Below are 288358 nucleotides of genomic sequence, written 5' to 3'. Positions count from 1 at the left end.
TCACAACAGTGGTAGCCTTGTGATTAGTTGTGGCATTCTCTTGTTCTCAGAGTCATGAGTGTGTAAAACTGTGTCTTGTATATAATTTCTGGGCACCATGTCAGCTTCTTAAGATGACTTGAAAGGGAGATCAGTGGGAAGGATGCCACAGCAATGATTGGAAAATAACTTTGCAAGTCTTTCTTGTTTTCCCTCTCCTTCAGTCTTTGCACACTCCCCCAAGAATCCTGGCTGACAGAGGAGACACAGCATTGTTAAACTCGAGGCAATGACAGCCTGAGTGGTGTGAAGTGCTCACCTCAGAGCTGCAGCTGGGCACGTCCTTGTGCTCAGTCCCTGGCAGCATCTCTGTGGTCCTGTGGCTCTTTGCTTTGCTGTGGTATTTGTGCTTTCAGGTGCTCTAGTAACACTGCAACTTCTGGTTCTGGTTTTTGCTTTTTTGCTGGTTTTTTTTTTGTTGTTGTTGGTTTTTTTTTTTTTCTTTCTTTTTTTTTTTTTTCTTTTTATTCCACTCTAGCTCTGTTACCAAAAGAAACCTAGCAGCCTTTTGTTCATCACATTTTTTTCCTTCAATGGCAAATATTTATAAGTTAAACAATCAGTCATTTATCAAGGGAACTCTAATAGCATGCTCCTATGTAGATAATTATTATAATTATTACTTCCTTGTCAGCAAAAGGCTATAAAAGTTTTTCTTTTGGGAAAATGCAGAAGAGACATTTTTCCTGGAAGGTAAATATTGTACAAATGTTTTTCTCTCGATAATACAGCTGAAAAGCTCCTTGTAGGATTACCTGACACAAATGCTTCTGTTAGGCCAATTTCTGTGTTGTGGTTTGAAAGCAAAACGAGTGAGACGCTCCAAGTCAGAGATACAATTTAATAAGAAGAAAGGTAAAAAGGTAAAAATAAAATAAATGCAATAACACAAAGGACCACTGACAGAGTCAGAATACAACCTGAGCAGGATGGTGGAAACAGTCCAGATGAGGTGGTCGTCCCGAAGCAGTAATCCTGTAGAAAGGTCTGGTAGCTCTGGTCCTCTGGGAATCCAGTAGGTAAGGGCTCCTTGCACTGTTCCAAATCCCAGCTTATATCCAGGTGAGAATGCTTGGCTCCTCCCCCTGGGCAGAGCATCTCACAATGGGATGATGAGTTGTGAAGTGGGTCCTTGATGGCCCATTAAAAAGAGATAACTCCTGGAAGGAGTTACCTGTGAGTCATGGGCAAGGTGTTGATGGGCCATTAGCAGAAGACAGCCCAACACTAGAGCACTGCCCCACTTGGTTTTAACAGTTCATGAAGATGGTGATAGAATAAATACTTTGTGTACATCCTACACTACAACCCAGGACATTCTGTCTCCCTGAAAGACTGTTGACTCTTTTCCTAGGAGGAAAAAGAGCTTTCTATGGTTTCTTCCTACTGGGAAAAAATTTTTCAGGCACCTGGTTCTGTCAGGAAAATAAAAATAAAAACGACCCTTTTTAAATTTATTTTAAATGCATCAGAATCTTGGTTCAGAACAGCTGTTAAATACATGAATCTGTATTTTAAGGGGACAGACTCTTGCCTGCTCATCTTTTGAGTAGCTGCTTAGCAAGGATTGCTCCCCTAACTAGGTTCTTTAGTGCTGCAAGTACAAGGTTATGAGTGGAGTTGAGTGGAATGATTTGCTGCCAAAGCCATGGTTCATCTGACTGAAGCATTGATTTAAAAGAATTAAAGACTTTAGTTAAAATAAATATTGCTGAGGTAAGGTAGCTAAACTTCCCTTTTGTTAACAGAAGCCAGACTGAAGGAACTGATAAATCATTGATAAATCATGGAAGCTGTCAAACTAAGCTTTTGCATTCTGAATAATCAATAGACCCCATGAATACAATACAATCATAAATCAAACAGTCCTGGAAAACAGGATTCAGCTGTCATGCAACACTAAAGGTTAAAAAGTCAAAGAGAGGAAGACCCATCTTACTTCGTCATTTTGGGACCCCACCCCATAAAAAAGACCGCCGACCAATTTCAAAGAACAAACTACGCATGCTTAATGGCTTTTTGAGCTAATTACCATACAAAGCGGGGAATGGGATGTACCAGAGTTATGAATATGCATTTGTGTTTTGGGTATTCAATACTCCTGTACTTAAAAAGACCCTGTGATCATCTGTAAATTGCGCATGTGTATTTGGGAGCTATCCCGCACGCTGCCCAGCGTTGTAATAAACTTACACTTTCTAACTTTATACTGTTAGAGAGTCTTTGTCCATCATAGTTGGATATTGGTATTAGATCAATATCCATAGTTTTTTAATAAATCATGACATTGGAAGCACTTCCAGCTGTTTTGGCTGGATGGACTTTTTCCTGGAAACAGCTGTCTTGCATTGAATCATCCCGGGCAAGTTATCTGACAGAAACATAGAATCAGAGTTGTTTAGGTTGGAAAAGACCTTAAAGATCATTTAGTATAGCCAGTGAAAGAACACTGCCAAGCCCACCACCACACCATATCCACAGGTGCCTCATCTAGACATCTTTTAAATACCTCCAGGGTTGGCGATTCAACCACTGCCCTGGGTAGCCCGTTTCCAGTGCTTGACCAGACTTTCAGCAAAGAAATCTTTTTCTACTATCCAACCTAAACCTCTCCTGGCACAGATTGAGGCCATTTCCTCCTGTCCTGTTGCTTGTTACTTGTGAGAAGAGCCCAACCCACACCTGGGTCTAACCTTTTAGGGAATTGTAGAGTGACAAGGTTTCTCTAATCATAAAGGAGATTTAGGTACCTTGTGTAAGGTACCGGTGGCAGTCAGACAAAGAAGGGCCCAGAAATGTGTGTCGGTCCAGGGCAGTGCGCCTGTGTGTGGTGGCTGCTGTCTCTGACACTTGTTTCTTGGCCTGGTTTTGTCTAAATTTATAGAAATATATTTTAGAAGGTGTGAGGGTTTTGTATTGTTTTTTAATTCTTCCCTTTTTATCACCATTCCTAGAGAGCCCACCGGCTTGCTGGGCTCTGTTGTGATATGGTGAAGTTTTAGGCAGGTCCGGACCCGGGCAAAAGCGTGCTTATTTCAGAGAAGGAGCGACTTACAATCGGTGGAAAAAAGGTGTTTATTCAGGGCAGATGCCCAGGTGGTTAAAACTTGAGTGTGTGTCCGAAAGTGGAGACCAGAGAGAGCGATTTTCGGTCTCTCCTGCCCTTATGAACAGGGGTGGAACTGAATACAAATTAAAGGGAGTGACCCAAAAGGAGGGAATGTGACATTACCATTTAGGGTTTGAAGGGGATGAGATGTTACCTGAGTGTCCTGGGTTGCAGTGTAGGATGTACACAAAGTATTTATTCTATCACCATCTTCATGAACTGTTAAAAAAGTGGGGCAGTGCTCTACTGTTCCCAAGCCCCTGCCTTTGGGGTGTCTTCTGCTAATGGCCCATCAACGCCTTGCCCTTGCCCGTAACTCACAGGTAACTCCCTCCAGGAGTTATCTCTGTTTAATGGGCCATCAAGGACCCACATCACAACTCATCATCCCATTGTGAGATGCTCTGCCCAGGACACTGAGGTCTGTCTGGCCATCTGGCCTCCTAGAGCCATCAAGATGCTTGGGTGTGCACCCAGATTAGATAGAATAGATTCTTAACGACTGAAGCCAGAGCTATCAGAGACATACAATGGGCTAGCCTAGGCCTATTATGTGACATAACGACTGTAATCAAGAGAAACGGGGATGTGGGGGAGTAGGAATGAAACCTTACAAAACCTTAATAACAAAAATTATACAAAAATTAAGAACCCCAATTCCACACCACTACACCTTTTCTGCCAATGGTGATGGAGAATGTTTCTGGCATTTCAGATACTTTTGACTATCAGCTATATAAGGAAAGTGTTTGAGAATAAAGAGTAGGGCTTCACTGCTGACATGAATCAATGTGTTGTGCATGATGTGTGTACAGGAGAAAGAGAATAACACACTCTGGAAAATTATTGCTTTTCACCCTCTTAATTACTGCTGCTCTGAGGTCTAGGCTGATGTCTAAGTGCTGTTTCTCAGCTGCTTTATGTCCAAGACAGAGTAATATGGTTCTGAGAATCAAGAGTAAATGGAAAATGATTTGTCGTTCAGATAGGTCTAATTCAGTCTCATTCCCTTCTGTCAGTCTGTCCCCTCCTGGTGCACTACCACACAGGCAGATGGGTGGTGGCATCTCTGTGCTCCCAGCACAGCTGAACAGCAGGGGCTGCTCTGGAGAGATTGCTGCACAGCTGGATTCACCAAACTTTACATTGATCTTTACAGTAGGACAAATCTTGGGTGTGACTTTGTGAAAACTGCAGTCAAAGGTGCTCTGCTGCAGTCTCATCCTGGTGCTCAGCAAAGGTAGTGGCTGTCCCAGAGGAAGGTTAAAACTTGCTGCTTGCTCTCTTCACTGTGGAGAAAGAACAGTGTGATGAAATTGGGCAAATATTAAAGCCAGTGGAGCTCACCTCGGGCAAAAGTAACACACCCACTAGCTGAGGAATTTCCTGGAAAAGCAAACAGAACAATGGCTTGACGGAATTGGACCCTCATGTAATGAACATCTTTCTCTGTCCTCTCATACAATTTTTTGTTAGTTCATTCATAGAGGGGGAGGAAGTGATGGAATGGTGATCTTTGAGGTGAACAATGAGCAGGGGTGAAGCATGCACAATTAGATGGCATTTGGCTGAGCAGAGCCAGCAGGATTCCTGAGGCTGATGAACACATGCAGTGAAGACAATTTATATGCTTGAAAAAAAAGTGGAAAAATTAGCCTTTAAAGAAGCAGCACACTAGGGAGAGGGAGGAAGGTTGATGGTCATGTTGCTTTCCTATGATTACAACAAAATAAAATCCCCAGAGGCACTGGTGCTGCAAGGGCTGAGAGGCTGTTGAAGCAAATGCTTTTGAGGGAAAATACACTGTCAGTGCAAAACATTAGTATGGCTTTCAGAGTGACCATGAGGTTAAAAAGTAGCACAAGGACACCTGATGGGCAGAGGGACTGGGAAAAGGACATTGGAATTCCTGTTTGTGGACTCTTGCTCTATCCCCAAAACTTAGTATAAATTTGTTCCAGACTCTTAAGTTCTTCCCCTTCTAAGAGCTGTCCCCTCTCTCTGACTTTCTCACTAAAAATACCTACCTGCAGACCAGTATAGTTTGTTTATGAATCCCTGACAAAGTAGCATCTTTACTGGATTAACCTCCCCCAGCCAGCAGTGACATATATGAACTCCAACACATTTGAGTAGTTATAAATGAATAAAGCTGAACTTGGAGAAGGGAGAAAAATACCTACTAAATTTCAAGCAAGGGGGGGAATCCCAAGTAAAATATTCTCCCAGGATTTAAGCCTTTATTCTCTTGATGGGAAATGTCTGTGTGTCACAACAGCCTGACACCCTGACCACCAAACTGCAGGGTCGCATTACTCTTGCTTGTGTGTGACAAACCCCTTTTTCAGAGCTAAGCTGCCACTTGAAATAAACTTCTTCAAGGTACTCGCAAGTCCTAACTTATTTTTGGAAGAGGCTTTCAGTTTTCACATATTTCTTTCCAGCAGTAGATGACAGCAATTTTCTTAGTCTAATCTGACAGAATCTGTGTGCTAATTACTGTAAATTACTATATTTCAAAAGGTAAAGTCTTCAGTTGCCCTTTTCTGCAGACATTATGAACTAAGATATCATCCCTGCTGTCCTCCAGTTAGTCCAGTGCTGGGCAATAGCAGAGACCAGTGTCTTCCAGGATGTTCTGTGCTGGAGAGGCAGCATGGGAGCAACCAATCTGGCCCCCAGGCTCTCAGCCATTGGTGATGTACCAGCCTCAACCATCTCCGGGATTATTCTTTGGGGATAAAAGACATACAGGAAAATGTGGGCTGATATCCTTACCTTCATCTAGGAGGGGAAGTGAAAAGCTTTGGCAAATAATGAAGTGCAAAAATGCTATGATGAATTGACTAGTTAAAGTCTGAAGAAAATAAAAAGAGCAGAGATGATCTGGCCCAGAAATAATCAATCTGTGCGTATTGCTCTAAACTGAATTTTCCTCTTCATACAGGCTGTACATTTATTTCCAGAAAAGGGTCATTAGGAGACCGACTTTTAAATGAAATGTTTGTGATCAGTATAAAGGTTTGCAACAGGAGATAGAAAGTGTGAGAAATAAAATGAGAAACATTATTATATGAAGCTAAAATATAATGACATCTGTTATGTGAGCACAGAATAATGTTGAAATTAGGGAAGCTTCATCAACTTTGAATGAATAACTGATCTCCAGTGGACAGAGAAAAAACTGATTCTAATGACTGTTTTAAACTAACATTTGGTGAAATAAATGTTTAATGCATTTGTTCTAAACCAGAATTAACTGCAGTGCCATATCTTTTTCATAGCTCAAGCCCTGCTTCTATTCAGCTGTTTCTTTAACCTTTCTATCTCTCAAAGTCTACAGGAAGCTGGGATTTTTAAAGCTTTGAAATGTCTGATAAACATACCCCTTACTACTGCTTTTGATGATGTGTCTGGTAGATTTGGCTGTGTCATGGGAAATGCAAGTACAAGACAAAGAATCTAACAAATTTATGGAGTAATTGTGTTAAAACCATTTTAAGCCCTGTTAATCTTGAAACACTGGAGGATTTATTGCTACCTGTAGCTTTACAGTCACCTATGTTCCATTTCTCACTGTGTGTTTGAACCCACCTGTTATTTCATTATTAAAAATATGCCTGTGGTATAAAACAGGCAGATGAAGGAGACTGACATGCCCCAAATCAGAAAAATAGTTTGAAAGGGCTGGGAATGGGGTAAGAGAAATATTCTTGAATAACCTGAGCATTGCCACCATTGAAATCATTGTGTCCTGGGTTGCAGTGTAGGATGTACACAAAGTATTTATTCTATCACCATCTTCATGAACTGTTAAACCAAATGGGGCAGTGTTCTTCCCAGGCCCCCTGCCTTTGGGCTGTCATCTGTTAATGGCCCATTAATGCCTTGCCCATGACTCACAGGTAACTCCTTCCAGGAGTTATCTCTGTTTAATGGGCCATCAAGGACCCACTTCACGCCTCATCATCCCATCGTGAGATGCTCCGGCCCAGGAGGAGGAGCCAAGAATTCTCACCTGGATATAAGCTGGTATGTGGGACAGTGCAAGCAGCCCTTATCTACTGGATTCTCAGAGGACCAGAGCTACCAGACCTTTCTACAGGATCACTGCTTCAGGAAGACCACCTCATCTGCACTGCTTCCACCATCCTGCTCAGGTTGTATTCTGACTCTGTCAGTGGTCCTTTGTGTTATTGCATTTATTTTATTTTTACCTTTTTACCTTTCTTCTTATTAAATTGTATCTCTGACTTGGAGCGTCTCACTCGTTTTGCTTTCAAACCATGACACATTGTGAACTACTGACCTGCTTAGGAAGCAAGGTAAAACTTTTTCCTTAATCATAAAAGAAAATTTGGCGTAAGATGTGAGCTTGTTGGAACTGATAAAAATTCCTTATTCTTGCCTGCACCTTGGCTAAGTGACTAGTTAATATTATGCCTTTAATCAAAGACAAATAATCAAGGTCTGACTACTGTACTTTTAATGCATCAAGGAGCTCCCTCAGCTGTGTTTCTGCTCTTTTCCTCTGCCTGCTTTTGTGTTTCCCTTAGTGTACTCCAAGGGCAAGGGTGCTTGTGGGACTGGTGCTCGTGCACTGTTGAAGATATTTGTCTACATTTACGTGCTCCTTTTTGACCTTGCCTTATTTTCCTTGCTAAAAAGATCACGGACACAATGAGCAGACCTGTTGTAGAGCCACCTTTATGCCTATTTAGCAAACATCCTGCCTTTTCCTGTGGTAACAGGGCCATTTCACTCACTGTCCCCAGAAGAAAAATGCAGGCAAACAAACATGTCTGCCCACTTCCAGGGGGTCTTGCAGACTCCCCAGCATAGAGCAGAGAGGTGAACAGGAGGCAGCCCCGTGGCACAGGACAAAAGGGCTGGCTTACGAGGAGAGGGGTGAGATGATGCAAAGCAGGAACCTCTGCCAGGTGGGAGGAGAGGGATGAACCCAGGAACGGACATGGCTTGTCCTGGCAGTCAAAGCTAGTGACAGCAGAAAGCAGCAGAGGTTGTGAGCATCAGGTTTTGTGTCCAAGTGAATTAGGTGTTTCAATTTTTACATTATAATTGAGATTCAGATCTTTAATTTATCTGCTTGATGTTTCTGAAACGTTCTCTCCTCAATGACATTGCCAATATACGCACTTAAATTTTCTAGAAACAGGACATTTAATACCTAATACGTTCTCCCCAGGACCTGGATTGGCCTGATTTTGGTCAGTGAAATGCTTCATGCTTTAAAATTATGACTACATGTGATATGGGGTCTGTGCTTGTCTTCTCCATGATGGCTCAGCAGGCAGGCTGCTCCCAGGAGTACTGAATTTTTCTACTCCTTCCTACTGCCAGCAGTGGAATTCTCTGGTATATGATAGCCTAAGTTTTGACCACGTGTATTGCCATAATGCTAAGCCTTCTGATGATAGTTTACATACCATCCTGCAAAGTCTCTCAAAACAATCTATATTGTTTTCATTCCTCTCGGTGATGGACTTCTGTATTGACCACTGGAGTCAGAGAGGTGTTCCTCTCAATGACCAATCCTTGACCAAATCCCAAATACTATATAAACCCTAAATCATAATAAACTGACCTTCTTTTCCCTGCTTCTACCTGACGGGTGAGTGTGGTTCTTTTCGTGTCCATAACTGTGACATCTGGTGACCTCGTCTGTGTGAATTATTAAAAAAACTATAGATATTGATCTAATACCAATATCCAAATATGATGGACAAAGACTCTAACAGTTTAAACTTAGAAAGTGTATGTTTATTACGACGCTGGGCAGCGTGCGGGATAGCTCCCAAATACACATGCGCAATTTACAGATGATCACAGGGTCTTTTTAAGTACAGGAGTATTGAATACCCAAAACACAAATGCATATTCATAACTCTGGTGCATCCCATTCCCCGCTTTGTATGGTAATTAGCTCAAAAAGCCATTAAGCATGCGTAGTTTGTTTTTTGAAATTGGTCGGTGGTCTTTTTTATGGGGTGGTGTCCCAAAATGATGAAGTAAGATGGTGTTGTGGTTTGAAAGCAAAACGAATGAGAGGCTCCAAGTCAGAGATATAATTTAATAAGAAGAATGGTAAAAAGGTAGAAGTAAAACAAAATAAATGCAATAACACGAAGGATCACTGACAGAATCAGAATACAACCTGAGCAGGATGGAGGAAGCAGTGCAGGTGAGGTGCTCTTCCTGAAGCAGTGATCCTGTAGAAAGGTCTGGCAGCCCTGCTCCTCTGGGAATCCAGTGGATAAGTGCCCTTGCACTGTCCCACATACCAGCTTATATCCAGGTGAGAATTCTTGGCTCCTCCCCCTGGGCAGAGCATCTCACAATAGCATGAGAAGTGTGAAATGGGTCCTTGATGGCCCATTAACAGAGATAATCCCTGGAGGGAGTTACCTGTGACTCATGGGCCATTAGCAGAAGACACTCCAAAGGCCATTAGCAGAAGAGGCAGGGGGCTTGGGAAAACACTAGCCCACCTGGTTTCAACAGTTCATGAAGATGGTGATAGAATAAATACTTTGTGTACATCCTACACTGCAACCCAGGACAGATGGGTCTTCCTCTCTTTGACTTTTTAACCTTTAGTGTTGCATGACAGCTGAATCCTGTTTTCCAGGACTGTTTGATTTATGATTGTATTGTATTCATGGGGTCTATTGATTATTCAGGATGCAAAAGCTTAGTTGGACAGCTTCCATGATTTATCACTTCAATGATTTATCAGTTCCTTCAGTCTGGCTTCTGTTAATAAAAGGGAAGTTTAGCTACCTTATCTCAGCAATATTTTTTTTAACTAAAGTCTTTAATTCTTTTAAATCAATGCTTCACTTGTCTGGACTGCAGCTGGGTCAAATCTGGTGACCGCTCGGGAGAATTGCAGGGCGTGGAGTCAGATTGTTTTCAGGTAACGGCTGTGTGTGTGTGAGTAGCCTTTGCAGAAATGATATTCTGTCTCTCCGTGTCTGAGGCTGTGGCCTTAGAATTCGGGCAAGGTCATCTGGAGCAGAAAAAGGCTCCCATTTCTAGCAACGATCTTAGGCGTTTGTATTTTTGTGGAAAATACTACGGTTTTTTCCCTGACGGTGCGAAAGCCCTGGAACGAGATGCCTGGGGCCAGTTTGGTGCCTTCCTCATCCGGGCTTCGACTGCAAGTTGCAATGCAGCTCTGGTGGAGTTAGTGGAACTCTGGAAACAGGTTTATGATGTTGTGGCAAATTATAAGAGCTGGGTAATTCCTGTGGGGGCCTGTGTCGTCCCTGGGGCCGCACCGGCCCCGCCCATCCCGCCCGTTCCTGCGCCCAGGAGGCGGAGGATTGGGGTGGTGTTTCCTCCCCCCTGCGCCTTCCCGGCGCCAGGAGGGGAGGAGGGGTTGTTGACTCGACCCGCGCCTCTTTCGGAGGCCGGAGCCGGGGCGTCTCCGTGTGGCATTGCCGCAGAGGCTCCGCCGGAGGCGGCCGCGGTGGGCTCGGCAACGGACTCTATGCCTGGAGCGGTGAAGGAGACCCCAAAGGGTGAGCGGTCCGTCCCGCCCCACACGGGGGGGACGGCGCCCCCGATGGGTCCCCGTGTTGCCCGATCCGAAGAAGACACAAACAACCGAAGTCGTTTATGCGGTGCTTTATTGAGGGCCCGGGAGCCTGTGGACTAGCATCCAAAGATAGAGCCCCATTTCACAGAAAAATCACAGGGTTTTTATATGTTTCTTTACATGATTTCTTCATCATCACAAATTCTTACTTCATTTTCATTACCTGGTACAATAATCTCTCTGACATTTAAGTTTCTGCCAAAAGGTACATTCCTTAGATAAATGGATACACTCCTTAGATAAGTGATTATCTCTTAGCTACACTGCTTACATTACAAAATCTGCTAGAACAGTTCATCTACAGGTTACCTGCGGCCTACCAAGCCTTAGCATGACTACTACTAATGTCAATTAAATGTCAACTATTAAGGTTTACTACTATCTTGTGGTGGTGCTTAAATTCAATTCCAATTGGGTTTTTACTGCTCCAGTTTGGTTTTATAATTTGTGTTTTATAATTTTGTAATTATTACTATTGTTTAAGATGGCCTCTCCTTCCCTCTCCTTCTCCCCTTCTCTCCTTCCCCCAGACTTCCCGCCAAAACCTTGGTTGTCCTGGTAACCCTATCCCATAATAGTTGTTTACCACTTTTCTGTTAACTGTCAATCTTTAAGTTATATAACTTCCCCACCCCCTCATCATGTATTCCTCCTCCCCAAGTTACTTATTATTGGTTCAAAAGTTGTGCATTCCCTCATTATACGTTGGCAAAAGGTTGTGATTGGTCCCACGCAATCCCACCCCTGTAACCCACTCAATAAAGAGCCGTGGCATTCCGAGGTCAGCGTCTCTCTCGGAGCGCTGCCTTGGGGAACACGCACCCCTTGGTTGCACATCCTGAGAGTCCCGCCTTTCTATTCTGAGCACTATCCGCACCGTGGTCGGGTTTGCTCACGCCTCTGGCAAAGTGGCCCCCAGGTTGTAGTGGCGGCAGGGCTGGCCGGAGCTGCACCCATTGGAAAAGCCGAACCACTGCACTATCTAAATACAGTTTATTGAATCAAATGGCAACAATTCCCCCCTTTTGAGCATTCTGCAGTCTTCTGCAAGGATGCTCAACTCTTAATTATCATCAGGTCCTTCATACGCTGGATTTTCTTGCCCGATAGCTACTTCATATTTCGGAGGAGGCAGGTACATTTTGTTAGTTCTTGTCAAGGCTTTCATCACTCTTCTGGTACGGTTTGTTTCTTTTTCGATGACTCTTAAAACACACTTATACATTAACCAAATAATTAATAATAGAACTGCAAACAACAGAATGTACTGTATTGCTGACGAAACCCATCCAGAAACCTGAAGTCCTAAAGATTCAAAAATTTCTCCGATCCAATTATGTTGTGCTTCTTTTTCAATTTCTTTTGTTTTGGATTCAATTGTTTCTAATTGAGAGATGTCTTTTTCCACTTCAATAGTCATGTTTGGAATATGGATGCAGCAATGGTCAATTTTTGTTTTTAGATGCTGACATACACCATGCTCTTTTAACAATAGCATATCTAATGCCATCCTATTCTGCAAAGTCATTTGGGACGTGGCTTGCAATTGCAAATCCATATCTTTGAATCCTTTCTTAGTGGCTGCTGCTAAACTCTCAGTCTGTCCTAGCAGTTTGTATAGCATTTCTCTGTTCCTATAGGTGGCTACAGGTACAAATAGTGACTCCAAAGCCCACCCAAATTTAACTCCACCATCAGGCTCGTGCCATTCATTTTTGTCCTGGGTTGCAGTGTAGGATGTACACAAAGTATTTATTCTATCACCATCTTCATGAACTATTGAAACCAGGTGGGCTAGTGTTTTCCCAAGCCCCCTGCCTTTTCTGCTAATGGCCCATTAACGCCTTTGGGGTGTTTTCTGCTAATGACTTTTGGGGTGTCTTCTGCTAATGACCCATGAGTCACAGGTAACTCCCTCCAGGGGTTATCTCTGTTAATGGGCCATCAAGGACCCATTTCACACTTCTCATGCTATTGTGAGATGCTCTGCCCAGGGGGAGGAGCCAAGCATTCTCACCTGGATATAAGCTGGGATTTGGGACAGTGCAAGGGCACTTACCCACTGGATTCCCAGAGGACCAGAGCTACCAGACCTTTCTACAGGATCACTGCTTCAGGAAGAGCACTTCACCTGGACTGCTTCCACCATCCTGCTCAGGTTGTATTCTGACCCTGTCAGTGATTATTTGTGTTATTGCATTTATTTTATTTTATTTTTACCTTTTTACCTTTCTTCTTATTAAATTATATCTCTGACTTGGAGCCTCTCACTCGTTTTGCTTTCAAACCACAACATTTTTTGGTGCCCAACGTGGGGCCAGAGGCACTGAGAAAAGTCAGAACTACAGTTTTGTATTTGAGAAGACACATGTTTGCTATGATGCTCAACATGCTTACATGTGTCTTATATCTATCTCTCTATATTTTTCCACACATGGGGTACTATCTTCCGGTCTTAATGCTCCTGTGTAGACCAGGGTATGGTACTAAAATTGTCTTATTGGTCTATTATGCCCATTGCTTGATAAACTCTGAGGCAATGAACAGCATTCAAAATATATACCCAGTTTTGGATTCGTTTTCTGGTCTAGGATGCTACATCTGGGGCCTCAACAATCTTACCCAGCCCCTGTGGGGGGGAGTAAAGAGTGATTTTTTCCAGCTTTTTAGGCATAACACAGCAGTTTTTGAAAATATGGAGTACCCTCTTGATACCAAGGATAGTATGATGTTGTTGTTAGTCCTGCTTTCTCTTCTCTGCACAGCCCTTTGTTTTTTCTGCACCATGCTTAGGATCAAAACACTATCTGGTGTGATACAGTGTGTTCTTAAGGAAGAGGAAGAGGGAAAGAGAAGCAAAACAACAGCATCAGCATCTACACAGACCATCGCAGAGGAGAAAGAAGCCAAAAGTGAATCAACAGTGTCCACGTCCACACAGACCGATACAGAGGAGAAGGGAACCAAAGGTAAGACAACAGTGTCCTCATCTACACAGACCACTGGAGAGGAGAAAGAAGCCAAAAGTGAGGCAACAGTGTCCACATCTACGCAGACTGTCACAGAGGAGAAAGGAACCAAAGGTGCCGTCAGCATCTCCACACAAACCGTCACTGAACTGGAACCACCTAAACCAGTAGCAGTTGCCACCACTCAGAAAAAGAAGTCAAGGAGCAAATCAGTCCGCGTAGTGACTGATGAGGATGCAGCAGGACCTTCGTAGCCAGCAGAAGAGACAGAGATCATCACTCGCTCTCTATCCCTGGGTGAGTTGCGTGATCTGCGAAGGGAATTCACCCGCCAGACCAACGAGTCCATCCTGACCTGGCTGCTCCGCATCTGGGACGCTGCAGCCAATGACACCATTCTGGATGGAATTGAGGCCAGGCAACTGGGATCACTGTCCCGGGATGTGGTCATTGACCAGGGGATTGGGAAAACCCAAGAACCTCTCAGCCTCTGGCAGCGACTGCTAACAAGTGTGAAAGACAGATACCTTTGTAAAGAAGACCTCCAAGTGCACCAAGGCAAATGGAGCACAATAGAACAAGGTATCCAATGCCTGAGGGAATTGGCTGTGCTGGAGATCATTTTTTCAGAAAACGAGAGATTTCCTAAAAACCCAGATGATGTCCAGTGCACATCACGAATGTGGCTGAGACTTGCACGGCTTGGACCAGAGATGCCCTCACGTTACCTGGCAACACTGCAATGGAGGGAAGGTGAGGACAAGGTGGGTGTCCTGGCTAATAAATTAAGAATTTACGAGGACACTGTCATCGCCCCAGTTCGCACCCATGTCTCGTCTGTGGAAACAAGACTGGCTGAGCAAGTCCGGAGCTTGATTGAAGAAGGCCATCAGAAATTAAAAGAACTTAAGGAAGAAATTTATCATATCTCACCAGAGCCGACGAGAGTCTCTGCCATTAGGAGCAGGCGTCCCCCAGCCAGGGAGAGAGGATACACACCACGGGGTAACCTCTGGTCTTTCCTTAGAGAGCATGGAGAAGACATGAAGAAGTGGGATGGAAAACCCACCTCCTCCTTAGCGACTCGGGTACGTGAACTGAAAAGAGGAACACCTACCACAAGAAGCCCATCTAGAATCAAGGTTGCCCCAGTCTCTCAGAACTCCAGACGGTACAGGAATGATGATATGACTGATCCTCTGGAAGGGACCTCAGAAACATACGTACAGGAGGAGAACAATGTATGCCATGACCAGGAATAGGGGTGCCCTGCCTCTAGCCAGGAAGAGGAAAGGGATAATCAGATCTACTGGACTGTGTGGATCCAATGGCCTGGCACATCTGACCCACAAAAATATACGGCGTTGGTTGACACTGGGGCCCAATGTACCATGATGCCATCAAGGTATGTAGGAACAGAATCCATCTCTATTTCTGGGGTGACAGGAGGGTCCCAGGAACTGACTGTATTAGAGGCTGAAGTGAGTTTAACTGGGAACGAGTGGCAAAAACACCCCATCGCAACTGGTCCAGAGGCCCCATGCATTCTCGGCATAGACTATCTCAGGAATGGATATTTCAAAGACCAGAAAGGATATCGTTGGGCTTTTGGAATAGCTGCAGTTGAGAAAGAAAACATCAGACAGTTGAATACTTTGCCTGATCTCTCAGATGACCCCTCTGCTGTGGGACTGCTCAGAGTCGAAGAACAACAGGTACCAACTGCCACAACAACAGTATACCGCCGCCAATACCACACTGACAGAGACTCTGTGATTCCCATACATGAGATGATTCGTAAACTGGAGAGCCAAGGGGTGGTCAGTAAGACTCATTCACCTTTCAACAGCCCAATATGGCCTGTGCGTAAGTCCAGTGGAGAATGGAGACTGACGGTGGATTACCATGCTCTGAATGAAGTCACGCCATCACTGAGCGCTGCCGTACCAGACATGTTAGAGCTTCAATATGAGCTGGAGTCCAAGGCAGCAAAGTGGTATGCGACCATTGACATTGCCAATGCCTTCTTCTCCATTCCTTTGGCAGCACAGTGCAGGCCCCAGTTTGCTTTTACCTGGAGGGGCGTGCAGTACACCTGGAACCGACTGCCCCAGGGATGGAAACACAGCCCCACCATCTGCCATGGGCTGATCCAGGCTGCACTGGAGAAAGGTGAGGCTCCGGAACATCTGCAGTACATCGACGACATCATCGTATGGGGAAACACCCCAAGGGAAGGTCTTTGAGAAAGGAGAGAAGATTATCCAAATTCTGTTGAAAGCTGGTTTTGCCATTAAACGAAGTAAGGTTAAGGGACCGGCTCAAGAAATCCAGTTCCCGGGAGTCAAGTGGCAAGATGGACGTCGCCAAATCCCCACAGAGATAATAAACAAGATCACTGCCATGTCCCCACCTACCAACAAGAAGGAAACACAAGCCTTCCTAGGTGCCATAGGCTTCTGGAGGATGCACATTCCTGAGTACAGTCAGATCGTGAGCCCTCTCTATCTGGTTACCCGCAAGAAGAACGATTTCCACTGGGGCCCTGAACAGCAACAAGCCTTTGTTCAGATCAAACAAGAGATTGCTCACGCAGTAGCCCTTGGCCCAGTCAGGACGGGACCTGATGTGAAGAATGTGCTTTACTCTGCAGCCGGGAACAACGGTCTGTCCTGGAGCCTGTGGCAGAAGGTGCCTGGGGAGACTCGAGGCCGACCATTGGGATTCTGGAGCCGAAGTTACAGAGGCTCTGAAGCCAACTACACTCCCACAGCTTCTTTCAAGGCCTGTTTCAAGTCTTCAAAGGCCTTTTTCCTTTGTCGATCCCAGTTCAGCTGCGGTTCTTTCAAAGCTTCATATAATGGTTTAGCTAGAAGTCCAAAATTCAGAATCCACAACCTGCACCATCCCACCATTCCCAGAAAAGACCTTAATTCCTGATGGTTCCTGGGAAGGGGAATAGCACAAATAGCTTCCACTCGATTGACTCCCAACCGTCTCTGGCCTTGGGTGATTTCACATCCCAAATATATTACACTTTCTTTTATTAACTGTGCTTTTTCTTTTGACACTCGGTAGCCAGCCTGACCTAGCATATTCAACAAAGCAATAGTCAATTTCAGACACATTCCTTTTTCCTCTGTTGCTAGAAAGATATCATCCATGTACTGGAGAATGACATAAGAGAAAGGTGACTCTCTTACCTCAGCAGTCTTCCACTCTTCTAATTCTTTTGCCAATTGATTTTCAAATATTGTAGGACTGTTTTTGAAACCTTGCGGCAACCGAGACCAGGTGAGCTGTCTTTTTCTTCCAGTATCAGGACTTTCCCATTCGAATGCAAAGTATTTCCTACTTTCCAATGCCAAAGGGATGCAGAAGAAAGCATCTTTTAAATCAATAACAGAAAACCATTTAAATTTTTCTGACACAGATGTTAATAAAGTATACGGATTGGCAACCACTGGGTGAATGTCTTTAACAATATTATTAATTGCCCTTAAATCTTGCACTAACTGATACTTACCATTTGGTTTCTTAACTGGAACAATAGGAGTGTTAAATTCTGATTCACATTCCTGCAAAATCCCTTGTGCTAGAAACTGAGTTATCAAAGGAGCAACACCCTTCTTAGCCTCTAATTTAATTGGGTATTGTTTTATTCTGACTGGCTGAGCCCCTTCTTTTAATTCTACTACCACTGGCTGGGCAGCCTTTGATTTACCAGGGTTCCCCGTCTCCCATACCCAAGGCACTACAGCTTGATCCACTTCGATGGGAATAGGAGAGGGGTCAATTTCCTTTATTACAAACAATTTAGCAATTTCTTCTCCCGGAACTTCTAATTTTACCCTTCCATGTTCGAATATAATTTTGACATTCAATAATGACAATAAATCTCTGCCCAGTAGTGGCTTGGGGCAATTAGGCATATACAAGAACTGATGGTCTAATTCCTTCCCTCCAAATTTCAAATTTAATGGTTGTAAAAAGGGTCTTTCTTCCAATTGTCCTGTAGCCCCTACTACCTGTATGGTAGTATTACTAATAGGTCCCAATCTTTTATTTAAAACCGAATACGTTGCCCCTGTATCCACAGTGAATTCTTGTTCTTTCCCATCAATATCAATTCTAACCTTCAAGTCCTGTTCTAGTCAGCTTTGATTCTGATAGTTTCCCAAAACTAATGCTTGGGCGACACCTTCTGGATTCATGGGGTAACCTGCTGGGCTATTCACTGGTACTCCTCCTGGCACTCCTCCCAGTCCAGCTTTCACTGGACACTCATTTTTCCAGTGTCCTATCTGACGACAGAACGCGCACTGATTGGGAGCAATCCCTCCTTGCTGGGGACCGGGAGGGGCTATCCCCCGTCCTCCAAATCCAACATTCTGGAATCCTGCCCTACCACGTCCAAAGCCACGACCACGCCCAAAGCCACCTCTGCCTCTTCCTCTATCACCGGCTTGCTGCATTATAGCTAATATATTCGCCTGCTGTTTCTTGGCAGTTTCTTTTTCTCTATTATTATAAACTTTCCAAGCCACTTCTAACATTTTATCCAAATCTCGAGTATCTTGTCCCTCTAATTTCTGCAGTTTCTTACGTATATCTTCCTGTGTCTGACCTAAAAAGATTAAAGCAAGCTGCAATTTTCCTGCTTCACTGTCGATTTCCAAATCAGTGAAGCGTCTAGCAGTTTCCTTAAGTCGCTCTAAAAATGCTGAAGGTGATTCATTCTTATCTTGTCTAACTGAATACAATTTTGACCAATTTAGTGTTTTAGGCATTCCAGTCCTGATTCCTTCTACTAACAACTCCTGATATTCCCTGATAGATTCCATTCCTTCACCCCTGTTCGGATCCCATCCCGGATCATCACTCGGTACCAAGTCATTCACAGTCCCTCCAGCTAAACGCAGTCTAATCATTTCTCGAGCACGCTCTTTCATTGCCCGCAACACCATCTCTTTTTCAGTGGAATCCATTAAGGTATCTAACAAAACCTGCATGTCATTCCAATCTGGATTTTGGGTTTTAATGATCATTTTGACCACCCGTGCCACTCTTTCAGGATTCTCACGGTAACTGCCTGCTGACTGCTTCCAAATCACCAAATCTCCTGGGGAGAAAGGCACTTTCACAAGCACTTTCTCTCCTTGGGGTCCCATAGCTTCCCTTAAAGGGGCAATAAGCTGGGGTTCCCCATAATTCTTACGTCCCTGTCTAGTCCGTGCCGCGAGCGGAGTATTTCGCTGATTTTGGGGAGAAACGGGAGGGGGTTGGAGGACGCATAACAACCTTTTTAGCATTCCCTGATGCCACTGTTTGCCATCTCCTCTTCCTCCTCCTCCTCCTCCTCCTCTGTACTGCTTTCTGGTAACGGTGGATACAAAGAGGAATGGGGTGAGACAGAGGGGAGGGGTGAGACAGCAGGAGGGGATGAAACAGCAGGAGGGAGTGAAGCAGAAGGCGCACCGGGTGACACCATTAAAGACAAATCCTCTTCTGGTCGAGAGGTCAAGGCTAAGCACTGAACACATTTAGATTTCTCTTTACAACCCCCGCACTCTGGAATTTCCAATACCATTATTCCACATTCAGTCTGCCACTCCTTTTTACGGCACAGTAAATAAAACAAGTCTAAATACTGTACCTCATCCCATTTTTCATTTTCCTTTAAATACTGCATTAATGAATTCAGGGTATCATAATCCACAGTACGATTTTCTGGCCATGACGGCCCTTCTCGCTCATATTCTGGCCACCAATGATTACAATAATCAATCATCTTATCCTTACTCATCTCCTGGAAAAACCCTTCACTTTTCCACCTCTTCAATAAACATCCTAGCGGAGTATTTCCGGGTATACCCTTATTGAACTGAACCATAGACTTAAGTGCCTTGAATGGCATTTTGAACCAGTTTCACTTACAACTGTACAACAGCGCAACAATCAATATGCAGCAACGTACAAAACAATGATGACCACAATCAATATTGACAGTTTAACAGAATCAATCATACCACACACTTACACAACAAAAATAAATAAATACCAGATAAATACCAGACCAATCCAACTTGCCGCTTCTCGACGCCGCGAGGGGCAAGTGCCGGACCTGCGCAGCTTTCGCCGCGTCTGACAGCCGGCGCCTAGGCTTACCAGACCAACCAGACGTCTTAGCCCAACCCTGCGAGGATCGCCGCCTGGTCTTATGGGCAGGCACCCAAACCAGAACCAGAAAATAAAGCACCTTCGGGCTTACCTTTTGCAGTCGTCCGCCAGGCGCAGGGGTCGGGCACGAACCGATGACTCCCCGAGAATCACTCGGTGCCGGCGTGGAGTGGATCAGAACGCGAACCGCCCCAGCCACCTTTGGAGTCCTGCCGCGGTCGCCAGAAAACTGTTGCCCGATCTGAAGAAGACACAAACAACCGAAGTTGTTTATGCGGTGCTTTATTGAGGGCCCGGGAGCCTGTGGACTAGCGTCCAAAGATAGAGCCCCATTTCACAGAAAAATCACAGGGTTTTTATATGTTTCTTTACATGATTTCTTCATCATCACAAATTCTTACTTCATTTTCATTACCTGGTACAATAATCTCTCTGACATTTAAGTTTCTGCCAAAAGGTACATTCCTTAGATAAATGGATACACTCCTTAGATAAGTGATTATCTCTTAGCTACACTGCTTACATTACAAAATCTGCTAGAACAGTTCATCTACAGGTTACCTGCGGCCTACCAAGCCTTAGCATGACTACTACTAATGTCAATTAAATGTCAACTATTAAGGTTTACTACTATCTAAATACAGTTTATTGAATCAAATGGCAACACCCGCGGCACAGGCGGGACCATGCCGGCCCCTCTTCTCCCCGTGGCTGCCCCGCTGGGCGCGGCGAGAGCCGAGGCCCACGCCGCGGGGGCTGGCCCCGCCCGCTCCGCGCCCGCTCCCCCCTCTCCTGCTGAGGCTGTGGGTGTCCCGGGAGGCGGAGCCGCGCCACTGCCAGCCGCGCCCCTCCCGGCGCTCCGTCCCTCCCCTGTGCTGGTTTGGGGAGACAGCTGGGCGGCCTCAGTCCGTCCCCCGCCGGGTTCACATGCCCCGGCTCGGTCCGTGGCTGAAACTGGGTCCCCTGAGCGGGCTGCAGTTGCCAGCGCTCCTGCGTTGCTGGTAGGCACGGGTTCCGTTGGGGCTGCAGCGCCCCCAGAGCCAACGGGCCCGGGCCCGCTGCCTCCCACAGAACCCGGGGCTGCAGCGGTTGCTGGCCCCGAGGGATGCACTTTGGGCACAGGCAGGGGCATGGGTCCCAGGAGGCCAGTGCCTCCCTGGGGAGATCACGACTGTTCACCTTGTGTTTTTTGAGTTTTCCCTCCACAGAACAGAGAGCCGGTGGCAAGAAGACGGCTTGTTCTGAAGCTACCGGGCTGGCTCAAGCTCACTGAATTATGGTTCTGGCCAGAGACTGTTCTGAACGATTTGTACCCTGTCTGTCCCTGGAATGGACATTGGGATCCTCTCCCTTGCCGCTTGGCACTCTGGAAAGGACTTTCTCTCAAGACAACCTAGTCGCCCTTTGAGACTTGTTCAAGAGCTGTTGGACCAGGATCATCTGGGACAGTCCTGGGGACACTCCTGTTTTCTGCATTGAAACAGAACTCTAGGAAATGGAGGTCGTTGCAAGACCTCTGAAAAGTTAATGACGTGGTGGACAGCATGGAGAAGTTTCAGGCTGATATGGTCACCATCATGCTTCCCGCAGATTGGCTGATCCTCAATATGAATCTGACAGATTGTTTGTGATTCAGTTGCATCCTACAGGTATCATGGCCCAATGGAATGATGAATGTCCGATCCCTCGCTCGTTTTTGGACTGGGTCATCCTGCCCCATCTGCTGCAACAGATGGCAAAAATTCATTGTTTGAGCTAATTGCTCGATTTCAGCTGCAAAAGATGGTGAAATGCATTGTCTGAGCCGATTGCTCGACACTAGCCGCAGAAGATGGCGATCCTTTGTTTGAGCTTTGCTCGATTGATAATTAAATGCAGGCAACAGTACTTGCGATTGATGGGTGCAGATTTTTGTAAAATTCATACTCTCGGTTTTATGGGAGGCATTTGAACGAAGCTTTGTAAGCAGTGTTTTTTTGCAAAGTGCTCTGAAAGTTTTTTAGGGCAGATCACCTGTCATCTGCCCAGCCATGAGCTATTGCACGTGGCAAAATTCTTTTAATAATACCCAGGAGCCAGTGCACTGTCGTTACTGATGGTTTGGGAAGGACAGGAAAGGCCATTGTTACTTGGAGGATGGATCTGAGTGGCCAGTTTGGAAGGTCATGAAGATGGGTCAGCCCAATTGCATTGAGGGCTGCTGTCATGGCATTTCCAAGTTTTCCCAGGAGCCTTTCAATTTAGTCACGGAATTTGTGTTGCCAACATGGCAGAGCAGTTGAGTCATTCAGTTTTGTAGAGTCAGCAATGCTGCTTTGTTTCATTTGCTGATGACTCTGTGTTGTGTCGTTGAGGCAAAAAAAACAAACAAACAAACAAACAAATTCTTTTAAACAAAAATGGGGAATGCAGGGTGAAACCCCGCAGAGTCGATTGGCAAAGCTTTGCACACCATCAAGCACCTTACTGGTGCCACAGAATTCTATGAACCCTGCCGTGTTGAAAGCTGGAGACCGTGACCAAATGAAAGGCAGCAAATGGAAGAACCATCAAGTGATGTTTCAGATGTGAGATGTGAGTGTTCACTTCGATGGTCCTTCCACCAGACTGAACAATGTTCTTTTTTCCTTTTCTTTTTTTCCTAATGCAGAAAGGGTGAGATATTGCCATAATGCTAAGCCTTCTGATGATAGTTTACATACCTTCCTGCAAAGTCTCTCAAAACAATCTATATTGTTTTCATTCCTCTCGGTGATGGACTTCTGTATTGACCACTGGAGTCAGAGAGGTGTTCCTCTCAATGACCAATCCTTGACCAAATCCCAAATACTATATAAACCCTAAATCATAATAAACTGACCTTCTTTTCCCTGCTTCTACCTGACGGGTGAGTGTGGTTCTTTTCGTGTCCATAACTGTGACACACGTGCACATGCTGTGAAGGGTTTGTTTGTAGCTTTGTGGCAAATGTTTCTCAGGGATCTGTGACAGCAGGGAACATCTTCCTTTGTAGAGGATGAAAGTGCTCTCGCTATCAAACATACACCATGCTCTCACTGAGTACAGGCTGCATCTGCTGGGAAGTCAAAAGGTGATGAGTTTGCATTAGACATGTAAACTTGCAGTAGGAATTCTCCCTCTCTAAGATTCCTGCATGCCTCATGATGCAATCCTCTGGGCAAGGACTGTTGTACTACAAGGCTGTGTAGCTTATCACAATAGGGCTCTGGCTCAGCTGATGCCTCTAGATACCAGCATGAAATAAATATTAATGACGTGGCAGCCTCCCTGCCATGTTACTATATTCCTGTTTCCAGCCTTCTTATTACTGATCATTTACAGCTGGAGAAATGGATGCAAAATCATCTTTCAAATAAGGCTACGCTAAAAGTGGAAGGGGACGAAAAAGGGCAACTGAAATAATTACAGGCATAAGGTGGCTTTGATTTTAGACAATATTAGGCAAGAGAAAACCCATTTAATTCTCAGAGCAGACTAAAACAAAAGTATGATGAAAGGATGTATAATAATGAATGGCGCAGAGAAGGCCAGCAGGGCTATTCCTCACTACATTTGCAGTGTATGAAAGGAATGCCCAATGAAACTCAAAGGTAATAGGCTTGAAATAGATAAATGAGTTATTTTTATGCAGTGCAAAATGTAATCTGTAAATCTCAATTCCACAAGGTGATGTGTTGTTATGAGATACCCTTAAATACAGAACTGGTGAGTTTTTTTACCCACCATTCTTGTTAGAGCTATTCAGTTCATTTAAAAGGAATTGAACTTCATCTTTTAGCTAGAAATCAGAGGTGGCTGTGTTTCAGGAGCAAGCAATTTGCTTCAAAAATCGTATAAAACGTGAACTGAAGACTATATCAAGCGCAACATTTAACATTCAGAACTATATGTCTTATCCTTATTTCTGCTAAGATGTGCTAGGTAGGATATGGTCCTTCCGAGCTGGTTTCCTGGCTAGCTCTGCTCTTCAGATACCATATAAACGAGTTATTCCTTTGGGTCCAGATTTCAGACAGAGACGTGACCTTGCTTGGAACAAGGAGCAGACTGACACTGGGTGGTACGGAAGGTGTTTATTCTGGGTGAAGGCCCAGGGTGCTAGTGTGAGAGTGTGAATGAGTCTTTTTGGCTCTTACTTCCCCTTAAGTACAGGGGCGTTACTGATGGAAATGAGGGGGAGTGATTTAGGTACAGGGGGGATTGACATTGCCAGTTTGGGGCAAAAGGGGTGGGGGGATACCCAAAACCTTGGCTGAGCATCTGGCTTAGCCAGGGTACTTAAGTACCGAGGCGTGGCTACAGATAAGATACAATAGGAGATACAATACACTGGGACAGGCTATTGAGGAGGTATACAATGGGGAGGACCAGGGCTATTATGTGGATAATGACAAGGGATTAAGGAAAGGGGGGTGGGGGTAGGAATGAACCAATACAGGAACTTAATAACAAAAATCATACAGAACTTTAGAAAACCCAAAATGCACATTGCAACAGTAGGGTAAAGGTGGATAAGCCTTGTTGAACTATGTGTTCTGAAATGACTGTGCAGGCTCAGAAATACTGGATTCACAATTGATTTTTATACTTTCCTTGGAATCAGCTATCTTGAGACAGTAATCTCCCCATTTTGTTATGATATAGCAAGTGTTTTACTCATTTTATCAGGAGATTGTGCCTAACTAAACCTTGTTCCTGAATGTGAAAAACGAGGTTCACTTTTTGGTAAATTTTAAGAAATATGTTTAATAAAAAAAATTAAGACAATTAGGAGATAAAAAAAGCAAAGTACGGCTGGCCGGGTGACTTGGCACTCAGCCAAGTCCACACCCTGCTATATCAGAGACACTCGATAAATGCCCTTTCTATTGCATCAGTCTATGAATATTCATATTCTTCCATAAACTAGTTTCCATATTCCAGGAACTGTTTTGCATGGTCCCTGCTTGGGTCCGCCTTTTTGAGGCATGCGTGTTTCGTGGCTGTGTCTTCATTATCACCTCCAGCTTGGGCCTTGGTCCATACTTTCTTCAGCTGGGAGATGCTGATAGTTGGTATATCAGTAGCAGAGTCTTCTTTACATGTTCACTGGATGTTATCCCAACCAAACAGACAGTTTAAACATACTTATATCAACTACTATCACTATGCCTAATCTTCATTTACTAACAGCAGAAATAAAAGAAACTTATATCCTATATTCTTACCACAACATTATTAATCATATAGCACACATCTTGTGAAAAGCCAATTTTTTAATATACATTTATAACACTGAATCTTCATTCTGGGGATCAAAACCATTAACACACCTGGTGAATTTTTTCCTGGAGTGTATGCTACTAAATTATTTCCAGTCACACAATGTCTTTGTGGCTGAGAAAATGCAAATAATGATCCAGTGATACTCACTGTAATCTAGCAGTTTATTTAACTTCATCCCATTAATACAATTAAATCTGAGGTGATGATCACTGCACAGCTTTACAGGAATATCTGGGCACTTGATAAGGCAAAAAGTTTGTTTTCTCAGTCAGGTTCTGGATGGATGCAATAAAACAGAATCCTTTCTCTCTCTGGGGGTTTCTGATGCAGTCACTGAAATCCATGTTTAAACCAGTAAAGAACTTGGTCCTCTGGCTTATTTTGAGTGAAGAATCTAACTGCAATACTAGTGGAGTGCTTATTTCTAAAGCTATCATATAGATAAATTTTGCTCAATGAGATGTCTCCAGTCCCATAGAGACCTTTAAATGGAAAGCTATTTTTTTTTTAGCTTTTTACTTTCTTTTGCAAGGGGGAGATAGTCCCACAGGTGCTTAGGAAAAGAAAAGGACCAAATGAAGAGGAAGGTAAAATGTCAGATATCTCAACCAATCCTTCTCAGTACCAAACATGGGCATGTACTGAATACAGAAGGCAACAGAAATAACTCTGGTGTTTGTTTTACAAACAGCTAGTTTACTCAGGGGAGGAGCCAGGGAGTTCAATGTGCTAGCATTTTTGTCCATTTAAATTTTCAAATGCAGCTGAACAGTGATTTTTGATAATTGGTGTCACTAACATTCTTACTAAACACAAATTAAGTCATTCAAAGGACTTGGTTTTGCACCTAATTATTAAAATCACTGAATTGGAAACCAGTTTTCACTTGCAGTTCTGGACCTTTTGCTACACGAGTAGTGTCACTCAGAAAAGCCATTCTGCAGAGTATTCATCTGATTCATCTGGTAGTGCAAATAGTGGAGGGACTCAAAATAACAAGAAAATTGTTTACCTTTCTGAATAGGATATGAAATTACTTTCTTGCCTCTTTATAGTAGCTCAAACATTTACACAAACTTGTTAAGCTGCTTAGGGAGAGGATTATTTGTGCAGGTAATGCTTCTTTCAGTAAGTTAAGCTGCAAGGAAAGCAGATGCTTGACTTCAAACAATTTGGAGAAATTGCCTCTGGGAGAAATTTAAATAAATTAATAGAGAGCTTCTGCTTTCCTTCCTTCTCTCTCTTTATTTTAGACAAGTTATTCCCTCTCTACAAAGATGGGCCTGTGCAATACTCACAAGGAAGTTATTCAATTATGTAAAGCTGCACCAGGTAAATATTATTTACAGATGGCTAAAAAACTTTGTATTACACTCATTTGCTGAGAATAACCTCCCTCATTTCACAGTTGGTAGAGAGGTGTTTTTAATTGTCATTAAGGTAAGCTGCAGATTGCATTCTCCCGCATCTTTTTACCCATTTTGACTGCTTTCTTTCTTTGTGTTTTTTAATTGTAACCCTGCAGGCATTGTGCACATAATTGAAGTAACCAATCTGTTTTTGTTTGTGTTTTCCATTAATTAGATATGTGCAATTTAAATTTCCTACTGCAAAACATGAGGTGATATGATAAGGGACAAAATCTGCTTTTCCTCACCAGGCTGGACTGTCAGTGTTGGAGAAGATATTTCCAGAGCAGGAGCACAGCAGTGTTTGTAGTCTGGGCTGGACAGTGACTGAAGGGTGAGCAAGTGGTTCTGGAAAAGACTAGGGGAGGGATCCGAGCGGCCCCTACCCTTAGGAGTGAGGGTGAGCCTTCATGTACTGTGGGTTTGCTGCAGACTGGATGTTCATGTCCAAGGGCACTGTGAAGCTGCAATGTTGTCCCTGGGCAGAGTGAAATGGTGCCCCAGGGATTTCACCTCCTGCCTGAGCTGAGCTCACAACAGTGCTGATGTGGCTCCTGGATACTTTTCTGTAGCCAGATTTCCTTTTTCCTACATTGTTCACTGCTGACATAGTGGCTCAAAACTTCACTCTTATAAATAACCAAGGTGCACCCCCTAACCTGACCCACAACAGCACAGGTAAGACCAAAAGGTGCTGCTATTTGTTAGGGCATCGCAGTGGTTCTCAGAGACAATTTTATTTAGAAATGGCCCAGCTCTGCAGTGCTCACATATTCAAAACAGGCTAGTGATCAGCTGTCAGGTTTAGCCAAGAACTGAAGAATTTGCCAAGAGTGAAGCTCCTGAGAAGCAATTGAAGTGATCTTCATGTAACAGGCATAGGCAAACTATTTTCAGCCTGCCCACAAATGACCACTAATAAGAGAGGCAATGCCCTCAGTTTTGGGTGTGCAGAAGGTCGAGTAAGTGGAGAATTCCATAAAGGAATGGGTCAGTAAAAAAGAAGCTCTAATGTAAATCCAGAGGCAATCATTAGGGAAAATCTTTGGAAATAAAAGCAACTTATTGCTGTTTTTTGAGGTTCTTCTGGCATTTGTTATGGATCTACAACATTTTCCTATGTGCTTTGTGAGCTCAGGGTTTGCTGGTTTTTACTCAAAAGGATAAATAAGCAGTTCTTTGAAGCTAATGGCCTCTTTTGCCTGTAAATATATGCCATAATTCCACTGCAATCTTGTAACAGCCTCCCTGATGTCCGACTGGCCTTGTACACATGTTAATGAGTTATCAGGTACTAACTCCCTGCCCAGCCCACACTTTTTCCCTCTTGCCTCCCCTCTGTGGCTCAGTCATTTTCCTTTGTGAAATAAATGAAAAGCTAGACTTGACAATGCATCAAGTAATATAGCCAGTTTATTAATTTGTTCAATAAAGAGAGTGAGCAAATCACAGCGCTGGGTGCATGAGGGGTCTCCGCCTCAAGCAACATACAAATTCAGCTCTCAAATGATGGTCTCTTATACCATTTGTTACAGATTTCCTCAGGAAAGGAGGACATGATTTATATTTAGACCTCCTTGAACTACCCTAACTGAGGCTTGGCCTGAGGCCTTATTGAGGCCTTGAAGCCTGTGACGCAGATAAAATTCTTTAGTAAGTTGTGGCGCAGTTAGAATTAGATATTAAGGTGTCTGGGAAAAATAATGGGGTGTTGAAGGTCACTGAATAGAGCTGTTAATAGGCATGTGTTAGCCGCCTTAAGAGTAAACTAAGTAATGTGTGTTTGCATTCTTTCCTCTGCTGTGTGCCAATGAAAAAGTTATTACATGTATAAACTATGTAAAAATGTATATAAGCTGCCATTCTGCACGTAATAAAGGTAGAACATAGAAGTAACCACAGTGGTCGGATCTGCGTTGCTTTGTCCAATCCTCTATTATTATTATTGGTATCCCTGGCTTTATAGTGGTGCCTGAACTCCAGGGACAACCTTCGCTTAAATGCAGTGTGATTTGCTTAAATGCAGAAAACATCTAGACGTGGATTTTGAGGATTCTAGCTTAAATGTGGGTGAGTCCTCGTGACGATTCTAGTTTAAATACGTGTGGACTCTCCCTGGAAGACTCCTTGCTAGGACCTGACTCGGAACCGGCTTGGAAGCGGAGCGGACCGAGACCAGACGGACTGAGCGGAAGGAGCGGGGGGTTGGCGCCACGCTGCTGGCTGTCTGACTCTTGAGAAAAGTGTCCACGCCACCCCATGGCAGAAGGAAAGCCGCAGTGGGAACAGAAGGCTCAGACAGAGACAAAATGGATGCCGATCTCTGTCACCCCTGCATTTCTTGCTTTCAAGTCTTTGCAGCAGCTTCTCACGCTGCTTCATGTAAACAATATTGTATTCTTAGAATTTATCTGTATGTTTTGCATTCTTGTTCTCTGAGAGAGAACTTGACTGATGGTCATATTGACCAATGGAGTCAGGAGGTTGTAACCTCTTTGGGCCAATCTTGGCCCTCTGTACAAAATGTATATAAGCTTTTGGAGTCAGATAATAAAGAGCCTTTCATGTTTCACCAAGGTGCTGTCTGCCGTCCTCTGTGAAGGTCCGCTCCCACGTCGCAACGTGTTGCCCCTCTAAGGGCAGGGGTAACAGATCTCAGTGTAGCAGGGCGGCTTTTATTCAATATTCTCTCTAGGAGAGGTGAAAAACTGAAGGAGAGTGAGTTAGAGCAGTTGGCCCTGTGGGCCAGGAAAAAAGGAAAGTTAAATAAGCCATCCTTGCTGTTCAGTACTGCAGAATGGAGAGAGGTTGGAGAATTGCTTTGGGTTTTCGCCATTTCTGGAGGCCGAGACGGGAAGGTCGCTCGCGACCTCGGTGTCGTGTGGCGAAAAGTAAATCATACCTTGCAGGTTGTCTCAGCTGAGAAAAAAGCGGCTGCGGCAGCGATCAAGGCTTTAGAAGGGGCTGGGCAGGCAAAAACAGGAACCCCGTCCCTTCCATCCCAAAAACCCAACAGAGTTGCAAAACTTTTCGGCATTTATGACCGCTCAATTCGCGGTCTGACTGCTCCCATCACCCCCATCCCACAGGATGTTTTAGATCATGTGACTCAGGCGGTGACCTTGTCTCCCCAGCCACTGAGACGAACTGAGAGTAAACCGGAAATAGATCGATCACCCGACTCTGTAGGCATGGAGACAGGCAGTGACTCAGGCGAGGCTGAGGGAGGAGATGGGCAGTCCCAAGTGATGCCACGCAGGAGTGGAACGCAAGGCGGAGACCAGGGTGACGTGGCGGCGCGGGTGGAGTGGATGTAGGATCGGCGCGCGCCAGCGCACACCGACCCAGAACAGAGACAATACATCACCCGCTGGCGCGCGGTGGTGTGCAGCAATGCCGAACACTGGCCCTCACCCGCGGGAGGGAAGCAGACTCCACAGCGCCTGGCAACTGCGGCGCCCATGACGACAGCTGCAGCAGCTGCAACAATATAAAGACCAGTGTGGTCGCGCAGCCCCGAACCAACACAGTGTCCTTTCCCTTCCGATTCTGACACTGACTCAGAAGCTTCAGACAATCAAGTCACTGCGTTTGAAGCTTGTGGCAGACAGCGATCACAGAGACAATCGCAGCATGTCACTGCCTCACGACACAGACAGCATTTATCCAAATTGCATCAAGCCATCTGTAGACTTGCCCAGCTGTCACATCAGCACGACAGATGAGAGCAACAGGCAGCTCCAAGCTCTCAACATAGAGTCCAGAGAGACCATAGCCCTTTTTCATCTCCACCAACACTGCCACCTGTTTCTTCAGTGTCAATGCCAGCTTTTACAACAAATCCCATTGATGAACGCCGAGCTGCTGTTGCCAAAGCAGCAGTCATGGATGGAGATTGGGATGCTGCCAATGCTCTTTCCTGTCCTGTTTTAATTACTAATGGCCAAGCCAAATGGGAGCCTTATGAATGGAAGATCTTACAGAAAGCCAAAGAGACTGTCACAACATATGGACTCAGATCAGAGGCAGCGAAAAATATTATTCAGTACGTCTACACCACTGACCTCCTTTGCCCAGGTGACTGTGCCAGCATTGCATCATTGCTTCTCACACCATCGCAGCTTCTCATTTTTGAGAGAGAATGGAAGCGCTTGGCTGCAGAAGAAGCCAGCAAGCATCGACAAGTGGGTGATCTGTTTTATGCAATCCAGCCCGACATGCTAACTGGACATGGAGCATATGCTTCATCTGCTGTGCAGCTCACCTACCCTGTTGAAATGCATCAATTGACTCATTCGCTAGCTCTTAGAGCCATGCTGCTTGTCCCAGATAAAAAGAAATCACCACCTTAGTCTACCATGAAGCAAGGAGCCAATGAACCTTATGGACGATTTATAGATAGATTGACAGCTGCTTTGAAAGATGCAACAGATTTGACAGCAGATGTGCAATATCATCTGGTTTGTTCTTTAGCTTTTGAAAATGCCAATTCGCGCACCAGAACCATTCTAGCCACACTTCCTCAGGGAAGCCCTGTCAATGAAATGTTAGTGAGAGCAACTCGAGCAGAACAAAATAGTCAGAATGCAGCATTCATGGCAACCATGCATGATGCAATCAAACACCAAGGCCACATAATTGCTGCTGCTTTAACGAATGGCAAATCTAAGAACAAGTTTTCGCGTCTCAACAAACCAACTAACGTAATTTGTTTTCGATGTGGCGAAACAGGCCATGTTAAACAGTTATGTCGAAAGCCTGTGTGGTGCCAAAGATGCAACCTTGACAATCATGCCACTGAGGTTTGCCGAAAATCGGGAAACTTCAAACGCAGCGCGTTGTGGCACCGCGCGAAGACACAAATCAATGTCCTGACCAAGAAGATCCCAGCAATGGATTTTTAAGTAAAAAACAAACCTGCCACTTGGGGGAGTCTTGGTGTGGATGTGGAAACAACTGAAGAAGTCACTTTACAAGACAAAGAGGTCACAATGATTCCCACCAATGTCTGTGGCCCAATGTACCATCTCATGTCTCTCATTGGAGGTTTGCTCCTTGGCAGATCCTCCACGAGCAAGCAAGGTGTGATTGTAATCCCAGGAATCATCGATGCAGATTTTACCAGACAAGTTAAAATTTTAGCTTATGCCTTGCAAACACCTGTGACAATTCCAAAAGGCAGCAGAATTGCTCGAATTGTAGCTCTGGAAAATATTTTACCGCATCGCCAATGTCCAAAAGAACCACATGAAAAGCACAGGATGAATAGAGGCTTTGGCTCCACTGGCCATGATGTTTTCTTCACTTTGGACTTGACAAATCGCCCATTCAGAACCGTGCGCTTGCAGTGTGGTTCTCATAAATTTAAGCTAAAGCTACTCCTAGACACAGGATCTGATGTTTCTATTCTGAACCAATTGTTTTGGCCTTCAGATTGGCCTTTACAGGCTCCAACCAGCCATATCGTCGGAGTGGGTGGAAGGAGAATCTCTGCAATCAGTGCAGATCCCATTCACATCAGTTTCAAGAACGTTCGAGTTGTTGCAGCACGACTGTACGTCATGCCTTTGCCTGCCAAACTTCCAGGACTGTTAGGCAGAGATGTATTGTCCCAGCTTGGTTTGGTTTTAACCTCAGATCAGCATTTTTCCTAATGGCCTCTGCAGAGCAGCCACCCATTCTAAAGATCACTTGGTTGACCGACAACCCTGTGTGGGTCGAGGAGTGGCCCATGACTGAAACAAGGCTGCAAATTGCAGAACAGCTGATTCAAGAACAACTTGATGCTGGACACATTCGACCATCTGTCCGTCCGTGGAACACTCCAATTTTTGTCATTCCGAAAAAATCAGGTAAATGGAGACTGTTGCATGACTTGCGAAAGGTCAATGAACAAATGCAGGCCGTGGGTGCCTTGCAACCCGGCCTGCCAGCACCAACCATGATACCGCAAGGGTGGAGCATCGTTGTCATTGATTTAAAGGTCTGTTTCTTCACCATTCCACTCCACCCACAGGACACCCAACACTTTGCTTTTACAGTGCCATCAATTAATAGAGCTGCTCCAACAAAAAGATATGAGTGGGTTGTTTTACAACAGGGCATGAGAAATTCTCCATGTATGTGTCAGTTGTTTGTTGACTGGGCCTTGCGGCCAATTCGCCAACACTTTTCTGATGCCTTGATCTATCATTACATGGACGACATTCTCATTGCCACAAAGCAACCTCTGTCGAACGCAAAAATGGACCGGCTGATCTTACAATTAAAGCATCAAGGATTGACAGTTGTGCCAGAAAAATTACAACGATCAGCCCCTTGGAAATACTTAGGTTGGTTGATCACGGATGCGCAGATCCGTCCCCAGAAAATTACCTTGCATGACACCATCACCACTTTGCATGATACTCAGAAACTTTTTGGAGACCTGCAATGGGTTCGACCCATTGTAGGAATTACCAATGATGAGTTGCTACCATTCCTGTCATGGCTTTGTGGCAATGATGCCAACAGTTCATGGGTTTGTACCCCCGAAAAACAGAAAGCTTTAATACAAGTGTCTGAGAAACTTCAGCATGGATGGAGTGCTCGTCATATAGAACATCTTCCATTGTCACTCTTCCTTTCCAACGCTGAAGCTTGCCCACTTGCCATTGTCTTTCAATGGCAAAAGAAAAAGGGGGAGAACCGATCTGATCAAAAATTCAATTCCACAGCAATTGTACTTGAGTGGGTGTTTCTGCCCGTGCAGCCAAAGTGTGGTGTCATGAGCCGAACAGACGCTTTTGCGGCATTGATAAAGAAAGGCAGAGACAGAATTGTAGAAATAGATGGGAAGGAACCAGCAGACATCAGCATTCCCATGAAAGATGAAGACTTGGAATGGCTGTTGAGGCACTCAGTTGCATTGCAAGAAGTGTTGTTGGGTTTTGCAGGTGTGGTTCACAACAAGCAGCCGAAAGGTCCGATGTGGCATTTGATCGTGCGCCATCAATGGTTGGAAAGGCCTTTGTGTTCACTGAAACCAGTGGAAGGCAGGACAGTGTTTACAGATGCTGGTCGAAAAACAAAAAAGACTGCATGTGTTTGGCAGCACCAAGGAGAATGGCTGCAACATGTAATTAAGGGTGAAGCGGGAGATATGCTTCAAACCCTTGAGTTGAAAGCCGTGTGTTGGGCTTTGCAGACTTGGAACAAAGAACCACTCAACATCATGGCAGATTCGTTGTATGTAGTTGGAGTTGTGCAGAGAATCGAAGATGCACTCCTCAGGCAAACCCAGAATCAACGTCTTGGAGAACCGTTTTTGCAACTGAGAAGTGTGCTAAAACAACGTCATCATGTCTTCTGTGTTATGCACATCTGAAGCCATCAGTGCAACAGAGGTTTGGGAGAAGGCAACACATGAGCTGATGCTGCAGTCAGCTGTGTTGTCCATGTTCCCCCACAAAACAAGTTTGAAAAGGCTCGCAACAGCCATGAAACATTTAATCAAAATGCACGAGCCTTGCACCAACAATTTCAGATTCCTTTGAGTGATGCACAAGGAATTGTGCGTGCCTGCCCTCAATGCAGTCATTACGGGCCCGGACTAGGGCTAGGTACAAACCCAAAGGGACTGAAAGCTTTAGAACTGTGCCAAATGGATGTGACTCATATTCCAGAGTTTGGAAGATTGAAATATGTTCATGTCACAATTGATACCTATTCTAAGTTTATTTGGGCAACAGCACAGCCAGGGGAAAAAGCTTTACATGTAGAAAGGCATCTGTCTGTTTGTTTTGCTGTCATGGGTGTGCCTGTGGAAATCAAAACCAACAACGGTCCAGCCTACGTCAGTCAGCGAGTTGCCAGATTTATGCAGAAATGGGGGGTGAAACATACCACAGGGATCCCTCATTCTCCCACAGGTCAAGCTATTGTAGAAAAAGCAAACTGCACCCTGAAAGAATATCTTGCAAAGTAAAAGCAGAACGATGACATTGATGTAGTTAGTAGACTGTCAAAAATATTGCTTACCTTAAATTATTTATGTTTAGCAGAAGGTCGAGAAGAACCTGCAGTTGTGTTACATCATCATGCAGTGAAAGAGGGAAGGCCACAGGCAATTCCAGGACTTTATGTTCATTATAAAAACATGCAAACAGGTAAATGGCAAGGGCTGAGTCAAGTGTTGTTTAATGGTCGAGGATACATGTGTGTGTCCACAGACGCTGGTCCTGTCTGGGTGCCGAGTCGCTTTACCCGTGCATGTCCTCCGGCAAGAATACCATCAGACAGTGAAAATGATCCGGACGACAACGACCTACCTGGAACAACTTCTGATGATCCTGAACCTGATTAGAATTAATTTTATAGTGGGTGAAATAAGTAGTTTGTATAGTTATATTTGTAGAAGTTAAGTTATTATAAGTTATAAGTATTTTTAATAGAACACTGAAGGTAAAGACCAAAAGTACCAGCAAAATGCTGTGGATTGAACTACTTGTTCTCCACACTGTCTTGACAGGAGGTGTGTTAGGAGTGCTCAACACTGATAAAAGAGAAAACATGTGGGTCACATGGGCCAATCGAACTGGACAAGATTCTTTCTGTCTGTCTTTAGTGACACTGTCCAGTTGTTTTCGCACCTGCTTAATTGGAGTTCCATTGCTTTAGATGACAGAGTTCAAAAACTGGACTCAGGCCACAATATATCCTAATCGGACGGAAGCTTGGAATGCATGGTGCCATCAGCCCATTGGGTCCCCTCGCACCCAGTTGGAAACCTGGTCTGAAATACATAAAATCCCAAGAAATTATTTAGGAGCACAAGCTGTTGCAATCGCGCAAGATCTTAAAATAATAGGTACTGAGCCATAGGAATTTGATCCCCTTGGTTCTGTACCAAGTAATTATTGTTTGACATTTGGTCATATATGACAATCCAAAGTTGGCAGCACTTGGTTGTTTCCTAAATCCCCATTGTATTATAACATTTCAGAGTACTGCAACAACTGGACACAGCTTGTAGCACCACCACGAGATGCTGTAAGAAAATTGCCACCTGGAATTTTCCTCATCTGTGGGGATCAAGCATGGTCTGCAGTACCCCAGAGAGCTGCAGGGGGCCCATGTTACTTTGGGCAATTAACCCTGTTTGCTCCTTCCATTCATCAAATTACAAAATTTTCACAAACACACCGACGATCTAAACGTAATGTTCTTGAGTTAGATTCCAACTGTAAGTCTTCAGTATCGTTGTGGCGACCCCCAACTGTAATAGTAGCATCAATTTTTGCTCCAGGTGTTGCATCATCACAAGCTCTGACCCAGTTACGAACCTTAGCTTGTTGGACATCAAAACAAATTAATATAACATCTAATATGTTAAGTGAACTCTCAGCAGATGTTTCATCCGTCCGCCATGCAGTGCTCTGTTGGAGTCCAGGACATCCCCTTGGATGACCTGGGACCCGGGAAAGAGAATTTGAGCCCTGGACAGGGGGGTGTGGAGCCAGTCCAGGGGGGTTGGAGACCTTGGCACAGAGCCCAGGAAGACACTGAGTTTGATCTTAGCCCATGGGAGAAACTTCCAGCACAAGGAGAGGAATTGCAAATCACTGGGAAGTGAAAACAGTAGTTTAGCACAGTAGAACATGCAAAATTCAGTAGTTTTAGGATTCTTAGAATAGAGGTAAATGGGGGACAAGATGGTGGAATTTGGGTGGTACCTCGTGTCCCTCTCCTTCTTCTTTGCCCTCCATCTTCTGAGGTAGTGATGATATAAGGTAGTTAGAGTGGATTGGGTCCACGCAGAAGTGACCCTCTTAGTGTAAGTCCTAGGCATTGGTACAAAATAGTAAATAATCTACAATCTGTATAAAGATAAGGTGACGTCCCATTGGTGGGCAGTCGCCTCGTGTCCCAGCCGCTGTCTGGACCTCGGCTGTGTCAGAGTCTGTCCAACGATGTGTTATGCCTCACAACTGTCTCCGATGGTTGAAGACCAAGACCCCCGAAGAGACTGGGGAGAGCCCCTGGCCTGGCTGAGGTGGGGCGCCTGCCGAGGACTGATTGATATGCATCTCCACGAGAACGGAATGCAAGAACAATAGTAGCTTGTTACAGTGGACTGAGCTGACTATACTGACCATGCTAGAAGGGTACAGCTTGCCGCTTGTTCCTGAGCACCCAACTTTGACGCAGGTGCCTGCCTTGGCCCTGTGCCCTCTTTGGCTCCGTTCCACTCGCCTTGTTCTTCTTCCTGACCAGCCTATAAAGACTCTGTAGATCCCGCACACCCTTTGTGTACACCCCACTGGAGAAGATTGCGTCTATGGGCATCTCTAAGTCTTGAGGACCGTCGACTCTCCATGTTGGTAGCTATAACCACCTTACCCTCTTTCTCTATCTTTCTCATTATTCTCTATTTTCTTTCCCTACTATCGCATTGTGGGCACTAAATAAAAGTGCATTTTTTGTTTAAGCAAACTAGTTTGTCCCCTGTTGTGTCTTTTGCGCTTTGAGATCTCCAAAACGAACGATCAGGTTCCCCGCATATGTTTGCGGACCCTGACAGGCTGGGAGCGGAGAAAAACTCTGTAATATCAAATAATAAACAACTCGAGAAACCAGAAAACAAGGCCTTGAAGACTCCGCTTCTTTGTACCAATGCGACTCGAGGCTTTTAGAGGGCAAGGACTTTAAACAACTTGAATCTCGGGTGAGAAATCCATCCCGAGATGCTCCAAAACAGAGCTGCCATCGACTTCCTTCTCCTTGCTCAAGGGCATGGATGTGAGGAATTTGAAGGCATGTGCTGCATGAATTTATCAGATCACTCTCGTTCAATTTATGAACAGCTCAGACAGCTAAGAAGTAACATGGGAAAAAATGTAGTTGTTAGTATTCCGTTTGACAACTGGATCAGTTCATTTGGAATTGATGGTTGGATCAAAAATTTGATCCATTTTGGAATCCTTCTGTTCATTGTTATTATAGTTATATTAATGGTTGTGCCCTGTTTGTTAAAATGTATGCAAAATGCAATTAGTCGCGCCTTTGACTCAGTCTGGGTAGTTCAAAAAGAAAGAGGGGAATTTGTTACAGATTTCCTCAGGAAAGGAGGACATGATTTATATTTAGACCTCCTTGAACTACCCTAACTGAGGCTTGGCCTGAGGCCTTGTTGAGGCCTTGAAGCCTGTGACACAGATAAAATTCTTTAGTAAGTTGTGGCGCAGTTAGAATTAGATATTAAGGTGTCTGGGAAAAATAATGGGGTGTTGAAGGTCACTGAATAGAGCTGTTAATAGGCATGTGTTAGCCGCCTTAAGAGTAAACTAAGTAATGTGTGTTTGCATTCTTTCCTCTGCTGTGTGCCAATGAAAAAGTTATTACATGTATAAACTATGTAAAAATGTATATAAGCTGCCATTCTGCACGTAATAAAGGTAGAACATAGAAGTAACCACAGTGGTCGGATCTGCGTTGCTTCGTCCAATCCTCTATTATTATTATTGGTATCCCTGGCTTTAACCATTCTAGGCACTTCACTTCCCCAAATTTTCAGTTATTTTCTACTTGCTTTTCTTCATAATCAGCAGTTGTGGTTTTTGAAGATCTGTTGGGGAGGTGGTCCAAGGTGGTCTTCTGATGTCTCTTCAGTTTCCTATTCTTCTTTATAAAATATCTTTTTCCACTAGCATTATTTTTGGTTATATAGTTTGCTTAAGCAAGCATATATATTTTCTTAGTCAGCATACATTTTGCAAGCCTCCTCTTAACTATTTCACAACTTTACAGCTTAACATGCTCTCGGGGAGGGTTTCCTCACCCGAGATTTAGGTTGTTTAAAGTCCTTGGCCCTCTAAAAGCCCCAAGTCGCGTTGGTATAAAAAAGCGGAGTCTTCAAGGCTTGTTTTCCGGTTTCTCATGATCTTTATTATTTGATATCTCAGAATTTTCTCCGCTCCCAGCTGAGGTCTGGACAGCGGCTGAGACATGAGGCCACTGCCCACCGATGGGACGTCACCTTACATTTATACAGATAACTACTGTTGAGGTGTCTCTCTCTGCCTCGGCTAGCCCTGACACCTCGACAGTAGGAGGATACAGCTCGGTAGCAGGGTGAACCTCACCGACCCCTGTGAGTTCTTGTCTTGCTTGAAGGAGTGAAGCAATGACAGCAGGAAAAAAGAGGAGGCTGTTCTGGGTTAACTGCTGGCTTTATTCATCAGGGTATCTGCCCCAGCAGACACCCCTCAGCAGAAGCAGCAGGGGGAAAAGCGAGGAAAAAAAAGGGCGGGAAGCCCCCGAAGGCAACACCTTTTATTGGGGGGAGGAACTCAGGAATGGGTTTAACTGGGGACAAATCAGGGACCAAGGGGGTATGGCTCTCTGGATAAATGACATACATTGTAACAAATTAATAACTCAGGTGGGGAGACAGCTGAAGTCTTGTCCAATCACTTGGGGTTCTTCTGTTGCTTCGCGTATCTGTCTCTCAGGCCAGTCCAGCGGTCGGCTGGACCACCCTGCTAGCTCTGACACGCCCCAACAGTACCTTTGCGTGGGTCTTGGCTCCGCAGTACCTTTGCCTTGGCTGTCACGGCCATGGTTCGAAAGAGGGGACACTCTTAAGGCTCAGGAAGAAGGTTTTATTAGAGGATCACAGGGGCAGTCCCTGGTCCCAGGCCTGTGCCTCTGGAGAGTGACCCAGGGCCTGGTTTGCAAGGGGTTTTTGTTCACCAGAAATCTCAGGGGTGGGCACAAGTTACAAGACCAATGAAAACAAAGCAAGGTGGCTAATGCCAAATGCAATACACAACATTAACAAATCAGGTTAATTGGGGTGGGGTCCTCGGAGATCCACTAATCACTGTCCGACACCTCTCTGAAGGTTTCAGGCCTGGGAGATGATGGGCGGGGAGGGGAGATGCATTGAGATGAGGGAGAAAGACAATAGGATGACCGAAACTCCAGGCAGAGGATTAGGTTGTCTTGGAAACTCTTATCAACTTCTGATAAGAACATTCCAGGACAGGAGCTTTACCTGGCTAGGGTTAAAGTCCAAATCACATCAAACTTCTAACTAAAAACCTAAAAACAATTCCAGCACCCCCACATTCTTCCTGGAACTTTCCAGACTTTTGGGAGAGACCCCAAAGTGACAGACAAGACCCAGGGGTTGGATAACTTCTGACTGACATATAACTGGGGTTGGGATGAAACCAATGAGGGTGGAACATGGGTGCATGGGGCAAACCATTATAACTTATAAAAATGAACTTAATACGAGGAACAAATACATACATAAAACTGATAAAACCAAAACCACACCACTACAAACTACATGTCAGTTATTTACAATTTTATACCAATTCCTAGTGCTCACACTTAAAGGGTAATTTCTACTTTGACCCAATCCACTCTAACTACCTTATATCATCACCACTCCAGAAGATGGAGGGCAAAGAAGAAGGAGAGGGACACGAGGTACCACCCAAATTCCACCATTTTGTCCCCCATTTACTTCTATTCTAAAAATCCTAAAACTACTGAATTTTGCATCTTCTACTGTGCTAAACTACTGTTTTCACTTCCCAGTGATTTGCAATTCCTCTCTCTGTGTTGGAAGTCCCTCCCATGGACTAAAATCAAACCCGGTGTTCTCCTGGGCTCTGTGCCAAGGTCTCCAACCTCCCTGGACTGGCTCCACACCCCCCTGTCCAGGGCTCAAATTCCCTTCCTTGGGTTCCAGGTCATCCCAGGGGATGTCCTGGACTCCAACAACATGCCTTAACACCTGTCATGGGCCCCTCTCTATGAGTTATTACAAAACCCCAAAGTCAGAATGTTTCCAAAATATCTTTGTAAAGCCCCTCAGTTTGTTAGTCTCATTTCCCCTTCTTAAAGGATTGCAAATTCTTTTATACTAAGAAAACAATTTATAACCTATACAAAGGGTAGTTTAAAACTTATACTACAAGGTGGTTTAAGGTTTACATTGCAAATAATTTACAACTTTGTTGTTGAAACAAACTGTTGGCTAAATGCCTACTGTTGTATAGTTGCCTTGTTAAACCCCACTTTCATGCCTTACTTCGCTGATTTTTTTTTCTTAAACTCTTCTTTATAATAATCCCATGGTCTCTGTCCACATTGCCCACAGACACACATGCTATTTGATTGACACGAATCACAACCTGTTTTCTCATATTTGCTTGTTGCTTGCCTGCAGTGATGGGTGTGTGCCCTTTTCCACACTTGGAGTCTGGCAGTAAATCTTTCATCTGCTTTTTTGCTTTTTTTCTTTTTACATTCTAGAGCAGCTGCTGATTATTTTGAAGCAGAAAAAAGACCAATAAATGAGGACAATCCTGAAGGTAAGCACTTCAGTGAGGACTTAATGTCAAGGTACAGTACACATAGAAGCTTTTACAGGGAATATTTAAAAACTGTTATCTGCTGTATATTTTAAATGCAGGACCTCAGATATCTGCTTGACTGCCCTTGAACGTTGTTTCTTGCTCTATAATTTTTATTTTTCAGAAACCATCATATATTGCATTCATCACCCTTAGTGGATTTCTTCTGCTGCCTTAGCTGCATCAGGTTTGTGGGGACAATATGGCAGAAGGAAGGTTAAGCTCTGTCAGAAGAGCAGTGGAAAAGTCACCCCTGTAAATTGAGGATTGCTTAAAAATTGTCTTCCCTCTTCACTGCAGAAAGTGTTATTTCTTTTTTTTTTTTTTTTTTTTCTGGTTCTGTTTAGGAAGGACATGGTTCAGTGATCTCTGATCCCTCCAGAGACCACGACACAGTCTGAGTCCCTCTCTCAGGAATAGGGAAATGACAGTGACCCTCAGGGTACCCTCAATAGGAAAAGCATTGACAATCTGAAGCACTGAGTCCAAGGATTTAGGAAGGGTACTGGACTTGAAATGTACTTCAAAAAGCTGTCAATCAATCTGTAGCTTTCAAGTTAGACTGGTGCCTTTGAATGTATTGTGGTAGTGGTCTTTACACTGATATTCCTCACAGCATCTCTAATAATATGGTGCTTCCTGTGATCCTTTTCCTGCCCCTCTTCCCATTCCCCCCCAGATACACTCTCTGTGTTTCCCTTTGTGTTAGCAGAGTTCAGTGTTTGACCAGGTCTGTTTTCATCCCTCCAGAGAAGTGTTGTTGGGTTTATTGCATGGGGTGGGGTGTTTGAGCAGTTCCTGCAACCTGAGGGCTTTTAATAAACAACCTCTATGTGGCTCTCTAAGTATGCTGAACCCCAGAATCCTCCCAAAAAAGCACAATTTTCACTCAGTTTTACACCTAATCTGCTTCTACTCCCTCTCTCATTGTCATGAGAGATGCTAGCCAGATTTTCTCCATCAGGATGTAACCTGTGCTTCACTTTTCAGTTGTTTTTATCATGTTTCCCTCACCCACCATTTCACACTGCTGTTTGACTCTTCATGTTGTTCCCCAGCTCAGCAAGGAGCTCTGTTTACCAGCTCCTGCCCTTTTCTTAAGCCTTGGGACCTCTCCGGTTTCAGACTGTAGGGTTTACACCTCAAAAGGGATTTCTTTGGAGCCTATGAAGTCAATGCTGTGATTCTCCTACTCAGGCTGAGTCTGCCTCTGAGCTGCCCGCTCCAAAGCTGTGGTTATTTAAATTCCAAGACAACTGACATGTCTGCTCTGCTTGGCCTACTGGTGCTGTACATTGTTTTCCAAATTGTGGTTTCTTGTTGAACAGCATTGGTACGCCTCCCCGGCGCTGCTGCCGACACCTACGATCCCCACCTCGACCCTGCCACAGCCACCCAGGTCCCAGCCACTGTACACAACAACAACACAGCCATCCCCACCACTGGATCTGCCCACAACCCAGCTGCAGCCGCTACCGAGTTCCATCTCACCACAGCCTGATCTTCGTGCCCCACCTGGCCCCCCTTTGGCTACGCTCCCCGATGTGACCGCAGCACAGTCCTTCCCACTGCACCTGCTGCCACCTCCGCAACCACTGCCACAAAATACCCAGGACTTTTGTGACACCCCTCAATTACCAGACTGGCATGAAGTGAGACGCCAGATTTGGATAGAGGAAAATCTTAATCCACTGGCTATGCCTGTGCTGTTCAGCCAACAGGCCGGTGGTGCCAGGTCATGTGTTGCCATCCCATCTCATCAAATCAAAGAACTGAGAAAAGCAGTAAAGGACAGTGGTATTTCCTCTCCTTATTTTAAACAACTGCTGAAAGGTACCTTAGAAGAACATACACTCACACCAAATGATTGTAAAAACCTTGCTACCATAATTCTAACGGACTCACAATATATGCTATGGGAACTGAAATGGAGAAGAATGCTTGCTGGAGTATTGACAATGTACAGGCAAAGCACAGACCCAGACCTTCGAATCCTTAGCATCTCTAAGTTAACTGGTGACAGCCCTGATGATAAGAATGAAGACCAAGTGAACCTGCCCAGAACAGCATTGGATGATATCAAGAAGACTGCTCGCAAAGCCTTCTTGCAAATTCAGCCTGCTGGGATTTTTGAAAAGGCTTATAATCTAATCTGCCAGGACTCATCTGAACCATTCACAACATTTGTTGACCATGTAATCCAAGCAGCAGAAAGGCAATGCAGTGATGATATAGCCCACCCAATCATGATACGTGACATTATAGAAAATAATGCCAATGTAGAATGCAAAAAAGTCATCAAAGCCCTAGGAAAAGAACGACCCACGATGCCTGAGATGATTGACGCCTGTAACAAGCTTGGAAGCCCACAGCATGTAGCAATCGTACAAGCAAATGAGCTTGGAAAGACTTTAGGAGAACAACTTGAAAAAGTTCTTACAGTGCAGACAACACAAGCAGAGGCTCGAAACCAACAGCTCACGGAAATTCTCACTGCTTTGCACCTCACCTCCCAGCAACAAGGCAATGCTATGGCTGCTACACAATCTGCTGTAACTGCAGGGCCATACACAAAATATGGTTGATTCGTGCCTATTAGTACAAAAATTCATCACTGTGTAAAAAATACATTTATTCTTTAAAAAAGTGGGGGAGGAATGAAAGGATGTCTCTAGGCAGTGCCACAAACATTGAAACAAAAGGAGCAAATTAGTTAACTGCTCCAAAGTGAAAAGCAGAAGCCTCTTTTAACAAAGTGCAATTCTTGCAAAATTTGTCAAAATGCCATCCTAGTTTGTTGCATTAATAGTTTCCTAATGTTTTATTTTTCTGTATTTTCTTTACGAATAACTTAGTGAGTAGACAAATGTTAGTTAAAGTATTCTACATAATATTGATTTTAGTTTTTGCATGATTAATTTTGTCTTTTTACTGAAAAAATAGTATAGTATTAACTGTCTTAGCAAATCTTATCCTGGGAGTTGGTAAAAGAACTTGTATATATTTGAAATCTTACAAATATGTACTTTCTCAAAGTCCTGCCTCAAAAAATTTCAAAACTATTGTAATTTAGATTTAAATTTTAAATTTTAATTTTTTGATTTATTAATTAGTGAACAAAAACCAAAACCAAAAACAATTTAAAATTTACAGAATAACCTTCTACCAGCTCTCAAACTAATGTACTGAAAAATAAGTTTATTTTAATAGTAATAATTGTAGTTATAGTAGCAATACCTTGTATACTCCAGTGTGCGCAAAAATTAATGAGTAAGACAATTTCTAGTATTTTAGTTGTTCAACAAAACGGGGGAGATGTTGGGAAAGACCGGACAGGAAAGACTTATGAATATGACTGCATGATAAAAAATACTGCAGATACAAAACCTGAGTGAAATAGGAATGAAAGCCAGTTTCGAGATGTGCGCATGGCAGGCATGAAGACGGTGATTAAGCTGACAAAGGGACAAGAATGTTGCCTTTCCACCTTGGCAAAAGACATCCAGGAACAAATGTATAAGAAAGAAGTCTATAGAGAGTAAAATGACATGGTAATGCAGTCGTTCTTATAGGCTGCATGCAAAGTTTGTAGGTTTTGTATCTCAGGCTGATTGGTCAATGTGAATTGGAATATTCAACAGAAAAAAGGATATATTGTATTGTAAAAAGAGGATCTCTCTCTTACTCTCTTGCCCTCTTATCCTCTCTTGTCTTGTCCTTTCCTCCCCGCTCTTGCCTTGTCCTCTCCTCCCCGCTCTTGTCCACTCATCTCCTCTCCTCTCTCTCACCTCCCTTGCTCCTGCTTTCTCCCCACGTTTTTCCCCTGCTCCTGCCCCGTTTTTACCCCTTAGCTCTCTTCTATCTCTCTCTCCCCCCATTCTCTTTTTAGGGCTTTGCTCCAGCCCAGGCTGGTGGTTGGAAGCAGAGCCCGCTTTACCCACGACCCTTGTAATAATAAACCCAGGTGTTTCTAAAGCATCTCAGGTGTGCAGAGTTCCTTGTCCCTGCCATCCATGGAAAAAAATCCCTACAGTTTCTTTATTTTGGAAGTACAAGAGTTGCCCCTGGCCCTGGGCAGTTCAATGGAAGCTGCACACTGGAGGTTTGATGGAGGTGGAGGTTGGAGAGCATGAGCAATCTGTGCCTGCGTGGAGAGGAGATGTCTGTGTACCTGTCTTCCACCTGTTTTCTGACAAGGAATAATATTAATACTCAAAACAGAAATTAAGCAAGAAGTTTCATCATGCATGTTTTGTTTCCTTTAAGACAGAGTATAGCTGTAATGTGCTTTGTATTTCCAAGTACTGGCATTTTTACATAAGTAAGAAATATTCAAGTCTGAAATACACTTAACAGCTTCTTACAGAAACTGGAGCCAATTTTGGAATATTACCATGTTATCACAAGCCAGAAGCATTGGCAATCAAAGGTGTTTTTAAAGCCATTAGCTCCAGTTACACTGACTTGTTTTAGTTTTTTCTCTTTGACATGTTGTTTTTGAGGAAATGAACTAACTGACAGTTTGGAGGGCAGGACTGGCTCAGGCATACTGAGAAAAACCACAACACCACTGTTTAGTCTTTGAGTCTGAAATTAAATCATGCGCAGTGGTTGCGGTGTCTCGAGACCCTCGTCCTGCTTTGCCTGGCTAGCTCTGACACCGGCCACAATGCAAGGTACAGTCCAGTATCCAGGGATACCTTCCTGATCCTGTGGGGTCTTTGCAGCAGCTGCAGCATGAGCAATGATGAAGAATGAAGGAAGGACTCTTACAAGGAACTTCTGCTGGAGTTTATTGAGGCCTACACGGGACCATGTGTCCACCAGAAAGTCTGTCCACGAGAGCACAGATCTTCCTCGTGTAACACCTTAAATGCAGGGGAGGGGCAAAGGGAAGGGTACAGTGTGGGACCAATTAGGAGGAAGGAGGGAATGACTCTGTACATAAAGGACAGACAGTGGAACAAATCAAAAAGGCAAAAGAGGGGACCACAGAGATCCTGCCCAATCACTTGACTCCCTCACTGGAACTTTCTAGACCCAGGGAAAGGCCCCGAAGTGCCTGACAAAACATGATGATGGACAAATGACAGTAACTGGGGTAAACCATGAAGGCGTAAAAATGGGAGTACAAGGGACAAACCATCATAACTTACACAAAATAGTATAAAAGCAAGGAACAAATGCACACATAAAACTGATAAAACTGAAAATACACCACTACAATCATATCCCTTTATTTCCATAAATGTTTCTCTTTGCAGATGTACTGGGAGAGGGTAATTCAGTGCCTTGAAATGTATGGACAACTGAGGATGACAAAGCCTGAAAAAAAATGTCCTGAAAAGAGTTTATTACCAGGCACTAAAATAGGTAAGGCTGTAAAAAATATATTTTGGCGACCAAAAATTTATTTGACTGCTACAAATATATTGGACTCCTTTCTTTCTTTTTCTTTTTTTTTTAATCTCATCTCATTTATAGGACATGCTCACTGGTGCTTAAAGAGACATTGAAACTCTGACACCAGAATTGAATTACTGATGGGCTGAATTGGAGGACCACTTGAACAGGTCATGCTGGAGCAGCCTGCCAGGTGAGTGGGTGGATGTGCAGGTGTGCAAGTGCAGAGCACCTTTGTCTTGCCAAACATATTTCTTGTATGTTCCCCTAGAAAAACAAAGCAATGTCTTTTCTGCCCAATGCTCTGCTGCATAAAAGCTCAAGGATCTTTACCCTCATGGTGAGGTGAGGGCTTGAAAAGGGGTCTTGGCACATGAGCCCCTTTGCCATGGCCTCAGAGGGATGTGCTCAGAGGAGCCAAGCCAGGCTCCTGCAGCTCCTGGCTCCAGCCCTCCACACCTGGAGCTTGGTGGGAGATGCTGTGGCCGGTAGCTGTGCCGAGGGCTCACCACGGCTCATTTAACCTGCCTGGATACTCAGCACTCCCTGGCAGCCCCTGTGGGCATGCAAGGCCAGGGAGGACCCTTGTGAGGCATAAGTGGGAACAGGAAATTGTCCTTTTCTACATGGCAGGCCAGCCTGGTGCTTCTGCTTGAGTCAAAACCCAGTTGTCTTCTTGGGAAGCGAAAGAATCAGGCTGTAGAATTTAACCTTGAACTTTACATTTCAGTAATGGAGCTGGTCAACTTCAAAAAGAGACACCTGTTCACTATGGGATTGAGGCATGCAGGTTTAATACACAATTTATCTGTGAACAAGGATGTGAAACAACACTTAAAGTTGATCATTATTATTTTTACCACATACCTCCCTTGCCCTGAAACTCCATTTTATTTTCATCTGAAACAACATTTTTCTTCTGTCTTTGTCACATGACCTGGAAAATCCATTATTCAACCAAATATAAGCTATCCCAAATACATGTAACTTCTGTCCAGAAAAGTAATTTAGGCTTTTGTGCCATCAGTCCAGAGTTTCAGACCATTTGTGGTACTCTTCCTTTCATACTTATGATTTGCTCTGTTCTGCAGACTGAAATATGATAATCTGGGCAGAACAGAAATGCAAAATAGGACAATATTTACAGTCAGATTTAAAACTTCTCTTGTGTGCTACAAACACAAAAATAAAAAAGTGCTGTATTAATTTCTTCTTTTCTAGAAGCACCAGAAAAAAATGGAGAGAGGAAAAGAAATCTGTAACAGAAAAACATAGATCAACATCAGTATTTGTTGATTTCTAGGTTTTATTTCCTTTTATTTTTTAAACTAGGATTTTCAAACCATTCAATTGCAGAAATTTGCATTTTATGAGAACAAAATATGATGAGATCATTTTAGGTAACTTGTCGCCCTGATTCTTTAGCCTTCTGATTGTTTACATTCTTGAACTGGAGTTTCTCAAAACAATGTAGATTGTTTTCATATTTCTCTGTGATGGACTTCTGAATTGACCATTGGGGTCAGAGAGGTGTTCCTCTCATCTAACAATCATTGACCAAATTCCAAATCCTATTTAAACCCCAAATCATAATAAACTGCTCTTCTTTCCTCACTTCAACTTGACTGGTGAGTGTGTGGTTCTTTCGTGTCCCTAACAGCAACAGTAACTTACCTCTTTTTCCTGTTTATGGCATCTAAAATCAACCATGCTTGTCATTGTCACAGTAATTTCTCATCATTGAATTTAAAATATAATCTAAGTTTGCACCAAATGAGTTGTTCCAAGATGAGTTTGCCAAACTCTGTATTGCAGTGGGATTTCTGCAATTATGATTAGATACAAACAAAAATGATCTCTGGAATACCAGTGAATGCAACATCGATTAGCTTCTCTCAATCCCACAAGAGGTTAGGAGAAGCACAACTTGCATTTTGTCTCTGTATCTCTGTCTCTGCCAATCACAGTTGTGCTGGCAGATCAGCACAATGAAAAGGGGATGAAGGGAGGAGAAACAAGGAGCTGATGGAAGACTTTTATATTACTAGGTGCTGATGTGCTTTAGGATGTTGTTGGGATTCACCAGAAGTCTCAGAGCTTCTGGACTGATTGTGTAGCTGCATCCCATCCAGAGGACAGAAATCACCAGTACAAGTGTTTGCGTGTGCTTATTATTTTTTTTCCCTCCCCACGTGTTTTTAGCTGATTATTGGTTCTCCTACCAAAATGTGAAATAAACGGGCAAAGGCAGCATTTGTCTTAGTCTTGCCTGAGAAATTCCCAATGGCAAATAGAAGCATATTTCCACTATCTATTAGTGGATTTTACATTTCTGCTCCACAAACTATTCTGCACATGAAAAAAGGCTCCCTATTTGAGCAGTTCCCCTAGCAAGCTGTTTGCTGGATTAAGGCAAAGTTAGGATTTGTGTCTAATTTTAAGTAATCCCAAACAGTGATTCCCTTTCTGCTGTTGGCCATTCAAGAGAAACAAGTAAATAGTCAATATGTTATATCTTTTTACTCTTTTACAGAAATATAATGTCTACTGCAGGAAGATGTTACCTGTGCTGTAAAGCCGTCATGTTATTCTTTGGGGAAGGAAATTCTTATTTACCCATCCATATACCTATGCAGAGCAGTTACTCTTCTTACACTCTGTACATGCAAAATGCTAAATAATTTTATCTTCAGCTTTCAAGCATAAAAGTGAGAAAGTTCCCCTATTCCAAACTTAACTACTTGTGTATGTTGTTGGTATCAAATAAGATTACTGCTTGGAAGATACTGCATTTATCTTTCACTTGAAATAACCCAGGAGAATGTCAGCTGCAAAATGAATTTTGAAATCTTGGCATTTACTGCTGCTTTATACTCTGTGTGTGCAACTTCAGTCAACAGCAGTGACATTATTGTGCGAGTCCCTCCAACTGAAGGCAATAGGCACTCTATTAATAATCCCTCTTTGCAGAGCTGAATGGGAAATATGTTACTACTCAGCTCTGTGCTTGTCTTCCAAAAAGTGATGATCAGAATCATGGCTGCTACCAGCCAGGCAGGATTCTTTCCTTGTCAGTTTATTCCTTCCTGTAGCTAATCCTTCATCCAGTGTTATCCGGCTGTTGATGTCCTCCTCGTTCCCTTCACAACAGGCACTCTTTGCTTTGGCTTTTGTCCCATGTAAACCCAGCCCTGCCAAGTCCTTCTGTGACTGTTGTGGTTTGAAAGCAAAATGAATGAGAGGCTCCAAGTCAGAGATATAATTTAATAAGAAGAATGGTAAAAAGGTAGAAGTAAAATAAAATAAATGCAATAACACGAAGGATCACTGACAGAATCAGAATACAACCTGAGCAGGATGGAGGAAGCAGTGCAGGTGAGGTGCTCTTCCTAAAGCAGTGATCCTGTAGAAAGGTCTGGCAGCCCTGCTCCTCTGGGAATCCAGTGGATAAGTGCCCTTGCACTGTCCCACATACCAGCTTATATCCAGGTGAGAATGCTTGGCTCCTCCCTCTGGGCAGAGCATCTCACAATAGCATGAGAAGTGTGAAATGGGTCCTTGATGGCCCATTAACAGAGATAACCCCTGGAGGGAGTTACCTGTGACTCATGGGCCATTAGCAGAAGACACCCCAAAAGTCATTAGCGGAAGACACCCAAAAGGTGTTAATGGGCCATTAGCAGAAGACACTCCAAAGGCCATTAGCAGAAGAGGCAGGGGGCTTGGGAAAACACTAGCCCACCTGGTTTCAACAGTTCATGAAGATGGTGATAGAATAAATACTTTGTGTACATCCTACACTGCAACCCAGGACATAATCCACCCCTTATTCTATTACCATCTACATCATATCCAAATCAATACATTCTTACAAAGATATGCATACACATAGATAATAAAATGTTACACACTGTTCTCACTTAAAATTAAGTCTCCCTGTGGTACACAATGGGTTTCCCCATCTTTCTGCATTACCCACCAAGTGTGACCAGGTCCTTGAGCAAAGACAATCCCACGGATGGGTCTGCCTTTTCCTGAGGCGGGATTAATCCAAACAGTCTTCCCTAAAATGCCTTTCATATGTACTGCAGATGTTCCGGAGCCTCACCTTTCTCCAGTGCAGCCTGGATCAGCCCATGGCAGATGGTGGGGCTGTGTTTCCACCCCTGGGGCAGTCGGTTCCAGGTATACTGCACGCCCCTCCAGGTGAAAGCAAACTGGGGCCTGCACTGTGCTGCCAAAGGAATGGAGAAGAAGGCATTGGCAATATCAATGGTCGCATACCACTTTGCTGCCTTGGACTCCAGCTCATATTGAAGCTCTAACATGTCTGGCACAGCAGCACTCAGTGGTGGCGTGACTTCATTCAGAGCACGGTAATCCACTGTCAGTCTCCAATCTCCACTGGACTTACGCACAGGCCATATTGGGCTGTTGAAAGGTGAATGAGTCTTACTGACCACCCCTTGGCTCTCCAGTTTACGAATCATCTCATGTATGGGAATCACAGAGTCTCTGTCAGTGTGGTATTGGCGGCGGTATACTGTTGTTGTGGCAGTTGGTACCTGTTGTTCTTCGACTCTGAGCAGTCCCACAGCAGAGGGGTCATCTGAGAGACCAGGCAAAGTATTCAACTGTCTGATGTTTTCTTTCTCAACTGCGGCTATCCCAAAAGCCCAGCGATATCTCTTCGGGTCTTTGAAATATCCATTCCTGAGATAGTCTATGCCGAGAACGCATGGGGCCTCTGGACCAGTTGCGATGGGGTGTTTTTGCCACTCGTTCCCAGTTAAACTCACTTCAGCCTCTAATACAGTCAGTTCCTGGGACCCTCCTGTCACCCCAGAAATAGAGATGGATTCTGTTCCTATATACCTTGATGGCATCATAGTACATTGGGCCCCAGTGTCAACCAACGCCGTATATTTTTGTGGGTCAGATGTGCCAGGCCATTGGATCCACACAGTCCAGTAGATCTGATTATCCCTTTCCTCTTCCTGGCTAGAGGCAGGGCCCCCCTATTCCTGGTCATGGCATATATTGTTCTCCTCCTGTACGTATGTTTCTGAGGTCCCTTCCAGAGGATCAGTCATATCATCATTCCTGTACCGTCTGGAGTTCTGAGAGACTGGGGCAACCTTGATTCTAGATGGGCTTCTTGTGGTAGGTGTTCCTCTTTTCAGTTCACGTACCCGAGTCGCTAAGGAGGAGGTGGGTTTTCCATCCCACTTCTTCATGTCTTCTCCATGCTCTTGAAGAAAAGACCAGAGGTTACCTCGTGGTGTGTATCCTCTCTCCCTGGCTGGGGGACGCCTGCTCCTAATGGCAGAGACTCTCGTCGGCTCTGGTGAGATATGATAAATTTCTTCCTTAAGTTCTTTTAATTTCTGATGGCCTTCTTCAATCAAGCTCCAGACTTGCTCAGCCAGTCACGTTTCCACAGACGAGACATGGATACGAACTGGGGCGGTGACAGTGTCCTCGTAAATTCTTAATTTATTAGCCAGGACACCCACCTTGTCCTCACCTTCCCTCCATTGCAGTGTTGCCAGGTAACGTGAGGGCATCTCTGGTCCAAGCCGTGCAAGTCTCAGCCACATTCGTGATGTGCACTGGACATCATCTGGGTTTTTAGGAAATCTCTCTTTTTCTGAAAAAATGATCTCCAGCACAGCCAATTCCCTCAGGCATTGGATACCTTGTTCTATTGTGCTCCATTTGCCTTGGTGCACTTGGAGGTCTTCTTTACAAAGGTATCTGTCTTTCACACTTGTTAGCAGTCGCTGCCAGAGGCTGAGAGGTTCTTGGGTTTTCCCAATCCCCTGGTCAATGACCACATCCCGGGACAGCGATCCCAGTTGCCTGGCCTCAGTTCCATCCAGAATGGTGTCATTGGCTGCAGCGTCCCAGATGCGGAGCAGCCAGGTCAGGATGGACTCATTGGTCTGGCGGGTGAATTCCCTTCATAGGTCACGCAACTCACCCAGGGATAGAGAGCGAGTAATAATCTCTATCTCTGTCTCCTCTGCTGGCTGCGAAGGTCCTGCTGCATCCTCATCAGTCACTACGCGGACTGATTTGCTCCTTGACTTCTTTTTCTGAGTGGTGGCAACTGCTACTGGTTTAGGTTGTTCCAGTTCAGTAACGGTTTGTGTGGAGATGCTGACAGCACCTTTGGTTCCTTTCTCCTCTGTGACACTCTGCGTAGATGTGGACACTGTTGCCTCACTTTTGGCTTCTTTCTCCTCTGTGGTGGTCTGTGTAGATGAGGACACTGTTGCCTTGCCTTTGGTTCCCTTTTCCTCTGTGACAGTCTGTGTAGACACGGACACTGTTGATTCACTTTTGGCTTCTTTCTCCTCTGCGATGGTCTGTGTAGATGAGGACACTGTTGCCTTGTCTTTGGTTCCCTTCTCCTCTGTGACAGTCTGTGTAGATGCAGACACTGTTGATTCACTTTTGGCCTCTTTCTCCTCTGCAATAGTCTGTGTAGATGAGGACACTGTTGCCTTGTCTTTGGTTCCCTTCTCCTCTGTGACAGTCTGTGTAGATGCAGACACTGTTGATTCACTTTTGGCCTCTTTCTCCTCTGCAATAGTCTGTGTAGATGAGGACACTGTTGCCTTGCCTTTGGTTCCCTTCTCCTCTGTGACAGTCTGTGTAGATGCTGATAATGTTGTTTTGCTTCTCTTTCCCTCTTCCTCTTCCTTAGGAACACGCTGTATCACACCAGGTAGTGTTTTGATCCTAAGCATGGTGCAGAAAAAACAAAGGGCTGTGCAGAGAAGAGAAAGCAGGGCTGACAATAACATAACACTGTCCTTGGCATCCAGAGGGTACTCAATATTTTCAAAAACTGCTGTGTGATGCCTAAAAAGCTGGAAAAAATCATTCTTTACTCCTCCCCACAGGGTCTGAGTGAGATTGTTGAGGCCCCAGATGTAGCATTCTAGACCAGGACACGAATCCAAAACTGGGTATATATTCTGAATGCTGTTCATTGCCTCGGAGTTTATCAAGCAATGAACATAACAGACCAATAAGGCAATTTTAGTACCATACCCTGGTCTACGCAGGAGCATTAAGATTGGCAGATAGTACCCCATGTGTGGAAAAATATAGAGAGATAGGTATAAGACACATGTAAGCATGTTGAGCATCATAGCAAACAGGTGTCTTCTCAAATACAAAACTGTAGTTCTGACTTTTCTCAGTGCCTCGTGCCCCATGTTGGGCACCAAAAAATGTTGTGGTTTGAAAGCAAAACGAGTGAGAGGCTCCAAGTCAGAGATATAATTTAATAAGAAGAAAGGTAAAAAGGTAAAAATAAAATAAAATAAATGCAATAACACGAAGGATCACTGACAGAGTCAGAATACAACCTGAGCAGGATGGTGGAAGCAGTCCAGGTGAAGTGCTCTTCCTGAAGCAGTGATCCTGTAGAAAGGTCTGGCAGCCCTGCTCCTCTGGGAATCCAGTGGATAAGTGCCCTTGCACTGTCCCACATACCAGCTTATATCCAGGTGAGAATGCTTGGCTCCTCCCCCTGGGCAGAGCATCTCACAATAGCATGAGAAGTGTGAAATGGGTCCTTGATGGCCCATTAACAGAGATAACCCCTGGAGGGAGTTACCTGTGACTCATGGGCCATTAGCAGAAGACACCCCAAAAGTCATTAGCAGAAAACACCCCAAAGGTGTTAATGGGCCATTAGCAGAAGAGGCAGGGGGCTTGGGAAAACACTAGCCCACCTGGTTTCAACAGTTCATGAAGATGGTGATAGAATAAATACTTTGTGTACATCCTACACTGCAACCCAGGACAGTGATGAGCTCCCTTCCGTGCTCTGCTGCTGCAGCATCAACATCTCCCCTCCTCATGGTTCAGCACTTCCACCTCTCCCTGCTCCAGAGATGTGGGTGCTGCTGGCAGAGCACAGGGCCCTGGGCAGCAGGACACAGGGGGCTGGAGATGGTGGAGGCAGCCTGGGTGATGTCCTGGAGCCCTGCAGACCTGCAACTTTCATCTGGGCTGAGGCAGGCTGGATGTTGTGCCCACCTGCAACGGGGTTATTTATCAGGTTTGCATCACTGCTGAAATTAATAGCTGAGAAGGGTTGATGGTGTTTCCATAGATGGACTTAGCTTTCAGCCTTATTTCCTCTTGTTTATGGTGTTCACAGGGTGTCTTCTGAGCTGGAGCATACACATACACACATGCATAGTTTTCACGTGTGGCCATATTTCCCAAAGATCAGACCTGAATCTGTGCTGCTATATATGAAAGACTAGACATAAAGTCAATAAACATTACTTTACACAGTTGTAAATCCTCTCATCCTGTCATCTTCCTATTCAGGCAAGAAAGATGTGAGAATTATGTAGACTCAGAAGCAGAGGTTCATGGCAAGGCTGGGGCTCACCTGATCATAGCATAGAGGATGGCCTCTTCTGGAAGTAGCTGTGTTAGTGGTAGGGTTTATAAGGGCAACTCATGTCCCCTAAACTACCTTTTTCCTGCTGGAGGCTGCTCACTGCACCCCAGCAAGCTGCTCATATGGAAGCTCTTTAATTTCTGCTGTGTAAAGTCAAACCAAGCCTTTCCTATTTGACTGAAGAGGAACAGAGTGCAACACACTAAAGCAGCAGATCCATCAGTGTTTGGGAGGTGAGAAAAGAGCAGCTGGGAGAGCAGCCTCAGATAGTGGCTGTCAGATGAGGATGTTTGGCTACAATCTAATTGTAATGGATGTGGGTGAGTCCACACATTGATTAAAATTGATTAAGAAAGTCAACCTGACTTTCAAAGCTAACAGAAGTCAGTAGAAAACAATCCTTTTCACTGAATTCTCTGATACTGAGTTAAAGCCCTAGAATACCCCATCATGAAAAAATTTGGTTGGCAGAAAAAATGGAGAAATTTAGTAAATCAAGTATTGGAGAACTAAATGGGGTTTGAAATGATGCATTTGGTTCCTGGCTCTTTACAGATTTACTGCTTGGCATTGCTCAAGTTCACCAGTCTTTTTGGTCAGCCCTTCCTAGTATGGACAGATACAAAAGTGGGAATAATTTTTCTCTCTCCCATTTTTATCAAGGTCGACTCTCTTCTTTCAGTGTGTTCTACAACACAGTGCACCTGGGAGGTCTTAGCTGGGGTCCCTGACCTGCTTTACCAGACATGAAAATACAACAAAAAAAGAGGTCAGAAACAAAGGCCAAAGCGGGTCTCTTTACTTCTTTAGTGATACATCAGAAACAAGTGAAAGGCTTGGTGAAGAGGTGTCTTGTCTCTGCCTCGGCTAGCCCTGACACCTCGACAGTAAAGGGTACGGCTTGGTAGCAGAATGAACCTCACCGATCCCTGTGAGTTCTTGTTTGCCCGAAGGAGTGAAGCAACGACAGCAGGAAACAGAGGGAGGCTGTTCAGGGTTAACTGCTGGCTTTATTCATCAGGGTATCTGCCCCAGCAGACACCCCTCAGCAGAAGCAGCGGGGAAGAAAGGCGAGGGAAAAAAAGCGGGAAACTCCCCAATGTAACACCTTTTATTGGGGGGAGGAACTCAGGGATGGGTTTAACTTGGGACAAATCAGGGACCAAGGGGGTATGGCTCTCCAGGTAAATGACATACATTGTAACAAATCAATAACTCGGGTGAGGAGACAGCTGAAGTCTTGTCCAATCACTTGGGGTCCTTACTGGAACTTTCCAGACTTTTGGGAGAGACCCCAAAGTGACAGACAAGACCCAGGGGCTGTATAACTTATGATTGACATATAACAAGGGTTGGGGTGAAAGCAAAAAGGGTGGAACATGGGTGACATGGGGCAAACCATTACAACTCATAAAATATAATACAAAACAAGGAACAAATACATACATAAAACTGATAAAACCAAAAAACACACCAGTACAGCTTGGTGCATAGCAGGCTGTTCCTACAGTTCCTCTGAAGGCTGATCTCCTACTCTGTATTCAACTCCATGTATACTGTTTCTCTTTGCCTTCCTACCTAGAGAGACAGCTGTATAGCATATTATTCTTGTCTGCAAAATGGAATATTTTCCACAGTAGGCTGAGAAAACATCAGAATAAGGGAAAAAAGTTGTGGGAATGCATTTCCCATACCCAGCAATTGTTTTCCATATGAGGAAAAGTTTAAGACTCATCCTTTGCATTTCTTGTAAGGAAAAGAACCCAGAAACTTCGATACTCTTTTGACAGTGATTGGCTCAGTGCCAAGATAAGCATCTATTGAACCTTTTCACTGTTCTTCAAATCCTGTACTTCTCTTTATTGGCAGCAAGCCAAATTGTCCTTCCTAAAACATTCAGTATTTAGGAAGGAGCACTAAGGAAGGAGGGGCTTTTTGGAGTGTTTCTAGCAGGGTGTCAGAGGTTTTTTTCGGACATCTGTGCACAGCTTTTCTTTTGTTTTCTGTAAAGTTTGCTATTTTGTTATTTTTCACTTATTAAACCTTTTACTATACAAAACACCTCTGAAGAGCAGTCTCACTAAAATTATTTTAAGCCAATCTGCAAGGGCTAGACCCTCAGAGATTGATACATTTACATATGGCTTATAAGACTCTGGCCACGTGTTAAACTGTATCACAAAGTTACTTTTTAAAATAAATTATTTGTCAGTGATATGTTCCCCTATTTTTTAATGAATAATATATACATTCATATAGAGACCATAATAATGTTTTTGTGACTTGATATAAAATGCTAAAGAATGTCTAGTGATACCACTTTATCTATACATTTAAAGTTCAAGTATAATTCCACAATATTGTTAAATACAGCTTCACATAATTGTATATTTTAAAGCTCATGGGATGCTTTATTTCTAGGCTTTAAATCTTTTAATTCAGCTAAAAAGTGACTTTAGTAAGTGACACAATAAATAATTTAAAAATAGCACTCTTACACTGTAATTGTTATAATTAAAATGGGCAGAGATAATATTAATCTCCTTAAAATGCCTTTATTAATCAGCTCTTATGATGGTTGCTCGAGGGGTTTTTGGCAACCCGTGCGTCATGGAGGAGGAGGGTGCTGAACAGCTCTGCTGCAGGGAGTTCAACAGAGCTGGAGAACCCGCCCCTCGCTGGGAGTAATCCTAAAGTTCTGAGTTGCTTTTGTTTTCTTCGGGGGTCTCACTTCTGGTTTGGCACCCTTAAGTCACAGCCAGTCACAGAAACTGGAAAAATCAGTTCCTCCGATACTTTAGGGTTTACACGGTCTAGCATTGGTTCTTGTGTGTTTTAATTTTACTTAGTTTTATTTTTATAAGGGGTTTCTGGTGTTAAAAGAGTCCCGAGATGCACTTCGGACTTTTGATTTGCATGTACAGGGTCGCCTTCGGGCAGCAGGGGCTGCGGGCTCTTATGGCATTCAATATGGCTTCTTGGAGGTTTCGGTGGTGGGCAGCACCAGGGCTGTGAGGTGGGGACAGAACGTGGCGGGCGTGGGTTCCCCTTTCTTGGAGCGGGGCGGCGGTCTGGGCGCCCCGGGGATGCGGCTCTGCGGGCTTGTGGACGCGCCATCTAGCAGCAGCGGCTGGCCGCCCGTCGGCTGTGCCACGTGCGGGCTTTGGGGTTTTTCTGCGACTGGACTCGGGCCGGGCGGGCGGCTGCTTGGCGGCTGGAGCCGCGCCGGGGGGAGGCGGCTCCGCGGGTTCCGGGATTCCCCGTGCCGGGCTTGGAGGAGCGGCCGGTTCTTTTTTTTTCTCTCTCGGTCTCGGCGGCGGCGGCTGCGGGCGGGGGTTGCCCGTGCCGGGCTTGGGGGGAGCGGCCGGTCCTCTCTTTCTCTACTTTGGCGGTGGCAGTATTGGCTGCTCCGGCGTCGGCGGGGGTGGGGGGGGAGCCGCGGCTGCCGAGCTTCTTTGAAGGGAACCGGCTTTTCGCTTTTGAGGTTTGTTTTTAAGGTGGTCCAAGGGTCTGGGGGGGTGCAGACTCCCCCTCTTTCAGGGCGGCAGGCAGCCCACTTCTGGGGTCTGGGGAGGGGCCTGCGGGCAGTTTCCAAGTGACTAGGCAACTCCCCCTTCACTGCCCCCCCCCTCCCCTCTCTAGGGGGGGACACGGAGGTGGCTTTTTACAAAATAAACATTTAAGATATTAATACACTTATTATATGACAATTAAGGGTTTCAGTTTTCTAAATTTCATTTTTTTCAGTAATCATGCCAGGAGAAGTGAAAGAGTAGCTGAAGTGTCAGAGGTTATGAATTGCAAAAGTTATCAGTATCTTGGTGAAGTCTATGTCACTTGGAGAAGCGAGGTCTCCTGGCAATATTTTGTCTCTTTCAAATTAGTTAAAAGAATTATACAGGCAGTAAAATGTTTATTGATCTTTGTCACGTTCCTGCTCTACAATAATTTTGCTCATTTACTGTATGTAAGAATACTTTGAGTGTGCCTGAGTCCTCCCCACATCTGGGACTGGAAAAAGTCACCATGTTTGGTTGTTCTTGGCCTTGCAGGTCAATGTGGCTGAACATTGTCTCCTTAAGCCTAAAAAAGGCTTTAAAGGATGGTGTTGGGGTTAGATTTGTTGTTTTTTGTTTTGTTTTTTTTTCTTACAGAATTTTTTTTCCCATAAGTTGCCAGGAAACTAACTACTGAGTACTTATGGGTGCTTGAGGAAAACAAAGTGGCCAAAGGAGGGTGTAGCACCGAGCTACACCTTTATTTGGTCTCTGGGAGTTTTCTCTCGGAGGGGTAAAGATACAGCGAGGTTTGGGGGCTGGTAAAGGACAGGAGTGGAGGCAGCTACAGGGTCTCTTGCTCTTGGTATCGAAGAGAGGACAGCCAGGCTGTTGCTTGCCACGGGAGTTCACTGTCACCACCAAGTCCGGTCCTGGGAAATCTACCATCATCTGCTCGTGTGCCCAGGAATTCTGAGCTTTCCTCCTCCTGCCCTGCTGGAGCTGGGCCAGCCCTGTCCCGCCGCCGCTGCTTCTTCGGCACTGCTTTGAGGCTTTTTGCTACTCTGTGGCCCTGCACTGCCCTGCCCTGCTGGGACATCCCTGCTGATCCAGCTACCACCGGTGGAGCTTCAGATATATCTCATCCACCAGTCTGAGATTTTCCACCGTTCCAGCTTGGTGCTCTCAAAGTCCTGCAGGGGCACCAAGATCAGACTGCCCCGGGCTTTGTGAAGCAAAGCCCCTCAAGGTTCCTGGTTCTGAATTAATTAAAAATATGGATATTGGTCTAATACCAATATCCAACTATGACGGACAAAGACTCTCTAACAGTTTAAAGTTAGAAAGTGTATGTTTATTACGATGCCGGGCAGTGTGCGGGATAGCTCCCAAATACACACGCGCCATCCACAGATGATCACAGGGTCTTTTTATGTACAGGAGTATTGAATACCCAAAACACAAATGCATATTCATAACTCTGGTACATCCCATTCCCCGCTTCATATGGTAATTAGCCAAAAAGCTATTAAGCATGCGTAGTTTGTTCTTTGAAATGGGTCGGTGGTCCTTTATATGGGGCAGGGTCTCAAAATGATGAAGTAAGATAGGTCTTCCTCACTTTGACTTTTTAACCTTTAGTGTTGCATGACAACTGAATCCTGTTTTTCCAGAACTGTTTGATTTATGATTGTATTGTATTCTTGGATTCTATTGATTAGTCAGAATACACAAATATAAGTTGACAGACCTCATGATTTATCAGTTCCATAAATCCAGCTTCTGTTAACAAAGGAAAGTTTATCTATCTTACCTCAGCAATATCTAGTTTAACTAAAGTCCTTAATTCTTCAAAATTAATGTCTCAGTTCTGTTTTGTTGTTAATGCTGTAGTTGTTGTTTGTTTGCCATTATACATACTAGTAAAGAACTGTTATTCCTATCCCCATATCTTTGCCTGAGAGCCCACTTAATTTTCTAAATTATAATAATTTGGAGGGAGAGTGTTTGAATTCTTCATTCCAAGGGAGGCCCTGCTCCTCCCTAGCAGACACCTGTCTTTCAAACTAAGATAGATGGTTATACTCAGAGAAATGCCTAAAAATGCTGCTACTTTTGTTGTCCTTGTATGGTATCTAGTTCAGATTTGCTTTGTCTGTAGGTAACAATACAATGCTTCTAATTGTCAGCTCTGCATATGTGATAAAGACCCAAAGGCAGAGCCAAGTGTTTTCTTGACTTTGACATCAATAACTGCAAAGATGCTGATGCATAGCTGAGGTGAGCAATGTGCAACTGAGCAGGATTTGAATTTTCTCACCTGCTCTGGCTTTAGGGCAGGGTGCTGAGGGGATGGATGCTGATTTCGCTGGTGAGGGTCTCCTGAGGAAGATGCTTTCCTGTGGCTGGCTGGTGTTTAGATTTTAAGCTTCTCACTGCTGTGTTGCTCAGTGTTCGCAGCCTCTCAATGGTCACTGCAAGAGTAACGATCACACACCCTGTGACACAGCACCACTGAGGCCAAGCAGTGGCACTGTAAAGTCCTGAAGTGCACTTACAGAAATTTGTCCCATGATTTTTCTGCCTGTATCTCAGTTACCTGACAAAACTGTGTCCTCCTGTGAATCTGAGCAAAATGCAGTAGGTTATAGTCTGCATGGAGCTATTCTAAGATATTTAAAAGTGAATAAGAAGCAGCACAGGGAAATTAAAAATAACACTACCATTCTGTGGAAAGCATGGATATGCCATGACAGAAGCAGAGTTAGGGAGGAGAAACTTAGCCTGGTCCAGTTCAAGGCATTTTGGTTAAATTGATGCTAATGATGGTGTGAAAATGTGCAGAGGGTTTGAAAGCGGCTTCTCTGTTCATTGCAAATGCTGTAACCCCTGGAGCGAGCTGTCCCTCTGTCCGCAGTGAAACCGCTGTAAGTTGTGCGGGCAGCCCGAGGCCAGGGCAGCACAGCCCGGGGCAGGGGCAGAAGGGCCCCGGGTCATGCTCCCGAAGTGTCAGCGTTCGCCTGCGACCCTCGGGGAGCCGCAGCCCTGGCCCCGGTGTGCGCTGGCACCGTGAGCTACCCCCGGCGCGGGGCTGTTCAGTGCCACCTGTTCCGATCCGCGCCGCGCCAGATCCCTCGGTAAAGCACCGACCTCTCCGCAGCCCTTTGCTGCCACTCCATCCATCCCTCTCTTGGCCACATCTTCTGCCGAGATCGGAACCACGTGCGTGGCCGCACGGGTCCCTTGACAGTCCATTCCCCGTGGGGCCCTGACGGAGCTCTGGTGGCTGTTTTGCCCGTGGTGCGGTCCCGCGGTGCGGTCCTGCGGTGCTGCAGGGCTGAGGCTCGGCCGCCAGGGGGAGCTGCTGCTTTCGCGGAGCGAGCGGGCGCACCTGGTGCGCACGGGGACGTGGGTCCTGGCCCGCTCTGCGCCCCGCGCAGTGGCTGTGCCCGACCCGCCCGGCGGAGCAGCCGCTCCCGGACACGGACCACGCTGGACACGGGTTGGAACTGCCTGCGGCCGCGCTATTGGCCGCTGCTCTCCCACTGCCTGCGCGGCGGGTGACGCCCGCAGCCCATCGGCATGGAGCCGTAGAAGGGAGCTGCTGTGGAGGTGAGTCCTGCGTGCGGCACTTATCGTGGCAGTTCCCTTTTTTATTAAAAAAGAAAAAAAAATCCCCTCGGAAAAAGAAAAGTTCGTCCCTCCTCGTGCCGCCGCGCGCGGGACGGGGCTGAGCTGCAGCTACTGCCTCGTCCCTCCCGCAGCTGCAGGGCAGGTGGAAGGACCCCAGGGTCCCGCTGGTACCGCAGCGCTCCCGAGGGGCTTCGGGCAGGGACCGCCGCAGCTCCGGTTCTCCGTCCTGGCGCCACCAGTCTCGGAGTGGATTCTCAGGGCTGGATCTCTCCATAGCTCCTCCGCTTCCCGGATCGAGCCCTGCTGCTGTTGGAGGCGCCGGTAATGTTTTCTGTCCCGAAGGGGGGTCTCGGTACAGAGAGTCTCTCAGCCTCGCGAACGCGTGTGGGGCTTCCCGGGAAAAGTGTTACTGCCAGGGATTTAAAATAAAAACACTAGATTGTAGATATTTAGAGTGAGGTTTGAGCTAACCCAGCCTGGGCCCCACACCAAGGCCAACTGTGAAGCCTGTGGCACAGTTAGAAATTAGATGTTAAGGTGTTAACGAGAGACAGTGGGTTTTCTAGAGGTTAATAAGTATAGTTATTAGTGTGAACACTTTATCCACCTTAATTACAAGTTAAACAACTGCTTGTTTGCATTTTTCCCTGTGCTGTATGCCAATGAAAATGTAACTGCAATTGTAAACTATATAGAAGTGCATATAACCTGCCATTTTAGACAAAATAAGGGGAGAATGTAGGATTAATCATAGTGATTGGATCTGCGTTTGCTCCCATCCAACTTCACATTTATTTTAAGGGTTTCCCTCGCTTTATCTTTACTAGATCCGTTGCCTTTTAAGATGTTGCAGTGCGGTGGAGTCTGTTGAAGTGGTGCCAGTGCTTTAGAGGCTTGGCTGCTCTGAGTTACCATGGTGGGTGTTGAACAGTGGGACTTGGTTTATTCTATCTTGTGTCTCATCAAGGTGGCACAGTTTAATTCATGTTCTTCATCAGACCATAGGCATCCACTGAACAGCCTGATTGTCTGTAGCTGGCTGCTGTCTCAGGACAGAAACCAGCTGACCCACTGGTCACACTGGTGTGACTGATCCCACTTCCTGGTGGAATGTCTACCATGGTGGAAGTGACAGATCAGACTCTGATGTGTATTTTCATGCCAGCCTCAGTGGAGTTATGTCAGATGTGAGGTGCTGAAGCTTTGGGCTTGATTATGAATGACTGGGTGGTGCTGTGGTTTCTTGCCCTTTTCCTGCTCTATTTTCCTGATTTGTGGAGGTACAGAGACTGACTGCCTTGGTAAGGCCAGGGCTTCAGAAAGTAAAACTCCTGTCAATGCTGACAGAACCAAGATTTTTCTGATCTGCCTAGCATTAATATTGGTTGGCAGAACTTGCTTTGAAATTTTAAATGTATTTAATGCAGTCTAGCTTGTTTGGGGTGGAGATGTACAGACCCACATGAAAAAGCACCTAGAAATTCCATATTTCAGCTGTAATTACTGAAGGGAGAAAAGTGGAGAAACTAATTTGCAAAGCTATACTTGAAAATCATTCTAGCATAACATCATCATTACAATTATCTGTCAAAAAATTCAGTTCAATTACTTTTTTAAGCTTTCTTGTCAAGATGGCCTTACTGGTTTCCGGATTGTGTGACTCCAAGGAGAGGTCAAGGAAGAGTGAATGCTAATTCTATTATTAACCACTGTCAGACAGCCTTCAGTGCATATTATTTCTTGAAAATGCCTTAGCATTGTTACTGTGAGGAATCAATAGGAATAAAGTGCCATAGAATTCAGGGAGGAAAAAAATCCACTGCTTGTTTATAGATTGTAGTACAGTAAGGTGAGAGGAAGAAAATTTCAGTTTTAAGTGGTAATTTTAAAATAACTGAATAGCAGCACTCTTCCTATAATGTAAAAGATTACACAGAGTTACTTACATTTTCTTTACACAACAATAGGCCAGTAATAAAATTACAAGGGAAGAATATTTGATGTAATAAACTCAAATTAAGCTGAATAAGCATCAGTGAACAGCAGAACTTTGCAACCTCTTGCTGCTTTGTCATGTTGGGTAAATGTTCAGAGCTGGAGGGGTCTGGGCTGCTCCCAAAGTTGAGGGTTTGGGACCTCCGAGTGAGCTGGGTGGGCAGATGTGTTACAGCATTTACGGGAGGATTCCATTTCGTTAGCTTCAGTTTTGACTACTAATGCTGCTGGTTTTGTGCATTTCTGTTTAATTGAAACTGCTATAAAATGTGTGCTCAATCTTTTGGTGCAAATAATTAACTTCACAGTTATTTAGATGACTGCCTGTTTTATCTGATAATAAGGGTCGCGATCTAAAGTCAGTATCTTTTATGGAGATGAATTCCTGGAGTTTAAATATATCAGGCCACTTAAAGGCCCATGACTTCAAGCTAAGCATATATTTGAGGATTCTAGCTTATAATTAAGCATCACTCTGAGAGAGATGGGCGTTGATGAATTCAGATTTGTTCTACCTGTTTTTAAGTGCAGAGAAGGAACCCCAGTTTGCTCTTGCTATCTTTTCTTGAATGGCCTGGTACTTGTAAATGAAAACAGAATTAGTTCCAGTAATTATATAAAATTAAAAATAAAATTCTAAACTAGATTTTCCCTTTTTCTTTTTTAATGTACATAATCTAAAGTAAGTAGTAAACTTCACAGGTGAGACTCCTGAGACCTACATTCATTGATTTCTGGATTTTTTTCACCTTTCTTTACCTCATTGTATAGGAGAAATTTCTGGAACAACATTAATTGTAGGCAATTGTAGGAGCTTTTACAAGGCCACCAGTGGGAAAGTAAGGTTGCTAAGAGAGATTGCATGAATAACCTACTCTGTCTTTTCCTGAACAATATGAATTATTTAAGTGTGTGGCCTGTTTGTATGAGACAAAGCTAATTATGACCATCAGTGTCTTCCCCTTAAATAACATACAGAAATCTGCCAGATTAGACCCATACTACTTCAAATAAACTGTTGCATCTTGTGATTTTTTTCTTTGAGAGCAAAATGATGTTTTTGAGGTGCCATTTAAAAAAACCCAACTCTTTTGTCTGATAGTAAGAATAAATCGTTCATACCTGGTTGCTTTGAACTGTTATGTTTTCCTACTCCTGCCTAAACATAAACCGAGTTGTTACATTAAGCATTTGCCCTGTTATGGTTCTTTGAGAAATGTTTAACTGTAGCTGCTGCTTTGTTGTAGTGAAAAGCTGAGATTCAGACTTTGTACTATGTTTGCATTTCAACTGTCACAGAAAGTAAAAGATGAAGCCTCTTGTTTTCTTGGTTCTTGTGATCTGTACTGTAGTCAGCATGAATTTGAAGCTCGTGTCAAAGAGAAATTCTGGTAAGTCACAGAAAATTACTTTTGGATCTGGACCCCATGCTCATGCAATCAAGCATTTCAGATGGTTGCATTTTGTTTTGCATATATACTACTTGTTCTGTTCTGCCAAAAAAAAAAAAAAAAGTCATAACTAGTATGGTTTGCTTAGTAAATGAAAGCTGTTTGAAAGTGTCCTTTCATTTTCTTTTGTAAAAAAAAAAAAAAAAAAAAAAGGAAAAAAAAAGAAAATTTTGATCAGGTTGAAACCTCAACCGGAGCTATTACAAAGGTAATAATGACTGGCATTGTTCTAACATTCAGTATTTTACTCATGTGAAGGGATTTTCTTAACTGTGGATGTGGTCTGTGGTGAGTTTTGGGTCTGGATGATTTTTTGTATGTTGAAAGGTCATCTTTGAAAATGTTATGCTGGCCAGATGTGATCATATATAGGGTTAACTGGGAAGAGCTCTCCTGAGTAGATAATCTCTGATTATTCTGTCAGTGAAAGAGAGTGGAAGTTGGGTCATGTTTATATCTGCTTTTGAAACCTTCTAGTAGTAACAGAACACTTCAAAGAAGCATTAGAATCTCTCCTTCTAGAGTAGACAGTTCACCTGGATAATGGTTCATCTGTACTTGAGCCTGAAGTGATGTCGACTCCATGCAGCTTTGCCCTCTCAAAGGAGTGACTTCATGAGACTGTTTCTCAAGTAAGCTGTGAGTTTAGAAGACATTGGGCCAACATGTAGGTCAGCTGCAGTGCTACACAGTGGTGTAAGTCTGCTACATCCCAGTGTGTGTATGTAAGGGCAAATGTTGGACTGTTAAACTTTTGACTGCATGTTGTTCTTCTGCACTGTTTGTGTGCTATACTTACATGTGTGAGGGCTTCCACTGATCCTGCTGTCCTCAAGGTCTTCAGTCTTTTCAACACTGCAGGTACAAACAGAAATTTCTGACTTCAGTTGGTGTCACCTGTGTTAAGTTTAATTTCTGCATTTCTTGAGAACAGAGGAGAAAATTATTGGGCCGTCTATTAAAAAGAATTACATGTCACATTCCAGGCTGAGAAGTGCTATTCTGAGAACTGCCAGATGCTGGGCTGAATTCTTTCTGCTGGGCTGGAAAGTGTAAATGGAGGTTGCTAAACTGAACTAGTCTCTAGACTTTTGTTGTGGTTGTGTCCAGAGCCCATGGATGCAGTCATGGATATTGGGGTTTGGCTACAGTGCATCCTGGTCTAAACTCTGCTAAGGGTGGTGGTGTTCCTGTTCTTCAAAACTGCTGTCGCTGGCCTAGATGGAAACCCTCTGTGAGATCCACAATCAGTGTAACTGAACAGCCTCTATTCACTGATGCCAGGCAACAGCACCTGGCTGCAAGCAAGGGCCTGTGCAATTCCTTTGCCAGCAGTACACGCCTGTAGAAGTGACACGCTGGTGGTTGTAGCACCATTCAGCTGGTAGGATATATATTTTTAAAATCTGATTTCTTTGACTCTGCAGAATGTCTTGTGGTAGTAGTGGCTGTTGACAGTGTCCATTTAGGTTCAGTAATGCTTTAATACATTAGACTGTATCTTGCTAAGTATAACCCACTAGTGAATAGGTGGTTCTTTTTCATTTCATTTGATTGTGCCAGTATGTGTTGAGAATAAGATGAAGAGGAAAAAATGCCCATAAAGTAAAATTATAGTTTCTTTGCAGGTACATAACCATGTAGTTGGCTTTCACCTTCAGTACTCATTCTGGTTGCTGCGTAGAGCAAACTATTGATTTATTTTTTTTTTTCCTTTTCCACTACATTGTGTGTGAAATAATTTTCTGTTTCTGTGATATCAGTAGTTGCAGTAAAATTAATAATTTGACTCCTTTTCTGAATGGTCTTTAGATTTGAAGGACTGTTGTTTGATTGCTTGGGGCTTCAATAAACATTATATGTTGTGAAGAGAGAGATGCTCCAGCAACTTCTGAACTTTATAGTTTTAGTGGAAGATCAAGTACAGTGGGTGGATGCAGACAGGCAAATGCACAAAGAAACAATGTCAGCATATTTTCCATAGGGTGACAGTAGCAGTAACATGCTGGTGCTGTAGTTAAGAATTTTGGTTTTTTTACACTGGTGTCTTGATGAAGGAGAGTGGAAAGGGGAAATTAATGTAATGGTTATCTGTGGGCAGCTGCACTGCAGCGTAAACTGCAGGATGTCTGGAAGCAGGAATAGTGTTTTAGCTGTAGATTAGAGGCTGAGGTGGGGGGAGTGGATGAAGGGCCCAAAGGATGCTCTCTGGACAGGATCTCTGCAGCAGTGTCTGGATGGGTATTGTAGTCTTGGGTCTTGCTGGCTGTTGGTATGGGGATGTCTGTGCTGGTGAACATCCTTAAAAGGGGAAGGAAAATTGTACAGTTATGTAGAGCAGTGTGAAGCAGTGCATGGAAGGTGCTGACACTGATGATAAAGACAAATTTGGGCTACTAGAACAATAAACCAGCAAAATTGGTGTCTTTGCTGACTTATGTAGACTGGCATTTTTTTCTAAGCAAGGCATAGAATTATTGTATTGTCTTGGTGTCATAGGTTAACACAGTTTGGTTTTTGGTTAATAGAATATTGCCCTGCCAGGACCTGGGACTTTGTTTTGGAAAGGATAGGGACCTATCAGGCACCAGTTCTTGGATTGACATGTATTTTGACCACTGAGAAAAGGGAAGATGACTTTTGGTAATACCCATATAAAACTTAGTGCGCCCAAGCCAAGCCCTGTTTTTCGACTTCCAGCCAGAGAAGGTAACACAGCTCTGAGGAGTGGCCCAGGCTGGCCAGGCCCCACTGCTCCCTCCCTGGGGGGGGGGGGGGGAGCTGGCCTTGGTCTGGCCGTGCCTCTGGGCCCCCCATTGACTGCCAGGGCTGGGGATGGAGGCTGCAGCTGAGATCCCTGACTGCTCGAGCTGCTCCAATCGGTGTGAGATTCTTCCCCACCCCCCCTTCCCTCATCAGCAGCTGGCACCCGGAGAAAAGAAGACTTGGGCAAATTTAACTCTTTCTTGGCACAGATGAATTTTCCAAAGCTTTAAGCTTTTCCTTAGTGAGAGAGATGGCCAAATTGGAGACATGTAAAGGGACAACATGGAGATCTCAAAGTCAGTAAAGGAAGAATGACCTCTTAGGTGGAAGAGATGACAAGATGCCTTAGTTCTAGGCTGAAAAATCTCCTATGAGTTATGGTAACAGACTGTAATATGAATATGCTAGAATAATCCTTTAAATTGTGGACAATATGAATTGGGGAGATGATTTGTGGATTTTAAAGTAAAGGTATCTGTGATGGACTGAGTGAATATTGAATTAGAAGTTGTGATTTCGTGATCCCATGAGAGATGAACAGAGAGAGATGAGAAGAAGCCCCTGTGCCAGCGAAAGAAGTGAGAAGACATCTCTGTTCCCTGAGTTGAAGCATCCTTTGCCTTTGAAGTTGCTTATCTTTAAAAAGTGCCATCACAATATATATATGTGAGTCTACGGCCCATATGTGTGGTCACAGGAAAGGCTATGTGATATGGGAGGTTCCACAACTGCAGAAGTTTCCTGGGCAGGCTGCATTTGTGTGAGTTGGAAGCCACAAACAGACTTTCTCTTGTGGAAAGTTACCAAACAACATGAGAGACTTCTCTCTCTCAAAGACCGAATGAAAGACTGTTTTATAAGTGGTACTGACCTGGAGTTCTGAGTTTTGCCTCTTTACATTGTTTGTAGAAAATTAACAGTTTGTGGTGGGAGAAAGAGTTGGTTTAGAAATTTTTGTTTTTGTCTTTTCTTATTTTTTTTCCTCCTTAGTGTGTGTTAATAAAATCTGTTTACTTTTAAGTTGGGGCCTGTTTTGCCTTTTTCTCCCAGAGCCTGTCTCCCTGAGGTGGAGGAGAGTAGATGCTCAGGCCAGTACATTAAATTTGACAGGACTAAATTGGCAAACATGAAACCATTACACCTAGTTTAGGGCAAATTTGGGAGGAAAACTCTAAATGAGGTCCTTCTGGAAAGCAAACCCAAATGGCCTTTTCCCCAACTGGTCCAGGAAAAAAATCTCCTTAAGGAAAAGTGGGAAAAACTATTTATTTAACAAACAAAGTGCCCACAAGCACAAAAATTGAACAATATGAAAGAACAAAACCTCTCGCCGCTCTGAAGAGAGATGGCAAAATTTAGAAAGTCCTTGCCATGGGTGTGGCTTGGCTCACTCAGTCTCTTATCAGTCCCTCCGGTGCTGGAAAATGCCATCCTGGGCCCTAGTGGGCCGCAGGTGTGAGCTTCTGGTGCTCTTCTGGGTTTTCAGTCCAGAGCAGGTTTAAACAGTCCCAAGAAAAAGGGGAAAAAACCAGTCCAGGGAACTTCTCTGCCTCAGCTAGCTAAAAACTAACTAAAAGCAAAGGAGATCTCTGTCCTGCTGTCTGTCTGTGCTGCAGACAACACAGTCCAGGAGCAAAATGTGGAGGAGTGAGTGCAGTTTCTGAAAACAAACTGCGTGTTTCTTCTTTCCCCTCCTTCGCTCTCAGAACCAGTCTTAAAGGTACAGGACATAATATCCAACATAAACAGAACAGTCGATTGGGGATACAAGCATCATAAAGTCACCCTAGGGCCAGAATTTTGATTAGTATCAAGTATAAGAGCAATTATGAAGTTGACTGGCATGTGTGTAATATCACATAACGGAATGTATCTTGTTTAAGGGGTAGGGAGGATCTAAAGAGAGCTGACTTGAAGAGGAGCAAGGAGATAGGTGAGGTCGTGTTGTTAGGTAATACAAAGGCATCACTCAACCAAGGCAGTCAAAATGGGGGCAGAATGTCCAGAAGGGCTTTATAGGTGAAACTGGAGTTGACTTAAAGAGAGGAAAGATTTGGCTAGGAAAGCATCTTCAGAGGTTGGTGCAGAAATTCTCCTTCAAAGTCAAGGAATGGAAACCCAAGGAGAGAAAGTTGAGGATGAGAACTCCAGACTGCAAGTGCAGACAGTACACAGAGGCTGGACAACAGGTAAGAGTCATTAAAGAGAGGTCAGGAGTGGAGGATCTAAGATGTTAAAGAGGAGGTGATGAAATGGTGCTCCAGCTGCAAGCATAAAACTGTAGTTTGCTGAAGAAACAATCCTCATGGAAGGGAATAGAAAAACAGAACTGAAAGATTTTTCTCATGTCCTTTACTTGCCGTTTGTTACAGATTTAGGTGTCCTTACTTCCCATTTGGAAAAGAGAAGCAGGGATGCATAGGAAGACTGCAAATAGATTTAGAGTATCCTGCAGCACTGCAAAAATGACACAGAAGCCTGTAGCAAGACAAATTTGTTTGGCTGCTTCTCACTTGAGATGTGGTGCCAAAATAATTAAAATGGGTGAGCTAATTTAATTATGCACATCAGATTCTTCTTTACAAGCAGCAACTTCCCAATGCTCCAGAAAAAATCTGTCATGTCTACAGCGTAACAATTGCTGTTTGTGATGGGAACAGAAAAGTTTGCCTCAATCGTCTGTGAGTGTAATGTTGACAAGTTTCACAGGCATTTCTTAATATTAAGAAGCATTTTTGAAAACTGCAGGTCATACTTTTTGCCTGCTTTAAAAAGTAAAACTGAGCAAACAGCTAATATGGGGACTGCAGCTTTAGCAATATCCTAGGAATGGTATTTTACAGGTGGAGGTCATACAAATAAATTGAAGATGTGGGAGTTGCTAGCTTCTGTCACGGCAGGCAGTGGTAGTCAGAGTGCCATGACCTTCCTGGAGAAGTGTCCTTAGAAGGACGTCCCAGAGGCACAGGTACATCCACTGCCACTGAGTAATTTCAAGCTCTTTCAGTGTCACCCTGAGGAGCTGATTTCACTGAAGAAGAGAAGATGGAGCCTTCATATGGAGTTCCGCAGGAGGCTTTATTCAGCTGCTTCTTTGGAGGAGTCCAGTGACAAAGAGGCAGAGAGTTAGAGGGAACAGGGGTTTATATGGGAAAGGCAGGGGGTGGGGTAGAACATCAGGGCCAATCATCTGAGGGCTCAGGGGAGGAGCAAAGGGGGAAGGGCCAATGGGGTACAAAAGATTTACATAGTTGCCTCAAAGCCTGTCGGAGGTAACGTACTTTCTCACCATGACAGAGAGCTATCTGCCAGGGTTTCTCCCTTAGGGAGATTGCAACAAGCTCAAGCTTAAGGGCTGCTCTCTTTCCAGGGGCACGTATTTATATTATTGTCTGGATTAACAGCCTCCACAAGGTTCCCAGCTGGTAGATTTCCTTTTAATTGGATTAAGTGACTTCCTTTTCTATCATCTTTGTATATGTACTGCTTTGAATAATCATGGCAGGGAATATAATACCAATTCAAAATCATTGCATTTTTTAAGAAAAAGATTTTTCAGATTATAGATTCTGTTTGACTTACTAGACATAATTCCATTAGTGAATAATTGATGCCATTTATTGTTGCTGTATTATTTGCTGAGCTGAAATACCCTATCTGAGCATGCTAGAGCTCTGGAGGGTATGCTAGCCTTGTGTGGAGGAGCAGGGGCAGACATCCCCAAGGTTTCTATGAGGCTGCAGGGCATTTAGGAGCCTTTCCGCAGGTTAACACAGCTTAATTGGCTCAGACTTGGCATGGTGTAGCAATGGGGAACAAAGACACATGGGCCTCCTTCTTGCTTGCTCTGAAGAAGATCGTTTATTGCAACAAACTAAACCCTTTTATGTTCTAAACTTAACTAAAACAAGCACGCATTGGCTGCCTGCCACTGTGGTGTCACTGTTCACGTGTCCCTTTACACAACCAGCTTTCTCATCACGTGATGTCCACGTGTCTTGCCAACCAGGCACTGCCTCACGCACCAGGTGATCACACGCCAGCTATACAACCTGTTCTCTGGTTATAGAACCAGTCTTTCACGTTGCTGTTAGCTGAACCTTTCCCAGAGTGCTTTTTGGTGAGCAAGGGTGAACTGAATTCAACAGGATTTCTTATCTCCCACAGCATGGATATGTCCCCCTGTGGTGGTTTAGCATGGATAGCAAGAACCAATTAGTGACTGGCTTTGAAATTGACAGCTAATATAGCCATTGGAGAAGTGATATATCTCTGTGAACACACAGGGTTAAATATCGAAGGAATCTTGGGAAACTTCCCTTTTTCCCCCTGCCTTGGAACAGGTAACAGGGCCAGCCCTGCTCTGCTGTGTGGCCTCTCTCCCCCTCGGGTCTCGTGGACGCCCTGCGGAACCGACGCACCTGAGTTCTAAGCCGCGGAGGCGGCGGGGGGCTGATCCCTCCACTTCCCCCCCCCGTGCGTTCCCGGCGCTGGAGGCGCCAAAGGCACGCTTGGACCGGGAAAACGGGATGGTGACTGCGGACTGTCCGCATTGTGGTATCTCTACGAGATACCCGGTGGAGGAAGGTGGCGCGGCCCCGGAGGCGCGCGACAGGGATCGGCAAAGTACGCGCAGCTCCAGGCAGCCTGGAGCGCAGCCGCGGTCTGCACAGGGGGGCGCAGCCTCAGAGAGCGAGACTTCCAACCCGCAGCAGGGGCGCCGGACCGCCACCATTGGAGTCCGCGCAGCCGAAGGGACCTTGTTGGGGGCGGTTCCGATACCCCCCCCCCCGCGGCTGCGGCTCCGCCGGACAGGAATCCCGGGATGGGGCGGCGTTCGGGTTGTCTTCGGGCGGTTTCGCCGGAGAGCTTGTCGCCCTCCCCAAGCCCCCCCCGTTCTTGTGGGGATCGCAGCCGCTTCCCCGTGATTTCTTCTCCCCCCGAATCGCCCGCGCCTGTGAAGGCTCCGCCCAATGCTGCGTTCCCCCCAACCTCTGAGCCGGGGCAGCGCTTTGCGTGCCGCCGCCTCTGACGCTGAGGCGGCAACCAGCCCCGCAGTGTTCACTTTTAAAGGACGGGATGGCGCAGCCGATGATAGACGGGTGTTCTCCCATGGCACGGGGGCTCGGGACGCTGAGTCCCCTTCAGGTGGTCATTGGACCCTGCCCCCATGCCGGGTGACGGTCCGGCCGTGAGACCGTGCACGGTTTTGGGAGGATGTCCACGCCAAGGCTGAAGCTCTGGGCGGCCGTGGTTCGGCACGGCGCCCCCTGCAGGGCAAGGATGAATCCTCTAGCTCTGCAGGGGCTGCGAGACGGGCTCTCGCCCCTGTCCCTGTGGAACGCGCAGGACATGGTTCAGAGGACGATGATGGTTCGCCAGCCAGGCTGCAAGCTTTCCCTGTGGTGAAAGATGCCGGCCGAAAGAAACATGCCCATTTGTCGTGGCAGGCACTGGTTGATCTTCGCGATAGGATTGGTAAACACGGTCTGGGGTCTCCGGAGATTATGCAAATACTACGACTGATAGACACAGACGTGTTACCTCCCTATGACATTCGGTGTTTGGCCAAGGTTCTTTTTCAGCCGGTCGAATATGACATGTTTGAGTCTAAATGGACTCAATTGGCTGAAACTGCTGCAGCACATAATCGGATGGCTCGTCAGGATGACCCTAGGTATGGGGTCGGGCCAGACGTGTTGACGGGTGTAGGTGAATTTGCTGATGTGAATAAGCAGATTACCTATGAGCCCTTGGTGCTGGAGCAGAGTCAAAGACTTGGCATGGCAGCATTGGTACAGACAATGGAGGTGACTGCACCGAAGCAGACATTTACCACGATTTTTCAGGGAGCAGATGAACCTTTCTTGAGGTTTGCAGATAGGCTGATGGCTTCAGTTGAGCGACAGGTGGATGATTTCACTGCCAGAGGTGTGTTGCTCACCACTGTGGCAAGGAGCAATTGCAATGCAGAATGCCGGAAGATCATTGAGGCCTTGCCAGGCAAGCTCTCATTCATGCAGATGGTTGAGGCCTGTTCGAAGACGGGCACCACTGGTGGTAAGGTAGTTGCCTTGGCTACCACCCAGCAGCCAATTTGGAAGGGGCAGCGGGGTGGGAAGCAGAAATGGGCAAATGCTCAAAGTGGCAAGAAGAAAGGAAAGAAAGGGAAAAAGGGGACCACTGTTTCGTTTTATTGTGGACGCTGTGGACGACCAAATCACGTGGCCGATGCTTGTAAGGCAACGGTTCATGTGAATGGTCAACCTCTGTCGAGCTTGGGAAACGGGCGGCGGAGCGCGAAGGGGAAGCGCGCGCAGACACAAGTGTCTTCCCAATCCCCAGAGCCGATGGAGATCTGCTGGGCAAGCTCACAGCCAGCACCTGCGGTTCAGCAGGCGTAGATGTCTGCACCGCTGAAACGGTTGTCCTGAAGGACAGCACAGTGCATAAAATCCCCCTGGATGCCTTTGGTCCTCTGGGTGATGGTTTGAGTGCCCTTCTTATGGGCAGATCTTGTACCACCATTCAGGGTATCATTGTGCATCTGGGCCTCATGGATGCAGATTACACGGGAAGGATTTATGCCATGGTCTCTACGTCCACTCCTCCCCTCACTATCCCTGAGAAAACAAGAATTGCTCAACTTGTGCCTTTTAAGTCCTCTGTTCCCAGGGCAGAGAGTCAGGTGAGAGGAGATGGCGGCTTTGGATCCACTGGACCGCCTCAGGTCTTCTGGACCGACGTCCTGACCAAGAAGAGACGTCCTGAGAAGACATGCACCCTGTCCCTTCCTGGTGCAACGCCATCAGAAATTCATCTCCGCGGGACCCTTGACACGGGCGCAGACATCACGATTGTGTCCATTGCTGCATGGCCCCCGGATTGGTCTTTGGACCCAGTGCGGACGCCTGTTGCAGGACTGGGAGGGACAAAGCATTGTTACGTGAGCCAGAAGCCAGTGACAATCACGAACCCAGAGGGTCAAGCAGCTGTTGTCCGGCCCCATGTCACCGACACCCCTGCCAATTTATGGGGGAGGGATGCTCTGGCCACGTGGGGGGTGCACATGGGGACGGATTTTTAATTGGGGCCACTGTGTCGAATGTCGCGGCCGAAGGTGAAGAAGCGAGACACATCAATATGATGAGTAGGCTAATGCTCCCTTTATTGTTGCATCCGTGCGAACTCTTATACAGTTTTTTGCTTCCGTGCACGCGATCATGCATTTTCCTATTTGCTATAAACATATTGCACGAGGCAAGCATGCATAAAGCTCTACTATTGATTGGTTGGCACTCGCCTAGCAAAATTCCTGTTTGCAGTTTTTAGATGCTGCTTAGATGCTACCTCCATATGTCTTTTCTCAACTTCTGCTTAGCTTTGCATGACTGTTATCTAGCTAGCAGTTTCAAGGTTACTGTGTCCTTTATATCTTTCTGTAAGCATTATTAACTGTTAAAGCCCCAACATCTCCCCCTCTTTTTTGAATAAGGCTTGGGTCATTGCTTGCATGCGAGCCATAAAACATTGTAAAATGCAAGGCCCAAATAACAGTATGGCAAAAACAACCACAAGTACCAAAAATGCCCCTTTTGCAAGTGACATAAGCCAAGGGGAAAACCCAAAAGAGGCCAGCCAATTTGTGAAAGGGTCCGAGGTCACCTGTAATTTATGCATGTTATCCCTCAATTGAGCAAGCTGTCGGTGAATAGAGTTAGAGTGATCTGATAGATTCATACAACACATCCCTTCAAACTCCTCACAACCATGGCCTTGTGCCAATAATAAAAAATCAATCGCGGCGCGGTTTTGAAGAACTGCGTGTCTGACCCCTTCAACATCAAGCGTTAAGTCGGCAAGAATATTGGAGGTAATATTGATCTGTTTGCCTGTCCAGCAGGCTAAGCGTCTCAATTGTCAATGCTTGGGAAGTAGCCACCCCAGGGGCAAAAATACTAGCGAGGATTACTTCGGGGGGATCCCACAGTTCCATGGTGTCCTTGCAGTCAGGGCCTAATTGCGACACGGCCCGCCTATGGCGAGTCCGATTATGATTCGCTGTGATGACAGCGGTGATATTGGGGGCAAACATTGTAATCCTGCCCAAGTAACAGGGTCCCCCGCTAGCATTTGCTGGGATACCTTGCCAGGCTCTATCACCACAAATCAGAAATATCCCTTCCGGGAGTGCGATCGTAAGGTTACGGGGGTTGTAAATATGTGCTGTGCCATTACAATAAAGAGAATAATTGTAAAATTGTACTGGAGAAAGGTTACTGCCATTGCCATGAAATTTAAAGCAAGAATCGTTGGTGGCAACTGAGCCCAGCAATCTTAATTCCTGTAACGAGGACACGTTTTTTGGCCTAGTATTAGCATTATGGTATATTTTTGTATGGTTAACAGCGGACACTCCTATTAAACAAGTTCTAAAAGGATCGGAAGGGGTAGCTAATGATAGGCAAAAACTCTCTTGGCCGGTTTTGTTGGCCCAGGTGACCCACATGTTCTGCCTGTCATCTATGTTCAATAGCTCTGTGCAAGCAACAGCCTCAATACTTATTCCCATTAGCAAAAGCAAAATCAAGCTGCTCCTATTTTTTCCAATGTTTCCAATAATTGCCATGATGTTGGCACAGTATTATATACCACGTGCTAATAACCTTAGTTCTCTTAAACACTATTATATTGCTGCAAAACCAAGCTAAGCAATAAGCGCACTCTGCTAAAGCCCGCTCTTCTCTACTTTCAAAGAGCTCCAACAACTGATTGTCAGTAGCGTCGGGAAGGGAAACCCACTCCCGCAATGCCACAAACACGTTTCTTGCGGTTAAAGCGCGCTGACACTCAATACAGCCATACAAATTAGCAAGGCTGCATCCCTGCACTATTCTCCTACAGCCTCCACATTCCACAATTACTGTATCACACAAATATCCAGCACGGCCACAGCACAACTGAGTTACGGCCCATCTACGTCTGCTCTTCTGTTGTTCCCAAAGACGAATGACCCGAGTTACGTCAACTGCGTGAGGGGAATCACAGTTCAAGGTGTTTGGCGGTAGGTTGAGCAGAGTCTCAAGGGCTTGACATAATAGGCCTAATCTTTGACGTGCTCGGAGTCGCTGTCGGTGTGTCCGCTGGGTTTCGTCGCTGGAAGCCAGGGCCGCACCCACTTTGCTGGCAACCACCTCGGGCGCGATTCTCCTGTAACGACACAAGCATACTCTCTTCCCCAGGTAAGCAGTTTACTACCTTGTCCCGCCCATGCCCCCTGGTGCGGATCCCAGGTGTCCACTAATACTTCCCACTGAGTCAAGTCATTAGGGTTGACCTTAAAATGATTTTGTATTGGTGTGTCGTTTTCTTCCCCAACGGGATTTTTCCAATTTAAAACATAGCATGCCTTCATTACAGCGTTATAGGGAGATAGCTCCCCCTCCTTTTTCAAAACAGCGGCAAGGCGCTTAATATCCTGATGACGCCGCTCGATAATCGCTTGTCCAGTACTGTTATAAGGAATGCCAGTTTTATGCTGAATGCCCCATTGCGACATGGCGTCTCATCCCAGAATCCAAAGAGTCGTGTGCATAACATAGGGTCTTATTCTTGCTTCCCTGTTTTCTCCGATGTCTTTGACAATGCACCAATGCGTGCTCTGACACATAGTGGCATCCCCTCTGATACCTGTGATGGGGGTCTTGATGGCTGTCAGTGGCCACGACCTTGGCCACGCCATCATAGGGAAAATGGTCACATCCGACCCCGTGTCCAACATCACTCTTGGTCTCGAGCCATCTGTCAGAAGCAATTCTCTAGGTGTTTCAAACCCTGGATTAGTCACCTGTACTGTTCGTTGAGGCCGATCCGTTGTAAGCGTCATAGTAAATAAAGAGAGAGGTCCGGTGGGGTCTCGAGGAGGGTCCATTGCGGCTGCACCCCCAGACCTCCGAGGGGTTGGTCCGGTATAATGACGGTCCCTAGCGTCCGGATCTTTTCCCAGTGCTCGCAGTTGCTGCCGCATCGCTTCGATCCTTACCCTTTCCGCTTATGTCAGCCCTTGCCCTGGCCCATAAGTCTCCCGGAGATGGTCATTCAATTCTTCCACCCCCATCTCACCATCGGCTGCGTAGTCAATTAAGTTCAACCTTTGCGCCTTAGTAAGCATTTTTGGCTTGTCTGGTGGTTGCTCAGGATGGGAACCACTCGCATCCTGGCGATCGAGCTGCTTCTCGATATTCTCCAGACCCTCCTTTAGAGCCTGAGCAGCACGTTGGTATGTGAGCGCTCTAGTAGGCTTTGATGCCCCCCCATCAATCCTTTTCATTTCTGACAATATCTTTTCCATTACATTCTTCTGAGCCTCTAACAAACGCCCTAACTCTGGGGATTCTGGGGATTCCTTGGGCAGCGGTACCTTAGCCGGATCAATGTCCATGGGCATCGGGGGTGCGCTGGCCTGTTGCCCCTGCGCTTCCGGTGGATCTTTTGGGGGCTCTGGAATCCAGGGTGGTATGATGTCATCAAACGCGCCTTTAAATCCTGCAGGGGCTGCCATAGGGGGCATCGGAGGCGCAAAGTCCCCCCACTCATCAAGGTATCCCTTCTCCTGCTCTTCTTTTCTCTCTGCATCAGCTAACGTCTCCTTCTCCTCCGGGCTTAAACTATTTTCAGGTCCTTCAGCGATAGCCGACTGTAACGCCTTTGCTACCTCCGCATCAGCATGCACTTGCTCAATAACCATCCACACCTCTCTGTACGTTTTTGCCAACTGCTTGCTATCTTTGGCCCCTATCTGCACATACTCCCACAGTTCTCTCCCTACTTTCTGCCAAGCCGCCAAGTCAAATATTTGCCCAGTAGAGTCCAATAGCCCCCGGCGCCGGCACCAAAACAACAAGTCCACCAAATCGCTTCGATCAATTTTTTGCCCAGTCGTTGTAGCGACTTTCAACAGACCGTCTACGGTCGCCTTTTCCAACGCCGTCATAGCAGCATTCCCCATCCCGATCCAGACCTCAGTCTGCCTGACTCACCGGTCAGCCGTGGCCACAGTAATTTCTTTTCTTATGATTCTCCTGCCTCAGCCGGGCAGCCGGGATGGTCCACCCTCTCTCTCGTCCGCCTGGTTCCGACTCCTATCCTTGTGTCGGGATCACGTCAGGGTCACCAGATGTCGCGGCCGAAGGTGAAGAAGCGAGACACATCAATATGATGAGTAGGCTAATGCTCCCTTTATTGTTGCGTCCATGCAGACTCTTATACAGTTTTTTGCTTCCATGCACGCGATCATGCATTTTCCTATTTGCTATAAACATATTGCACGAGGCAAGCATGCATAAAGCTCTACTATTGATTGGTTGGCACTTGCCTAGCAAAATTCCTGTTTGCGGTTTTTAGATGCTGCTTAGATGCTGCCTCCATATGTCTTTTCTCAACTTCTGCTTAGCTTTGCATGACTGTTATCTAGCTAGCAGTTTCAAGGTTACTGTGTCCTTTATATCTTTCTGTAAGCATTATTAACTGTTAAAGCCCCAACAGTCGAAGGGCGCAGTGTGTCCGACACCTCCTATACGGTGGCTGACGGACAAACCCATTTGGGATCCTCAGTGGCCCCTTCCCCGAGATAAATTGGTCGCCCTTCATGATTTGGTGCAGGACCAGTTGGACCAGGGTCACTTGGAGCCTTCTACCAGTCCCTGGAACACCCCTGTGTTCTGCATCAAAAAGAAGTCTGGGAAATGGAGGCTGTTGCAAGACCTCCGAAAAGTGAATGCAGTGATGGAAAGCATGGGGACGCTGCAGGCTGGTATGCCATTGCCCACCATGCTTCCAGCAGAATGGCCGGTCCTTGTTGTGGATCTGAAGGATTGTTTTTTTACAATTCCTTTGCATCCTGATGACAGACCGAAATTTGCCTTTTCAGTGCCAGCAATTAATAATGCTGAGCCGGCAAAACGATATCAATGGAGAGTTTTGCCGCAAGGCATGCGAAATTCCCCGAGCCTGTGCCAATGGTATGTGGCCCGAGCCTTGTCTGGAGTTCGTAGGCAATTTCCTAATGCCCAAATTTTTCACTACATGGATGATATCCTGGTGGCTGCATCCAGCCAGGATGAGTTGCAGAGGATTCAGCCTCAGCTGATCCATACTTTGCATTCTAATGGGCTGCAGGTGGCTCCATAAAAGGTTCAGAAGCAACCTCCCTGGAAATATCTGGGTGTCAAGATACTGGAGCGTACGATCCAGCATCAAGAGGTGCAATTTGAAAATTCAGTGCGCACATTGAATGATGCCCAGAAATTGGTGGGTGTCATCACTTGGTTGCGTCCGTATTTAGGACTGACCACAGGACAGTTGTCTCCTCTCTTTGATCTGTTAAAGGGGGACACTGATCTGAAATCACCTCGGACACTGACCCCAGAGGCACGTCAGGTGCTGGAGGAGGTTCAGCGAGCTGTTTCAGCTTGAGAGGTTCATCGCATTGATCCCTCCATTGATGTCACTGTGTTCATCACCACTCCAGATTTACATCCCACAGCCATAATTGGCCAATGGAGTGACAAGTGGTCTGACCCCTTGCATGTCCTGGAATGGGTTTTCTTGCCCCATCAGCCGCAGAAGACGGCAACGGCATTGTTCGAGCTCATTGCTCGTTTGATAACCAAATGCCGGCAACGGTGTTTTCAATTGATGGGTGTGGATCCTGCACAGATTATGCTCCCGGTACCACGGGAAGATTTCGACTGGAGCCTTGCAAACAGTGTGTCACTGCAAAGTGCTCTGGAGAATTTTACAGGGCAGATCACTTATCATCTGCCCAGCCACAAGCTACTGCAGGTGGCCAAATCCACACAAATTTCATTGAGGCCCAAACATAGCCAGGAACCAGTGCAAGGATCCACCGTCTTCACTGACGGATCGGGAAAAACAGGGAAGGCCATTGTCACTTGGAAGGATGGATCTGAGTGGAAGGTCCTGGAAGGCCACGAGGACGGGTCAGCCCAGTTGGTTGAGTTAAGGGCTGCCGTCATGGCTTTTCAGAAATTTTCCCAGCAACCCTTCAATTTGGTCACGGATTCCGCTTATGTGGCCGACATTGCTCAGCGGTTGGGTCATTCGGTATTGAGAGAGGTCAGTAATCCTGCCTTGTTTCATTTACTGGAGACCCTGTGGTGTGCACTTCAGGACAGGGTTCATCCCTACTATGTTCTGCACGTTCGAAGCCACACGAATTTGCCTGGATTCGTAGCGGAAGGTAACGCGAGGGCTGACAGGCTGGCTAACCCAGCGTGGGTAGCACCTCAGCCTGATACACTCGCGCAGGCCAAGGCATCACATGGGTTCTTCCACCAGAACGCGCATACGCTGCAGAAGCAGTTTCAGTTGACACCAACTGAGGCCCGTGACATCGTCGAGTCCTGTGATGACTGTCACGCGGTCGCTGCACCTTTGCCAGCAGGGGTAAACCCCAGGGGCCTTAAGGCCTTGGAACTTTGGCAGACAGATGTTACCCAGGTTGCCGAGTTCGGCCGGCTCAAGTATGTGCATGTCACGGTGGACACATTCTCATCTGCTATGTGGGCTTCAGCTCATGCAGGAGAAAAGGCCCGTGATGTCATTGCCCACTGGAGGCAGGCCTTTGCTGTTTTAGGCATACCTTCTGCTGTCAAGACCGACAATGGTCCTGCTTACACCTCACAGAGTTCCTGCAGTTGTGGGGTGTTTCTCATAAGTTGGGTATCCCTCATTTCCCCACCGGCCAGGCAATTGTAGAACGCGCTCATGGTACACTCAAGCGTGTTCTCCAGAAGCAAAAGCGGGGAATGCAGGGTGAAACCCCACACAGTCGGTTGCAAAAGGCTTTGTATACAATTAATCACCTTACGGTGCCGCAGAACTCAAGTAACCCTGTTTTCCTGAATCACCACCTTTCATTGCAGGCTTCGGACGAGACGCATCAGCCCCGAGCAAAGGTCCGGGTGCGAAATCTAGTCACCAAGCAATGGGAAGGTCCCTATGACCTTATCGCTTCGGGGCGAGGGTATGCTTGTGTCTCCACAGATACTGGAGTTCGCTGGGTACCTGCAAAGTGTGTTCGTCCTGACCTGAGACCGCAGAGACAGAATTTGGCCAACAGACAGCCAGGAGACCGTGACCAACATGAAGGTCAACAAGTGGAGGAACCACTGAGTGACAACTCTGATGTCGAGGTCGCAAGTGATCACTCCGATGGCCCTTCCACAACCAGAAATTGAACATTGTTCATTTTCTTTTTTTGGGTTTTTTTTTTTTTCTTTTTTAATGGTAAAAGGGTGAGATGTCGCCCTGAATTTCTTGCCTGTGAAATTTTGTGCCTTTGCAGCAGCTTTCTCACGCTGCTTCACATAAACAATATTGTATTCTTAGAACTTATCTATGTGTTTACATATTTCTTCTCTAGGAGGAGGAATGTGATTGATGGTCAAGTCCACCAATGATGTTCATAAGGTGGTGACCCTTTTGGCCAATCTTTGGCCTTCTGTACAAAATGTATATAAGGATGGAGTCAGACATTAAAGTAGATTCATTGCTGCTTGACCTGCTGTGGCCTGCGTGTCTTTTGTGTGTCCGACATAGCGACACTGGGCAATATATTAACCCTTTTGTTGTAATTCTCTGGAGAATGGTCTTTCCCCTCCTGACCTCCTGGAGCCTCTTACCATATAGTTTAACCCTTCCTTCTTTTCTCTCCCTAATTGGCTGAGGTCCAGCTATCCCTTCCTGAGAAGAAAATTATATAAACCCCCGTTCTTCCTTGTTCTGCCTCTTTCTCCCCTGGATCCCTTCGGGAATAAACACCTTGGAATAATCCCAGGAGGAGAGCCTCTTTTGATATCTTTTGTCTTGTCCCTGGTATATTCTCTCTAAAGCCTCTCAAGAACTGAACTAGCCAAAGACCCCTGGGAAGCAGGCGGAGGGTAAATATATCACCCATTCATTGCACAGATGAAACTTGCAGAACAGTGATCCTCTCTAGAGTGCAAGAAAAGGTCAGAGTGGGAGACATTTAAAGAGACAGTATGAAGATACCCAGGTCAGTGAAAGAGAAGTTGTATCTTAAATAATGAGGAGATAGAGAAGATGCCTTGGCATTTTAGGCTGAAAGTCTTTTGTGAGCTGTGGTAACAGACTGTAATATGCTAGAATACTCCTTTAAACCGTGGACAATATGGATTGGGGAGATAGACTGAAGCAAAGGTATTTGTGATGAACTAAGTGAATACTGATCTTATGAGAAGCTGTGATCCTGTGAGAAGCTTGAACAGAAAGAGATTGGATGAAGTTTACCTTTAGACATTTTAGGAAGTTTAACTAGAAAGTTCTGTGCCTTTCTCATTGTAATTGGCTCAGTGCCAGCACAGGAGCATGGATTGGGCTTGGAGAGTGTAACTCAAAGCCTGTTGCTGCTCTCATTGGACCAAGAGCCAAATAGCCCACCTAAACTATTGAGTATTAAAGAGAAAGAACAAAAAAGTTCTGTTAGAACCCTGGAGGCTGAAAATTTCAGGCTTTCTGAGCTGAGGGGTGCTGACCCTTTGGCAGGCACCACATTTGACCTGAAGCCTTGGAACAGGCTTCCGAGATTGTGTGATAGCACAGAGGTTGTGTTTGTCTAGTTAGAATGGTGCTGTGTGATCTCACAGGGTGAAAACTTAGGTTTGGAGTTTTGATATATAGTAATGTGTGTGGGACAAGATGGAGGATTTGGGGTGTTGTCTGAGATCTTCTTCACCTTCTTCCATCTTCTTCACGGACCTGGGTGGCTTTCTCTAATTGGGTGAAAGATGTTTGCATTGCAAACCTGAAAGGGTCACTATTGGGTCAAAAACATAAATAATGTAGGTGTCACTTTGGTATTGGGTAATTATCTGTTAAATAGCCTTGGTAAGAGTTAGAAGCTCTCCATTTTGCGTCGTTTCTCTAACTGGCAAGTTGGAGCGCAAGCTGTAAATAGATAAGATATAATAAACCACCAAGACCGAATTCGATTCTACGTTTCCTGTGTCTTTCATCCTGACCTCGGCCAAGATAAAGCAGGCAGGACTGTAACAAAGTTCCACACTCTTCGAGGTGTTGTAGCAGGTATGGGACCTGTCTCTATACTGTGTTCGGCTTTGCCTTTGTGTTTGTATTATTTTCTTTCCTTATTAAAACCTTTTTGCTTTTTCAAGGCACACTCGATCATGCCGTCTCTCTAATTTATTTTAGCCACTTCTCTGCAAAGGCTGGACCCTTAGCGGTATTGGGAAAACCCATAGACAGAATGACAGGAATTCTGTGCACTGTAGCAAATTATTGGCAAGAGAAGACAGTGGAGGAAAACACTGAACTGACGCATAATTTGTACCTAACAACCAGCCTGAACCCATATTAGAGCCCTTATGCTGCCAAGCTCAGGGAAAATTTGAACAAAGTTCAAACTTCATTGCTTTCACACATCAACATTATGCTTCAACAGAAGAAGCATCTGTGATGTGACAGTGACAATCTGCAAGGAAGACTTCAACCAGAAATTTCAGTTACCCTCTGCACAAACTGCCCAGGCCAATGCAGGTGTAGGTACAGGTTAGTGCAGAGATAATTTAAAGCAACTCCTTTATTGTGGAACAAAAGTGAGCAGCCTGAGAAAACAGAACAAAGGAGGATGTTAATGAACTTGCTCAACCTGGCCTGTCCTTGGCAGACTCCCCAGATGTGAAATACAAGCATGAGTGCTCTGGGAGAAGAGTGACATGGCAGACACAGCCAGGCTGGGTGAGTGTGTCCAAGAGATGCTATAGAACAGCAATTCAGGGCAGAGAGGGGCAGGATCTGATGCATGAGGGGAAGAAGCCCACCACCACTGTCCAGCAGACCTCCCCATGCTGGCAGCTGCTGTGGATGTGTAGGGCATGGGTTCTGCTTGGACACAATGGCGGCAGCATCTTGTGATCATTGCAGCCTGCTCTAGAAACCACAAAAAGGTTTCTAAAGCTATTTATGCTGAATTTCTGAGCTCCTCAGAGTCCAAAGAGAGGTAAATCCTATCCAAACAGCTCTGCCCTCAGGAAACAGGCTAATAAGGGGCTAACAAAGGAAGAAATACCAATAGTCATTTAAATCACTTTCTTAAACCATTAATTATATCTTAAACACTCATCATCTTACTTGTTTTTAACATATTGAAGAGGGAGAGGGTGTGGAAATAGCATTGCACAGAGCAGGAAGTGTTTTATATGCCATATAAAGCTGGTCACAGTCATTTAGATTAAGTGGGAGGTGAGACAGGTCTTGGATACCACTTGCAAGGTCTGGGTACCACCTGTGATGTCTGGGTGCTGCTGCCCATGGGAGGAAGAGAGGATAAACAGGCCCTGCAGGGCAGCAGTGCAGAGCTGCCACAAGGCACCACAAGCACTGGGATGGGACAGAGAGCTGGAGCAGCACAGCTCAATGGGCAGAGAACCCCAGTGCCCTGTGGGCAGCTGAGCATCACAGCTCACATCCACAGTCATCAAAAGAGAGGCAGCCCATGACAAGGGCTTCTCTTGCAAAATACGGCAACGTAACCTTTGAGCTGCTAATAATTTTTCCTTTCTGGCAGCCAAATAAACATTACAAAAGAGTAATTCTCAGCATCCATTGTACCCTGAGGGTTAAACATGTGTAAGAAGAGATCCAGATAGAGAGCTAGCAGCATCTGCTTCTCCTTTACTGTGTGGAGAGTTCTTCTGAGACTTGAGGGATGATGGGAGTTGGGGAGTTGTTTTGGTTTTTTTTTTCCTTTTTTTTTTTTTTTTGAGAACTAAGGTCATAGAAATTGTCAGAGGAGCATATGGAGCAATTACAGCAAAAGCACAGAAGTCTCTTAGAGAAACTTCCTGATTTTAAAAGCCTGATTCTTGTTATTTTACAGTAAGACTGTAAAGCACAAATTCTCTCCAAGAGAGTCAGGGAAAGTGCAGTGGTTTGCACAGGGTTGTTGCAATGTGCATTTTGGGTTTTCTAAAGTTCTGTATGATTTTTGTTATTAAGTTCCTGTAATGGTTCATTCCTACCCCCACCCCCCTTTTCTTAATCTCTGTCGTTATTCCACATAATAGGTCTGGCCCTCTCCATTGTATCTCCTTAATAGCCCTGTCCCAGTGTATTGTATCCCTATTGTATCTTACCTATTGACACACCCTGGTATTTGATGACCCTGGCTGAACCAGGTGGCTCAGCCAAGGTTTCAGGTATCTCCACACCCCTTTTGCCCCAAAATGGCAATGTCAGTCCCCCCTGTACCTAAATCGCTCCCCCTCATTTCCATCAGTAACGCCCCTGTACTTAAGGGGAGGGAAGAGGAAAAATCTGGACTCACTCACACTCTGACACCCTGGGCCTTTGCCCTGAATAAACACCTTCTTTACCATCAAGTGTGAGCCGCTCCTTTCTTCCAAGCAAAGTCACATCTCTGTCTGAAATCTGGACCCAAAGGAATAACTCGTTTATATGGTATCTGAAGAGCAGAGCTAGCCGGAGAAACAAGCTCAGAAGGACCATACAGGGTGGTGACAGAAGTTGAGGTGGGAGTGGGCAGAAGGGCACAGTGTGTGAGGGGTGGCACAGGGATGCTCATTTGGGGCCAACATCCAGGGCACAGGGCTTCAGGAGCTGTCACTCTCCCTTCCACAGAAGATGCAACTGCATTTCAATAAACCTTGTGAGAGAATCTGATTTCTAATACTCACTCCCCCTAAACCAGCAAAAAGCCACAGGAATAGCACTGGAGGCAAAGCTACAATGTAAGAGTGGCTGAAGTATCAACAGGTAACCAAGCCAGGGCCAGTTTAACTTGCAAGTCTACCTTCTTTAAAAGTACTTAAAAACTGTGGTGTGGAAGCAGTGTTTTCCCAAAGTAGCTGAAGCAGAACAACCTCGCATAATCATCAGACTCAGTGTGTCCGCATGGCTTTGCCTGGCACCACTGGGAATGAGACTTTCCCCTGGACTTACCTCCCTTGCCCCAGCCCACTGCTTTTTCCCAGGTTTTCCATGTTCTGGAGTATCCCTGCTGATCCCCTCAACCACTCTGCACTGACACCATTTCCCTGACAAAACATTTTCATGTTTAACTAGTACTTTGCACTGAGACACATGAGAAATTCCCTGGCTCTGGGAAGGGAAAAGTTCCTCGTGGGCAACTTGAAATGCAGCACTTGGGCAGTGAGGTTGACTGTAACATTTAGAAATTACGTTTTATGGTACTTGGTTGATTCAGAAGCTTACCCGGTAACATCAAGAAATCAGTCTTTAATAATCAGCCCCTGGCCTCAGCTTGGGTGTTTTCCTTATGGAATGAAATTAGTTCAGCATACAGTGCTGACACCAATAAGCTTTGTTAGAACTGAGCATTTCTTTAACTTTGCTGTCTTCCCTACAGGCTATGGACGAAGTGACTAACTCCTGAGCAGGCAGCCATGGACCTGGTGAGAGATTTCAGGTATGTGTTGGAAGGTAAAAAAATGTGTTGGTGCCTGTTAGTCAAGCACTAATTAGCACTACATCTAAGAAAGACTTCCCCAGGGAAATCATAGACTGCTAATTTGGAGGTAGGAAACAGTGCAGATTTTTTCCACTAAGATGATAAAATAAAGTTCTCCAGCTGAGATATCCATTTGGGGAGATGAATGATAATTTGCCAGGACAGGGAACAGCTGAAATTAATAATGATATTCTGCTGTAATTTACACTGCTCAAAAGCCAGAGTCAAATCAGTGTAGTCACTAGGGATCTGTACCTGATTTCTCTGAATGAGAATTTGTTCCATTAATCTGGGTGGCTTAAAAGGAAGACTGTAATAACTCTGAGCACTGGGCTTCAGTTGGTCCAATGGTCTCTATCGAGGACAAAAAAAGACCTGTGAGTTACAGGGTCTGCATTTTTGTAACTAGATTAGTTAATGTGATATGGCTTGACAGAACTTGTGATTCCCTCTAACATGGAGGGAAGTTGCCAGAAGTATTTTCAGTTTGCCAGCTGCAGTACAAAACCATGCTCACCCCTGTTATAAATACATATTATATTATTGGCTTTTCGCAAATATTAAGATAAATGCTATATGTATAATGTTGGAATAACTTTGCTGTATGAATATAGCTTTTATTTCTGCTATTAACAAAACTTAGAAATGCTAGTGTGATAGCTGATATATAGTTATGCTTGTAATTAAACTGTCTGCTTGGTTGAGATAACATCCAGTGAACATATGAGGACCCTGCTGCTGACATGTTAACAATCAGCACCTGCCATCTGTGGAAAGTATGGACCAAAGCCCAAACTGGAGGTTATAATAAAGGAGGACCAAAACCACAGCCAAGAAACACGCATGCTCTAAAAAGGCGGACCCAAGGAGGGGCCATGCAAAATAGTTCCTAGAATATGTAAGCTAGTTTGTGGAAATGTATAAATATGCATAATTGCCTATGAATATGCAACAGGCTGATGTAATGGAAAAGGTATTTAAGGAGTATCTCTGAAGATGATAGGTGTGCTCTTGGCTGAATGCCAAGCACCTGGCAATTTAACCCTTTGCTTTATCTCTGTCTCCTATTGTCTTTTTATTAAACCTTTTAAATTTTACCAGAAAATTGAACCTCATTTTTCACACCCCCTTCTCCCAGTTTTACTTGGGTAGGACATCGAGTACTGCACCAAATTTTAAGATGTGAGCTTCCCACTCAAACCAAGTAAATCTTCCCAGAGTCAGCTGTGCTGTAAAAGACCACAAAAGTCACAGAGGCCAGAATTGTCCCTCCTGACCTTAAGGGCAACCAGGTCTCACTTATCTTTCTCTTAGATTGTGCCTCTGCAAAGAGCCTCAGCACATCTGACTTCAGAGTCACCGCAGAGCTGGCCCCTGTGAGCCCTCCCTGCCACCTGCAGGTTCATATCTCAGAGCTGGAAAGGCAAACCTGCAGAAAATGCTCTCAAAAGGTTAAAAATAACAATGTAATAGAAATTCTGGCCAAGGAAGGATCAGCCCTGGAAGCTTTCTTGTTCTCAGTTTGAGCTTGGACGTGTGGAAAAAATAATCGTCATGAAAGGACTCACAGGCTCTCCCAGTAAAGATGAATAATAAACAATACAAAGGTGTGAGAAATCAGGTTGTGATTTGTGTCAATAAAATAGCACGTGTGTCTGTGGGCAATGTGGACAGAGACCATTCGATTATTATAAAGAAGACTTTTAAATCAGCTAAGTAAGGCATGGAAGTGAGGTTTAACAAGGCAACTATATAATAGTAGGCTTTTAGCTAACAGTTTGTTTTAACAACAAAATTGTAATTGTTTGACTACCTTGTATAAGTTTTAAACTGTCCTTTGTAAAAGTATAGAAGAATTTGTAATCATTTAAAGGTGAACTGGGACTAACATAAACTGAGAGGCTTTACAGAGATATTTTGAAACATGCTGATTTTGAGGTTTTGTAACTGAGAAAGGGGCCTCATGCAGGCAGATGTTGGGGCCCTGCTACCTTTGGGTTGTGTAATGACTGAAAGGAGGCTGGCAAAATGTATGCTGACTGTGATATATGGTATAAAAATAATTTGTGCTTAAGAATTAAAGATTTCAGGAATTGTAAAACCATGAGCTACAACGAGAAAGAAACTGATTTGCAATTGTAAAACCATGGGCTACGACATGGAAGAAACTGATGAGCCTCATCCAGGGATGGGCCCAACACTGCCCTGGTGATGAGCACCCAATATGCATCTACGATAAGACAATTTGCGTCGTCAAGGGTGTGCATCCCAATACCGGGTTCCCGTAAAAAACTATCAAGTATTCAACCTTTCCCGGAAAGTTCTTCTTCAGACTAACAGCAAGAAAAGAAGCTACATGAATATGTTAAGAGAACAAGAGTGACAAAAAAAATGAGAAAACCCCTGTTTAGTCAAAAAACTGTATAAAAACAGAACCTGTGAAAGCAGAGTTTGTGAACAAAGGGGGATTCGGAGGGGTAGAGTCCGAATCTAGGTTCACCCAGTGCCAACCCCGGGCACGACGCTGTTTTTGATTGTGGCTTTCTGAAACTGATTCTGATATCGCAATGAAATCTGCTTTAATAATCAATTTGGTTACGTTGTTTATAACACTGACTAAAAATATATATGCTTGCTTAAGCAAACTGTATAACTGTCTTGGTTTGAATAAACAGGTATCTGCCAAGGAAAATTGGAGTCTCCCTTGGAATGCAAGCCCGCCCCTCCCCCTTTTCAAATTATAAATTTGCAATTAAAAGGCTGTCAGGCAAAGATTTTGGGAATAGGTATAGCAGTTCTTTACTAGTGATATATATATATAAAAAAATAAAATACAAATGTTGTAGTGCAAAAGAATAAGCAAACAAACAAACAATAAATCCTAGGGAAAAAAAAAAAAAAAACCCAAAAACAAAAACAAACCAAAAAAACCCACAATCCCCTGACAGAGTCAGAAATACAACCTGACGTCCTGTTAGTCAGGGTGTTGGAAACAGTCCATAGTCAGCCCTCCTGGAGTGGCAGATGTCGTTCCGTTGGAAGAGATGGTCCTGTGGAGCCAGGGGTCCCAAAGTGGGTCCGGTCTTCCTTTGGGAGTCCCGTGGGAACACCAGAGTGCCTGATGACACCTGTGGCTCCTTTTTATCTCGGTAGAAATGGTTTGCCTTCTTCTCTCTGGTAGAGCATCTCACAATAGGATGATGAAATGTGTCATGTCATTGGTGAGCTTTAATGGTGCGTTAACAGAAGATATTTGCATGGGGGTAGTGAAAGACTGAGCAGAGATAAGGAACAATACCCCACCCAGTTTTTAACAGCTGGCTTGTTATCAGGGAAGGCAGTTACCTCCTCCCTTCTGGAGTTACAACAGATAAGAAAAAACCTCCCCAACTGAGCTTTTGGCCATCTCTGTTTTTGGTCAAGTACCCTGTAAGTATCCAACACTTAGTCTCCTTGGTAACTTATGGAGAAAAAATTCTTTAAAGTAAAAAAGGAGCAAACCTAACCCCCAACAAAAACCAAAAATGCTGCTAGTGGAAAAGTGCCAAGAATGGTATATCACCCCTGACTTTCTTGCTTTCAAGCGTTTGAACCTTTGCAGCAGCTTTCTCACGCTGCTTCATGTAAACAATATTGTATTCTTAGAACTTATCTGTATGTTTTGCATAGTTGTTCTCTGAGAGGAGAATTCGACTGATGGTCATAGTGACCAATGGAGTCAGGAGGTTGTAACCTCCTTGGGCCAATCTCGGCCCTCTGTACAAAATGTATATAAGTAGAATTGGAGTCAGATAATGAAGAGCCTTCCATGTTTGACCCTGCTGCTGCCTGCTGTCCTCTGTGACGGTTCGCACCCACGTCGCAACGTGTTGCCCCTCTAAGGGCAGGGGTAACAATGGTATAAGAAGACCACCGCTCGAGAGCTGAATTTGTGCGTTGCTTGGGGCAGTGCCCCCGCACACCCAGCACTGTAATTGCTCAGTCTTTTATCAAACAAATGAATAAATTGGCTATATTGCTTAATGCATTGGCAAGTCTAGCTTTTCATTTATTACAAAGGCAAAGAGAAAAATAATAGATAATTTTTTATTATCCTCTGAGCAGTTGTAACATGGCAATTAGGACAGAAAACAGGCAATTTAATGCCAGCATTTGCGTTGGAAAATTGGAGGTGGCCATAAAGGGGATTAAATATGAGTGGAGAAGCAGCATTGGTATGGGAGAATAATCAAAATAAGCAAAAAGCAGAAAGAGAATGAGGATAAACTCTACCAACCTTTGCTACAGTGTCCACAGAAATGTCAAGGGAAAACCCAAACCGATACAGCCACACACAAATAAAGCAAATTATCAGCCTGAGCAGGAGGACATGCCTGGACAAGAAAGAAAAACAAGTGATCTCTGTGGGCAGATCTAAATTCAGCAAAAAGAACAAAAGGGTTTGAGTATTGCAGAGTTAAACTGAGTTTTCTGGGTTTTTTGTTTGTTTGTTTGTTTGTTTTTTTATTGGTCAGAGAAAAAACCTAGGAAAAAGAATGGAAGTGGTACTGCTGCTTCAAAGCAGGAGATGGTACAAAGCATGTGGCTCAGAGGAGGTGTGTGAGCATCCACAGCGTGTGCATGTCTGTTCACAGCCAGTTGAGGATTCTGGTTTGACAGAACAGATTAAAGAAGAGAAGGTGCTGAGCACATGGGTGTAATCCACACTAGGGAAGCTGTTGGGGGTTAGATTTGTTTCTTTTTTACTTATAGAACTTTTTCCCATAAATTGCTAGGAAACTACTGAGTATTTATGAGTGCTTAAGCAAAACAAAGAAGTGGCCAAAGGAGAGGAGTGCAGCACCTGGCTACACCTCTTTTAGTCTCTGGGAGTTTCTCTCAGAGGGGAAAGATATCGTGAGTTTTGAGGGCAGGTAAAGGAATGGGATGGGGGCAACTGCGCTCTCGATCTTGGCATTGGAAGGAGGACGGTCAAGCTGTTGTTTTCTGCGGGTAGAATTCACTGTCACTACCAAAGTCCAGTCCTAGGGATCTGTAGTGGTGTGGTTTTGGTTTTATCAGTTTTATGTATGTATTTGTTCCTTGTATTAAGTTAATTTTTATAGGTTATAATGGTTTGCCCCATGCACCCATGTTCCACCCTCATTGGTTTCATCCCAACCCCAGTTATATGTCAGTCAGAAGTTATCCAGCCCCTGGGTCTTGTTTGTCACTTTGGGGTCTCTCCCAAAAGTCTGGAAAGTTCCAGGAAGAACCCCAAGTGATTGGACAAGACTTCAGCTGTCTCCCCACCCGAGTTATTAATTTGTTACAATGTATGTCATTTATCCAGAGAGCCATACCCCTTTGGCCCCTGATTTGTCCCCAGTTAAACCCATCCCTGAGTTCCTCCCCCCAATAAAAGGTGTTGCATTCGGGGGTTCCCCAAGCCTTTTTTTCCCTTGTTTTTCCCCCGCTGCTTCTGCTGAGGGGTGTCTGCTGGGGCAGATACCTTGATGAATAAAGCCAGCAGTTAACCCAGAACAGCCTCCTCTTTTTCCTGCTGTCGTTGCTTCACCCCTTCAAGCAAGAGAAGAACTCACAGGGGTCGGTGAGGTTCACCCTGCTACCGAGCCGTACCCTTTACTGTCGAGGTGTCAGGGCTAGCCAAGTCAGAGACAAGCCACCTCAACATACCACCATCTGTTCATGTGTCCAGGAATTCTGAGCTCACCTTATCCTGCCTTGCTGGAACTGGGCTGCCACTGTCCCTACCCTGCCACTTCTTCATCACTGCCCTGAGTCTTTTGCTATGCTGTAGCCCCGCACTCCCTGCCCTGCCCGGACATCCCCTAGTTCCAGCTACCACCGCGAAGCTTCTGATACATCTCATCCACCAGCCCAGGATTCCTGCTCATCCCTGCTGTTCCAGCTTGGTGCTTCTCAGAGTCCTGCAGGGGCACTGGGATCAGACTGCCCCAGGGTTTTGTGAAGCAAAGCCTCTCCTCCACCCCTTCCCGTCTCAGCTGAGAAGGCCATCACAAGGTTCCTGGTTCTGTTTTGTTGTTAATGCTGTAGTTGTTGTTTTGTTTGCCTTGTTATACATACTAGTAAAGAACTGTTATTCCTATTCCCATACCTTTACCTGATGTAAGGAATAAGAGCTTGACTCAGCCAATGTATCAAGCAACAATCAATTTAATAATTCATTAATTCAAATGATAAAGTGTGAGCAAAGCAGAGCACCGGGTACAGTGGAGGTTTTCCCTCTAGGTGCACACTGGCTGCTGATTTTTGCTGGTATTTATTGAGCATCTTCATAAGCACTTCTTAGTAGTTGGGGTTTTTTTGTGGTTTCTTCCTAGTTTCTGTTTGTGAAGTCTGATTTCTATACCCTATTGCGATCAGTTCCTATTGGTGACGTCAAATTTCTATACCCCAAGGTTGTAAATTAGTGATGGTGATGTCCAGTTTCCCTTTCTAGAATCATGCGTCAGTGATGGTGAGGCCCAGCTTCTCTTTCCAGGGCCATAAATCAGTGATGGTGATGTCTAGCTTCCTTACATCTGTGATGGTGAGATCCAGTTTTCCTTTCCAGGATAATAAATCAGTGAGGGTGATGTTTAGCTTCCTTTACCAGGATCATGCATCTGTGATGATGGAGTCTAGTTTTCTTTTCCCGGATCCTCAATTTTTTATTTTTTTTAGCTTAGGATAAGCTCACTTCTTTCTTTTATATATTCTAAAGCTATAGTTCAAAACGTCTTATTACAAAGCAGCCCAAAGCTTATAATAATTTTGTTTCAAAGCAAATAATAATACTTCTGCATTCTTCTATCCTACATGCTAAAGGCCTAAAAAAACCCCCAAAAACTTAAAACTTATATTGCGAAAACTTTAAAACTCACATTATTCATTTATAAGCATGCAAAATATTTGTCCAAAAAGCCTCTTTCCATGCTTTTTCCATTTGTTTATTAAAACTCATTTTTATAACTGTCCCATGGCCTTGTTCTACACATCTCACAACAACTACACAGGCCACCTTTTTTACCTGACACGAAACACAACTCCACATTTCACACTGAGACCCCCTTGATTTCAAAATTATAGTAATTCAGAGGGAAGGGGTTTACATTGAGAGGAATTACAGACTTGTCTTTACAAACAAGCAGTGGATCTGCTGGTAGGTAAAACTAGCACTGAGAGATAAAAGAAACAATGTGAAGGATTCCACTGTTTGATGAATGGAAAAGATCATATTTGCCTTTACAAACAAACTGCAGGTTTGCTGATAAATGAAATTGGATATTGAAAGATGAAAGAAACAATGGGAAAACCCATAAATTCCATAAGAATTAAAATTTAAAAGGGAGGTTGTACATTAAAGGGGAATTTTAGTTATTAGGCACTCCAGGAAGTCTGTAACTCAAGTACCTCAGCCAGTGGGGAGAGAGGGAAATGCGGCCAGGGAATTAGGATAAAATAGGGGGCTGCATCCTCCAAAATTTGAGAGCATCCAGGGGAAATGCCCCATGGCCTCTCCCTTTACTCAAATAAAGTAAAAGGACTCCTCTGTCTCCTTTTTGGACATAAACCTCTGGCATTTGTGGATTAATTTTCCTAACAACATTCTCCATTCCAAGGGAGGTTCTGGCTTTCCCTGGCAGACACCTTTCTTTCAAACTGAGACAGAAGTCCACAGGACAGCCAGGATGGGGAGACAACCCCCACTGTGTCCCAAAGTAGCTCAGCACAGCCAGGGCCAAGGGGAGCAGTGCTGAGGTAGCTAAAACCACCCAAAACCCACCAAGTCACAGCCAAGGTGCCCTGAAACTGGGGGGTGGAAAGCTCTGGAGGAAGTGTGATGAACCATGGTGGAGGGCATCACTCCTGTTTACTGCAGCACAACAGTGTGTTGCAAATTGCAAGTGACAGCTGCAGGTCACCAAGTTGCACAAAGGCATTGATGAGTTGGGTTCAGGTAATGAATTACACTAAGTGCTTTACTGGGACAGGGCTCATCTTGGAAAGCCCATTCTGGCACCCTCACATCTGCTTCAGGGTCCAGGGGCTGCACCACAGTGTCACATCCTTCTTGGGTGAACCTGATGGAGAGGGCACTATCTGGGTGCTGAACAGACAGAGCTTTCTGGGATGATTTGTCACTGGTTTAGAAGAAACAGAGGTGGTAACTGAAAAGAATAAAATTTTACAAACTCCTGAGTATACGTTAAAAGTCTAAAGTGTTAGAGCCCTTAATTGTTGTATAATAAGTGTATTGATATTTTAAATAATTTGTAATTGTAAGTTCCTGTAATGTGGCAGTGGGGAGCCACCTCCGTGGTCCCCCTGAAAAAGCAGGCGGGCCTATTTGGTCGCTAAAAGCCAACAGCCCCCCCCACTGACGCCTGAGTGGGCCCACCGCTGGGGCCGCAAGCTAGCCCGCCACTCCTCCACGGCGCACACCCCCCACCGCCATGAGACCCCGGCCGCTGCTGGGGCCACAAGCCGTGAGCCGGCCCGCTCCTCCACAGCACCGCCGGGGTGGCGCAGCACACACAACTCCCCGTCTCCACGAGGCAGCCACCTCTGCTGCGGCAACCCCGTGCTGGCGACCCCGTGCTAGTGACCCCCATGCCACCGCATGTGGCCCACTAATATGTAAATTAGAAAAACCCCAGTGTAAACTGGGACACTTTTAGAACCAAAGGTCCCCCGCCAAAACAAACCAATGTAAAATCTGAACCCACAAAAGACAGTACTGAACTGGCTATACCCTAAAGTGTTGATAAGCAGTTTTTTGTAACTCGCTGTAACTTAAAAAGTGCCCGAGGGGAGGAATACCCCTGGAACAGCCCGACAAAAAGTGAACTCCTAGCACCCCTGCAAGGGCGGGGCTCCCGGCTCTGCAGTGACCTAAGACTGCGAAGCTGAACAGACCCTCCTCAAGGTGAACTAGGAAGGGCTGACCATCCCTCGAGCCACCCTTTTGAGAGCTGATCAATAAAGGCATTTTAAGGAGAAAAATACTATCTCCGCCCATTTTTAACAGTGACCTTGAGCAGCTCCAGAGCTACGGGTTTGCCCTTCACATAACAGTCATGTAAATGTGCCTTTCCAGGCATAACCATGACTGACCTCAAGTACGTGGGCAAACTGTATATTTATTGCTATAAAATGACAGCAAGTTCACTGACAAAAGCAGATTGGGCAGCTGGTGGGGATTTTTAATCACAGAGAAGATTTAATGGTCACTGAATGTTAATCCACAGCTGTTTACAGAATCACATTGTTACTGCAGCATGTTGTTTTTTCTTTGAAGGAGTTACAACCATTCTGACAACATAATGACATATGGTTATTAACTGACTTAAGAAGAGCATTTAGGAGATATACAATGATTTTTTAAACATATATATATAAAATATAAAACTATATACTTTATATATAAATATATCTAGCTATGCAGGATATGTCTTACAGGAAACAAAGGGGGCTGGTGATAGCTTCTCATAAAATTTTATGTTGTGGTTTTCTGGTTTTCAAGATGTTGCTGATTCGTCCATTTAGAAACAAACAGAAAGAAACCCTAAGAAAAAAAGTATAGAACAGTACTTCAGAGAGTTGGTTCTAAGCTTTCATATTCAAATATCAAATGACTGTATTACTGTTCTCCTACTTTTAGTGTTAACTAATCCAAAGGAAAAAAGACAGGAAGGAGAGATAAGGCACTGGGATGGGACCTGAGCGGATGACACCAGTTATGCCTGCCTACACTTCCACAGTGGATGTGTAAATGAGGATAATAAACTGCTTTACTCCCATTCTCAATGTGTAAAGTTTATGAGTGCATGGGATATCCATTACTTTATAACCTACAGCTGGGACTTCTGGAAAGCAAAGGAATAAAGGTGGAGTTGGCCTTTTCCAAACCTGCAAGAATTTGCTCTCAGGATCAAGGCCACCGAGTACAGCCCTCTGAGGCTGGTCTGTAGAGGATTCCAGACTTGCCGACTCTGCCTGGGATTGCTTGGCCTGTGACCTCATAAAATGCTCAGGTCCTGGCTAAATGAAATCAGCTTTCAGCCTGTAAAGCCATGTAAACATGAGAACTGCTTGGGGAAAGTAGGAGAGCTCAAGGACTTTAAGATGTTTAATTGGCTTATGGAGCTAAACTCCTTTAAGAACTTAAGCTGCTGTGAAAAGGGAAGCTGGTTTAAATTCCCAAATCCCCCTGCTGGGAGGAGAAGCCCAAATGTGCTATAGGGTGGTAGTTCAGGGCCTGGCTGTGACTTGGCTCCTCCACAGCAGCCATCAGCCCTCCAGAGGGGACAGGTTTCCTGGGTGGCACAGAAGCTGCTGTGGCCAGGACATCTGGCTCCCCAGTAACTTTGAACTAGTGAAGTTGTCTGAGAGGCTGCTGAAAGCAGCTCTAATTTGGGGAGGTCTGAGCACTCTTTCACACCCTAGTAACCAGATAGTGAGAGACCCATGAGAAATGGAAACCAGGAGGTCTGTGAACATGCGATGCTTTTGTTTCTACTTCGTTTAAGTTTTTTTGGGTTTTTTTGTTTTTTTTTTTTAGTTTTGGGGGGGTTTATTGTTTGTTTTCTGCTTCAGTATGGTTACTTCAGAGCTGTTCCCTGGCCAGCCTGCTCTTCAGATAACCATATAAACGAGTTATATTTGTGGGTCCAAATCCCAGACAGAGACGTGGTAGACGGCTGGAAGAAGGAGCGGACTCACACTTGGGGATCAGGAAGGTTTTATTCAGGCCCAAAGCCCAGGTGCAAGTGCAGATTCTGGGGCTTACACGCCCTTAAGTACAGGAGGCATTACCTTTAGGAATGAATGGGGAGTGACTTAGGAACAGGGGGCATTGGCATGGCTATTTTGGGGCGAAAAGGGGAGTGGGGAAACCTGAAGCCTGGCTGAGTCACCAGCTTTTGCCAGAGCACTCAAGCCTTAGGGTGTAGCAATGGGTCTTATCAGGGAAGAATTACAATGAACTAGGAGAGGCTATTGTAAGGGGGAAATACAGGGATTTGGGAAAGGGGTGTGGTAGGGATGAACCATTACAGAAATTTAATAACAAAAACATACAGAACTTTGGAAAACCCAAAATGCACACTGCAACACTTCAGCTACTGGCTCTCACGTCTCATGTGATTAAAATGCCACTATTTTCTCCTTAGGAGGAAATAAAAATGTCACTTCTCTTTTTAATAAGGTTAGAGCTTTAGCAGTTCCAAGTGAGCACATTAAACCATTTTGTCCTCAGTATTAATTTTTGTACCCTCTCCTTTCACTGAATCCAAGTCTTCATTTCTGCTCTGTGCATTACTAGAAAGATGCTGGAGCTGCTGCCTCAGCAAAGCAGTGTTAAGGGAAAGTCCCTTCCCTTGTCTTTCCTTGCTTATGCAGCTGATCCCATCAGCCCTTATCTTACAGTATTGCACAGAGGTGTTCCCACAGATTTGACATAGTTTGGGGCTCTGGGCAGTGTCCAGGCAATGGAAGGAGGGTCTGTGCCACAGCCCTTCACCCCACTGGGTACAGGCTGGGCTTGTACATAACCTGGCACGAGCTGCTGTTCAGGTCAATATTGTTTCAATGGGTTTATTTAGCAGTTGCTTCCAAGTTATCAATAAAAGCAGTGAATACATCCAGTCTCAGACCTGTGCAAACACATTTCTTTCCCACAAAACTTCCATGACTAAATATCAGTGAATGACTGGCAGATGTACAGAGCCTTCCCATTCTTCCCAAACCGCTAAACAACTTGTCAGATTTAATTTTTAAAATGTTTGCAATCTCAGCTGACAGCTGCACTGTGCAGCAGCAGCATCAAGGTGAGTGCACCTACTCAATGCTCTGCCCAAAATGCTGTGAAGTGCAGAGACAAGCTGACAGAACCCCACAGGAGCTATGCTGCCTCTTTCCAGGCTGAGCCTGGTGTTACGGGCACAGGTGAAACTTGGCTGGAAGTTATATGCAGATTATTAATATACAAAGATAGAGAATGTTCAGATAGGACTGGCATGGATCTACAGGAAAATACACACACTTATTCATTAGTTAATGTTATGAATAAAAATGGGCAGAGAAAATATTAATCTCCATAAACGCCTTTAATCATCAGCTCTTTCAATATTTGCTCGAGGGGTTTTTGGCTGCCCGTGGTCGCCGTGAAGGAGGAGGGTCCTTTTCAGCTCTGCTGCAGGCAATTCAACAGAGTTGGAGGACTGACCCTCGCTGGGAGCAACCCCAGAGTCCTGACAGTTCTTTGTTTTCTCCTGTGGTCTCATCTCTGGTTTGGTCTTTTTAACTTACAGCTAGCAAGCAAAACCGGAAAAATTAGCTCTTTTGATCTTTCAGGGTCTACACGGCTTAGAAATGGTTTCTGTGCGTTTCAATTTTGCTTGGTTTTTATTTTGTGAGGGGTTTTTTGGTGTTAAACTTCATCCCGAGATGCACTTGGAGTCCTTTATTTGCATGCGGGATTAGCCGGGGCGGGCAGTTGGAAGCTCTTGTGGCCGCGTGGCAGTTCTGCCGCAGCCATGGCATTTCGGTCTCACGCTGCCTCACAGCGGCGGCACCGTTTGCGGGGGTTTTGGGCCGGTTTCTTGTGAGGTGGGGGGTGGAACGTGGCGGGCGTGGATTTTTTTCTTTTGGAACGGAGCGGCGGTTCGGCCCGGGGCGGGCAGCATGGCGGCTGCGGGCGGACGGGGCTTTTCTTCTCGGCTCCGGCACGGGGGGGGAATGGCTGGGGGCTGGGGCTGCTCTTCCCCGCGGCTGCGGGCGGCCAGCTCCTCTCTCTTTCTCGCTCCGGCGGCGGCTGACCACGGGCGGGCCGCTCCGCGGCTGGAGCCGCGTCGGGGCGGGCGCTCCGCGGCTGGAACTCTTTGTGCTGAGCCTGGGGGGGAAGCGGCCAGCTCCTCTCTTTTCCGCTCCGGCGGCGGCGGCCGCGGGGGTCGGGATTTCCCCGTGCCAGACGGCCGACTGCTTTGCGGCTGGAGCCGCGTTGAGGCGGGCGGCTCCGCTGCGGCTCCCTCGCCCCGTCGTTAGGGTGGGGGGGGCGCGGTGCCGGGCGTCTTTGAAGGGAACGGGTTCTTTTTGTTTTTAAGGTGGTCTGGGAGGAAGGTGCCACGGAGGTGGCTTTTCACTGTTACATTATAGGATAAACATTTTAAATTTCATTTTTATCAGTTAATGTTGGAAGAGGGCACTGTTGCTCAATGCCTAAATGAGCTTCCTTTTGTCTTCCCCATCCACAAGACACATACACACTAATTAGGCAGCCTTCCAAATACAGGATACATTTCCCTTGAGGAAAAAAGGAGAATTTAAAAGACTCAGGCACTGCACTGGGGCACCCAAGTGTGTTTGAAATGGCCAGAGTTGGCAAAATACTGAGATGAAAAGCAGCTTGGAACTAAATGGAAGTTGGAGCAAGAATAGAGGCGACTTCCCCAAAGATGTTTAATAGGTCACAGAGGGTGGGTTTTGTTCCAGAGGGCTGGATGGAGGTTTATAAATTACAGTTCCTCTTTTGCCTTTTTTTTCCTCCTCTAAGAAAAGGAAAAGCAGAGGGCCTGGGAAATGCAGATGTGTAAGAGGGAATGAGCCATGAGTTGGGCTTTTTTTGTAGCTAAGGCAAGGTTAAAATTGTGTAATTTTGTGAGGCACAGGTTAGGCTTGCAACAGGACTGAAAAAATCTGTTTAATTTACTGAGAATCTGCCCAGATTGACACATGACACTGAGAAGGTTAAAAAGATAGGATAAAGTTAATTTTATTTATTTTATTTTTTTTTAGTAAGAAAGGTGTCCCCACATTTAAAGTTGTTGATCTTTATTTTCTTTCCTTTAGGAAAGAAGGGAACAGAAACCAAACCAACACCCTGCCTCCAAAAACCCATGCCCAAGACTTTAATCTGACAATTCCTCCCAGCCAAGGGTGATTCAGATACCAACTCCTTTTTAGCTAACCACCAAACTTCAGTGGTTTGGATAAAAGAGAACCATGGTCTGAGTCATCCAGAGTTAGTATTTGGTTGGCAAAGCCATGCCTGCAGGATTTTCTAAAGTCAAAACCCCCCTGCTTGTCTGCCAGAATTACCATAACTTTTCTTGCTTTCAGAAAAAGACTGTCTGCCATGGGATATTTTGACTGATAAAATTAACGTGGTAGCGATTAAACTGTGCATTGTCAGTTTTCTTTATGTTTTGGTTTTTTTTTTACTGAGAGATCTGCCTGTGAAGAGGCAGCAGCTATTTTTTTCCATAATTGCATCTGTTTCAGAGAGCAGACAGATGTTGGGCTGAAATTCATTATGGTATTCATAAACCCCATTGGAATCTGATTACCTAGCAACATATAGCTACTGTTCCTTGCAAAGTATTTCAAAGTGTTCTTACTTTGAATGAAGAAATAAATTTGCAGAAGATGGGAGGGAAGGGAAAAACCTCTAGCGAGGCAGATGGCTGCACAATAGCAAGATACAATAGTTATACAAAATGTGAGAGTTCAATTTATTTCAATAAATTATCTTTATTTTGCAAAATTGCCAGCCAACCTTTGTGCACTGGTATCACTGTAGTAGGCAGATGCTGACTTGGTATTCTGATATAAGGCAGTCACAGTGAAATACTCAGTGACACAGGAAAGAAAAGAAAATCAGACTAGGAAAAAATCTCATGGAGAGAGAAAATAATAGAAATAGCTTTCACACAGGAAAGCAGTTATCTATATAATTCATGTATTGCTTCACAAAATCACCATTGAGGATTCAACTGATGCTGGAACAGAGTCCAAAGACAGGAGTGCAAAACATCATAGTTACAGAGGATACGACTCCTCTCCCTTTGTAAAGAGCTGAAAAGTACTCTGTGTGCTACTGAGTACCGTATGGGAAATTACTGTTTTGGTTTGTTTGTCTGGATTTCTGGTATTTCCAGTTTACTCAGGATAGCAACCCTGTCTCTTGATCCTAATGCAGCAGTCTCTGCAAACTGGAAATCTGAAGACAGATTCAGGTTTAAATATGACTTTCTGGCCCAGCCTTAATGAGGGAATTTTCCTTAGTTCAAATAGGAGAAAGCTTGAGAAATATTCAGAGCACAATCCAACAATACATTGAAAACAATGACATTTTACTGTGATTTCCAAGGACTGTAGGGATGGTTCCCAGGAATGCTGAAGATATGAAGTGGATTGTGTTGGTAGTTCATTTTTTTTGCATCTTTTTACTAAATTGGAATGTAAGTGGATGTCCATGGCCTGAAACTGAAATCTTCCCTTCGCAGTCCAAAAACATTTTGCAGCAGCTGCACTAAGTCATCCTGATATTTTCCAAGGCGTGACCTGATAAAAGTATTTTCTGCTTTTTGTGGTCATGAAATAATACTCCTGGCATTGTGTGACTGCTAACAAGCTAGCATCCAGACATATCCAGGCTGTATACAAGCCTATAAAGACTTTTAATGTGTAACCGTATCCAGCCAAGGGTTGTCCCCTAAAGAAACACTAAGGAGATGTCTAAAATCTCTAGTTCATATAAAAGCAAAAAGTAATGGAGAAGTTTGTGAAGTATTTTTATTCTAGGAGAAAAGTGCTGATGTTGGAGCATCAGCATCAGTCTGATCAGGTGCCTCAGGCATGGGCATAATGCAGGTTCCTTACAGAAGATAAGAAAACTTCCAGCAAAATAAATCTCTCAGGGAGTGTTGTAATTCTCTGGGGGAATGGTTTCTCTCTCCTGACCCCCTGGAGTCACTTACCATATAAATTGACCCTTCCTTCCTTCCCTGACCTCATTGGCTGTGGTCCAGCTATCTTTTTCCTGAGCAGGGGGCTATATAATGCCTCGCGCTTCCTTGTTCTCTCTCTTTCCCCCCTGGAATCTAGAAGAATAAACGCCTGGGACAAAGGTCCCGGGGAAGGAGCTTCTTCTGATATCTTTTATCTTGTTCCTGGTATAATTCCCTTCAAAGCCTCCTAAAGACTCAGCTAGCTGAAGCCCCCGGAGGCGGGCGGGGGGCATTTTTACAGTTGCCACCTGTCAGGGAGATCTCACATGCCTCATAAATTAAATATCTGCCCTGGGCTGCCAAAAGGGCAGAGGTTTCACTTCAGGTTTGGCAGTCACAGTGGTGGCAGCTTGTTCCTGCCCATTTTTGCTCTGTGGTGTGTCAGGTGTCCCCCTCTAGTGACTGCAGAGCAGGAAATGGGCCTTGTGATTTATGAGCACTGGCATCAGTAATTGGTGGGTGCTAAAGTAAAGTAAAATAAGCAATGTTATTCCCTGGCTTTCTTCCAGCACCAGAGGCAAGAGCAGGAGCTACAAAGGCAGCAGGAGTGTGAGCAGAGGTGGCCAAAGGTGACGGTCAGTCAGAGGAAAAAGGAAAGGGGTAAAGAAGACAAAAGGGCTGGGGAAGATGAATACTTCATAGTGGATGGACAGAAGAAAATAGAAAAGAAGTAGATATGAAGAGGGTGTTCGCTGACAGTAGTTTGCAGCTCCCTCTTCTGTATCTGATGTCTTTCTCAGTTCCCTGAGGGTGTTCCCATACTCTGAGTCGTGGACCAAAGAGGGACTTCACTAATGCATTTACTGCCTCTCCTTCTCAGATTCAGTCTTCCTTTGAGTTAACTTAGATGTTACTGAGTCACTCTCCTTATCTACAGGAGGGACACTGCCTCTCCCACTTTTGTCTCTGTTGTTTCTCTGTGCTGAAATGGTCTGATTAAAATACCTTTACCCTGAAAGCTTCCAGCATCAGCTAAACCTAAGCTTAAATCTCCAGTCCCCGTTTTGCATTCATGTTGTAACCAGGACCATTTCTTGTTCAGAAAAACAATGGAGCAGAGGTTAATTTTAATGCTGAACTGTCATTATCAAGTCTGTCACCTTGGCCACAATGTTTTTGTAATGTTTCCGCTGAAAATTGATTTGTAATCAAACAGAAACATGCAGTGTTTGATTAAAGACCTCTGGTTTTAGTAAAAGTAAAAAGAACAAATATGATTTTCTGACATGCTGTCTAAAAAGCCAAACAGTGTTTGGTGCCACTTTGTTCTTCCTGTTGCTCAGGGTTCTGACTATTCTGTCAGCCCTGCTGGAATTGTGGTCACTTTGTTCTTTGAAAAGTCACTATTTCCAGCAGGCAACTTGGTTATCCTCCAAGGCATCATTGTCTCTGAGGTTCATCACTGGAAGATGGAAGATGTGCAGCACAACAGGAAGATGCACAGAGCTCTCCCCAGAGATCAAACACAGATGCTGTCTCTCCAGCATGACCACAAGCAGAAGAAGAAGGAGTCTTCCGAGAGTTCAAATGCAGGAGTGCATCAAGCAGCACAAGCAAAGAGATACTGTCTTGGCCAGGGCAGCATTTTGGTGCTTTGTAGTTTATGATGCTGTAGGAATGCTGAAGCAGAGAGCAGACTGATCTTTAAATCTACATCTGGAGTTTGACCTGTCTTACTAGACACTCATGCTACAGCCTTCAGTTTCCATTAATATTCAGAGGATAAGGGAAAGGAAGAATTGTTCTGTCACTTCTGCTTGAGTTGAGAGAAGGGTTTGATTGGTGAGTGAAGAAACGAGGTTCTGATCAAGTAGGTGTCATTCCCTTGTCTTTCTAAAAGGCATGAAATAAGATAATGTTATAAATGAGACAGCCGGATTTGAAAAATAAAAAATAAAGTTTATTTTCACATAACAGCAAATTTGGAAAGCCACAATAAAAGGACAGCCCTGACCCTGGGATCGAGACTGGGTGAACATATGGACAGGCTTCTATTGCATCTGTCCTCCCCCGTTCACAAATCCTGCCACCGAGTTCAGTTTTTATACTGTTTATTTTCCCCCAGGCAGGGTTCCTTTGTCCACTTTTGCTCAGATTATATATTCATGTGTCCTCTTTTGAGACTGTATTCCTCCTGAATAGATTTCCGAGCAGAGCTTGATGAATTGATGAAGTTTCCGATAAGGCAACATTGGGTGCGCCCAGTTGTTGAGGCATATCTGATTTGGCATATCCTTGATTATTTAATCACTGTTAATGGTCCATCTCCAAGGCTTTGACTCTCTTTTTAGTTGTTGATTTCTTTTCTCTCTCTGCGGAAGCCACCCATCTCTGAATGCAAACCCAGCCTTCCCGGAATTGGCTTCTGCTTTCTTATTTTTTATTTTTACTTTATTTCAGCACAAATTATTTAATACAGTATATTCCCCATAACAGTAATACCACCTGAGGTTTCAGAGGTCTTTGCCTGATGTTAGGGTTCACAGAATTGACCCGACACAGAATGGCATCCTGCCTCCTGAGCACAGATCTCTGTGTTATAAATAAATGGGCGGAGATAATATTAATCTCCTTAAAATGCCTTTATTAATCAGCTCTTATAATGGTTGCTCGAGGGGTTTTTGGCAGCCCGTGCGCCATGGAGGAGGAGGGTCTTTTCAGCTGTGCTGCATGAAGTTCAACAGAGCTGGAGAACTTGTCCCTCGTGGGGAGTAATCCCAAAGTTCTGAATTGCTTTTGTTTTCTTCGGGGGTCTCACTTCTGGTTTGGCACTCTTAAGTCACAGCCAGTCACAGAAACTGGAAAAATCAGTTCCCCCGATACTTTAGGGTCTACACGGCCCAGCATTGGTTCCTGTGTGTTTTAATTTTACTTAGTTTTATTTTTATAAGGGGTTTCTGGTGTTAAAAGAGTCCCAAGATGCACCTCGGACTTTTGATTTGCATGTACAGGGTCGCCTTCGGGCAGCAGGCGCTGCGGGCTCTCATGGCAGTTTCGCAATTCAATATGGCGTCTTGGAGGTTTCGGTGGTGGGCAGCACCAGGGCTGTGAGGTGGGGACAGAACGTGGCGGGCGTGGGTTCCCCTTTCTTGGAGCGGGGCGGCGGTCTGGGCGCGCCCGGGGACGCGGCACAGGAGCTCGTGGACGCGCCATCTAGCAGCGGCGGCTGGCCGCCCGTCGGCTGTGCCACGTGGTGGTTTTGCGGGCTTTGGGGTTTTTCCGCGCCGGGGCTCGGGCCGGGCGGGCGACTGCTTGGCGACTGGAGCCGCGCCGGAGTGGGCGGCTCCGCGGGGACCGGAATCCCCCCGTGCCGGGCTCGGGGGGAGCGGCCGGTTCCTTTTCTCTCTCTCGGTCCCGGCGGCAGCTGGCTGCGGGCGGGGGTCGCCGTGCCGGGCCGGGCGGCTCGGCAGTCTCGGGGACACCGGGAGCCAGCCTCGCGGTGGCATCCAGCTGCCCCGCGGTGAGCACGGGGGAGCGGCCGGCCCCTCCCTCCCCCGCTCCGGCGGCGGCAGCGCCGGCCGCTCCGGCATCGGGGGGGGGGTGGGGAGCTCGCGGTGCCGGGCTTCTTTGAATGGAGCTCTCGAGGTTCGTTTTTAAGGTGGTCTGGGGGTTGCCACGAAGGTGGCTCCTCACTGCTACATTACAAGATAAACATTTCAAATTTCATTTTTATCATCTGTACCCCAGCAAACAAGCTGTGATGCCTTTTCTTTTTATTTATGTCCCAGGATAAGGTTCCATGGATCAGGGATAGCCACATATAGTCAGCCTGTACTGTAATTCTTTTTCCTCCTTTGCTAACTCTGAAAGTATTTCTACCCACCAACTCATTCTGGTCACTGTCACCATATCATGAAAAGCTCTGGGTCCATTTCCATATGTTATCTCCTCATTCCTAGCATACTTTTTTATATAATCCCAACTGGTTAACCCAGTTCTATAGCTGATGTCTGATTTGTTTTGTCACTAAAGTCTGGGTCAAAAATCTCAGCAGTTCACAGGTGCCTCCTCAGTAGAAGAGTGGATGTGATGTTCTCTGCAGTCATGGTAAAGTATCTTCCCCAAATGCCCAAACATAGGCATGAGGAGAGCTCATGCCCATGTAAATAGGAGAAAGGCAGTGCAGCTTCTTAACACCTTGCTGCTGTCTTTAAGCACGTCCGATCTTTGTCATCTTCTTGTGTGTGTATGCTGCAACTATTCCCTGAGCTGAAATGTCCTGTATTGATAAATAGTTAAATGTAACTGCTAGGATTGGTGAAATGATGAATTTCAGTAAGTGAATAGTCTTCAAACAGCCAAGCAGCAACATGAAGTCAGGAAAACAAAAGATATTAAGCTCCTTGTTAGAGGAGCAGTTTGTGAAAATGAGAGTAATTCTGTTTCAAGTACAACCTAAGTGTCAAAACCACAAATGCCCTGACTCTAAAGGCTTTATTGTACTGACTGATTAAACAAATCATTACTGAAATTTGAATGAGCTGCTCTTGAAATCACTATTTGATGACGGAGGGCTGAGTCTTATTCCAGCTGAAGAGCAAACTGTGGACAGAGAAGTAATCTGCTTTTTCTAAATACACAACCTCAAAGTCAATAGAAAAGCTTTGCCTCTGCTAGGCCTTTAATGGGCAAAAATGCAACTCAGATAATTAATTTATTTTTTACTTTATTGTAGTTAGAAGACAAAAAAACAATAAAATACTGTCTTAGATACTCATCTCTGGTTTTGGCATGTGTTTTGTAAATGACTGATAGCAAAATGAAATATGTTACAGAATTTAGTATGCAGTCACTGTTAACTTTTAATTTAGTGGTGAAATACAGTATAATTAGTTGCAGATTTGTTGCTTTTTAGGTTTGCAGCATGAGACTTTTGTCATTATGGCTACAATATTATATTCTAGTTTTAAGGATATTGTACAGTATTATTTACTTAATCTCAGAACTTCTTGGAAGTCACAGATCCTTCCACTTAATTGATAATTGGTGGTACAGAGTTGCAGTTTTTGGTTGAGACTTTTTTGTCAGCAATTGTAACTATTTGCAATGATCTAAAAATGCTTTAAAGCTGTAACTGTTTTTAACAGGGATAAGTCAGTGATTTTGCTCCTGTTGATACTGATCTTTTCCAGTTCATTAGCCAGAGAGATGTTAGTTCCTCTGTTGAGAGGGACCTGCATGGGGACAGTGGTAGCCTACTCAAGAGTGAGTTTGTTTGTACTTTTTTCGGGGTCCCATTTCTAGGACTATTGATATTTAAAAGATCTCGAGAATTATCGTTTCATTGAGACATTAAAAACAAAAAATCCTAAGGCCCTCCAAATCCTCAAGTTTAATGTTCAGGGGTGCAGAACCCTCTCTTGGGAGTTCCTTGTCTTTGCCATTGTGCTTATCCTGTCCCCAGCAGGTCAGGACAATTTTCCCTTGCACACCTGTGCCCAGATGTGAGCTCACTCTGTGCTGTATCTGGTCCCACCAGCACCAGAGTGAAGGAGCTGGAAGGCAGACTCCAAGCTTGGGCTGACACTACACTAGCTCAGAGCCTGGATGGGGGTTGGCATCAGTTCTGGAAGCCCAAAGTGTCACCTGCATGAGTTTGCATCTGGATCATAAAGCCTTTCATGCCAGCTCCCCTTGGGCACAGAGCTGGGGGGTGAATTATCATATCTGGCTTTTACATTTTCTTCCTTGCTTATGGTAAAATTTACCTTTCATTATTACAAGTTGCAGGTAATGAAAATGTGGCCTCAAGAGCATGTGAACTGGGGTTAGAATTTCATGGTGTTTGGCTGTGGTTGCGTGTTTTAGTAAGGGTTTTTTTTTAAGGTTTTGGTCATCTTTTTTTCCACAGTGGGGATTTATGAGACTAAGTGGAATCATTTTCCATGTCCTCAGAAGTTTCTAGGCTGTGCTAAGAATATGCTTACCTTTCTGATACAGGCACAAACATCCAGATATAGTGAGAGATACCATTAAGAATGCCCACCGTGACACAGATAAAAGGGTATTTTTATGGCATTAATCTCTAGTTTACTGTGTAGAGCTGTTTCCAGGCTGCTGAATCAGAGGATATGCTAAAGATTTACACTAGAGAATGGGAATTAGTCATGTTGAACAAAATTGATAAGAGTAGAAAGGTTAAAACCACAGGATAGACTTTTGTAACAAGCAATGCCCTCAGGAAATTTATTCCTTCTAGATCATGTTCCTCAGTCTTTCTCACAGTACAAGTAACATACCAAAAGACAGAGTGTTAAAAGTGTTTTAAGGTAGAAAGCAACATGCAGTAATGTCAATGCTGTGGAAGGGGGTAATTAATGTACAGCAAAACAGGCTGCATGTTGTCAAAGACAGGTAAGTATAGACAGATGATTCCTCCTAGCTAAAATCCCAGCCTGCAGCCAAAGAAGTGGCCTAGAATACAGCAGATGGAAACTCAGGCCCTTCTCTTTGCTGCAGCTTGGAAACTTGATGGAAAAGGAAGGGTTGCAAATGGAGAGGAAATAGTGGTTTGTACTGTGCCAGGGCTGGCCTCCTTGGTGGGAAGGTCCGTCAGAGGTGGACGTGGGACAGCATCCAGCCCGCAAACCTGGGGCTCTTTGTTCAATGTGCTGCTGCTTTTGTCCTTCCCAGGCCGAGGACCGAGCAAAGAAGAGTGACAGTATCCAGCCCTCCCTGCAGTGGCCAGCAGCACTGGGATACGAGACCACCCCACAGCCCAGAATGGGATCCGAGAGCAGCTCCAGCCCCTGCACCCCTACGCCACAGAGAGCCCTGGTAGTGCAGGTACTGCTGCCCTGGCTGGGGAGGAGGAGCCAGGGGTGGTTCTAGGCAGGGCAACCCATCAGAAACAGAATTCCCTTCTAGCACAAATGACTGAGACCTGTGCAAACCGGCTCCGAGGTTTTGTGGTGCTGCCTCTGCTGCTGAGCTCTATGTGGAATTATAATTAAGCCCTGCAGATCAGGATTAGATAGGAGTTATTTTTTATGCTCGATGACTGATTGTTGGTTCCATGAAACTCCTCTCAGATGTTTCACAAAAGTCTGAGTGACAGAGCTTTTGCAGTCCCTGGATGATGTATTATTTATATGGCGCCATAAATGTATATGGCACTTTACAAAACAAACTCAAATTTTTTTATGAGTGAAACCATGTAAACAATTAAGATTTTTTTTGATCTTATGAAATAATCTGTAAGTATATGGAGATACAATAAGGAGCAATGCAGAATCAGATTTTACCTGTGGATAGAGCCCAGAAAGTCTGAGTCTTTTAAAATTTCAGTATTAGAGATAGAAGTGGGATCTAAACAGTACCTATGTAGTGAAAACATTCTGATGAAGTTCTGCATTGGAATACGTCTCTTAAAACATTTTAGCTCCCGATATTTTGGCAGTTCTGGAAGAAATGGTTCATGGTTCTCACAATGTGCCCCAAAATTGAGCTTCCTTTCAACATCCTATTCACAGTGTATGAAGGAAGTAGCTTGGACTGCAGAGTTGTTTTTTTTTTCTCCAGTCTCTTGTGAAAGGACTGCAAGCATATGTGAGCAAAAGAAAAACAAAACAGCAAGTAAAAATGGAATAAACTACTATAAGTGTGAGCACAACTCATTTAGCCTGGATATCTCCACTTGTTCTGAGAGTGTGCAGTGGCCAGAATAATCTTATTGCTGGTCCATTTTACATAGTATTTCATTTTTGCATTCATTCATCCCCTCAGAGAGGACATACAGTCATAGCACTAGTTTTATCCTTGGCAGCTCTCAGTTTCCGCTGGACTCCTGGGTGTATGGATGGGCAGTTTTTGTATGCATCTCTCCAATTGCTACTGTGGGATTTAGCTAGTGCTACCCACAGGAGAGTGACATTCAGATCAGGCTTAGGCATTGTTTGTGTGATGCTGTGGCATCTTGTGACCTCATTCTGCGCTGGGTCATGGAGTCAAAGGGAAGGTCAGACTGCAGAGGAGGATGGGTTATTGGTTGCAGCTCAGCTGCTTTCAGAGCATGTCATGCTGCCTCACCAAAGCAGCAGCATGGGCCTGTATGGTTCTTTGAGCATACCTGCAATTATGGGTTATTACTATGAGATCAGGTTGTATTATCCTAAATGTTTCCTAAACTCATTGTTGATTTTGCTTGGCATGAGCTTCAGGTGAACATCCTGCACGAAAGGTCACAGTCATAGGATGGTTTGGGTCAGAAGGGACCACTAAGAGTCACTTAGTCCAACCTCCCTGCCATGAGCAGGGACATTTTCAACTAGATCAGGTTGCTCAGAGCCCCATCCAGCCTGGTCTTGAATGTTTCCAGAGATGGGGTATAGGGGATTTTGAGCCGTGGAAGAACAAGCCTCATGCTATCATGGTCAGCCAGTCTCGCTTTATTTCATTTGTCTTACATTTTTATACACTTCATAACTAGCTCATACATATTGCAAAAGTATAGCTCCTTATTGGCTCTTAGCCAATGACGCACACGTTGCTAAGTACTAATCCCAATGTTAGTGTTATTCTTATCTTTATGGCTTACTTCCTCATACCTTAGGAGTTTCTGCATCCTGTTAATTACACCAGATCTGCCTCAAGGACACTCTGACCTTCTAAACTTTTACTAGCTGCATAGTATCGTGTCCTTTGGCACGTAGCCATTCTTCAGTCAGGCTCTCTACATTTCCCCCGTTTTCTTTTGCGGCAAGTAAGGCAACATTTTTTGATGTAAATTCTGACATTAACATGCGCTGCAAGCATTGCAAAATACAAGGCAAAAGTAACAATAACATGAACAGAATAACTAGTCCTACAAGTATAAATTGAACCAAACCTTTAAGCCATCCCGTGAGTCCCCAGTCTCCAAGATTAAGTCCAAAAAATGTATCATCCCTGTGTAACAGTGCGGTATGCTGCTGCTTAAAATGACGACAAGTAAAATCCCAATTACGGGGTTCAACTTGCCACATGACTGGAACTCCCACATTTTAATTTAACCCAAGCAAAATGGTAGTCCCCACAACAGGCAAAACACCACACGGGTAGGATATGCCGAAAGCGCAATTCCTGCAACAGGGGAATGACGTGGAGCTGCACGTCCTCCTCAGATTCGATGTGGAAGGAGATCCCAAACTGCTTCTGTATTGTTAGCAGCAATGGTGCAAGCGTTGTCTGAAGCCTGTGACGCCTTCTTTCCTCCGGACTGCTCATGTGGATTTGCAGGACGTGTCCATTTAGCAGGAATCCATTGGGAGCCTGTAGGGGTGGAAACACATACATAACCTCTTCCCCGGTAAAGAACCTGAGCAGGGCTTTGCCACACACCAGTTTTGGGGTCTCTATAGGTAACATATACAGGAGGGACGGGCGCGGGGTCCTTCTGAAAATGCATCATGACAGGGGGCACATCCCTGTCAGCAAACAGGCAAAGATGATTTAATACAAACAAAGCCCTAAGCAATCTTTCTGCTGGAATGTGTAGATCGGTATATTTTTCTAAGTACCGCTTCAGGGTGCCATTGGCTCGTTCTACTACTGCCTGACCTGTAGAGACATGAGGGATTCCCCTAACATGTTTAATGTTCCAAAAACTAACTAATTTTGCAAATCTCTGACTGGCATAGGCAGGCCCATTGTCTGTTTTGATTTCCTTAGGAACACCCATGACTGCAATACAGCTATGCAAGTGTCTCTCAACATGCTTTGCTTGTTCTCCTGCCTGTGCGGTTGCCCAAATGTAATGACTATAGGTATCAATTGTAACATGAATATACTTCAGTTTCCCAAATGCTGCAAAATGAGTTACATCCATCTGCCATAATTGATTAGACTCCAAGCCTCTGGGATTGACTCCTAGGCCAATTCCTTGGCCTCCATTGTGGAAACTACAAGTGGGACATGCTTTTACTATTACTCGAGCTTCGTTAAGTGAAATTTTAAACTCGCGAGCAAGTCCTTTGGCATTCTGATGAAAAATGCTGTGACTTTCTCATGCGGCCGTCGTGCGCGGGAGAGGAGCTGGTTGTTGTATTGCTACTAGCTTATCTGCCCTGGCATTGCCTTCTCCTAAACCTTCTTCCAGTTTATGGCTTCGGATGTGTAATATGGAGTATGGGTGCTGTCTATTCCGTAGTGTTCTCTGTAGCTGCATGAAGAGTTTTCCTAGCCGTGGGTTGTTGACCTCCTTGATGCTCGCATCTTCTATTCTTGACGCAACTCCAACAGTATACATTGAATCTGAGATAACATTTACGGGCTGTGCAAAAGTTTGAAAGGCCCAAATGACCGCCACTAATTCCAAAGTTTGCAGGTTGTCTTGTGGAGTGGCCTGAATAATGTGATGATACCACTGTTCTTGGATCTTCCATGTGACAGCTGCCTTTCGTGATCGTCGTCCAGCATCAGTGAAAACATTAAGCGCATTCGGGATAGGCTTATCCTCCCGAAGGGGTTTAACAATCCACTGCCATTGTCCTAACCATTGCAAATGCTTCGGGGCCAGCGGTGCTGAGGTGATGTGGCTAGGGGCATTAAGCAGGGCTTCCGCAAGTTCTGAAGAGTTAAGAAGATACCAGTCCACTGTCGCCTTGTCCATTGGCAACTGAATGACTGCTGGCTCTGATCCACTCATAGCAACAACACGTAGTCGACCTTTCATGATCAAGCTAGCAAGGCGTTCAATTTTTTGGGTTATTGTTTTTCTTTGTTGTAATTGAGGGCTTAACCACTCCAACACCTTTGTCTCTACAGGACCGTCCTCCCCCGTTTTCTTTAACTGTGTGACTGCTCCTAATAAGTGTTGATCACTACTCCATATAGTCAAACAGATGGGAAGGGAGGGGTCATAGCGAGTAACAAAACCAGTAGAGATACACCACAAAATTTGCTGCAATGCTGCTGATTGTGTGGACGATAGCACCACGGGAGTACAAGGGTCTGTGCCTTTTAATAATGGTCGCAGAGTGTCCAACAGCATGTTGGGGATGCCAACGATGGGCTTCAACCATTGAAGGTCACCAAGTAGCTTCTGTGCCTCATGGAGGGTGGTCGGCGTGGCCTGAATTGTAAGTTTCTGAGGTCTAACTTGTTTATCTGTAATTGTCTATCCCAAATACTTCCAAGGGGCCTGTCGTTGAATTTTCTCTGGCGAAATTTGAAGGCCATGCTGGTGAAGCAAGGATGTGATCATCTGCATCTGTTGATCTGAGAAGGGGGACTGTTGAGCAAACAAAATATCATCCACATAATGATAAATAATAGTTTTAGAGAGTGCTTTTCTAATAGGTTGAAGAGCCATGTCAACATATAACTGACAAAGAGTCGGAGAGTTTCGCATGCCCTGTGGTAATGTAGTCCATTCAAATCGCTTATCTGGCTCACCTCTATTTAAAGATGGTAACGTAAAAGCAAAACGCTTAGTGTCCTGGGGATGTAAGGGTATTGTAAAAAAGCAATCCTTCAGATCAACAATCAACACGGGCCAGTCTTGGGGCAGCATTGCTGGGTTGGGGAGACCAGGCTGAAGGGCTCCCATTGGCTCCATTTGTTGGTTTACAGCACGCAAGTCTTGTAATAGGCGATAATGTCCAGACTTTTTCTTAATAACAAAAATGGGTGTATTCCATGGGCTAGTAGAAGGTTTAAGATGTTTCAAACGTAGCTGTTCATTCACCAAAAGGTGTGCTTGTTCAAGATTTTCCCTTTTTAAAGGCCACTGCTGAACTACCACAGGTGTATTGGAAGTCCAAGTCACTGGTAGAGGGAATTTCCAAACAATGGCCATTACGTTAAAGGGGAGTCTGTTAAAACAAAACCCAATTGCGACAAGAGGTCTCGGCCAATAATACAATCAATCCCCGTAGGAAGTGGTGTAAGAGAAAAAACAGCGGTGGCGTGTTTTCCTTCCAGCTCAGCAGTCAGCGGTGGGGAGCGTTTTGCCAATTGTACTCCTCCTATTCCTGAGATGGTTGCACTGGTTGCAAAGGTAGGCCATGATTCAGGATACTTAGTAATGTCAATAATGCAGGTGTCGGCCCCTGTATCCAGGAGGGCATTGTATAAGGTGAGAGTCCAATTGTTATAATATACCCTGCATTCTTTCTTCGGTCGTGCTGTGAGGTCAAATGCTATTAGAGAAATCTCACCTGAGGAGCCAAACTGTCCTTCTCCTCGTGGTAAGGGAGAGCGGGGAATGACTTTATTAGCAAGCTGTGGCAAGGGCACAAACTGTGCAATTTTTTGTCCTTTTGGGATTGTAAGCGGTGGGTACTGCGTGCTGACAATAATAAAGATCTCTCCTTCTGTGTCGGCATCGATCACTCCTGGCATCACATGGAGGCCCATTAGGGTTCCTGATGAGCGTCCCAGTAGCAGTCCTCCAACCGATTGGCCTTCCAGCTTCAGTGGTCCTCGGACGCCAGTGGAGATGGCATGGGGGGCATCATTGTAGAGGGTAACATCTACTGCTGTTTCCAGGTCAATACCGAGGCTGCGGGCAGTTGCAGGGGCGAGGCTGTCATGGGTTTTCCCGGGAGTGAGGCTACTTGTGTCTCTGCGTGGCCCATCTTCACGCTGGCTTTGAAGTTTTCCTGCTCTCGGCGGCAAGCATTACCATTGTGGGTGCTGGATTGACATTTTCCGCACCAAACGCCTGTCGCGGTGCACTCACGACGTATGTGTCCGGTACGTCCACATCGAAAACACTTCATCCGAGCTCCTGTGGGAGCTGGACGGCGCTGCACTGCCGGGGCCTGAAGGGGTGCAAGGGCAGCTAACACCTGTTGCTGAGCCTGTGCCTGATTATTCAGACCTTCACTTATCCTTTCCCCTATCTTTTCTAATGCCTGTATCATAAAAACTTGACTGCCAGCAGGGAGCGCTGCAGCCTTATCTAACAAGTCACGGATCGACCAGTCTCCGGGTGCAGTCGAGATAAGGGAACGAGTGGATGAATTTCCATTCTGAATAACACACTGTTTCAGGATTGCATCACGCATGTGATCAGCAACGCCTGCTTTGGATAAGGCAGTCATAATCTTATCTACAAATGCACCAAGAGGTTCCTCGCGACCTTGTTTAATTCCCATATAGATGGGGACACCTCCCGGGTCGCGAATTTTATCCATGGCTCTTTTTGCAATTGCCATAGCCTCCCTAAGCTTGTCCGGTCCTAACACAGCCTGCTGTTCTAAACGAATGTGGTTACCATCGCCCATGAGCTCATCTAATGTAATTCCTTGAAGAGGATCTCCCGCAGGGCGTGGCAATGCAACACAAGCAGCTGCTTCCTCTTTCCAGCGTGCCTCAAAAATTATTTTCTGGTGGGGGGTATATACTAAACGAGCTATGCCTTTAATATCTCCGGGCAACAAGACCGTGGAATTAAAAAGATAATCTAGCATCTGTTTTGCGGGCTCGCTGGTGACCCCAAATTGAGCTACGGTGGCACGCAGCTGTGCTAGCAGTTTCCAATCTAACTGTGTCACTTCCGCTCTCGGGGGCGCCCCTTGACGCTGATGAAAAATGACAGGGAACGCCAGCGACATTGCAGGAACCTGCTCCTGGGCCGCCGCTGCCAGATCTAAGTCGCCGTCATTTATGCCTTGTTTAGCCAACGCTGCCCATGCCTCCCTTCTCCTTTTTGCCATAGCCTCCGCGAGGTCCGAAAGGGCACCGGGGAACGGCTCCGTGGCATTACTGGGAGGTGGGGGTGGTCCGAGCGGAACCGGAAGGGCAGATGGGACTACCGGCGACAAGGCGGACAAGGCTGACGGTGAGACCGGCGCGGGAGCGGCAGGATTATGAGAAAAGGGGGGGGCTGGCGGGGGAGCGGCAGGATTATCAGGAAAAGGGGGAGCTGGCGGGGGGGCCTCTGGGATTTCTACTGACGCAAACATGGGGGGATTAGGTGCGGAAGGATCGTAGTCCCGGTTTTGCGCCTGCGCCAAACGAGCGCTTTCCGCCGCTCGTTTTTCCGTTTGAACCATCAGTAACGCATTCTGCACTACTTTCCAAAATTTACTCATCTTTTTTGCTGGCTTATCCTCATCTAACACTAAATCCCACAAACGATCTCCGTATCTGCGCCACTCAGCTAAATCATGAACACTATGAGGGTCCGAAAAGAACCCATACGAGACCGCATGCGCCAAAAGCGCCGGCAAGTCCTTATCTAAGTCTACACCCTTAATATCCCGCTTCCTAAGAAAAGTAGTAAAAAGTTCATACGCCGCTTGCCTGTCCATGATTAATCGGTACCGTTGCAACCCTCCAGGCGTCGGCAGCGCGTATCGGCAGAGTGCACCGATGTGCCCCTCTGGGCGGAGTGGCCAAACGACTTCTTCCGATGAAGCAAGGCGCAGCGCCGAGATCCGCTGTCGTAGTGACCCGACCCCAACACAGCTCTTTAAGAGGGAAAGGGGAATTGGCTATTCGGGCACCAATTATAGGGGATTTTGAGCCGTGGAAGAACAAGCCTCATGCTATCATGGTCAGCCAGTCTCGCTTTATTTCATTTGTCTTACATTTTTATACACTTCATAACTAGCTCATACATATTGCAAAAGTATAGTTCCTTATTGGCTCTTAGCCAATGACGCACACGTTGCTAAGTACTAATCCCAATGTTAGTGTTATTCTTATCTTTATGGCTTACTTCCTCATACCTTAGGAGTTTCTGCATCCTGTTAATTACACCAGATCTGCCTCAAGGACACTCTGACCTTCTAAACTTTTACTAGCTGCATAGTATCGTGTCCTTTGGCACGTAGCCATTCTTCAGTCAGGCTCTCTACAATGGGGCATCTGTAGCCTCTCTGGGCAACCTTCTCCAGTGTTGCACCACCCTAATCATAAGAATTTCTTTCCTTATTTCCTAAAATTCAGGGTTCTGACTCTACCCTTTGCCTGAGCCATATCCTTCAGGACTATGAACTCCCCCAGTGTGTGATCACTGCAGCCCCAGATGCCTCCAACCTTGAATTCACTGATTAGCTCCTCTGTGTTGGTGACCCTCAGGACCAGTATTGCATCCCCCCTGGCAGGGCTGCCTATCACCTGGCTGAAAAAGTTATCCTCTGTGCATTCCAGGACTGCTGAATTGCCTACAGCTCACCATGTTGCTTTCCCAGCAGATACCGGAGTAGTTGAAATTCCCCACTAGGATATGGGGAAGCAGCTCTCCCCTATGCTCCTTTGGTTTGTGCCCCAGAGCGAGTCTCAGTCTGAGTCTGGGAGGTGGATAATAGCTGGCTCTTAGTGTTTCTGAGTCAAAACCTCCCTGTGTCTATCCTCTTCAGGTTGCTTTGCTGTTTGGTGATGATGGAAAAATCACCAGAGGCAGATGTTGTGAGCAGGAAAGCCTCATTTCACCTGATAGCTTTTACCTGGAAAAATATATGTGTTTCTTCTCACATCCTTTTTTTTTTCCAGGGCCTGTTTGTTATTTCAAGTCATGAGTATTGTAAGTGGGCTGAGTTGATGGCCTGGCTTGCAGCATCAAATCACTGGAGAGCTATCGCAAGGTCTACAAGGACATTTCTCTCTTAGCCTTGGGCAGAGGCTGGCAGCTTCCCTGAGGCAAATATTTTAGCCCTGTAATAGCAATGGGAGCTTCCATAGCTTATTGCTGGGTATTTGGGATTCTTCAGGAGTACAGTGGCTGTACAGAGGATAGTCTTGCCCTGCTTAGGTGCTACTCCTGGGATGAGAGGCTGCTTTACCTGGGACAAAGTGATCATTCCTCTGCACTGTCAGTGCTTTCATGTTTTGTAGCACCTCTCCCAGCTGCTGAGGGGAGTGGTGAGGAATGAAGTAGTATTTACCAACTTCTTTCACATTTCTTGATGGAAACTACACTACAAAAAATTTATGCTGTTTGGAGTGATGGTGTTACTTAAGGATAACAGCAGCGATGCACAGTGGTTGCTGTGTGATTTCACTCCCTGCTGGGAGGTGCCCTGGTACCCCTTCACAAGGGAGAGCTCCAGCTGATAGTGCATAGGGACAGGGAGAAGCCAATCTGTGCTGCTGCCTGCTGTGTTCACATGGAAACCACATGAACTTCAATGGGTAATTTCTAAATCCCCTGAAGGGTTATTTTTCCCTTTGCTGGTTGGGAGCAGCTGTTGATGCTAATGGAAGCATGTTTGGACATGCTGCCTGCATTAGCTGGATGGGGTGTTTAGGCAGTACAAGTGATGGGTCAGGTAGTCACCTGGAGATTAAAAGACACAACAATATACTTGTGAAGTTCAGTATGTGGGTGCCTAGTTAATTTAAAATAAAAGTGAACTGTGGAGTTAAAATGCAAGCTGAATTCATCACAGATGCTGCACTGAAGAACTTCCAGCCAGGTTTGTCAGAGAGGGATCATCTGCCAGCACTGCTCTGCTCAGACAAAAATGACTTCTTATTTTCAACAGTTGTATTCTAAAGCCAAGGATACTGATAATAAGAATAGAGGGTTGGACTGAAAGAAACGCAGGTCCGACCAGTGTGGTTAATTCTACGTTGTCCGTTTATTACATGCAGCACAGCGACTTATATAGAATTCTACATAGTTTATACATGTAATAACTTTTTCATTGGCACACAGCAGAGGAAAGAATGCAAACACACATTACTTAGTTTACTCTTAAGGTTGCTAACACATGCCTATTAACAACTCTATTCAGTGACCTTCAACACCCTATTATTTTTCCCAAACACCTTAATATCTAATTCTAACTGCGCCACAACTTACTAAGAAATTTTTCCTGCATCACAGGCTTCAAGGCCTCAACAGGCCTCAAGTCAGGCCTCAGTTAGGGTAGTTCAAGGAGGTCTAAATATAAATCATGTCCTCCTTTTCTGAGGAAATCTGTAACAGTATTCTATGAAATCTTGTGGCACATCCTGGATGTCCAAATCTCTCTCAGAATTATTTCACTGAAAAACTTCATACAGCTCCTGAGGTGAAAGGAGCATGATTTCTCAATGCCTTACATCCTATCTGTCTGCTGAGAGAAATGTGACATACTACCTGTTCAGTGTGTACCAATTCTACCTGCTTTGTACCAGGTTTGTGTTTGCTGCAGTACAATAGCAGATCTGGCTCTCTGGTTGTGGCGGTGTGGGATGAGCTGTTTTGGACTGCTTGCAGAATTTCACAGAGGCTTCTTGAACAAAGTCACTGAGTCTGATTTTCTGCCCAGGATCTCCTGCTGCCTGACTAGTGGAAAAATTTAGCTCACATCTGAAATGAGCTCCATTTTTAATTAATTTTTGTGGTTTTCCTATAGGATTTGCTAAGTAGATCTTCTGTATTGTGTGTGGTGATTTGACTGAATCAGAACAAGAAGACTAGCAATATTACAAGAGCTAGCTGTGTGTAAAGCCATGGAGTGCCCTAGTATCCCAGAGTACATCTGCTCAGAAGTTTAGGAAATTCCTTTTCCTTATGCTGTTTCCTAACAACACTTGCACTTAATCTGTCTCTGCTATGTAGATTCAGTTCAAATTAGTAACTTGGGCATCATCCAAAAAGCAGTACAGCCTGTCTTTTTAAAACTTCTTGCTTCTAAATGGTTTTAAACTAACTCTAGTAATGAGTCTTTTGTGCTATATCACCTAATGTTATCATTTAGTGGATCAGTGTTCTTTTCCTTAGCTCACTTATGTGTCCCTTTATGGTTTGAAGACACACAGTAGGTAATACTTTCTCTATCAATGCTTTCTGTGCATGAGGAGAGCTACTATTCTTTAAATATTACTTACAAGAAAAACAATTTAAGGTTCAAATCTCAGTAGTTTAGAATCATTGTTAGATGGGGGAGGTTTAATTTTTTTTTTCCCTTTACAAACCTAAGGAGAATATCAAACACTGATTTTGGGGGCTATCTGAGATGGTTTTGGCCTGCTTGTGGAGGCAGGTGTCTGTTCCTGGCTTTACATAGAACCAGTGTACTGGGCAGAGTTTGGATTAACTCAGTCACTTATATCATGATTCAGCAGAGCTTATCCATGCTTTTAAACACAAATAGTTTTCTGGTAATCAGCAGGACTCAAAGACTGGAATTTAAAAAGAAATATACATATCTTGTTGAAAAAGTGGCAAGGAAAAGAAAATCCTCCTATATTCTGATAATAATACACCTGCTACAAAACCTGTTTCTGTACCCACAATGGATCACTTCAGGTGAACACTTTGCTGTTCAAATAATTCTGGTTAGCTAAAAGCTATTATTAGAGATAATCATGTTGGACAAAGAGGTATTTTGAAAGGACACAGATTATGAGATGTTACAACTGCTGAAAAACCTGTTTCCTGTAAAGAAAGTAAACAGAACATATTTTCCCAAAAAGGCAGGAAAAGCACCTGAATAGCTAAGTGAACTTCTCAGGACTGGATTTGGCAGTTGACTTTGCCGTACTGGTCTGGGAGGTTGCAATGAGACATCTTTATCTAGTTTTAGAATTACTGCCTGTTAATATTTAATTGACATTGAACATTGTTCCCATGAAATTTAGTCTTGTAGTTATACAGAGTTCATAATTCTATTATTTTCTTGAAAGCTGTGTGAAGTTATAGTTACTGTGGTTTACTTTTTAGGATGGATAAAATGAAGAATTTTATAGACTTATCTGATAAATCAATAAAATACTCATCTGAGTCATTCTTTGGGGAAAGTGTACTGCAGGTGCCTCTGGTCTAAGTTGCAGTAACTCAGTTGGGACACAGAAGTTTGAACTCTGACTTAGACAAAAATTGCAAACTTCATTCTTAAGCCTCCAAGTGTTAGAGGTGCTGATCTTGCCATGTGTTTGAGGAGGAGGCATCTCCCCTTGCACTGCATGGGAGATCAGACAAGGTGAAGCACAGTGGTACAGTTTCAGGCATTTCTCTAATACTACTTCTATTTCTGTAATTTCAAACTGATTCTAGCATAGCAATCCCTGCAGACAGGCCTAGATCAGACAGAGTTTCTCTGTGTTCTGTCTTGGTCTTGTGTCCAAGAGGATTTCTCATTTCAGGGAGGCAGTACTCTCAGTTGACACATTTAACTCTGAGTTTCTTCCTGTTTGGAAGACACTGGTGTAGCAGATCATCAGTGTGTAGATCTCTTCTTTTACATACAGAAAGAATCAGAGGACCAAATGTTGAATATTTTAGCTTGAGTTTTGCACTGCTTGCTTTTTGTTCCTCTCGGGTTTTTATGGTTTCTTTCTCACCCGAGATTTCAAGGCTGGTGGTTCGTGTGGGTCTGAGGGAGTGTTTTTCCCTCTCCAACCTCTGAAGGATTTGAGTCTGACGCAGTGCACGGCGCGGCGCAAGAATGAAGGGAGTCTCAAGGTCTTGGTTTTCTTGGTTTCTCGCATTGTTTATTATTTCTTATCTTACAATTGTCTATGTCTGGCCAAGATGTTCACAGCAGCTTGGACACGATGTGACTCCTCTCATGATGGGAGGTCACTCTGCTTTTATTCAGATAGTTACGTGGTTATTATTTACCATTTCATACCAATGCCTATCACCTATACTAACAGAGTCATTTCTACTTTCACTCAATCCACTGAAACTGTGCCCACGTCACTGCGGAAGATGGATGCCAAGGGAGAATAAGAAGAACTTAGGGCTCCACCCTAATTCCACCATCTTGTCCCCTTGCATCTACATTCTAAAAATCCCAAAACTACAAAATCTTCCACACAGTGATAAACTACACTACTATCTGTTATACATTTGTGACCTGCAATTCTTCTCTCTGTTAGAAGTTTTTCACATGGACTGAAATCAAAGACTGTGTCTTCCTGGGCTCTGTGCCAGGCAAACCCCCCTGCACAGACCCCAGACCCTCTTCCTTGGGTTCCGGGCCTCTCTACCAAGGTCTGTGACTTTCCAGGGTGCCCAGAGGGATGCCCTGGACTCCAACAGTTGTTACCCCCGCACTTTGAGGTGTAACAAGTTGCGACGTGGGTGTGGACCCTCACAGAGGACAGCAGGCAGCAGCAGGGTCAAACATGGAAGGCTCTTTATTATCTGACTCCAATCTACTTATATACATTTTGTACAGAGGGCCAAGATTGGCCCAAGGAGGTTACAACCTCCTGACCTGATTGGTCACTCTTACTTTCAATCAAGTTCTCTCTCAGAGAACAACTATGCAAAACATACAGATAATTTCTAAGAATACAATATTGTTTATGTGAAGCAGCGTGAGAACGGTGCTGCAAAGACTCAAACACTCGAAAGCAAGAAAGTCAGGGGTGACAAACAGTTCCCTTAGAGTGAAGACTTTGTAAGGAAGTAACTTGATTCCTTCCCCTTCCCATGCTGTGACTGGGGTTTTTGCTATCCTAGTGCTCTAATTGGACACCTTTAGAGATGTTTTAAACACAGGCGGCTGCAATGGGATCACCTGGACTTGACCACCCATGAGGGTGTAGTCTGAACATAATTTCATTCTTTCTTACTGCATTCTCAAGTTTGATCTTTCTTTATTTATTTCAAGTAATTGGAAAATTTGTTTCAGAGGAGGACCAGGGTCCCTTCATAATCACTGGAGCACTTAAAAGTGTTTGCAGCTGGCAGTTTGCCTCCACCGACTGTGGGTTGGTGGTGGCCATGCATAGACTAGCTTGGATGCCAACATCTAAGTTAGGGGAGGTGGGTTCCCACAGTGATTAGACTATGGAAATTCTGCAGTGGAAGCATTGTCCAGGTTTAAATGAAATGTAGTGACTCCACAGCATTTTTTGCATCATCCAGGTAGTTAGTTCCTTGTGCATTGCCAGTGACCTATTTGCTTCTCCATAGATTTAAGAGAAAGAGGTGTGTGTGTGTGCATGTATATATATATACACACAGAGAGAATAGATTTGTTTACTATTTCTTTTTATTGTACCCTTCACCTTGGGATATTTGTGCCTAACATGCTGGAAATGAATAACTCACTGCACAGTGAACAAGGTGAGTAGGGCTCTATCCAAACACAATACTCCTGATAGGCTTAGTAAATATTTTATCTCCCAAGCAGAACCATTGGTCTCTGTTGAGACTGCGACCTGTTAGGTAGGCAGGGAAGTGCAATTCAATATGTGTTTTGTTTGTTTCAAGCGTGACAATTTCCAGGCTAGTAAGAATGTGTACCACAGCAGCTCCCTGTCAGACATGGTGACAGCACCGCTCAGCCCCGGGCAGGACGTGTTCTGTAGCATGAGCCACAGCAAAGAGCAGCCCCCAAAGGTGGGTAAAACTCAGAGTGTTTGGCACTCTTGGGGGTTGGTTGCATTGCACTATGTAGTATCCACCCTCTGCACTTCATGAAACTCTGAAAATCTCATTGCTTGTTTATGAACTGGGTCACACTAATCTAGAAAAAGGGATGCAAATTTACAGGCAGGTTGGTGGTGTGGGTTTATGTGTATGTCATAGTTTGACGCTGGCCAAAAACCAGGCACCCACAAAAGCCATTCACTCACCTTCTTTTGCTCTTAGCTGGGCAGAGGAGAGGGGAAAAAAAACAACTAAGGGCTCATGAGTTGAGATGAAGTCTGGGAGAAAAACACTCTAAGGGCAAAACAGGTTCAAATTTAAAGGTATAAAGTAAATTTATTATTAACAGAGTCAGAGGAGAATAATGAGAAGTAAAATAAGCCTTTAAAACACCTTTTTTTTTTCCCCCCCAGCCCCCTCCCTCTTTCCCACCGACAGCACAGGGAGACAGGGTGTGGGGGATTTGGTCAGTTCGTCACCCAAGATCATCTTCTGTTCACTCAGGAAGAGGAATCTCCTCTTCTATGCCGTGGAGTCCCTCCCACGGGAGACATTTCTCTGTGAACTTCTTCAGCGTGGCTCCAATTTCATGAGCAGCAGTCCGCCTAAACTGCTGCAACGTGAGTCCCTCCCATGGGCAGTCTTTCTGAAACTGCTGCAATGTGGGTCACTTGTCCACAGGATGCAGTCCTCTAAGGGCAGGCTGCTCTCATTTGGAAGCAAGGGCACTCTCTGTGATAAATCTGGTATAAAAATTCGTAAATAAAATAATAATCAAATGTATAATATAATGGTGTTAATAAACTGTAAAAACCTAGCAGGTAGAAATTTGTACCTAGCCAAGTCTCCGCGGCTCCAGCTGTGAAACAAAAAGCAGGACAAAGACCATCAGACCAAACAAAGACGCTAGCCAGCCCTGATAAGAATCACATCCCGTCCGATGCAAGGAGAATTCCTTCTTGAACGGTGAAGCAGAATTCCCCGACGACGAAAAATTCCCCGGCACAATATGCACACCAGAATCAACATAAGACTGGCTGGCTCAATTCGCATAAGAAAAAGACCTTCCCGGAATGGATCCATGGGACTCAGCAAATACGGGAAGGCCATCTAGAAGAAATTTGGACTATTTGGTCCATCCTGGACACCTGTACTGCCTCAGGACAAAAAACCCTATAAAACAGCGAACTGAGAATCGTTCGGGGTGGATTTGGGTGACCTGTACCTTGGTGTGCAGACCCCTCATCCACCTGGTGCTGCGCTGCAGATATCCTATTTTGTGGTTTTCTCTGTTTGTCGGTGATTGGGATTGTTTGATTAATAAACCGTTTCTTTATTAATCTGGATTTTGCCCTTGCGTTTATAACACTCTCCATCTCTGGAAACAGGGGTCTTCTCTCTCTATTCAGATCTCCCACTGGATCACAGCTTTCTCTGCCATCCACCTGCTCTGGCATGAGCACTACTGCCATGGGCTGCGAGTGGATCTCTGCATCCCCTGTGGATCTCCATGGGCTGCAAGGGCACAGCTGCTTCACCATGGTCATCACCATGGCTTGCAGAGGAATCTTGGCTCCAACACTTGGAGCTCCTCCTCCCCCTCCTTCTTCACTGACCTTGGTTCTGCCATGTTGTTTTCTCTCACATGTTCTCACCTCCTCCTCTTCTCTGTCTAGAAGAAAAACTGCTGTTTGTAGGTGTAAGAAATAAAATACAAAGTTCCTGAGTGCTGTCACTGTAAAAGTGCCTTTTTAGCTAGATATTGTTTACCTTGACTGTTGTAAGGCTTTCTCTGTTAGATACCATTATCTATGCAAATGCTTTCCCCTAAATGTTTTCTCTGTTAAGTGATAGTTATCTCGGACCCCTTTGAAATTGTATCTCTCCCCTCTCCTCATCCTGCCTCCTCTCCTCCCGCTGTTCTCCCTCATAGTAACTGCATGGCAACCGATGACACCACCCAACACGCAAATGAAGAATCCTCAAGTGCTTATGGGACACTATTCGGACATAAAACCCCTAAAAGCAACAAGCCAGCCCAAAATCAAGGACTAAGAATAACCACTTTGAGTCAGCAGAACCATAGCGAACCTCAAACCAACCAAAGCTGAGTTCCACCTCGTCACCATAACTTAAAGAGCACTTGACCAGACAGACACCCCTAGAGGACGAGCTCAAAAGGTAACCTTTCCAGAGGCTCCTGTGAGGAGGAAGCCCCAGCTCTGCCCTGCAGCAAAGCTGAACACCTCCTCCTCTGCGTCATCCATCGGGAACAGCGGCGGTGAGCGCGACCCCTCGAGCCCCCACCTAGAGCTGATCTTAATAAAGGCATTAAAAAGGAGCTGGTCTCCTTGCCCTATTTATTTCAGTAGGTAGCATTGCCAACAAGTTCCACCAATTCAAAGATTCTTGTAAGGTCCTACAGCACTGAGAGGTTGATCTTTGTTAGGTTCAGCATCGGGGGGGCACTCGCCATGTTTTTGCTGCCGGCCAGGCAGCCCTGCTTCCATTGTGTGGGCAGTGGCAGCCACCGCAGCACTGGCACTATTTAATGCCTCTCTTCATGCAGGGCACCAGGAAGGAGGGGCCCCCGCTGCCGCCCCTGCCCTTCTGCCTGCAGCACAGTTGGCTGGAGGCAGCCAGGCAGGCGAGGCTCGCTGCAGGCCGCACTGAGATGGCAGCAGCCACAGCGGCACATTGCCGTGGGCTGTGCTAGGATGGCCCCAACTTGCTGTCCTGAGACAATGTGGAAATGTCTGATTTTAACTGGATATACTGGGTAGTGCTTTTATAGTGATTACTTCACATTGATCTACATTTACATGGAGTTTTTGAAAGAAAAAAGGAGAGGGAAACAACTGTAAAAACTGTATGCCTTCATGACAAACACAGGTTACGGTGGAGAAAACAAGGCAAACATGACCCTTGAATTCACATAGTCTGTTCACTCTGGGAGAAATAATTACCACTGAAAAGTTGATTCCTTCACCAGGGCTGTTTATAAAAAGGAGGGACAGTTTTGTAAAATGCGTTGTATTTTTAATACTGACATTCTGCACAACTGCTGTGATTTCCAGCTGATGCTGTGGCTTGTCCCAAAGCTGATCCCACCTGAACTGTGTCTATCTAGATTTCCAGTTTATCTTGCTGGTTTTGTGACTGACATCTTGTGGTGTTCTTCCTGTCACGTAAAATGTGTATTCTGCTGAGAAATAGTGGAGCAAGAATAGCTTGCTACTCCAAGAGAAGGGAGTCAGGGAGTCACTTGGCCACCCCTGCTGTTAGGAACAGCAAACAGAAACATTTTTTAGTACTGGTTAATGAAACTTCCAATTTTCTTGCAGAGACTTCATTTTAATTCAAGTTCTAGGATTTACTTTGAAGTGCATCCCAGGGCCACAGAGCTCTCTGGGATGGGACTCTTGCTCTTCTGACAGAATTACACATGCAGTTTTGTCAGGTGTCAGGCAGAGATGCCCATATTTGGAACATTTTTGGCAGGTTATTGTGTTGGGCTGGTACCAGTCCTTTCCCCTGTGCTGCTCTGAAGAGGTAGAATTTTTGCATCCGCATATGCTCCTGATTTGCATTTCTGAAGTTCATTTTCAAAGCTGAGATGAGAATGTTAAAAAATCTTGTATCTTATTCAGTGCATCTGAAAGAGCTGACTTTTACTGTAATGCCTATGTTTTCCTACTGATCCTCTTCCAAACCACCTTATTCTGATCTATAAAAAGTTTTATTCACTCTAGGTTGTAGAATTCATCCTAGACCTCAGAAAGACTACATAAAAATATGGATTTGCCCTGTAGCAATGACTTTGCTGTGTAAGTGTCAGATTGCTGTGACCCTTGCATGTTGTAATGATTTGAAGGAGTGGCATCACTGCCTTTGGAACTCTGCAATTGTTATTTGCATCTCCTCTGTGTCTGAGATCCACTCATCCTCTGGAGACGTGCAATTAGCAGGATGCTCCCTGTCACATTTACCTTCCTGTGCACACAGCCACTGCAAGAACTCCTGTAAAATCAAAGGTATAATCTTGCTATTAACAAAGTCCCTTCACCTTGGCTGAACATCATTTATATTAAAAGATACTTCAGGAAATATATCCTGATTGCTGCTGAGTAAATAGCAAAAAGGATAGTGATCTGACTGAAAGGAGCAGCCAGTGTTGAAACTGCACATTCTGGATGAAGTGAAGGGTTTGGGGGTATTTTGCTCTCTAAAGCATGTGAATGTAGGATTTGAAGCCCCTTGCACCCGAGTGTTTCTGTGGGGGCTGTGGCTGAAGCACCTTGGGCCAAGTTTTAGTGGACTACTGAAACCAGCCTGTGTTTTCCTGTTCTTGCCTGGGCTGTGGAACAGCACCTGATGTCCACACTCCAGCTTTCCTGGAGGGGCCCAGTAGGACCACACTTGTGACATATGCAAGAGAATGAGCTTCCTATATTCTTGGATGAATCCTGTTAACCACCCTGAGAAGGCTCATTTCTGAGGATGCTGGACTAAGGGCTGCTGTGTTTCACCAGTAAAGCAACTTCTGGTCTTGTTTTTCTTTACAGTGAGATGATCCAGAATTCTTCCTCACACACTCCAGGTTTTTGTTTTAAGGAGAGTGTCAGTGTATATGATCCAGTGTCTTACCTCCTTGTTTAGCACATCTATTCCACTGATGTTAATTTCTCCTACTTTATGGAGACTACTTCCTCCTCCAGTGCCTGCAGTATGCCCCTAAAACACTGAGTATCCTGGGACTCATTTGTATAGTTCAGTTTCCTCTCTTTGCTCTTTAATTGCTATTTCCTACCAGCATTTGGATGAGGTGGATGCAGGTGTGTGCTTGGCTAGGAATTACTTTCTCCCTCTCCTAAGTTGGAGGTTGACATTATTTAAGATCAGCTGCTGTTTGCTTCCTTGATAAGAACAGGTCCTGGCATTCACCATTGATTCTAATCCACATCTTGTCATTCCTTTTAAGTTTAGTAGGCAAATATTTACCCACTCAGATAGAATGGGGAGACAATCCAAAACCAAAAAATAAACAACAAAAAGTACCACAAAAACTTCTACTCCTACACACCCATCTTAAATCAGTAGGTCTCTCACCAAAACTTTGTTATCACATGGGGCATCATTTAAAAGAAAAAAAATACATTACAATCTGCCACCAGTTGGCACATAGCACTGTAGAGCACTGTGGATTCACACTGGCTGAATCCAGTCAGTTTTATAATTACTGGAAAGGAGGCAAAAATGTAATAGGCTTAAATGGATTGCAGTAAAAAAGATATGAGCATAAATAAATAAATGGGATAAATAAATAATTTGAGGAAGAAGCGTGCAGAAATGGGGCCAAGACATGTTTGAAGCAGTTCCACTTGGGTGAAAAAGTTTAAAATGCAATGATACCTCAGGCAGTGCAGGAAGCAATGATGTACTGGGAATTCAAAACAGATACTTGCCTTGTTCTCACTCTTGCTTTTGGTATCAGCTTTTGATCACTGTTGAGGATGGGATGCTGAGCTAGGGGGGCTCTTGGCCCCAGCCAGTTCAGCAGCTCTTGCTTTCTTCTGCCTCTCTGTGCACTGGCCAACCTTTTTCGTGTTTCCTTTTAAGCTGAAGATGTCCATGTTTCAGGGACTGATTCACAGGATGAAATTCCAGTGTAGCCTGTCCCAGTAGGCACTGGCAGAGAGGTCTCTGACAGCAGCATGTGGCAGAGCAGCTGCTGCTCTCTCTGGAGAGCAGGGTGTCTCATAATTACACCCCACAGGGGAATGTGTGATGGTGCTGCCCGATCCCCAGAGAAAACACAAACCAACAGAGTGTCAGTTTATGTGGTGCTTTATTTAGGGGCCCCGAGGACCTGAGGACTAGCGTCTCAAAGTCAGGGTCCCGAGTTCGTTACAAAAGATGCTTATCTTTTATACCTTTGTTACAAGTCTTACTTCATCAGCCTACGTGCAGCCTCCTACGTATTTTACTTTAAACATTCACATTCATCTTACAGGTAACCTTTCTAAAGGCTATAAATTTTGCACGCTTGCTCTAGCTAAAATAAAGGTTAATTCTCTAAGCTTAACTCCCACCATAGAAACATTTTATTGGTAACCATGTAATCATATTTCACAAGTAATTTGTATACCTATGTACTACATGCTCTACTAAGTCCTTTAAACGTTGTTCCTTGCATCAGCAGATTCTCAGGCCTCATTTCTCAGGTTTCGTTCTCATGGGCCTGCACAGGGACCAACTCCTTAGCCTAACTACTGCTAACAGAGGCCTTATGGCAACAACTCCCCCCTTTTGAGCATTCTTCAACCAGTTGCAAGGATGCTCAATTCTCTTCTTCATGCAGCAGTCTCTATATAAGATGGTGGTGGAGTAATTCTTGTCATGACTTCATTTCGGGTCATGGCCTTCATGACTCTTCTCGTATGCATCCTTTCCCTAAAGATCATTCCTAAGAAACAACGATATGCTACAAAAATAATCACAACCAAGATTATAATCATTATTACATATTGAATGACAGAGGATATCCAACCAGAAACCTGGATCCCTAAAGAGCTAAATATTGCTCCAATCCAATTGTGTTCAGCATCTTCTTTGGTTTCCTGTATCTTAGACTCTATATCATCCAATTGACTTATGTCTTTTTCTACTTCCTTTGTAACGTTTGGGATATGGATACAGCAATGATCTGTTCTATCATGTAGGTACCCGCAGACACCATGTTCCTTTAATAACAACATATCCAATGCCATTTGATTCTGTATAGCCATCCTACTAGTTGCTTGTAGCTGCAAATTCAAATCCTTAAACCCCTTTTTAGTGGCTGATGCTAATCTCTCAGTTTGTCCCAAAAGCCGGTAGAGCATTTCCCTATTTCTATAGGTCGATATGGGAGCAAATAATGATTCTAACATCCAACCCAATTTGACCCCTCCTGATGGTTCATGCCACTCATCTTCTGGATCTATTCCCTCCATGACCTCTCTTTTATTCCTCCTTCCTATGTCCAAATTTGTCAATCTTGATTGTTTCCAGAATGGGCATAATGTGGGCACTCCCAATGTTATTTGGGTTACCAATCCATCTATAGGTATATGTGTGGTCCACATTCCATGTCCCATGACCCATACTAAATTCTCTGGACTCCTTATAGTAGTAGTTTTGGAATTCACCTGCTTTTGTCCTTTTAATTCTCCTTTTATAGAGTGGTTGTATCCTCTACATTCACATCCCCATTTCAGCAAAATCTTCACTGGTACCAGCCCTACCTGCTCTCCTGGTGTATCACACGTAATTACCCTTGTGCAATTCCATGACTCTACTTTCTCTGTCATTTTCCTATGACTTGTTTCTGCTGTCAGGACATGGGCATGTGTCTGGTTCTTTCTACCAGTCCATTGTATACACCATCCAATTTTCCCTAGATAACTATATGTTTCCAGCAAGCTTGGCCCCCAGATTGCTTGCCATGTAGTCCACTCTTCCTTGCCATCCTGGCAAACCACTTCATAGTAATATTTTGTAATGGGCATTTTATGTGATTGTACCTCATCATATTCACACCATCCTACATTTTTGAATCGTCCAATCGTGATGAATTTGGAATTGGGTAAGGCTTCACAATCCCCTCTACTTCCAGGTGATGACCACTGTTTGCGGAGAGTTGTTGTTTTAACTGTCCACTCAGTACGGTTATGCAGCTCTTTCCTACATTCCTTTGCCCCATTTCTGGTGATCGGAGGCATTTCAGTGATAGGAATAATTCCCCAGGGTATGGGATCCCCTGCTGCATGGGGTAAAGGTAGACAAGCAGTTATGGATGACACATTCTGGGTTTTTCCAAAGTCTCGTATCAGTCCTACTACCAGATTTTCCTGTTTAGAGTTTCTTGGTAACCCTACCTCATTATCTACCTGCCGAGTCACTCTCATCTCATCTAGGTACATCATCGTTCTTGCATGTGCCCACCAATCATCCTGTGCTATCCAACACCAGTAAATGCCTTCATCTTTTCCTGGCTGCACGTTCCTTACTATCAGGATAATTGATTCTCCTAATCTTTCTATCTGATACTTCCCTCCAGATGTTAAATTTTTCCCAAACCACCATCCATAATCGGAAAAATGCTGGCCTTCTTTAACTTTACAAGTAAAAATCACATCCTTCCCTTTGGTTACTTGATATTCTCCATGTTGGGCCTTAATTTCAGAGCCTAAGTGGGCCCTTGCCTCCACCTTTCGTAACCCAAAATTCCCTTTCCCTCCACAAGACACTATGCACAGATATATACCTTCTGTCTCTCCTATCTTTGGATCAGTATAATTCAGCCATCCCTTCCCATAAGTTCCCAGAGTCCACCAACTTATATTCCCCAGCTGTCTTTCCCATTGCTGATGTTTATTCTGTTTCCACCACTTAACTTGGATATCCTGATAACATTTCTTTTCCAATTTGAAGGTACAATTTATTCTCAAAGGAGGTCCGTCCCACATATCCACCTGAGTTGAGACTGGAGTTACATTTACAGCTACAGTTTCTTCACTTATTTTCCCAGTATCCCATGGTAAAACTTTCAATTTGAAACTCCCATAATCAAAACTCTCTCTTATCCAGACTACGCAACGATAAACGTCGCTGTCAGTTATTGTGACATTGGATAGTTGCAGGGTGGTATTTCCTTTTTGCTCATCCTCATCCCAAACCATAGTTATACCTGTATGAATTTGTTCTGCCCCTTGTCTCCTCCACTTTATATTGATTTCGTCGGATCCAACTTTCTGGTTGTCCGTGAACAGACAGGTCATAGACACATTCATTCCTTCCATCATCACTATTTTGGTTCTGTAATAACTAAAAATTCATTGGTTAAAGGTAATAAACAGATCAGCAAAAACCCAACTATCAGAATCTGTCCTTGGGCTGGAACACCATTCGAGTGGAGGTTAACAGTTGAACTTCCCAACGGGTCGGCACCTTCTTGACTCGGGTGTAATGTATCCAATTGTCGATCCTCTCGACTTTTACTGCGGTGAAGGTGGTCATGATCACTTGTCGTGGGCCTTCCCTTGTTTCTTTCAGGGGGTCTGTGTTCCAATTCTTCACATAGACCTGGTCTCCCGGCTGGATGTCATGGACAGGATTTTCCAGCGGCAGGGGTCTGTTCCATTGCAGGACTCCTTTTAGGGCAGTAAGTACCTTATTCAGAGACAACACATAATTAAAAAGCACATCATTCCCTACTACATGAGGGTCTCCCTGTAGCATGATATGGTCTGCCATACAGTATCTCGTATGGACTTACTCCTATCCTCTCCCGGGGTTTAATCCTAATTCTTAACAAGGCTAATGGTAGGGCCTGAGGCCACTGGATTTTGGCCTCCTGACAGATTTTTTTTAATCTGTCCTTTCAGGGTTTGATTCATCCTCTCTACTTGCCCGCTGGATTGAGGCCGCCATGGGGTATGCAAATTCCAGGTAACATCTAACAGTCGGGCGACTGTCTGTACCACTCCTGCCACAAAATGAGGTCTCCTGTCAGAAGAGATCCCTAATGGAACCCCAAATCTCGGAATGATTTCTCTCATTAATGTTTTCACTACTTCTTTGGCCTGATTAGTTCTGCAAGGGAAGGCCTCTGGCCATCCCGAAAACGTGCATACACCAGCAGATACTCGTATCCTTGTGATCGGGGCAATTCGGAAAAATCTATCTGCCAATAATCTCCTGGCTCTGCTCCTACCTGTAATTTCCCTAGTTGTATCTGCTTCCTCACTACTGGATTGTTTTTAAGGCACACTGGGCACATGGCATTCACTCGTTTAGCCATTGTTAACATCTGGTTAGAGATAATTTCCCTCTTCAGAAATTTTACCAATACCTCTGCTCCCCAGTGGCATTTATTATGCTCAGTTTCTAAAATCACCTTCATCAATTTGGTAGGGACCACTACTTGGCCAGTCCCAGTCACATACCATCCCATTGCATTCTTCTGGGCCTGGACCAGCTGTGCCAATTTCTCATCCTCAGCGGAATAACTGGGTTTTTGTCCCATATAAGGTTGTACTGGTCCTACCTTCGTTGGAATCAGCGCCATTTCAGTCCAGACCTTTCTAGCAGCTTTTCGTGCGATTAAATCAGCCAGCCGATTCCCTCGAAAAATCTTTCCCTCATCTTTCTGGTGTCCTTTCACATGCATCACAGCCACTTCCACTGGCTTATACACAGCTTCCAGTAGCAGCAGGATCTCATTCCGATGTCGAATGGATGTCCTCTGTGAACTTAACAGTCCTCTCTCTTTCCATAAAGCCCCATGTACGTGCAGAACTCCAAATGCATATTTTGAATCTGTCCATATATTTACCTTTTTCCCACCGCTCAGGACCAGGGCTCTGGTTAATGCTATAATTTCAGCCTTCTGTGCAGATGTTCCTGGGGTGAGGGCCTTAGCTTCCACCACCTGCGTGAGGGTCACCACCGCATACCCGGCATACCTGGTTCCATTCTCTACGAAGCTGGATCCATCGGTGTACAGTTCCCAGTCTGGCACCTCCAGGGGCACATCTCTCAGGTCCGGTCAGCTAGTGTACACCTGTTCGATGGTTTCCATACAGTCATGTGTTAATTCGCCCTCATTCTGCTCACTGCGGAGGAACTCTGCTGGATTGATGCAATTAGTCACTTTGAGCTCAACATCATCCTGTTCTCTGAGCAATGCATGGTATTGTAACAATCTGCTAGAGGACATCCAATGCCCCCCTTTTTGTTCCAAAACTGCCAGTACCATATGGGGCACAAACACCTCCATCTTTCTCCCCAGAGTCAATTTTCGGGCCTCCTGGATCAGTATCACTGTGGCTGACACTGCCCGCAAGCATGCTGGCCATCCTGCGCTCACAGTGTCCAGTTGTTTAGAGAAATACCCAACAGGCCTCTTCCACGATCCGAGGGTTTGGGTTAGTACGCCCAGGGCTAGTCGCTGCCTCTCATTGACATATAGCTGAAAGTCTTTATTTAAATCTGGTAGGCCGAGTGCAGGTGCCTCTTTCAAGGCCTGTTTCAGATCTAGGAAGGCCTTCTCCTGTGGTTTGTTCCACTGCAGTTGAGACTCCTTTAAAGCTTCATAAAGGGGTTTAGCCATTAGCCCAAAGTTTGGTATCCAGAGTCTACACCAACCCACCATTCCTAAAAAGGATCTTAGTTCTTGGTGGTTTCGGGGTGTGGGTATTGCACAGATAGCTTCAACTCTATTGCTTCCCAATTTCCTTACCCCCTTTGAGATTTCACAGCCTAGGTATATCACACTCTCTTGGACTAATTGGGCCTTTTCCTTTGAAACCCGATATCCTCCTTGTCCCAGCATATTCAACAGTTCTATAGTTAGGGTTAAACAGACCTCCCGTTGTTCTGTAGCCAGAAAGATGTCGTCCACATACTGGAGGAGAACGTAAGAGAAGGGTGATTCTCTTACCTGAGTCGTCTTCCATTCCTCCAGCTCTTTGGCTAATTGATTTCCAAAAATTGTAGGAGAATTCTTAAATCCTTGGGGAAGTCGTGTCCAAGTGAGCTGCCTTTTTCGTCCGGTATCCGGATTTTCCCATTCGAAGGCAAAATATTTCCTACTTTCTAATGCCAGTGGGATGCAGAAGAAGGCATCTTTTAAATCAATAACTGTAAACCATTGGAATTTCTCTGACACAGATGTTAACAAAGTATACGGATTGGCCACCACCGGGTGAATGTCTTTGACAATGTTATTTATTGCCCTTAAATCCTGCACTAGTCTATACTTACCATTTGTATATTTCTTTCACTGATGCTAGCAATGTATAAGGATTAGCAACTACTAAATGAATGTCTTTTTAGTTATCTCATTTATGCCCATTAAATCTTGTACAAGTCTAAACTCACCATTAAATTTCTTTACTGGGAATATTGCAGTATTGTATTTTAATTCACATTCTTCTAGAATTTGGTACTTTAGGAATTTATCAATGGTCTTTACTATTCCCTATCGTGCTTCTGCCTTGATAGGATATTGTTTAATTTGCATGACACTTGACTTGCCCTTCCTTCAATTCTACCTGTACTGGCTATGCCAATTTAGATTTCCTTAGTATATCCGTTTTCCACACAGAGGGAATCACTACTTCTTCTACCTTTTTAGGAATATTGGAATTGGTTTCTCTTTTACTGTTAAAATCTTTCCTGGTTTAGACTCGGGTATCCTCATTACAAGTTCACCATTCTCAAAAGTAATCACTGCCTCTAGAGCTGCCAGAAAATCACATCCTAAAAGCAGAGCTGAACACCCAGGCATATATAAAAATTTATGTGTTAAAGTTTTATTTCCAAAGCTCAGATCTAGGGGCTGCAGGAATGGCCAGATCTCCTCTTTCCTTGTGGCTCCAATAATTACAGTCAATTTTTTTTTTTTTAATTTTTTTATTTATTTATTTATTTTTAATTTTTTTTTTCCAATCTGCCCTTCTACATAATTTAATATGAAATATTTACAAGAAAAGTGACATCTTTCCCTTCTAAGCACAGAGTGACCATCTGTTCCTTTGATCCTGGCTTCCCCTCACAGATCCATGACTCTGGCTATGCTATTCAACTGAGGCTGAACATACTGACTAAACCAGTTTGGGCACTCTCGCTTTCAATGTCCTTCTAATTTATTTATTCTTAATACTCCACAGCTTCTGCCAAAACTACCTCTATTACTGTCCCGACCGGTTCTGCCACCACGTCCTCGCCACCTCTAAAAGCTTGTCCAAACTTCTTAACTTTCCGCTTTCCATTTCTTGTAACTTTTCCTAATGTCCTCCTGTGACTGGTCTAGAAAAATAAAGGCGAGCTGAATCCTTGCTCGCCCAACATCCACCTGAAGACCAGTATACCTCCTGGCTGCATCCGAGCCATCCCCTCCACCACCACTGCTCTCCGCCCTGTTCCTTCTGCATCTCCCTTCCCTTCATCCCCGTCCCACAGTCAAAACCCGATCGCTGCCAGGGATAGAAGCAATGGGCAACTCCGGCAGAGGAGGACTGGAGATAGGGGACAGGAGCCGATGACATAGGCGTAGGTGGGAGAGGAGGGTCAGTAGAGGGATAAATCTTTGAGCAAGTGTCAGCAGAGAAGGGGGATAGCCAGGAGAAGCATTTTGGATAGGCGCAACCAGGGGAGAGGAAACAGAATCAGGTGGGGTGAGAGTAAGTGGAGTAAAACTTAATGCTGAGGGAACGTTGGTAGGGGCAGTGGGTCCTACAAATAAATCAGCTTCCAAATCATCTCCTCCCTTTTTTTTTTTTTTTTTTTTTTTTTTTTTTTTTTTTTTTTTTTTTTCCAAAACCAGGTGTTCTACACAACACTTATCTTGGACGCAAGCCAAACTGATTATTTTCTAAGACCAGTGCTTGTATTCCACATTCCACTAACCATGCCAGTTTCTCTTTTAAATAAAAGAAAAGATCTATGTATGGCAATTCATCAAGTTTCGATTCTCGTTTACCATGTGGCATCAGTTGTGATATAAGTTCTGATTGTAAAGACCCATTTTCCGGCCATCTCTGGTTTGTTTTTGAGAGCATAAAACAAATCAAGATAAGGTATTTCATCCCATTTCTCATTATTCTGTAAAAAGTACATCAAAGGGGTTATAACATCAGGGTTAACAGATCCATTCAAAGGCCACTCTGGGCCACCAGTTTCATATAGTGTCCACCGATGATTACAATAATCAATCTTTTTACTTTTTTTTACTTTTATGTAACTCTTGGTGGAATCCTTCCTTTTTCCACCTTCCCAGTAAACATCCCAAGGGGGAATTCCCTGGGACCTTATCATTAGATTGTACCAAAGCCTTAAAGGTTTTAAACGGCATCATCTCTTTTTTTTTTTTTTTTCTTTTTTTTTCCTCTTTTTCGTTTTTTTTTCTTTTTTTTTTTACACCTTAAGTTGCTCACACACACACACACACACCAATACTAATACTAATACCAATACCAATACCAGTACCAATACCAATCTTGCCACTTCTCGTCGCCACGAGGGGCAAGAGCCGAGCCTGCGAGGCTTTCGCCTCGTCTGACGGTCGGCGCCTAGGCTTCCTAGACCATAGACATCTTTAGCCCAACCCTGCGGGAATCGCCGTCCCGTCTTATTAGGCAGGCACCCAAACCTTAAAAAAAAAATAAAGCACCTTTCGGGCTTACCTTCTCACAGTCGTCCGTCAGGCGCGGGGTCGGGCGCGGGTCGATGACTCCCCAGAAATCACCTGGTGCCGGCGTGGAGTTGATCAGCTCGCGAACCGCCCCAGCCACCTCCGGAGGTCCTGCCGCGGTCGCCAGAAAGCTGCTGCCCGATCCCCAGAGAAAACACAAACCAACAGAGTGTCAGTTTATGCGGTGCTTTATTTAGGGGCCCCGAGGACCTGAGGACTAATGTCTCAAAGTCAGGGTCCCGAGTTGGTTACAAAAGATGCTTATCTTTTATACCTTTGTTACAAGTCTTACTTCATCAGCCTACGTGCAGCCTCCTACGTATTTTACTTTAAACATTCACATTCATCTTACAGGTAACCTTTCTAAAGGCTATAAATTTTGCACGCTTGCTCTAGCTAAAATAAAGGTTAATTCTCTAAGCTTAACTCCCACCATAGAAAACATTTTATTGGTAACCATGTAATCATATTTCACAAGTAATTTGTATACCTATGTACTACATGCTCTACTAAGTCCTTTAAACGTTGTTCCTTGCATCAGCAGATTCTCAGGCCTCATTTCTCAGGTTTCGTTCTCATGGGCCTGCACAGGGACCAACTCCTTAGCCTAACTACTGCTAACAGAGGCCTTATGGCAACAATGGGAGACAGAAGTTTTGATGTAGGCACTTCTCAAATAACAGCTTAAGGAACTTGCCTGGCTATGCAGTGTCTGAAAGATGATGGATGAAATGCAGGGAGATGAAGGGATGTTCTCTGTCAAGGTGGGGAGAGCTTCCTGCTGTGTGTGAATGGTCCTCAGGCATAAGTCCATTCAGGCAGATCCACAGACTAATCAGCTTGCTTTTGTACAAGAAACTTTGAGTGTAACTATTGAATGTTAATTATGTTCACTTTTGAACATGGTTATGTGTAGTTTTTTCCTTTTGTTTTCTTTTTATTTTTTCCCTGAAGTAGTTCTGTTCATTAATTGGAGTTTGTTACCAGGCAACTGCTAAGCGGCAGAATTGCAGATTTCTCAAGGACAAGGGTGTGATACATGTAGTGTATAAATTCGTGTATAAAATATTGTATTAAAAGTTTGGACTATTAAAAGCTATTCGGGTGTGACTCCAGGATTCCAAGGCCCATTGTGCAGCTGTGAAACCACAAAATTTGCAACAGAAACGACAGGGCTGGACTGGAGATGGCCCATTCATCAAGGATGGACTTCTACTTCACGGCTACTCAAGACCTGATATCAATCTTGGTGGAGAATCTGGAGGATGATCAAATCAGCACCCCAAGGGAAGAGTCTGGGAAGACTCTTGAGACTTCTTTCATACTTATGGGGAAACTCTTTCAAAATCTTGCTTGGGAATAAAGAAATGCATGAATATTCGGACTTTCAATAGACTTAGCCTCTGGACAGAAAAACTGTATAAAAGCTGTACAGCGAGACCCAGCATTTTTGGGCAAGGTTGGATGGCACCGTTGCTGCTGTTAACCTGTCCACCCAGCATTTGATCAATGTTGTTTGATTTTATTGTGGCATTTTAATTTGATCTTGGAAAATTGCTAAATAAATTATTGTATTTTGGATTGGCTTCTAATCATTTATAACAGATTGGTGCCATGACTCAGATACAATATCGGCGCTGCAGGACCCCTTTGTACGGTAGGCGCCCCACTGATTTTTGGCGACTGGGCGAAGTGGGAAACCCTGTGGCACCTATTGTATTGTTGCCATAAGGCCTCTGTTAGCAGTAGTTAGGCTAAGGAGTTGGTCCCTGTGCAGGCCCATGAGAACGAAACCTGAGAAATGAGGCCTGAGAATCTGCTGATGCAAGGAACAACGTTTAAAAGACTTAGTAGAGCATGTAGTACATATAGGTATACAAATTACTTGTGAAATATGATTACATGGTTACCAATAAAATGTTTTCTATGGTGGGAGTTAAGCTTAGAGAATTAACCTTTATTTTAGCTAGAGCAAGCGTGCAAAATTTATAGCCTTTAGAAAGGTTACCTGTAAGATGAATGTGAATGTACGTAGGAGACTGCACGTAGGCTGATGAAGTAAGACTTGTAACAAAGGTATAAAAGATGAGCATCTTTTGTAACCAACTTGGGACCCTGACTTTGAGACATTAGTCCTCAGGTCCCCGGGCCCTGAATAAAGCACCGCATAAACTGACACTCTGTTGGTTTGTGTTTTCTCTCAGGAACGGGCAGCAAAGGTATTTTGTGAAGGCACTGGGCAAAAAGCACTGTTGATTATTGTTGGTGGGCATTGTCGCTATTTTTTAAAATCTTCACTTCTTTTTATTACAGTTTAAAGTGAACTACCTCCTACTGCTTAAAATATTAGCAGAACAGGGGAAAACCATTTCTCCCTACTGGTTTAGCAAAAATTCCTGTCTTCTCATCTGTCATGTTGTGGTTCCTTCCAGCTGTAGTTTCTAGTAGAGGCTTCCAGTTGTAGCCCTGGTTTGTGCCTGAGATGTTTGGTTTTCTGAAATTCCTTTCCCAGGGAATTTTCTGTAAACAAGAGACATGTTTTTGTAACGGCAAATTTGTTTACATATTTTCCCTAGGAGGGATGACTTCTTGATGTCCCTCTGGTCTGACCAATGTGATTGAAGAGGTTTGTCTTCTTGTCACCAATCGAATTGGTCCGTGTAAAATAGTATAAAAGGGGAGACACTTCCCAAAAATAAAGGAGTCATTTTCAGCCTTCTGAAGTCAGAATCTTTGTGTCTTTGTGGTGTACTACAGCGTCATCCAGTCATGTGGATTTTCCCGTGATAAATATTAGCACAGAAAAGATGAAGAGAGACAAAGCAGAACAGTGTTCTTTGTCTTTTCCCCCTTTCTCATGGAGCCTCCTATCCCTTCCTCTGAACCCTTTTTCACCCACCAGCCACAGCCACCATGAGTCTCCACATCACTCCAACATCCCTTTCCTTGTCCCATGTAGTGGTTTTGGTTTGTTAATTTGAGTCACGGCACTATTTATGTGGTAGTTTTACATTCGCTGAATTTTGTTTGCCAACTGGGAGATAGGATTTTGGAGAAAAAGGCAAAACAGGCTTTAACTTAAAGTAAACAGATAGTTTATTAACACACAGTAAGGGAAAAGAGAAAAAATGAAAATTTCAAAACCTTTCTCTTCCTTTCATAAGTGTTTACTTTTATACAAACAACATAGAGACAAAACCTGTGATTTTCAGTCAGTTTTATTACTTAAATATAAATTTTCATTAATTCTTTAGGAGAGTTTTTTAGTTTATTATGGAATTTTCTCTCACTGACAACCTAGAACAGTTTTCTTGTGGGTTGGAACTTTCACAGAAACAGCTGCCCGGGGAAACCTGCTTCCCATCAGCAGTTTCCCAAGCTGCTCATGGGTCATGGAACTCAGGCATCTGGGGTGTCACTTTTTAAAGATAAGCAACTTCAAAGGCAAAGGATTCTTCATCTCAAGGAACAGAGATGTCTTCTCACTTCTTTCACTGGTGCAGGAGCTTCTCTCTCTCTGTTCAGGCATCTTGATAAAAATGAAAATTAGAATGTTGAAAATTTGAAAAGTTGAAACCCTTGATTGTCATGAAATAAGTGTATTAATATTTTAAATGTAATAATCTTAAATTGTAATGTAACAGTAAGGAGCCACCTCCATGGTACCCCTGAGAGGGGGCAGTGAGGGGGGGCTGCTTGGTCGCTGGAGGCCGCCCGCAGCCCCCCCCCCCCCCCCTTGGGAGAGCCTGCACCTCCCCCCCCCAGACCCCGGAACGAGCTGCCCACCACCTTAAGAAAACCTGCACAGACACCGAAGCGGGCTATCCCAGCCCCAACCCCCGCTAAATGCCAGCAGCCCGCAGCTCCCATCCCGGGCAGCCGCCGCCGCCGCTGCCGCAGCTCTGCCGACGGGGCGGCCCGCCCCCAACCCAACCTGCTCCAAAAGGACCCGCTCTCTGAGCCACGGCGGATAGCCGCTGAGCCGCCAGCGTGCTGCTCCCCCCCCCCCGAGCATCCGCTTGCCTCGGGCCGGCACGGCCTGGCTCCCAGAGCCCGCGCCTTCCTACCGCTGCCCCGTCCTGGCATGGCTCTCCCGACGGGGCAGCCCGCAGCTGCTAGCCCATGCGGCCATGCCGCCGCCGCCGCCGGCATAGCTCTGCCGACGGGGCGGCCCGCCCCGGCCCGGCCCGCTCCAAAAGGACCCGCTCCCCGAGCCGCGGCGGATCGCCGCCGAGGCACCACCACCGGCGCCTCCCCCCCCCCACCATCGAGCCCGTGGGACCTCCGAGACGCCCGCTCCCCATGTAGCACAGCCATCTCGCTGATGCTAGTTGTGAAATACCATGAGGCTGCTCCAGCCCCTGCCCCCCCGGGGCAGCCCCGTAAAACATGTAAATTAAAAATCCCATTGCATTCTGGGACCCTTTTTAACACCAAAAACCCCCTATAAAGATAAATCTAAGTAAGATTTAAACCCACAAAAACCAGTACTAAGCTGTATATACCCTAGAGTATCAATAGAGCTAATTAATACAATTTTTGTAACTCGCTGTAACCTAAAAATACCAAAAGAAAGGTGAGACCCCGAGGCAAACAAACAGAAATCAGAACTCCTTGGAGACTCCTGGCGAGGGAAGAGTTCTCCAGCTCTGCTGGAACTTCCTGCTGCAGAGCTGACCAGGACCCTCCTCCTCAAGGGTGAACCCGGTTGCTGGCCCCTCGAGACACCCTTGTAAGAGCTGATTAATAAAGGCATTTTAAGGAGAAAAATATTATCTCCGCCCATTTTTAACAATCTCATGGGACCACAAGAATCACAGATTCTAATGCAATATTACTCAGTCCATCACAAACACCTTTGCTCAAAAATCCACAAATCATCTCCCCAAATGCATATTTCTCATGATTTAAAAGACAATCTATCTATAGAGTTAATTTCCATAGCTCAAGCAAGAAAGTCCAGCCAGCAGGCAACTCCTTCATGCTTCCTCTAATTAATCCCTTTCTTACTCTCTCCATCTGACTGTTATGCTGTCTTCTCTATGTTGAATCACTTTGTCTGTTCTCACTCCAGGAAGAGCTAGTGCTCTGGAAGTTCCATCTGCTGGCAGGAAAGAGTTAATGCTTGCCCAGGCCTGTGGTGGTCACGTGATCTCTGCCAGGCAGCAGCCACAAAGATTTCAAAGGTCTAGGAGATGGGGAATAAAACCTCAGGCTGACAGATTTCAGAGCAGCCTGGCTGATGGATGCCTCCTGCCTCTACTCCTCAGTCTCATCCGGGCCTCGGTCCAGCTTCCCCCCCCCCCCCCCCCCATAGGGGGAGCAGCAAGGTGTTTCACAGCTGCTAAAAAAAACAATCCGGGCTGGGACAGGGGCACATCAACCCATTCCCCGGCTTGGGAGTCACCGGGCCAGGTGGGCCTCCCGTGAAAGCCCAGGTCTGGGAAGGCTGGGCCATCCCGGCCCCCCTGCAAAGGAGAGAGCCAGGACTGCCTTACCTCCTGTGAGGGTGGAAAGAAGAGAGAGATGCCAGGCTTTCTTCTAGATTTTAAGGCTGTATGACCCAGAGGTGTATACTTGCACCCAATTGGCTATTTTGGTTGTCAATTTCAAAGGAAATCACCAATTGCTCCCCACCATCTGTGCTAAACCAACACATCCCATCAGCATGAACTGCTTTGAATTGGTTAGGGTGTACCAAACTGCTTGAGTGATTCAAATGGAGATTTGATTTGGTTTAGTTCAGTTGAATGTGACTGAAAACTGAACTAAAAAGCCCCATACTGGTTTTGTTTCCCAGTCTCAAATACTGACATGCATATTTTGTGTTCAGTTTTTACAACTTATTTAAAATATAAAATGTATTTCCAGAAACCAACCTCTGACTCCATAGACAGCGCTGTCAGGGACAGAGTTTGTGTGGTATCTCACAAAGTTCTCAAGTATTTCCATGGGATGCTGTAAGGAGGTCTGCAGAACCAAATATCACTACACTGGAAATGCTGATGCTGGGTCCTACTAAATGTCCTCTTTCTGGAGTAAGGTTTCCTAATTCAGTAAATGGAAAGTAGCAATGAAATGAATGGTGAAGGGCTTTGAACTAAATGCAGGTCCAGAACCAAGAAGTACCGCCTTCTGTCTGCAGTACACAAAGGTCAGGTCTGGAACTCGCTAGCAAATCATTTGACTTGGTATCCCTGAGGTGGAAGTTCCTTCGTTTTCTGTGGTTGAGGTAATGTAGATGAAGAATTTGTGGAGCACTTCAGGAGTAAACCCCAGATTTGTCATCTCAGATGTTTGCCATACACTTTGGTATGTAATTTTTGGTTTTAATCTTACCGTAAGGTTTGTCTTTAAATGATGCATCATGGAGAGCACTCCTCCCCATGGGCTCATTATTTATCATCCTGATTAACTGGAGTTGCAGAGTGCATTGGAAATAAACTAAATGTGGTGTTTAACTGTATGTTCTCATGCAGGATCAGATTTTAGGGAAACAAATTCCAAACACCAAAGAAGGCCTTTGGAGCATAAACAACCAGAACCATCTCCTGCCAGATCTCCTCCAGCAAAACCAAATTACAGACTCCTCTGTGAACCTGCCACAAGTGCCACTGACTTGCCAGGAACCTCAGAACAAACCTCTGCCTAAGGTAAGAGATAAATTACAGGTTGACTGGATTGAACTCCAGCCTTTTAAAGTTCCTCTCTCCTGTCTCTTTTTACAATGCATTTTTTTCACTATATCCTGTTGCTGAATTTCTTAGGGAAAGAAAACATGATTTATATATAAATATTGAACTACCTTGACTGAGGCCTAAATTGAGGCCCAAGGCCTGTGACACAGCAAAAACTTTTTCAGTTAGTTGTGGCACAGTTAGAATTAGGTATTAAGGTGTTTGGGAAAGATAATAGGGTGTTGAAGGTCACTGAATAGAATTGTTAATATGCAGGTGTTAGCCACCTTAAGAGTAAACCAAACAATGTGTGTTTACATTCTTTCCTGTGCTGTGTGCCAATGAAAATGTGTCTGCATTTGTAAACTATCTGAAAGAGTATATAACCTGCCATTTTAGATGAAATAGAGGGACTTCATAGAATTAACCATATTGGTCGTACCTACGTCTGTCTCAGTCCAACCCTCTCTTATTATCGGTATCCCTGGCATTTTATGACACCCGAACAGGGACCACTTCGCTTAAATGCGTTTGTTCGCTTTGATGCATTTGCTTGCTTAAATGCGGAAATTCGTCTAGACGTGTTACGAGAGCTCTACTTTAATTGTGGTGAGAGTTCTTGGGCGAATTCTACCTAGCATGCAGGAAAGAACCCGCACGAGTCCTAGCTTAGATGCATTAAGGACTCATTAAGCCTCTTAGCTTGGACCTGAAGCAGAACCGGTTCGAAAGCGGAGCGAGCTGAGACCGGAGCACCGAGCGGAAGGAGCGAGAGGGTTGAAGCTACGGGGCCGGACGTTCGAAAAGCGTCGGAGCTATCCCGTGGCAGAAGGGTAAGCCGCAGTGGGGAAACAGCTCAGAAAAAGTTCAAAGACAAAATGAATGCCGACCTTAACACAGCAGTGCGGCTTCTTTATTATATTCTCTCTATGAGAGGTAAAAAACTGAAGGAGAGTGAGTTAGAACAGTCAGCCCTGTGGGCCAAGAAGAAAGGAAAGTTAAGCAGACCGGCACTTGCGTTTAGTTACAGCAGAGCCCGCGTGAAAGAGAAAGGTGGGGGGGGTCCGTCTCCTCACAGAACAGCTGCAGCAGTGGCCGTAACAGCGACAACAGCCCCGGTGCAGCCCCGCAGCAGCACCGCAGCGCTCACCACATGTCAGCAGCCCGGCGCCGGCACTGGCGTGGGCTGTGTGGGGGTGGCGCGGGCCGGACAGTGGGGGCTGCCGGGGACAGCGGAATCCGAGCAGCGCGAGACGAACAGAGCAAGCGCAGAGTTGAAAACTACAAATCCCAGGAGCCCTTGTGGCTAGTGCATGCGCAGAGACGCAACCATGAAGCAGAGCGCAGGCGCAGAACTATGTACTACAAACCCCAGAAACGCTTGCAACAGGAACAGAGCGAGTGAGATGAAGATCAAGCGGCAAGGTCGCTCTGGGCGAGAAAAACCTCGAGAGAGAGCGAGACAGGACAGCCTCCAGGGGACGGGTCGAGAGAGAACACCCCCGCGGACGGCGCCGGGCCAGCACAAGCAACACCAGAGTACAAGGCAGAGACGGGAGCGAGGCGACATGGCCCCGCCTCTCCCCCGTGCGGAGGGAGCCAGCCCCGCCTTGCACAGCAACAGCGGAGGCAGGCGGAGCCAGCACAGGCAGGAGCGGGGCAGGCAGAGGCAATGCAAGCAGGGAGCAGGCGTGGCCAGGGCGGAGAGTTTCTCCAAGGTGCCACCCCCTCAGACCAAATGCCGGGGAGCCTGACCCTACCCACAAGCAACACTGATACAAACACAGCAAGCTGTATCCCTTCAGGTACAAAGAAAAGGAAGAGAAACACCACGGATGACAATAGCCCTCAGGTTAAGAGGAACTGCATTCAAGCAAAACTATAATAAACCAATCAGAGTTACAAGTTTTCTGAATTCAAAATCAAAGATATAAATGTGCAAAACAGCTGCATGATCACAAGTAAAAGATCTGAAAGAAAAATAGCAATCATTTGTATTTTCATTGTGCACAAGCCCATCATAGTATGAGAAAAAATTATAGATTTGATGTATTTAAATCCAAGTTAGGTTGTGTTTTAATAATGTATTAATATTAGAAATAATTTTATGTGGTTTTAAGTTTAAGCCTTGTTAAGTATAAGTTAAATATAAGTTTAAAATTTGTTAAGTAAAGTTGAATTTAAAATAAGAATTGATAAAGTTTAAGTGATAAATTTATATTTTTTTAATTTAAAGTTTTATTGTATGTAGGTTTTAAATATGTTTTGTTAAAATATACTAATCTAATTTGCAAAATTTAGTTGTTTTTTCTCAAAAATAAGAAGGCTTCAAATGACACAGCTGTGATGAAACTAAAAAGTTTGTAAATGAAAAAGAAAAAAAAATTTCACATAGTGATTGTTATAGGATGTAAGCTTTTTTATAGGAATTTTGTGTTTTAAGATAAGTTTTAAAATAATAAGTTAAGTTTTAAGTTAAATAAGTTAAAGTTAAATAATAAATAAGTTAATAAGATAATAAGTAAGATAAGTCAGTAAAATAAGATAAGTTTAAGATAATAAATATTGTAAATTGTATCATAATACACTTTAGGGTTTTTTTATGTTTTTTAATTGTTTAAGCATTTCATAATTACTATTGTTAAAAACTTCGTTTCAAAAATATATTAAAGAATATCACTCTAGATAAAGCCAGGTCCTGACCAGACTTTGTCTTTAACTAAAAGAAAAGTGATCATCAACAAAACCAGATGTTTCTGCACCAAAAAACCAAATACAAGTCACTCTGACTTGACAATTTGACCTTCTAAATATGACAGCTGGACCAACTTTTGAAGTGAATTTGGGAGCCTTGCTCGGGAAAGGTACCCAGATTTTTACTGGGAAAAAGGTTTTTCAGCTGTTGCAGAATCTGGGACAATGAAACAGCATTTTAATGATTGGCAATTATTCAAATTTACATGTCTTATTGTTTGACAGTTGTTAATTGTTTGCTATTTGGAAAATTTTTAGTTGTTGTGTGTGAAGCTTTTTTATATATATTTCAGATTTAAATAAGGGTTGTGCATTTTCAATTCAAAATACAGTTTTTTACTAACCTATGGCAAAGAGCTTGTTTGCGTTTTCACAGATAAAAAATACAAGAAAATTTTTGCAACGAATGCAAAAATCATGTTAAGAACAGAATCTTTAACAGTTTTAAAAATGAAGAAGTGAACACAGAATTGAACAAGTGTCAAGACTGCAACCATCTTTTTGCCTTGTGTGCAAGGACTTATAGCTTGGGTTTTCTTTTTTTTTGTGTTGTATAAATTTGACCGTTTTCAATTTACAAACAGTTTTTATAGTTAAAAAGTAACATAAAAAAACTTATAGTTATTAATGCTCCTTTTGATAAATACCTTAATTTATGTAGTTTTGTTAGTTAAATCAAAGACTTAATCCATTTTGAACTTTTTTTTTAATTGCTATTATAGTTATATAAATAGTTATGTCCTATGTGTTAAAGTGTATACAAAATATAATTAGCTATGCCTTTAACTCAGTCTAGGTAGTTCAAAAGAAAAAATGGGGATCTTTTGCTAAATTTCTTAGGGAAAGAAAACATGATTTATATATAGATATTGAACAACCTTGACTGAGGCCTAACCTGAGGCCTAAATTGAGGCCAAGGCCTGTGACACAGCAAAAAAATTTTTAGTTAGTTGTGGCGCGTTGCTCCTGCATTTCTTACTTTCAAGTATTTGAGTCTTTGCAGCAGCTGTCTCACCCTGCTTCATGTAAACAATATTGTATTCTTAGAATTTATCAGTATGTTTTGCATACTTGTTCTCTGAGAGAGAATTTGACTGATGGTCATAGTGACCAATGGAGTTAGGAGGTTGTAACCTCCTTGGGCCAATCTTGGCCCTTTGTACAAAATGTATATAAGTAGAATTGGAGTCAGATAATAAAAGAGCCTTCTATGTTTGACTCTGCTGCTGCTTGCTGTCCTCTGTGAGGGTTCGCACCCACATCGCAACGTGTTGTCCCTCTAAGGGCAGGGGTAACATTTGGTGACCCCGGACGTGTGAGAACAGGGGCCTCCTGTAACATTTGGTGACCCTGAACATGGGAGAACGGGGTCCCCCGTAACATCTGGTGACCCCGTCCATGTCTGGACTGCAGCTGGGTCACATCTGGTGACCCTTCATGTCCGAACGGCACATCTGGACACTGTCCGTGTCTGAACGGACTCCTGACGTGGGAGAACAAGTCACACTGGTGACCTCTGACTGCGTGAGAGACTGCGCGTCGGAGTGAACCTCTTTGCCAAGTGAGAGACTGCAGCTGCTCTGCCTGAGGTATTGTGGTAAGAGATAATGATCTCTAAACCCTCCTCAGATGAGGAAACCCTCATGTTGGACCTTTGCCTTGAGGTCCTCCGGAGAGAAGAAGTCTCCTTTCCTGGAGATGCTCTCCAGAAATTGTTCTACTATGCTAGAACTCATGGGTTTTTTTGCAGCCTTCAAAAAGTTTTTTATACAGCAGAGTGGAAGTCTTTGGGCAACCATCTGCTCCAGGTTTTCTTTGCAGATCGCAGTGTGAAGCTATTTGAACTCATAGTGACCTGGAACAGGCTGGAGAAGGTTTTGCCTAAATTGCAGCCTTCCAGCTCTGAGGACGGCTCCAGCCTCATCGGGCTGGGTGCAAGGGAAGATGGTGGAGAAAAACCGACCCCCCCTTCCTTGGAAACGCAGCAGCATGGCGGGAAGCCTGCCTGCACTCAGCGCACCAGCTGAGGTGGGCACAGGGTCTTGCGCAGAGCAGATCCCTTCCCCACCCACGCCGCATCGGCGATGGAGTGTGGGAAAATGCGGGTTCAGCCCAAGCCCCGCGGGACCAGCGCTATCAGCACCTCTGAATCCCGACCCACAGAAATGGCGGCGGCATTTCAGGGCTTGGAAAAGCCCCACAGGATCGGTCCCTCAGAGAGCCGTGTCGCAGAAACGGCGGCGGCCGAGGCGAAAGATCGCCTCTCCTACTTCCCCCCCCCCCCCCCCCCCCCCCCCCCCCCGTGCTTTCCTGGCCTTGGAAGCGCCAAGAGTGCTCTTGGATCCGGGGGGGTGGGGTGGTTTTTGCGGATTGTCCGCACTGTGGAATGTCGATAAGATATTCCCTGGGGTTGCGCCATTCCGGGGGGCCAGGCGGAGAGGCCCCCGGGACTGAAGGGGGCAGCCTGGGATGGGCAGTGAAGCCTGCCCGGCCCGCCCGGGGGGGCCCCCCGAGCCCACGCAGGACGGGGTGGCCCCAGAGAAGCGGCGGGGCCGGCCCGAGGCAGGCAACGATTTCTGCCCAGTCCACGTGGGGGGGCGCGGCCCCGGACCGAGAAGGAGCCCCCCCGCACCGGCCGGTCTCACCTGCGAGAAGGGGTGGGGCAGCCCCGCGCCGGGTGGCACGGCTGGGCAACGCGGGAGCAGCAGCCGCGGCTCCACTTGGGAATGCAGGGCTGGGACAGCCTCCCAGCCCCCCTCCTCCCTGTACCGATTGCAGCACTCCCCCTGAATCGCCCGTGCCTGTGGGGGCAGCGCTTGGCAAGCAGGACACGCCCCACCCAATGCTGCGATCCCCCTCCCCCCGCACTGAGCAGGAGCAGCGTGGTGAGGGCAGCTGCCGCCGAACTGAAGGCGGCTGTGGGCTCTGCGCTGTTCGTTTTAATGGGACAGGGCGGCCACAAGCAGGTGTTCCTCCACTGCAGAGAATCCCGGGGTTCCGGGTCCCTCTCAGTCTCGGATGATGTCCCAACCGAGGCTGATGCTGTGGGCGGCCGTGGGTCAGCACGGCGCCCCCTGCAGGGCAGGGATGAATTCCCCAGCTCTGCAGGTGAGGTGAGAAAATTTCTCACCCCTGTCTCCATGGAGCACACGGGACAGGATTCAGAGGCCAGCACAACTAATGCTCAGGCCAACAAGAAACAAAGAAAGAGAGTGCAAAAAAGAGGAATCACTCCTTTGTTTCTTTGTGGAAGGTGTGGACGGCTGAGTCACATGGCAAATGTTTGCAAGGCAATCCATGTGAATGAACAGCCCCTGTCAAACGGGCAGTGGGGTGCAAAGAGGAAGTGTGCTCGGACAGAAGAGTCTTCCCAATACCCACAGCCAATGGAGGTCTGTTGGGAAAGTTCAGTCCCACACCGACTTCTTCCTGTCAGAGTCCCTGAAGGGACCAGAATTGTTTAATTTGTGTTTGAGTTTCTGTTCACAGGACAAAGAGTCGGTGGTGAGAAGGCAGTTGCTCTGAAGTTCCTGAGCTGCCTTGATTTCACTGGACTGTTGCTCTGATCAGAGACTGTCCTGGAACAATTTGGAACGGACATTGCGATTTTCTCCTTTGCTGTTTGACAGCTGGAATGGACTGTCTTTCAAGATCCATTTGTTGCCCTTCGTGACTTTGGGAGCTGTTGGACCAGGATCATCTGGAATCTTCAACCAGTCCTGGGACATTCCTCTGTTCTGCATCGAAACAGAACTCTGGGGACTGGAGGTTTTTATAACACCTCCAAAAAGCCAATCCTCAATTGTGAATCTGAATGATTGTTTTCTGTGATTCATTTGTATCCTGCAGGTATCACCGACTGATGAATGTCCAATTCCTTGCATGTTCTGGAATGGGTCATTTTTGCCCCATCTGCCACAAGGCGGCAAAAATATTGTTTGAAAAAACAAACAAACAATCAAATTTTTTGTTTGTTTGTTTGAGCTAATTATTGCTCGATTTCAGCCGCAAAAGATGGCAATCAATCATTTTTGTATGAGCTCATTGCTCAATTGATAAATGCAGGCAACAATGCTTGTGAATTTGATGGGTGCAGATTTTTGTAAAATTCATACTCTCAGTATTATGGGAGGAATTTGAATGGAGCTTTGCAAGCAGTGTTTTTCTGCCAAATGCTCTGGAGCCGTGAGCTGTTGCGAGTGGCAAGAATACTTTGGATTTCTTTTTGCGGCCCAAAGATATTCAGAAATTTAGTGCAAGGACCCACTGTCTTTACAGATGATTTGGGGAGGACGAGGTAGGCCAGTGTTGCTTGGAAGGATCGTTTTGAGGGGCAAAGTTTTGGAAGCCCCTGAGGATGGGCAGCCCATTTGGTTGTATTGGGGCTGCTGTCATGGCATTTCAACAGTTTTCCCAGAAACCTTTTCATTTAGTCACGGATTTAATTTCTGTGGCCGACATGGCACACAGATGGGTTGTTCAATTTAAAGGGAGTCAGCAATGTTGTTTGTTCCATTTGCTGAAGAACCTTTTGTTGTGCCACAGAGGCCTGGTTCTTCAAAACAAAAACGGGGAATGCAGGGTGAAACCCCGCAAATTTAATTGGCAAAGGCTTTGCATGCCATGGAGCACCTTACAGGTGCCACAGAATTTCACTAACCCTGCAATGTGAAAAGCAAGAAACCGTGACTGAATGAAGGTCAACAGTGGAGGAACTGATGGTCCTCCCATGGGAACAGAGATTGAACTACGTTCATTTTCTTTTTTCCTTTTTTTAAAGGTAAAAGGGTGAGATGTCGTCCCTGCATTTCTTGCTTTTAAGTGTTTGAGTCTTTGCAGCAGCTTTCTCACGCTGCTTCACGTAAACAATCTTGTATTCTTAGAATTTATCAGTATGTTTTGCATACTTGTTCTCTGAGAGAGAATTTGACTGATGGTCATAGTGACCAATGGAGTCAGGAGGTTGTAACCTCTTTGGGCCAATCTCGGCCCTCTGTACAAAATGTATATAAGCTATTGGAGTCAGATAATAAATGGCCTTCCATGTTTGACCCTGCTGCTGCCTGCTGTCCTCTGTGAGGGTCCACACCCACGTCACAACATGTTGCCCCTCTAAGGGCAGGGGTAACAGTGGCGCAGTTAGAATTAGGTATTAAGGTGTTTGGGAAAGATAATAGGGTGTTGAAGGTCACTGAATAGAATTGTTAATATGCAGGTGTTAGCCACCTTAAGAGTAAACCAAACAATGTGTGTTTACATTCTTTCCTGTGCTGTGTGCCAATGAAACTGTGTCTGCATTTGTAAACTATCTGCAAAAGTATATAACCTGCCATTTTAGATGAAATAGAGGGACTTCATAGAATTAACCATATTGGTCGTACCTACGTCTGTCTCAGTCCAACCCTCTCTTATTATCGGTATCCCTGGCATTTATATCCCTTCTTTCCTTTACAAGTTTATCTGTGAGGAAGATAAGAAATCTTGAGCTGCCTAACAGATTTCCTTGATACATTTATTTTTCCCCATCTCCTTCTCTGCTCTCTTTTTTTACTTGCTTTTTTTTTCCTCACCTTTTGCACAAGATAGAGGACTCACACCCTCTGCTCCTTTCCATGGCAGCATTGTGGTGTGCCTCTGCTCATTGTCCCTGGCTTTCTCGCAGCCAAGCATCATATGAGGGAGCACAGGGGCCAGGGCAGCCCCAGAAGGCTCTGACACTGCTGTGAGCATGGGCCTGTGGGGAGAGGTGTCACTAGAGGCAGATAACAGTTGTCAGGGCACTACAGGGTGTGTGCCCCAAGCACCACCTGCCGGAGGCAGCTCTTGTTTCTCTTTGCAGAGTCCATATGCTGAAAGCCCACCTGCCAAGAGCAGTACATCCTCGACAACATCCTTCACAGATCCGAGACTTCTGCCAATCACCCCTCCCACCAGTCCAGTAGGACCTTCCTGTAGTTCTCGCGAGTATGCTTTGCCTTTGCATTAAAATGGAAATGCCTTTCCTCCTGGGCTTTTCCTTTTTTTGTTTTTCTTTTATTTCTTTTTTCTCTCTTTTTTTAAATTTTTTTGGCAGGTGTGGAGAGGGCTTATTGCTTGGAAATGAAAACCCTGAGTAAAATCTCCTGAAACTGAAACTTCACATTACTGTGAATTTTCATTGTACTGCTTCTGCCCTTCTTTCAGATGTGGTTTGCTGTACTCTGCTGCTGTGTTACCACCATGCTTTCTCAGGAATGCTTGAGGAATTTTCTAGATATTTTTTTTTTGGCTATACAAAGCTCTCAGGGTGTTTTCTCACCCCTCTGGGATTTCTTTCATTCTACCATGAACAAGGTGGTTCAAATATGAGCTGCAGCCAAATACTCACATTTTCCACAATTGCGTGTGTCTTTCATTCCAGCATCTAGTGCCAAACCTGAGCCTGTCAGGAGGGAAAATGCAAGGAAGGGCTCAGTTGTCAATGTCAATCCAACCCATATCCACCCACAAAGTGACAGCCCAGAAATCCATAAATACAAGAAGAAATTCAACTCTGAGGTCCTGCATGCTGCTCTGGGGGGTAAGTTCAGAGTCCTTGGGCAGGTGTGTGGAGGGAAGGCACAGCAGGAGAGGCTGGCAGTGTCTGCTAGGCAGATTTCAGTTGTATTGCCGCTCTCCTGGCAGAGAGTGCTGGAGTGGATACCTGAGCTGATACCTGTGTCACTTACATGGCCCTGCCTTCCCAGGGACGAGATGACAAACACATGAATTACAGCTGCAAAGGACTTTGTGCATCAGAATGAGAAAACGTTTTGATCAAGCGCCAAGTTGAAACCATGCTCATTGGGAGAGACAAAAGTTGCAAATGTTTTAGCAGTTTTTGTGGCTCATGAGACTCATCTGAGCTCTATGCGGGTACAGCTGATCACAGAGCCCTGACCCAGTGGAAATAATCCAAACACAAAGCCTTTTGCTGTCATGTATGTTAGGTATTCCAAGGATCCAAAGCAGGTCAGGTCTTTCCAAAAGCTTGTCTTGCTTAGTTCCTGCTGTCACTGCTTATTCTGAACATCACTGAGACATTGTTTAAACTTACATGCTTTTTACAGGGTGTCAGGGTCTACAAATATATGCGGGAAACCTGATGGTTCATTTTAAGGATCTCAGAGCACAAAAGACACAGCAAGGGACAAGTCAGTTTACTCAATCAAAAATACGCCTTTATTTAGTGCCAACAAATGTGATAGTGGGGAGAGAAATAAAGAATAGTAAGAAAGAGAGAGAAAGAGGGGAAGGGGATTATAGCTACCAATGTGGAGGGACGAGTCCTCAAGGCCTAACGATGCCTATAGACGTGATCTTCTCCAGTGGGGTGTACACAAAAGTGAGCGGGGGTCTCCAGAGTTTTTATAGGCTGGTCAAGGCGGGAACCAAAGCAAGGGGCACAGAGCCAAAGGGAACCACCTGTGTTGAGGTTGGGTGCTCAGGAACAAGCTGCAAACCGTGCCTTTGGTACGGACAGACCAGTTAGGACAAGCAGCCTTGGCTCAGTCCACTGTGACCAGTCCCATTGTTCTTGCACTCCATTCTCATGGAGATGCATACCAGTCCTCCGAGACTTGGCAAATGTTCCACCTCAGCCAGGCCAGGGGCTCCTTTCAGAGTCTGGGGTCTCAGTCCTCAATCATTGGAGACAGTTGTGAGGCATATCACATCCTTGGACAGACTCTGACATAGGGTCAGGTTCACATGGTGTAAAACCAAGATACAGCAGTCAGACTGCTCTCAACAGCTGGAGACCTTGTCCCAGCCACACATTAGCTAAACTCTTGAGTTATTTTAACCATCTTTCTGCTTCAGAAGAACAGATGTATTCTATGGGACTCACCCAGACTTTTACTCCTCACTTTTTGAGCCTGGAATGGCAAGTGTATTAAGTAGATGGAACATTATTCAAAGCAAATGCAGATTTCCAGTTTATAGCTTCACAGATTTTGAATAATGTGGGTTTGTAGGAATCCAAAACTTTAAATTAGGAACAGAGCTGTGTGGCAAGGTATGTAAATAAATGTGCATTGAGGCTGAAGAGCACCAGGTACTTGTCAGAGCATTGCCAGTGAAGGAGGGTGCTTGTTACAGCAGGATACCTTATGTTGTGTCTTTAGAATCTGCTGATTAGAAACATAGATGTCATTCCAGCCAAACACAATTTCTGACATTTTCTGATATCAGCAACCCAATGAAGCCTTCTCTTCCTTAGCAGCAGTTGGATTTCAGATGGATTCATTCCTTAATTTGGCATTTGAAGGCATTTTCCAAACCAGAGACTGGTTTCAAACAAACCCTGCACCTCCTTGTAACACAGTGCTTCTTCCCACAAGATTGGTGGCCACATGATTTGAATGCTGTATTTGGAAAAAGAGAATTTGGAGGGGATTTTTTAGTTGTTTTTCTTTTTTTTTTTCATAATTGATAGGGACCATTGGAACACTTAGTTGGATCTCCTGTGTCACTACTGTAATGGTGCTGGACTGGGACTTTTGCGCTGGTCACAGGTACTTTCCAAGGTCACCTGAGAAGTTCAGGTTCACAGAATATTTTTCTTTTTGTTTAAATCAACATTGACTTCAGCAGAACTACTCATCCTTCAAGTTACATAGGTATACAGGTGTTCTGCTGAGTAAAAATTCTAATGGTGAGATCTTTTTTTTTCTGGGAAGTCATCCACAGAGCAACAGAGAAATTATCAGGTACTATTGAGATGAAATAAAAATTGGTTCTCAAAACAATGAACACTTGGTGACCTCTGAATCATTAGGTGACTTATGCAGTATTTTTTCATGTATCGACAGGAGTAAATTTATTGGTGGGAACAGAGAATGGATTGTGGCTGCTGGACAGAAGTGGGCAAGGAAGAATTTATATGCTGATTACAAGGAGACGGTTCCAGAAAATGGATGTTCTGGAAGGACTCAATGTGCTAATTACTATATCAGGTTGGTTCAGTGGCTAAAAGTATCTGACCCGTGTTGGGGTTGGAGGCAATTAAAAAGAAGAATTAGGTTATAAACTACGTTGAGGAATTTCCTTTTTCAGAAAATCACAGGACAATTATTCTTGCTAATAGGAAAACTCTCATGAATTTTTAACATTTACACTCGCATTCCAGAGTGGCTTTGGGACAATTCATTGCCTGATTAATGTGTAAAATGGTTTCTGGGAAGTACAGAGTGTTTCATATTCCTAAAATGGACTGATTCTCTGCAAGCTATAGCTTGTCACTTTTCTTGTTTCTATGATGGGTGAGCATCTAAGCACAGTTCTATTAACATATCATGATTTAACTTCATCCTGTATTCAACAAGAGGTATGAGCAGTAACATGAGAGTGATCTGTACTGTGAAAGCATCAATAACATTAAGTGGAGGTCTTCAACCTCTGCTGGGAAACAGTTTGGACTCTGGCCTTATTCACCATGGCTGAGAGTGGCCTCAAAGGATGCATAATACATACCAAGGTCAGAGGTGTGGGTCCAGCAAGGAATAGCAGTTTGTCTCCAATCCACACTCATAATGGTGGGCAATGGCAACAGCTGTTTGTCCCATACTTCCAGGTCCAGTTGTTGTTGGGACATGACAGTCCTTCTCTTCAGAGTAACCTGTGGTCCCAGAGTGCTGTTGACCATAGGTGCTTATGAACCAATACAACAAAAAGAGTGATTGAGATGAAGGATGACAAAATAATTCTCACCTGGAAAGGCATCCAAAAGAAAAATAGCTACTTTGAATGAAGATTGACAATTAATTAGAACTAAATGAATAGCTTTATGGTTCTTCCGAGCTTGTCTCCCCAGCTAGCTCTGCTCTTCAGATACCATATAAACGAGTTGTTCCTTTGGGTCCAGATTTCAGACAGAGACATGATCTTGCTTGGAAGAAAAGGAGCGGCTCACACTTGGTGGTAATTAGGAAGGTGTTTATTTAGGGCGAAGCCCTGGTGTCTGAGAGTGAGTGTGAGTGAGGATTTTGGCTCTCCCCTGTTCTTAAGAACAGGGGCATTACTGATGGAAATGAGGGGGAGTGACTTAGATACAGGGGGCATTGACATTGCCATTTCCGGGCAAAAGGGGTAGGGGGATACCTGAAGCCTTGGCTGAACCATCTGGCTTTGCCAGGGTACTCAAGTACCAGGGTGTGTCTATTGATAAGGTACAATGGGAAGGTACAATAGACTGGGAGAGGGCTATTGAGGGGGTACAATGGGGAGGGAGAGGCCTATTGAGGGGGATAACGACAGGGATTAAGGAAAGGGGGGTGGGGATGGTTGAACTTTTACAAAAACTCAATAATAAAAATCATACAGAACTTTAGAAAACCCAAAATGCACACTGCAATATCGCTTATTCAAAGTGGCCATTGTAGGACATGCCTGTGTTCAGGAATAAATAGTTCTGATAATACCTGTGTCTGTAGAAACCTGTTCTTTGGCTCGAAGGAAGAATTTTAGTCAGGTGTGAAAATCTTGCATGAAGTTTGAGTCACATGTGCCCAGTGCCATAGGATTGCTCCTGTGCCAGTTCCCCCGTGTGTTCCCATCACCCTGGATGCTCCTTTTGTGCCCTTGCTATGTTCTCTCACCCTGGCAAGACACAAGGACCCGCTGTACTCAAGGTCACAAAACTCTGGCTCTTTGTAAGTAGGGGAGAGTTTGCAGTTCAGGGAGTTAGTGTTCTGTCTCTTTTTGCAAATCCTAGGGAAGAAGAATAAGTTGAGGGTGTATTACTTGTCATGGCTGAGAAATAAAATTTTGCACAATGATCCAGAGGTGGAGAAGAGGCAAGGCTGGGTATCTGTGGTTGACCTGGAAGGCTGTGTGCACTACAAAGTCAGTAAGGATTTCCTGGTTTTTTCCTTAGAGAGATGCTTAATCATCCTCCTTTTGCATCTTGTGACGGTAGCGTTTTTCAGCTTTGTTTCAGGATTATATTGGGTTAATATCTCATGAGTTCTTTCAAGACTCCCTGTTTTATATGTCACATGCCTTGCTCCCTGTCATTTCAGGCAGCATCTCTTCTTGCAGCAGTTATCAGATGATGTTATGGCTGTTCCCTGTAATGGCTGGAGAGAGTGTCAGCCACAGTCTGTGCTCAGTCAGTGGTTTAGTTTTTCTGTAGTTACTTAAGGTTTTAATTGAACTGATGTTTTCCACCTCCTCAGCTTCCCTCTTGGCCCTAGGTAACTGTTAAGAAACTGGACCTAGTTCAAGTCCTAGTGAATCATATTTGTAGGATGTCCTTAGGTAGATCAGTTCATCCCTTTCTCTCTCATGAAAGACCCAAATATACCTTTGTTTAAACACCCTGGAAATGCTACCATCTCGCTTTTCTTTGGCTCTCAGGCAGCTCATTCTTGAAGGTCAATGTGAGGATTGTGATAATTTCTGTCATTTAACTGTGAGGGTGGATGTATGGCACAAGTTTTGCTTTGGTGAAGGATAGTGTGTGAAAGTGGCACTTTCTTCAAAGTCAAATAAAACCATGATACAGAGGAGTGCAGGAAATGTGAGGTGGCTACTTCTCATTAATACCTTGCTTGATGGTTTTGCCTTGTGGCTTTAGAAGTGGCAGAACTCAAGAAAGAATGTGAAACAGATGTGTATTGTTACTTTAACTGTGATTATAGCTAAGCACCCACATCATCCACTTCAGTTGCTCATCCTTGGGTTTGGTGCATTAAAAAAAAAAAAAAAAAAAACAAAAAAAACCAAAAAAAACCCAAAATACTTATCCTTAAATTAGGCAAACACTTGGTAAGAACTTCTGTGTTTACATATGACAAGCCACTCCTGCGTTTTTGGCAGCACAGCTGTGCAGGAGTTCGGGACCTCTGTACAACCAACCAATATGATTGGGCAGAAGCTGTTTATTGTTTACATTAAGCTATTTTTATACATACTAAGTCAATTGTTCACACGATCACGCATTATTTGATTGGAGGCTCTATTTTGTCCATGTGTTCAGCACGCACTCTTCAGGAAATATGATTGGTTACAGTCCATCACTTTGTTGGGCCTCCTTTATCTAATTCTTGCATTCTTGGTATTCTGTTTTGAAGCCAGGGATACCGATAATAATAGAGGGTTGGACTGAAGCAACGCAGATCCGACCACTGTGGTTACTTCTACATTCTCTCTTTATTTCATGCAGCATGGCGGCTTATATACATCTTTACATAGTTTACACATTCAATAACTTTTTCATTGGCACATAGCAGAGGAAAGAATGCAAACACACATTATTTAGTTTACTCTTAAGGTGGCTAACACATGCCTATTAAGAACTCTATTCAGTGACCTTCAATACCCCATTATTTTTCCCGAACACCTTACTATCTAATTCTAACTGTGCCCCAACTTACTAAGGAATTTTATCTGCGTCACAGGCTTCAAGGCCTCAACAAGGCCTCAGTTAGGCCTCAGTTAGGGTAGTTCAATATCTAGATATAAATCATGTCCTCCTTCCCTGAGGAATTCTGCAACAAATCCTCCTTTTTCTTTTGAACTACCCAGACTGAGTCAAAGGCGCGACTAATTGCATTTCGTACACACTTTAACACACAGAGCACAATTATTAATATAACTATAATAACAATGAAAAGAATGAGTTCAAAATGGATCAAGTCCTTGATCCAACCAGCAAAACTAAATGAATCAACAACTACAATTTTTTCTAAATGACAAACAATCAACAACTGTCAATGACAACACATATGTAAATTTGAATGATTGCCACTTATTAAAATGCAGTCTCATTTTCCCAGATTCTGCAACAGCTGAAAAACTCTTTTCCAGTTAAGACCTGGGTATCCTTTCCTGGGCAAGGCTCCCAAATTCACTCCAAAAGTCTGTTTAGCTGCCATATTTATAAGGTCAAATTGTCAAGTCAAAGTGACTTGTATTTAGGTTTTTGGTGCAGAAACATCTGGGTTTGTTGATGATCATTTCTCCTCTAGTTAAAGTCAAGGTATGGCCAAAACCCTGGCTTTATCTAGAGTGAAATCTTTTAATACATTTTTAGAACAAGCTCTTTGCAATAACAATTACAGAATGCTTAAGTAATTAAAGAATTTAAAAAAGAATTATGATACGTATGCTTTGGATAATTAGAAAAGAAGTATCAAGCACATAAGAAAAGAAGTATCAAGCACATAAGTAATCAGCTATAAATATAGAAAATTAACAAATTCACAGTACTTATTACTTAAAACTTATTATCTTAAACTTATCTTACTTTTCTTATTTTTAACTTATTTATTATCTTAACTTACTTTTTATCTTAAACTTATTCTCTTAACTTATTTATTATCTTATTATCTTAAAACTTAATTTACTTATTTTTAGCTTATTTAAATTAAAATAACTTCACTTCTATAAATATAATTATACAAACTACTTATTTCACACACTTAAAATTAATTTAAATCAAGTTCAGGATCGTCAGAAGGTGTTCCAGGTAGGTCGTTGCCATCTGGATCGCTTTTCTTGTTCAATGGTACTTTTGCTGGAGGACATGCACGGGTAACTCAACTCAGCACCCAGACAGGATCAGCGTCTCTGTTGCACAGATGACTCTGAATGTGCATGACACAGACGACACGATGGCATTGTCTCAGCACACTGCTCGGTTGTAAAAACAGTTCTCCAAGGCGTTGATTCTGGGTCTGCCTGAGGAGTGCATCTTCGATTCTTTGCACAACTGGTTCTTTCCCATCTATTTCCACAATTGTCTCTGCCTTTTCTTATTAGTGCTGCAAAAGCGTCTGTTCCACTCATGGCACGACACTTTGGCTGCACAGGCAGAAACAACCTCTCAAGTACAATTGCTGCAGGATCGAAAATTGCTGCAGGATTGAATTTTTTATCAGATCGGTCCTCCCCCTTTTTCTTTTGCCATTGAAAGACAATGGCAAGTAGGCATATTTTAGGGTGACTATAATTCTTGCATCTTTAATTGTTTGTTTTGTGTATTCTGTAATGTCAAGACTGGTTCTGAAAGCAAGCAGAGAAAGAAGAAGCACGCAAGCCAGCTGGGGCAAAAAGCTTCTTAGACTATTTCCTTAGGACTGTTTAAACCTGCTCTGGACTGAAAAAACCCAGAGGAGCACCAGGAGCTGCACTTGCACAGATTGTTTCTGTATCATTCAACACCTTAGAAAACAGCATCTGATACTTGATCAAAGGAAGCTCTGCTGAGGAGGCACAAACTTGTGAACTGTTGGCATTTTCAATGTGTCCAGCATTAAATTGTTTTTGAATCAGCTGGTCTGCAATTTGCATCCTTGTTTTCAGTCATGGGCCACTGCTCAACCCATACAGGGTTGTCAGTCAACCAAGTGATCCTCAGAATGCTGATCTGTGGTTACAACCAAGCGAAGCTGGGATAATACATCTCTGCCCAACAGTCCTGGAAGCGTGACAGGCAAAGGCATGACATACAGTCGTGCTACAATAACTTGATTGTCTTCGAAAATGATGCGAATGGGATCTGTGCTGATTGCAGAAATTCTCATTTCACTCACTCTGATAATGTGGTTGCTCGGAGCCTGCAAGGACAAATCAGAAGGCCAGTACAATTTATTCAGTGTAGAAACATTCAATCTGCTGTCTTGAAGTAGTTTTAGCTGGATTTGATGAGAACCATGCTGCAATCGCACTTTAGAAAAGACTGGCATTGACACTGAAGAAACAGGTGGCATTGCTGGTGGAGATGAAAAAGGGCTGTGGTCCCTCTGGGCTCTGGGTTGAGGGCTTGAAGTTGTCTGTTGCTCTTGTTTGTTGTGATGATGTGACAGTTGAGCAAGTCTGGTGCTGACTTGATGCAATTCAGATGAATGCTGTTTGTGTCGTGAGGCAGTGACACGCTGTGATTGTCTCTGTGACCGCTGTCTGCCACGAGCTGCAAACGCTGTGACTTGATTGTCTGAAGCTTCTGAGTCAGTGTCAGAATCGGAAGGGAGAGGACATTTCGTTGGTTCGGGGCTGCGCGACCGCACCGGTCTTTCTGTTGTTGCAGCTGCTGCAGCTGTTGTTGTCATGGATGCCGTGGTTGCCAGGCGCTGCAGAGCCTGCTTCCCCCCCACAGGGGAGGGCGAGCATTCGGCATCGCTGCATGCCGCCGCACGCCGGCGGGTGACGTATTCTCTCTGTTCCAGGTCGCTCTGCGCCCGCGTCCGATAACGCTGGGTCGGCTCTGCCCGCGCCGCCACATCACCCTGGTCTCCGCCTCGCAGTCCGCCTCTGTGCTGCGTCAGTTGGGACTGCCCATCTCTGCCCTCAGCCCCGCCTGAGTCTCCACCTGTCTCCACGCTCACAGAGCCGGGCAACTGAGCCACTTCCGGTTCGCTCTCAGTCTGTCTCAGCGGCCGAAGAGACAAGTCCTCCACCTACGGAGTGGGGCTGACGGGTGTGCTCAGACTGCGAATCGGACGGTTGTAAATGCCAAAGAGTTTTGCAACTCTGGCGGGTTTTTGGGATGGAAGGGATGGATTCTTTGGGCATGCTTGCTCTGCCCCTTCTAAAGTCTCGATCGCTGCCGCAGCCACTTTTCTCTCAGCTGAGACAACTTGCAAGGTATGATGTACTTTTTGCCACACAACACCAAGGTCGTGAGCGACCTTTCTGTCTTTCCCTCCAGCAATGGTTGATTCCCAAAGCAAATCTCCAACCTCCTTCCATTCTGTGGTACTGAACAGCAAGGATGGATTATTTAACTTTCCATTTTTCCTGGCCCACAGGGCCAACTTCTCTAACTCACTCTCCTTCAGTTTTTCATCTCTCTTAGAGAGAATATTATAAAGAAGCCTCACCGCCACACTGAGATCTGCATCCATCTTGTCTCTGAACTGTCTCTCCCTGTTGCTGAATTTCTTAGGGAAAGAAAACATGATTTATATATAAATATTGCACTATCCCGACTGAGGCCTAACTTGAGGCCTAAATTGGGGCCCAAGGCCTGTGACACAGCAAAAAATTTTTCAGTTAGTTGTGGCGCAGTTAGAATTAGGTATTAAGGTGTTTGGGAAAGATAATAGGGTGTTGAAGGTCACTGAATAGAATTGTTAGTATGCAGGTGTAAGCCACCTTAAGCATAAACCAAACAATGTATGTTTACATTCTTTCCTTTGCTGTGTACCAATGAAAATGTGTCTGTATTTGTAAACTATCTGAAAGAGTATATAACCTGCCATTTTAGATGAAATAGGGGGACTTCGTAGAATTAACCATATTGGTCGTATCTACGTCTGTCTCAGTCCAACCCTCTCTTATTATCGGCATCCCTGGCTTTTTCTCCCCACTGTGGCTTACCTTCTGCCACGGGATGGCGCTGACACTCTTCTGCAGTGTCAAACGGCCAGCCTCACGGCTCCAACCCCCGCTCCTTTTCGCTCAACCCATCCGGTCTCGGTCCGTCTCGCTTCCAAGCCGGTTTCAAGTCAGGTCCAAGCAAGGAGTCTTCAAGAGTTCTTACCACATCTAAGCTAGAACTCTCACCGATTCTTACTGCATACAAGTTAGAATCCGCACGAGAACTCCCACCATAATTAAAACAGAGTTCTCACACACGTCTAGACGATTTTCTGCATTTAAGCAAATGCATTTAAGTGAAAACACATTTAAACCAAGGTGTCCCTGGAGTTCAGGCACCACTATGAAGCCAGGGATACCGATAATAATAGAGGGTTGGACTGAAGCAACGCAGATCCGACCACTGTGGTTACTTCTACATTCTCTCTTTATTTCATGCAGCATGGCGGCTTATATACATCTTTACATAGTTTACACATTCAATAACTTTTTCATTGGCACATAGCAGAGGAAAGAATGCAAACACACATTATTTAGTTTACTCTTAAGGTGGCTAACACATGCCTATTAAGAACTCTATTCAGTGACCTTCAATACCCCATTATTTTTCCCGAACACCTTACTATCTAATTCTAACTGTGCCCCAACTTACTAAGGAATTTTATCTGCATCACAGGCTTCAAGGCCTCAACAAGGCCTCAGTTAGACCTCAGTCGGGGTAGTTCAATATCTAGATATAAATCATGTCCTCCTTCCCTGAGGAATTCTGCAACACTGTTTCTCAGCCACTTCTTATTTTAGCACTGTTTATGTCTCAGTAACCTTGATGAATTCCTGAGGGTTCTGATAAGAATAACTATAGGTGATTTGGCTGGTGCACACTGTGATCTAAGCTGTTCAAATACATTGCAACACAGCTGCTGCTGTTTTTCTCTTGGTGAATCTTCTTGTATCTTGACCTTTGGTTGTACAGCTATTTTTCCAGGTAGAAAAGGAAGTACTGTTCTGCATTTTGGTGGAGTTTGCTGGGTTTTCTTGTTCTCTGCCTATGTGAGATAGCATCTTGTTTCCAAATGCTTATCTCTGGCAGAGTGAAAACACAATGCACAAAGAAATCTTAGTTTTCAATGCATTTTTCTTCATTTATTCTCAATGGGCCCAGCATAACCTTAACTGTCTTGGAGAAATTGCTCATCTCTTAAATGCTTACTCATCTCAGAAAGATGGGAGTCCTTCACCCACACAACACCTGGGGATTTAACCCACAGATGAGCAGTGAAATGAAAATTCATCCTGCCAAGTCTGACAGAATTGATCGGCCAACAACCAGCAGTCCTCCAACAGTAGCTTATTCATAACCAGTAGTGGTGGGATGTGTTCATACTTAAAAATCAAGTAGGTTGGTTTAGCTGCAAGGTCAAGACCATTTTTTCTGAGTAGTGAGTTTTTTTTTTTCTGCACTATATGAAAAGGGATACATAAATATTGGTAACAGTCATTTGGCATTACTGAAAATAAATGAATTGTAGGTTTCCAGTCAAGGTATTGTCACTGGTGATATTAAACATTCATGTCCAGAATGCATTAGTCTCCCTTGCTGGATAATGTCTACCTCTACAAGTAATCCATTGAAATTATTTCATGTGATGAGATGGTCTTTGATTTAAGTGTCTGTCTGGTACCTAAGGAATTGTTCTTGTATTACAGTAAAATATGAGAGAATCAAATTCCTTGTAATTGCTTTGAAAAACTCAGTGGAGATTTATGCTTGGGCTCCAAAGCCTTATCACAAATTCATGGCTTTTAAGGTAAGTGAAACATCACTAGTTCAGATGTCTCACTTTCTCTCACTGTCTCTCATCTACTCTCTGCTTTTGTTTTTGTTGTTTTGTATAACATTTATTCTAGCCAAACTGAATATTCTTTTAAAGAAAATGAAGCGCATTTGATGTACTTTGGAGATGGCAAGCATGAAAGTGTCACAGTGGTGAGTGTTAGATGTGAATAACTTGTTTCTTTCTACCCCAGCCAAACACAGCAGGTGCTGTGCCAAAATGTGCATTTGAATTGACAAAGTTGATGTTGATTTCCCTCAAAAGGGGGGAAAATTAAGCACAATGGTAGTCAGCCTACTTTTTGCCTAGTCCATTTCTAGAATCTTGATTTCTTTTTCAAATCACAAATTAATTATCCAACTGTCCTTGCAACTCAGTAGATGATGGATACTTAGCTCGTTAAATGTAACCTACTATTTAACAAAAATAGCTGTCTAGAGTTTTGAAAATTATTAGGATTCTAAATGTAGTTCTGCAAACCAAGTTTTATTGTGTTACATACTGCATTTTTCTTTTTTCCAGTCCTTTACCTCACTTCATCACAAACCACTGTCAGTTGACCTGACTGTTGAAAATGGGCAAAGACTAAAGGTCATATATGGCTCAGTAGTGGGATTTCATGCCATTGATGTGGACTCTGGATCTGTGTATGACTTGTACCTTCCAACACACGTAAGAGAATTCAAAAAACTACATTAATGCCTTTGTTCTTTGGGCTGTGTATTGATGATGATCAGGTTAAGAATTGTGCTATTTTTCAAAAGAATGATTAGTGGCAGCTAATACAAAACTACTTTTCATATAGATTTATAACATCAAAGTCCTGTTGAAATGTTTTTATTGCATTTAGAGTATCTATTTTAGTGGTGTCAGAAAGCCTGTTGTATGGGCAGTACTATTTCTAATTGATTTATCCTGGAAATTTAGGACTTAAACAGTCAAAGACACAATAATATCTACATGAATTTAGGTGACTTTTACAAACTGCCCTACAGAAGCGAATGGCTGGCATGGGACTGTTTAATATGAAGTCTATGCTATGGTGTTAATATTTTTGGATTTTTGTTTGTTTGCTTATTTTTTAGCTATTCTAGGTAGCTCTTTTCAAAGCCATGAGTCCCAAATGCCAAAGAATCTTGGGGGCTTAGGTTCAGCAAACTGGCAGGTTCTAGACTGACTCCAGTCTGATGGGAGGCTCCTGGCAGAGAAACTTTGGTGCACAGTTGAACCTTCCCTGAAGTCAGCAGTGCTCCACGGGGGCTGGGGGTGCCACAGCCTCCTTGCATCCCCAGACCATGTGTCCCAAAGTTATGCTTGGGAGGTCTGAAGAAATTTCATCCCAGATCTGCATTTTGCAGCCTGTGCTGTGAATCCATCTATTTTTTAACTTTTCTCCACTCTCAGACCCTTGTTTTCAACCCCAATGAAAACCCACTTCTCCTGTGCAAGCCACTTGATCACTCTGCTGCCCCTGCAAGCCACAGCCTCCACGTTGTCAGACCTGTGTTCGTGATGGACACAGTGTGTAAGATTGGCTGTTAGATTTATAGACTTGTCTTAACTGAAAAATGACTTTTCTAGCTGTTCTAACTGTTGAATCACCTGCTAAAGCCTTGTACTGTTTATTTCTGTGTTGGTTTTTTTAAAGGTACTTCGTATTTGTCTTGTTAGAGGGTTTATTTAATCTGACAGTAGCTTTGTTAACTATGCAGCTATGATGATTTCACATCAGTTTGTAAATTGAAGTGTAGTACCCACAAACTTTTCTCCAAGTGGATTGCTGAGCAAGGTGAACAGTGACTTGTCAAAAAGATCATTAGCATAATTGCCCAAGAGAAGAAAGGCAAAGAAAAAAGTGAACTTTCTTAGAGGCTTTACTTTTTCAACAGGCTGCAAATACAATTAGGTATCTGATGAGAGAGATTTCCCAGGTGACTGCCCTGGATATGTGGGGCACCTGAGACTGACTGCATTTGCGTGAGGTCTTCAGCCACAAGTTAGCATGGACAAAAAATATATTTCCCCTTCAGAGTCTGTCCTAGGGTGATTTAGGGTGACTATTCCATGGTGTTAGACCTGGAATAAATCAGCTGCTACAGCAGCTCTTTTTTGATATTCTGTTATTTTAAAAGAGCTAGAACTGGATAATTATCTCAAGGAGCTTTGTGGTGGCAATAGCTCAGACTATAACAAGCTGACTTGAGATACTCTTGCTTTCTGGTAGCCTCTCTTCCTGGTTCCCCACCTCTTTCTTCATCTCTTACCTACTCTGGTTGCTCATGCAAGTACCAAGGCAATGCATTAAAATGGCTCTGTGGCTCTGGATCCCCATTCTAGTGTTATCGATAGTTGTTGCAGAGGCACAGAGTTAAGTGGGTGGCCTGATTGTATTCAGTTTGGCAAGTACAGCTTCAGTGCTTCTTTTACTGTTCATTGCGCCCTTATGGTGTGCATAAATACCTGTGCTTGAGGAAAATAAAATACCTGTCTGTGGCTGGCTTGTGAGAATGATGTAAAGCTCCAGTCATATGCTTCCTATAAAAATATTAATTGTGGTGGTTTAATTTACTACTTAACATCCTGTTTTGAGTAGTGCTTTAAACAAGGATATGCTTTGTTACTGTTTTTTTAAGGCTGTCCTCTTTTTCTTTCAAAAATGCTTTCATAAAACCCCACCTTCATGGTTGTATACTTCACCTTTGTTTTTGTTTTTGTTTTTTTGCTTGGGATATGTTGGCTTCTGGGAGAGATTTCTGTGAGTGAAATGCACTGTTCCTGTGGCATGCAGAGGTGTGCCCAACAACAGTCAAATGGACAGTTATTTGTAGTGAAGGATGTGGGAAGGGAAGGACAGAGTGAAAAGGTCCAGGGAGCTTTTTACAGCAAGATAAATATTATTAAATTTGCAGGTTTTTAACTTGTGAGTGGGGATAGGGAAATATCATGGAAAGTGAAAGCACTGATCTCCTGGAATGTGGAAGCCCTGTCCTTCCTCCATCTTCTGAAAAGGTTGTGAAATCAAATTTATTTAATCTTTCTCCTATTTATATAATGCAAGTATTTTGTGAGTGACTAAGTAAATATTATTGTGTCTCAATGGCTCCATGGCTTCTTGAAACCAATTAACACTGGTAAATTTAAAGTGACCTATTGAACATTGATTTATTTGCAAACCTACTGTCATATTCAAAGGGGGGAGAAGGGGAGAAAGTCTGTTTCAGAGGCTTACTAGCAAACTATACAGCCTCTGAGAACAGGCATTTCTTTCACTTTCCATGAGCCATGAGCTAGTTCTTTTTATTGCTCTGCCAAGCTAGTAAAAAGCCACCTCCGTGCCCCCCCTAGAGAGGGAGGGGGGGGCAGTGAAGGGGGAGTTGCCTGGTCGCTTGGAAACCGCCCGCAGGCCCCTCCCCCAGACCCCAAAAGTGGGCTGCATGCCGCCCTGAAAGAGGGGGAGTCTGCACCCCCCCAAACTTTGGACCACCTTAAAAACAAACCTCGAGAACTCCATTCAAAGAAGCCCAGCACTGCGAGCTCCCCGCCCCCCCCCCACGCCGGAGCGGCCGGCGCTGCCGCCGCCAGAGTGAAAGAGAAAGAGAAGCCGGCCGTTCCCCCGTGCCACTGTGGAGCTAGCTCCCAGTGTCCCCGAGACTGCCGAGCTGCCCGCCCACCGCAAAGACTCCAGCCACCCACCCCTGCCGCCGCCGGAGCGGGAAAAAGAGGGGCCGGCCGCTCCCCCCCCAAGCCCGGCACAAGGAATTCCAGCCTCCGCAAAGCCGCCTTCCCCCGGCGTGGCTCCAGCCGCCATGCCGCCCACCCGGCTCGAGTCCAGTCGCAGAGAAGCCCCAAAGCCCGCACGTGGCTCAGCCCGCCCGCGGCCAGCCGCCGCTGCTGAATGGCGCGTCCACAGGCCTGCAGGGCCGCGTCCCCGAGCGCGCCCGGGCCGCCGCCCCGCTCCAAGAGGGGGGAACCCACGCCAGCCACATCTAGCAGCCCTAGTGCTGCCCAACCCCGAGGCCTCCGGAACGCCATATTGAATGCCATGAAAGCCCGCAGCCCCTGCTGCCCAAAAGCCAACCCCTGCATGCAAATCAAAGACCCCGAAATGCATCTCGGGACCCCTTTTAACACCAGAAACCCCTTATAAAATAAAACTAAGTAAAATTAAAACACACAAGAACCAATGCTAAGCCGTGTAGACCCTAAAGTATCGAAAGAACTGATTTCTCCGGTTTTTCTTACTAGCTGTAAGTTAAAAGTGCCAAACCAAAAATGAGACCCCCGAAGAAAACAAAAAGAGGCTCAGAACCTTGAGTTTACTCCCAGCGAGGGGCGGGTTCTCCAGCTCTGCTCAACTCCCTGCAGCACAGCTGAAAAGACCCTCCTCCTCCACGGCACGCACGGGCAGCCAGAAACCCCTCGAGCAACTATTGTAAGAGCTGATTAATAAAGGCATTTTAAGGAGATTAATATTATCTCCGCCCATTTTATTCATAAAAACTGGAGACTCGTCCGGGATTGGCCACGCCCAGAAGAGGACCAAGACGGGAAGGTGCCGCCCACCTTGGATCTCCTGGACAGCTGGCCTCCTGGACCAAAGAGGACAACGCACGCCAGCCTCGAGGGACACATGGCAGCCACAAGGGGGCGCCATTGAGGAGCACCGGGTAAATATAAACTCGGTGGCGGGAGTGGAGACGGGCGAGTGTGTGTGTGTGTGAGACGGGGGCCGGCAGCTTGGACCTCCGAAGCGAGTGAGGACTCCTCAGTACTGCATTTCCACCTCTTCGCGAGAGGAGTGGTCAGGACCAGGAGGAAGCGAAAGGAAACAGAGTGAGAGAGGCGTCTCCAGGGGTATAGGAGACCCCCCTCTGGACGTGTGGAGGCTGAATAGAGTGTGAGTGGCACGTCATAGAGTAAGTGGTACTGTAGGTTTCCCCTAAACCTGTAGGGGCAAACCACCCAGGTCACCTCAAGTGTGCAGGGAGGCCAGGGACAAGTGTGTGAGGCACGCACCACACCGACGCAGGAGAAAGAGTGGCTAGGGGCTGCTCCCAGGGACCTGCAGGGGTGTGGGGAGAGCAAGGGGTACTGGCCGAGGTTACCAGGGGCTGCTCCCAGGGGAGGGGTGGCCAGGCTGAGGTAACTGAAGGGGTACAGGACGGTCACACTGGACGGGGGTGTCCAAAGGGGGGGACGCTACCGGGTGTGAAGAGTGCATTGGTCGGGGGTCGGATTAGATACGCTACCAGGCTTGAGTGTGTCGTATTGGGCGGGGGTGGTCAAGAGCACCATGCTACCGGGCACGGAGTGGTAAAGCTGGGCGGGGGTATGTAAGGCCGGTGCTACCGAATGCAGTGAGTGAAAGTTAGGGAAGTTCCAACGTGCGAGGAACTTGACGATAGGGCGAGTGAGTGAGTCGCATACTGTGTGTGTGTATCCTGGCAGAAGTAGCGACTGGAACCCTGGGCCCAGGTTGACCGGCTGCTTACGGGGATACACCAGACGCGCAGGAGTGAAAGAGGGTACCGGCTGAGGTGGTAGCGAAAGCACCAGGAGTGCTGAGGCCATTGACGGGTACCGGGGGCTGGCTGTGGCAGTGGTCGGGGCCCTAAGGGCGGGTCATACGAACTGCTTCCAGAGCTCACGAGTGAGTGTGAATCGAGTAAGTGTGAGTAAAAGAGCTTTCAAGAAATTTGAATAAAGTTACCAAGTGAGAATGGGTACTTGGATAAGTAGGCCTAGAGAGGCTGAAACACAAAAAGAGAAAATACCACACATCCCTCCAGGGAGCCCACTAGGAAAAATGTTAGAACAGTGTGACAGGGAGGAGAATACTAGAAATTTAGATAAAATCAAGATGATCCATTATTGTATAGAGGTATGGCCTACTCTGAGTTTACCTGGAGAATGGCCATGGCACGGAACAACAGACCCTTGGATGTGTGCTCAGTTAAATCAGCATCTGAGAGCCCAAGGTGACAGAAAATCAGAACAAGTGCAGTATGCTGCTTGTTTGGAAGAACAAAGCAGAAATAGAGAGAACATAAAGATTTGTAAGTTACAGGGGAAAAAAGAAAAAAAGAGTGATAAAGAAGAGAATGGCCCCATCTGGGATCCACTTAGTTACTTACCTCCCCCTCCAGCATATCCAGATATGCCCCAGGTTCCCCCTGGAAACCCCTTCCGACTTCCCCAAACTGTAACCCCTGTTTCCCCCCTACCTTCAGCCCCAAGCCACCCTCAAATCCCTCAAACTAATTCCCCTATTCCTCCCTCTACCGATACCCTTGCCCCCTCCCTAACCAGCCCTCCGGTGAGTCTCCCCCCATCTAGTACTAACCCCTTCTATACAACAGAAATACCCCCAGTTTCCCCTAACAGTAGCTATGTTTTTTCTCCCTTGCCATCCATGGTTCCAGCCCCACCTGCAAACTGGGAACCGAATTTGCCCACCCCAAGCATAGAGCGTCCCCCTGAAAATAATCCAGAGGGACATTCTTATACCACAAGATCAAAAGCTAAGCTTTTTCCTTTGAGAGAAGTTCCAATGGGCGGAGTTGCTGGAGGGGTGGGATTTGTAAATGCCCCTCTGACAGCCTTAGAGGTCAGGAACTTCAAAAAGGAACTAGGAAACTTAGTAGAAGATCCAGTGGGAGTGGCTGAACAGGTAGATCAGTTCCTGGGTCCCAATACTTTCACGTGGGTGGAAATAAATTCTATATTCAGAATTTTATTTAGCCCCGAGGAGATAAGGATGATTCGAACAGCAGGGATACGGATTTGGGAAAGGGAGAATAGAATAGGGCCCTCAGGTGAACATAAACTGCCAGTGAGTGACCCAAAGTGGAATCCAAATAGGGAAGAAGACAGGAGGAATATGGATGATTATCGAAATTTGATAATCAAAGGAATTAAAGAGTCAGTCCCCAGAAGCAATAACTCAAAACTTGCATTTGATAGTATGCAAGGAAAGGATGAGACCCCAGCCACTTGGCTGAGCAAAATAAAGCAAAATTTCCGAGTATATTCTAATATTGACCCAGAAAGCCCTGAAGGCCAGGTGTTACTTAAAACGCAGTTTGTTACCAAGTCCTGGCCAGATATTAGAAGAAAATTAGAAAAAATGGAAGACTGGCAAGATAGAGGAATAAATGACTTGTTAAGAGAAGCCTTAAAAGTCTATTTAAGAAGGGAAGAAGAAAAAAACATAACAAAGGGAAAAATCATGGTAGCTGTGGCTAGAGAAAGTGTATCTAACCAGAGTTCACCCCACCGAGAGGATAGGAAGCCAGTCAGAGAGCAAAGAAATAATCTATTACCTTGGGTGACCCCTAAAAGACAAGGAGAAACTCGCAAGTGTTTCTATTGTGAAGGAATAGGGCACCTAAAAAGAAATTGCCAAAAGATATCATTTGATGAAGCAATCAAGAGAGAGAAAGATACATTATAAATTATATTAAAAAAAAAAAGATGATGAAACTTGAAAAGTCATAAAATGTATGACTTTCAAAATTGTGTAAACCAAATTAATAGAGAAAACACAGCTAAATTGGCTCAGCTGTTTGTTTGCCTCTAACTCTTCTGTAAATTAAAACCTGGCCCCAATGTAACATAAAAGCTTCCCCTTATAAAATGATGTTTAAACTTCCATTCTTGTTAACCCCCTTACCCAGGAGGTTACCAAGAAAGAAAAACCAAAATCCAAAAATCCCCAAACGTCTCCCCTTACTCCATTAACCCCAAAATATAAGTCCTTTCCAGGTGCTGCTAAAGACCAAAGTAAAAAAACCAGCTGTACCACCTCCAAACATCCTGTCCAGCACAAACCTTTCAAAACATCATCCCCCATAGACTGTTGTTTCATATTCAAACTCTTCAAAAACAACCTTCAAAGAAAACCCAAAAAACTGCATAATTCAAATATTGCATACAAAAAGGGGTTTTTTTACTGCTTGTATTAGTGGTTGTGATATTGTTGTTGAAAGTTTGTTGTTGTCATTGTTATAATGTTGTTACTGAAAGCGCATATCAATCACAAAAGTTGTGGGATTGTTTGTTGTTTTAAATTAGTATAAATTATAAATTATTGAGAAAATTACTACAAAAATTTAAAAATCTCTCATAGAGCATACCCCAAGAAAGCTACCTAAAAGTTAACAGCCAAGTGTGAAAGTGCAAGAGAAAAAAACTCTAGAAACTGAACCCAGAAAGCTCCTGAAACCAAGAGGCAAGCCCAGATGAGACCAAAAAAAATGAGAAAGGTTCGTACCGGACTCTTGGGAGGACTCATGATAGTCTGGGTGATGAGTTGACCCAAAAAAGGAGCTGGTTCAGAGAGGCATTCCCTCATCAATAATGAGAAGAACTCCAAGTCCTCAATAGAAGTTTATATCAACCCAAACCACACTTGCTTTGCTGATCTGCAACTCTCAACCTGTCAGGATGAGAAAAAACAATTAGTCATAAAAAAATACTGCCACCTTTGAGCAAGGCTTAACTGGAGAGTGCTCTATAAGAGAATAGTTTTAGCTAAGCAAACCTCTCAGTAAAAATTTGGTTATTAGTTTAATAAAAAAAATAAGCTACAAAAAGTCCCTAGTAGTCAAAAATGTAGCCCAAATTCGGATTCCTTTTAACACCAAAAGCACCTCAAAAAAAAAAAAGCCCCAAAAATTAGGCAAAAAATGACAAAACAAAACCAAGCTGTGACTGATATGAGCAAAGTCCAAACTTGGACCAGTGAAGTTGAGACCCCAAAAAGAACCAAAAAAATCCCAAAAAGAAAAAAGTCAATGTCAATTGGTGGAACAATTTTAAACCCCTAGAGAAAGCCTGGTGGGAAAAAAACTGGATTTATAATCTTAAGTGTAATTATAATTTTCCTCTTTATTCGAATTATAACCTCCACCATACAGACAAGTCTTCAAATTCTAAAACTCATCCCCAAAAAGCCTGCAAGCGTACTAAAACTAACCTCTAGTACAAAAACACTTGATAAAGCAGAAAAAAATCTATAATCAGTATCAAAAGTCACAAAAAAATATATTACCCTAAATAAGTTGATGCAGGTTAAAAAAACCTGATCAAAAGGAAAGATGAGGGATATTGAAAAAAATGAAATTTGAAAAACTGAAACCTTTAATTGTCATATAATAAGTGTATTAATATCTTAAATGTTTATTTTGTAAAAAGCCACCTCCGTGCCCCCCCTAGAGAGGGGGGGGGGGGGCAGTGAAGTTGCCTGGTCGCTTGGAAACCGCCCGCAGGCCCCTCCCCCAGACCCCAAAAGTGGGCTGCATGCCGCCCTGAAAGAGGGGGAGTCTGCACCCCCCCAAACCTCGGACTACCTTAAAAACAAACCTCGAGAACTCCATTCAAAGAAGCCCAGCACTGCGAGCTCCCCGCCCCCCCCCCACGCCGGAGCGGCCGGCGCTGCCGCTGCCAGAGTGAAAGAGAAAGAGAAGCCGGCCGTTCCCCCGTGCCACTGTGGAGCTAGCTCCCAGTGTCCCCGAGACTGCTGAGCTGCCCACCCACCGCAAAGACTCCAGCCGCCCACCCCTGCCGCCGCCGGAGCGGGAAAAAGAGGGGCCGGCCGCTCCCCCCCCAAGCCCGGCACAAGGAATTCCAGCCTCCGCAAAGCCGCCTTCCCCCAGCGTGGCTCCAGCCGCCATGCCGCCCACCCGGCTCGAGTCCAGTCGCAGAGTAGCCCCAAAGCCCGCACGTGGCTCAGCCCACCCGCGGCCAGCCGCCGCTGCTGAATGGCGCGTCCACAGGCCTGCAGGGCCGCGTCCCCGAGCGCGCCCGGGCCGCCGCCCCGCTCCAAGAGGGGGGAACCCACGCCAGCCACATCTAGCAGCCCTAGTGCTGCCCAACCCCGAGGCCTCCGGAACGCCATATTGAATGCCATGAAAGCCCGCAGCCCCTGCTGCCCAAAAGCCAACCCCTGCATGCAAATCAAAGACCCCGAAATGCATCTCGGGACCCCTTTTAACACCAGAAACCCCTTATAAAATAAAACTAAGTAAAATTAAAACACACAAGAACCAATGCTAAGCCGTGTAGACCCTAAAGTATCGAAAGAACTGATTTCTCCGGTTTTTCTTACTAGCTGTAAGTTAAAAGTGCCAAACCAAAAATGAGACCCCCGAAGAAAACAAAAAGAGGCTCAGAACCTTGAGTTTACTCCCAGCGAGGGGCGGGTTCTCCAGCTCTGCTCAACTCCCTGCAGCACAGCTGAAAAGACCCTCCTCCTCCACGGCACGCACGGGCAGCCAGAAACCCCTCGAGCAACTATTGTAAGAGCTGATTAATAAAGGCATTTTAAGGAGATTAATATTATCTCTGCCCATTTTATTCATAACAAATGTCATCACTGAAATTGCAGTCCATGTTCTGATATAAATCTTAGTAAAATATGATTCTAGATCCAGGGGACAATTTGCCTACATGCCATTATCATTCTCCCAAACACCAGCGGCATGGAGCTCCTGCTCACCTATGAAGATGAAGGTGTCTACATTGATATAAATGGGCATTTCACAAAGGACACTGTTCTACAGTGGGAAGAAATGTCAGCATCTGTAGGTATGTATGAAAAATAGCTCTTTATTAAATATAAGATTCTGCTGCATGAAGCCTGACTTCTTTATGTGGTTTGTATCTATGTGAAAATGGTTGTATGGCACATAAAGCAGCTTCTGAGCAAACCAGATGTATAAAAGAGTAAACAGATTTATGGGTGTTTGTGTTAACACAGCCGATGATTGCAATAGGGGCTTCCCATTTGGACCAGAGTCTGTATTCATCACACTGTTTATTGCATCACATATTGACTATACAGACAGACTTCAGTGAGGATGCAGCTTACCACCAGTTTCCACCGTGAGAATTATGTGAATTACAGAGGGGGAAAAGTGTTGTAGTTGTTTATAGCCCACAGCGTTTTATGTAGAAATTCACAGCTACTGAGGGGTCAGTTACTGAAGAGATCTGTAACTGCTGTCAAATGGCCCCTTCATCTTATCACTTTAAATTCACAGGGCTGCCAGCCCAGGGTATTTGTGATAGATTCTTAATCTCCTCATGCTTGCAGTTGGCTGTGTAGGAGTAGATTCTGGTTGTATGGAGCCAGGACAGCTGTTTGTTTCACCTTTCCCAGAGGGCTTCAGGCTAACAGTATGGGGAAAATTAAGAACAACGCAGGCAAATTTTTGGGTTACTTGTTACTTCTAAGTTGTCTCACTACTGTTCTTTATTTTAAAGCAAACATACCAACAAAACAAGCCCAAGACAATTAGACTGCACAGAAGCCTGTTATTAGCTAGGAGGATGGATACCACAGTGAAAAATCAAGGATGTTCACTTTTTTCCTTTCACCTCTACCTGAGCAGATTTAGGAAAAGCCCATCTTTGGGATGTGGTACAAACCAAATTTGACTTCTGATTGAAATCACATTTCTACTAAAAATTAACCTAACCTATAAACACACAACTCGAACTTCACATAAGGGCCTCTGTTAACTGTTATTTTAATAATTTTACCACTAACTCCTATTAATTTTCTTAATCCTTTCATATACTTGGCTGCAGACAAAAACATGAGAGAAGTGTGAATAATTGTTATTTGAATGGCCCAGCTTAGGGGCAACTTGACAGTTTCTTAAAAGATCATGTTTTCCTGGGATTTCTATACCCATTTCAAACCTCCTGAAGTCTGTATGAGCGTATCTCAATTTTCACTCTCTGTTGCAGACAGAAGGGTCTTGTGTTACCCTCAGGGTGCTCTCTAGTCATCCTTTGCTCATTTCTTGATTTCTTTAAACAAGTATTTTGAAAGAAAAGTTTGTAGTTGGTGAGAGTATTTTGATACAAAAAATAAAAAATAGTTTGTATTATAATCAGTGGATTTAGAACAGGGAATCTAAATATATCTTATCCGTAGTCTTAAATTGGGACCTCTGTGACCAATCTGTTAATAAGAAATTGGAGAGAGGAAGCTCAAATCCCATGGGAAATTAAAACTGGAAGCATTCTGTTTAATCTGAAAGATGTACACATATGCAGAGCTAAATATAAATATAGCTGTGATATTTTCTATAAAGCAGGTTTTTAAAAGACATTAAGAAACATCAAGTTAATAAGATTTGGGAGCACTCTTGCCCTTTTGTATGAGTAATGAATTATTTATAGTATGTAGCCATAGAGGGTTGACACAAATCTGGATATTCCCAGAAGAACTAGTAAAAGCCTTTATTTCCTTTTCCTTGTACATTTTAGAAGCAAGAAGACTATTCTATAAAGAAACAGACAGTGTTACCAAAAGGTGGTTAAATTACTGCCTCAATGCTCTACAACATACCAGCTGGAAGCATAGGATATTTTTATCTAAAGCTGCAGTGGAAAGTGGACTCAAAGTAACTATTCCCAAGGTGCTCATGGTATAGGAGCTATTGTTCCAAAATAAGACAACTCTATTCTGAGTATCTGCTCTCAGTTCATCTCACATGAAACACCTCTAAGAGCTCCCCTGTGGGAGGATTATCAAGACTCAGTACCGACCTTTGAATTCATAGCCTGCTATCCTTCAAATTATTCTCCATGTACAGATAAATCCTTATTACTGGACAACTGTGCAAATGGTGTAATGAGGCCATTTTGTTTGCATGCTGTTTCACAGATGAAATTTGGGAAAGAATTTTTTGATTCTGCTACAAAACTCAAATTTTATGCTACTTGTACTTAAACCTGCCATTGTCAGTTGACAAGTTCTTGGTATATTGGCCAGACAGCAGAGCATCAGGGTTGAGCTTGGCATATCTGGTTTATTCTGTTCCTGTTTTGAATACTGCCTGGAGGTCAGATCTCTTCAGAACACAGCAGAAGTGGTCCAGCAGGTGACCTAGAGGTTGCAGCAGAGACTAATGAAGTTGTTACTGGGAGCTGCAAGGAAGCTATCAAATTGAAATCTGCCAAAGGCACACATAGAGACACAGCATAGTGGCACCTGGAGTGTAAATTTCATGTAGTGGAAAAGATCAGGAGGCTTATTAGTTCTTTGTTGCTAGACCTATATGACCTATACTAAACAGTGTAGCCACAGAATGGTTTCATGCTGTTTATATATATGCACCTGCCTTGCTTCCCACCCCCCAGAACCACAGGGTGCCTCTGTCTCCGTTGTGTTCAAAAGTGAAGTTTGAAAAGGTTAATGTGATGTCAGTTGGTACAAAAAATAGCAGAAGTTTGAGTCTTGTATCATTTTGATATTCCTCACTTTATGTGTGGTCTGGGCTTACTTTTCAGATACTGTAGACTGCATGGGTGCTGTGGTTTTCCCGGTGTTGCTGGCTCCAGCCAGCCCTGGCACCACCGCAACTTGGGGGTCTTTGAGTCAGTGAAACAGAGCCACTGCTAAGGCGCAGATGAAATGAGAGACGGGAGTCTCCGATGAAACAGCAACTGAGGTTTTATTCCAACCCCAGGGCCAAGGCTCCAAGATTGAGAGATGGAGAGCAGGAGAGACGGAGGGACCTCGAGCGCCTGAAGGGTTCAGTTTTTAAAGGGGGAAAAAGAACACGTGGGACAGCAGAGCATGGGGACCAATGATAGGAATTCAGGGTACATAATTTAACTTGTAGGAGGGGGAAACCCTGGCTCCAGCCAATCACCCAGGACTCTTCTTAGAAGCTTCCAGACACTGGGAGAGGTCTCTGGTTGACTGGCAGGAACAGGTGCCATGTAAACAATAAGATTGACAGGTAACTGCCATTTGGTCTTAAGAATAGGAAGAATAAGGGGTAACAAGGCATGAACTATTCAACATTAACACATAACATATTAGCAAAGGATAACCATCAGCGCTCATCAACCCACCACCACAATTCCCCCTTTGAATTTTATTTGAAGAACGGATTTTAGAATGAGTGGAACTGGGCTTGGGGGATGTCACTTTCTGATTCGGGGTAGAGGTCCCCGAACCACTGCTGATCGGAAGGCCATTCCTCAAAGGCAACAGGCCATTGCCCTTCAGCCTTGGGCACAAAGCCCTCAAAGCTCAGTTCTTCCTCATCTTCTTCTTCTGGGGGCAAGTCTTGCATTTCAATCTCTTCAGGAGCAGGAGAAGTCGTCCAAACATGGTTCACTCTTAGCTTGGAGGTGGCTTTGGCAACAAGTCTGTTTGTGGATTTTTTGATGAGTCCAAAGGCTATCCCAACAATTAAAAGCAAAAATAAAATTAACAAATCAGTCTTAACAGCAGACCCTATCCAACCTGTGAGTCCCCAGTTGTCAAAGATGTTATCAAACCAGTCCTTGGTCTCTTCTTTCATGTCGTGCACCATGTCTCGGATCTTTGTGATGGATTGACGGACGTCCTCAGCTCGAGATGATAGATTGAAGCAACAGAGGCCCTCAAACTCCTCGCAGGTGTGATGGTGGAGAAGGAGGAGGTAGTCAATGGCTGCCCGATTTTGAATGGTCGCCTGTCTGGTTATGTCCTCGTCTCGAAGGAGGTCCGATAAGGCATTTGAAGTGAGGTTTGCCTGTTTAGCTACCCAATATTCTAATTGGCTTAATTCTCCCATTGATTTTGCCACTGAGACCCAAGGCAAAAATACTGTTATGGCAGTAGCCTTGGCCTTGGACCAGTGGATAATTTCCGATTCACAGTCCAGGTTGGGATCTGCCAAATCCCCTTTTTTGACTGGTGCATGCATAGATGAATTTTTAACAAACCAATCCATAATTTGTGTTTTATTTGGGGAGAGCGGGCCCAGTTTGCCTAATGTACATGGACCTCCAGTGAGATGAGAGGGGATGCCAGCAAATGCACGGTCGCCGCAAATTAGGAAGGTGCCTTTGGGGAGGGAAAGGGGAACCGAACTTGGGGTTGAGGCCATTTTTACGTGTGTAATGGTATCACACCACGTGTTGGCGAGGTACTCATCTTTGGTTTGTATAAATTGGGAAAAGGTCTTTTCCTGGCCCCGTGGTGGGATAAACATGCAGAAGGGGGCGGGGGATGAGCCGAGGAGTTCCAGCTCCTGAGGCTCACTTTCGGCCCAGGGAAGGGAGGTGGAAACCCAATCTCTCCACAGGACCAGGGGGTTGGTAACAGGGAGCTTGATTTTCCTTCGGAGGTGGAACTCCTCCAGAGTTTGGGATTGGCGACCAGGTGTTTTTTTATTGTACTTATCTTTAAAATTGAGGAGAGTAGGGGGATACTCGGCCTCTTTAAATGGGATCCCCACCAGACAGGACGAAATCGGGTCCTCGGCCGAGCCTTGGGACAGGCAAATGTGATCCTGCCCTATGGCCTTTGCGAGGGTCCTCCACACATTTGCCTTCGGCTGAGGAACGATCCACGGGATGGTGCATCCAAAGAGACCAAGGACAACCGCGATTTGAAAGACGCGGGACAGCGACGGGGCTCTCAGGTGTAACATTTTGGTTGGACAGGATTTGTAACTAAAAAGCAAAATAAATTAATTAGAAAAGAACCACAGAGGGATCTGGAAGGAGGGAGGAAACCTTTCACTGTCCGGACATGGGACCTTCTTTTTCCTCCTCCAGGACGCTTCAGCCACCTGACGGTTTTTGCCTCCTGAGACCTTGGGAACATAGGGTTTCACCCACTTGGCCGGCACCCATTTAAGTCCTTCGGGTGTTGAGACGCAGGCATAGCCACGTCCCCAAGTGATTAAATCGTGAGGACTCTCTGTCCTCATGGTTTCAGGGTCCCTGACAAGAACTGGTGGCCGTTCACGTTCTTTCAAATCCTTGTTTCCGCCGAAGTGGAGGATGATGGGAAGATTCATTGATTCGAAGGAACAGTTTAGAAAATTCAGGGTGAACAAGGCCCTGGCGAGGCAAATTTGGGGCATTTCCAATTTGAGAATTTGGGTCTGCTGGTTGAGGACTCTTTTGATGTTCTGATGAGTTCTCTCCACGATTGCTTGACCCGTTGGGGAGTGGGGGATGCCAGTTTTATGTTCCACTCCCCATTGCTGCAGGAAGCTGCAGAACTCCCTGGATGTGTACCCCGGACCGTTATCGGTTTTAATTGTTTTGGGGATGCCCATGAAAGAGAAGGCCTGGAGCAGGTGTTTGATGACATCTCCAGACTTCTCCCCTGTGTGAGCAGAAGCATAGATTGCACCAGAGAAGGTGTCCACTGAGACGTGAACGCACTTAAGTCTCCCAAATTGAGAGACGTGCGTCACGTCCATCTGCCACACTTCGTTGCTGCACAGCCCACGGGGATTAACTCCAGCATGCAAGGTTGGTACAGCATGCCGCTGGCAGCTGGGACAGGTCGCCACAATGGCCTTGGCCTGGTCTCGGGTCAGGTGAAACCGTCTGACCAGTCCTGGCGCATTTTGGTGGAACAACTGATGGCTGATCTTGGCCTGCTGGTAAACATCCGGCAACGGAGCCACCGCAGCAGGGGCAGCAAGAGCATCTGCCCTCCTGTTACCTTCCGCAATGAACCCCGGCAGATCCGTGTGTGACCTTGTATGCATCACGTAGAATGGCTGCTCTCGGTGGGAGATTAGCTTTACTAGCTTCAAGAGCAGCTTGAAAAGTGCTGTGTTGGACACCTCTTGTAGGATCGAATTTTCTGCCCTGGAGACTACTCCGGCGACATATGCCGAATCTGTTACAAGATTTAACGGTTCAGAGAACCTCTCAAAGGCTCTGACGACAGCGGCCAACTCAGCAACCTGAGGGGATCCTTCCACTTCAGCAACATCTGACTCCCACTGCTGAGTCTGAGGGTCCTTCCAAGTCATCACAGACTTGTGGGATCCTCTGGACGCATCAATAAAAACTGTCAGCGCTTCAAGGGGTTTTTTGCTCTGAATGCTTTCTAATGCCAATTTGAATTGAGCATCCTGATTAAAAATTTTGTGGGCGGGTCGATGAATCGAAATTTGGCCTGAGTAGCTGTCAAGGGCGAATTGAAGAGCTTCATTCTCTTGAAGCAGGTGTTCCAGCATAGCTTTTGTAATTTGGCCCGATTTTATCTGAATTGGTACGTGAATGCATTCAAAGTCACAACCAGCCAGTTCCCTAATCCGGACTCTGGCCTTCCGGATTAGGTCCGCCATCAATTCTTGTGGCTTTGTCATTCTTTTGGACCTGTGGTGGCTGAGAAAGACCCACTCTATGATAAGAAGAGGATCTCTCCCACCTCGGTCCTTTTTGGGGATGGTGGTAACTCCTTCGTCCCATTGAAAGATGACACTGTGAAGATGTGGCAAATTCCCGAGGACGATAAATCGGAAAGGCAAATCTGGGTTGCATCAAATTGCCTGCCTTGTGGACATGATGTTTTGGACCTTTTCTAGGGCTTTCTGCGCCTCTGGGATGAGTGACCTGGGGGAACTCAGCCCCTCTCGCCCTTTCAATAGATTGAAAAGGGGTGCTAGGTCTTCAGTTGACAAACCTAACCAAGGTCTCACCCAGTTCAATGCTCCACACAGTTGATGGACGTCTGCCAATGTCTCAATTTTGGTTTTAATTGCCAATTTTTGCGGAACAATGGTCCGCTTCCCGATTTCGAGTCCTAGGTATTTCCAGGGTGGCATCTTTTGAATTTTTGATTCTTGCAGCTCGAACCCTGCGGCAACCAGTGCAGACACTGTAAGGTCAAGTGCGTGGGCCAGCAGGTCGTCATTGGGGGCGCACACGAGTACATCGTCCACATAATGCTGGATAATGGCCTGGTGTGCAGCTGCACGTACAGGGGACAGCAGGGAAGAGACGTACCACTGACAAATCACAGGGCTCACCTTTAATCCTTGAGGAAGAACCCTCCAGTGGTATCTCTTCCTCGGGGCCTCTCTGTCGCTATGTTGGACACACAAAAGACACGCAGGCCACAGCAGGTCAAGCAGCTATGAATATATTTTAATGTCTGACTCCATCCTTATATACATTTTGTACAGAAGGCCAAAGATTGGCCAAAAGGGTCACCACCTTATGAACATCATTGGTGGGCTTGACCATCAATCACATTCCTCCTCCTAGAGAAGAAATATGTAAACACATAGATAAAGTTCTAAGAATACAATATTGTTTATGTGAAGCAGCGTGAGAAAGCTGCTGCAAAGGCACAAAATTTCACAGGCAAGAAATTCAGGGCGACATCTCACCCTTTTACCATTAAAAAAGAAAAAAAAACAACAAAAAAAGAAAATGAACAATGTTCAATTTCTGGTTGTGGAAGGGTCATCGGAGTGATCACTTGCGACCTCGACATCAGAGTCATCACTCAGTGGTTCCTCCACTTGTTGACCTTCATGTTGGTCACAGTCCCCTGGCTGTCTGTTGGCCAAATTCTGTCTCTGCGGTCTCAGGTCAGGACGAACACACTTTGCAGGTACCCAGCGAACTCCAGTATCTGTGGAGACACAAGCATACCCTCGCCCCGAAGCGATAAGGTCATAGGGACCTTCCCATTGCTTGGTGACTAGATTTCGCACCCGGACCTTCGCTCGGGGCTGATGCGTCTCGTCCGAAGCCTGCAATGAAAGGTGGTGATTCAGGAAAACAGGGTTACTTGAGTTCTGTGGCACCGTAAGGTGATTAATTGTATACAAAGCCTTTTGCAACCGACTGTGTGGGGTTTCACCCTGCATTCCCCGCTTTTGCTTCTGGAGAACACGCTTGAGTGTACCATGAGCGCGTTCTACAATTGCCTGGCCGGTGGGGAAATGAGGGATACCCAACTTATGAGAAACACCCCACAACTGCAGGAACTCTGTGAGGTGTAAGCAGGACCATTGTCGGTCTTGACAGCAGAAGGTATGCCTAAAACAGCAAAGGCCTGCCTCCAGTGGGCAATGACATCACGGGCCTTTTCTCCTGCATGAGCTGAAGCCCACATAGCAGATGAGAATGTGTCCACCGTGACATGCACATACTTGAGCCGGCCGAACTCGGCAACCTGGGTAACATCTGTCTGCCAAAGTTCCAAGGCCTTAAGGCCCCTGGGGTTTACCCCTGCTGGCAAAGGTGCAGCGACCGCGTGACAGTCATCACAGGACTCGACGATGTCACGGGCCTCAGTTGGTGTCAACTGAAACTGCTTCTGCAGCGTATGCGCGTTCTGGTGGAAGAACCCATGTGATGCCTTGGCCTGCGCGAGTGTATCAGGCTGAGGTGCTACCCACGCTGGGTTAGCCAGCCTGTCAGCCCTCGCGTTACCTTCCGCTACGAATCCAGGCAAATTCGTGTGGCTTCGAACGTGCAGAACATAGTAGGGATGAACCCTGTCCTGAAGTGCACACCACAGGGTCTCCAGTAAATGAAACAAGGCAGGATTACTGACCTCTCTCAATACCGAATGACCCAACCGCTGAGCAATGTCGGCCACATAAGCGGAATCCGTGACCAAATTGAAGGGTTGCTGGGAAAATTTCTGAAAAGCCATGACGGCAGCCCTTAACTCAACCAACTGGGCTGACCCGTCCTCGTGGCCTTCCAGGACCTTCCACTCAGATCCATCCTTCCAAGTGACAATGGCCTTCCCTGTTTTTCCCGATCCGTCAGTGAAGACGGTGGATCCTTGCACTGGTTCCTGGCTATGTTTGGGCCTCAATGAAATTTGTGTGGATTTGGCCACCTGCAGTAGCTTGTGGCTGGGCAGATGATAAGTGATCTGCCCTGTAAAATTCTCCAGAGCACTTTGCAGTGACACACTGTTTGCAAGGCTCCAGTCGAAATCTTCCCGTGGTACCGGGAGCACAATCTGTGCAGGATCCACACCCATCAATTGAAAACACCGTTGCCGGCATTTGGTTATCAAACGAGCAATGAGCTCGAACAATGCCGTTGCCGTCTTCTGCGGCTGATGGGGCAAGAAAACCCATTCCAGGACATGCAAGGGGTCAGACCACTTGTCACTCCATTGGCCAATTATGGCTGTGGGATGTAAATCTGGAGTGGTGATGAACACAGTGACATCAATGGAGGGATCAATGCGATGAACCTCTCAAGCTGAAACAGCTCGCTGAACCTCCTCCAGCACCTGACGTGCCTCTGGGGTCAGTGTCCGAGGTGATTTCAGATCAGTGTCCCCCTTCAACAGATCAAACAGAGGAGACAACTGTCCTGTGGTCAGTCCTAAATACGGACGCAACCAAGTGATGACACCCACCAATTTCTGGGCATCATTCAATGTGCGCACTGAATTTTCAAATTGCACCTCTTGATGCTGGATCGTACGCTCCAGTATCTTGACACCCAGATACTTCCAGGGAGATTGCTTCTGAACCTTTTCTGGAGCCACCTGCAGCCCATTAGAATGCAAAGCATGGATCAGCTGAGGTTGAATCCTCTGCAACTCATCCTGGCTAGATGCAGCCACCAGGATATTATCCATGTAGTGAAAAATTTGGGCATTAGGAAACTGCCTACGAACTCCAGACAAGGCTCGGGCCACATACCATTGGCACAGGCTCGGGGAATTTCGCATGCCTTGCGGCAAAACTCTCCATTGATATCGTTTTGCCGGCTCAGCATTATTAATTGCTGGCACTGAAAAGGCAAATTTCGGTCTGTCATCAGGATGCAAAGGAATTGTAAAAAAACAATCCTTCAGATCCACAACAAGGACCGGCCATTCTGCTGGAAGCATGGTGGGCAATGGCATACCAGCCTGCAGCGTCCCCATGCTTTCCATCACTGCATTCACTTTTCGGAGGTCTTGCAACAGCCTCCATTTCCCAGACTTCTTTTTGATGCAGAACACAGGGGTGTTCCAGGGACAGGTAGAAGGCTCCAAGTGACCCTGGTCCAACTGGTCCTGCACCAAATCACGAAGGGCGACCAATTTATCTTGGGGAAGGGGCCACTGAGGATCCCAAATGGGTTTGTCCGTCAGCCACCGTATAGGAGGCGTCGGACACACTGCGCCCTTCGACACAGTGGCCCCAATTAAAAATCCGTCCCCATGCGCACCCCCCACGTGGCCAGAGCATCCCTCCTCCATAAATTGGCAGGGGTGTTGGTGACATGGGGCCGGACAACAGCTGCCTGACCCTCTGGGTTCGTGATTGTCACCGGCTTCTGGCTCACGTAGCAATGCTTTGTCCCTCCCAGTCCTGCAACAGGCATCCGCACTGGGTCCAAAGGCCAATCCGGGGGCCATGCAGCAATGGACACAATCGTGATGTCTGCGCCCGTGTCAAGGGTCCCGCGGAGATGAATTTCTGATGGCGTTGCACCAGGAAGGGACAGGGTGCATGTCTTCTCAGGACGTCTCTTCTTGGTCAGGACGTCGGTCCAGAAGACCTGAGGCGGTCCAGTGGATCCAAAGCCGCCATCTCCTCTCACCTGACTCTCTGCCCTAGGAACAGAGGACTTAAAAGGCACAAGTTGAGCAATTCTTGTTTTCTCAGGGATAGTGAGGGGAGGAGTGGACGTGGAGACCACGGCATAAATCCTTCCCGTGTAATCTGCATCCACAAGACCCAGATGCACAATGATACCCTGAATGGTGGTACTAGATCTGCCCATAAGAAGGGCACTCAAAACATCACCCAGAGGACCAAAGGCGTCCAGGGGGATTTTATGCACTGTGCTGTCCTTCAGGACAACCGTTTCAGCGGTGCAGACATCTACGCCTGCTGAACCGCAGGTGCTGGCTGTGAGCTTGCCCAGCAGATCTCCATCGGCTCTGGGGATTGAGAAGACACTTGTGTCTGCGCGCGCTTCCCCTTCGCGCTCCGCCGCCCGTTTCCCAAGCTCGACAGAGGTTGACCATTCACATGAACCGTTGCCTTACAAGCATCAGCCACGTGATTTGGTCGTCCACAGCGTCCACAATAAAACGAAACAGTGGTCCCCTTTTTCCCTTTCTTTCCTTTCTTCTTGCCACTTTGAGCATTTGCCCATTTCTGCTTCCCACCCTGCTGCCCTTTCCAAATTGGCTGCTGGGTGGTAGCCCAGGCAACCACCTTACCACCAGTGGTGCCCGTCTTCGAACAGGCCTCAACCATCTGCATAAATGAGGGCTTGCCTGGCAAGGCCTCAATGATCTTCCGGCATTCTGCATTGCAATTGCTCCTTGCCACAGTGGTGAGCAACACACCTCTGGCAGTGAAATCATCCACCTGTCGCTCAACTGAAGCTGTCAGCCTATCTGCAAACCTCAAGAAAGGTTCATCTGCTCCCTGAAAAATCGTGGTAAATGTCTGCTTCGGTGCAGTCACCTCCATTGTCTGTACCAATGCTGCCATGCCAAGTCTTTGACTCTGCTCCAGCACCAAGGGCTCATAGGTAATCTGCTTATTCACATCAGCAAATTCACCTACACCCGTCAACACGTCTGGCCCGACCCCATACCTAGGGTCATCCTGACGAGCCATCCGATTATGTGCTGCAGCAGTTTCAGCCAATTGAGTCCATTTAGACTCAAACATGTCATATTCGACCGGCTGAAAAAGAACCTTGGCCAAACACCGAATGTCATAGGGAGGTAACACGTCTGTGTTTATCAGTCGTAGTGTGTGCATCATCTCCAGAGACTCCAGACCGTGTTTACCAATCCTATCGCGAAGATCAACCAGTGCCTGCCACGACAAATGGGCATGTTTCTTTCGGCCGGCATCTTTCACCACAGGGAAAGCTTGCAGCCTGGCTGGCGAACCATCATCGTCCTCTGAATCATGTCCCGCACGTTCCACAGGGACAGGGAGGAGAGCCCGTCTCGCAGCCCTAGCAGAGCTAGAGGATTCATCCTTGCCCTGCAGGGGGCGCCGTGCCGAACCACGGCTGCTCAGAGCTTCAGCCTTGGCGCGGACATCCTCCCAAAACCGTGCGCGGTCTCGCGGCCGGACCGTCACCCGGCATGGGGGCAGGGTCCAATGACCACCTGAAGGGGACTCAGCGTCCCGAGACTCCGTGCCATGGGAGAACACCCGTCTATCATCGGCTGCGCCATCCCGTCCTTTAAAAGTGAACACCGCGGGGCTGGTTGCCGCCTCAACGTCAGAGGCGGCGGCGCGCGAAGCGCTGCCCCGGCTCACGGGTGGGGGGGAGCACAGCACCGGGCGGAGCGTGTCCCGCCTCGCCGTGGCACTGCCCCGCACTGCCTTCACAGGCGCGGGCGATTCGGGAGGAGAAGAAATCACGGGGGAGCGGCTGCGATCCCCACGAGAACGGGGGAGGCTCGGGGAGGGCGACAAGCTCTTCGGCTAAACCGCCCAAAGACAACCCGAACGCCGCCCCATCCCAGGATTCCTGTCCGGCGGAGCCGCAGACTCGGGGGGGGGTATTGGAATCGCCCCCAACAAGGTCCCTTCGGCTGCGCGGACTCCAATGGTGGTGGTCCGGCGCCCCCGCTGCAGGGTTGACGTCTCGCTCTCCGAGGCTGCGCCCCCCTGCGCGGACCGCGGCTGCGCTCCAGGCTGCCTGGAACTGCGCGTACTTTGCCGATCCCTGCCGTGCGCCTCCGGGGCTGCGCCACCTTCCTCCACCGGGTATCTTGTAGAGATACCACAATGCGGACAGTCCGCAGTCACCATCCCGTTTTCCCGGTCCAAGCACGCCTTCGGCGCTTCCAGCGCCGGGAACGCACAGGGGGGGGAAGTGGAGGGATCAGCCCCCCGCCGCCTCCGCGGCTCAGAACTCAGGTGCGTCGGTTCCGCAGGGCGTCCACGAGCCCCGGAATCTCCCGCACCCAAACGCCTACGAGGCGCGGGTACAGGTGGAGTCCGCACCGGGGACTCCAAGCCCACCTCAGCAGCTACGCTGACGGAGGGCAAGCTGCCCTCACTGCTGCGCCTGCGTGGAGCGGGAATCGGTTTTCTCGCTGACATCGCAGGGGCGCGGGAGGTATCCAGTAAAGCCTCCGCACTCCAGCACCGCCTGCGAGGAGCAGGAACAGGAGAAACAGCCTCACCGTTTCCCCTGGCCTCCAGCCCGGAAGAAAAATTCAGGCTGGAGTCATCCTTTGAGGCCTCAGAACCGGGAGGTTGCAAAATACCCAGCGCCCCTCCCAGCCTTTTCCAAGTAATCAACAACCTCACAGACTCCCTGCCCCCCTCTTCAGTATAAACCTGAAGCAGCTCGTCTCCCAGGGACTGCCATTCTGCCGTCAAAAAAGTGACCTCAGGATTCCAAAAGAAACCATGGGTTCTAGCATAAAAAAACAACCTGTGGACGTCCCCTTGGGGTACATAGATTCCCTTCTTCCGTAGGACCTCAAACCAAAGGTCCAGCACGAGGGCATCATCCTCTGAGGACAGGGAAGAGACCATCTCTCTTACCACTCGTTACCTCAGCCACACAGCAAATGCAATCTCCACACTGGAAACAAACGCAGTCTGGACACGGAAGGGTCCACCCGACGTGCAGTTCACACGCGAGGTCACCAGATGTCGCTATGTTGGACACACAAAAGACACGCAGGCCACAGCAGGTCAAGCAGCTATGAATATATTTTAATGTCTGACTCCATCCTTATATACATTTTGTACAGAAGGCCAAAGATTGGCCAAAAGGGTCACCACCTTATGAACATCATTGGTGGGCTTGACCATCAATCACATTCCTCCTCCTAGAGAAGAAATATGTAAACACATAGATAAAGTTCTAAGAATACAATATTGTTTATGTGAAGCAGCATGAGAAAGCTGCTGCAAAGGCACAAAATTTCACAGGCAAGAAATTCAGGGCGACACCTCTCGATTGACACTTGGAATCGAGAAAGCAAACCGAGGAGCATTGTCAGGGTGTAAAGGAATGTGAAAGAAACAATCTTTTATATCAATCATAGCCAAATTCCAGTTTTGGGGCAGCATGGTTGGGGACGGCATCCCTGGCTGGAGAGAACCCATATCTTCTATAACATTATTAATTTGTCGGAGGTCCTGGAGGAGGCGCCACTTGGTCTTATCTGCCTTTTGTATAACAAAAACTGGGGAGTTCCACAGGGACGTGGTCTCCTCAATGTGGCCTTTGCATAGCTGCTCCTCTACGAGCTCCTCAAGCGCCTTTAATTTTTGTTTGGAAAGCGGCCACTGCTCCACCCATACTGGTTCATCTGTTTTCCAATTCAGTTTCTGGGTAGGGCGCCTCTCAGTGGCCGCCGCCCGAAAATTTTGCGGAGGGTCTGGAAAGCCAATTGTGACCCCCCACTGGGCCATGACGTCTCTCCCCCACAGGGGTGCACTGTAATTCAAAACAAAGGGACGGATGTTAGCCAATTGTCCCCTGGATCCCTCAATTTGGACCATGCTTTTGGACCTTTTTGCCAATTGCAAACCCCCTACACCTTCGACTTGCTCCACTACAGTCTGCAGAGGCCAATGTGCCGGCCACATGTGCTCAGGGACAATCGTGATGTCCGCCCCCGTGTCTAGGAGACCTGTGATGGTCTTGGTCTCCCCACCCACCTTTAGTTGGCATTCTTCCTCAGGCCTGTTTTCATCAATAACGATGACTGGGTTTACCTGTGGGCCTGAGTTGTGTTTTCTTGTTCGCCAAGGCTGTGGGTCAGGAATCAATTGTGCCACAATTTGCCCCTTAGCGAGGAAAACCGGCAGGCACGTGCAGCGCAGCCAGAGAACAAACCACTCCGGGTCAGAGTTCATCTTTCCAGGAGCGATTTCTATCTCTGGCGGGGTGTATTTACAATCCCCCACGACGACATATTTCGTGCCAATTAGGTGCCAGGTACCTCTGCTCCTTGCGACCTTTGCAGTGTGCCACTCAGAATCTCAAATCCACAACGGGGAGACGAGGGCCAGGCGAAAGGGCACCTGCTGATCAATCGTTGTCAGGGATGTATCTGGAGGAGGCAAAAATTGTTTATCAGTCACGTCAGGTGGTGGATCCTGCAATGGAGGATCCTGAGTCTTTTCTGGGAATTTTTCTTCCAGTTCGAGATCCTGTGCTGGACCTCGATCTCCTGCTGGAAGAGGAAAAACCTGGTTTGGTGAGTCATGTCCGGTAATGTTTTGTCCCTCATTTCCCATTTCTTCCCCCCTCCCTCGGGCCACCCAATTTTCATCTTCACACTGGGTGGCCTCGCGCTCACTCTCTAGTATTTTTGTTGTTTGTGAGGGTCTTGCCCTCTTTGCACTCCTTTATTTGCACCCTCCTTGCCCTCCCTAAAACGCTGGAACTCTTCCTTGAGAGGGCATGATTGCCACCAATGCCCTTTTTGCCCGCACAACGCACAGAGCTTGTCAGCAGACCCCCTAGAGGGTCGCATTTTGGCCCTGGCGTGCGAGGGGTTTGTGTTGCAGGTAACGCCTCAATGGTCTCAGTGGCAGCAGCGACCGTCCGGTGGTGAGGGTCTTTTCTTCCAGGGCGTGCCGGTGTCATCATGGGCACTACCTCTGTCACGACCTGGATGTAGTCCTGCAGGGTGGGCTTTGGCTTTTTGGGCAAGGTCAGCATGGCTCTCTTGCAGACCTCATTCGCATGAGTGAAAGCCAGCAACCTCACCACCGACTTTCTGGCGAGGTAGTCATCCTCCTGTTGCTCCACCGCTGCAGTCAACCTCTCAATAAACTTGAGGTAGTGCTCACTGGGACCCTGAAAAATATCTAAATAATACTATAACGGCCCAGCAGGCCGCATATCAAGAAAGGCCTTTTCTGCCAGGCATGCTACCTTTTTCAACACTACTTTTGGGATGTCAGAGGCTTGCTTTTCAGGGGTTTCTCAGTCACTCTCGCCTATTAGGTGTTGCATGCTAATTTTATTTTTGTGGATGTCCTCAGCAGTGTCAGGATTTAATAACAATTCAGGTAACACTTCTGTTAATAAGTCCCTCCAGGTAGCCTCCCAGAGTTGATACTCTGTTCGTGAGTGGAGGCATCTGAATAGATGCTTTAGATCGAATGGGACAACAACTGTTCCGGCTAGCTGGGTACTTAAAAGTCCTTGGAAATATGGACTATCACATCCATATTTTTAAAATGCTTTCATTAAATCCTTAATGGCCTGCTGTGGCATCGCCTGCCAGGTCATGTTTGTGGCTTGGCCCCCGTTCACACTCCGGTAGGTTACCGGAGCAACAGATGGGATGCGGGGGCTCTCACTCCCAGAGCCCTCTTCCTCCAAATCCCAAGCATGGGAACCGGCTGTGTGTGGGCGGGGTCTGGGGCGTTCCATGGGAGGGGTCCGATCGGGTGATGTAACTCTGGGGGCGCGGCTAGAGGCGGAGCGGCGGGACGGGGTTTGGGAGAGAGACGGGGAGGGGAAAGGTTTTTTGCGGGAGTGGGGAGGATTATGGGATGAAGAAGGAGAAACGGCGGGAAGGGAAGACGCCCGCACCACGCGGCGTCTGCCATTTCTTAACTGAGGGCTGGGGGAACGCTCCCGATAGCATTACCCCCCGCAAAACTGAAACGAACTCTCGGGCGCGAACTGGGATAGGAGCAGGGAAGGGAGAGATCTCTCACAGCCTGGCCAAGGCTGCTCTGAGAACTCGAGACAGACTGCCTTGTCTGATTCGAGCTGGGGAGTTTTGGCATTCTAAAGGGGCCAGGGCTGGCGGGCTGGGGTCTGCCCGCTGCGCCCTTTAGAATGCTTCTGCGGGAGCCGGGGGACCGGGAAGACACTTCTGGGGAACGGGGGAAACGAAAACTTTCTCTCTGGGACGGCTCTTTTTCCACCCCGTATATTTTTTCAACTGCGGATTTAATTTTCTGAGACCAAAATAAATATTTTGCTGCTTTTTCGTCCCCGGAGGTGGCCAAATCCGTAAATTTAGAGATCACTGCGTCCCAATATCGGACTTCAGTCACTAATTCAGGTGCAGTGGCAGGAAAGTGGAAGAAGAGCTTTCTCACAAACTGTTTCAATTGTCCTTTCGAGAATCGAACCTTATTAACTGCTAAAACTCCAACAAAACTTAAATAAACATCTCTTTGAGTGACTGACAAACGAGCACCCATTATTGATGTTAAAATCAGCCACTCCTTCAGAACTACCGTAAAAAAAACTGAACCAAAATCGCGAAAATCGGCGCTTTAAAAACTCGGGTCAGGCGTCCCAGCCTCCTTCCCCGAGACGCTTTAGCAAACCAAAAATTCCCATCACTAAACACTACAACTCACCCTAGGGAAGCGGCAGACAGGGTAACACAAAAAACTTAAAGGATAAATTCAACTTAAAATGCAGGAAGCCCTGTAAACACACTGAGAGGGAAAGCCCCCCTCTCCAGGGACCGCTCGGGCGACTCTTTGAGGCCACGCCGGTCACCGAACATCCCAAACCCGAACGGGACAAGGGTATATCCCCCGTGGGATATAAACTCACCCTCACTAGGCTCCTGCGAAGGAAACAGACGGTGGCACTGGAGGATCCACGCCGAAGAGGACCTCGTGGGTGTGACAAAGCTGTCCTCTTCGTCTCCTGGGAGCGTTCCCGAAGGCTGCTTCCTCCAGGGGCACGAGACAAATGAAAGTCCACAAATCCACAGGAGGAAAGGACTTCTTCACGGAGCTCTTCAAAGGGGCTCCGTGTCGTAAGCCTCGCTGCAGTGGCTGGTGTTTGCTTCAGACTGCCCCACGTTGGGCACCACACTGCTGTGGTTTTCCCAGTGTTGCTGGCTCCGGCCAGCCCTGGCACCACCGCAACTTGGGGGTCTTTGAATCAGTGAAACAGAGCCACTGCTAAGGCGCAGATGAAATGAGAGACGGGACTCTCCGACGAAACAGCAACTGAGGTTTTATTCCAACCCCAGGGCCAAGGCTCCAAGATTGAGAGATGGAGAGCAGGAGAGACGGAGAGACCTCAAGCGCCTGAATGGTTCAGTTTTTAAAGGGGGAAAAAGAACACGTGGGACAGCAGAGCATGGGGACCAATGATAAGAATTCAGGGTACATAATTTAACTTGTAGGAGGGGGAAACCCTGGCTCCAGCCAATCACCCAGGACTCTTCTTAGAAGCTTCCAGACACTGGGAGAGGTCTCTGGTTGACTGGCAGAAGCAGGTGCCATGTAAACAATAAGATTGACAGGTAACTGCCATTTGGTCTTAAGAATAAGAAGAATAAGGGGTAACAAGGCATGAACTATTCAACATTAACACATAACATATTAGCAAAGGATAACCATCAGCGCTCATCAACCCACCACCACACATGGGTACTGCCCTGGGCTCATCCTGCTACTGCTGCACTGTTCAGAAATGTTAATGACACTTTCTTCACAGCCTACAGCAATGGTGCCCTGTTGTACAGCCTGAACCATAAAGAAAAGATTTTAAATTTATTCATTTCATGTGCTTGAGTTTTAGAAAACACTCTTCTTTTGCAACTCACCCTCGGTTGCTCACTGCTGCTTTGCTTTTAAAATAGGTTTTCTTCCTCTTTCCTCATGACCGGGATACTGGGAAAGAATTATCCTGCTCTCAGCACTAGTGGCAGGGAAGCCTTCAGTGTGCACAAAGAATAACTGAAAGTCTTTAGAACAGATTTAGGGGAAATTTACAGACACTGAGGAGACTAAAATCACAACACTATAACCAAACCATATGTGTTTCCAAGGAGGTATGATTTTCATACATTTGTTCTAACAACAATTATAAAGCAAGGATTCCAAGTTAATATTAAATCAACCCTGCTAGAAGTATATACAGCTACATGGGCATATTGCCTTTATTTTCTGCTGTCCCTCTCAAGCAGGATTGCAGGCTGTTGCTTCCAGTATCAGTCTGTACTGAAAGTTCAATTTTTAGACAAAAACCTAAATCAACACAGAAGGTTTTAAGAAGCAGACCTTGCTCGCACTAATAATGTAGGGCAGACATGCACTGTCCAATGAAGCTAAAACCCAGTCCAGTGCACACATTCCCTCTACATCATTTTAGAGCACCAAAATTCTTAGACTAATCAAATAACAGTTGATAGTTGAGCAAGAAGAACAATTTCTGAGCATCGACTACCAATAGAGCATAACTAATGTGATTTTACCTTGAAAGCCCATACCAGTCAGAGGGCTTTCAGTGAAACTGCCTAATTTGAAATCTGTGGTGTTAACTCCATCACTATTCCAATTTCTTATTGCCAGATTTAAAGGGAGTATTGTAGTAAGCTTCCACAGTGCTAGAATATCTTCTTTTGGTTTTGGAAATATTGCGCCAAATTAATCATGCCATGGTCTCAGATTCTGAAGTATTTAGGTTTCAGACTAAGCTGAACTCCATAGTAAATACAAACCCAGCTTCCTAATAGGAACAGAGTACAGTGGGTACAGGGAAGACAGTCAATGTTACCCCAAGCCTTTAGAGGGGCAACATGTTGTGACGTGGGAGTGGAGCCTCACAGAGGACAGCAGGCAGCAGCTTGGTGAATCATGGAAAGCTCTTTATTATCTGACTCCAAAGACTTATATACATTTTGTACAGAGGGCCAAGATTGGCCCAAGGAGGTTACAACCTCCTGACTCCATTGGTCAATATGACCATCAGTCAAGTTCTCTCTCAGAGAACAAGAATGCAAAACATAGAGATAAATTCTAAGAATATAATATTGTTTACATGAAGCAGCGTGAGAAGCTGCTGCAAAGACTCAAACACTTGAAACCAAGAAATGCAGGGACGACATCTCACCCTTTTTACCTTTAAAAAAGAAAAAAGGAAAAAAGAAAATGAACTACAGTTCAATTTCTGTTCCCATGGGAGGACCAGTGGTTCCTCCTCTGCTGACCTTCATTTGGTCACGGTTTCTTGCTTTTCACATTGCAGGGTTAGTGAAATTCTGTGGCACCTGTAAGGTGCTCCATGGCATGCAAAGCCTTTGCCAATTGAATTTGCGGGGTTTCACCCTGCGTTCCCCGTTTTTGTTTTTGAAGAACCAGGCCTCTGTGGCACAACAAAAGGTTCTTCAGCAAATGGAACAAACAACATTGCTGACTCCCTTTAAATTGAACAACCCATCTGTGTGCCATGTCGACCACAGAAGTTAAATCCGTGACTAAATGAAAAAGTTTCTGGGAAAACTGTGGAAATGCCATGACAGCAGCCCCAATACCAAATGGGCTGCCCATCCTCAGGGGCTTCCAAAACTTTGCCCCTCAAAATCATCCTTCCAAGGAACACTGGCCTACTTCATCCTCTCAAATCGTCTGTAAAGACAGTGGGCCCTTGCACTAAATTTCTGAATATTTTTGGGCCGCAAAAGAAATCCAAAGGATTCTTGCCACTCGCAACAGCTCATGGCTCCAGAGCATTTGGCAGAAAAACACTGCTTGCAAAGCTCCATTCAAATTCCTCCCATAATACTGAGAGTATGAATTTTACAAAAATCTGCACCCATCAAATTCACAAGCATTGTTGCCTGCATTATCAATCGAGCAATGAGCTCATACAAAAATGATTGATTGCCATTTTTGCGGCTGAAATTGAGCAATAATTAGCTCAAACAAACAAACAAACAAATAATATTTTCATTGTTTGTTTTTTCAAACAATATTTTGCCGCCTTGTGGCAGATGGGGCAAAATGACCCATTCCAGAACGTGCAAGGAATTGGACATTCACCAGCCAGTGATACCTGCAGGATACAAATGAATCACAGAAAACAATCATTCAGATTCACAATTGAGGATTGGCTTTTTGGAGGACTTATAAATAACCTCCAGTCCCCAGAGTTCTGTTTCGATGCTGAACACAGGAACATCCCAGGACTGGTTGAAATTTCCAGATGATCCTGGTCCATCAGCTCCCAAACAAGTCACAAAGGGCGATGAATGGATCTTGAAAGGCAGTCCATTACAGCTGCCAAACAGCAAAGGAGAAAATCGCAATGTCCGTTCCAAATTGTTCCAGGACAGTCTCTGATCAGAGCAACAGTCCAGTGAAATCAAGGCAGCTCAGTACTTCAGAGCAACTGCCTTCTCACCACCGACTCTTTGTCCTGTGAACAGAAAACTCAAACACAAATTAAACAATTTTGGTCCCTTCAGGGACACTAACAGGGAGAGGTGGGTATGGGACTGAACTTTCCCATCAAACCTCCATCGGCTCTGGGGATTGGGAAGACTCTTCTGTCCGAGCACACTTCCTCTTGGCACCCCACTGCCCTTTTGACAGAGGTAGGCCTTTCACATGGATTGTCTTGCAAACATCTGCCATGTGATTCGGCCGTCCACACCTTCCACAAAGAAACAAAGGAGTGATTCCTGTTTTTTGCACTCTCTTTCTTTGTTTCTTGTTGGCCTTAGCATTAGATGAGGCATCATGCACCTCTGATTCCCGTCTCGTGTGTTTCACAGAGACAGGGGTGAGAGCTTTTCTCACCGCACCCACAGAGCTGGGGAATCCATCCCTGCCCTGCAGGGGGCGCCGTGCTGACCCACGGCCGCCCACAGCATCAGCCTCGGCTGGGACATCACTCGAGACTGGGGGAGATCCGGCATCCCGGGACCCTCTGCAACGGGGGAACACCCGCTTGTGGCCGCGGTGTTCCTTTAAAATTGACAGATCGGCCACAGCTGCCTCCACAGGCGCGGGAGGAGTGCCCCGATCAGCACGGGGAGGAGCGGGGGGGCTGGGAGGGTGTCCCGGCCCTGCAGCATTCCCAAGCGGAGCCGCGGCTGTGGCTCCGATGTCGGACGGCTTCGCAGCCGCTCGGCGCGGGGCTGGCCCGCCCTTTCTCAAGGGCGGCACCAGCCGCTGCGGGGGGGTTTTCTCCCACCCCGGGGCCGTGCGGGGTGGCCCTGGGCTGGCCCCTTCGCTCCTTGGGGCCGCCCCGTCCCGCGGGGGCTGGGCAGGCTGCATTGCCCGCCCTGGGCTGGCCCCGCTGCTTTTCGGGGCTGCTCCGCCCCTCATGGGCTGGGCAAGGCCCCAGCCCCGCTCCGGCGGGGCACTTGGCCTGTCAAACTGTGGGGATCTGTGTGTGCCCTGCAAGTCCCCGCCGCGGGGGGAAACGGCCGCCCTGCCCGGCGCCCCGGGACGGCGCGATCCCGCGCCGCCCTGCCGCACGGAACATTCCACCGATGCCCCACAGTGCGGACAATCCACAAAAAACACCCCGCCCCCCCGATCCAAGAGTCCTCCCGGCGCCTCCAAGGCCAGGAAAACATGGGGGGGGAGGGAAGTGGGGGAGGCAATCTTCGCATTCCGCCGCCGTTTTCTCGGCTGCGGCTTGGGACTGGGGAGCGCTGATCTCTCCGGTCCCGAGGGGGTTTCACAAGCCCCGAGGTTTTCCACACTCCATCGCCGATGAGGCGTGGGTGGGAAAGGGGTCTGCTCTGCAGAAGACCCCGTGCCCACCTCAGCAGCTGTGCTGAGTGCAGGCAAGCTTCCCGCCATGCTGCTGCGAGGAAGGGGAGTCGGCTGTCCCGCCCGTCTCCGTGGAGCCGGGACAGAAGAAATGACTCCACTGTCTTCCCTGGAACCCAGCCCGATGAGGCTGGAGCTGTCCTCAGAGCTGGAAGGCTGTACTTTGGTCAGCACTTTCTCCAGCCTGCTCCAGGTGGCTATCAGTTTCAAAAGTTTCACACTGCGATTTGCAAAGAAAACCTGGAGCAGATAGTCGCCCAAAGACTTCCACTCTGCTGTAGAAAAAACTTCTTCAAGGCTGCAAAAAACCCATGAGTTCTAGCATAATAGAACAATTTCTGGAGAGCATCTCCAGGAAAGGAGAATTCTTGTCTCCGCAGGACCTCAAGGCAAAGGTCCAGCATGAGGGTTTCCTCATCTGAGGAGGGTTTAGAGATCATTATCTCTTACCACGATTCCTCAGGCAGGGCAGCTCAGTCTCTTACTGGGCACAGAGGTCCACCGACGTGCAGTCTCTCACACAGTTGGAGGTCACCGGCGTGACCTGTTCTCCCACGTCAGGAGTCTGTTCAGACACTCGGGGTCACCACTGCGACCCAGCTGCAGTCCAGACACGGAGGGGTCACCACTTGTGATGGGAGACCCCTGTTCCCACACGTTCGGGGTCACCACTTGTTACCCCTGCCCTTAGAGGGGCAACACGTTGTGACGTGGGAGTGGAGCCTCACAGAGGACAGCAGGCAGCAGCTTGGTGAATCATGGAAAGCTCTTTATTATCTGACTCCAAGGACTTATATACATTTTGTACAGAGGGCCAAGATTGGCCCAAGGAGGTTACAACCTCCTGACTCCATTGGTCAATATGACCATCAGTCAAGTTCTCTCTCAGAGAACAAGAATGCAAAACATAGAGATAAATTCTAAGAATATAATATTGTTTACATGAAGCAGCGTGAAAAGCTGCTGCAAAGACTCAAACACTTGAAACCAAGAAATGCAGGGACGACAAGTCAAGACTTTTCTTGAATATGAACCGTTAAAGGATGAGAGGCACAAGTTGCACCAAGATATTAGGAACAAATCTTCAGCCTTGAAAGTAGTGATGCATTGCAGCAGGGTCTTGGAAAGATTGTGAAATATCCATCAAACCATATCTGTACAAGGTCCTGAGTAACCTTGTCTATTTTGGTCCCACTTTGGGGCCAGCAGTTAAAGATGCCCTTCAGAGGTTTCCTCCAAGATATTGTGAGCCTAAGATATACAAAAGTAGTTAAGATTTATGTCTAGAGTTCAAAATAAGTCTGAGAGGACAAACTGAAATTTAGTTACTATTCCTAAGGCTTTTTGTGTAAATTTAAAATACAAATAATTCAGAATATATTGTTATCAAAGAGAAATGCATCAGATCCATAATTAACATAAATGAGGCAAGAATCAGTCTTTCAGCAGTTAAATAGTACCAAATTTTTTGTCTTTTTTTTTCTTTTAGCTTACCTTCAGTCCAATCAGGTCATGGTCTGGGGAGGAAAAGCGATTGAACTACACTCTGTGGAAACAGGAAATCTGGAAGGAGTATTTATGCACAAGAAAGCACAGAAGCTAAAATTTCTATGTGAAAGAAATGACAAGGTACAGAGATGACTACAGTGTGGTGACTTAGCAAAAATGAGTAATAGCTGACTATGACAGACCAGTTCATTTTGGTAATTTTGTTATTGGTTATTTCCTTCCCTGTTCAAAGCCAATGCAATCACTGATCCCACAAAGCACCCATTATGGATATTCATTATGGATGTTGCACACATTCCCACCACCAGCTGTTAGAACTCTCTATTCCACCCAGCTTTCACTGCTATCAGTGATAACAAATACAGGCATTGTGAACTGCACAGCACCACAGATGTAGTGGGGAGGGTTAGCGAGTGAGCCTCAAAAATTCCCAGCTACAGAACTGCCTCTCCTGGGCTACTGAAATTACAGGCAGTTCAGAGCAGTCATCATGGGGAAAAAAAACACCCAGCACTCTTAATTGCAGACACCAGGGTATGGATAATCAGGTATTTCTTGCATATAGCAATTTTGGTAAATGTTCTCTGAAATCTGTTTAGTCACACTATCATATTAAGAAAACTGAAGCCCTAAAACCTTAAATTAATTATTTTTAAATGTTCTCCTGTCTTTTCAAATAAGGAAAGAAATACATTAAAAAATGCAGTTATACCACAAGTATAGTTTCACTTTAAAAAGTTTCTCACAGGATTAAAATTCAGTTGTGATATATGTATATCCTTGTATTTGGGACTGTGGCATTCTATCACCTTTCCTATATGAGTAAAAATATTTTCATAAATATAAACTGACAGTAGCATTTTTTTCTTCTTTTTTTTTTTTTTTTTTTTTCCCTTTCAAGGTGTTCTTTGCATCTGTACAATCAGGAGGCAGCAGTCAAATATACTTTATGACTTGGTCAAAATGTACTATTCAATTGGTAAAGCACATCAAAATGAAGAAAATGAAAAATTCCCTGTAGTAATTCCCAGTGTAAAATTCTTGGAGGTAATACACACAAATTTGCACTTGTTACCTACAAAAATGTTGTCATTATTGACTTATCAAAATTCATATTCTTTCAGCCTGGAAAGAATTCCATTTTCCTGTTGAAGTATTGCAAACGTGTTTAGTTTGTCTTTCAAAGTATGTTGCAAACAAAGATTGTATTAGGAGACTTTAGTGAAGAATGTAGCCAATATAAGAAGCTCCTGTACTCTGAAAAATGGACAGTTTCACTTTCACAGGTGATGTAATGTTGATATCTTGAACTTAAGTCACTTTTTATGGACAGTGACAGCTGTAGGTAGATACAAAAACACAGTTAGAATCTATTTTGATTTGCGTTTGGGCTCATTTTTCAGTTTAAGCAAGCTGTTACTGTGTCACCAAGATGAATGACTTGTCTACGTCTTACAACAGTGAAAGAGTAACGGTTTGTGGTGGGTCCCAGTGCAGACCAGAAGGCTTGAGGGATCCTCCCTCCTTGGACCTTGAGGGATCATCCCCTGTGCTGAGTGGGCAGGTGTGTTTCAGTATAGAATTGTAAAAATGCTTAATTCTGAACATGTGCCACATCTGGGAGTTTTTTAGAAATGCCAGGGGGACAGATTTTGTGTTTCTCTCAGGGCTGGATTCCTGAGCCCATAGACACAGTTACTGTAGGATGTATTGTAAAAACAGTTTAAATAGTCTGTCAAAATCATAGATGCATAAAGCATTATGAAACAGAACCTGTAACTTTTATTCACACCTGGGACCCACATTCATATGAATTGATTTAAAGGCACTACCCATGTATATAAATAAGGGCACAAGAGCAGGCATTTTCTTTTCTTCCTTCTTCCTCTTTCACAAGTCTTTATGTATTTGTATGTAAATATAATCTTTCCATAATGGATGTTAAGATTAACAAATGTATTCTTAATATAGTTATGAAAATATCCAAAGAGTTAATGTATTATAAATAGAAAATATAAATAATTCCAGGTGCTTTCTATACTAATTACATCTAAATAAAGCCGCATCTTCTAGTGTTATTGGTGCCAGTGTTTCTGCATAAACTCTGTTCTCAGGGGCTTATAAGTTTGCCATAAAACTAGAGAGATATTATATATATATATATATATACACACTATATATATAATCATATACTGTGAATCAGTTGTAGCGTTTAATGTAATCCTCATGTAGCTGATTTTTAGATGTGCTTTGAAAATGTAAATCATCAAATGTAATACAAAAGAGCTCATTCCAGACATGATACAGTAGGGATAATGCTGTGGGCAAAAGTGAAGTCACTAGTTCCAGTGCTTGAAAATAGGTATTTTTTACTTGAAATATTTGATACTGAAAGGTGCAGGGAAAGTGTGTTGGAATATCTGGTCATCTACCTCAAGAATGATGATTTTATGTTGACTAAGAGGGCAGAAATAGAGTTGTTGGACCTGGCAGCTGTGCTGTCCACCACGTCACCTCAGGTGATGGCAGTGATGCTATGACTAACAGGTGCTCAGAACTGCTGTCCCGGTTTATGTCAGCAGGGAATCAAAGTAGGGGCTAATCACCCTTCCCCTTGTTTCCTGTGCTGGCACCTCCCTGCTTCAGGCATGTCAGAGGTGCCTGCATTGTTGCTGTTATGTTTTTGGCTATATGGAGGACTGCACTTTCCAAAGTTAATAACCTAGCACTTTTCACAGTCACTAGCTTATCTCAAAATGTATAGTGTTTTTTTAATGAAGTATCTTCCTTTTAACTAACAGAAAAATAAGCCTAAAGCTATACTAAAAAAGTACAGTTAAATACTCAGAGTGGTTCTTAATGTATGTGAGTAATTAGCTTGTGTGCAGACTTGAAACATGAATGGAAACTGCTTGGGCAGAGCTGTGTGACAACAGGAGCTCTGTCTGGTTGCAGTAATGTTCCTGCCTGTTGCCAGGGCTGGAGCAAATGAGCAAAGCCTGGCTTGGCTCCCTGTGCTGCTGAACACTTGGGCTCATTGCATTCAACTCACAGAACAAACAAACAAACAACAGAGAAAAAACAGCCAAACAAACAAAAAAAACACCCCACCAACAAAACCAAGCAAGCCTAAATTTATAACAGAACCAGAGATCAAAGTTACAATTACTGGCAAAAAGTAAGTTGCAATCAACTTATCCGCAACTTACTTGCTTTTGACTTAAAAGTCTAAGAGAAGGTGAAGGAAGAAGAGCTTTCATTTTGCACACAGTAGGCATTGCAAAACTTGCAAAGCTGCTCGTGCTATAAGTAATCAGTGATCCAAGCTGCCCTGTAATATTTTTAAAGCGTGTATATCTCAGCACCCTCTGCATTACAGAGGATGCACATGAATTTTTTCCCTCTCCTGTTCTAGCGTCAACAGGTAGGAGGCAGATATTTTCCTGATGCTAGGGACTAGTTAAAAATAATTTAGCAAAGAACAGTGGGAATTTATAACAACAACCTATATCAACAGATTAAAGAAGTAAATGTGATCAAACTTAAGTTTACTGTAGCAGAAAATTGTGACAATAAGTTGACACACTGTAAAGAAGTTTAAGTCTATGCTAAAAGGGAAAAAACCCAAACAACCCTAAGTTCAAGAGAGGGAATATGTACTATTACATTGGGATTGTAATTATTCATTCTGTTTCCCTCTGATAGCTCTTTCTTCTTTCTAGCTACAATTCAAGGCAGTGAGTTGGATTTTCATCTTCTATTCACCATAAAAAAAAAACATTAAAAACTTTCCATGTGTAATTATGGAAAGCATGAGGCACCTAAAGGTGAATGCTTTTGAAGGATTTAGAAGTGGTATTGCAAATAGCAACAGCAACTGGATGCAACAAGGAGAAACCTGTGGCATTGTCTCTCTATCAAGAGATAGTCAGAATGGTTGAAGATGAAAAAGCCCAGAGATGTTGAGAAGAGTAACAGAAGAAAGAGGAAGTGACTGAAAAGGAGGGAAAAGCTGAAGAAAATAGGAGTAGCCAAAGGGGAGGGAGTGGATGTCTGGCACAGCATATTGCTGTAGGAGGAATACAAAAGGTTAAAAGATGTTAAGGAAAAGAAAGCAGCCAAAGAAATTGAAAGGTATCTGAAGTGACTGGGGGGCACTGAATGAGGGAGTGTTTTGAATAACTGTTCAGGTCGAAGCAAAAGTACAAAGGCCAGAAGAAAAAAATGCAGTAACCAAGGTTATCCAGACATAATTTTAACTATGCAAAATGTATATCAGATTTGTAATTTCATTTTGTGAGGTGTTTCACTAGCTATACCCCTTCACTAACTTTTAAAACCAAGAAGTGAACTGCTTAATGTGTTTTTCTAGTGATGTCACTGACATGAAAAAATACTACAGGGACACAATGTTAAGGATCCATGTCATTAACCCTTTGGTACATGGAGTCTCCTAATGGCAGGTGGTGCTCATAATGTTGCATTTGCCACACAAGATCGTGGTAATGCTGCAGCAATGTAGAACTGTGTGTGTGTGCCTGCTTTCATTTTAAGCATGGTGACTCTCTTTTGCAGCCTAAACCTGGCACATGACTTTAAAACCTGGGAATCATGCAAGTTATGTACTGTACACTATGTATTGTTCTATAATGTTGAAATTGTACAATTGAAACAGTAATAAAAATACTCAGAAAATCAAAACTAGTATCACGCTTGTAATGATTCTGTTATGTATCAATTTTTTCCGTGGATGGCAGGGACAAGGAACTTTGCAGACCTGAGATATTCTAGAAACACGTGGCTTTATTATTACAAGGGTCGTGGGTAAAGCGGGCCTGCTTCCAGCCACCAGCCTCGGCTGAAGCAAAGCCCTAAAGAGAGAATGGGGAGAGAGAAATAGAAGAGAGCTAAGGGGTAAAAACAGGGCAGGAGCAGGGGAAAAACGTGGGGAGAAAACAGGAGCAAGCGAGGTGAGAGAGGGGAGAGGAGATGGGCCAAAAGAGGTAAGGGAAGAAGGGTGAGAGGGCCAGAGGAGAGAGGTAAGGGCAAAAGGTAGGAGAGCCAGGACAAGAGGGCGATCCTCTTGTTCCAATCCATTATATCTTTTTTTCTGTTGAATATTCTAATTTACAGTGACCAACCGGCGTGAGATACAAAACCTACAAACTTTGCATGCAGCCTATAAGAACTACTACATTACCATGTCATTTTACATTCTAAACTCTATAGACTTCTTTCTTATGCACTTGTTCCCGGATGTCTTTGCCAAGGTGGAAAGGCAACATTCTTGTCTTTTTGTTTTCCTGTCTTCAGCTAATCACCGTCTTCCTGCCTGCCATGCACACATCTCGAAACTGGCTTTCATTCCTATTTCACTCAGGTTTTACATCTACAGTATTTCTTGCCATGCAGTCATATTCATAAGTCCTTCCTGTCCCATCTTTCCCAACACTGTTATATTGACATTGGCTGTTGTAAAAATCATAGAAACCTCTGTTATTGTTTTCCAAATCCAGTCACTATCCTTAGGGAAACACCCATATCTGCTTGTAGGGACAAAACAAATATATATCCTTGTATGGATAAAGATGTCCAAGTGACAGTGTGAGAGTTCAGACTGGACAGAGTGCTCTTAAGTGTGACAGCCAGTGCTGTGCTGTGTGCTGCTAATGAGCTTCACTGAACTTCTGTATGTCCACCCTTTACACAAACACCCAGTGGGATGAGGGCAGTGGAACTACAGCAAAATGACAGCTTGCAGTCATTGATGCTACAAGAACTGTTTTTTTTTTCACATTAGCCTGAGTACCAGGTTAGCCCAAGTCACTTTTTCTCAGGTAAGCTCACACAGTCATTATTGCCACTGGAGTTGTTTCTCCAACGACCATCATAAAAGCTGGCTTACAAGTTCAGTTCCATGTTTAAACAGCTGTAATTAAGTTAAATGAAGCATAAGCAAACCTGCAGTCTATAGAAAAGACTTCTATAGATTTTAAAATCTGTGCAGTAAGCCAAAGTTCCACACACCAAAAGTGTAAGAAATTTTCCTGCTGATAACCCACCACTATTTTAAACTGCCTTTCAAACTGCAGAGAGCTGATTAAAGGGCATATGGGGATGTCAGCTGGGTAATCACCCAAAATGTTATTGTAGCATTACTTAACTGCTTCTGTTATTTTCTAAGAAGATTTAACAAAACCACCTAGGAAATAAGGGTGAAATGCATCAGAAAAACTTTTCTATTTTTGTCCTCAAAACACTTTGTGGTGAACAACTTTTACAGTAAGCTTTATGATCTTGCACACCAGCTATTTTTTTAATCTAGAGCATTACCTTTTATTTTGTGCCTTTCATTTCTCCAACATATTTTAAATATAATATTTAACAGAATGTAATAACATCCTCCTATTCAGCATACCTCATTCCTCACTGTCACTGCTATAAAGACTAACTACTGTTTTCTTAAGGTGTGTTGTGTATAAAACCTGAGATATTTGACTGCTAATTGTCTCTGAGAATTTGAGACAATTTATTGACCAGAGGTGAACACAAGTATTGTTTAGCACACTTGGTTTTAGGCATATAAAAATCATATTGTCTTCAATAAGCTGCTTACATGCCTTGGTGAAGCAGGCTCAGCATAACACAAAGCCCTCAGTTCTTGTGATGTGATACAGCCATCTACTGATGGCTCCTCTCCAGTCATTACTGATTCTCTGAGTGTTTCTCAACTTCCAGTTTCTAATACAATCATATTGGTCCCACTGTTCATGTATGGTAGGGAAATCGCATCTAGATGAACTCACAGACATAACCAGTCTTTAAAACATGTTATTGGCACACTGTCAGCAAGAGATTTAACCTTGTTCCAGTTTTGAAATTGGTATGTTAGCTGGACCTCTGCTGGTGAGAAAGGCGGCAGCAGGAGCAAGTTCCTAAGAGAAGCTGCTACCTTGTATCTGAACCTGTAATGCATACAGATTTATCCAGTATAAACTCTGCTATCAGTTCACATCAGTCCATTACCACTCCACAAAAGCTTCAGCTTCAATGAATAAAACCACAGTGACTCACAATAACAAAATCTGGCAACAAATGCACATGTAACAATAACCTGTGTATAAATTTCTTCTGCAAATCACATCATGAGCACAGACAAAAGTGGAGATAAGCTGGGAGCAGTCTACAGATTTCCTTGTTATACCCACAGGTTATTTAATAACTTAAAAAAGTGTACACTAGTTCTCCAGGTAAGGCTTGTATGTGATGCAAAATCACATCCTGTGCAAGCTCATTGAAAAGGTTATGTTATTTTTTTTAAACTGCAAATGCCATTTTATCAGTTCATGCAACAAGTCGTGTGTTTACTGGGGAAGAAAGACACCATCTGGAAGTTTTACCCAATACTTGGCTTCAACATAACACAAATGACTGATTTGCTTTAAATTTTCTCACTAAGAGATGCACTGTGACATAAAATAGATAATCTCATATCATTCCTAGAGAATTCTAAAGGCCAGCAAAAGCTTGTGCTTTATACCCCTTTGTCTAGTTTTTTGGGTCTGTTTTAAATGGTTCAAGCAACAGGTTTTCCAATTTCCCCATGGCAAATGGACCACAGTAATAAAGGCCGTTGACTAAGACTACAACTGTGCTTAAGCTGAAAGAACTGCTCTGGCCCAGCACCTGAGCCAGCTCTGCCTAAGCTGCAGCTGCACTTCTGGATTTCAAAAGACTATCTGGACCAGTGACACTATAAAGACTGGAAGTTGCTGCTCTTCCTAGCTAGCCTTTTTTTTTTTTTTTTTTTTTAACCCCTCTCTCCTCGCTGTCCTGCTGGAGTGGCTGGGGATCTCTGGAGAACATCTAGCCCAACCCTCCTGCTAAAGCAGGGTCATCCAGAGCAGGTTGCGCTGGATCTCATCCAGACAGCTTTTGAGTATCTCCAGAGAAGGAGACTCCACAACCTCTCTGGGAAGTCTGTTCCAGTGCTCTTCTGCCCTCAAAGAAATTTTTCCTCCTATTCAGATGGAATTCCTTGTGTATCAATTTGTGCCTGTTGCCTCTTGTCTTGTCACTGGGCACCACTTGTTCCCATTCTCTTGATATCTGTTTTTCAGGTATTTGTGGGCATTGATAAAATCCCCTCTCAGTCTTGTCTTCTCTGGTTTCAACAGGCCCAACTCCCTCCAGCTTTCCTCATAAGAGGTGTTTCCTCCAGTAGAAAAAAATACAGGCGCTAATAAAATATCAAATACAAAGTTCTTGATCTCTGTAAGTTTTCACAGGACTACTTATGATATCAATGAGTGCCCCATGGCAGGGGGTTTAGAACAAGGTGGTCTTTAAGGTCCCTTCCAACCCAAACTATTCATTGATTCCACGGTATGATAAAGAAGTTGATAGTTGCAGTGGGACAAGCATCAATAATAATATCACACAGGAACCACTAGTAAGAATTTCTTCTGAAGATGGGAGCAAGAAACAAGACTCAGTAGACTGTTTCAACCACAAGATGATTATGATTACCCCCACACTGCAACTATGAAAAACGCAAATACAATATTAGAAGCAAGCACAAGACTCTCCCAACTAGGAACATATTGATGTAAAGGAAAAAGCAATGACGAGTGTTGTGCATCCACTTAAATGGAACCAGAAACTGGTGCAGCAGAACTCTCTAAGTGAGGCAGGGACCAAGGCGCTGCTCGCAGCTCAGGGCCTCTGTCCCACCGACGGGGCGCTGGGGGTCACTTGCGCCCCCGAGCTCCCGGGCACTGCCACAATGCACTGACAAGGGTGGGCCGCGAGCCAGCACGGGAACAGCCGCGGCCTCCGGCCTAAGCGGAAGAACACCCGGGGCCGCCCGCCGCCGCTACCCGGCCGCTTATCGCAGGGGACTCCGCGGCCGCCTCTCCCACCGCTTCCCCGGGCCTCAGCTTCGTCCCTGCTCCCGACCGCAGCTGCTCCCCGGTCGCCACTTTCCTGTCCCGGTATCCCTGTCCCCGTGTCTCCATGTCACTGACCCCACCTCCGCCCCGGCCGTTGGCGGTTTGAACGGCGCGCGCGCCCCCGCCCCAGCCCGCGCGCGCGCCATGGGGGTGGTGCCCCTGATCAGCCATGACAGCGGGAACTCGCGGCCGCCGCCACCGAGCCCGGCAGCGTCCCGGGCCGCGACTCTCGCCCGGGAGGGGCGGCCAGGACGCTGTCATGCAGGACCCTACCCCAGAATGTGCCAAGGAGAGCCGGGCGGCGGCCTCGGCGGAGGGCGGCGGGGCCTTCTGTCTGCAGAGGGTGTTTGAGGAGGTGCAGGGCTCCTCGCAGCTGAGCGCGGCGCCCGCGGAGCCGCTGGTCGTGACGGTGGTGGCGGTGGAGCGGTACCTGGCGCAGGCGCCGCCCGCTGCCCCCCCCCAGTACTGGTACGACGTGACGCTGGCGGACGGCGCCCACCGGCACCGCTGCCACCTCGCGCCGCGCCTCAACGGGCTCGTGCAGCGCGCGCACCTGCGGGCGGGCACGCGCCTCCGCCTGACGCGCTGCTCGTACCGCTACGACGAGAAGCACCTGAACCGCGGCTTCCTCTGCCTGGAGGGGCTGGAGCGGGCGGGGAGCACCTCCGCTGCCGCCGCGGGCATCCTGCCCGGCGGGCACCGCCCGCTCCAGCCCCTCCGCGGGGACCATAGGCACTACCTGCCGCTCTGGAACAACGAGGATCCCTATGGAGACATGTGGGTGCCGGACAGGCCCCCGGTGCAGGTGGATGTGGACGGTAAGCCCAGAGGAGGCGGCTGTAGGGGTGCGGGAGGGACGCCCTGAGGCGCCCCGGGGCACCCAGAGGGAGGGGGCGGTGCCGTTGTTTGCCGTTTGTTGGGCGACGGAGCTGGGGAAGGGTCGGGAGTACAGGTCCTGTGAGGGGCGGCTGAGGGGGCTCAGCCTGGGGAAGAGGAGGCTCAGGGGGGACCTTTTCGCTCTCTACAATCACTTGACAGGAGGATATAGCCAGTTGGGGGTCTGGTTTTTCTCCCAGGCAACCAGCGGCAGTGCAAGGGCACATAGTCTTAAGCGAAGGTTTAGCTTGCACATTAGGAAGAATTCCTTCACAGGAAGAGTGATTAGACATTTGAACGGGCTGCCCAGGGAGGTGATGGAGTTGCCATCCCTGGAGGTGTTGAAGGCAAGACTGGTTGTGGCACTTGGTGCCACGGCCTGGCTGACAGGGTGGTGTTTGGTCACAGGTTGGACTCGATGATTTTAGGGGTCTTTTCCAACTGAATTGATTCTGCGGTAGCTTGTGCAGCTGGGCTGAGCTCCCTGGTATCCTCTAGTTGTGTTTGGCCCCACTGGGAATGTGATGCCTGTGTCACAGTTTACCTGTTTCTGTGGGAAAAACCTCTTCCTCGGGAGGATGGTGAGGCACTGGCACAGGTTGCCCAGAGTTGCCAGCTTGTTGGATGCTCCATCCCTGGGAGTATTGAAGAGAAGCTGGGATGGGGCTCTGACCAACCTGGTTTGGTGCAGCATGTCCCTCCCATGGTAGTGTTGGAACGAGATGACTCCTTTGATCCCAACCCCTTTTGTGATTCTGTTGCTTTGAGAGAGTTTTTTAAACTCTACGAAACATTAACTAAAAATATGTAGCTGTGGTGCTTGTGCCCAGTCTTCTGAGGTGTCAAGAATACTGGGTGCAGTAGTAGTCTTGTGGCTGGTCTGTGGGGCAGGATGCTCACACTTAGAAGCTGCCACCCAAAATGTGGTCAGTGTTGAGGGGCTCGGGCCATTCCATGAAGCCTGGTGAGGGGAGAAGTATAACAGGACTTGTGCATGAGTGTGATTCCCTTGTAGGCTGACACCTGTGATTTTTGTAATAGCCCTTCTGCTCATCTGACAACACTTCTGTGTAATTTAAAATGTGTCATCACTCTCAATTAAAAAAAAAACAACAAAACTATGCTGTGTGTAGATAGTTCATAACAGAACTTATTGGTGAATGATATCAGCAAATTACCCTTTTTAAATGTTAGAAACATTAATAAAATACATGTGACATCCTGGCACTTTACTCCTGAAAACTTACATGTTCAGTCATGAATGCTCTTTTTTCTGGTCTTTTCTTTTCCCCACCCCTTAACCTTAGTCTCCAAACTGACTAATCTTGGTCATCTGGAAATGACATGGAGAAGCAGAGTGCATTTCCATCCACTTCTTGTGAGAATCCTGCACAAATCTAGACTAAGGTACTATGGAAAACCAGAGACAAAAATGGATATGCCTTATCAGGTAAAGAGGGATAAATACACAGATTAACACAAACAAATTGCTGTAGGATATTTGCAAATAATTTTTCCCATATAGTAAGCACATAAAGTTATTTTATAGCTATTTTATATGGAAAATGCTGCCTTTACAAAAATGCTGCCTTTACAAAAATGCTGAGCACTCTAGAGCAGGAAATGCTGAATTTTGTGATCATACGTGTACAAACTTTAGCAGATGCATTTCAGTTACTGTAGTTCATTTGAGCTTTTTGTGAAGAAAAAGATACTTCGAGGTGTTAGTTTAACAGCCTAAACATTTCTGGTCTCTATACTTTGACAGTTGGAGTTAGTATGTCCTGTCAAAAAAAAAAAAAACAAAACAAGGCAATATATTTAAATTATTTCTAGGCCCCGATTCGCTCATCTGGTGACTTTCAGATAGGTTATTTTACTTTAAAATTATTAATGATTTTTCTAATATATTTAAATTATGATATTTTTGTGTTGAACTTCTTGGAAAAGGAGACTGGAGATGTGGTGGGTTAGTTTAAAAATCTTTTCTTATTGCTCAGTGATCTGCTCAGTTTCAGATTCAGCATTTGCCCAGTTTAAAAACTGGGGATTTTTTCAGCTCTCGTATTCAGTACAAGTTCTGGAACATCCTCTATATCCATTTGTAACAGAGAAATCATTTACAGGTCAAGCACCTGGTGCATTATCCAAAATAAATACATACCAGAATGATAATAAATAAGATGATTGTGTTTTCTCTCTTTTTTCAGGCTTACTTTGAAGTTGCTGATGGCTCAGGCATGATGTCAATGGTTTTGTGGAATTCGCTGTGTCCTGAATGGTATCACAGTATGAATGTTGGCACAGTGCTCCTCCTTGCCAAGTATGCCATCAAAACCAGTTACCCCTTTAAAACACACCCCACCCCAGGGGACTCACAGATGAAAAGATTTGCTACAATCGGTTAAGTATTGCAGAAACCTATTTTGAATCAATGAAATACAGCTGTGCAAAGTAGTTCTCCATAGAAATAAAATAGAAAGTGGTCCATTGCTGAGACTAATTGATAAGGTATAAATCCTTAATTAGTACCTCTGAAAGGTGTCTGAGCATCCAGGTCCTTGCTGTTCCCTGTTTATATTGAATCATGTCTACAAAGTTTACTGCCACAATTAGTTAAAACCTTTATTTAAAAAAATAAAGAAAAAAATCCCTGACATCAGGAACTGAGGTTATAAAGATAGGCATCTGGTAATGAATTTTAATCTGATTCTACTTCCTGCTTAATAGTACACATATCACTTGTACACTCCTCACACCTTTTTCCAGGTCATTGAAGGACATTATCACCTCATCTGACTTCAGATTTTAGTGTATACTGTCAAGGCCCACAGTATCTGCACAGCTCCGCAGAATAAAAAATTGCATTGATGACTTGTGTGTGCTGAAAGAGCCTCACAGTGGGAGTGTGTATATGAAGAATATTCCTTGGCTATGAAAAAACATTTTCTTACTTGACAGTTGTTTAGTGTGGCAGATACTCAAAGGAGCTGTACTACAAAAATACAAGTCCTGCAATATAACAGTATTGTTATATATATATATCCTTTTCAAACTGGATTTGATCAGCTTTGGGGTTGTTTTCTCTCCTTCACTCTTGAACTCTTTCCCATTTTGTGCTTTTATACTCAGAATAAAATGACAGCCAACATTCAGAAAATTCAAATAACTTCTTGAAACAATATGCATGTTGGTGAAGGGTGATGTATGTATAACTTATTGAAAATTACAGTTTCCTAATGGAGTTGCTACAGTGCAGAAAAATAAGTAGTGTTTTCACTGCCAGAAGCAATATCTTCCCTGACTGATAAATATTTGCATTAAAACCAGATCTCAATGTCTGAAGTATTTGTGATGATGTGGCAGGAGATAGAAATGTTTAGCCAGGAATGGAAGTTTGTGAGGGAAGGTGATGATAATTACCCTGAAAACAATTATGATTGCCACAAAACCTTTCTATGCAAAGAAGACAATAAAATATGCCATTTGAGGTCTCTGCATTTTCATGGCCTTATTCACTTTGCACTTCTTATTTCTTACAAGCATTATTGGGGTAGAAGTGGGAACAAAGAAATCAAAATGGCCAACTCAATTATTGGGCTGTAAAAGGTAATAGCTGTGTAATGGAAAAACTAGAAGTCACTCCATTGGAAAGTGCCATGGTGCACAGATAAACTGCAGAAACTGTAAATCTTTGGTTCATACAAAAATATGTACAGAATCTCCTTTCTTTGCACGAAGCTGAGAATTTTTTCCTAATATGAATTCACATAATCCCATGACGCATGAATGGATGGTATGACCATATGTCCTATAAGAAGAGAGTCACAAGAGAACAGAATATCCAGAAAAAAATCTAGAGTATTTGTAACATGGATTTTGTGCAATTTCCATTGCATGAAGGGTTTTTTTTTGTTCAGATTAAGGGAAATTTATTACTTAAGTATCTTTGTATATGCCCAAAGGGGCAATATTTCAGGTTTCAATTACACTGAATCGCTTAAGTAACAATTACTTTTTTCTTCATTTATTTTCAATTTGTAATTCCATCAAATCCCAGCTTTACAGTGTGTCCTTAGAACCATTCACCTGCAAATATTGTACAGTTTTGTACAATGTATCTGGAGAGTTATCAAGTCCCCAGTATTAAAGGGTTTCCAAATGGAGGGTCTTGCAAGGCGCTGTGCTTCAGGCACATCCCTAGACTTCTGTGGAGTGAGCTCTGCATTGCTGGCCCGTTTGCAGCTGCAGCACTGTGGGACTTGCTCAGAGGTACCGTTTCACAACCTAAAATCTTTGGAGCTTAGTACTAATGCCTTGCATTCCCCTGCCAGGCATTGTGCACGTTTCAATATCACACATCACTGAATTTGTGTGGCACTGATGACAGCTTGGACTGACCTTAGCTCCTGACTCATCCCAGGGTATAATCCTGACCTGGGTGTATGACTTTCATCTAATCTCAAAATAATGAAACAATTGAGAGTTCTGATGCATGGGGAAGTTTTGTTTCAGGAATTTTCTCAGTGATACTCTCCTAAAAGACCTTGTGCAAAACCACAATTGTCCTCCAAATACATTTCTAGAAAGCAGAAGCCTAGAGAATATTCCTAAGTAGAGGGTCTGACTTGAACACCTTCCTAATGTTGCACTGCCAGGGTGATGCAATAGATATAATTATGTAAACAGTTGTATGCATTATTTATATCTACTTAATTACTTTTCTGAGTGCATTATTTGAATAATCCCTTACTCAAACCCAAGGAATTTCATCAGAATCTGTCTTTTATATACCAGCAAGATTTGTCCTGTTAGAAGACCATAGAGTAGAGCCTTGTGTATTCTAGAAGCTGAAGCCATTCTTCCTGTATTTTTTAATCTGGTTGACGAACACCTTGCTTGCCCCAGTGCTCTACCATGTTTGTAATTTAGCATCTAAACAGTTTGATTAATAAATTAAAATTTTCGACTGCTATAGAATAGGCATGAGAAGACCTTTTGTTTTCCACCATGGCCATGGTGTATTTCTATCCTATTAATAATTACCTGAACTGGCATCAAATATGGAAATTCTCATGTGCTAGTTCTGTTTTACTTTGTTGTCTGCACATCAATTTCAGACCTTACTGACATTTGACAACAAAGCTAGTGTAAAAAGTACTTTGTATCTAATAAGTATGGTTGGATTAGTTTCTGTTAAAATACTGTCTGGATTGGACTAGTTGGCTCATGTAGGCGATTGGAAAGTTTAACATTATTTAGATGATAAAATTGCTTTGTTGTACCTGAATTCCTTACTTTATTTTGATGAAAACCTGAACTCAGAGAAATTGATTAATAATTTCACAAAGTTGGAATGTTTAAGAAACTTTACCCTGGTTTCTTTATGGTGTCTTGTTATATTTATTAATTATTATTACGATGATGATGATGATAATTTGTATTCATGCCATAAATGTTACTGACTTTTTTTCTTTGTCAGAAATTAGCCTTAATGTTCGAGATCCTCCTACTGAAATAAGTATTATTCCAGAAGAAATGGTTAAGCCAGAGTGGGGATTACCTGAAGTTAAATATAGGTTTATCACAAGGTAAAATAGAATTTTGTTGGTTATCAAGCTGGAATTTAAATTACACTACCTTACAGTGAATGTTAATTGGAAATGCTTTTTGCAAAGTTTCTAAGAAAGCTTACCCAGCTTTCTTCTATTTTGGTTTTAGGTCAGAACTGGATGACTTACCGCACAATCATTCCTGTGATGTTATTGGTCTTGTGACATTTGTAGGAAGGGCTGAGCGAGCCAGAAAAAAAGGTTTTTCTATAAATATGACTTTCAGAATTTATCAAATAGTTTCTAAATTTCTAAGTAAATGCTTACACATTTTTCTTAATATTTGTTTATACAGAACACAGTGAAGACTTCTGGCTCTATCGTTGGGCACATGCCATTGATGGGACCTCAGACCAACCATTCATCCTGGAATTGTTTGCAACTTCTCAGCCAGATGTGTTTGAGCGTATTCATCCAAGTATTCATCTCTCTATTAATACTCACTAATAATTATTTATAATGTATTTCTAGTTCATTGCAAATTTCTAATTCTGAGATTAGTTATCACTGAATTAAAAAACGCCACAATTTATCTCCTCAATCAGAAGATAGTTGATCAGAAATTAAAACTTAAGAATAAAAAATAGTTTATTTGAAACCCTTACAAATTGCAGTCTGTCATTTAGTGTAAACAATTAGATGGACAGCTGGGCCTGGGGCTCCTCTGATCTCCTTCATTTCAGATGTTTCTGTTAAGAAGCACCTGGGCAACATCTCTTGCATCAGAGGCAATTAAAGGCAGCAGCTGGTCAAATCTCTTGCTCCTCTTGACCTGTAAATACCTGTTTTTTTATAGACAGGAATAATTTAAGAGGATTGAATGAAGAGAGAGGTGAAAGTGGAAAAGCTTCATTTCTTTGAACCAGTGTTTTTTTGCCCAAACAGCAGTCATCACTCAGCTGTGTTAATTATCACACATGAGCTAAGAGTAATAAATTTCAAACTAGGGAATCCTTAATGGAGGATTTTAAAAGAGCTTTAAATATTTCTTCTTGCCTTTTTTCTCTTCTTCTCCAAGCACTCATCCTTTTTTTTAACACTGGTTGGTGTTGATATGCATTTTTTATATCATTTGATGTAGCACCAGCTGCACAGTCCTGCTAAGATTCTGGCTGCATTCATCTTGGGTGTTCTGGGAAAGTGGGAAAGAATGACATTCCAGTGTTTAACTGAGATACTAACAAAAGAGGGAGTTTGAGCTCTGTTTAGAAGTTTTGCAGTGGCATGTCATAATTTCTCATGATTTTATACTTTTTATCCTTAAGAAACACAGCTATCTAATACCAATATTTGTACTATTTTTTTTCAATGATATCCTACCCGATGAAGTATCTTACATTTTAGTTGTAATATCTATGCTGAAACTGAATTGAATTGCATGTCCATATGGTAATTTATAATGGAGACTCCAAACATACGTTAAACATTTGTAGGGTCAAGAACTAAATTGTCTTGTTTAGAGGACTTAATAAAATTAATCCACTGTGTATCAGTCTTGCCACTCTAAAATCAATGAGCTGTCAGGAAGAAAAAAATGAAGTTTTTTTTTCTCCAGTGACATACTTGGTGTGTACACAGATGAGAGTGATCCAGGGCCTCACTGAGAATCCTTCTGGGACAGTTTACCTTACAACTTCAAATGAAAGTCAAATATTCATTACAGGTAACTTAAACTAGTTCTAGTTTTATGTAGTTCTCATGTTATTTCTTTGGAAACGGTATTTTCATTTTACAACAAAATAATCAGTGCAGACTATGAGGTAATAATGAAACATCATTGCAGAAAAGAAAAAGGCAAATGGCATTCTTGTGAGGCATTAAAATGGATTTATCTTATGAAAAGTATTTCTAGGTTAAGACATATGTTTACTACTTCTTTCAGGCTGTTAATCTTTTGATAGGATAGCAATGGCAATTGCCACTTACTTAAAACATTAAAAAACACTTGCAGTTTTCCTATTCTAGGTGCATTTTTGCTAGTTGTTTTAGTTTTTTCTGTTATTTAACGTTTGTCTGACTTCTGGTGTCAAATGCAAGTATAGTCAAGAAATTCAAGGTACTCATTTTGTAAAACACTCTGGAAAAAGATATCTTTTTTACTCTCTAGTCAAGATCTTAATTTGTTTTTTCTAGGTAGTGTTCAGGGGAGTTTCAAAATGAGAACAAATTTTACTAACCTGCTTTGGTTTTGATACCTGATTATTTTTGTTTCCAAAAGGGTGGCACAAGGGCCAACCATACACCAAGGATGCCAAAGTGAAAAACTTCATTCACTGGATGAAATCACAAAGTGAAGCTGATCAAATAAAGAAAACTGTCATCGGTGGCTATTACCCTTTTCCACGACCTCCTGATAGCTTTTTGAAATATTGTAAAAACAATGAAGGTATCATATATCAAATATCTGTAAGATTTGTGGCCTTTTTCAGTCAGTCTTACTCTAAGAAAATCTCCTTTTTGTGACTAAATGTTTCATAGGCTAAATCCTCACCTCAGAAAATATCACACCATTAGCTGCAGGAGAATTGTAGAAGTTGACATGAGCTACACATATACCCAGAAGTTTTACTCTGAATTTTCTGCTAAATCAAAATTTAAAATAGTTATTCTGAAGGGTACATTGAACTGGAATTTTCACCTGAAACAGAAATTGTGGTGTCTGATAATGCATACTAATGGATGCTTATGAGCTAAAAAGGTTTATTGTTTTAATTTTTTTCCATGTGATGTGGATAACAAAAAGGTTTAGAATTCTTTAAAAGCATAACTTTAAATCAGTTAAATATTTAGTAAAAAAAAATTTTAGTCTTGTGTTCAGAGATTTTGCTATTATATTTCTCTAAAACTTGATTCTGGAAATTTCTTTTTTGCAGTTGAATCAGTTTTGAAACCCATAGGTGAAATAGGGAAAGAGATTGAAGACCTGTACTACAGAGAACACAAGCGAATTGCTTTTCAGGGAATAATTAGTGCCATAAGATGCATCAGCTATAGCGATGCAGCTGAAGAAGCCCCAGGAGGGGAACTCATCCAGGTATGGTGTGTGAGAGTTAATGCCAAAGCAGCTATGATTGTCATTAGAATTGAGAATTTTGCATTTGAGTTCAGAACCTAATTACATTGTCTCTTCATCTGATTTCTGAGCGCAAAATTTTAAAAAGCAATAATTCAGTGCTTATCTGAAAGTATTTTGGCAGTCCTCTGTAAAACTTGTAACTTTAAAAGTTACTAATTTGACTGATAACCTGATATAAATTGGAGTGTGGGAGAGGCAACTGCTGCAATGTGCTCACTTGTCACTTTCTAGACAGAATTTACCTTATTAATATGATTAGATAATTTCTGCTAGATGTAAGGTGACTGTCAGAAATTTGTAGGTTTTTGAGTTGGAAGAAATAGCTTTAAGTGCATTGAAAGTCTTAAACAATTAACTATTGTTGCAGAAAGATACTTCTCAGTCTCTTGGAAGTTCTTCTGTGTCCAAAGAAGACTATGTTGACACGGGAAAAAATGAAGAAGTTGAGTCTTTTCTGGGGCCACCCTGCACTCCTGGGGTACATCAGCACCAAGCTCTGCTGTCAAAGGGGAGTTCAGTCAAGAGAAAGACAACATACAGATGCAGAAGAGATGCAGAACAGTAAGCTCTCTTCATAAATATGTGGTGGATCTTCTAAAAAGTGTTTCCAGAAATTAGGCCGGAGCCCAGGCTGTAGAAAATACATAAGAAAGCTTTAAAAGCATATATATAGTTGAATCTTTAAAATGTAGTTACATACTTTTCCTAGCATCAGCTGATGACAATTATACTGTTCATGATAAGGAGGGATTAATTAAAGTAGGTTTGCAGTGCTCTCTTCTGAATAATATTTATACTACTTTGTTATTAAGCTCACAGATTTGAAATAAAAGTAGTTAATACTTGAATCAAATGTACTTTAGTGACATAGCTGTGGAACAAACAACAGTTACAGTGGTGTGAGGAAATCAGATATCTTGACTGAAAATGCAGAATCAGGTATACCTGTTCCTTAATTTCAAACACACCTTATTTTTGATTTCTGGGCAGTGGAGTGTACTGCATGGAGCTGTAACTTGCTGTCAGAAAGGAAAGTAGACAGTGGTCATGTGCTAACCTAAGGGCTCAAAATAACTTGTAACTTGTCTGATACAACTCTGTTAGATTCAGGAGTAAAGTAACTGCTTGCATAAGATTGCCCTTTGTTGCAACACATGTAAAATCTAGTACACCCATACTCATTATTGAGAGCCTGGTGTATACATTGACAGATGGAAAGTTTCAAAAGTCAGGCCAGTCACATCTGGGGTTTTTGCAGTGGATTTCTCATACTATAAAGGGTATATTTGTCTTCTTTACTTTTCACATCCATAAGTCGTAATGTGTGAAGAGAGTAGATATTTAGAGTATTTTGAGGGGAAATTATTTAGTATTAAGAAAACCTTGGTAAATAGAAGTTCTGTCTTGGCAGTGTTATAGCAAACTTAGTGGATTCTGTTCCATATGAAAACTTCCAGCATTTGAGTGTCTTAGTTTAGTTCTGCCTGAAAGAAAAACATCAAAGTCCCTTGCTTTGTGAATTTCCATTTAAATAGATACTGAAAAATAATGGTGAATTAACTACTTTAAGGGGAGGTACATCTGTTAGTCCTATATCATCTTACCCCTATTTTACAGGGACTGTAAGAAGAAAACTTGGGTAAGTCATGTGAAATTAATTGTGTTGAATAATTGCAATAATCAAACAAAAATATTCCAAGTAAAATTTTTACAGATCAGGAATCTCTAAGGAAGCAAAATGAAAGAACAGATCAGGGTAGAGTTCAATGTTTTCTATTCACTCATCTGCACCAACTAAATATATCTGAAACATAATTTTGAGCATGTTATTAAGCATCTTATATTGCTACTACTACTACTACTACTAAGGGAATATATAATAACAGAGGTTCATAATGGTAATTAATGAATTTTCTGGTGGTGGCTGAGCTGTACATTTTCCTTGATGCTACAGAGGTGTTAATATAGTTGTCCCTGGGAAGCCACTCCCCTGCTCCTTTCACTCCCCAGCACTCAGTTGTTACATAACAGTTTGGATCCAGAGAAGGTGGTGTTTTTTTGAAGTCCAGATAGGAATTTCAAATCCAGAGCCCTGTCAAGTCTGGAACCTACTGAAATAAGTTAAAAAGTGAAATTATTAAGAAAACTGAATGAGTGCTTTTATTTGTTAACCAGGGGCTACAAGCTACTTTTCTTTGTGCATTTTGTTTAAGGGCCATAAATTCTTTTCAGCTGTTCCAGACAGAACACGAGCAACTTGGATGTTTGAACTCTTGGTGTCAGTAATTTAGGATGTTTGTGTATTTTGGCAGTGATCTGGATTTGTGTCATGACTACATATACGGCTCAGTTGCCTTTTTGGCTTACTTTTAGCATCTTTTCCTTTTCCCCCCTAAACCCAAGAATCATGGTACTAGGAATAGGGCAACAGTGGTAATGAGGGAGCTGATCAAACCTGTTGACCATTCTGCCAGTATTGCTCCCCTACAAGCATGCCTGTTTTCTTGAAACTCATTTATTGGAAGCTAATTTGCAACAGCTTTTTCTGTGGGATAAATGAGGCTCTTTTGAACCCATGTGTCTGTTGTTTCCTAGTCCTTTTGGTAGAAACTGCATTTTCTAGGAGAAATGGTTACCTGGCTTTGCAGCTGGTTCGTTGAAAGCATCACCTGGCTTTAAGGTCTCAATTCTGCAGGTGGTGCAGGAGTTTGCAGGGACTTGTACAAATCCATAGGAAAATCAGGAGGTTTTCCTTGACTGTAAGGAATCCTGTTTTCTTTTGCTTGCTGAGAAATGTTCCGCTTTTTCCAGGGTGGGGAGGAAGGATGGGAAGAATGTCTTCTCCCCATTTCTTATAGGTGAAGCCAGAAGTTAAGGCATGTTTACTTTGTTCTCTGCTTTTCTCACTCTGCTACTCTCCTCGCTACCTGTGTGTCCACTCTGCCATTAGTGCTAGAACCTCAGCTAAAGGAGGAGAAAGTCTGTGTTGGATTATGGAAAGCTGTTTCACTCTATATATTTCAAAGGTAACTCATGTATTTGTATAGCTAACTACTGAATTGTGCTGAATTCTCCAAATTGCCAAAAAAAAAAAAAAATAGAAAGTTAGCTGACACACTTTAAAATTGCATCGTTTTCTGTTCCTTAGATGTAGCAGAATGTCAGCTCTCACTGAAATATTTTATATGCTGATGAAATAACAACAGTTGTTTTAACAAACTTCACATATTTCACAGAATATTCTGAGTTGGAAGAGGCCCACAAGGATCATTGAGTCCAATAGTAGAGATATGTTTTAAAGTACATATTCTAACTTAAACTATTCTGTATCAAGTTTTTTATATGTTATTTGGAGCACATGGTTGCATTTTTGGGTTTTTTTTTAAGCAGTAAGAGCTTATTTTGAGAGTTTTTATTGACAGTTATAGTTCCTGCATTTCTGAGGTAACTTACCTGATTTTAAGGATTTCAGAAAGAACAAAGAAACTGGGTAATTTAGTATTATTGTTGATATTTATATCCTTGCTAGTAAAGATCTTCCACATAATGGTACTTCTAAGCATTTAATTTGCTCCAAAGTAATTTAATTTATATAGAATTAAATTATTGTGAATGAGAAAAGATTAGGAATTTCAGAAAGGATTATTTTTATATGGAAGTGAAAAAAGCACAGTAGTTTTCATGGAATTTTAATCTTTGTAAATTTAGCATGTTACCATGGAATTGCTGCACTATGTGCTCCCACTCCATACTGCTTGAAATGAACTTGTTTGCATGCTTCTATCCTTGCAGTTTTACTTCTGTGTTTTTTTGTCATGTAGACTCTTTTGTCCTTTTTCCTTCCCATTGATGTGACATCTAGGGAATGGGCACTCTATAATATAGGGAAATTGATCTTGAGGTTTGTATGACTAAAAGTTTCACAGCATGTCATGTTTCCTTCACAGCTCTTTTTCACATAAATCAGAATTTGTCAGGGAGAAATTAGTAGATACCAAAAATCAATTTGTGTAGACTTGTCAAGTTACCATAAAAGGCTGTTTGGTCTCTCTGTTACTTGCTGTGGTAGATGTGTTTACCACAATGGTGTCAGAACAGTTAGTTCATTTCAAACCAATCTATAAAATAAGTTTTACCAGTTTTATCAGTGAGTGGGATGTTTTGTTGTGTTGTTTTGAGGCACTTTATTTCCTTGCATTGTTTGGGCATAGCTGCAAGTTGTAATATTTTTTTTCTTAATTTCATTTTATCACATTTAGTCCCAGTGCTTAGGAAATAGGTGTGAAGCATGGGACGTGCTTATTTTCCCAATAGCTTCTGAAAATACTAATCTGCCATATATTTTGATTGATGTTATTTTCAATGACAATACTTTAAAGTAAAATGACCGACAAGTTGAATATCAATGTATCTGAAAATAGTGAAGAAAGGCTTTTTTGCAAGTGGACATCTGGGAAAAGGGGGGGCCTACAGCAGGCAGGCTGGAAACAGCAAATCTGGCAGGACACAAGTTCTCCTAAAGCTGGCATGGGTAAAATAGGCTGTGGGTGTTTTGGTGTACAACAGCAGGAGCACATTGCAGTAAGTGGAAGGATTTGGGTGGCCTCAGGTGCATTGCAGACATAATGGCTCGCAAAGAAGTACATGGCCTGTGTGTAGAGACAGGTAGTTTCCCTTACAAGCCTAGCTCAAGTCAGGCTGTTCACACATCCAGCACAAAGCAGGCCTGGAGGAACAATGTGTTGAGCAGGTAGAAATTATCCCAGATACAGATCTGTGAAAGAAGTGGGGAAAAATTGTGACAAGTTTTTTCATATTTTCCTGAGGCTCTACTTGCCTTAAATCAAAGCCTATTCACTTCCAAAACTAGACAATTTTAAAAGAAAAAAACTCCATGATATCCACTTTCCATGATATCCATTTGTCAGCAGTATGACTTGGTTTAATCCTGTACTTTAATGAGGAGAGATGTTGGCATGTATCTAACTTGACACATTTGTTTCTAAGCAAGCCTTTCTTAACACTTTGTTGGGGTTTCATGTTTGACAGGTCTAAATCTTAAAAGTGAAAATTAATTTTGTGGGCAGTAATTGCACAGGTCATACTGCTTAAATGAGGATTCTTTTGTGCCTAGATTTGGACATCACAAGGAGGTCACTTCAGTGATGATATAGCCATGATGGGAGTCCATTTCATAAAATATACTTTCATACTCAAAACCCACAGTGTACTTCCTTTTATCTTTTCACTAGATACTATTTTAGATATTTTCCATTTGTTACGAAATGTTGATATGAAATTTCCAAAATACACCCTAGTATGAAATAGAAAAAATTATTTAAAAACCTGTGAATCCTTATGAAATACAGTATGGTCCACTAAACAGCATGTTCATTTTGATTCCTTTTTTACTGTCTGTATCTTTGTCTTGGTTTGAAAGACAGGTATCTGCTAAGGAGGGTCAGGGCCTCCCTTCAAATTATTATAATTTAGAAAATTAAAGGGGCTTTCAGGCAGAGATATTGGGATAGGAGTAACAGTTCTTTACTAGTATGTATAACAAGAGAAACAAACAACAACTACAGCAATAATAATAACAGAACCAGGAACCTTGAGGGGCTTTGTGAAACAAAGCCCAGGGCAGTCCAATCTCTTGGGACTCTGAGAGCACCAGGCTGGAACTGTGAAAAATCCCAGGCTAGTGGATGATCAGAAGCTCCATTGGTGGTAGCTGGAACGTCAAGGATGTCCTGGCAGGGCAGGGGGTGCAGAGCTACAGAGTAGCAAAATGCCTCAAAGCAGTGCCAAAGAAACGGCAGTGGGACAGGGCTGGCCCAACAGGGCAGGAAGAGGCGAGCTTAGAGTTCCCGGGCCCACAAGCAGATGGTGGTAGATTTTCTCAGGACCGGACCCAGTTGGGACAGTGAACTCCTACTGCAGCAAGCAGCAGCCTGCCCATGTCCTCTCCGATGTGATGCTGAGAGCAAGAGAGAGAGCTGCCCCCAGCCCTGTCCTTATCTCCCCCTCCTGAATTTTGGCCATCTCTTTGTTTTGGTCAAGCACCCTTAAGCACCCAGTACTTAGTCTCCTAGCAACTTATGGGGAAAAATTCTTTAGAGTAAAAAAGGAACAAACCTAACCCCCCCCCCCCCCCCCCCCCCGACAATCTTGTAGTTATTATTAACTACTTTGATAGTCTGGAATTTTAATGATACCTTAACAAAGTCTTACCTGTTGCAGTTGTTTGTGATGCAAGATAATCAAGATAGTCCTTTTCCTAAGTTTTTCCAGACATCACGGTAAGTTTTATTAGAATAAGAGGAATGGATCAAAGAAAAAAAAGAATAAATGGGCCTAAGAGCTTATTTTACTGTTTGCTTGCAGAGTGCCTCATGTTTTTCTCCTGCATAATATCCTAGGTAATTTATTAGAGATTGGTAAAGAATAGTTTCTTACCATTAATTCTAAACTTCATGGTTAAAAAAAGAAAGTCTTAACAAATACCTAGTTTGGTTCATTGAACTGATCATTACAACAGGACAGTATGTCCACAGGAAAATAGAGATTTGGCATTTCTGTCATTTTGGATTCCGGAGTGGTGACATGGCTCCATTCATGCTGTGTTCCTGGGAGCTCAAGGAGATGACAGGACAGTGCAGCTGCATGCTGAACACCAGGTTTTTGCGATCAAGTCACCTGTTGGTCACCTGTGATGTTTGGCTGTGTCACACGTGGTATTTCCGCCAGTTGCCCGTAGAGGGCAGCAGACACCGGGCTGTGAATGTAAAACCCTTCCCCATCCCTTTCCCAAAGCTAGAAATCAGGCAGGGCTAGCCCTGAGCTCCGCTAAGCTGATTTACTAAGCACAGGGGATCTTGTTGTGTCAAGCTGCTGTATACAACTCTCACGATAAGGAATCAGCTCATTCACTCGAGCTCATATCATTTATCACTAGAAGTCTGTCTTTTGCTGCATAGAGTTTGAGGTTAATTATGTTTAAGATAAATAAATATATATATGTATGCACACTATAACTTTCTTTTTATAGCTTAGATGATTATCAACATGGACATTCTGTGCAAGATAAAAATGGACAGGATGTGTCAGACAGTTTGCAGTACTGCTCAGGTATGTTGCAAATAGTTGTTATATTAACCTTAGGAGGCTTAGGACTACTACTTTTCTTCAGGTCAAAACCAGGCAACAAAGATATTCTTATAACCTTTGTTAAGACAGTTCCTCTGTACATCTGGCTGCATCAGTCTCTGAGGAACCACTGTAGCAATGTATCATCAATGTCATTCTACTCAGTGTTCCCTGCTGTGTTCTAAGGGATGGCTGAAAGGACAGCATTAGATTGTTTCCCATTATGGGCAATAAATTCTCAGTGTACAAGTTTTGAGTTAGTTTAGTATCTCAGAAGCACTTTATAGCATAAGACCTCACATTTTCTCTTGGCCCTTTTAATTTCTGCCATGTCTTCATAATTGAAATGTTCTAATGAAAATTATTTCTTGTTTAACAGAGGAGTGATACAATTTTATAAGCATATAAGCAACTAAATGTTTTCTGTGCTTATAATAGATCAAGGAGGAGTGAGTAATATACCTGAAACTGAAGAGACTGGAAGAACTTGTGATTCCTGGCAGAGTGACCTGTGGGCACAAGTGAAAGACAAGTTAATGAATTATTTTCATCACAGTAAAATTTTCCCAGAAAGTATCCCATGTAAATTTGATTATGTGCACAAAGACTTACTTATGCAACAGTACAACCTTCATGCAGCAGTGCACCAGCCAATGGAAGCCAGGACAGATAAAAATATAAATGAGTTTAAAAGTGCTAATGGCCTTGGGTATTACGAAGTGACAGTTCTGGGTAAGTAGTTTGCCTTGTAAAAAAGGTTAAGCAAGAGCAGAGTAAGTTCATTAGAAACTGAATGGATTTCTCTAAAGGAATCAGTTGATTCTGAGTATTTCCTGAGGTTTGAAAAATTATTGACATTTTAGATTTTTGTTAGAGCCCTCATTTAGGATAATTTTTATTCTCATTAAACATACCTTTCAATGAAATGCCTGAATATCTTGTTTCTAGTATCACTTTTTGTATAATTTCAGGTTTTGGTCTAGTCTTATGAGTGTTATTTGAAGAATATGTGTAGTCCTTAAACTATTGATTATTTCAGTTAGAAGTAGATCCTGTTCACTATTTCAACCTGACGTAATCAGGCAAATTATTCAATTGCACTTGGCAGCTGACTTTTTGCTGGAGAGATGTTTATCAGAAACAAGTTAGTGTTCCTAAAAGAAAAAAGACAACTATAAATGCTTCTTTTCAGCATTATTCTTATTGAGTTGGTTTTTTCATACTGTTACTCCTAAAGTGCCTTTTGCCTAAATGGCAAAAAATGAAAGGCTGTATTTTAGCCATACTCATTAACTGCTCCATGCTGCTTCTAGTTAACATGAAGTGTCAGTTGATTGATTTTTATTTATTAAAATATAAATATGCAAGTTGATGTTTATTTGTTTGCTAGCTTTATTGAGGGTTATTAAGTTTGATTTTGTTTTCCAATTAGAAGGAGACACAAATTGCCTTGCTTAACAATGTTCATGTTAAGTTCCCATAATTTAAAAGTTTTCATTATTTGCTAAGGGACATTTGCAGAGAAGGTGTTTGAATATTTGAAGTCATTAAAATCCTGGGACTGACAATACAATATTGAAGATGAAAGTAGCACTGCATTGCACACTTTACTGGTTGTAAAGTTAATTTCTCTGCCTTTGCAGATAAAGTTAAAAGGAGGATGAAATGGCTTCCAAGGTTTAATGTTTTCTGAACTATCAGCATTGTTAGCCTTAAACCATAGTATTTCATAACATCATATTAATTTGAATGTGCTTGTGTATAATCCTATATAGAAACATATTTTTAGACATTAGTTATTAACTAATGGACAAAGAACGTGTAAATAAAAATCAGTGCAGTTGTTTGTTTAAAAAAAAAGGAAGTTGTGCACAAAATTTCTGATGGGCTGAATATGAAGTTTTCTGCTAACATAAAATATTTTTCTTCAACAGGTATAAACCATGACATAGCAATAGATGTTGCTTTTCTTCCGCTGTTTTGCCCTGACAATCCCCACTTATTTCAACTAGAAGACATTCAGAATGATATATTATTGTCTTGTATGAGTTGTATCTCTGCATGCCAGCAGAAGGCCACCAGCAGTGGGAGGCTTTGTGACATGTTTCCTCTTTCAGGTGAGACTGCCTTTCACTGATGTTACTAATGTATCATTTCTTGGTTTGTCTTTCAGTGCAAGAGTTAATCCTCTGTAGAAATCTCTGGTGTAGGTCAGACATTGTTCACCTCTTCAGTGAAAGAGATGTGAATTCTATTTCACCACCTTTAGTAAATTGCTGTAATACTGAACTTTCAAGGAAGTTTTTGCTGGAGCTGCTCTCCTTTCCTGGAGACAGTATTTTAATATCCAAACTACAATCTCGTATCTAATTCTGATGCTGTCATTTCTAGTGATGGAATTTATGAATAAAATTTTTCACTGCAAGAAGGTTGAACATATACAGATTAGTGTATGGAAAACATTATCAATTCTGTACACCTTTTTATCGTGTACAGAGTATACAGCAAATACCTTTTAAAACCACCTTTCCTTAACTTCTAGATGAAATTGTAAAAGCAGCGAAGGAGCTCAATGGTAAACATGTTATCTGCATCTTGGACATCTGTCACTTGGGTGATGATAAGGTGGAAGTCTTTCTGAGCAAAATCTACAAGACAGTGGAATCAGGTGTGTTAGATCCAGTGTAATTTAATAATTTAATTTTCAAATGTATATTATTCAAAATGAGGGAAATAAAATTACTGTAACTTGAATATACTCTCTACACATTGCACTTTTCTAGAACTAGCAGACACAATATAGAATCATGATTCTTAGGGCAGATGTAATGGTCATCCATGTAACTGGGAAGGGAAATTGTTGCCTTTATTTTTCAGTCTTGAAACAGATTAAACAATGTATTGGTCACTGATGTTCAAGAAGGATGAATAGGCAGTACAGTGAGCTGATCATTTGGCAGGATACCAAGGAGTAAAAGTGATTGTCAACTGCCTTTCTTTGCCTGTGCACAAACATATACAGGAAATGTATATATCTGAGTGAGAACTGAGAAGAGAGGCAAGCTTTCCTAATATTTAAGGCAGTGTTTGCAAAAGAATTAATGGGCTGTGATAAAAATTTAGGCTGGAAAATAGAAAAATCTTGAGGATTAGAATTTTGATGTTCTTTAATGATCCTTTTTAGTGAAACCTACCAGAGGCAGCCTGACTGCTCTTTAGGCTTGAAGCTTACTGTGAAAGGGATTAAATACCATGGTGTCTTTAGTACCATGATGCAGGAAACCACTTTCAGTTCTTTTCACTTGAGCAAGGTCAGGTGCTTTTTTTATATGTCTGCTTTTGTACATAGTGTTAGGTAGTGAGTATAGCATCTAAACATTTTTAACATATTTTATCCATTAATAAGAGTAATGAAATATTTTTAAAGATTTTTTTAATTGGAACTTACTTCTAGCTTTGCAAGAGAAAAACTGTTTTTAAGAAGTGCTAATTATGGCAGGATATTCAGTTTGCCACATCATTTTTTAGGTGTGTTCTGAGTACATGAAGGAGTTCAGCAACTATGAGAAGCTGCTACTTCCACAAGAGCAAAAGACTGGAAAATTCTGCTAAATTTTTGCCTGTACTAAGGAGCAACTGGCTCCTTCTGGTCCAGAATGAAGTAGCACATTTTTCTCCCATGTTAAACAGCCTCAAATCACTTAAAGAACTGGATTCTTACGAAATTATTTTTGGGCGGGAGCTCATTGCAATTTGACTTCTTGTCCATTTGAAATGCTGCTCTCAATTAAATTCTTTGAGAAGAAAGAATTATGGAGACTTGCCAAGTAAATTGTACCATTGTTGACCAAACCCCACAGAGTTAATTTATAGGAACAGATATATTCTTAGGCACATTTTAGCAGCCTGTTGCTCATTGGAGACTACCTCTTTCAACTAGTAGCTCAGTTGTCTGCCCTGGGGGCAGTGGACTTTGTCCTCAAGTACTTAAAGTCTGTGCCCTATCTTCAATTAATGGTAATTTGACTGAGAAATGTAATTGATTTTGTTGCATACAAATTCACTGGCAACTTCAGATAAAAAGTAATGAAATTATTGTGTCTTTCTAGTGTAGTTTACAGTTTAAAAATATATTAAGGAGAATAGTTTAACTTAACTTGCACTGGAACTGAAAGTCAATTAAATGTGACTATTATATCTGTCTATTTGATATGAATCAGAAGTATTAGTTCTTAAACAATGTTTGTCAACTCATGCCTTTCAGAGTACCCACAGAAGGCAAAATGAAAAGATACCAACCCAAGAAGAGTAGGGTGTTGCTTGCAGTGGTTTTTGTGTCATTGTGCTGCTTATGGGTATGTGAAGGTGAGAGGCCATTGCTCTGGAGCAAGTGTCACACAGCACTTCATGTTCCAAACTGAGCCATGCTGACTGTGTTAGGCAGTGTTTTTATTTACATATACTTCAGATCGAAGTTTAATTCTAATGAAACTGTTCTTTCTTAAGGCAATTTTTAAAGGAATTATCTTTGTACAAAAGGACTGATGTGGCTGACATTGTCACAGAGCCACATTGGTGAGATCGTCCAGCCACCTCCCTCCATCCCATGCCATAGAAATGCGGCCAAAAGCTGTTTGGGCCATTGCACTACTTAGTACACGTTAAACATAAAGCATTAATCATTTCATCCTATATGTTAGAACTTCCTAGCTCTAAAATAAATATCAGAATTATGTGGAATATAGATAATGTCTTTAAAACGTTAAAGGATATAATTTGATTTTATTCAAGTGTTTGAAATTTTTCATGGCAAAAGCTGGGAAGGGGAGATATTTACTCTTGCAGAATGGGGTGCCAGTGTTGGAAGCACAGGCTTTCTGTGTGCAGCTGGTGAATAGCCAATGCCTGTCGTAGACTTGGAATTTTACTACTCTGGATCATTTTGTAGTCACCATCCTGCTAAATAACACTGAACTTAATATGTGGAGTTCAATGGCTGAAGTGCTGCAGTGTTACTGTGATTGCCATTCTGCCTGTCTCCCTGCCAATGCAGCGCTGTCAGACTGGAGCAAAGATCCTCTCTGCAAAGAAACCACTTGTTTTACTTCATTTTGTGTTTATTAACGCAAGTGTAAAACCAATGTATTTTTGATCTTGAGTCTGTCAAAACATGTTAGTTTTGCTGTGTTAAGCTAAGATAGTCATTACTCCTGCAAAATGTCATAGGGATCACCTTTCTTGCTGCTGTGTATTGCTACTCCTGAGGGTAAAATACTATCAGAGCACATTTCTTTACTGTGGAAGGTGTACCTGACCAAAGAACTGTACTCTAAAACCTTACATGTGCATGTTTCTTGTGTTTTCAGCATTAATTTCAAAGAATGGAGGAAGGTAGAACATATGTAGTTAGTGGTACTTTTGAGTGCATAAAATTTGCTAAGTCATAGATCATAAAGATATTATTAATTTTGAATTAATGTGATGTAGAAGTTGTGTGACACTGAAAAGCAGAGAATATAAATAAATTAATATATGTAAACATCTTGGATTGTTTCTTTCCATTTCTTTCCTTTTTACTTCTTGTAAGTTGTTTCGATTTTCCAAGAATCTTCTCCACAGTCATGTTTACTCTTTTCAAGAAACTTTAAAGGAGAACTAGGCTGAGCTTCTGTTAACATCTGTGCAGCTTCTCTTGGCTTTCAACACGGTATGCAGCATGAATTTTGTAGAAAAAGAGTAAAAAGGGGGTCTGTTTGTCCCTTCTCCCCCATGGTCCAGGACTGGGGCTGAGCTCCAGGCTGGGCAGAGCGAGATAGGTGCCAATTCCTTGGCTGCATGTCAGCTGAATGGGCTGGGAATGCCACAGCTGTGTGTGCTCTGGACACGCTGGCATCACAGCCCTTCCTGGGCTGTTTCTGTAAACCTGCAGGAAGGGAAAGAGCTTGGAGAAGATCTGTTCTGCACTAGTGACAAAGCTCTCAGCTGCTTCCCCAACCCAGGTGTGGTGGTTTCACATTCGCCAAATTTTGTTTGCTAACTGGGAGATAGGATTTTGGGAGAAAAAGGCAAAACAAAGCCCAACTTAAGATAAACATTTTATTAACACACGCTAAGAGAAGCAAAGGAAAAGAGAAAAACACCCCACAAATGAATCTCTAAACCAACCCTTTCTCCCACCACAAACTGTTCATTTTCTACAAACATTGTAAAGAGGCAAAACTCAGAACTCCAGGTCAGTACCACTTTTAAAACCGTCTTTCATTCAGTCTTTGAGAGAGAGGTCTCTCCTATTGTTTGGTAACTTTCCACAAGAGAAACAATCTGCTTGTGGCTTCCAACTCACACAAATGCAGCCTGCCCAGGAAACTTTTGCAGTTATGGAACCTCCCATATCACATAGCCTTTCCCATGACTACATATGGGCCGTAGACTCACATATATATATTGGGGTGGTACTTTTAAAGATAACTTCAAAGACAAAGGATTCTTCAACTCAGGGGACAGAGATGTCTTCTTACTTCTGCTGGCACAGAGGGCTTCTTCTCATCTCTCTCTGTTCCAACCTCTCATGGGACCACCAAATCCTAACTTCTAATTCAATATTCATTCAGTAAATCACCAATACCTTTGCTCAAGGAATCCACAAATTATCTCCCCAATTCATATTGTCCATGATTTAAAGGATTGTTCTAGCATATTCATATTACAGTCTGTTACCATGACTTAGGAGATTTTCAGCCTAGAACCAAGGCAACTTGTCATCTCTTCCAACTAAAACAAAGTCACTCTTCCTTTACTGACTTGAGATCTCCATATCGTCCCTTTACATGTCTCCAATTTGGCTGTCTCTCTTACTAAGGAAAAGGTTAGGGCTTTGGAAATTTCATCTGTGCCAAGAAAGAGTTAAATTTGCCCAGGTCTTCTTTTCTCCGGGCAGCAGCTGACTTCAAGGCCATGCCAGCTGGGCCGATGGGGGAAAGGGGGGGAAAGAATCTCACACCGATTGGAGCAGCTCGGGCAGTCAGGGATCTCAGCTGCAGCCTCCACCCCCACCCCTGGCAGCTGATGGGGGCCCAGAGACATGGCCAGACCCAGGGCTGGCTCCCCCCCCCCCCAGGGAGGGAGCAGTGGGGCCTGGCCAGCATGGGCTGCTCCTCAGAGCTCTGTTACCTTCTCCAGCCAGAAGTGAAAAAAGGACCGAGTCACCTGGGATCTCTGATTTAAGCTGTGGTTCTCCAGAGGCATGGACAATTCTTCTATTGGTCAGCTAAGCTGCCAATCCATGCTAAACCACCACACCAGGCTGGGTGTTAAATTTCCTCAAGAGGAAGGAACTCTACAGCAGCTGAATCAGCTCTGGGCTCTGCAAACTACACCTCTGTCACCCAAGGAGAGACATCTGCTAAAGCCAGTGTTACTGACATCCACAAATCCTCATGGACTATCCAGCTGATGTGTCTGTTCACAGCTCTGGAAATAGTGTTGTGATAAAAATAGGGTAAAAATTCGTGTATAAAATAATAATTCGATGTATAATGAAACAAAGCTAAAGTAAAATTGTAAAATCCAGTAGAAGGGTAACCGTTCTCTCTCAGCCTGCTAATCTCAGTTGCAAAAGACAGGACGAAGATCATCAACTTAGACAAAAGACACTGGCCAACCCTGATAAGAATCACTTCCTCGCCAAGGCAAGGAGAAATTCCTTCCTGACGACGATGCCAATTTCATCAACCTTCTGGTGCCACAAGCGGAATGAAATCAACATAAGACGGACTTTTGGAATTGACATAAGAAAGGAGCCTTCCCGGAATGAGACAACTAGACTTGATGAGATCCGGGAGGGCCATCGAAAAGAAATCCGGACTATTCAACCCACCTTGGACACCTGAACTGCCTAAGGGCAGAAAATTCCTATAAAACGGTGGACTGAAAACTGCACTGGCGTGGACTAGGGCGTCTGGTACATCGGTGCGGACCTCTATCCACCCAGCGCGCGCTGACAATTTCCTATTATTGTGGTTTTTCTCTTTTTCAGGTGCTCGATATTCTGTTATTAATAAATTGTCATTTATTAACCTGAAATTTGCCTTTGCATTTATAACAGATTTGGTGCCGTGACTCGGATTCGGAGGAAGCTGCGGGGACCTGCGATCCAGGAGGGTACCCCCGCCGATTTCGGCGGCCTGGTGAGTGAGGAGACCCCCGCGGCTCCACCCGAACCTCCGAACCAAATTTAGGAGCGAGAAAACCACAAAAATAGGACAGGGGAAAGAACGGATCCGGGGGCAAAGAGAGCTCGGGAAGGCAAAGGGCCTTCGGAAAAGCCGCGGCTTGCAATTGCTCGTAAAACGTCTAAGTGCACGAAGACATCCACGCAGGAAAAGGAGCTGTAAGTACTGCTGGTTGAGCGGGTGATCGGGCGAGTGTGTGAGACGTGATCTGATCACGAAGCGAGTGTGGACTTCAAGGTCGCATTTCCGTTTTTCCCGCGAGGGGAACGGTCGGCCGCGAAGGAAGCGATTTCGTGTGAAACTCTCTTGCATTGCTCGTCAAAACCGGGACGAGGGAAGTCTCAGGGACCGATCACGGAGTGGGCAAAAAGGGGAAGGGTACGTCCTGTTGAGCTCGGGAATTGGTAAACCCTTTTTGCCAGCGGACCAAGGTAAGGGTCCAAAGAAAATCCGAAAGGATTGAGAGCCGATCAGGAACCCTCGGCACAGCTCGCTGGAGGGGGAGTGATCGAAAAAGCCCCATCCCCTGAGAAACAACCAAAGACACAACGCACAGGCAGAAAAGTCGACTTGCAGGGAATTTCGAAGATTTGGTAAGGAAATTCGCGAAACATGGGACAGAGAAAGAGTAAGCCCCAGAAAAAGACCTCAGAAAACCCCCCCTCTGGTAAGGGAAAGGGAACCATGAAAATCCCTCGAAATAGTCCCTTGGGGTGGATGTTGGAGCATTGGGGAGATTGTCCACAGAGGAAAGAGAAATCTAAGGAAAGAATGATTTACTATTGCATGGATGTGTGGGGTGGAGAGAAATTGGGAGATCACCTCACGTGGCCGGTAATGGGATCATTTGAAAGCTGGACATGTAGTAAGTTAAATCGCTATGTGAAAAACAAGAGCCCCTCGGACCCCGAGGAGAGGGAATACGCCCGGCTTTGGCTAAACACCCGAGCTGGTTTGTTCCCGATAAAACAGAAAGGGCGGCCCGGAACCGGGACCGAGCCCTGGGAGCCCCTAGATCACCTCCCACCTCCCTACATTGGGCTGAATTCCCCACCCTCTCCAGAGCAAGTGGTGCCCACAGCTCCCTCCGATCCTCCAAACCAGCTTTTGGGGGCACAGGCATCTCAGGTGGGGAGTCATGCCTCCCCTCCATTGTCCCCACTGGCAGCTCCCTCACTGCCACCCCCGCTCCTGCCTCTCCTGTCTGGCCTGGGTCCGTCGGCGGCGCCCCCGCCGATAGATGCCATGACCGCGGGAGCCCCCTCTGAGATCCCGTCTGCGCCAGCTTGGGGGCACTCTCGGTCACCTTTTCCGCCGCAACCAGGGTTGCTCCACGCGGAGGAGAGACCCCCCTCTGCTGCACAGGCGGCAGTCCCGCCCCCGCAGTCCGGGAGAGGGAGACAACCCACTGCTACCAGTTCTCCCCCTGCTAGCAGAACCCGATTGAAAGCAAGGAGGATGAGTGATGAATGGGGAGAGAATGAGAATGTGGGACACAGTTTACTTCCATTAAGGGAAGTACCAACGGCCCCAGGGGTCATTGGATTTGTGAATGTGCCTCTCAACACGGGAGACGTAAGAGCGTTCAAAAAGGAAATGGGGCGATTGTTGGATGATCCTTTTGGTGTGGCGGACAGGTTGGATGAGTTCCTAGGGAGCAGCATTTATACATATGAGGACCTGATGGCAATCCTGAGGTCTTTATTCAACAGTGAGGAAAGAGAGATGATAAAACAGGCGGGTATCAGAGACTGGGACCGGAGGAACCCACAGGGGACACCTGGGGATCAAAAATGGCCCAGCTCTAGCCCAAACTGGAATGCACAAACAGAGGATGGGAGAAGGAGCATGGTAGATCTAAGGATCCAGGTGGATTTCACTGAATTACCAAAGGTCGGGAGATATAGGTACTTATTGGTTATTGTGGACAAATTGACACATTGGGTAGAGGCGTACCCAAGGGCAAAAGCCACGGCTCAAACGGTTTCCAAAGTATTATTAGAGGAAATAGTCCCCAGGTACGGAATCGTGGATTGCATAGATTCAGATCAAGGGACTCATTTTACCTCGAAAATCATAAAACAATTAACCGAGGCCTTGGGAATCAGATGGCAATATCACACCCCCTGGCACCCTCAAAGTTCAGGGCAAGTAGAAAGAATGAATCAGACCTTAAAAACTCAGTTGGCAAAACTCATGCTGGAAACTAAGATGTGTTGGGTAAAATGCCTTCCCCTTGCTTTGTTGAACATAAGAACCATGCCTCATTCTGATACGGGACTGTCCCCCTTTGAAATGTTGTATGGGATGCCATACAAACACGGAATGCCTGTGGGACATCCCCGAGTCGAGGATGTGCAGTTACAACCTTATCTCATCACTATGAACAAAAATTTACAGGAGCTCAGAAGGCGTGGACTCATCCCCCAAAGTGCCCCTCTCGGATTTGCGATTCATCAGATTCGGCCCGGAGATAAAGTGTTAATCAGGACTTGGAAAGAGATTCCTCTCGCCCCGCAGTGGGAAGGACCGTTCCTGGTACTACTCACGACTGACACCGCAGTTCGAACCGCTGAGAAGGGTTGGACTCATTCCTCAAGGGTGAAAAAGATCGAGGACCCAAAAGCCTCGGACTGGAAGGTCACCACTCCTCCTGGAGAGCTCAAAATCAAACTCAGGCGTCAACCTAGATGACCGACCAGATAAGTTGTAATACCCCAGGTTGTGAGTGCTTTCCTTTCATTCACTTTGAATGCGTGTACTGTAAACAGGTTTGGGTCACCCATTGTTGGAGAGGGAGTCGACCTAAAGGTTTGTGCACTAACTGTCTAATCGAGGAGCAGGTTAACACAGACCGCCTCTTAGTACTTGCCACTCGGGCCGGACTTTTGGAATTAGATTCTCCTGAGTGGTATCAGATTTTCAAAAAGGGAATAAAGGGAAAATTGGATGCTAAAGCAGAACCCTTAGCAATTGAGTGCCGGAGGACCATCAAGGTACCTTGCCGAGGAGATACAATCAAATTATCCCGGTGGGCAACCTATAAGAGAAGGTTTGCCATCAGGACCACACGGGCCCCTGAAGCAAACCCTTGCTGTCGAGAAGATGGTTTACCCCGCCGTATGTTCCCATACGGGCGATGGGCAAGGCAGAGGGGTTTTTCGGTGGGGAATCCTGACGGTCCTGAGCCTAGCCATGTGCTGGGCCAAGGGGGCCCTTCCAGGGGCGCTCCTGGGGGAGAATCCTCCCGCGAAGTGTGAATGGTGCTTAACAGCACCAGAAACCGGGCCGATAATGGATTGTCCTCTAAAAAGGCAGTTGGGTAATTGTTGGGCTAATGGCACTCGATTTCACCTTTGTGAATTGGAAGGAAGGGTCCGGTGCCAACGCTCAGGGGCAAGTCCTAAGGGCGGGCTGTTCAGGGATCCTGCTCACTCACTCGTTAGACGAAGGCGGGAACTCGAAACTCCTTACCCGGTACCAACATGTCAACAATGTAACAAAACTGTATGGATGGGAGGAAAAAGGCAATCTACCTTCCTTGCCTACTATAAGGTGAATCCCCTGTGCTACGACAAAGCAAAACTAAAAATATGTAATATGGGTGGAAAATTGTATTGGGAAGGGAGGAATCTCAAACATGAGGAAACGGGTTTCTTGGACTCAGAACCCATCATTTTCGAGTTATTGCCTCCGGGAGATAAGCGTGTGTGTTTGCAGTTTGACCAAGTTTTTTGTTTTTCAAGGGACGAGGAAGGGATGGACCCTGAAAGTAAAATGAAACAGGTAACATTGGAACTCAGGAAAAAGGAAGCTGAGGCCAGAAAGAGGAGAATTGAGCAGGAAAGGTTGAAATCGCTCAGTGAACAGTACGAGCAATTGGAAAGGCAATACGGGGATGGGGGATTTCCGGCCCCTAACCAAAACCTCTTTGTAGAACTAATGCAGGAGATAGCCACTGAATTGGGGCTGACGGATTGCTGGATTTGTGGGGGATTAAAGTCAGCCGAAAGGTGGCCCTGGAAAGGAGAAGGATTAGCCCCGGAACAACTTCTAAAATGGGAAAGCTCTAAAATGTCAAAAATAGTAAAGAGACCGGAGGGATGGATTTTGGAAAAAAGGATAGTGGGAACTATCTGCATCAGCCGGGAGGGGAAGGAGTTCACCGACCTGGTGGGTTATACTCCTTGCATAAATACCCTAACGGTGAATGACAAAACACGGGTCTGGCAACCTGAACCACCCTCCGGATATTGGAGCCAAATTCGAGAAAAAGATTGTGAGTGGTTTGAGACTATGGGACTTTGTTGGCACAAAAGTCCCGGGGCTAATCCATTTCAGGCACTAGCGGGACTGAGAGAGTACTGGGACGAGCCGGGTAGAACCAATATAGGTTGGAAAGCTCCAGATGGGATATATTGGATTTGTGGAAAGAAGGCCTATAGCGAACTTCCCCGGAAATGGAAGGGGTCCTGTACCCTAGGAATGATAAGACCCTTCTTTTTCACCTTACCCAGAGCCGAAAGCAGTTTGTTAGGAGCTCCTCTGTTCGAAACATTAAACCGACAGAGAAGGGAGATAAGACGGGTGCTACCCATAGCCGGAGGCAACCAGAAATGGGGGGAGGAGGAGTGGCCCGCTGAAAGAATCATTGAGTATTATGGGCCAGCCACCTGGGCGAACGATGGCAGTTGGGGATATCGAACACCCATTTACCTCCTGAATAGGTTGATTCGGTTGCAAGCAGTGGTAGAAGTGGTTTCTAACCACACCTCAGAGGCCTTGGAACTCCTGGCAAAGCAGCATTCACAAATGAGGGCTTTTGTGTATCAAAATCGGCTTGCCCTGGACTACCTGCTAGCAGAGGAAGGAGGGGTCTGCGGCAGATTCAATGAATCAGAATGCTGCATCGAAATCGATGACTATGGGGAGACTATCAAAGGGTTAGCACAGGAAATAAAAAAGGTGGCACATGTGCCAGTCCAGAAGTGGAATTCAATTCTTCAGGCTTCATGGTGGGACCAGCTGTTCGGACAGGGGGAATGGTGGAAGAAGGTAATATTCTTTATAACGTGCTCCATTGCAGGCATTGTCTTCCTCCCGTGTCTGATCCCTTGTTTCATTCGACTGATACATTCAGTCGTCCAAGGGATGCAAATAGCATCCCTTCCCATGGATCCAGAGGCAGCACAAGGGAAAACTGTGTCCAAAATAATGAAACTTGAGGAAGAAAAAGGTAAAAAGAAGGGCTGCAGAGGCCCTAAAGGAATTCGAAGAGGAGCGGAAGCTCCAACAAGGTGATGAATCCTCCCAGGAGGACTGGGAAGAATGTGACTTTTTAAACTAAAATTGAGGTCAATAAAGGGAGAAAAGCGAATTTTTAATTTGATGAATTATTAGGTGGGGGACTGTGATAAAAATAGGGTAAAAATTCGTGTATAAAATAATAATTCGATGTATAATGAAACAAAGCTAAAGTAAAATTGTAAAATCCAGTAGAAGGGTAACCGTTCTCTCTCAGCCTGCTAATCTCAGTTGCAAAAGACAGGACGAAGATCATCAACTTAGACAAAAGACACTGGCCAACCCTGATAAGAATCACTTCCTCGCCAAGGCAAGGAGAAATTCCTTCCTGACGACGATGCCAATTTCATCAACCTTCTGGTGCCACAAGTGGAATGAAATCAACATAAGACGGACTTTTGGAATTGACATAAGAAAGGAGCCTTCCCGGAATGAGACAACTAGACTTGATGAGATCCGGGAGGGCCATCGAAAAGAAATCCGGACTATTCAACCCACCTTGGACACCTGAACTGCCTAAGGGCAGAAAATTCCTATAAAACGGTGGACTGAAAACTGCACTGGCGTGGACTAGGGCGTCTGGTACATCGGTGCGGACCTCTATCCACCCAGCGCGCGCTGACAATTTCCTATTATTGTGGTTTTTCTCTTTTTCAGGTGCTCGATATTCTGTTATTAATAAATTGTCATTTATTAACCTGAAATTTGCCTTTGCATTTATAACAGTGTGAATTTTTATTCACACTACAAAACTCAAGTGCATCAAGAGGAGTTGCTATACGGCTTTGGCACTTGTAGGAGCACAACAGCATCCTGAACCCTCTGGTAGTGAACTATTTAGGAGTGACTGAGCTGAAACATAGGATTGGAAACTAGAAGATATTAATCATAGAAATTAGAAGTTATTGATTAAAGGATAGGCACTCAGATGATGTGTATTGCTGCTCTTCGAAGGAAGAGACAGGACTATGTGCAAGAACAGCAAGGAGTAATGCAAAGATGCCTGATAAGGGGGGGATGCTTACCAGAACAAAAGACAAGAATACAAGATTGCCAGAGATACTGAGATAACGAGGCACCTTGGGCCCCCAGGACCAGATAAAACTGGCCTTACAGCTTGGACTATGACCAGAGGATCAGTGGGCATGCGCAAGGCAACGGGGTCAGAAGTTCATCTCCGAGGAAGACTCTTCATCTCTGAGACCCCTGAGACAACCACCAGAGACAGGTGCACAGGACTGATAAGATGATTAGCATACGAAGTGGAGAAGGGGGGAGCCAAGGAATGAATATGCATAGGTGTATGGCAAAACTTGATGCATATGTAACATTCTAGAGGTTAAAAGAAAACGCAAGTGAGCGAGGGGCGCGCATGCTTTTGGGAGCTATCCCGCATCGCACCCAGCGCTGAATAAATCACATACCTATTTTAAAACTCACTCTGTCTCTGAGTTTTAGTCTTTTTGTATGTCAGAGCCACCTTGAGAGCAGTCTGGGCAGGGGAAAGCTGCATGTTGGAAAGGGGTTGAGGAGCAGCCAGCAGGGCTCTGCCTCCCTGCAGTCCTACCAGGCATTTGAACTGTATTAGTGTCCTGGTTTGGGTTGAATTAGGGGAGAACCTCCAAAGGAATCCCCTAATAACAAAACCTCTACCACCCCTCCCCCAACCCTAGGTTTGGGAAGGAATCTCTCGAACAAAAGTGGAAAAAACCGGTTTATTAACAAATGAATAAACACCCCCCCCCCCCGACACAAGGGAAAAAAAAAGAAAAGAAAAAGCTCAGGTTACTGTGAGGGGGAGGGCGTAGAGCTTCTTTCACGGGCCCCGGAGAACCTCGGATTCCTCCGTTTAGATCGAGGTCTGGTGCCGGTCCTAAATCTTAAAAAGGGGGGGGGGGGGGGGGAGGGAAGGAAGAAGGGAAAGAAAGGGAAAGAAAAAAAAAACGGAAACAGCGAAGATGAGCAGCGTAATAGAGGGAGAAAGCGGCAAGCGGAAAGCGCAGCGAGCTAGCCCAGAGCAGCGTAAAGCCAAGAGCACGAAAAGGGGGGCAGCCCGTGCCCGCCCAGCCAACAGGAAAACAAGGACAGCTGTTAGACATAAGGTAGTCCACAATATGGGATAGGAAGCACTGTCAACCCAGGACAATTAGGTAGAGAAATGAGGCCAAAGGAAGAGTCTGGCTTGGCAGGCAGTTAACAATAAAGGCTGTTTTGTCTGTGCTGTTGTCTTAGTTTGAAAGACCGGTGTCTGCCAGGGAAGGCCGGAGCCTCCCTTGGAATGGAGAATGTAACCCCCCTCCCTCTGAATTATTATAATTTTGAAATTAAGGGGCTCTCAGCAAAGGTATGGGGATAGGAATAACAGTTCTTTACTAGTATGTATAACAAGGCAAACAAAACAACAACTACAGCATTAACAACAAAACAGAACCAGGAACCCCGTGACAGCCTCGGCTGAGACGGGAAGGAATGGAGGAGAGGCTTTGCTTCACAAAACCCTGGGGCAGTCTGATCCTGGTGCCCCTGCAGGACTCTGAGGAGCACCAAGCTGGAACGGCAGGGATGAGCAGAAATCCCAGGCTAGTGGATGAGATGTATCAGAAGCTCTGCCGTGGTAGCTGGAACTGTGGGATGTCTGGGCAGGGGGTGTGGGGCTACAGCATAGCAAAGACCCAGGGCAGTGCTGAAGAAGTGGCAGGGTAGGGACAGTGGCAGCCCAGCTCCAGCAAGGCAAGAGAAGGCAAGCTTAGAATTCCTGGACACACGAGCAGATGGTGGTAGATCCCTAGGACTGGACTTTGGTAGTGACAGTGAATTCTCTCACAGTAAGCAACAGCTTGACCCCACTCCTTCTGATGCCGAGAGCAAGAGAGCGCAGCTTCCTCCAGCCCTGTCCTTTACCTGCCCCCAAAACTCACGGTATCTTTCCCCTCCAAGAGAAATTCCCAGAGACCAAAAGAGGTGTAGCCAGGTGCTACACTCCTCTCCTTTGGCCACTTCTTTGTTTTGCTTAAGTACCCATAAGTACTCAGTAGTTTCTGTAGGAATACAGCTTAGAAGCAGGACTCAAAGTACTGATGAACTTATTACAGAAGGAGATGTGCTAGAGGGCTACAAGCCCTGGCAAGTCAAGGCAAGACCCTGAAGGAGGAAAAGATCAGGGTGTATGTATGTATGCAAGACAGTACAGGCCTGTACAAGTCTGTACTAGCCCAGAGTTAAGCAATGTTACTGAGACATAGATATTGTTGTCTTGCTTGAAAGGCATATAAACCAACAGTGTGTTCAATAAAATCGGCTTCATGATGCAAACCATGGGGACCTTGTCTCTTCAATCGCCCAACAAGTTTCCTAGCAACTTATGAGAAAAAAAGTAAAGTAAAAAAGAAAAAAGAAGAAACAAATCTAACCCCCAACATCTGTAATCTGTGGCCACTATCTGGGTGAGTACTGATGACTTTCATCTGTCCTGAGTGTGCCCTTTCTCTGCCCTCTAGCCCTCACCTCACTGGGAATGGGGCCCTGAATCGCAGCTTCCAACAGGGCTGAGGGCCAGAAAGCAACGGGCTCAACCAAGTCCTGATTGACCGTGGCCAAAACATTGGAAGAAGGTCTGACAACACTACAGGCTAGAGGAAGATGAACTGCAGGCTCAAGACCATATGGGAAAAGTCAGAATATGCTGCTGTGAAGCTTGGCGTAGTCAAATTTTGGTTTGTTTTAGTCTTTTAAAAAAAGATTATCTCTAACCAGAGCAAATTAACAAGCAAATATATTTAGACAAACAGGCTGGAGAATAATCAGATAAAGTGGATGTCTTCAGGTAGGCAGGGCTTTATTAATCCTGCAGGACATAATTATCTGAACACTGATATGACCTGGAATGCAGGCAGTTTTCTTTGAGGTCTGTAGAAAACCGAAGTCTAAAATCTGAAGGACAAATATCATATTGTCTTCAGAAAGGAAGCATCCAAGAAATTACTGGTCCATTTGTCCAATTTTTATCCCTAAAGTGACTCTGGAACAATATTTTTTTAATTCCTTCTTTGCATTTTTACCACCATCAAGGACAGCTTATGCCAAACTAGTCTAGTTTCCCTTTTTGATAGGCCTAACATATGAGGCAACATCCTCCTAATCAACCATAAGGAAATACAAGTTAAGCACAGAGATAGATATGCAGCTGTCAAAAAAAAAAATAAATTCATAAGAGCACTTGACTGTGGAGGCCCAGGGGCCTGCCAACAGGGTAGTTATGCCTCAACCCTGGAGGGACCAATGCAAACAGGAAGAAACACGTCTCTAGGTTATGGTGAGAAAAGCTTCCCTCCCATGGGCCTTTGCAGCCACATGATAATATCTTTTAAGTTTTGTTATATTATTGGTTAGTTAGTTGATGTCACCCCTGTTCAGCCACTATCTACCATTTATGTATCCTTTCCAGAATGTTCTTCCCTCCCTCAGTTCCCATTGGCTTGTTTTTGCCACAGTGTTCCACCCGTTGCCCTATTGGTTCCCCCCGGTTCCTATCCACTCCCCTGCACCACTTCCCTTTATGCCTATTGGCCCTTGACCCTCAGATCTGCCCCTTTTGTCTCGTACATAACCCTGTGCCCTCAGCCCAATCCTGTTCTTATTCCTGGATCCATTTGGAGCTACTTTTGTCTCTGGATCCCTTCGCTGTTCCTTGTTCATGTCCCTGAATAAACGGTCTTCGGATATCCAAACAAGAACCCGTCCCTTTGCTTCATCATCAGTGACTTTACAGTAGTGTGCTCCGGGCTCAGAGACGCAGGTCGCTCTCTAGGACCGTGTTACAGCGCACACGCAGTAGCACTTGACCACTCAGCAGGACAGCAAATGCTGCTGCTTTGCATCAGTCTCTCAGGGTAACAACTTTATTCAGCATTTGAAACCATTTGATCATCTGCAAGATGACCCTCTGTGGATTATACCCAAGGAGAAATGGTTAGAAGGATGTTCAGGGACACAATTATGAGTATAAAAAATTGCAGCAGTTTTCCAAAGCAACACAAGTGACAAAAATGCGGTCCAATAAAATCATCAAAAGCATTCCCCTTAGGCAGGAGAAAGGGATTTTGCAGTGAGGAGGGGTTGACAGGGCAGCAGTGTTACTAAAAAGACCAAAAATCATAAAAAGCCATGAACTGAGGTGCACCTCCACAGCAAGCTGTTGCCACAGAAAGTAGCAGCTATGATTTCTGGATGAAGATGTAACCTCCTTTCTGATGAGAGGACCAACAGCCAAAAAATGTAATTGCTCTGGTAGTTTGGGGATGATGCAGTCTGGCTTAAAGGGCAACACTCTAGAAAAGACCAACAGGACAATACATTATTTAGAAAACTCAAGACTTAAAAGATTCAGGCTTTTTTTTTTTTTTTTTTTTTTCCTCAAAGCAGAAAAGAGCAGGGACAGATTTTGACAGCATGATCAGAATGCAAACAATATTCTGGTGAGAGGAGGACAGAGGAAAAGGCTACCTAATTTGCAGTAAAAATCAGCAGGTCAGTTGGTGGGGGAGTTTTTGAATTAAGGAGAAAACAGCAGTGAGACAAAATATTTGGGAGACTCTCTAGTAGAGTTCTTTTACAAGTTTGACAAATCACCAAGTGCGGGGTTTCGGACTGCCTTCCCCGGCTAGCTCTTGCACCAAATCCACATTTAAGGGTACAGCTTTGTACCTTTCTGATGTCATGGGTCTGAGCCTCAGGCTAAAGCATGGCGATGGCGAGAAATAAAGAAGGACTTCCACATGGGTGTATCCAGGTTTTATTTCATTCAGAGGGCTCACATGAAGAAGTGAGCTTTTCCCTCTGGGGTCTCTGCTTAAGTACAGTGGGTGTGGACAGGGGCAGAGGGCAATCTAGAACCAATCCCAGAACAGAGGGCTGTTAGCCCATGCCTTTAGAGGGGCAACACGTTGCAATGTGGGAGCGGACCCCGACAGAGGACAGCAGCAGCAGCAGGGTCAAACATGGAAGGCCGTTTATTATCTGACTCCAGTAGCTTATATACATTTTGTACAGAGGGCCGAGATTGGCCCAAAGAGGTTACAACCTCCTGACTCCATTGGTCAATATGACCATCAGTCAAGTTCTCTCTCAGAGAACAAGAATGCAAAACGTACTGATAAGTTCTAAGAATACACATTGTTTACATGCAGCAGCCTGAGAATCAGGCTGCTAAGACTCAGACACTTGAAACCAAGAAATGCAGGGACGACATCTCACTCTTTTTACCTTTAAAAAAAAGAAAAAAGGAAAAAAGAAAATGAACTACAGTTCAATTTCTGTTCCCATGGGAGGACCAGTGGTTCCTCCTCTGCTGACCTTCATTCGGTCACGGTTTCTTGCTTTTCACATTGCAGGGTTAGTGAAATTCTGTGGCACCTGTAAGGTGCTCCATGGCATGCAAAGCCTTTGCCAATTAAATTTGCGGGGTTTCACCCTGCATTCCCCGTTTTTGTTTGGAAGAACCAGGCCTCTGTGGCACAACAAAAGGTTCTTCAGCAAATGGAACAAACAACATTGCTGACTCCCTTTAAATTGAACAACCCATCTGTGTGCCATGTCGACCACAGAAATTAAATCTGTGACTAAATGAAAAGGTTTCTGGGAAAACTGTTGAAATGCCATGACAGCAGCCCCAATACAACCAAATGGGCTGCCCATACTCAGTGGCTTCCAAAACTTTGCCCCTCAAAACCATCCTTCCAAGCAACACTGGCCTACCTCGTCCTCCCAAATTGTCTGTAAAGACAGTGGGTCCTTGCACTAAATTTCTGAATATCTTTGGGCCGCAAAAAGAAATCCAAAGGATTCTTGCCACTCGCAACAGCTCATGGCTCCAGAGCATTTGGCAGAAAAACACTGCTTGCAAAGCTCCATTCAAATTCCTCCCATAATACTGAGAGTATGAATTTTACAAAAATCTGCACCCATCAAATTCACAAGCATTGTTGCCTGCATTTATCAATTGAGCAATGAGCTCATACAAAAATGATTGATTGCCATCTTTTGCGGCTGAAATCGAGCAATAATTAGCTCAAACAAACAAACAAAAAATTTGATTGTTTGTTTGTTTTTTCAAACAATATTTTGCTGCCTTGTGGCAGATGGGGCAAAAATGACCCATTCCAGAACATGCAAGGGAATTGGACATTCATCAGTCGGTGATACCTGCAGGATACAAATGAATCACAGAAAACAATCATTCAGATTCGCAACTGAGGATTGGCTTTTTGGAGGTGTTATAAAAACCTCCAGTCCCCAGAGTTCTGTTTTGATGCAGAACAGAGGAATGTCCCAGGACTGGTTGAAGATTCCAGATGATCCTGGTCCAACAGCTCCCAAAGTCACGAAGGGCAACAAATGGATCTTGAAAGACAGTCCATTCCAGCTGTCAAACAGCAAAGGAAAAAATCGCAATGTCCGTTCCAAATTGTTCCAGGACAGTCTCTGATCAGAGCAACAGTCCAGTGAAATCAAGGCAGCTCAGGAACTTCAGAGCAACTGCCTTCTCACCACCGACTCTTTGTCCTGTGAACAGAAACTCAAACACAAATTAAACAACTGTGGTCCCTTCAGGGACTCTGACAGGGAGAGGTGGGTGTGGGACTAAACTTTCCCATCAAACCTCCATTGGCTGTGGGTATTGGGAAGACTCTTCTGTCCGAGCACACTTCCTCTTTGCACCCCACTGCCCTTTTGACAGAGGTTGGCCTTTCACATGGATTGTCTTGCAAACATCTGCCATGTGATTCGGCCGTCCACACCTTCCACAAAGAAACAAAGGAGTGATTCCTCTTTTTTGCACTCTCTTTCTTTGTTTCTTGCTGGCCTGAGCATTAGACTTGCTGTCCTGAGCATTAGATGAGGCATCATCGACCTCTAAATCCTGTCCCGTGTGCTTCACAGAGACAGGGGTGAGAGCTTTTCCCACTGCACCTGCAGGGCTGGGGAATCCATCCCTGCCCTGCAGGGGGCGCTGTGCTGACCCACGGCCGCCCACAGCATCGGCCGCCCACAGCATCAGCCTCAGTTGGGACATCATCCAAGACTGAGGAGGATCCCGCTTCCCAGGACCCTCTGCAACGGGGGAAAACCCGCTTGTGGCTGGCTGCGCCACGCTGTTCCTGCTCGGCGCAGGGGGAAATCGCAGCGCTGGGAGGGGCATGTCCTGCTTGCCAAGCACTGCCCCCACAGGCGTCAGGGGTTTGGGGGGAGTGCCACGATCTGCACAGGGAGGAGCAGGGGGGCTGGGAGGCTGTCCCGGCCCTGCATTCCCAAGCAGAGCTGCAGCTGCGGCTGCCGTGCTTCCCAGTCACGCCGCTTGGCGTGGGGACGGCCTGCCCCTTCTCGCAGGTGGCACCGGCCGCTGCGGGGGGTTTTTCTCTCGCTCCTGGGCCGTGCGGGGTGGCCCCAGGCTGGCCCCTTCACTCCTTGGGGCCGCTCCGCCCCGCGGGGGCTGGGCGGGCTGCATTGCCTGCCCCGGGCCGGCAACACCGCTCCTTGGGTCCGCCCCGCCCCTCTCAGGCTGGGCAGGCCACCACTCCCGCTTCGGTGGGGCACTTGGCTTGTCGCCAAACTGCACGGAACTGCGTGCCCGTTGCAAGCCCCCGCCGCGGGGGCGCAGGACTGCCGTTCCCGGCGCCCCGGGACGGCGCAGCCCCGCGCCGCCCCACCGCACGGAACATCCCACCGACACCCCACAGTGCAGACAATCCACGAAAAACACCCTGCCCCTCCAATCCAAGAGCGCTCTCGGTGCTTCCAAGCCCAGGAAAGCACGGGGGGGGAGGGAGGTGGGGGAGGCAATCCCCCGCCTCTGCCGCCACTTTTTCGGCTGCGGCTCGGGACTGGGAGTGGGGGAAGGGGCCGATCCTGAGGGGCTTTCGCAAGCCCTGATTTTTTCCACACTCCACCGCCAATGAGGTGTGGGTGGGGAAGGGGTCTGCTCTGCAGACCCCGTGCCCGCCTCAGCAGCTGTGCCGAGTACAGGCAGGGCTTCTCCCAAGCTGCTGCGTTTCTGAGGAAGGGGGGTTGGCTGTCCTGCCCGCCTCCTCGGAGCAGGGACAGGAGGAATGACTCCACCGTCTTCCCTGGCACCCAGCTGGATGAGGCTGGAGCTGTCCTCAGAGCTGGAAAGCGGCAATTTAGGCAGAACCATCTCCAGCCTTCTCCAGGTGGCTATCAGTTCCAAAAGCTTCACACTGCAATCTGCAAAGAAAACCTGGAGCAGATAGTCCCCCAAGACTTCCACTCTGCTGTAGAAAAAACTTCTTGAAGGCTGCAAAAAACCCCATGAGTTCTAGCATAATACAACAATTTCTGGAGAGCATCTCTAGGAAAGGAGACTTCTTCTCTCCTCAGGACCTCAAGGCAAAGGTCCAGCATGAGGATTTCCTCATCTGAGGAGGGTTTAGAGATCATTATCTCTTACCACGATACCTCAAGCAGAGCAGCTGGAGTCTCTCACTGGGCACAGAGGTCCACCCGACGTGCAGTTCTCTCGCAGTCGGAGGTCACCAGATGTGACCTGTTCTCCCACGTCAGGAGTCCGTTCAGACGCTCGGGGTCACCATTTGTTACAGGGGATCCTCTTCTCACACGTCTGGGGTCACCACTTGTTACTCCACGCCTTTAGAGGGGCAACACGTTGCGACGTGGGTGTGGACCCTCACAGAGGACAGCAGGCAGCAGCAGCAGGGTCAAACATGGAAGGCCGTTTATTATCTGACTCCAATAGCTTATATACATTTTGTACAGAGGGCCGAGATTGGCCCAAAGAGGTTACAACCTCCTGACTCCATTGGTCAATATGACCATCAGTCAAGTTCTCTCTCAGAGAACAAGAATGCAAAACATACTGATAAGTTCTAAGAATACACATTGTTTACATGCAGCAGCCTGAGAATCAGGCTGCTAAGACTCAAACACTTGAAACCAAGAAATGCAGGGTCGACAGAGGGGGAGTGACCCAGAACAAGAGAACAATTCTATACATAAAAAGGGAGTGGGGAACCGAGAACCTGACGAATCACCTCACAGCCTCACCAGAACTTTCCAGGCTTCTGGGCAGGGTTTCAGGGTGACAGACAGGACCCACAATCAGGGAAAAACCAACAGGGGTTTTAACATGGGGGTAAGGGACAAACCATTATAAACAAATAACAGAACCATGGAGAAATTTTGGTAAAGCCAAAATGCACCACAACAACCAAGAGCACTCTGTCTTGGCACCACTCAGCAGAAGAAAACATGGCAGGGGGATGCTCTGACAACTCATCCAGCCCTACCCAAGCTCTAATAAATGGATGATCAATATAACTTTTCATATAGCCCATTAACAAAAGAATTACTGTTACACACCTAATAAAATGGTCTAGTGTTCCCAAGAATTTAGAAACAGGATTTTTACTCCAAACCAAGTTCAAACACAGTCCTTGAAAACCCACATACAGAAAGGCAAATGCCATGCTCTCTCTGCCTGGTATGTTGCTAGCATTTCTACCTTTTATACCTCCTAGTTAAGTCACAAAGTGTTGTATGCAAGAAAAATGCTACGAAAGTCAGCTGTGGAAAAATGTCAACCAATGGCTCAGCCTTAGTACCTGCCAATGTAGGCAAGGTTTTCTACAGCTGAATGTTTTCCTAGAACGTGACAGGGTGTGACATTAAATAGCCATATCCTGAGTAGCTTTCCCTGTTGCTGATTTTGACATTTGAAGGACCAAGCAGTTTCACACCTTTTAAGAGTACCTTGCTGGCATTTTAGAAGTTTCCACACTGACATTTTGTATGAAGAAAGGAAACTAGTGAGGCTAAAAAGCTTTGAAGTACAAGAGGGAGAAAGGCTCCAACAGGCAAAACAAGCTAATTTTGGTGCTCTCTGCCATTTAAAAAAAAATCAGTTCTATTGCTACAACTAAGCAGGTAAAGAAGTGGCAATGACATAGCTAAGTGTCTTAAATAGAGCTCAGTTCTGGTGTTTCAGAGCAGAGAACTTTGAGACAAATTGCTGATATCAATTTCAGTAGATCACTAGGACAGCATGCCCATTGCACAACCTAATTTTTCCCACCATGGAGCACATATTTAGTTGGGTTAGGGTCTGGTTTTTTGTTTTTTTTTTTTTTGTTTTTTTTTTTTTTTCTTTCAGCACAGAAGATGTAGGGGCAGCTGTACTTTTAAAGCATTAGCTTAACTCCTGGTTCAAGTTGCCCCTAACATTTGATCTAGATTTGCAAATTTTGCCCGAGATTCCAAAAAGTGACAGTGCCTAAGCTTAAGAAAACATCTTTCTCACTAAGCTTTTAATCTCATCATGCATTTAGCCAAATAAACTATTTTATTTAGCATTTTGAGCCAAATTAGAGGGAAACTACAATACCAATATAACATATATATAATATATATAATATAACAAGCCAAGAACATGATTACTGGAAGCCTTGGTTAACTGGGAAGTTATCTTTTTGTAGCTGCTTTGTGCAAGAGTCATCAAAATAATTGCAGTATTTTAGCAAAAGCCAAACAAGGAGCAGATTATTACTAGAATACACTGACTGGTTTTCAGCTCTGTGGTGACAGCAGCAATTTTCTTTCCCCACAAAATTACCTTCAGAAAACTAGTTGGCAATAATCAGAGAATGGCCACAGAAGGGGTGCTTCAGTGATAAACACCACAAGGTTTACAAACAAAGAGAAAGGATTTCATTAACCTAAGCAGCGTATTGGAAAAACAGATTGAAGAAACCAACCCCAAAACCCCCCTGTAAGTCATCAACAAGCTTTCAGGCTCTTACATGTTACAAACCTGAGACAGAGTTTCTGGACCTGAAAGAAAGTTTCTCTTCCCTGTGCCACCCACTCAAACCCACATTGCTTTGCTGTGGTAACAGCATAGATTTAATTACATCATGTGATCTGAGCCTTCTGCTACCACCTTGATTCAAGAGTTTGCAGGAAGTTCATCCAAATAGAGATTTTAATCTGGTTTTGCATTTGGATTTTCAGTATTATCTAGAAGCTGCATTTCTATAGATGGTAATGCAACCCGTGAGGCTTGCTCCCCTAAAACATATTTTGCAAATATTGTTTAAAACTGAAGTATTTGGGGATCATCTTGATGAACCTTCAGTAACCCAGCAGAACTGCTCCTCCCAGTCCCACCCATTCCTGGGCCTGTAGATCTCAGCTGCTGCTCAACCATGGCACTTGAGTGAGAAGAACGGAGGGAGGTTTCTGCAACATCCTGAGCATATCTGGACTTCCATCCCTGTAGTAAAGCATCCCACACACACCCAGCAGGTGCTTCCAAATAGGGAAAGAGTTTCAGTTTACCTTTAGACATTTTAGGAAGTTTACTTAGAAACTTCCATGCCCTGCTGACAGAGATTGGCTCAGCACCAGCACAGGGGCATGGATTGGGCTCTGAGAGTGTAACTGAAAGCTTCTTGGTGATCCTATTGGCTGCAAGCCAGGTTATCCCTCCTACAACATTCAGTATTTAGGAAGGAGAACTAAGGAAGTGAGAGGATTTTTGGGGTGTCCTAGCAAGGTGCAAGAGGTTTCTCAGACACCTGTGCGCGGCTTTATTATTTGTTTTCTGTAATGTTTGTTATTTTGATATTTTTACTTATTAAACCTATTGATTTACAAAACACCTCCGAGGAGCAGTCTCGCTAATTACCTATAGCCACTTCTCTGCAGAAGGCTGGTCCCTCAGAGATTGATATATTAGCATGTGGCTTATTACACTCTGGCCATGTGCTACTCAGTATCACATCCCCCTACTCACCTACATCCCGTTCTTGCCTGAGTGAGTGGAAAACCCTCCAAAACAAAAAAATTCATTCTGTTCTTTATTTTTTTAATAATGAAAAAAACCCCAAACATTTACTTTCCAATGGAAATTCTGAGTATTTTAAGTTCCAGCTCAGAAATAAGTTTATTGAATATTTTCCAGTGAATGGAAATACCCAAACCGTGAATAGTAAGCACTGAAACACTGGCTTACACTTCAGTGTGTTCCTCTAGAACTTCTTTCAACTGTCATGTCATTCCTTAATCGAAAAAAATGAACAAAAGAAAAAAGAAATTAATTGTTCAATTTCTCAATGATGTCAATACAGAAAGCTTAGATTATTTAACAAAATGTATTAAAATAGGAAAAGGTCACTTACAGTGAGTGATTAAAATCATTGTTAGTCATTATTACCACCAAAACTGTAGAATTGTGAAAGAGAAATACAAAAGTCTTGTTTTTTGATGTCATGGTTTATATCTTAATTTTGGATGATCTGCTCACTGAACTGAAGGGAACTAATAATTCTCTCTCTGAATCTTTCCAAGAAGCCATTACTAATGTGTTAATTTGGCACTTGAATATATTTGGGTCTAAGTGACAAGTTGATGGCTTTCATCAGTTTAGCAACCTGGCATTTTCAATAACTTCAGCAGCTAACAAAGATGCAAAATATTGAAGATACATTGGGGAAGGCTGCAGCAATTTCAGTCAAATTCCAGTTTGATGGTTTATTAAATCTTTATAGCGTTAAATTAACATGTGAATGTCAGCAAGTAGAATGGCCTTGAGTACAGAGAGGGTGAGATCCCAAACCTTGTGCTCAGTTCCATCTCCTGTTCCATTACCCCAGCCAAAAACATGGCCATTGCAGTCCATCCACAATGAGTGCGTGGGCTGAATTCACTCTTGAAAGGGAAGAGAGCAAAGCAACTCAGCTTTTCTTCCCTGAGTTCTGCATGCTTCAAACATGGTTTCTCATTGAAAACCCATCTCTTTGGCCTCAGTTTAATCTCCTCAACCCAAGAACAAAATGCCATGCCATTACACTGAAAAGCATTCAATCATATTTATTCCCTCTTTGAACAAATTTACAAATCAAGTAACTGCAACAAAGAAAAAACAAATGATAGCAAAATTTGGATAATTTCAAGCTAAAAACCCTCTTACCTTAAAAAAAGCATGTTAAAGGTGAAAGTATATTCAGACACTTGCTTTACATACTGAAACACAGGCTCAAGAAATGAATCCATGAGGAAGTGTCAACTAGTGTTATTCAAAACTTTTCTATATAGTGACCTAAACTATCCTTTGCATTTAAATCTTCCTTTTGGCCTAACACCTTCCATCCATTTTTTCTTCCACTCCTATGGCTTTACAAATTTGTTTGGGGTTTTTTGTTGGTTTGTTTTTTTAAAAAGCAAATAAATTTTGGTTTTGTCAGACAGCAGCATAAAAGAATTTAGGCGTAAGTACTGATTTTCCTAGATTGCTACAAAAACTACAAAACTTTATATTACACTGTTATGCTTATCTTGAAATTATACATTTCTGTTTATCTACTGGTCTGTGTTGAGCAACATTCCAAATGAGGTAGATTGAAGGAATATTTATCAGTATAATGACATAAATGTTGCAGAGTGAATGAATTTGGCAAGGAATGCAATTACTCTTTCCCTCATGCTATTCCTTAATCTCTGGAATTTCAGAGTGCTACTAGATGACTTTGTATAACCTGAGTTTTATCTCACTGAAATCCCTGAGGCTTTATTTTTATTTTGTCTCATTTATTAATTTTTATAATGTTGGGGGGTTTTTAGCCTGATTGGAGGTAAAAGGCGTATGCTAATAGGGGGTCTTCTAGTTCTGCTACATTTCTCCTCCCCTTTCTACCACTAACAAAAGGAGGATACGAGACATGGAAAAAAATGTATTTGAGAGGCTCAGTGGACAATGGGGAAAGGATTGGATTTATTGATAAGGAGGGAACACATAAGTGCATAAAAGATGCACATTTGTAGTTAAAAAGCATGTGGCATTCATTCTACTTCTTGCAGAACTATATGTTCTAAAGATATAGCATTTAGTTTCACTATTTTGACTGAATGGAGTTTGAAGACAAGGATGAACTTGAAAAGGTTAGTAGCTATAAAGTTTGCTTCTAGAAAGCTTATCAGGAGATCTCTTCCCAGTCTCCTAAGACTGCCTATGTCCATGACTCACATGTCTACACTTATTTGGAAGGAGCAAGAAATCCCTGAGCACTAACCATAAAGGGCTTCCATGGATCCTTTTCTCTCCATTCCATTATCTTCTTCCTCCAGCACAATCAAGGTACCACTGTAACCATCCTTGCAGCACAGGGTAGAAACTAATGCTGAGAATGCAGAGCAGAAAAATGTCACAGTTGTGCCAGAAAACACCGGCTGAGCTTTGCTGGGTAAAGAATCCTCAAAACAAAACCATCAAAGAATGAACAAAACAACAAGAAAAACACCTGTCAAACTGTTGCAGTAAAATATAGATGAAAGCTTTTATAAAATGTCAAATCAGCACCTTGTTTTATATTGCTAAGTCCTAGAGGGGAAATTCAATTCAGTCTTATCACTATAGAAAGAATAAAACTTATCCTTTAGAAAACAGGCTGAGGTTGTCATCCCCTCTTCCCCAAATCCATCAGTTTGGCAGTAAGGATGGGTCTTGAAGCCTTTGAATTAGCTGGGTTTCAGTGGTTTAATATTTGCTAATCAGTTTGACCACAGCTCCTTAGACTCATGCATCCATCCTGGTATTTTTGCTGGACAGACTCACAGACTCAGGATGACTTAGCTGCTAAAAATCAGGTGTCTTCAGGCCAACATGGCCAAAGTAGAATCACAGTCTGGTGAGACTCAATACATTTATCTGCTACTGCACAGAACAAGCAAGCAAGCAAGCAAAAAAAAAAAAAAAAAAAAACAAAAAACAAACAAAAAAACCCCCACCTCTTTCCCATTTTAAACAAAGTATAATTAACCCAAGAAGTCCATGAAGGACTGGCATCTGAGGACAGGTAATTGACAGGATAACAAAACTAAGCCTTTTCTATGAATATTCTGAACACCAGATGGAAAGCAGAGGCTTTTCATACACATTTTCAAATAAAATAATACCCTCTTTGGTGGGATTTGACCAAGCCCCAGCTGATGGGCAGAAGCACAAGAAGCATAGTCTGTAAGTGCCCTCCAGAAAGTGCCCAGCCCAGGCACACACACAAAGGGTTATTCGCAAACAGTCCACACTCTGCCATCCCACCTGGCAGTAGCTCCACGTGGTAGCACTAATGACCCATCTACTGTAAACCAGCCTCATCCCACCTACTGCAAATAGAGCCAGATACTTCAGAGAAGTCACAGTGCTTGCTCCAAAAAAGAAAAAGCCTGACAGCCTGGTGTGACGCATGAACACAAGTGCAAGCGACAAGTAACAGGGCAGAGCTGGCTGAAGCCAGGACAGGGAATCCACAGTACAGTCACATGAAATTACGTACATGCTCATCTTGACTGAACTCAGATGAGTATTTCTGGCAGAGATGGAAAACCAGCCACTGTTAGTGATGCATCTTCTGTGCACCAGAGAGGCAGCCAGTGAGGTCAGAGCTGGCCAATATCTCACAGGCCTCTTCACATCTACAGTCACCTGAGGTATGGGAGCAGGAATCAGCTTCCTCCTCTTTCACTGATAAAGCAGTCTACCTGTTATCTTTTTCAGGATTAGTGCTCTCTGAAGTTTCTGTTAAAATTAAAGAATGAATTTCTTCTTCTATAATTAACCTGTAAAAAGCATTCATGGGTGTAAGAGTTTCTTAGAGAACGAGGGCATGATTTATATTTGGAATGAGGTTTGAACTATCCCAGCCTGGGCCTCACTCTGAGGCCTGTGAAGCCTGTGGCACAGTTAGAAATTAGTCTGTGAGGCTTGTGGTGCAGTTAGAAATTAGATGTTAAGGTGTTAACGAGGGACAGTGGGTTTTCTAAAGGTTAATAAGTATAGTTATTAGTGTGAACACTATAGCCACCTTAAGGAACAAGTAAAACAATGTTTGTTTGCATTTTTCCTGTGCTGTATGCCAATGAAAATGTAACTGCAATTGTAAACTATATAGAAGTGTATATAACCTGCCATTTTAGATGAAATAAACAGAGAACATAGCATTAATCATAGTGATTGGATCTATGTTTGCTCTTGTCCAACTTCCCATTATTTTAAGGGTTTCCCTTGCTTTTACATGAGATCATCCTTTGCAGAGCTCTGAAAGAGAGGAACAACATTTTTAATAGCATTTCCTTATGGCGAGTGTTGCTTTTCCAACCCAGTAAGACGGATCCCTGTTCCACAACATATACCCTGTATTATGATGAAAAGTCAAGGTAGCTGGGCAACAAATGGTGCTTTTTAGAGCCATGGCTAAGGCCTGGCTGACAGAAGAGATGTCCTCTGGATATGAGGAACTGAAGGTTGGTCCTCACCTTAAGGGTGCTTCCAACTACAGCCAATGGGTGAAGTTCAGGCAGCAGGATGGAGAACTGAACATGTACACACTTTGTAGAGTTTTCACTGAGCACACAGAGAAAATTACTTTGGGCAGTAACAAAACATTTGTGAAAGCACAACAAAGTGTAACAGCTACCACAGTTACGGCCCTCGTGGCCAAGAGTCCCATCTGGGAGAACAACATTCACCACCTCATGTCAAGGTTTGAATTAGGTCTTGTCAGTGTACTTCTCTTAGGATTTTTATAAAGGGCTACTGAGAGAGATTTATTTAGAAATAAGTCTTCTTAATGGGTATTATGTTTATTTTCCCTGAAATAAGGCACCACTGCAAGTCTTTCATCAACCAACGATTGTGTCCTAGGGTGATGTTATGATACTTGTATCACCAATCGTCTGTTCTGTGTGTGCTGTATGTTGAGTTCTGTGCCTTTAAGACTGGTTCTGAGAGCAGAGCAGGGAAAGAAGAAGCACACAGTTTGTTTTGAAAAACAGCCTTCACTCCTACACGTTTTTCTTCGGACTCTGTGTGTTCATCGGATCCACGGACAGCAGCCAGACAGAAGGGGTTTATTGCTTTTAGTTAGTTTAACTAGCTGAGGCAAAGAGGCTTCCTGGACTGGTTTTTTTTCCTTTTTCTTGGGACTGCTTAAATCTGCTCTGGACTGAAAAAAACCCAGAGGAGGACTGAGGGCTCTCACCTGCGGCCCACCAAGGCCTGGACCTCCAGAGGGACTGGGACTGGTGGGAGACTGAGTGAGCTGAGCTACACTCATGGCAAGGACTTCCTCAGTTTTGCCATCACTCTTCGGAGCAGCGAGAAGTTTTGTTGTTTCATATTGTCCATTCTTTATGCTTGTGGGCATTTTTTTGCTAAATAAATAGTTTTTTCCACTTTTCTCTGAGGAAGTTCTTTTCCTGGACTGGCTAGCAGGAGAGGCCATTTGTGTTTGCTCTCCAGAAGAACCCCATTCGGAGGTTTCCTCCCAAATTTGCCCTAAACCAGGACAACTTGAAATAACTATAGCTGTTTTTGTTCTTTTGCCAACAAGAAGCTATATGTCTGATTTACTTCCTAGCTAACAGACTGATAAATGTGAGAGTGCTAAAAATGTTAGTTTCTGGAAGTCAAACACAAATAGCTCCATTCAGCATCATAAATATGATTAAGTAGCAGAAAAAGACATGAATGTTCAATAGAAGTCACTTAATGGAGTTGCAAAAACAATCAAAAATCCTCAAACCAAAACCCACAACGCAAAAGAAGCCTGACAATCAGAAAACTGCCTCCCAAAAAACCTCAACCTGAAACAAATTTAGGGGACTAGCAGTCTGGAGTAACAGAATAATGAAATTCTACTAATCTAACTAGAAAAGTACATACAGTTTGGTGGGGGGCGGGGGGAATCTAAGTTTTGGGTAATTGTTTCTGAACAATTCCTGGTATTGTAAATACTTAATCTTCATATGATATACTTACACACAGTTTATAAGACAGACATAGGAAAAAGAAAACTGCAAGCCTAGAGATCCCAGCTCAATAGATTTGTTGGCCCAACAGCTTCTTACTAACCTGGGAATCCTTGTTCTGCTCTCCAAACATGCACTTAAGAATTTCTCTAGGGTCTGGAATTGGTGGAAGAATTAATATCTTCAGCCTTCATGAAGTTAAAAAAAAATTAGATGAAAGATATATTAATTTAAAAATCACTTAAAAATCACAAAATCATTTTAAAATGTCAAAATCATGTTTGGGTACAGTCAAGAAAATTTGTGGAGTCAACTTTGTCATCACTGACCAGCCTTCATTCTCTGTGCAACTGTACCCATTTCTTATTTTTACTCCCCAAAACAAAAGAAAAGGGGAACATTGACACACTGATTCTAAATAACTTTCACTCTTGACAAAGACAGAAGCAAATGTAGGGAGATCATTATTTACCTTTTTAGATAAACTAGTAGAATTATTGTAGAAACTGCTACTATTAATGGAATGGTAATTATTAGAACAACATAGATTGTAGAGTCCTTCTTCTCACCTGGAAAACAGAAATTGTAGAAACTTAAGGATGCTTTGAGAGGCTTTTTAGGAATAATGACAACAAAATGGTTAATTCTCCAATTTGTTCATAGACAGTGCTTTTTCAAGTACACTAGCATTTTATAGGCAAAGGCAGGCTCATTTTTCAAAGATGGGATTATAATATAGATGTGTTTGGCAAGGAAATGCAAATGAGAAAGACTCAGGGCTGAAAAATTTGCTACACTGGACGTTGCATAGTTATGCAAATGACACCACTATCAACATATACAGCAGCACAGGCTGGGACTGGTGGTGCTGCTGAAGGACTAGAGCTCTTCTGCCCTCTTTTCACTCAAAATTAAATAGGTACATAAGATGATGATCTTTGACTCCCATTTATTTAGCAGACAAAAAGGTATTAAATGCCTTACAGATGAAGAGTAAAGTGTAACACAATGCAGGGACAAGTGCTCTCATCAATGCTCTTTTCTTCACTCCAGTCACTATGGAAATCGTTATTGTAACACTCATGCTTTGGTTTTGCTCTCACTTTAAAGGTGTACTTGCTATTAGCATCAATGCCAGCAATTGACACAATTTGTTTCAGACTAGGGAAAAAAAGAAAAGGTAATTTGCTTTGTTCAATTACCAACATATTCTCAGTCACTTCCAAGCCTATTTACACTGTGCAGCTAATGTATTCTGAATGTTTTGATGGAAGACCTTTTTATGACTATGAAACCTCATTAAAAATAGGACATAGTGGCAATTAACAAGCACAGAGGGCCTAAATGCACATTCCAAAGCTAAGATTTAATCTCATTCACTGCTACATCTGTCATGCAGCATTTGGCATCTATGATTAAACTAAGATTTAACATTTGGAACAGAGCCTTTTTTAATATTTTTTTTCCTTCTTCTGAGAAATATCTGTGATTTACCCTGCCTTCCCTTCTTGTCAGGGCAGCATAACTTTGACCATACCAAAGTGTTCTGTGATGCGTCTGCAGAGAAGAGCAAACACTAGATAGGATCTAACTGCACTTATTTTTTATCCAAAATGCCAGTTTCCTGGAGAATGTTGCTAGCATTCGAGTTTGAGATAGAATAAACAACTAAATATGCTCCACAGGAGAAGACTGTCACTCACTTTGAAATTTATCATGCTGTTTTTTCCATTCTCATCAAACAGTACATTCAGTTTGGCTATGGACATATAGCATGAGTCCATCCAGACACTGAACTCAATGTTTTTTATATGTACACTAAAATCAGTGTATTTGAGAGTCTGCATACCTCTTTCTCCCCCTCCATCCTCAGTCTTTATCCCCTTGCTTTTCTGTATGAGATTCACTGTTCTTGTGTGCACCAACAGTTGATTTTTCTTTAGGGCAATCAGGTCACAGCATTCAAGACCAAAGTTGCCACATGACCACACAGACCAACAGCAGGAAAAACCCAACACCAAGACATCAAAGTCCATATGCCTGAGAAGCATACAGGCACCATTTCCTATAGTACATAGTTTAGTAAATTGTCCTTTATCAGACTGTTCTCAGACACTAACAAATTGCCCTAACAAATGATGGGAAGGATTCATAAGACTTGCATGAATTTTGATGTACAGCTTTTACTAACATAAACCTATAGTATGAGAGGAAAATTCTACATTCACACAGCACTTCCAGCTCTGGCACCTGACTCATTCACATGCAACTGCTCATTTTCAACCGGAAATACTACCAAAAATTCACAGAAAAACAAATTAGTAATGTAAACTTACTGGAATGATTTGACCAATGTCCAAATCACCAGTGCAACATTTAACTTCATAGTGTAAACAACTTTTTGGAAAAGTTTCCGATTCACTCCATTTTACATCAATTCTATCATTAGTCTTTGACAATGTTAATTGTCTTGGTGTGGCAGGTTTTACTGAAATGCAAAATGGAATAATTAGTTCAAAAGTCTATTTTACTGATTACAAAAATTGTTCAGTCCTGTATTGCAGAATATTACACTTACACCACATTAAGAAGAAAAAGAGGAAAAAGTTAGCACCAGTAAGTAAATAAAAGAGTAAATCCAACTAAAGAATAAAAGTAGAAGTTAATAGAAAATTACCCCTCCCCCCCAGATACCCACCCCACAGAAAACAAACTCTTGTTTATATAATTTCAAATCAAAGGTCAGTAGAAGAAAGGAGCATCTAATCTCATTGTCTCATCCATATTTTATGAGGTGAAAGTTTCTCAAACACAACAATATACTACCAAACTTCTTATTTTAATTATAATTTTATGATGTGGTGTTAAACTTACCAAGGGTGGTAGGATTTTTACTTGCACACACAGGCCTAATTTCTTCAGAATCATCTGTAATCAAAATACTTATAGCAGGGTAAGTACTGGCGACTTTTGGGAATGTAAGATTGAAAATGCATTCAAAGATTCCTTGGTCTACAGAGGAGTTGTTACACTTCTTAGGGTTTTGTAAGCCATCAAACCTAGAGGAATAAAATTATTCTTGTAAACTTCAGAAGAAAAGGACAGCAAGGGGAAGGCTTGTTTATAAGTGTGTTACAAATTCTAAAGACTGATATTGTATTAAAGTTATGCTATAGCATATAAAAAAGTAAAGCTAAGCAAAGTAAGCAGCCTCTCATTTATCTCAAGCTTTAGAAAGAGTATTGTTTTTGTGAAGAGTGCCAAGGAGCAGAAAGAGAGGCAGGTTTGCTTTATATCAAAGAGAACAACTGCTGTCAGCTTTTGTTCACATTTTCCATATGGGAGAACAATTCCAAGGAATAAAGAATATTTAGAAAACAAATTAATTTGGACCACTTCTTGTCAACAGTTTCACCTCTGTGATGGAATGAGCTGATCAATCTCCTTTAGCTCTGCCTCAAGTATTGCAGCTCTTGAGACTGTTGAGTTTCACTTATTTACCTGATTTGCCTTTCAAAATGTCAGTATTCCCTTCCAATAATAGACAAGTTAGGAAGACAAACTTCTTCCTTGCTTCTCTTTGTTGCCCAAGCCTCAATTAAAATACACCAGTAGCCTTTCCTCTCAATAAAAACAAAACCAAAAAAACCCACCTCACTGGCATTGTGGAAAATGTATCTTTTAGTCTAAAACTGAAGTGTTTTATTAGTTTTTGGCTTTAAAATCTAAAAATTATTATTCTTTCAAAGCAGCATGAAGCAAAACACTTTAAAGTCACTGCAGTTACATCTTCCATTAAAATTAAGGACAGATTGAAAATATCTAGCTCAAATCTAAAGCATTATTCCAGTAAGTATCCCTATAGCCAGAAATTCAGATCTTCAACCCTGCATTGGTCCTGTTCTTGTAACAAAGGTTTGAGTAGCAGTCTAGACAGGGATCAAATAGTCCCCCCATGTTTAACGGAAACAGCAGGTGTTCTGCTGTTTGCTGCTCAAATGCCCTGACTTGAACAGCTGGCCTGAGAGACTGCCACTGGAGAAGAAGAGCAAAAAGTTTATGTAGTTAGCTCAAATAAAACAGAAAGCTAATTTAAAACTACTCCACCATTTCTACTGAAGCTAATGCAATCCAGCATTTCACAAGCCTCATCAAGGTGCAGAAGTATGCATAGATTAGCATGTACAGCTATCAATGCCAAGAGCTGGCTCCACAAGTGTTCCTTTGGAACAAGACACAATGTATGGCTGTCCACTGGCCAGCGGGGATGATGATAAAAAGATGTTCTTCATAGTTTTAAAGGTGAATCAGTTATTTACAACATTGAAGATGCAAACAGAAGTACTACTAAGAGTTATTAATGCTTTCATACCATTTCCCAATGGTTTATGAACTGACACGTACATTAGTGAGTGATCCTAAATTAAACAGCCCATTTTGTTGGACTGCAAAGAAAGCAATTAATACATTAGTCTAGCTTAGTTCTTAATTATTCCCTCTTTGAATCAAGTGCCCAATTAGAAAAATATAGAAAGCAATAGCAGCTATGCTAATATGGGCTACAGAAGCAGACGCAAAATAGTTCTATCGACTTCCCAAAAAGTCTTGGCCGTAGCAGCTTCTGGCCCCTTCAATGGTGAAGTTTTCTATTGGATGGGACTGAGCAGTAACTTGGACACAATGCCCTGGGAACTTTCAAAGCAACAGGAAGCAGACAAGTGGAATGTGTCATGTAAAACTAAAGATTAGTCCTGGAGCACTTTAGAGCTGGGAATACAAATCTCCTACGAACCAGTAGAACAAAGTGTAGTTGGTGTCACTGCTTGCATTCTCCCCAGGATGCCAGGTACAAGCCATGTACTCCAAATTGTGCCAAACACAGCTCAAGTCAACAGCAGCAGTACTCGGAATACCTGCAAGGCAAGTTGGAAATGTTCTCTAAGATTTATTTTGTCCAAGTTTTCTCCGCTGTTTCCAGAAGTAAAGCATTTCATTCTACATAACTGAAACTGGAAGGCAGAAATGGGCTGGTTACCTCTCAGACTACACTGCCTGTTCAGCACAACAAATTATGAATTCCAGCTGTTTAGAGCTTGCAATGGCTGAAATCTCAGCAGAGTAGCTTCTAGAGGCAAGCCAATCACAACAGCAAATCGCAGCGTTCACCATGCCTGAATTGTTACTTAGAGTTACCAGATGCTAAGGACAAGGTAATTGAGTCAGGAAAATATATATTTCTATTAATCTACATGTACTTTAAAAATAAGTCAAAGTAGCTGGTAATTACAGAGAAAACTATAACAAAGCGAAATGCTATTAAAGCCATCAATGTCAACCATAATTAAAGGCTGACTATTTTTATCTTCTCCAGATACAATATTAGTTGCTTGGTATTCTGAATATGGAAATACCTCTGAATCTTAAATATTGACAAAAGCAACACTAGGTAAGCTGACTTTTTAATTGAAACTCATATACCTTTAGACATCAAATTTAACATTTGGAAACTCAAGTCACATCAATACAAATGAGTACTTAGCAATTGTGAATAGGTCAATGGATTGCCCAGCCAGAGCAATTATGGAATAAAGTCTTTCATATTCAATCATGCATTTCTGTATGAGTTCTTCACACTGTATTACCATATTACATTGTATTGGATACTCTTTCCTTGTAACAAGCAGCAACATCTCCATGAACTAAAAACTAAATGTATGTTAAACGCGGGTCTACTTTGAAAGTCCGAGCTTGCATTCTCCCTGAAGCAGCAACTAAGAGTACAGGGAAATGAAACAGGTTTTCCTATTCCAAGAAGTATACAAAAATATTTTACCTGCAAAGAGACTTTTAAAAGCCCCAGCCTGTTTAGTGCATGCTGTCCTAATGATCTGCTTCCCTGATTTTCCAGAACCCTTCTGGCAGACACACACACAGGCTTGATAAGGTCTGATTCTCCCAACCACATGGTTTTCATCCACGTCAAGTCATGCTCCTGGGTTAAGACAGACTTTTAGGCAAGAGGTTCATTTTCTTGCTGTACATCCGAACTTCAAGCATTCAGCAAAATACACCACTCTTTAAAGTCTGCTTTCTAACAATTTTGCTGTGGACCCCTTACTTCTGCATGCTAAGAAACAAAAAATACTTTTTCTCTATTAATTTTGCTAAGCTTTGTAGACCCCACTCATCTCTTCTGAAAAAGAGAGAACCCTGTTACAATTACTTGAGTAATTTATTCAACAAGTTGTTAAATTTGCTACATTCCTCCCTCCTACATGGACAATTGTAGGGTTATTTTATGGACTTCTGTTTATATGGAAAAATCATACAAAATAAACTGACTTAGATGTTAGTCATGAAGGCAGCAGGCTTAATGGAGTCTAAGCTATCTCTTATCCCACATCCACCACACAGCAGGAAGAAGAGAAATAACACGAACCACACTGCTGTTTTGGAAGAGCACTTCAATTTTACAAGCTTGTCCAGAAGACTTTAAGCATCAGAAGACCCCAGTTGTGTTTACAGGTGGTATAATAATTCTGTTTAAGCTCTATTAATAAAACCAGCCCTTGTGTCTGGTATTTCTCTATGATGTATTTTATGATTTCTTGTTAAAAGAGCAAAGAAAAAGCCATGTCTCCTCAGGCCAAGAGGGGTCTGGCCACTGCTGGTGTTACCTTCTGGCAGAAGGGAGGTCTCCACCCAGGGGCTGGGCTCACTGGTGTTGTCAGTCTTGCATTCACTTCTCACTCTGAGGTGCATTTCCTCATTCAAGTGTGCATCCGTCACATGGAAGTAGCTCTTACTCCATTCCTGGGTTTAGATAGGGGGAAGAAAACCAAAACATTTGTCATACCATCTCAGACACACAGGAATTCCTGCCAGTGTAAGGGTATATTACAGCCCTTCAGAAAGACTACAGCTCAAAGCCAAAGGAAACCAGTGTCTGACTGTGGGAAGATTCAGCATCACTTGGCTTTGCTTTTTCTTTCTCAGGCGCAGTCAGAACTCACAAGGAAAAACTACTCCTACCCCTGTGACCTACAGTCATAAGCAAAGGCTACACAGAAATCAAGAAATAAGTATAACATAGGGGAAAATGATCCTAGAATAAGTCTTAATGGATAATGCAAAATAAGCATGCTTATACTACAGCTGTATAAACAGGCGCTTACAGATCTGACTTTCACCTTTCTGTGTGTGTGCACACGAGGGCATGACCAAGATAATGAAGAACATTTGAAGACACAACCAAAAAGGAGTGAGATGAGTTTGGATGATTTAAGGAGCAAAAGAAAAACCTACCAAAACAAACCCATAAATGGCTACTAAAAGCAGTGACACCTCATCAAGCCCAAGTAGCTCATGATCTTCCATTTTGAGTATGTTTGTGTGAGAAAACGGCTCACCCTTTTATCACACGCTTTCTTGAGCATCTTTTCTTGGGCTAGGAGGATGCCTTTTAGTTAACTGGAAACTGGATACAAAGCAAATATCTTTGTTATGGCCAAAGAATGCTGTAACCACGCATATATAAAAATAATAAATATTGGCACCAATGAGAGGGCAAAGAAATCAAACAAATGTACAGATTAGGTTTGTCTGTGTTTGAAAGACAGGCGTCTGGCAAGGAAGGTGGGAACCTCCCTTGGAATAGAAAATGTGGTCCCCTTCCCACCAAATTATTGTAACTCCAAAATAATGGGGCTTTCAGGGAAAGGGAACAACAGTTCTTTACTGGTATGTATATGTAAAACAATGCAAACAAACACCAGCAGCGGCAGCACCAAGGAACAGAACACAAACTCAGTGACAGCCTCTCTCAGCTGCGGCACCTTACCCTGCGGTGCAGTTCCGCTCACAGCCGGCAGGGGTGCTGCTGGCTCCTGGCCAGGCAGGGCCATGCAATGATTTTCCCACACCTGCAGGGGGCACTGTGGCGCGAGCTCAGCCGCATCTCCCTCACACGGTAATGGCAGGCGAGTTGGTGGGAGAGAGAAAAAAGCAGCTTCCTTTGCAAATTCCCAGGGGCAGCCAGTGTCAGTGCCCCTCTGGATGGTGAAATGGGCTGCAGCAGGAACCTCGGAGTGGAGCTGGGACGGCAGAGATGGGCACACCCCGGGGTGGCAAACGCAATGTATCAGAAACTCTAGCTGTAGCAGGAGCCACAAGGTGTCCCAGCAGGCAGGGAGTGTGGAGTTACACTGTAGTGAAAAACCTGGACCAGCAGCAGAGGAACGGCAGGGCTGGGCAGCAGCAGCTGGGCTCCCAAACACAGCTGGGAGAGGCTCCCTCGGAGGGAGAAGTGACACTGTAGTACACCACAATGACACAAAGACTACGACTTCAGAAGGCTGAAAATGACTTCTTTATTCTTGGGAAGTGTTTCCCCTTTTATACTATTTTACACAGACCAATTTGATTGGTGACAAGAAGACAGACCTCTTCAATCACATTGGTCAGACCAGAGGGACATCAAAAAGAAGCCCCTCCTAGAGAAAATATATTAACAATTTTGCCACTACCAAAACATGTCTCTTGTTTACAGAAAATTCCCTGGGAAGGGAATTTCAGAAAACCAAACATCTCAGGCACAAACCAGGGCTACAGGGAAGGGGCTCAGGGTCCCAGGTTTTCCCTGAAGCACCCAAGTAGATGGTGAGGGTCCCTTCCAGTGAGATTAGGTGTTAATAAGGTCCCAGTTCAATGGCCACTCCCATGAGCAGAGCCTCACTCACGGTAGGAGAAAATAGTGGGAGACGGAACTCCTCAGTGGTAGTGAATTCTTCCCACTGCGACCACAGGCTGTGATCCCAAGAACAAGAGAGAGCTCGGTGCTCAGCCCATCCCACAGCCAAAATGGTGAAGTATCTCTGACCTTCCCAAGAGAAAAGCCCCCAGCTAAGGGGCTGCAGCCAGCTGCACTCCTTCCCCCCACCTTGGCCACTTCTTTTGTCTCTCTTAAGTACCAGTCGTTATCATCTCTTAGCAACAAACGGGAGAAAAATTCCTTTAAAAAAATTCCTAAGCTCCAACAGGTTCTATGAGCAAAAAGATGCAGTAAGATGTACAGCCTGTTTCATCCTGTCCTGTGAAACTGTTGACCCTCAGTTCTTTCATTGCTGATGGCCATAATATCTATTAGACCCTTCCACAAACTCATTCAGCTCTTTAACCAAGATTTTCTACTTGTTGATTTGTTAATGAATCAATCAAAATAGGTAAATAGGTTTCTGCTGTGTCAGCAGGTTCAACTGGCTCATCTCAAGGTCCAGTGAAGATTATTAGAGATCATTAGTGTCAAAATGAAGCATCACCCTTTTAGTAGTGACATTAAATCAGCTCAGTTGTTTGCAAAACCACAGTCACAGAATCATAAAACAGTTTGGGCTGGAAGGGAGCTTAAAGATCATCTAGTTCCAACCCCCTCGTCATGGGTTCCTGCCTTCTGCTAGAGCAGGTTGCTCAATGCTTCATCCAAAATGGCCAAACCACATCCCTACTCATGTCCAGAATATCCTAGAGCTGTGAGAAAAAAATAGTGGTTAGCATGAAGAGGCCAATGCAAGCATCAGGCTGTAAGACTGTAACAGGGCTCAACAACAAAGGACTGCTTCAAGAGGCATCATATCAATTGTAACCATATAGCAGCACTGCCTCCCCCACAGCTGGCATCTACCAAAGGCTTAAAATTCCCAGGGTTTGGAATTACAGATTTATTTTCTTACTGGCAATAAATAGTAAAAATACTTGTCCTACAGCCCATAGCAATGGGCACCATGGCAATGCCCTGACCAAACAGCAGCTAATCCACTACAAGGAACACATCTGGGCTGCAAACTATCTAACACAGAAAACAAAAGTCCAAAATAAACGAGTTCTATGTGATTTATTAAAAAAAATATGGATATTGTTATAATTCCAATATCCAACTATGACGGACAAAGACTCTCTAACAGTTTAAAGTTAGAAAGTGTATGTTTATTACGACGCAGGGCAACATTTGGGATAGATCCCAAATACACACGCACAATTTACAGATGATCACAGGGTCTTTTATGTACAGGAGTATTGAATACCCCAAGCACAAATGCATATTCATAACTCTGGTACATCCCATTCCCGCTTAGTATGGTAATTAGCCAAAAAGCTACTAAGCATGCGTAGTTTGTTCTTTGAAATGGGTCCGTGGTCTTTTTTATGGGGCGAGGTCTCAAAAATGATGAAGGAAGTTGAGTCTTCCTCAGCTTTGACGTTTTAACCTTTAGTGTTACGTGACAGCTGAATACTGTTTTTCCAGGACTGTTTGATTTATGTTTGTATTGTATTCTTGGAGTCTATTGATTAGTCAGGATGCAAAAGCCTATTTTGACAGGCTTCATGATTTATCAGTTCCTTAAATCCAGCTTCTGTTAACAAAGGGAAGCTTATCTATCTTACCTCAGCAATATCTAGTTTAACTAAAGTCCTTAATTCTTCTAAATTAATGCTTCATATGACTTCTGTTCCAGGCAACAAACATGCTCCATATTGTCTTCAAAACACAACCTCTCCATAAATAACTGTAATTGCAGGAAGAGGGTAAATGGGGGAATGTTAATTCTTGGCATTACCTCCAAAAGATGCACTGCTGTCAAACCACAGCTAAATCTGCATGTCTCTTTAAACTGAGTTCAAAGTAAAGTGTTGGAGTCCAGGACATCCCTTTGGATGACCTGGGACCCGAGAAAGAGAATTTGAGCCCTGGACAGGGGGGTGTGGAGCCGGTCCAGGGGGGTTGGAGACCTTGGCACAGAGCCCAGGAGAACATCGAGTTTGATTTTAGCCCATGGGAGGGACTTCCAGCACAAGGAGAGGAATTACAAGTCACCAGGAAGTGAAAATAGCAATTTAGCACAGTAGATCATGCAAAATTCAGTAGTTTTAGGATTTTTAAAATAGAGGTAAATGGGGGAAAAGATGGTGGAATTTGGGTGGTACCTCGTGTCCCTCTCCTTCTTCCTCGTCCTCCATCTTCTGGGGTGGTGATGATATAAGGTAGTTAGAGTGAATTGGGTCAAAGCAGAAGTGACCCTCTTAGTGTAAGCACTAGGCATTGGTACGAAATAGTAAATAACCTACACGTAATTATCTGTATAAATGTAAGGTGACGTCCCATCGGTGGGCAGTCGCCTCGTGTCCCAGCCACTGTCCGGACCTTGGCTGGGAGCGGAGAAAAACTCTGTGATATCAAATAATAAACAACTTGAGAAACCAGAAAACAAGGCCTTGAAGACTCCGCTTCTTTGTACCAACGCAACTCGGGGCTTTTAGAGGGCCAAGGACTTTAAACAACCTGAATCTCAGGTGAGAAAACCAACCCGAGATAAAGGAGAAAAGCCTTTGCAATTTCCAATTTAACTCTTAAGGATATAGATTCCCTGTATCTATTTTTCTAGAAAGCTGCATAAGCAAATACTGAAACAAGACTTTTCCCATTATTATTACAGTACTTCTGTGTTACCATCAGCACTCAGTTATCAGAGAGCAACAGACGGATTTTTCTGAAGATCCCATATGCTGGTATGATTAATTTTTGAGGTTTTGATCCCATTATAAGAATGAAATGCTATATTAAAATTGTATTTATATACGTGTATATGCTCTCCCACATGGGGTTGTATAATACTAAGACATTTACTGGAACACAGAGTTTAAAGAGGTGATGTACTCTCTTCTGTCCTCAGGAACCCCATTAATGACAATGTCACTGGAATACTCCAGGTTGCAGCTACTGCTGATGTTCTCTGGAGGGTTCCATGTCCAGTTCAGAGTACAGATATGGATAAATGAATAGTTCAAGTTGGATGGAGGTAGAAGAATTTTTGCTCCTGGAAGAAAGAAGTTACCAGTGTAACAATCCTGTTGGCCCACACTTTATCACTAGCAATACTGTCAGATTTTTAACTCTGACAGAAAAGAACACAAATAACTTCTCAGCTTTGTCAGATTATATTTGATATCAGATAAGGTACTGCCCACTCAAGTGTTTCTATTATTCTTGTTACCTCAACTCATAATTAATTTAAATATGCACAAATTAACTGAAAAGTAATTTTTAAGAAATTGTAGCCTGCAACAACATAGTGGTTGTGGTACTTGAGCTTTTGCATGTTGCGGGAAGATGAATCACATGCTGAAACTTTAGTAAAAACAGTATATACATTTTGTGATGCAATTAATACTTTGTTCTCCCCAAAAGTTATCCATCAGCACAGTTTTAAAGAGAAATCCTTAATAAGACGAGTGATTACATCTTGCAAGCAACAGCTGTATGTTAGAAGCACAATTTAAGCAAAGATTGCAAGCAAAGAAAAAATTGCAAATGCAAGAATGTTAAAAAACAACAAGGAAACCACATCACTTTCTCAATTACCTATTAAAAATATAATGCTATGTTCCGGCACAGTGAGCAAAACCAGTGTGGGACAAGCAGTAATTTGCTGCTGACACACTTCAGTGGTACATTTTTTCACCTCCCCAAAAGCCAATGAGAAACAGAGCAGGGCCACAACTCAGAGACAGTTGCAGTGATTAATCCATTTGTGCATTGACCCTTCCTTATCTTGTGCACTGAGTCAATGCCTACTCAAGACCCATCACACAGCTTGGACGCATATTAGAAAACAAAGAAGGGAAATATGACAAAAAATGGCAAACTTCCAGGAAAAAGTAAAATATGTCAGACATTAATTCTAGAAAACACCACCAATTGGGAATTCTCTAAGAAAGTGAAAGTGGATTTTGTTTTTTTAAAGGGTTACTCTAAGATGTACTATGAGAAGATACTGAACCATAAGCCCAACAAGGCTGTTTCTCAGGGTATCTCCAGGTATCATCACTGAGGCACCATAACTTGTTCGTGGACAGTGTACCCTTGTTGCTCAATAGTTTCACAAACACTTCAAATAGATATCAGCTAGTGCTGCAGGCCTTGCTGTCCCAGGGAACCAAGCTCAATCAATCCCAACATTCAAGAGTTATCATAGGAAAAGGGCAGAATAATTCCATCAACATCAGTTTCCCCATCCAGGTCACAGTGCAGCCCCATTTCCTTCTGCTAGCACAAGGAAGAGGGAAGAGAGAAGCAAAAGAGCTTCCTTGAGCAAGAATTCTGCTCAAAGCATCCATTACATCATTATCTTACATTTCCCGAAAGCCAGAGCAGCCAAATCTTGAAGGGAATCCATCAAACTTCTGGAGCTCTCTGGCCTTTGCATAGTTCAAGAACAGGCAATGGTAGAGACCAAGCATCATTACCATCCATGTGTATGCACAGATAATGGATGCTTGCAGAGATAATGAGAATAATTACAAAGATTCACTGATTTAGTCTGAACATGCTAAGTTTGTTTGAATACTTAAAATTTTGGGGATTTTTATTTGAGCAGAAAAGAGAAATTTTTGTTCTTGCAAAAATACAGTATCCAATGAGAAAACTGATCATAGCAAGAACATCTTTGCCTATTACCTCTTTCACTAATAAAAACTTTGGACGTGCCTTAGGAACAGCCTTGGGGCATTAAGTTTGCAAATACCGTCTTTTTGATCATGTAAAAAAAAAAAAAGTTTTTTAACAAGAGTACACAGCTCCAACATTCCATCTTGTCATGATTGAACTTTTACCTACAATAGCCACAAACCATTAAAAATGTCATCCCTAATTGCTATTCTAAAGTTCTGAACATTTTCTTCTAATAGGCTTGATTAGAAGCCATTGCACTTAAGTTTTCAGATTACTAGCCACACAAAGAAGTGCTAATAGTCAAAGTTTATAAATTAATCAGTAAATTGTATTAACATAAAAAGTTTAAATCTAGTAGGTTTTCGATTAATCTACAGAATTCTGAAGCTTGTGGTTTAATGTTTTTAATTCAGCTTTTATTCATAGGTTAGGCCAATTTCATACTTTTGTCTGTGTAAAATATAGTCTCATGCTCTCATTATTAAAATTTCTATAGCAATTTTGCAGAAAAACTCAATGACCAACTACAAAATGTAGGCAAGCCGTTATTTCACTCTTAAAATGCAAAAACACAGTGGTGCTTCTAAAAGAAGCACAGCAGTAGCCAGCAGAGATTAGGTGAGGCATAGAAAACATTTTTTTTCTACAAACCCTAACGAAGAAACACCAGCAAATCCTTTGCATCAAGTACCATGTGAGTGTTGTAAAGTTGTAAAAAACTCATCATATTTTTATTTTGTCCTCCTGCATTTTCTGAAAGTTGATTTCATAGTGATAAACCGAATTGCAGACAGTTGAAAAATAACAATTCTTTAATGTCTGCAGCTGAGTTTTTGGATAACATGAGCAGAGAATAAAGCTTCGAGCCCATTGAAGCATTGATTTAGAAGAATTAAAGACTTTAGTCAAAATAGATAGTGCTGAGATAAGGTAGCTAGACTTCCTTTTTGTTAACAGAAGCCAGACTGAAGGAACTGATAAATCATGGAAGGAACTGATAAATCATGGAAGCTGTCAAACTAGGCTTTTGCATCCTGAATAATCAATAGACCCCATGAATGCAATACAATACAATCATAAATCAAACAGTCCTGAAAAAACAGAATTCAGCTGTCACGTAACACTAAAGGTTAAAAAGTCAAAGAGAGGAAGACCCATCTTCCTTCATCATTTTGAGACCCCGCCCCATAAAAAAGACCACGGACCCATTTCAAAGAACAAACTACGCATGCTTAATAGCTTTTTGGGCTAATTACCATACAAAGCGGGGAATGGGATGTACCAGAGTTATGAATATGCATTTGTGCTTGGGGTATTCAATACTCCTGTACATAAAAGACCCTGTGATCATCTGTAAATTGAGCGTGTGTATTTGGGAGCTATCCCTCACTCTGCCCGGCATCGTAATAAACATACACTTTCTAACTTTAAACTGTTAGAGAGTCTTTGTCCGTCATAGTTGGACATTGGTATTAGATCAATATCCATATTTTTTTAATAATTCACCGTGTCCTTATGAAGCCCTCTCAGACACGCACACATCTTTCCTAAAACTAAACATTCGTGCTTCCAAAATCGGGAATACTAAAGGAAGAGCGAAGGCACAGGTCGAGGGGGGCTCTGCGTGCCCGCACCCGGCGGAGCCGCTCCCGCACCGCCGTAAGACACAGGCACCGGGAGGAGGGCGGGGGTTCTGTTTGGCCTTTTAAGGCGGACACAGTCCCGGGAAACGGAGATGGAGCTTAAAACATTTCTGCCGACCCTGCCAAGAGATGCCTTACTGAAAGAGGAGAGCAGATTTTCAGCATCTCTGCTCCCGGTAAGCGGCAGGTCAGAGTGCACCGCCGGCGCTGCCTCGCACACGGCTGACGAGCTTCGGATGATTTCTACTACAAAATGAAAGTATTTCCCTTACATCCATGCCCGCGTGTGCGCGGAGACACGGCCGAGCCGCCCGACCCGCGCACGGGGAGAGCCCGGAGCGGCCGCTCCAGCCCCGGCACCGCGCCTGATGGCACGGAGCGCAGCCAGAAGCCAGTCCCGAGCCCCGCCGCCCCTTCCCGCTCCTACCTGGCGCCGTCCTCGGGGCCACCACCCAGAACATGGCGAGGAGGAGCGGGCAGGGCAGCGGAGCTGCTGCGGGCACAGCCATGGCTCGGCCGCCCCAGCGTGGCCCCTCGCTCCCACTTCCCGTCGAGGGGCCGGGCCAGCCGGGAAGTGTGGCGGGACGGGACGGGACGGGACGGGACGGGACGGCCCGCCCAGGTAACCCGAGCCTGGCCCCGCCACCTGGGCAGCCCCGCCCCAGGCCGCAGGGCGGGGCAGCGACGGGAGCATCCCATGGCCCTGTCCCTACATTGCCCGCACTGCTCTCCCTCTGTTGACACCCCTCTGTGGCCCCATGTGCCGCCCCTGCACTGTCCTCGCTGCCTCCCGCACGCTCAGCACAGAGACACTTCACAGAAGCAATTCGATTGGAAAAGACCCTGAGATCATTGAGTTCCCTTCTGCTGGAGTCGTCGGTGCCCTCCCCGAGCCCAGACTTGGCCGTGTCGTAATCGCGGAACCGCAGTGATGCCGCGGGACGCGGGCGGTGCTCGCACAGCCCTTCCGGGGACCACACCAGCTCCGCGCCGCTGCCCCGCCGCCAGCCCCGTGCCCTCCGTGTCCCCTCACACGGCGCTGCAGCGCGGCCACAGACTCACAAAGATCTCATTCTGTGAGTCAAAGTCGTTTTCCTTTTAAAACTGGGTTCACAGTTGTCTGATACAGCTATTGAACCGTGCCCCAGACGGGGTATGGTTCATATCCTCTCCCAGGAAAGCAGCTACATTGGCACATCCCCGAACAGTTCTCTTGATGTCGGAGCAGTTATTCACCCCCTGACAGAATGCCGCTTTTTGAAATCCCTTCTGAAAATTCAGCTAATTTCTAGAGTTCTCATATGTGCTAAAAATGCATATTGTTCTCTTTTTTTTCAGACCCACCTTCCACAGACTTCCCCAAACTCCCTCTGCTTCAGTCCCTTCCAAATACAATATGGTCACTTGGAATTTTTCTCACATTTATGGGTGTGATGCAGCAAGTTTTCCAAAACTTTCACAGAATTGGAAATAGGACATAAGTGTTATTTTGAAAAATTTCAGGAGAATAAAATATTTGGGATAAGAGTTTTCTTTCTGAACTAGAATTTTGTGGTAGCTAGCAAGCTTGGTCCTAGTTACCACCCAAATACAGGTATTCTAAAAATAGTACAGATCCAGCAGGGAGGAAACTTGGCTGAGTTTCAAGGCAATCCAAAATTTGTTAGTAAAATTAACTTATTCCTAACCAAACAGAATGTTTCAGTATTTACTCAGCTCCTCAAAGAGTTTTGCAAGAGTTCATCTGCTTTTTAGACACTCATTCTAGAAAAAGGGAAGTGGATCTTTTTATGACTGGGTGGGGAATATCCTGTGTTAATGTTGGGCGTTTCTTGCTTTTCTGCCTGTTTGTTTCCCTGTGAAATGAGGACTTCTAGTTGCTGTTGGAAAGTGACCAAGGACATGCAATTATAATAAAATTAAAATATGGTTTAAAGTTCCAGGATGTGGAACATTTAAGCTGTGTGATGGAGATTGCATTGTGCAACTAATTAGAGCAAGCGTGGACTATGCCTGTGTTAGCGTAGGAAAGAACACACAATCACAGAATGATTGAGTTTGGTGCTTTATTGAGAGCTCTGGGAGCTGGGGATCCCCGGACCCAGATCTCGGCTTCACCAGACGTTCAAAATAGACACAATTTTATACCTTTCTTGTTACATAAAGATTCATGTTAATCATTAAACCCCATTGTTCCATTGATTCTACCCAAGTAACAATGATTCTAGTGATTCTTGCTTAAGATTCTGGTTGAGAGAATAATCATATTTAGTTATCAGACTAACATTACAATTAACAATAATATCATTTATTGTACTGATGATTGTACAGGTACATGTGATAAAAATAGGGTAAAAATTCGTGTATAAAATAATAATTCGATGTATAATGAAACAAAGCTAAAGTAAAATTGTAAAATCCAATAGAAGGGTAACCGTTCTCTCTCAGCCTGCTAATCTCAGTTGAAAAGACAGGACGAAGGTCATCAACTTAGACAAAAGACACTGGCCAACCCTGATAAGAATCGCTTCCTCGCCAAGGCAAGGAGAAATTCCTTCCTGACGTCGATGCCAATTTCATCAACTTTCTGGTGCCACGAGCGGAATGAAATCAACATAAGACAGACCCTTGGAATTGACATAAGAAAGGAGCCTTCCCGGAATGAGACAACTAGACTTGATGAGGTCCGGGAGAGCCATCGAAAAGAAATCCGGACTATTCAACCCACCTTGGACACCTGGACTGCCTAAGGGCAGAAAATTCCTATAAAACGGTGGACTGAGAGCTGCACTGGCGTGGACTAGGGCGTCTGGTACATCGGTGCGGACCTCTATCCACCCAGCGCGCGCTGACAATTTCCTATTTTTGTGGTTTTTCTCTTTTTCAGGTGCTCGATATTCTGTTATTAATAAATTGTCATTTATTAACCTGAAATTTGCCTTTGCATTTATAACAGATTTGGTGCCGTGACTCGGATTCGGAGGAAGCTGCGGGGACCTGCGATCCAGGAGGGTACCCCCGCTGATTTCGGCGGCCTGGTGAGTGAGGAGACCCCGCGGCTCCACCCGAACCTCCGAACCAAATTTAGGAGCGAGAAAACCACAAAAATAGGACAGGGGAAAGAACGGATCCGGGGGCAAGGAGAGCTCGGGAAGGCAAAGGGCCTTCGGAAAAGCCGCGGCTTGCAATTGCTCGTAAAACGTCTACGTGCACGAAGACATCCACGCAGGAAAAGGAGCTGTAAGTACTGCTGGTTGAGCGGGTGATTGGGCGAGTGTGTGAGACGTGATCTGATCACGGAGCGAGTGCGGACTTCAAGGTCGCAGTTCCGTCTTTTCCCGCGAGGGGAGCGGTCGGCCGCGAAGGAAGCGATTTCGTGTGAAACTCTCTTACATTGCTTGTCAAAACCGGGACGAGGGAAGTCTCGGGGACCGATCACGGAGTGGGCAAAAAGGGGAAGGGTACGTCCTGTTGAGCTCGGGAATCGGTAAACCCTTTTTGCCAGCGGACCAAGGTAAGGGTCCAAAGAGAATCCGAAAGGATTGAGAGCCGATCAGGAACCCTCGGCACAGCTCGCTGGAGGGGGAGTGATCGAAAAAGCCCCATCCCCTGAGAAACAACCAAAGACACAACGCACAGGCAGAAAAGTCGACTTGCAGGGAATTTCGAAGATTTGGTAAGGAAATTCGCGAAATATGGGACAGAAAAAGAGTAAGCCCCAGAAAAAAACCTCAGAAAGCCCCCCCTCTGGTAAGGGAAAGGGAACCATGAAAATCCCTCGAAATAGTCCCTTGGGGTGGATGTTGGAGCACTGGGGAGATTGTCCACAGAGGAAAGAGAAATCTAAGGAAAGAATGATTTACTATTGCATGGATGTGTGGGGTGGAGAGAAATTGGGGGAACACCTTACATGGCCGGTAATGGGATCATTTGAAAGCTGGACATGTAGTAAGTTAAATCGCTATGTGAAAAACAAGAGCCCCTCGAACCCCGAGGAGAGGGAATATGCCCGGCTTTGGTTAAACACCCGAGCTGGTTTATTCCCGATAAAACAGAAAGGGCGGCCCGGAACTGGGACCGAGCCCTGGGAGCCCCTAGATCACCTCCCACCTCCCTACATTGGGCTGAATTCCCCACCCTCTCCAGAGCAAGTGGTGCCCACAGCCCCTTCCGATCCTCCAAACCAGCTTTTGGGGGCACAGGCATCTCAGGTGGGGAGTCATGCCTCCCCTCCATTGTCCCCACTGGCAGCTCCCTCCCTGCCACCCCCGCTCCTGCCTCTCCCGTCTGGCCTGGGTCCGTCGGCGGCGCCCCCGCCGATAGATGCCATGACCGCGGGAGCCCCCTCTGAGATCCCGTCTGCGCCAGCTTGGGGGCACTCTCGGTCACCTTTTCCGCCGCCACCCGGGTTGCTCCGAGCGGAGGAGAGACCCCCCTCGGCTGCACAGGCGGCAGTCCCGCCCCCGCAGTCCGGGAAAGGGAGACAACCCACTGCTACCAGTTCTCCCCCTGCTAGCAGAACCCGATTGAAAGCAAGGAGGATGAGTGATGAATGGGGAGAGAATGAGAATGTGGGACACAGTTTACTTCCATTAAGGGAAGTACCAACGGCCCCAGGGATCATTGGATTTGTAAATGTGCCTCTCAATACAGGAGACGTAAGAGCGTTCAAAAAGGAAATGGGGCGATTGTTGGATGATCCTTTTGGTGTAGCGGACAGGTTGGATGAGTTCCTAGGGAGCAGCATTTATACATATGAGGACCTGATGGCAATCCTGAGGTCTTTATTCAATAGTGAGGAAAGAGAGATGATAAAACAGGCGGGTATCAGAGACTGGGACCGGAGGAACCCACAGGGGACACCTGGGGATCAAAAGTGGCCCAGCTCTAGCCCAAACTGGAATGCACAAACAGAGGACGGGAGAAGGAGCATGGTAGATCTAAGGAACATCATAATTCAGGGCATCCGGGAAGCTGTCCCAAGGGGTCAGAACATTAGCAAGGTTTTCAATGAATGTCAGGGGAAAGATGAATCCCCCACTGAATGGATTGAGCGATTAAGGCGAAGTCTACAGATATATTCTGGGACGGACCCTAATTCCCCTGTGGGGGAAGTTCTGCTCAAAACTCAGTTTGTGGCAAGGTCATGGGAGGACATTCGGAAAAAATTGGAAAAGATAGAGGGTTGGCAGGACAAAAGCTTGCAGGAATTGTTGCGGGAAGCCCAGAAAATATACATGAGGAGGGAGGATGAAAAGCAGAAAGTACAAGCTAAGGTTTTGGTAGCTGCGGTGAAGGAGGTCCAGAGACAGGAACAGGCTTCGGGGAAATATAAAACCTTACCCCGAAAGTCTCAAGGCCCCCGAAAAGCAGCCCCAGACACGAGAAGGGAACTGCCCGAGTGCTACTATTGCAAAAGGGTAGGACACCTTCGAAGGGACTGCAAAAAGAGAATTAAAGATGAAAAAGTATTTCAGGAAGATTAGGGGTGTCAGGGGCTCTTCACCTTAGGGACCAGGACATCTAACGAGCCCCTGGTAAAACTGAAAGTGGGTCCCCAGCGTCAAGAAACCGTTTTTCTGGTGGATACCGGGGCAGAAAGGAGCACTTTACAAAATCTACCAATAGGGTGCACGGTCGGTAAGGAGAAAGTTGTGGTGGTGGGTGCAAAAGGGGATCCCTTTAAAGTACCTGTGATAGAAAGCGTGGAGATTGAATCAGAAAATAAAGTCTGCCTAGGGAATTTGTTGTTGGTAGAGGAAGCTGATTACAACTTGCTAGGGAGAGATATGATCATAGCTCTTGGAATTAGCATAGTTGTAAGAAGTTCCGATCTTGTGGTGAAAATGTTTAAACTCACTGAGAAGGATGAGGCAGACATCAATCCAGAGGTATGGCACTCTAAAGGGGAGGTGGGGAAGCTAGAAATAGACCCTATTCATATTATAATCGAGAACCCCGGGGACCCTATACGGGTCAAACAGTATCCCATTCCCCTGGAAGGGAGAAAGGGATTGAAGCAGGTTATCGATGACCTCTTGAAGAGAGGAACAATAGAGCCATGCATGTCCCCCCATAACACCCCTATACTGGCTGTAAAGAAGGCAGATGGAAGCTATCGGTTAGTTCAGGATTTGAGGGCAGTGAATGCCCGAACCAGGACTAGGTTTCCGGTAGTGGCCAATCCGTATACTTTGTTGAATCGGCTTACGCCTGAGGATGTGTGGTATAGTGTGATTGACCTGAAGGATGCATTTTGGACTTGCCCTTTGGATGAGAAAAGCAGGGATTACTTTGCTTTTCAGTGGGAGGACCCCGATACCAACAGAAAACAGCAGTTGAGATGGACGGTGCTTCCGCAAGGATTTGTAGAATCCCCTAATCTATTCGGGCAGGCCCTGGAGCACCTCTTGACTCAGTTTACCCCAAAGGCAGGGACGAAATTGTTGCAGTATGTGGATGATCTGCTAATAGCAGGATCTTCAAAGGAGCGGGTGAGGGAATGTACAGTGGAATTGTTAAACTTTATTGGAGCTAAGGGTCTGAAAGTTTCAAAATCCAAACTGCAGTTCACGGAGCCCGAAGTGAAGTACCTGGGGCATTGGCTGTCCCAAGGGAAAAAGAAATTGGACCCTGAGAGAGTCGCGGGAATTATAGCATTGCCCGCGCCAAAAACTAAAAGGCAAATACGCCAATTGTTAGGGCTCCTGGGATACTGCAGGCAGTGGATTGAGGGTTTCAGTGAAAAGGTAAAATTTCTGTATGAAAGATTAAACACCGACAGGGTGAAGTGGACCGAACAGGATGAATTAGATTTTCAAAAATTAAAAGAGGTTCTCATGACAGCCCCAGTACTGACCCTTCCAGATGTGAATAAAGAATTCCAGTTGTTTGTAGATGTTAGTGGGCAAACTGCACAGGGAGTCCTGACTCAGGAATGGGCCAACAAAAAGAAACCCATAGGATTTTTATCAAAAATCCTGGATCCTGTGAGTCGAGGTTGGCCTACGTGTTTGCAGGCTATAGTTGCAGTGGCACTCCTGGTGGAAGAGGCGAAAAAGATTACCTTCGGAGCCTCTCTGGTAGTTTACACCCCTCACAATGTGAGAAACATTCTGCAACAAAAAGCGGAAAAGTGGCTGACCGATTCCAGGCTTCTGAAATATGAAGCCATCCTAATCAGCTCCCCAGGATTGGAGTTGAAAACCACCTCGGCACAAAACCCTGCACAGTTCATGTTTGGAGACCTTTCTGAGGAACTGTTGCATGATTGTGCTGAGATCGTGGAACTTCAGACAAAAGTAAGATCAGATTTGGAGGATCAGGAATTGGAGGGGGGAGAGAAATGGTTTGTGGATGGGTCGGCAAGAGTAGTCGAGGGGAAAAGAAAATCAGGATACGCAGTGGTGGATGGCAGAACGGGAAAAGTGGTGGAATCGGGTCCCCTAAGACCCGAATGGTCGGCCCAGGCTTGTGAGCTTTATGCTCTCCTGAGAGCTCTCAAAGGGTTAAAGGGAAAGAAGGGGACCATATTCACTGATTCTCGGTATGCGTTTGGGGTGGTTCACACTTTTGGGAAAATTTGGGAAGAAAGGGGCTTGATAAACACAAAAGGAAAAGGTTTGGTCCACGGCGAAATGATTCGACAAATCTTGGAGGCAATCAGGGAACCAAAAGAGATTGCGGTGGTGCATGTAAAAGGGCATCAGGTCGGGTTGCAATTTCAGACGCGTGGGAATAACCTAGCTGATCAAGAGGCAAAAAGGGCAGCATTACTCACAGTAAGAATCCCCGAGGTGATTGGGGAGGAAAACTCCGGAATCCAAATATGTCCCTCTGAAAGGGACATTGAAGGATTCAAGGAGATGGGAGGGGCATTGGAGATGGGAAAATGGAAATTACCGGATGGAAGGGAATTGGTCCCGAAAGGGGTGGCCAGAGGGATCCTGAGACGCCTGCACGAACAGACCCACTGGGGAACACGGGCATTGGCTGACCAGTTTCTGAAATTCTTTGGGTGCAAGGGGATCTTTGAGTTGGCAAAACAAGAGGTACAGGGGTGCGTGACTTGCCAGAAAGTGAATCGATCCAGATCCAGACAAGCGGCTTGGGGAGGTCGTCCGATTTCATACCGGCCGTTTGAAAGGATCCAGGTGGATTTCACTGAATTACCAAAGGTCAGGAGGTATAGGTACTTATTGGTTATTGTGGACAAATTGACACATTGGGTAGAAGCGTACCCAAGGGCAAAAGCCACGGCTCAAACGGTTTCCAAAGTATTATTAGAGGAAATAGTCCCCAGGTATGGAATAGTGGATTGCATAGATTCAGATCAAGGGACTCATTTTACCTCGAAAATCATAAAACAATTAACCGAGGCCTTGGGAATCAGATGGCAATATCACACCCCCTGGCACCCTCAAAGTTCAGGGCAAGTAGAAAGAATGAATCAGACCTTAAAAACTCAGTTGGCAAAACTCATGCTGGAAACTAAGATGTGTTGGGTAAAATGCCTTCCCCTTGCTTTGTTGAACATAAGAACCATGCCTCATTCTGATACGGGACTGTCCCCCTTTGAAATGTTGTATGGGATGCCATACAAACATGGAATGCCTGTGGGACATCCCCGAGTCGAGGATGTGCAGTTACAACCTTATCTCATCACTGTAAACAAAAATTTACAGGAGCTCAGAAGGCGTGGACTCATCCCCCAAAGTGGCCCTCTCGGATTTGCAATTCATCAGATTCGGCCCGGAGATAAAGTGTTAATCAGGACTTGGAAAGAGATTCCTCTCGCCCCGCAGTGGGAAGGGCCGTTCCTGGTACTACTCACGACTGACACCGCAGTTCGAACCGCTGAGAAGGGTTGGACTCATTCCTCAAGGGTGAAAAAGATCGGGGACCCAAAAGCCTCGGACTGGAAGGTCACCACCCCTCCTGGAGAGCTCAAAATCAAACTCAGGCGTCAACCTAGATGACCGACCAGATAAGTTGTAATACCCCAGGTTGTGAGTGCTTTCCTTTCATTCACTTTGAATGCGTGTACTGTAAACAGGTTTGGGTCACCCATTGTTGGAGAGGGAGTCGACCTAAAGGTCTGTGCACTAACTGTCTAATCGAGGAGCAGGTTAACACAGACCGCCTCTTAGTACTTGCCACTCGGGCCGGACTTTTTGAATTAGATTCTCCTGAGTGGTATCAGATTTTCAAAAAGGGAATAAAGGGAAAATTGGACGCTAAAGCAGAACCCTTAGCAATTGAGTGCCGGAGGACCATCAAGGTACCTTGCCGAGGAGATACAATCAAATTATCCCGGTGGGCAACCTATAAGAGAAGGTTTGCCATCAGGACCACACGGGCCCCTGAAGCAAACCCTTGCTGTCGGGAAGATGGTTTACCCCGCCGTATGTTCCCATACGGGCGATGGGCAAGGCAGAGGGGTTTTTCGGTGGGGAATCCTGATGGTCCTGAGCCTAGCCGTGTGCTGGGCCAAGGGGGCCCTTCCAGGGGCGCTCCTGGGGGAGAATCCTCCCGCGAAGTGTGAATGGTGCTTAACAGCACCAGAAACCGGGCCGATAATGGATTGTCCTCTAAAAAGGCAGTTGGGTGATTGTTGGGCTAATGGCACTCGATTTCACCTTTGTGAATTGGAAGGAAGGGTCCGGTGCCAACGCTCAGGGGCAAGTCCTAAGGGCGGGCTGTTCAGGGATCCTGCTCACTCACTCGTTAGACGAAGGCGGGAACTCGAAACTCCTTACCCGGTACCAACATGTCAACAAGGTAACAAAACTGTATGGATGGGAGGAAAAAGGCAATCTACCTTCCTTGCCTACTATAAGGTGAATCCCCTGTGCTACGACAAAGCGAAACTAAAAATATGTAATATGGGTGGAAAATTGTATTGGGAAGGGAGGAATCTCAAACATGAGGAAACGGGTTTCTTGGACTCAGAACCCATCATTTTCGAGTTATTGCCTCCGGGAGATAAGCGTGTATGTTTGCAGTTTGACCAAGTTTTTTGTTTTTCAAGGGACGAGGAAGGGATGGACCCTGAAAGTAAAATGAAACAGGTAACATTGGAACTCAGGAAAAAAGAAGCTGAGGCCAGAAAGAGGAGAATTGAGCAGGAAAGGTTGAAATCGCTCAGTGAACAGTACGAGCAATTGGAAAGGCAATATGGGGATGGGGGATTTCCGGCCCCTAACCAAAACCTCTTTGTAGAACTAATGCAGGAGATAGCCACTGAATTGGGGCTGACGGATTGCTGGATTTGTGGGGGATTAAAGTCAGCCGAAAGGTGGCCCTGGAAAGGAGAAGGATTAGCCCCGGAACAACTTCTAAAATGAGAAAGCTCTAAATTGTCAAAAATAGTAAAGAGACCGGAGGGATGGATTTTGGAAAAAAGGATAGTGGGAACTATCTGCATCAGCCGGGAGGGGAAGGAGTTCACCGACCTGGTGGGTTATACTCCTTGCATAAATACCCTAACGGTGAATGACAAAACACGGGTCTGGCAACCTGAACCACCCTCCGGATATTGGAGCCAAATTCGAGAAAAAGATTGTGAGTGGTTTGAGACTATGGGACTTTGTTGGCACAAAAGTCCCGGGGCTAATCCATTTCAGGCACTAGCGGGACTGAGAGAGTACTGGGACGAGCCGGGGAGAACCAATATAGGCTGGAAAGCTCCAGATGGGATATATTGGATTTGTGGAAAGAAGGCTTATAGCGAACTTCCCCGGAAATGGAAGGGGTCCTGTACCCTAGGAATGATAAGACCCTTCTTTTTCACCTTACCCAGAGCCGAAAGCAGTTTGTTAGGAGCTCCTCTGTTCGAAACATTAAACCGACAGAGAAGGGAGATAAGACGGGTGCTACCCATAGCCGGAGGCAACCAGAAATGGGGGGAGGAGGAGTGGCCCGCTGAAAGAATCATTGAGTATTATGGGCCAGCCACCTGGGCTAACGATGGCAGTTGGGGATATCGAACACCTATTTACCTCCTGAATAGGCTGATTCGGTTGCAAGCAGTGGTAGAAGTGGTTTCTAACCACACCTCAGAGGCCTTGGAACTCCTGGCAAAGCAGCATTCACAAATGAGGGCTTTTGTGTATCAAAATCGGCTTGCCCTGGACTACCTGCTAGCAGAGGAAGGAGGGGTCTGCGGCAGATTCAATGAATCAGAATGCTGCATCGAAATCGATGACTATGGGGAGACTATAAAAGGGTTAGCACAGGAAATCAAAAAGGTGGCACATGTGCCAGTCCAGAAGTGGAATTCAATTCTTCAGGCTTCATGGTGGGACCAGCTGTTCGGACAGGGGGAATGGTGGAAGAAGGTAATATTCTTTATAACATGCTCCATTGCAGGCATTGTCTTCCTCCCGTGTCTGATCCCTTGTTTCATTCGACTGATACATTCAGTCGTCCAAGGGATGCAAATAGCATCCCTTCCCATAGATCCAGAGGCAGCACAAGGGAAAACTGTGTCCAAAATAATGAAACTTGAGGAAGAAAAAGGTAAAAGAAGAGCGGCAGAGGCCCTAAAGGAATTCGAAAAGGAGCGGAAGCTCCAACAAGGTGATGAATCCTCTCAGGAGGACTGGGAAGAATGTGACTTTTTAAACTAAAATTAAGGTCAATAAAGGGAGAAAAACGAATTTTTAATTTGATGAATTATTAGGTGGGGGACTGTGATAAAAATAGGGTAAAAATTCGTGTATAAAATAATAATTCGATGTATAATGAAACAAAGCTAAAGTAAAATTGTAAAATCCAATAGAAGGGTAACCGTTCTCTCTCAGCCTGCTAATCTCAGTTGAAAAGACAGGACGAAGGTCATCAACTTAGACAAAAGACACTGGCCAACCCTGATAAGAATCGCTTCCTCGCCAAGGCAAGGAGAAATTCCTTCCTGACGTCGATGCCAATTTCATCAACTTTCTGGTGCCACGAGCGGAATGAAATCAACATAAGACAGACCCTTGGAATTGACATAAGAAAGGAGCCTTCCCGGAATGAGACAACTAGACTTGATGAGGTCCGGGAGAGCCATCGAAAAGAAATCCGGACTATTCAACCCACCTTGGACACCTGGACTGCCTAAGGGCAGAAAATTCCTATAAAACGGTGGACTGAGAGCTGCACTGGCGTGGACTAGGGCGTCTGGTACATCGGTGCGGACCTCTATCCACCCAGCGCGCGCTGACAATTTCCTATTTTTGTGGTTTTTCTCTTTTTCAGGTGCTCGATATTCTGTTATTAATAAATTGTCATTTATTAACCTGAAATTTGCCTTTGCATTTATAACATACAGATCCACCTGACCTAATTTTATTCTCAAGGCCCATGTACTTTATTAAGAATCACCATCATTCCCCCCCCCCCGCCTTTCTCCTCCATTACCTAAGCAAAGTTATACTTGATTTGGTTAAAACAATAGCATGGAATAACATCCTGGTTGCAGTGAAGCCAATGTCCCATTCTCAGGCCCTGCTACCTCAGAAATCATTTTAACCCTATACTATCACCTGCTAATGAGGACATTTGTAGAGTAGAGCTGATCCAAGCAACTCCTCTCTTGCTTTCAGTTTCCTTGCTGATGTTCTTTCCTTCTGTCTTGGGTTATGTAACAAAAAAAAAAGTTTATTCTATTCCATCTGTTGAAACCCGGTTGGGGTAGGTGTTTTTTTTTTTTATCTGTTGTAACTCCAGGAGGGAGGGGGCAGCTGCCTTTCTGATAACACGCCAGCTTTTAAAACCGGGTGGGGCATTGTTTCTTATCTCTGTTCACCTTCCCATTACCTCAATGAGGATATCTTCTGTTAATGGGCCATTAAAGCTCACCAATGACATGACACATTACATCATCCCATTGTGAGATGCTCTACCCAGGGAGGAGGAGCCAAACCATTTCCACCTAGATTAAAAGGAGCCACAAGTGTCACCAGACATCCAGTGTTCTCACGGGACTCTCAAAGGAAGACCAGACCCATCTCTGGACCCTTTTTCTACAGGATCATCTCTACTTCTAACAGGACCACATCGGCCACTGCAGGAAGGCTTACTTTTGGACTGTTTCCAACACCCTGACCAACAGGGTGTCAGGTTGTATTCTGACTCTGTCAGTATTTTTTTGTATTATTGCATTTATTTTATTTTACTTCTTTTTTCTTCTTCTTCCTATTAAATTGTATTTCTGACTTTGAGTCTCTCACTGGTTTTGCTTTCAAACCACTACACCTTCCTTTCTATTTTGTCCACTCCTTCTCTCAGGAGAGCCAATGCCAAGCACACATGCAGTCGTTCACTGCTTTTGGCTGCCTGGCCATGGATGTTCTTGGCAGCTGAAACATTTTTTCCCCCCCTCTCTCCCTTCTACCCGAATGTTCAACTCATTGTCACATTCCCATTCCAATTCACGGCAATCACAACTGCTGCCAGAGCCTTTGATCGCTGCCACCTACCAGAGACTTCCTATTTCTCAATCTCATTGAGTCCTGTCCTGCAGCTTTCTATTGCAAATCTCATGCTCATTCATGTTCTTGTGAGCCAATGCACCTGCGCTATAGTGACTGGGACTCGTATAGACACACCTGAGGTATCTTTCAAATGATCTGTTGAATAAGTACTTGGGGTATGGCTTTATGTTTAGTATAAACTGATTTACAGTCATCTTACTGACCTGCCCTTGGGTGTGTGCTCCTGCCTTTTCCACCCACGCAACCAAAGCCAGTGATTGTGGGGGCATGCAGTGAATTTGCAGATGCAATAAAATAAAAA

General features: G+C 44.5%; 3 protein-coding genes and 1 long non-coding RNA gene across 5 annotated transcripts; 3 read left to right on the top strand and 1 right to left on the bottom strand.

Annotated features, from left to right (window-relative positions):
* The first annotated feature begins 62914 nt into the window (after positions 1-62914).
* Positions 62915-90826, top strand: LOC310922320. The gene is made up of 3 exons (XR_014592399.1): positions 62915-65377; positions 87654-87713; positions 88461-90826. It is a non-coding gene; the product is annotated as an uncharacterized lncRNA (long non-coding RNA).
* Positions 90827-96214: 5388 nt separating this feature from the next.
* LOC310922247 (mitogen-activated protein kinase kinase kinase kinase 4-like) lies at positions 96215-202385 on the top strand (the record flags this gene model as incomplete). The annotated part of the gene is given in 17 exon segments (XM_083882703.1): positions 96215-96247; positions 104059-104219; positions 104952-105138; positions 110183-110335; positions 124638-124766; positions 125210-125380; positions 145515-145688; positions 154306-154430; positions 154874-155025; positions 157298-157441; positions 159199-159333; positions 166515-166615; positions 167165-167314; positions 177070-177229; positions 201383-201522; positions 202304-202356; positions 202358-202385. Coding segments are annotated over 17 exon segments (2196 nt in total).
* An 8137-nt stretch (positions 202386-210522) lies between these two features.
* Positions 210523-232570, top strand: LOC310922319 (RPA-related protein RADX-like; the record flags this gene model as incomplete). 2 transcript variants are annotated; one of them, XM_083882786.1, is made up of 15 exons in its annotated part: positions 210523-211171; positions 212537-212679; positions 213440-213632; positions 216712-216820; positions 216951-217042; positions 217137-217259; positions 218397-218504; positions 219060-219227; positions 219715-219875; positions 220285-220478; positions 226966-227045; positions 227502-227795; positions 228998-229180; positions 229606-229731; positions 231328-232570. In XM_083882786.1, 15 exons carry the CDS (start codon positions 210523-210525, stop codon positions 231348-231350), a joined length of 2646 nt encoding a protein of 881 aa, XP_083738912.1. In that variant the 3' UTR covers positions 231351-232570. The 2 variants fall into 2 exon arrangements, with proteins under 2 accessions (XP_083738912.1, XP_083738913.1); XM_083882787.1 differs by having other exon boundaries at positions 230592-232570.
* Positions 232571-257015: 24445 nt separating this feature from the next.
* LOC310922277 (interleukin-13 receptor subunit alpha-1-like) lies at positions 257016-275085 on the bottom strand (the record flags this gene model as incomplete). Its single annotated transcript, XM_083882723.1, is given in 11 exon segments — positions 257016-257270; positions 259529-259617; positions 259902-259998; positions 260460-260578; positions 260580-260590; positions 261766-261917; positions 262304-262488; positions 264222-264342; positions 266107-266242; positions 271142-271299; positions 275004-275085. Coding segments are annotated over 11 exon segments (1263 nt in total). The 3' UTR covers positions 257016-257157.
* Positions 275086-288358: the final 13273 nt, after the last annotated feature.

The sequence above is a fragment of the Zosterops lateralis genome, assembly GCF_965231275.1.
Source record: "Zosterops lateralis genome assembly, chromosome: W".
Taxonomy (NCBI): domain Eukaryota; kingdom Metazoa; phylum Chordata; class Aves; order Passeriformes; family Zosteropidae; genus Zosterops; species Zosterops lateralis.
This window is presented reverse-complemented; position numbering and strand designations above follow the sequence as displayed.